The sequence below is a fragment of the Prenolepis imparis genome, unplaced genomic scaffold (genome assembly GCF_030444845.1).
Source record: "Prenolepis imparis isolate NDT839.2.m4 unplaced genomic scaffold, iyPreImpa1.0 SCAF_1, whole genome shotgun sequence".
In the NCBI taxonomy this organism is placed as follows: Eukaryota; Metazoa; Arthropoda; class Insecta; order Hymenoptera; family Formicidae; genus Prenolepis; species Prenolepis imparis.
The window spans coordinates 3,161,313-3,422,737 of NW_028141159.1; the positions used below are offsets into that span (position 1 = coordinate 3,161,313).

At 36.7% G+C, this 261,425-nt stretch overlaps 9 protein-coding genes, 1 long non-coding RNA gene and 1 other non-coding gene across 33 annotated transcripts in view; 6 read left to right on the forward strand and 5 right to left on the reverse strand.

Moving 5' to 3' along the window:
* LOC145942360 (calpain-D) overlaps positions 1-32,396 on the forward strand; it is a 44,542-nt gene extending 12,146 nt beyond the window's left edge. The window contains exons 4-14 of the mRNA XM_083048992.1: positions 22,961-23,833; positions 24,434-24,795; positions 24,926-26,295; positions 26,443-26,682; positions 26,763-27,155; positions 27,331-27,632; positions 27,712-27,748; positions 27,862-28,187; positions 28,273-28,615; positions 28,896-29,074; positions 29,150-32,396. Coding sequence (XP_082905118.1) covers positions 23,499-23,833; positions 24,434-24,795; positions 24,926-26,295; positions 26,443-26,682; positions 26,763-27,155; positions 27,331-27,632; positions 27,712-27,748; positions 27,862-28,187; positions 28,273-28,615; positions 28,896-29,074; positions 29,150-29,330 — 4,068 coding nt within the window. The 5' untranslated portion in view covers positions 22,961-23,498 and the 3' untranslated portion in view covers positions 29,331-32,396. The remainder of the gene's footprint in view (positions 1-22,960; positions 23,834-24,433; positions 24,796-24,925; positions 26,296-26,442; positions 26,683-26,762; positions 27,156-27,330; positions 27,633-27,711; positions 27,749-27,861; positions 28,188-28,272; positions 28,616-28,895; positions 29,075-29,149) is intronic.
* Trnar-ucu (transfer RNA arginine (anticodon UCU)) lies at positions 22,357-22,429 on the reverse strand. The gene has a single exon. It is a non-coding gene; the product is annotated as a tRNA-Arg (tRNA).
* A 4,172-nt stretch (positions 32,397-36,568) lies between the features above and the next one.
* On the forward strand, positions 36,569-39,451 carry Smyda-5 (SET and MYND domain containing, arthropod-specific, member 5). Of its 2 annotated transcripts, XM_083049041.1 has the most exons (6): positions 36,569-36,855; positions 37,051-37,533; positions 37,730-38,107; positions 38,217-38,552; positions 38,783-39,123; positions 39,304-39,451. In XM_083049041.1, the coding sequence occupies exons 2-5, from the start codon at positions 37,106-37,108 to the stop codon at positions 39,087-39,089; spliced, it is 1,449 nt and encodes a 482-aa protein (XP_082905167.1). In that variant the 5' UTR covers positions 36,569-36,855; positions 37,051-37,105; the 3' UTR covers positions 39,090-39,123; positions 39,304-39,451. The 2 variants fall into 2 exon arrangements, with proteins under 2 accessions (XP_082905167.1, XP_082905158.1); XM_083049032.1 differs by having other exon boundaries at positions 38,783-39,451.
* Positions 39,369-48,066, reverse strand: Nord (neuron derived neurotrophic factor nord). Of its 3 annotated transcripts, XR_014426353.1 has the most exons (8): positions 47,709-48,066; positions 43,533-43,663; positions 42,534-42,870; positions 42,095-42,341; positions 41,019-41,252; positions 40,691-40,849; positions 39,991-40,424; positions 39,369-39,582 (listed from the first exon to the last, which is right to left on the reverse strand). XR_014426353.1 is itself a non-coding variant. In XM_083049005.1 (7 exons), the coding sequence occupies exons 1-7, from the start codon at positions 47,951-47,953 to the stop codon at positions 40,056-40,058; spliced, it is 1,722 nt and encodes a 573-aa protein (XP_082905131.1). In that variant the 5' UTR covers positions 47,954-48,066; the 3' UTR covers positions 39,369-40,055. The 3 variants fall into 3 exon arrangements, 2 of the variants coding, with proteins under 2 accessions (XP_082905131.1, XP_082905145.1); XM_083049005.1 differs by having other exon boundaries at positions 39,369-40,424; XM_083049019.1 differs by having other exon boundaries at positions 39,369-40,424; positions 42,534-42,834; positions 47,709-48,065.
* Positions 48,067-61,354: 13,288 nt separating this feature from the next.
* On the reverse strand, positions 61,355-75,791 carry Lov (BTB/POZ domain-containing jim lovell protein). Of its 6 annotated transcripts, none has more exons than XM_083049073.1 (4): positions 75,197-75,791; positions 74,629-74,912; positions 66,852-67,257; positions 61,355-64,845 (listed from the first exon to the last, which is right to left on the reverse strand). In XM_083049073.1, the coding sequence occupies exons 3-4, from the start codon at positions 67,040-67,042 to the stop codon at positions 62,832-62,834; spliced, it is 2,205 nt and encodes a 734-aa protein (XP_082905199.1). In that variant the 5' UTR covers positions 67,043-67,257; positions 74,629-74,912; positions 75,197-75,791; the 3' UTR covers positions 61,355-62,831. The 6 variants fall into 6 exon arrangements, with proteins under 6 accessions (XP_082905199.1, XP_082905208.1, XP_082905189.1 ...); XM_083049082.1 differs by lacking the exons at positions 74,629-74,912; positions 75,197-75,791 and adding exons at positions 70,906-71,162; positions 71,386-71,959; XM_083049063.1 differs by having other exon boundaries at positions 74,629-75,791.
* Positions 75,792-78,613: 2,822 nt separating this feature from the next.
* LOC145942424 (uncharacterized) lies at positions 78,614-196,455 on the reverse strand. The gene is made up of 7 exons (XR_014426357.1): positions 195,932-196,455; positions 195,515-195,544; positions 167,470-167,666; positions 167,333-167,374; positions 128,992-129,068; positions 128,776-128,813; positions 78,614-79,199 (listed from the first exon to the last, which is right to left on the reverse strand). It is a non-coding gene; the product is annotated as an uncharacterized LOC145942424 (long non-coding RNA).
* A 4,031-nt stretch (positions 196,456-200,486) lies between these two features.
* Positions 200,487-212,829, forward strand: LOC145942415 (diacylglycerol lipase-beta). 3 transcript variants are annotated; one of them, XM_083049109.1, is made up of 14 exons: positions 200,487-201,551; positions 204,636-204,734; positions 205,038-205,250; positions 209,300-209,616; positions 210,097-210,240; positions 210,336-210,504; positions 210,721-210,844; positions 210,924-211,067; positions 211,150-211,261; positions 211,356-211,448; positions 211,587-211,741; positions 211,845-211,979; positions 212,140-212,258; positions 212,596-212,829. In XM_083049109.1, exons 2-14 carry the CDS (start codon positions 204,640-204,642, stop codon positions 212,771-212,773), a joined length of 1,998 nt encoding a protein of 665 aa, XP_082905235.1. In that variant the 5' UTR covers positions 200,487-201,551; positions 204,636-204,639; the 3' UTR covers positions 212,774-212,829. The 3 variants fall into 3 exon arrangements, with proteins under 3 accessions (XP_082905235.1, XP_082905236.1, XP_082905245.1); XM_083049110.1 differs by lacking the exon at positions 200,487-201,551 and having other exon boundaries at positions 205,052-205,250; positions 212,596-212,828; XM_083049119.1 differs by lacking the exons at positions 200,487-201,551; positions 204,636-204,734; positions 205,038-205,250 and adding an exon at positions 208,829-209,196 and having other exon boundaries at positions 212,596-212,828.
* Positions 212,830-213,230: 401 nt separating this feature from the next.
* Positions 213,231-216,100, forward strand: Tif-ia (RNA polymerase I-specific transcription initiation factor RRN3 homolog Tif-IA). 2 transcript variants are annotated; one of them, XM_083049154.1, is made up of 8 exons: positions 213,231-213,525; positions 213,819-214,025; positions 214,178-214,397; positions 214,486-214,591; positions 214,679-214,831; positions 214,916-215,398; positions 215,493-215,671; positions 215,761-216,100. In XM_083049154.1, the coding sequence occupies exons 2-8, from the start codon at positions 213,819-213,821 to the stop codon at positions 216,069-216,071; spliced, it is 1,659 nt and encodes a 552-aa protein (XP_082905280.1). In that variant the 5' UTR covers positions 213,231-213,525; the 3' UTR covers positions 216,072-216,100. The 2 variants fall into 2 exon arrangements, with proteins under 2 accessions (XP_082905280.1, XP_082905271.1); XM_083049145.1 differs by having other exon boundaries at positions 213,235-213,525; positions 214,483-214,591; positions 215,761-216,099.
* An 892-nt stretch (positions 216,101-216,992) lies between these two features.
* On the forward strand, positions 216,993-229,757 carry LOC145942441 (uncharacterized). Of its 11 annotated transcripts, XM_083049209.1 has the most exons (21): positions 216,993-217,209; positions 219,591-219,965; positions 221,731-221,849; positions 222,009-222,160; positions 222,247-222,846; positions 222,940-223,197; positions 223,706-223,902; positions 223,981-224,020; positions 225,100-225,255; positions 225,972-226,101; positions 226,171-226,377; positions 226,479-226,637; positions 226,705-226,881; positions 226,962-227,113; positions 227,193-227,278; positions 227,489-227,821; positions 227,900-228,164; positions 228,248-228,324; positions 228,414-228,633; positions 228,753-229,171; positions 229,484-229,757. In XM_083049209.1, the coding sequence occupies exons 2-21, from the start codon at positions 219,724-219,726 to the stop codon at positions 229,611-229,613; spliced, it is 4,119 nt and encodes a 1,372-aa protein (XP_082905335.1). In that variant the 5' UTR covers positions 216,993-217,209; positions 219,591-219,723; the 3' UTR covers positions 229,614-229,757. The 11 variants fall into 11 exon arrangements, with proteins under 11 accessions (XP_082905335.1, XP_082905291.1, XP_082905318.1 ...); XM_083049165.1 differs by having other exon boundaries at positions 222,247-223,197; XM_083049192.1 differs by having other exon boundaries at positions 222,247-223,176.
* Positions 229,758-229,906: 149 nt separating this feature from the next.
* On the forward strand, positions 229,907-233,847 carry Aqp (aquaporin). Of its 2 annotated transcripts, XM_083049277.1 has the most exons (5): positions 229,907-230,324; positions 230,675-230,859; positions 231,219-231,493; positions 232,274-232,412; positions 232,494-233,845. In XM_083049277.1, exons 2-5 carry the CDS (start codon positions 230,679-230,681, stop codon positions 232,691-232,693), a joined length of 795 nt encoding a protein of 264 aa, XP_082905403.1. In that variant the 5' UTR covers positions 229,907-230,324; positions 230,675-230,678; the 3' UTR covers positions 232,694-233,845. The 2 variants fall into 2 exon arrangements, with proteins under 2 accessions (XP_082905403.1, XP_082905394.1); XM_083049268.1 differs by lacking the exon at positions 229,907-230,324 and having other exon boundaries at positions 230,367-230,859; positions 232,494-233,847.
* A 2,213-nt stretch (positions 233,848-236,060) lies between these two features.
* Positions 236,061-237,696, reverse strand: LOC145939537 (very long chain fatty acid elongase AAEL008004-like). The gene is made up of 4 exons (XM_083043902.1): positions 237,580-237,696; positions 236,952-237,223; positions 236,420-236,722; positions 236,061-236,240 (listed from the first exon to the last, which is right to left on the reverse strand). The coding sequence occupies exons 1-4, from the start codon at positions 237,617-237,619 to the stop codon at positions 236,061-236,063; spliced, it is 795 nt and encodes a 264-aa protein (XP_082900028.1). The 5' UTR covers positions 237,620-237,696.
* Between the last annotated feature and the right edge of the window lie 23,729 nt (positions 237,697-261,425).

Below are 261,425 nucleotides of genomic sequence, written 5' to 3' on the forward strand. Positions count from 1 at the left end.
GTTAATCTCGCCCAGCCGATTGTCATTCGAGGATTCAGTGAAATATCGTGTGTACGAGGCGCGACATATTCTTGTAAATAATAGGTAGTTAATGAGATTGCGAATATATCGCGGGAGCATTAAGAGAAGATTCGACTTCGTCGTAATTTCCTACTAGAATCTATCTGTATAGGTTACTCTAGGTAGTCTTTTGAACTTTTTATAAGAGCATGACCATTGAGCTACTTCCAGAATTCTTCCATTTAGTCTGACTCCCTTAATTAAGATCCGTAGTGTAACATAAGCGAAACAAACAACATACTTATTCATACATATATACGTATACACACATATGCGCGCATTGCGCAATTACAACTTTGTATATAAAATATAACTACGAGAATAAATGTAGTCAATGTGTCTTCGAATCGCTTCGTTGATTCTCTATCCTTCCTTTTATTATTTAATTTTTATATATATAATGATCAGTAATTATATACGCATGTTACTTTATGCTAATTATTTAATTATCATTAAGTCAGTTCATTTAATTTACTTTCACATTTCAATGATAAGAATATTTTTATGAAAATCGATATTATAATAAAGTTATAATAGTTAATATTATCATTAATCATTTTACATTATATTAGAATAATTATAATAATTATTTAATATTCGACAAGTTTTCTAATGGCTACATTGGCTCTCTTTTTAGTTGACTAATTACTAATATATTTTTTATATAATAGTTGATTTCATATAATTTGTGGTAATTATTAGCAAGAGACTTAAATTGTAGGTAACCGACAATGTTCAATCTATCGTGACCATAATATGAAAGGCAAAAGGAAACCTTTCGGTCATTGTGCTACCGTACACACCGTGCAATTCCTGTTCTAAGAACTGGCTTGGTAACGTTACATTTCCGGTTTCCATTTAGCAGGTTTTAACACGGTAAATAAAAGAGATCGCAGTCTCAATGTTATTCGGTCTTTTTAAAAATATTCTATCACGTAGAAGTAAGTAATATATAATCTGCGAAAAATCGATAAATGTAAATGTTTTTCCCCTATTTACGCGCGTCTTAACGACTTCTATAAATATTATTTTGCAAACAATGCACGATACGTACAATAAAAATATTTAATTAGAAATCATATAATTCAATTTAATTGTATAATAATTATATAAACTCTATATACATATATTTTGAAATCTTTATAATTATAAAACATATTTATTATTTCTGTGATTACGTATTCGTATTTTACATGCATTTATTATTCATATTCCAAATTTATGTTATATAATATTGGAATTTAATGAATCGTTATACTTTTCTTTTAATTAATAATTTTAGAGTAAAGCACTTTATTCTTTAATTTCAGTTGAATATATCATTATATTATACTATTTTTTTTAATTAGTAGAAAAAATTGTAATTTTGTTCTTATTGTATATCTCAACCAATTGAAGAATCGTGTGATTATTAATATACGTATATACGCTTCGACCGATCAATACTTCATTTCTCGAAGCTTCTGCGTACGTTTTCGTAGAAGTCGCGTGTGTTAGCGCATGTAACATTCGCAAAGATAGTTTATTACTTTCGCTCAGAGCGAGGCCGAGCGGTTGAAAAAACATTACGTCGGAATATTTTTGCTCGACTATAAACGATAAACAACTATTTTTATTGAGCGATGAATATATTACTCGGTATGCGATAATTTGTAAAATCTCTTAAATAGGTCTTTGTCGAGTTGTGCTCTATCTCTGAAGGGTGACAAGATCCCTCTCCTTTATACAAGATGTCTCAACGGTTCTTGCGCATCTGCGATTCGGGGTCAAAAAAGTATAAAGAAAAGACTGCTATTATACCTGCGTCGAAATATATAACAGTATAATATATTGCACCCTTCGGAGGAGCAAAACCCTATAGGAATCTACATGACATCTGGGGAGACTACACACATGATAGTCAATCGTAAAACTTTATAGTAGCTTGGTATATATGTTCCAAAAAATCAATTTGTTTTTTATACGTTTGTGTGAGCAGATAATTTACATTTTTTGTAGTTTACTTTTTCAGATTTATTGAAGGATATAAACTTTTAGGGCATAGCTCTAAAAATTTACATATCTTTCAATAAAAAATACTTATTATTCACGCACAAAGCATTTTATTTCATTTAATAATTTAGTAAAAGAGAGATATAAGACAGCTGAGACATCTTATTTAAAACCACATATCGTTTTATATATTATTTTAATCGTTTATATTCGTATACGTAATTTGTTTCAAGTAATCTCCGAATTAGATCAATGTGCAAATGTGAACCAGAAAATTTTTTAATTTACATATTATAATTAATATCTAGCTTCGTAGCTTCGAAGTATGTATTACGCACGAGAAGAGCAGGAAGATTCTTAATATATTTCTCAGATATCTAGAAAAGTGTTTCGTGAGAAGGTAAAATTGTATAATAGAATTGTGGGAATTTATATCATGCACTCACAATAGCTAAGTAAAATCACCGAGTACATGGAACGTCTTGGCAACAAGCGTCTGCTTTTGGCATGTAGATTTCTTCCGCGAGATGATGTAAATTTCGCGTGAATCATAAATCAGAAGATGAAAATCACAGTCGCAAGTGCGATTTATTTCATAAACAAATCGTAAAAACTACGCGATATGTGCGTATAATCTTTCCTTTATAATTACCTACATTATGCTGAACATTCCGCGAATTGATTGCTGTATATATAAGATTTTATTTATAATTCACACGACAGAGGTATATTTTTCATTGAAATTGAATGAGATATAAGTTTATATAATATATACAAAAAATGAGAAAAGACGAAAATATGAAGCACGGTGAAAATTATGGAATAACGATAAATGATAACATATATAGCAGATTAAGATTTTTAAAATCTTGTCATATTTCTCTAATATATTCAGTAATTTTTAAAATCATTCCTTTCGGAAACAAGAAATTTGATATGAAAATTTATTATATAAATTTGGCTTATTTTTTGTAAAAATTTGTATTCTACTCCGATTACGAACGAATTGTACGAGAGAGAAATGGTATTGTATATCAATTTAAAAAATATTATTTTTTGCATCGGATATACAAAGAGAGATATATAATAAAAACTTGTGGCCGTGTGTATCAATTTACACTCTCAATTTACAAGTCATCTGATAAATTGAATTATATTGGAACAATTCAGTTTTATCAAATGGTTAGTAAATTTAAAAAAAGTTTGGAGTTTTTTCATTTAAAGTTGAGTTTCATAAATTGTAACTTACAATTAAAGAATTGACTTTATATTAATGTATATATATACTATAGCTACATAAAATTTCTGCTTGAATATAGAGAACGAAGATAGGTAATTCGCATTTCCGAAAGTCATTACTGTCAAAATTTCATAACGATGTAAAATATATCTGTCTCATTTAATGGATTTCGCTATAGTTCTTAGCATAAATTAATTTCATAACTCATCTTTTGAGATATCTCAGATATATGCATATAAAGACAAATATAATAACTCTTGATAAATAATTTTTTTTCAAATAATTTTCAAATTATATTCAAGATATGAAAAATTATTTAATATTAAAAATATAAGAGTGTGTCTTGTCATTTAATTATTACGGTCAAATAATAAAAGACATATAATTTTTTTTTTGTCGTGACATAATTAAATCATTCGAAAAGAACATTTATATTGAAATAATTATTCCGAATTAAATATATCTTCTTCTCCATAAATTAACATTAAATGAAAAGATCATAAAATGCAGCGCAAATATCCAAGCGTATAAGTTGTACTCTTTTAATTTGCGGATTGTCAGTTTTCTGTAGAGATAAAAACTCTCTTGAAAACTCCCTTTAACTAAGAAAAAGAATTCCTTTATAAATTACGCTATTACCTTTCACCTTTAAAGGCCGTATTGGCTCTCACAGTAATATACATACAGCTGTTTCCCTTCATACATTTTTTAAATTTTAATTATTTTCTCTATCGGCTGTGTTACACTAAAAAACACGATTAATGCTTTTCTAATACATATACAAATCGGCTTTTGTCGGCTAAATTTTTTATCCACAGAAAATAATAATGGCAAACAGTTTTTTTTATCCGACTGAATTATATTGCAAGATATATCCATTAGCAAACAAAACATTTATCTTATTTTTCTGCAATAGTTATCTTTACTCTTATACAAACAAGGGTCTTGAGAATGTTAGATAGTAATATTATTTATTTGTATTGTATAATATATACAATATTTCGAGAAAAATATTACCTATATATATATATATATATATATATATATATATATATATGTGTGTGTGTGTGTAATATATTTAAAAAAATTGTTTTATATTATGTAATGCAAATAAATAAATAAATAAAAATTATATATATATAAATTCTACGACTATTCAATTTTATGATATAAGAGAGTTCGATTTTTTCTGTATTATAAAACAGAGAAAAAAGCTTTTGCAATTAAAAATTTGTTTCAATAACTATAAATAAAAAACCAAAGATGAAATACTTTATACTTGGTGATGTGGAATAAAATCTCGATGTCGGCAAACAATGTAGTTAGAAAAATATATTCTGACGTCAGACGTGTCAGTCATGTCCGTCTCTTTTAATGTTTGAGACTTCGTACATGTTGACCATGCAAATATGACGCGATTTTATCCATTGTTCGCACGTCAGAGATTCTGAGATATTATTGCAGAAAGGTGTGTTGATCTCACGGATCTCGTATGTGTACATGAATCGGGAGGTCGAAGATCCGTGACACTTGCCTGAAAGAAATAGAGTCGCGACCAACAAACAACATCGAACAATGGAAAACAACGGTGTATGTGAAAAACAGTCGATTGAGTCAACTTATGAGAATTTGATCGATCTTGAGACTTTATAGAACAATTACTTTGGATCCAGAAATAGATACGTCAAGAGAAAAAATATATCGTTATCAATACCGGGTTAGAAAGAAATTTTTTGACCTAACATATTGTTTTTAGAAACGATATTATATTCTTCTTGCAACTTCTAAGCAATACATTTATATTTTTTATTTAACTAATCTTGCTTTAATTTAGTTATATAATGTGTATATAAAAGTATAAAAATAGTTGATGTTTGAAGTTTAATAGAAAAATTGACATCTTTTAACAACAAAATATATTACAAATAAAGATTAATGAAAAAGAATAATGATTGTTATATAATCATTATTTATTCGATATGAATAAGCTGCAATTAGATTCATTTAGTTTCACAGAAAATTGAAAAATATCGTTATCACAATTACTCAGAACGAGATTTTTATTTACGAATTTTGTTTAACGCGTTAATAAAAACGAACATGGCTTTCAATGTAATATTATACAATCAGTTGATTGCAATAAAATACGTTCGACGATCTGTTCATGAAAGTTATATCAATCGTATTTTCTGGACGTAACAAAATTAATAATATATCTGTAATTACGATAAAATATCAGATACATCAATGCGGAATATCTCGTTTTCATTATTTAATTCTACGGAAAAAAGCGAAATATCGTAATTGTATATATATATTTTTAGATATATAATTTAATTTCTTCAGAAAGGACACATAATAATAAGACAAAATATAAATATATGAAATAAATTATTTATACATTACTGTTTATAATTTATAAGAAAAATAGTGACCCCGAAATATTCAATTACTATTTGTCCTGTTAGTTTCTTTGATTTATATTTTTAGATATATGTCGAAAAAAAATTGTAGCGTGAAAAGATTAGATTTTCTCACACACAGTATAAATTAAATTTCTATACAAAGAATATTATTTCTTTTCCATTTTTAGATTTCTTTCTAGATTTTTAGCTGCACTTTTGATCGCGCTTTTGATAAGAATTGTGCAGACCTCTTTACGTTTTATGATCTTGAATAATTTATATCTCAAATATATTATTGTCCGTAAGACTGCCACTTATATGAAAAGCAATATCTCTCATCTAGATGTCTAGACGTCGCATTTAACCGCAGTCATCGCCAATTGCGAACAAAAGCACGATCTGGCACAACAAATCTTTTTTTCCCTTTATCCACTTTACATCATCTATTTCCCATGACAAATTCGTCCGCGCATCGAATACATAAAAATGATTAAATTTGCGTTCTATTTAATCTAACAATGAACAAAATGCGATAGACAATAATGATAATATTTATGTAAAGATTATTCATGTAAAAATGACATGCTCTACAAAAGTATCTCTAAATACCACACAAGCTTTTACGAATGTCACGGAGATATATTAACGCAGGCTTTTTGCATTCTCCTCTCGATAGACTCTCCTCTATATCGCATGTTGCTCTTTAAGCGAGCATTACAATAAAATCAAAGGCACGAATAGTATTTTTGGTACACGCTTAAATAAAAGAACACGAACAGAGTAAAGTGCGTACTTCTTTTTTTTTTTTCACCGTGAGCTACTTCGGAAAAGGTAATGGGATTGTGACTCACTATTTAAAAACGAGTTTCAGCTGCGTGGTATTCAACGCAGGCCGTTTCATTTCTGGAGACCGACGTCGCGATGTCGCGATGATTCGGTGGGCGAACAGTTTACTGGAATATTCCAATCTTATTGCACATTACGCAATATTCCTGTTGTATCTCGACACGCGATCGCTTTCTTTCATTTCCATTCTAATTTTGAAACTTTTTCAGTATTTCTCTCTTTTTTTATTGATTTTGATATGAGTGAAAATTTTTTATAGTTTTATCTTTGTGAAAATATTAGTTTCGGATTGTCACATAAAATATATAAGCGTGTACACAGATTCAACAAATATTTATAATTCTTCACTAGAGACACACCTATTTTATCTCGCCCCCACTTCTCTTCTTTTGTTGATTCGACTTGTTTTCAATAGAAGTCGAAATTATCGACCAGCTCTGAGCTTCGAGCCGGAAACTGGCTCACGAAAACCATTCATTCGAAACGAAGATAAAATGGTAACCGTTGCCCAACGGGCTCTTGCCAAACACTATACGACCGAGTTTCTTTGCGCCAGTTTCCAGGGTCCTATTTCTAGGTTAAAAGAAAGAATAAAATCGGTGCACGAGAATATTTCCACAATTCTGGTAGTTTCTCGTAGATGTAACAAGTAGATATTTTCTCTGGCTTCCGCGAGAAAGAAAAGCGAAATTGTATCACACACGTGCTATTAGAACAAGAGTTACTTAAAATATGTCGAAATGTACCTGTTTATATAGTAATAGTGCGTATAAATATACTGAAGATTATTTTTTTATCAGTTATTTTATCGATATTTAATTTCTGATATAATAATCGTCATACGAAAGAGAAATTTCTGTTACATACAAAAAATACTAGCTTTAATGTTATCATTTTTTAAATTAAGAATAGGTAAATACACAAATTTGCGCAAATTATGGAACAATTTTAATCAACGAGATTTCAATAGTTAATTAATTCATACAAAAAGTAACGACAAAATCGGCAACACGTTCTTGTTAACCTCAGGAAAGAGGATAGGATAGAATCAGAACCCCTATAGGTTGTCATGGCGACGAGTCAATAATGGCTACGAAGGGACGAAGGGACCGATAGCTTCAGGCTTCTCTCTCGGTTAATTCCCAATTAATCCTCCCACATTTACATACATCACGTAGAAATCAAGAACCTATCGTTTGACCTAGTTCATATATGATGTTATATATTATAACGATAACAAGCATTAAAAAAATTGTTACACCATAAAAATCAATCAAGTCAGAGAATTAAATTATTAATCTCATTTATAATATATAACTATTTATAAATTACGGTTCTCATTTCGTATATAGAGGTAGCATTTTTGTTTACTAGAGTAACTCGAACGAAGGAAAGCATAACTGGGTATATTTTCTTGAACGTAAATCCCGAGACGATTGTTGAATGCAGTCTCGTTTGAAATACGCATTCCGCAGGTCAATTGTACATTGGATTTGTTTTCGAAAGCGAACAAACAAATCGGCAAACAACTGATACGAACGGAAATAACACTGATCGTTCGATTGTCCCTCCAAGAAACACAGCTAAAATTTGGGATAAAATACAGACAAAAAGTTCAATAAGGGCTCTTTTAAGCAAAACATTGTCATAACATTTTTTAAATTACTATGGGACAGAATGAGAGAAAATAGATGTTCTCTTCTATTTGTTCAGATATAAAGAAACATACAAATTGTATTAGTATTTAGTATTTACCGCCAATTATCTATTTTAATATATATATGTATATACATATAAAATATATGTAAGATATATATATTAAAATAGATAATTGACGGTAAACATTAAATAATATATTTATATGCTATTTGTTTTAACATTTAATATTAAGTATTATTTTTATTTATAAAATGCCTTATTTTATTATTTTTAGCGATAAATGAATCATATAAAATAAACTTTAATAAAATTCAAATCTCTCACATTTTCGCAAGAATATAGAATAATATACATATATGACGCAGTATATAAAATAATTAAAATATGTATATAATTTTATATATAAAAATTAATCGGGATTATTTATAAAAAATAACTGTTTAATCATAAATCAAACTATAGCGACTAACTAAGTATTTTGATACTCAATATTCCGGCAAACTTGCTCAATCATCGAAGTATGTCATCGGTATCAGGATATATCGCAATCGCATAAATTTGTTTTTCGCCTATCATTGCCTCAACGATTGATCAGTCGCAATTAATTATTCCGGCATATATTTCGCGCAAATATCCTTATTAATTCAAGATAAAAATCGACAAAAATAACAAAAGTGTTCTAAAGTCATATTTAAACGGCTATTTCCATGAAAATTTATTTTATGCCGAATTCGTAATTAATCAAATTGCATCTTTATCAAATTATAATTATATCGTACAATTGATCTATCGGCACAAGGCACGATTATCGAGAGAAAAATTTAAAAATATAGCAAGTGACATTGCATCTCAGGAAATTATTTTCTCTCTCTCTCTCTCTCTCTCTCTCTCTCTCTCTCTGTCTCTCTAGATGATTTATTGTTAGAAAACCATATGACCCATATATTCCGCAAGAAGCTTCTTGATTTCCTTTTCGAGAGAATTGCGACGAATCAACGCGACACGTGGTATTCAATGGAACGGGATGGAATGAGCGCACGCGATCAATGCTTTAGGATTAATTAATTTGACATCGCGCACACGAGAGACGGGAGTCACGTGAAAACTAGCGGTGGCCGGAACGATCTGGATTTAATTAATAATTAAAATCTATACATATATATAATGTACAGAGTTAATTTGAGCCGTCAAATTTCTATTAAACTATTTAAAATTTTTATTAATCATTGAATATGTACCATATTTTTTTAATTTAAAAAATATAGCACCGATCAAAAAATTAAATAATCAACAAATTCGCACGTGAACGGAAATGTATTAATGATTCTGAGATATCCTGTGTATCATCCGATCTGCTTAATAATGCCTAATGTAATGCGTTTAGTGCTGGACCTATGTCGTGACAGGTAAAATTCATCAGCAATATGTTCGTGTGTAAATTCGATAGCGATATCTAGTCGATTTCGCTCGCGTAGTATTGATGAACAGAGTCCTCATATAGGGGGGGTCTGTCTGGTTCGTATGGGGTTAATTGGTTTTATTAAATGCTCCCAGTAGATACGCAACTACTTGTATTAGTTTTCTCAACTGACAATGAGCCTGTAACATCGAGATAAAGAACGCTTATTTTATTACTACAAAAAATCGCACTTTTTAAAATCAGAATATCGCAAATTGATTTTTATCATGTAATATTTTGTTCAATTGTGCATTCTCTCAATTTTCATGTAAGAAAAATATTTTGCCCTCTTAACTATCTTTTGCCTAATATTATATTCGTCGCTTAAAATTCAATTTAGTTTGCGAATTAACTTTTCTATCGCTTAAAAATTGTTTTATAAATAAATACATACAAAATATCTGATAGAGATATTTTTTGGAGCTTCTTAGAATGGGATAGTATCGATAATGCTCATGTGGTTATCATCATTGTATAATTCATCATTTGTTTAAAAAACATTGGCTGTTTTTTCGCACAATAATTGCGATGTTAATACGAAAAGCTAGCACTCAGTGTATGTCGTGTCAGGTTTCAAAATCATTGGATCTAATTTATTAACACGTCCATTCGCTAATGAGTCTCGTGGTGCACGCGTCGAGTGCATACGTACATTGCATAGGATGACGTAGTCCACTGACGCGTATTATGAGCGTAAAGCTGTCATTCTCTCCGTTCGTTTTTCGCACGTGATTCCGGTATTGTGTTACTTGCGCGATTACAATCGTTGTTAATGTAGTATGATCGCCATACAGTGGGAATTGTGAAATTCTCACTACGTCATACTCGAGAGCGATCGCCTGTCTGTATCTCGGTTACGCGTAAGCGAGAAAAAAATGCGTAATACGGTAATGCAAAGTAGATATAAAATTTAATAATTTTTCGTAATATATTAAAAAATTCATAACGAAATAACGATGACTTGAATGAAAAATATTTTATAAATTAGATAAAATAGTTTTACACTAAATGACTCACGTACGTTATTTATTATGTTTAAAATTTACATTTCGTGAAGAGAAAATTATTATGCGTTCGTTCATTAAATAATTCAATACAATTCTTCTATATAATCATTAGCATGCGTACATTGACGCGAGCGTGATATTCATTAGAACACTTATAATAGGTCAACAAAATGATTAGCACCACTATAAAACTCAAATGACAAATACATGAGAGACTCGAGTAATATATCTTGTACGACCTAAATTAAATTTTAATTTTAATTTATATATTATTATTATACTTTCATCTACAAAATCTTCTTAGAAAAAGTCATAAATTGTTTACTATGCCACACAAAAATTAATAACTAATAGATAATATCTCTGCTTTGTATAAAAAGAAACGATTATTTTGCACATTGTTGGAAAACAATTGTATTATATTACAGTTGAGTACTTGTGATGCAATAGCAATGCAAACTTTAAAAGTTTTAAGATTTATTTAATATAATTTAATATAATTTATTTATATAAAAATTTTACTCACACTTATAGTTTTGTTAAAATTGTTAAAGTTGTTCTTTTTCTTAATTTTGAATAATATATTTATGCAACAACACTTCTTTCAATTCCGCTGTTGCAATTCCTCAATTATTCTTAATTAGATAATCATATATTTGAAGCAAATTAGCGATTTGTTTCTTTTATATAACATATAATTCTTAAGTATGTATTCGGTTGTTTGTAACTTAGTTATGCGCAGTTTCATAGAGCGCTTTAATATTGTGGGAGCTATATCGTCTCGCTTCGCGTCAAACTTCATTGCCGGAGAGGTAGGATAATTATGTCGACTGAACAAAGATCTCTCACGTACCAGATCTTCATTGTCAGGGATACAATAATCGACATCTTATTTCGGAGAAGCGTTACACATTTGTAGTGCTTTTCAAAGAATTGGGTGAACAATATACAGTATAGAAGTAACTATATGTATGTCAAGTGTCAAGGTTTTCTTGTAAGATTTGATGCATTTTCATACAATATTTCGTTTGCATATTTTTATTTTGACATTCTCATCACATACTACATATGAGTCGTTCGCTCGAAGAACGACTTAAGTCGACTTACGTTTTTGCACAAAAAAATTGAAGATTTAACTAAATGATTCAAGTTATTAAATATTTTGCTACTTAGCAAAATAGGAACGTGTATATTAAAATATATAAAAGCTGAATAACATAATAATTAATAACTCAAATCACACAGTTGAATCTTTAATTCAATTTTTTTTGCAAAAACTTAAATCGACTTAAGTCGTTCTTCGAGCGAACGACTCATATATTGTCCTATCACCATTATATACCATATCTAAAAATCAATTATTCGATAATTTTGAAATTATAAATTATTATAAATGCAGGAGAATGTAAATTATACATATGGAAATTTATTCTAGAATTATCTTTGCTCGCTCGCGCGATATTGATTCAATAAATTAAAGATATTAAAGATAGGGATGTGATCGAAATAAAATCGCAAGTTGTCAGATGAACTACTTTAACGAGAACTAATTTATTTATCGAGAAATTTTCAATCCCGCAAAAAGGAAGTAACGCTTATATCAAGCGTGAATCGCACCTTGGCATGCAAGTACGTATCTCTCATCTCTTTTGCATCTTAATACTGTGCGCGCCCTGAGCTTTCCTCTATCTTTAGAACACGAAGTTGTCTCGTGTCCCTTGGTAATAAAGTTTTAACCGCGCAGTCGCCTCGATAATGACCGTGACATATGACGACGATCGATTATCGAATTAACGGAGCACGCGTAGGCGACACTTGTTTAAACGTGTTTCATTTAAGGGAATGAGATACTGATCGGAGAACAAAATTACCGCGACGCAATTTATCCGGAGAGTAAACGGAATCGCTCCTAATTATTATGTATGACATATAATGCCTGTTTCCATTTTACTCCTCATATTTGAAGTACTGAAGATATAAATAGAGAATTAAAGTTTGTCATAATAGAATTTAGTTCATATATATAGCTTCTTATTTTGTACTAAAATGAACAAACATGTTTGTGTTTGAAATGTTGACATTAGTCAATATAATGAATCATCTTATCTTTCTTTTCATGCTTTATCTTATCTTTCTTTCATTTGAGAATTTATGAAACGATTTTTCAGAAATGCAGTCTATTGAAAAATACACGATCGTGTTCTCCGAAAGTGTCGAATAACTTTATAAAAATCTAGTTTAAAAAAAAATATATATACAATAAATATTTCGATATTCAACAGCATATTCAGTATCAAAAATTTTCTCAATGTACAAGCAATTTCTTAATAGATAAAATTACAATTAATAAAACTTGTATATTCTCATCTCTTCATGTTATAAAGAAAAAAAAATTATAACCGATTTATCCAATACTCGTGTCATGGAAGGGCAAAGAATATTGGCTTTTGGAAATCGGTCCGTTCATATTAGTCTCATCTGACATCTTATGTGTTGAATAAGAACACATAGATAACACTTTGAGACTTGAGGCAAGAGAGATTGTTAAATGAAGAAAAGAAATAGGGTCTTGAACTCACGACCGAGGACTGACAGACTAGAACGTTAGCTGCATAGCTACCATAGCTATCATACTACGTGAGTTTTATATATCGTACATTATTACAAAATAATTTATTCACGATTATAATTTATGTCCTGCAACCAGCATTACACGGTTCTTTAATTCTGTATTTATGAAATAAAAATTAAAAAATTAAAAAATAAAGTGTTAAAAAGCTTGTAAAGAGAATAGGCTAATATCATATCTTGATTATTAAATGTAATGGATAAATATATTCTAGATACAAAATATAGAAATAAATTCAGTTTTACATATTAATTGATAATATGTAATTCGATAAATATAAATAAATGAATAAAATTATATTAAATAAATAAAATGATATAATAAATAATAATATCAAATTAATAAATAAAATAATATCAAAAAGAAAAAAAAATTTGATTTTTTAAATAATTTATATCGTTGTTTTTTTTTTATTTATACGTCACTAACGTTAAATTGCTTTCAACAGAATACTTTGCACGAAACAAATTTCTAAAATAAATTTTTACACAAAGCAAATTATTTAAGTAACTATTTTTCATCTGCTAACTGCGTATGTTTACATTGAAAGTCTCGAGTTCTAGGACAAACGTAGAGCACGTGATAAATACTTGCGGTTAGGATAAGATATTTACGACATTATTACGCTTTGTGTCGTTGAGTTTTATGCAAGTTAGTGTGAACATTAACCTGTATATACGTATTCGACTATACAATCATTTAAGCCAAACGATGCAAATAAGTGATAAGTATTTTACGCCAATCGTATTTTCGCGCTTTTTCGTAAAAAAAAATTTTTAAATACAAAATATTATGTAAAAATCTGTGAATCTTAATACTTCGTATTCCTAATATTTCTAATCATGTATGAAACAATAAGTAGCAGCAATCTCAAATATTTCTGTTCTGGAAGATTTGACCCTTATTATCACTCTTTGTAAATTCCAATTATACGGTAGAATTCACTCTCTCGCTCTCTTTAGTTGCAGCTAGCTTTGTCCTTCCAAAATTTACTTTACACCGTAGAAAATTGCGTTTGAGAACAAGGTGAGGTATCGTGCTGACCTTTACATTCACTTTTCCACTCGATTTCCCAAAGCGTTACCTGCATGCAGGCATGCGTGCATATATATACACGATGGAACGCAGGGAAGCACTTTTGCGTCATCGATCGTTAATCCTGCAGCTCTCGAGCTGTCAAGCAACATAATTTGGTAATGCATACCAGTCGTAAGAGTGCTATCTTAATTAACGTCTTAATTGAGTGTTCGCTCGCGTCGGTTTGTTGCTCGCTCTCATCACGGAATCGCGCAATACACGTTAGACACGTGTTTCTTCTTCGAATGTATCTAATCTAAAAGTCTATAGGGCGATAATCTGCCGAGCTGCGTAGATCCGAGTTGACACGACGGCGGCTAAAAAGAGACGAAAGTCGTAAATGACATTCTTTTCTAATCTAAATCTTACTTTCTAATGTACTATTCCAAAAACAACATTTTTAAAAATCCTAAACTGTAATTTAGCTTGTTATTTCCTTAAACGAGAATGATTATATCTGTCGTAATTCTAGATGAAAAAGAATTTCATGACATTTAATCAGAAAGAGAGTAGTTAATAATATGCTTAATTACAATATAATATTGAGATTTTCGATATTCGTAAGATTTTAAATACCTCGATCGAGCAAAAGTCAAGTTCTGTATTTACAATGGATTAGCCTTGCCAGGCTCTTACATATGGGGTTTAACAACACATTAATAAACAAACATTAATAAAAAGATTTCGAGCAACATGTGTTTCAAGTTTGAAATTCTGAAAGACACGCGAACAAAGCACAAAGAACGGAGAACCGGTAACGCGATCGTGTTGAGGATTACGACGTATATTTCGTCCGAGTGACAGAGAAAGAGAGAGAGAGATCTTTGAATAACCCTGTGCTAGAAAGTGAATCTTACTACTTCAATGTAGTAGTTTTGCGTGACGCATAGATGCAGCGCGAGGATGAGCTCACGAAATATGCCTCGTTTAGACGTTGAAATAGGATTTTATGACTGCCTTAGGTGTTGTGAATCTATTTCAGTTTTACGGTGTAAACGCATCGTATTACAACCACAAGCTAGAATGAAGATGAAAGATATGGAAAAGTGTAATAAAATGTTTTTTTTTAATTCCATTAACGCAATTTTCGTCAAAAGTTCCGCGATCTTTCCGAAACGTCGAAATTGAATATCTCAAAATCGGAGTATTAAAATCAATCGAAATTAATTAATTACAGATATATTCTTTAATATATACACGAGGCCAGACATAATATAAATAAGATAACTGCTTTTTTTACACGCGTTCATATATTATCTCTCTCTCTCTCTCTCTCTCTTTCTCTCAGTTAATAATAATAAAAAAATTCTGCAGAAGCGCGTGATAAAAATTAAGCGACGAACAGGAAGGCCTCCGGAAATTATGTAAAACTCGTATGCATGTCGCGAACATGTCCGATACACGTGACTCGAAACGAGTAGTAATCATACTCGAGTGTATATATTTAATCAGTCGATCAATCTCTAGGTATATCAGTGCTTGTTAACGATAGAGCTAATATATTGAAAAAAACGGCGTAATTTTGCACCGAGCGAACCCCTAACTTTCGTCAGTCTAAAAAATATACTTTATTCCCAAATTTCGCGATTTTATTGTATGAGTGTATATTTTATTGTGTATATTAATTCGTGCCCTGTGCACAATTAATTTAATTCCAGCGAAAAATTAAATTTCGTTGGAATACGCATCAACATCCGCGTTCGGCTCTTAAGGCCTATCACTTATATTTATATTTTATTAATAACGCTGAAATAATTACATCGAGTCTCAAGTCTTCATTCGACGAGGAATAATCGCGCGCCACAATTGGAACGAGACTATCTCGAGTTTATTTGCCGACGTACAATATGCGTTATCTTGTGTAGAGAGAGAGACCGGAGTCTTTTTCAGCTTCTCGACAGCGAGTCGCGTGAATATCGTGCTCGATATTATTGAGCGACGCGTGCTGGTTTCCGGAAAACAGATGCTCGATTACTTAATATCTGTCACACATTTGCGATACATGCCTCTATTAAAAGCGTTCCTCTATTCAAAAGGAGCGCTTGGCAGCGCAGACAGAAACGCTTCGATAGCACGTCGCAATAAAGAAGTCTGCACGCTTAATGTAGCGTGACAAAGTAAAACAAAAGATGACTCATATGGTTGGATTATAATAATGATCCGTACGTACAAAATACCAACGTGCAATATGATGTGATGAGCTTGTATACTTGAGTCAGAAGCCCGCAATAACGTATATATTGTCACGTTGAAGGAGATAAAAATAAAAATTAATATCACATTTTTATGCGGATAATTATCCATAATTTATACGCGTATAATTTCTGCACGAAGCGTTTCATATGATACTTGTGTTAAATTTAATTATTTGTCATTTAAAAAGCATCTTTAAAAAAGTATCTTACAATTTCACACATTTATCTTAATATATTTGCTTATATATATATATATATATATATATATATTTATGCGAATGTGCAAGAGATTCAATTTTAAATAGTAATCACCATCTTCTTTTTTATATTGCTTGCAAAAAGAAAAGCAGCTTATACTTTAAGCTTTAATTTTAAAAACTCGTACCTACTTTCTGCGTAAAAATAATTCTGGAATATACCGTTCATGCCGCTCATTAATAATTGATAGCTTATCTATTTTCTCTCAAGATACGGGGACAGAATTACGGAGCGAAGGCGTGGCAGCATTATGATTATGCGAAGCGTCGTGCATAAAAAAATCATTCACGTTCAGAACGTATTTATTCATACGTGTATATCACAAAAATACATTTATACAAAAAATACGTCTATATAGAACGAATAAAAATTTATCTCTTTCTTCTCTTATTATAATTGTAAAAATAATTACAATTAGAATCAGAAGAACCGACTCTGATAAATGCAAAAAATAATATCTACAATGCTGAAATTAAAAACTTGAGCATTTATAAACTGAAAAACTTACTATATTATATTTATTATAATATTATATAATATATAAACATAATTATAAATTAGATAAAGTAAATGCATAATATGTAATGATATACGATTTTTTTAACGTTATAAAAATTATTAATATTTTTATTAAATTATATATGACTCAATCTATCTATGAGATATTTTCAATCTTATAAGCAATACATATGACACAAAAGATGATTATCTTAAACAATAAGATAACGAGAAGTCTGAGATAAGGAAAAATTCTTTTCAATTAGTAGATTATGAGTATTTCCATACCACATAAAAACAATTCCGCTAGCAATGGGAAATACTCGACTCCAGGAGCTCACTGATAAAAAAGTTAATCGCACACACAGTGTCGCGTTTAAACGCTTCTACAATTAGCAATGCGGGCTCGTACTGATTCACACGTATAATTTATTGGCAAGCAAAACACATTATCATTATGCAAATAATTACGTTTGTACGATAAGACAGGCGCCGTTTATCGCCAAGTCACCGAGTCTATGATAATGAAGTCGGTGTTTTTTTTAGATAATTAGGATATAAATATACTAGTAGAGGAGAAAAACAGAAATTGTTACATTTTAAATTATAAGCTTGTCTTTATAGACAAAGTACAGTAGTGGATAGCGATATTTTTGCAAATGAATCATATTTTACGTCTTTTACAATGTAGATAATATGATGATTGTATGAGAATGATGTCTGTTCGATTTTTATCGTAAATAGTCGCGATAGAATTTGCGACACAAATTTTACAGCAGTCGCCAACTGGATTCGATGCCATTGACCGCCGATACGTAATATCGATTTACGTGTATTCGTAGCTCGCGAAAGAGCCGTCACCTCGATAACCCGTTGCACGTCAACATAATTCTTGTACTTTTTATCGATACTGCAGTCTGCATACATGAGGTCGAAAGTTGTCGCTCTGATAAAATGGTTTTGCGTTGCCGCGGTAAGATAGCAGTAAATATTGACCGCAGATGTCGGCGTCAAAAACGTCTCGTAAAAATAAAAAAACAGGATGACGTAAAGACGTGGCAAGAAATACATTTATTATTGTTGCGCTTCCTCGATGCGATAATCATTTCCAGGAATTTCTCAAAATTTTTGAATGTTTATCTAACGCGAAGTCTAGTTCTTTCTCTATTTTATTTGTTATTTTCTCATATCTATAAATATACATATAGAGGAAAGATTTTTTTTGCGAAGCAACCGGGTAAAAAATTTTTTATATATAATCATATATAATAATATAAAATTTAATTGAAATATATAAAATTCTCTATAAGTTATGTATAATTAATAATTATATATAATTTTATATGACTTATACAGAATTTTATATATTTTAATTAAATTTTGTATTGTTTTATATATGATTATATGTATATAAAAAATTTTTTACCGAGAAATGTTTTGCGGTAATCATATACCAGATGTCCCATTTTAAAGGACCCACTCAAATATCTCATTGTCAGAAACACTGCGTTAAATCGAAAAATGTTTCCTACAAAAGTTATAGGGTTTCGAGGGGGACATAACATAGTAATATTCATATGACCTTGGGCGGCGTCTCCAAGGTCAAATGAAGGTGAGAATGAATTTTGAAAAGAAGAAAAAACATTTGGAAAATAAAAAAATGCTTCAGATAAAAGTTGTTCAAATTAATTAGTAGAAAAAGATGTTATAATAAAAAATATGGGTTTCCATTTAAAAAATTCATTCTCATCTTCACTTGACCTTGGAGGCGCCGCCCAAGGTCATATGAATATTACTATGTTATGTCCCCTTCGAAATCCTACAACTTTTGTAGGAAACATTTTTCGATTTAACGCAGTGTTTCTGAGATATTTGAGTGGGTCCTTTAAAATGGGACACCCGGTATATCTGACATTTTTTATCAATGATATTATCAATACTTTTACACTTTCTAAATATATCGATAGATAAAAAATTATAGCAAAGTACGACCTTAAAAGCACAGGAATTCTAAGTGGATGCTTTCTCGTATGTTCTTTATAAATAATCACGGCATTTTCAAACGTTTTCTTCGCAGCGAGTTGTTTACTTCAAAGAGAGAAGCGAAGAAAAAATCTGTCGACGCGTGAAGAAGCTGCGTCATAGTGTTAACCGTTATTAGACATGCATCAGTTAATATTATAGAAAATAAATGACGTAACGTGTGACAAGATCACGTTTTTCCGTACGATAAACGATCATTTTTTCCCTATATTTGATTCATCTTTCTCGAACAATTTTATCGAAAGTTTAATATAATTAGAGTGAACCATTTTCTTTCTTTCTCTCTCTCTTTTCGCGCAAAATTATAAAAAAATGGCACGAAATAGCGCACTTTCAAGCCAGCTCTCTCTTTTAGAGACATCCGATATACATATTTTACGTAATATAATGACGTCTATTCTCTTTAACGATACATACAAAAAGTAATAATTGTCCGATCGATTAAATTAATTGTATCGCAAATATAAAAAATATGTTATATACTTCGCAATGCACTCGGATACTTTTTACATTAAAGACCAGCAAACGCTCAATTTCCGATACGCGTGATATAAACGAAAGCAGTATAAATGCAACGTATTTATTTATGATATCGCCACGCGGAAAATTTTCCAAAGTATGTGATTATATGAGACCCTCGCGAGATGTTAAACGGCTAATTGACTCGGGGTAAACGGACAGAGCGATGTCAATTGTCGGGATTTAAGAATTCCTCGAGCAGCAGGGGGCCTTGTTGTGTGATGTCGTTTCTCGTGACTTTATCTCGTAACTTATCAATAGTTTAATAGATCTATTAATATATATTACATACAGACGACTTTGAAAAATATTAGTAATTTTTAATGTATAATATTTTAATGCGTAAAAAAATTCTTTAACTTATATATTTGAAGCGTTCGGAATAATATAAAGAGAAAAAACACACATATATAATAAATGAAATATTAACGTGTTATAATCTGAATAAATAATTTATACTCATTATATAAAATATTATAGTGCACTATGTAATGAGTAGAGAAAGACTCACAGATCTGCGAGCCCTAATTTAATCTAAAGACTTTCCCGTCTTTTTGCTGCTAGAGAGCAACAAATTCCGCATTATATAACGACACACTCGATACCCCCATGTTGAAAGAATCGCAGAACGCATACAGATATCGCGTGTATATAATCGCCGCTAATTAAGAGCTTGTATCCGCCGTTGTTACAAATGATGGAGGAGGAACAACGCAATTATTTATGAGTCTGTTCTATGATTACGAATTGGAATCGTGGACGGCGGCGACTAGCTGTCTGGTAGTAATGTGTATATCGTATATTGGCTTCATTCCAAAGAACGTATAATAAACGCGGCGGAAACGCGCGAGGCCGATCTGCGTCGCGATTCGAAAGTCCGAGAAATTCATTTTTCGAACGAGATGAAAAATGTGATGAAAAACACGTCCTTGGCTCGTGAAAAGGCCCAGGTAACAGTTCGTCAGAATGGAAAGTTTGTGAATGTTATCGTCACCCCCTAATGCGAATGACAATGGAAATATTGGTAGAACGGAATTTTAGACTGTCGTCACTTGGCAACATTTGGCGACCGTTCGTTATAATAATGGAAATGTCGTCTAGAATAAATTTTGGCATATATATATGTATAAAGATGTGCGTGTTTAAAATACACATGATTATAATGCCGCCTTTTTGTGTATTTGCTTGAGCAAACAACTTATATAGGAAAGATTTTACAGCGCAATGTAATTAATAACATTTTATTTTACTTGTGTGCAAATTTTATGTCATTGAATTTATTCCTATTATTTCTCGAGAATAATATAAAATTTTGTCTCTAATGCTTGTATAATGTTTATTTGCCGTTTTAATTATAAAAATATTAGAATCTTCAAGTTGTATTTAAAATTCAAATATAAAATACAACAATAGGTAAAATTTATTTAGGGATGAGAAAAGGATGAGAAAAAAATTAATTGGAAGAAAATAAAACATGACGCATGTCTTTCTAATTTTCTAATTAAAAGTATATATTTATCTTGCTCGCTGCTTCTTGTGTATGTTGTACTCTAGAATTATTTTCGCTTCGAGAAATCAAACAAAACTAAAAGACTGTTAAGAGTTGGTGCAGTCAAAGTAAGACATTTCTCGGTAAGAAGCAAAGAAGAAGCGTTTCCGTAAATAAACCGACGATGTGCTGCCTCGGTGACCAAAAGGGGATGGCACGTGGAGCTTTTGCGGAGATAGAATAAATCCGGTAGGTCCAGAAAGAGCGCGGAGAGTTTCGTGTGTCATCCCTTAATGATCCAGCGAGGGTAATACAAGGCTCGTTAAATATGATATATGCTAAAATTTCGCCACTGCCTTCGAATTTCTAGAAAAGAATCTTTTCTACGAATATTCTCTCTTCTTAATAAAATTATTCAGATATTTTAACATTCTCAAAAAGCAAGAGAATTATGTTATATATTTATATTACTTATATTTTTTAAAAAGAACTTGCTTTATACTTAACATAAAAGAATGTATTTTAATTCAACAAAATTCTAATTAGAATTGTATATTTATAGACATTATACACACACACATTGAGCTCTTTCATTTTTACGTAAAGTAAAATCGAACGTCCTTCTATATTCTATAACGTAATACTGCTGACGCAATAATCTTATATACGCGATATAATATACGAGGTAGAATATGACTTCCTTGTGTCTAACACAAGATCTATATTTATATTTACCACAATCGTATATAAAATTTGCGAAATTTAAAACAAATACTGAAAAAGTTAAATATGAATAGTGTCGTAAAAATATTTCTTTACAATATCATATTTAAAATACAAAAATACATAAGTTTACCACGAAATATATTTTTATTATTCAATTAATTTTCATTATCTATTTCCATTCATTTATTAGCTTTAAAATAATAGGAAGCAGGTGTAAAAAAATTTGCACAAACGGTTTTGTACCCCGTTCGCGTCATCCCTGGTGGGGATCGAACCCACGACCTTTGGATTAGAAGTCCAACGCGCTATCCTCTGCGCCACAGGGACTTGGTGAACTCAATAGCTTGAGATTGCTATAATAGAACATACACATCTTTCATCTTCCCTTTAACAGATGCCGCCAGCGCTCGTTGCAATTATAGCGTCCAGTAATGTATGTATAAATTTATAATTTTTATATTCATATTCAAAGTACAACAAAAATATTCCATTAGACCAAAGACGTATCATCATAACAACTTATTGACTATTGTTACGATGGTGTTTACTTGGGGATGGTGTTTATTTTTTCGTGGGCGTCCGCAGGATTTTTTGTTCTTTCTTAATTTTTTAAATTTAATTCTTTTTGTTATTTTTTTATATTGAATATGCAAATAAGTTCCAGTGTTTATTCAAAAGGAGAACAAATGCTTAATTTTTTTTACTGATGAATCCTCACAAAATAAATTGTTATGTTGAATATAATTATGCATTTTAGATTATTTATATAAATCTATGTAAAATTATATAAATATATACGAATGAGAAATTTGTCGAGAAATATTTCTTTATTAATCAATATATGTATATCAATTTAAGAAATGCGATCGAGAGAGATTTTCGAGGGATCCAGGGCGAAAAATGTCGCTCGGCCATTCCTGCGAGGACGCAACGAGAGGGACAGTTCTAGACGGAGAGGGGATTCGACGAGAAAGATGGCCGTCGCGGAACATATGACAAAGAACGGCGGGCTCCTGTCACGGTATCCGATGACGGCGACATCCTCGCGCCGACGAGGTGGACGCGGCACAGCTGATCGTCGCTGTTAACCGCTGCCCGTCATCGGAGCGGCCGCGTCGCGTCGTCGCGTTCCTCCCGGTGCGACGACGGGGCGACAGGAAGAGAGAGGACAAAAGGAAAGAAGAGAAGTGCATGTGTGTATCGGTGTGTGCGACGTCGCGTGGGTGTTCTCGGGGGCAGCTCGACTCTCTCTCTCTCTCTCTCTCTCTCTCTTTCTCTCGGGGGTCGGGAATCGAAGATCGACGTCGTCGTCGTTGTGTCCGACGTCGACGTGGTGACATAGTGGTGTGATATATTAGCGCGGCGCCAGCGGGGGAGCCATGACTACGCGTGGAGAATGGGCTCGATCGCGTCGGTGCTGCAGTGGCATTGCTCGGAGTGCGCCCTGATAAATGCTACGGAGAGCGCGAGATGCGCCAGGTGCGGGCTGACGCGGCTGAGGAGCGACGAGGAGAGGGTCGGCGGCCACCTAGTAGACCGTCGTAGCGGACGATCGACGAGGGGAGGACGCGAGGGGGACCGTCGAGAGTCGTCGTCGTCCACCTCCTCCGGGGAATCGACGCCGCCGACGCCGCCGCCGAGGACGGACAGATTGGCGGCGCGCAACCTGACGGAAACGTCATCGTTACTCGTCGGCCAGCGCGACGAGTTCCGACGCGCTGTTACTAACGGGTGAGGGTCGCGATTTCATCCCCTTCCCTCTCCCTCTCTTCTCGACCCCTTCCTTTCTCCTTCCCCCCTCCCCCTCCCTCCCCATGCGTGTTCAAGTTATGCCTCGAGGAACCGGCGATCTATTGTCAAACTCTACGGGGATATCTATGACTTGTTTGGATTCCTACTATTTTGGTATTATAAATGTGATTATCCGATTCTCAATATGTGTGTCATGTTTATGTTGAGCAGTGAAGCATAATAAGATCATGTAGCTGCATTTACAATTAGATCAGTTTCCCTCTATTATGTCTCTCTATTTAGTCTCTCAGCGAGGCTGCCTGCGTGTTTACTTATGTTGAGAGTGCTTACATTGAATAAACAAACTTTAATTTTATGTAGGTTTTTTTAACTAATTAAGAATTAATTTAATTTTCTATAGTAAATATAATATTGGCTGTTGTTATTTGAGGCAAATATCATTTATGATTATATTTTTTACTACATTCTCACACGCATTATAATTGAGTTTTTAGAATGCAATGTTTTATTATTTTTGTAATATTGTTACAAAATATTTTGTTACATTCTCATGTGTCATGTGTTCCTATAAACTTGCAGCTCCGAGAGATATCTGTCTGCATTCGATGTTAAAAAAAATTTACATTGTGGTTCGTGGAATGGCAACTCATCTGAGAGGAAACCGCTGAAACGTTTTTCGTCTTTACCTTCTTTAATCACACAATGGACTTGTATAAGATGTCTATTGGACAATAACTGCAGTTCATTGATTTGCGCGGCTTGTGACGCCAGTGCATCAATAGCTCAAATCGATGGAAAGAAGATTGGTGCACGCAAGAGCAAAAAGATTAATCCGCATAAAGAAAATCGTCTAAAAATCACCTCTGGATTTTTGCCCAATATTCTACCTGCGAATGCTAGCACGAGCGGTTCTGGTAATAATGCTAAAATTAATAATACGGGTGAGTTTTACGAGTATTATTGTATTATACTCTTTATTTATATATTATATTATATTATGAGTATATGTTAGTGTTAATCTCTAAATGCACATTTCATGCATCATTGAATCGTTGCTTTAAAATTTTGCAGGCATGGCACAGTTGACAAGTATAAGCCGGAACGAGAGACAAAGAGTGGACCGTAAAGACTGGATTTTACCATCAATTGGAGCGATGGAGTCGACTACGCTTCCTTACACAGATAATACCGATACCTCTCAACGCTCTCCGAAACGTCACAGTCCTTCTATGTACGAGCGGGTCAAGTCTAAAGTCAGTCGTTCGCTATCGAATGGTTCCGTCGTTCAAAAATTATCGGATCACGTGGTACAGAGACCCACGAGCCTGGTGGTACCGGAAGCGCGTCAGGACGATGGCTTGTGGAGCTGCGACAATTGCACGTTGGACAACGCGCCAGGTTTGGAGCAGTGCGAGGCTTGCGACGCCCCTAGGAGTCCCGCGCCTTGCAGCGGAGTGGTTATCAGCGTGCCAGCTTGGGTGCCGCGTGCGTTATCATCCGCGGGACCCCTATCGTACAGAAGATCCTTCTCCGACGCCGACTCCGTCGCGAACGTGACGCAGAAGAAGACTGTGAATCGTCGAAGTTTGAACGATGAGGAACCGCCCGCGGTACCGCCGCATTCGATCGGCTTTAATTCAAGACCAAAGTATTCGTACATCGGGATCACGGATCCCGATATACCGCCGCCATTGCCAAAGAAACAGAGCAGTAAGTTAGGTCTCGTTCCGACGAAGGCGCACAGCGAGGCGACCAGTCCGGTGAGCGATCTACCGAACATGAGTCCGCTCAAGCGTATGTGGACCTGTAGAAAGTGTTCTTACGCGTACAACCCGTTGTGGTCCAGCGGTTGCGACATTTGCGGCTCGTCCAGGTCGCCCCCGTCGTTGACGCAACCCAGCTTGATAACCGTCACGAAGGACACGAGTAGCTATCCGACTCACGCACAATCGCCAATCGTGGTGTCGAGGGACAGTGTCAGATATATACCACCCAAGTCGGCCACCCTGGCCACGGCGGAATCCGATCTGGACGATCAGATCGATCCGCCGTCGCCGGTGTGGACGTGTAAAAAGTGCACTCTACTGAACGCCGCGTCGAGAACGACGTGCGAAGCTTGCTGCGGGTCGAAGCTGAAGAGCATCTTGCATCTGGAGGATGCCACCCTGCGAAAGGGCGAGAGCTGGGTTTGTCAGTCGTGCACGCTAAGGAATCCACTCTCGGCGCAAAACTGCAACGCCTGTAAGACCTTGGCTGATTTTCTCGAAGTTCCGAAAGATAATAGAGCTCTGGGAGCTCAACGGAGTCCAAGCCCGAGGCTCTGCTCGACTCCGACGAATTCCAAAGCGGTTACTCCGAGGCACAGAAATTCTGTAAGAAGAAACGGTTCGTCGGCAGTTGACAAAAGGCATTCGAGGACCAGAGATCCTTCGCATACTCAAGTTAGTATCTTCTTTCTTATGGAATTCTCAAAAATAAGTTATTTCTTATTGCACACGATATTTCTTATCGTTTAGTTTGCTGCGTTGAAAGCTAAAACAATATTACCAGTTTTGTCTTATCGATACAATTTTCTTTACATATTTTAGTGGCAATGTAAATTGTGCACATACGAAAACAAGAGTACGACTGGTGTTTGCGAAATGTGCCAAAGCTCGAAGTCGCTGTCCCAAGTGTCTGGAGATAGAGGGACACCTAGGCTCGTCGAATCAGGCACTAGTACTCTTAGAATACAGCGGCAAGAGAGCGTGGTGATGGAAAATCTCAGGCAGCTAGAAGAGAGAGAAGCGCTGGAAAAATGGGAGCGTATTGTACGATATTGCAAAGAGGTAATAACATCTTGCGTTGTATGACTAAAGTATCGTAGATTGTTAATGAAAACTAAACGCTTTTCACATTTATTTTGTAGACAAATGAGCCGTTCGTCGACGATTCGTTTCCTCCTGCTCCAAAATCCTTGTATTATAATCCTGCGGATACAAAGGATAATCACGTCGTCCAATGGAGAAGGCCACACCAAATTAACGTGGACTCAAGTGTCGATTCTAAACTGCCTTGGGCTGTCTTTAGGACACCCCTACCCTCTGATATCTCGCAAGGTGTCTTAGGAAACTGTTGGTTACTATCGGCTCTGGCTGTTCTTGCCGAAAGCGACGAGCTCGTGAGAAGAGTTCTGGTCATGAAGGAGACATGTCCCGAAGGTGCTTACCAAGTTAGACTGTGTAAAGATGGAAAATGGACGACGGTGCTCGTTGATGATTTATTACCCTGTGATAAGAGAGGCCACTTAGTGTACTCTCAGGTATATCTCGTCTGTATGTTACGCATTGTAAATACTATATATTAATACATATTTGACGTAAACATATCTTATTATATTCACATCTATTTACAAATCCGCTTTATTTTTATTCGCGTGTTCTTATTTGCGATATTATTAGTGACATATGCATCTTTACTTTATCTGTATGTTGAAGGCAAAAAGAAAGCAGCTTTGGGTGCCGCTAATTGAGAAAGCAGTTGCTAAAATACACGGCTGTTACGAAGCTTTGGTATCCGGCCGTGCCATAGAAGGTCTAGCGACGTTAACTGGTGCCCCATGTGAGAGCGTGCCTTTACAACCTTCAGCATTGCCAAGCGAAGACGAACTTGATAGGGACCTAATATGGGCACAACTCTTGTCCTCGAGACAGGCTATGTTTTTAATGGGTGCTAGTTGCGGAGGAGGTAATATGAAGGTTGACGAAGAAGAATATCAACGTAAAGGTTTAAGGCCGAGGTAAATCGAAAATTTGGTTTATTTACTTGTGCTTTATTTTTTGCTGACCGTTCCTAATTAAAACGCGCACCTCTTCCAGGCACGCGTATTCTGTCCTCGATGTACGTGATGTACAGGTAGGTTTCACACATGATGTATCTAGCTTAGTATTTAAATTAACTTGGCTTGAAACATGTTATATGTCGCACATATCGTCTCGATGATAAAAGAACATTATTGTATTACGCAGGGGATACGGTTGTTACGATTACGTAATCCTTGGGGTCACTACAGTTGGAAAGGTGATTGGTCGGACGATAGTCCTATATGGACTCTGCAATTACGGGAGATGCTTATGCCGCATGGTGCTTCGGACGGTGTCTTCTGGATATCCTTCGACGACGTTCTAAAGTATTTCGATTGCATTGACATTTGTAAGACAAGAGTCGGATGGAGTGAAGTGAGATTACGCGGCACTCTTCCTCCGTTGTCGTCCCTTAGACATTTGTCGTGCGTCCTTTTAACAGTGTTGGAACCCACCGAAACGGAATTTACGCTGTTCCAAGAGGGCCAAAGGTAAGATTATTATACTATTTTGCGCGCGCGCGCGTGCGCAAGCATATTATATAATACATAACACAAATGTAATATAATTTTATAGAAATTCGGAAAAGTCGCAACGTTCTCAACTGGATTTGTGCGTGGTAGTCTTTCGCACGAGATCTCCGGCTGCTCCGGAAGTTGGTAGGCTAGTAGAGCACAGTAAGCGGCAAGTACGCGGTTTCGTCGGCTGTCACAAAATGTTGGAGAGGGATCTTTATATCGTCGTGTGCCTAGCTTTTAATCATTGGCACACTGGGATGGAAGATACGTCCAGTTATCCAGAATATGTTCTCGCCATTCATAGTTCAAAAAGGCTCCTGGTCGAGCAGATATCACCGCCTGCTTTTGTCTTAGCTGATGCTATTATAAGTTTAACGTTGGCTAAAGGACAACGGCACGAAGTAAGCAATTAAATATCACATTGAATAGTATACATTACAATAATACACACATTATAATAATACACTAACTAACAATATATACAGTACAATATATACACTAACGATGCACTATAATATATTAATATTAATAATATATTAATATTAATAATAATTAATATTAATATTAATATTAATATATATATCTTAATAAAAGTAAAAAATATACTAATACTAAAAAAATAAAAAACATACTAATACCATATCAATAATACTTTTTAAATTCTTGTTGATTCAAAAACAGGGTAGAGAAGGCATGACTGCTTATTATTTAACTAAAGGATGGGCCGGTTTAGTTGTAATGGTCGAAAATCGTCATGTGAATAAATGGATTCACGTAAAATGCGACTGCCATGAAAGCTATAACGTCGTGTCCACGAGAGGACAACTCAGAACTGCCGATAGTGTTCCCCCCCTTCACAGGTAAGAGATATCATTGAACCTTGTTTCGTTCAGCATGAGATTATATTTTACATTATTTTCAATCACTCTTTCTAGACAAGTCATCATAGTTCTAACGCAATTGGAAGGTAGCGGAGGTTTCTCAATAGCACATCGACTTACGCACAGATTAGCTAACAGTGGAAATTTGCACGATTGGGGACCGCCTGATACGCAACATTGTCCTCAAATTGATACTCAGGTGGAAGGTTTGCACAGTCCTCGCTTAATAACGTGAAGAATAAAATACAGAATGAATACACAAGCTGGATATTATTGGAGGAAAGTATTGTCAAGTGTAATCCTCGGAATGATCCTCGGAACGTCGAGAGAATTGACTGAAAAGAAACCAAAGCAAGCTAGAAACATTTCAGCATACTATAAGACGTTCTGAAGACATTAGAATACTCTTTGTGCTTTCTAGCTGGATATTCTACGGATGCTCTTAGCGTTGCAACATGCTCAGCATTGGACGTAATACAATAAGTAATAATTAATGTACAATGGTTCTGGACCCAGTGATTAAAAAAAAAAAAAGAAAACAGATCTTTCAAGTAGATAGTGGTTCATGCACTCTGCGCGCGTTGACGGGGAAAAGGACGAACTTAAAATAAAAAGAAAAAAAAGGTAAAATATAAAATACGTGCAAATTAAGTGTTTCTGCTGGAACCATTGAACCCCATAAAGAAGACTTGGAAAATTGAATATTTATGAAGAAACAAGTTGAACATTTTGCTTGTTATATAAACAAAAAAAAATTATTTTCTCAACTTAACGTTTACGCGTTGTAAGAAATAACAAAAAAATCTAAAGATTACATAATAATATAATATAAAATGAAACCATTAGAGAAAACACATTATATAAGGATGTGTGTGGACACCGTACACATTGTTTTTGGAATTGCTTAGAATGTAGTACGATTATATCGGATCGGGACATTTCCGATTTAACCAATGTTTACATGCCAATCTTATTGCTGTAACACGTAAGGCCGTATTCGAAACCCGCATTTAAGAGAGAATTTGAATTCTTAGTTTCGTTCAATGTGTGCACGCGTGCGCAATATAAAAAGAGAGGCTGGAATTTTATGCAAGAATTTCTATGTATCAACTGTAGGGTAGAACATTTATCTAGACTTTGTTGTTTCCCCGTCTTGCAATTGGAGAATGTTAAAAATGGACGTAGCAAACGGCTATAAAAGCGAGAGAGAGAGAAAGAAAGAGAGAACTAAAAATCTTTCTTTAAAGTTTAAAATAGACTCGTTCACTGCCATTCTATGCAATGTATGTATATAGCTTTTGTTTTATATTACAAAATCGTTTTATTAATTTTGGGGGGGCAGAAATTGGAATCGTCGGATATTCCTCGCATAGTAGTTATTAGTTTACCTTGATAAATTAATTTGGAAATATACACTGGGCAAGTATGGCAGTCAGTGGGTCATTAAATTTGTGTTTGTATGCTTTTTAAAAAAAATTGTTTCGTCCAGCCGATATCGCGATCGTAAGATGAATCTTTGTCGGGGAAACTCGATATTTCGGTTTTAATGTCAAACTGCCATATTCCATGTTTTTAGACAATGGTCGATTGGCATCCGCGGCATGTCTTGCAATGGCAATTCTATCGAATCAAAAAAAAATGTGTTTAGTGCTCTCTATATACATTGAATGTGGTGATGCGACAATACGCGATGCTGTGATCAGTCAATAATGCTTTGACTCGAACCGAAAATTTAATTCTCTGTTGAGATATCTTTTATTTAACAGAGAGACTGAGAGAGAGAGGGAGAGAGAGCATTGTGAACACTCTATTTCAATTAACAGTACAAAATTTCCGTCTACTCTAAATTTGCTTGTTTTTTATACAAAAAAAAATGAGTGGAATAAGTATAAGTTTTATTTCGAGACATTTTCTCTGTTGACAATTTATAAATTATATAATGCTATAAATTATATATTGCTATTAATTAATAATTTAAGTTACATGAAATATAGCTTAAATTATCATTTTTATTCACAAGTCGAATTAGTAAATATCACTTTATATCGATTTTTACACATATCGTATCTTAAGTTGCGCTAGCTTATAGATTGTTCGAGCTACCTGTTTCATATCGCAAATCGTAATCCCACATATGCGATTGTCTTTTGCGGAGAGATAAAGCGCAAGCGAGACGTTTATTTCCCCTTCCTCCCCCTCGACGATCTCAAAACAGCAGGCCGTATTGTTTTAGCGAGGCCTAAGTGTTAGTAACTATAGTTTTAAGAATTAAACGAAGAACATAGTTTCAGGAAATGTCCGTTTAAACAATCCGTAAATGCGTGTATTGACGGAAATACGTCCAGATAATCAATCTTTACAGCGTGACGCGCTCAAAGTTCAGTAAACGTTTATGAGTTCGAGAATCAATTCTCTCTCGCGCGATGACTTAAACGACGCGACGATTTTTAGCATCAGTCACCTAACCAGTTGTCTGTCAAAATGTCGTTTAATTCATCGAAACATTCGAGGGATTCATTCTCGAAGTATTCTCTACGAGTAATCTTAATATTTGCAGTAGATTCTGTATTCAGTGGCCTTCGTTTACAAAAGATACTAGTTTCGTAAATATAAGACACACACACGGACTACCGGAGTTGTGCGTTTCAGGAAATTGGGAAGACGAGATCTTGTAGAGTTCGTTAAAACACAAATAACTCTGAAAGCGTGGATGTGCGAGAGGCAGAGGCTTAATTAAAAAAAAAATAGAGAGAGAGAGAGAGAGAGAAAGAAAATAAGCACGTCGTTTCTCTCCTCGCATTACCCCGTTCGAAACGTACAATACTCTTATTGTGAGATCACGCGCGCACATTTCTTAAACAAAATCGTATAAGATAACCGGAAGGAGCTAGCGAAAGAATCTCATTTTTTGTACCAGGCATGAGTTGCATCTTACGCGAGGGCAGTGCTTTGGAACTATTAACGGAAACGCTAATACACCTAGTGCCATACGATGTCGTCGTCGTAACGACGAAATTACTCCCCCTTCTCTCCCTTCGTCCCCTCTGACGATGACCGTACAACACATATTCGCATGTCATAATATAAGCGTTCTCTCCCCCCCATCTCCCCACTTCTCCCCCCCGTGAAATAAGCAAATAAATAATCTATTTTACATATTGCATAATCATCGAGGCTAAAGCGTTAAGAGAACGTTCCCGTTTCGCGGCGTTTTAAGACCGACCGCACTCGTTCGGCGCTGTTTTGTCAAAACAGATGATGAATAAAACGTTAATTTATTAACGTAAAATATATTGTAAAATCTGCGGTGCACGCACATTTTATTTTTTTCCCGTGCACGCGTGCAGAACAAATTACGAGTCCCACGTGGTAAATCGAAATCTGTTACGGGATCTTGTCAAGTTACATTGATCGTTGAAGAATCGTATATTCCTAAAATATATATGATCCATATAAAGGGAGTCTGGGGAATATTTTTAAGATCGTCTCCATTTCTTTTTTCTTTATTAGGGTGTATTTATACTTTTATTATGGCATTCAAATCAAAGTGTTCTCCAGGATGCCACTGTCAAAATTTGTTTGCAAATTCCACTAGTCTTTTATCGAGATATTTTTTCCGAGCAATATCAATATACAAATATATGCTTTCAAACATATATTGATAATATTGCGAGGAAATTGCAATTGTGTTTAAAACATTCAACTAATTTCAATATATCCCGCAGATTTGTATTGCCAGGTGGGACATGTTTCGATATACCGGAACTACAACAACCGACGTTATTCTACAGCTTGAAAGTATAAAGAAAATCATAAATGTATGTCAGTCACAAAGAGATAAACATTTCAAATGACATATTGAATAATATTGATTGTTCTAGTTTCGCGCGATTTTGATATATTTTGATATACAATGGAAAAAAAGAGGCAAAGTTCGATCGTCGTTTTGTCAAACAATCGCCGCGAAGGATTCTGCACAAACTAGAAGCGGACAAGATGTGTTACATTTTTAAGAGCAATAACTCATCGTGCGTCTAGCGCTACGCTTACTTGATTTCTCGATAAATAACTATATATACCTATATTTTTAAGATATCAGCTGCACCTACCAATCCTCAGTTGGCCTTTACGTAACATCACGGTCGCTTATCGAAATTTTTTTCTTTACATTGTATCTCTGGAGAGTAAGCGACCTTAAAACTGAATAAAGCGAGTGTGTTATCGATGCAAAACCAGCTCTTAACGCTAAACGCACGGCGAGAGTGCAGGCCTATGTAAGCACAAACATCCTGTCAAACGGAGGAAGTACCATTTGTACATAAAGACGAATATTTATTCTATTTATGGGAGAGAGAGAAAGAGAGAGATAGAGAGGAGGGAAGCCGGCGTTGTGTTATATTTGAGTTGTTTTGCATGTGCTTCGGTGTTTCCGTCACACGCGGTTGCAAGCCGCGCGGCGAGTTTGTATAATGCATTCTATATAAATATAAATATATATATATATAACACACACAAATACACAGACACACATACACACATGCATAGCGCAGTTAGAGTGATATACCGAGATCGAGATACGACGATGACGTGCGAGGCGTAAATATCTGTTCGCGTCCTCTCGCGCGTCGATGACGCGCGAATTCTCGATAGGAGCATCTCGTTTCTCACACCTAGAGAGAGAATTTCGCCAATTATTATTTTTATTTATTATTATTATTATTTATCGTTTTAAAGCGCGACGCTGTCACGCGAGTGAGACCAACGGATTATCTTTACGGACGGTCGTACGCCATCGCAGAGTACCTAGGAAATATATTCTTAATATGTGAAGAAAATATAAAGAAAAAAATTAACGGTGTCTTTGTTGTATTTGTATAAATAAGGTGTAAAGAGAAAAAAAAGAAAAAAAAATGAAATGGTGTCATTCTCATGAGCGACTCATAACTTCGTAAATGATGCTACATACGTACCGGGTGCATTCTAAATTGCATACAAGCGTTAAGTGTATCCATATAATTTTTTTTATAATCTCGATACGGTGGAATTGGAATGACCGAGACGTGAATTTGGTATAGTATAAACGCGATGTCAAAAAATTTTAGAAGATCGAACTTTATATATAATAGCCGGAGAAGCCCCGATTAAAATTGAGATTGGAGATTCTAGCCGTTTTTGTGCTTCACCCTGCAGATATTTAATTCGATTGGTATTTATTCGAGAGAGAGAGATGTCTTTTTGTTCTAATTCCACAAGCCGAGCGTGATAACATTGATTTTTCTGTAATTTTAACGTATTGCGATGAAATTAAAATCGAGATGTTTGAGAGAAAATTGACAGGAGCGAGGATGGAGATCAGCTGATATCAAGGATGGGAGAATATATTGTGGCAAACGTTTATATATCATACGTATCGCGGATTATCGACGACCTTTCTAAAGAAAACGTTAACTTTAAAGAGAGTCGAGTATAGCAAAGTATAATATATAGAGAAGAAAAAAAATGATGTCGCGCTTTTGGATGCGCGTTCTTCACTTTTATGTCGTTCAGCTCGCGGCTGTGATCATTTTAGAAACACCCATGTACGAACCCGAACCAGCAATCAACTTTGTGATAGTCTGTGTACCGTATCTGGTGAACATCGTTAAACTAATCCCATCCCCTATAGATAAGGTGTAATAATTATTAGACTCTCATCACACATACACACACACTTACACATACATACATACATATAAATTACACTCAAAGGAGAAAACATATTTACTACGTCATAAAGCGATAATGAGATTGTGTTGTCCCCTGGTTTGTATCATGTAGGCACGTTTAATAATAAATCGAAATATTATCTAGATTGTCTTCGCTGTTTCCACAATTCTGCAATTCCAATTAATTTACCCTGAGATAGTCATTAATTCAATCAGTTCAAAGAAAATTTACACAAAATTATAATAAAGTACTTTTATTTTTCCTGTGCCATGAGCGGTTTGAGATAAACTTGTCATACGTAATATACCATAGTGATAATTTGCCCTAAATACATAAGATCGTTCTATATATTTTTCATGATATAATCCTTTTAATTTTAGATTCGAGCGATAAAAAGAAACTGATATACATCATTCCTCCTAAAATACTCTCTGTATATCTCTTTCTATATATATATATATATATATATATATATTATTTCCTCATTTCGTTTAATCTAACCGAATATAATTACGCGCGCGAAGCGAAGTTATATTATTCTTTGATAATAAAATTGCAACGCATGCATAAAAATGATTGTTGCAATGCATGCATCAAAATATATTAATTAATTATGCAATACATCAAAATACAATATTTAAATATTTAACAGAGAACAAAATAATAGAATTTTCTATAAGAATCTTTCGATTAAAATATCTACGCTTCCATTAGATTCGCACATTTATACACTACCACTACGCTGCGCATCTCGCGCGAGACTGACCGCAAGACTCTGAGCCTGAGCACTGACCAGCGGTGTCGCCGTCGCCATCTAACGGCGAAACCCAACTTTACAGCCAAGACTGAATCGGCGAAAACATTCCTCTCTCTATCCTTAGACGCGTGCGTCCCATACGTCCACCACGCTGCACATCTCGCACGAGACTAATCCCCACCACCGACCGCAACTCTGCGCAGCGGTGTCGCCAACTAACGGCAAAACCCAACTTCACAGCCAAGAATGAACCGGACCCGACGAAAACATCTCTCTCTTTCTAGCCTTTTCATTAGATTAGTACAGCCCATACATCCGTCACGTTGCGCGTCTCGCGCGAGACTGATTCTCGCGCGAGATATCGCAAATCGCAATGATGATCAGTCTCGCGCGAGCCGTGCAGCGTGGCGGATGTATGTATGGAGACGCGAGAGTTTAATGAAAGCGAGGTATTTTGATTAAAAGATTCTTGTAGAAAATTCTATTTTTCTGTTAAAGATTGAAATATTGAATTTTTATGCATTGCATAATTAATTAATATACTTTTTATGCATTGATTGCAATAATAATTTTTATGCATGCGTTGCATGAAAAATTCAATATTCAAGATTTTATTATCAAAGAATAAAATAACTTTGCTTCGCGCGCATAATTATATTTAGTTAGATTAAATGAAATGAGAAAATATATAATATTAATTGTATATGTATATACAGGATGTTTCAGGAGGAATATGGTCAGCATTCTAGGACATGTGATTGTACATATCATTTTAAGCAAGAAAGTTTATATAAACATGTGTTCTATTCTAGACAGTTAAAAAGATACAACATTCAGTTTTAAGAACGAATACATTAATTAACTTATTAGAACTAAATTCTATGAAATATAAAAATTTAATATAATTGTTTCATATAGCATTTGGTTCTATTAAGATAATAAATGTATTCGTTCTTAAACTTGAACACGTTGTATCTTTATAACTGTCCAAAATAAGACACATGTTTATATAAACTTTTTTGCTTAAAATTATATACATATAATCAAGTCCTAGAATGCTGATTATTCCTCTTGAAACATCTTGTATATATGACTTATGCGTTCACGCAATTTATATGCATCAGTCAAAACCCTTCCTTTCCTTAGTCTTAAAATAGTAACGTGTACGTCCGGCCTATAATTAAACATAGCCGCCGTGCTTAGCAAATGCTAAGCTGTTCAGTGCGATAAAGTTAGCGGCTAGTGCATGATGTTTCCGTAATGAGTAATTCCAATTTAAGCTGAGAAAATTGAACGAGTGAGTAAGATACACAATTTCGATAGAGTTCGATACTTTACATCAATTTTTTTTCTTTAATTAAAAATATAACAATATACGTTAAATTGATAAAACGGTAAAAAAATTGACAGAGCGTGCAAAGTGATGTACGAAATGCATTTTTGCTCTTCCCAGCTTAATTTTCAGTTCTAAATTAATTGACGTATGTTGTAGGCAAGATAGAGGATCCAGGGTTTTCGCTGATAATCTCGGAGGAAATTAATCGACCATGGAAACCGCCCCGAGTCACGGCGTGTGTCCGGCGTGCGGTAAAAAGGCCACGCTAAAGTGCGGCAACTGCAGGCGCGAGTTTTACTGCGACAGGTCGCATCAGTCTCGGGACTGGCCGCGTCACAGGTCCACGTGCATCGCCTGGGAAATCGGTCGCGATCCCGAACTCGGGCGACACTTGCTGGCGACCAGGGACCTGGCGCCGGGGGCCGCAATCCTGTCGGAGGCGCCCTTGGTCTGGGGACCGTCGACGCACAGCGTCGCAAGACGAATCTGCGTCGGTTGCGGCGAGAGATGCGACGACGTCGACGCGAGATGCGGCGAGTGTCTCTGGCCCGCTTGCAGATCCGATTGCGAGGGACTGGCCGATAAAAAGAGGCACCAGTCGGAGTGCGCTCTTCTTGCGCGCGCTAGAATCATTCCCAGGTATATCGCGTGTCCCGACAAATGTCCAGGCAAAAATAAGTTCGAGCCTTAATTAGCGAAATGTTTAATGTCGGGAGGGAAATTTATTTAATCGCGCGATCCCCATGTCGTGAAACGTTAGACGCGGGCGTTTCTCAAGTCATACTTGTCTTCGTTCCGTCGTTAACTTCGCGATTCATGACTCTGCGCCCCGCAGATGCGAAGTTCTACTGGTGATTCGTATGCTGATACTGTGGCGGACGAAGTCGAAACGCTGGACGTCCTTGACCAATCTGCAGAGTCACGAGAGTTCGCGGGGACCCGGCACGGACGCTCACGACGAGGTGACGAGGATAAATCAGCATCTCGGGCCGCTCTTGATGATGCCGTCCAACTGTTGGGACGTTTTGCCCAAGATTTGCGGGCTGATCGACGTGAACGCGTTGGAGACCACGCCGCCGGAAGGCTCGGTGGCGATTTACGAGAACGCGTCTCTTCTGGAACACTCTTGCGTGGCGAATACGCGACACAGTTTCCGCATCGATGACAAAGGCAGGCCACGTATCACGATATACGCCGTCGCGTTCATTAAAAAGTACGTAGACATCAGTATTCTTCTCTCTTGAAGACCATTTCGTTTTCTTTACATATATTCTTATGTGAAAGATGATTTATTATTAGCCTCAAGTCGCGACTGTTTTCAGAGGGGAACACCTAAGTACCATGTACACGCACGCGCTTTGGTCCACTAGGATCAGACGGGAACATCTCCTCGCTACGAAATACTTTGCTTGCCGATGCAAACGTTGCGCTGATCCGACGGAATCGGGCACGCATTTAGGCACTCTGAAGTGCCCTTGCAAGAAAGGGCTCATGTTACCCAATGATTCTCTGGATTCGAACACGGACTGGTCCTGCAACGTGTGTCCGGGAATAGTGACGTCCTCGGAAGTCGCGCAGTTGACGGATAGATTGGAGGAAGAAGTCGTGGAGGTCATGAAACAGGCGACCGAACACACTTTATCCGATCTTCTGTCACGGTAGAGTAACATCTGTCGTCCTCCACAATATTTATTTATTCGCGTTAATTAAAAAATATATCATCATTCAACAAGAAATTAAATTTTAAAATATTGCAAAAAATAAGCATTGATATATTCTATTATTTATGATTGATATTATTTATTATATTATTTATATTGTATTAAGCATTGATATATTTTTTGTATTATTGTATATGAAAATTAAACGAGCTTGTTCATTTTTTTAGGTTGACTGTGCTGCTACATCCCGGTCATCAGCATTGCATATCCGTGAGCCACTCGCTAATACAACTGCTACTGCCGAGCGATCCACGAAAGTCCGAGTTATGTAAGCTCATCCTAAATACGGTAACCCGATTGGATCCGCACGGTGCGCGTTTGGCACTTTATACGGCGGTTACCTTGCGAGAGCTCGCGTCGTGCCCTGGCGAGGACAAGCAAGTTCATCTCTCCAGAGCAGCCTCGCTGCTGAAGGCAGAGCCGCCGAATTCGCCCGGTCAGAAACTTCTCAGACTCATCGAAATGGAACTCTGATCTCGATTCCTCGCGCGATGATAAAGGAACGGAGGTAGCTGTATTTTAATTTTTAATTATTCGAAGTGTGTAAAATGTGATTTTTATTGCAAATGTGCGAAAAAAAAGAATCGCGCACGCTACGTAATAATTAGGCGCGAACAATCATTTGTCTAAATTTATTTATTCCTTTTTTTTCTCGATTTTTTCGAGTGTGTAATTTTTATGTTCACAGATACACAGGTAGCCATAAAAGTGGTAAAAATATTTAATGTACTTATTTAAAGGATAAAAAGTGTATGTATATAAAAAGGCTTATAATTACGTAAAGAATGTACATACACGTGTTACACAAATATCAAAATATACGTTGATGATGATGATGATGATGATGTACGCTCTTTATGGTCGCTCCGCATTTGCCGCGGGTTGTTGATTGTACATTTACATTGTCGTAAAATCTAGACTAGATGACTGTGTGATGCCACGTGAAATACGCCGCCGAACGAAAATTCTGAAATCCGGAAGCAATTTCTCGTCACGCGTGTTATATTTATACGTCGATCTTCCCGATGTTCTTCTCATGTTTCTAGTTGGCGAACATATTTAACAGCAAGATATAAAATAAGAAAGAGATATTATCAAAGTAAAAAAAAATTTAATTTCAAATTTTCGTATAGTCGCACACATTTTTTTGTACCTTGTCAGAGAACAATTTTGAAGGATATAAATACTTCGATGCGAATCTCTCGCGTATCTATTACTTTAATAGATCGTAACTTCGAGTCGCGTATATTGTTGTAAAAAAAAAAAATAATAAATAATTTACGATATATTTCGATTCTCTCGAAATATCGCGGACGGTTTTGTCTCTTTCCATATTATACTGTTTAACGAAAACAGGTTGACCTTGCGGACTCACCGAGAGGACGGTGGGTTATCGTCGCTTTATTACATGGTATTCGCTTGATGGAGGAATCGCGTAGATTACGTTACGCAGGAACGTCGCGTGCGAACACCCAGCAGCGGGTAGGACAGGGACTGGCCCTTGAGCTGGGCCGTGATCTGCAGGAGATAGGTCTTGCCGGGCTGCAGCCTCCTCAAGGTGAACGGTAGCGCGCGATCCTTCGGAGGGCTACGCTTCTCCTCGCATACCTCGAATGTGTACTCGGACCGTCTGCGCCGATGGAGCCCGCACTGATCTGGCAAGGTCGCAACACTGGTCAAGGACGACGAGCTCCGTAGCTCCTTCACCAGGATACAGTACTTGGCGGCGCCGGCCGGTTCCACGCCGATCGTCACCTCGTGGCAGGTCCTCAGGGATCGGTATTCGCGGGGCGGACTTTTCGATGGTATCTGCGAATCAAGAAATGCGACGTCCAATTCCCGCTTTCGAATGGACAAGACTTGGGAGACTCGATTTCATCATCGGTGACTGTGATTTCGTGCACAGTCGCGTTTTATATTGTTGTAAATTTTGAAAGGATGATGGTTCGAATCATTTTTAGAAAATTATTGCTTCTATGACATTAGAAAGAAGAAAATAGAGAGTAGAACATATATGAAAAAATTTTTCATCGTCGTTAATATATAATATAAATTTGTCCCTATTTGCAACGTACTTGCGGGTAAATGGTGGATGATGACTCCTGTGTGGCTAGCACTTTTATCGTGGACACTCGAACTAATTCTTGCGGTGTGGTCGATATACGTAACGTGTACGTCTTACCGGAAGGTAGAGGAGGTACACGCAACGAGGCATATCCAACCACCTCCTTTTCCTGTCGATCAAATAAAACATGCACTTGTAATAAATAATATCAACGACGTCGCACTAAAACATTTCGATTAATGACAGAACAATCAGCTGTTCCATGTATGTAAATTGACAAAATTCTCTCTCTCTCTCTCTCTCTCTCTCTCTCTCTCTCTCTCTCTCTCAAACTTTACCCGCGATATCCCTGGTCCGTTCAGTTTCGCCTTCACGATGCCTCCGCCACAGGGAAGTATGTGAAAAGTGCTCGAGGTGTTGTCCGGTGGGCGATAACGGAAATTGACGAAACCGTCTGTCTTTCGCAGATTAGCCGTAGTATAATGACCGGTACGTAACGTCAGTTCCGGCGTCTTTTTGAACCTGATTGTGTCGATGGCGACCCGATTGGAAACGTTATTCCGGGTGTTCACCTGTGTGTTGGACGATATACATTTTTTATTTAACGACTTATATAACGAGAACACGCGAAATATGCTATGCAATTAAATAATTTTTATACAGAAGACTAGAACAACACAAGCGCGCACCATTCCTCGATTTTGTATTACAAAGAATAATATTAAAAAGAAATAATATAAAGTTTGTTTAAATTCGATTAATATTTTTTAACAGAAATCAGCTGATTAAAGTGTTAATTTGCTAATTATTTTTTAAAATAATAATATGTTATAAAAATTAAAATAATAATGTTGTAAATAATATGTTATAATTCTTTAAACTCGACTAATATTTTTGACAGTTATCAGCTGATTTCTGTCAAAAAATATTATTCAAGTTTAAAGTATTATAATATATTATATAAAATAATATTATGTTGTAAATAATATATGTTATAATACTCTATCAACGATTAATATTTTTTGACAGATAACTCTGAATCAGCTGATAACTGTCAAAAATATTAATCGAGTTTAAAGTATTATAACATATTATTTGAAACATATTATATTATTTTATTTTATTTTATTTTATTTTGGACAAACTGTCAAATTGCTAACCCTCGCGATGCTACGAATATAACTATAACGTACAACGCAAATCGAGACAGTCAATCACCATCGCGGAAAAGAGACAACAATACTTGCGAAAATTGATTTAACATTCTTTTAGAAAGGGATATAAAAATAAAATCTACTCTACGAGAGTTGAAGATGTTAATAATATTTGCAGTCATTTTTCTACGGCTATATTTTGCTTCTCTCTAAACCGACTCGCGCGCGATCGATTCGATTTAAGTTGATGAGAGACCGACCACGTATAGAGTAAAGTTGTACGTAGTATCATATCTCATCCTATGAAGCGTCAGCTTGGTCTGTCGCACGCAGTGCAGACCTTCCGGAATACCCCGATGGTGATGCTCTTTCGAGGACGAGCCGCTTCTCGACGTCGAGTGCGGATGAGTTTTCAAAACGTTCTGCGCGGCGCAAAGCGTTGACGGATGCGGCTGCGAACCCGAAGTGACAGCTAAACAGTAGTTTGAGAGGTGAGGATCTACGTGGCTGGAAAAACAAATGTTCCGTTTCGCAAATGCATTGAAATCATATACAAGCGCGTCAATTGATCTTGTATACCAAGATCGTCCAAAGTATGCATTCTTATCTCATTATATGTTCTCTTCATCTTCATAGACGAAGAATTAAGCAAAGACGCGGTTTTTTCCATCATTTTTTTCAACGGGAGATTGTGTGTACCTTTTGTTCCAGGATATCGTCAGACGTCGTTTGCTGCGCCGTTGCTGAAATCTCAGCGAGCGATGTCGATGCTCCTTTTCGCTCGCATACAGTAGCCCTGGCACGTGGTTCAGGGCGCTGGACGTCGCGTACAGGAGCACCGTTCCCGCCGAGCCGTTGCTCACAGACTCCACGGACTTGATCTCGAACCAGTAAAGACCGGCCCGCGTCTTTGGTATAGTGAAATTTTGATCGTCCGCGCCCACGTACGTGAAGAGAGGCGAGCCCGGCTTCAGAGTCTTCACGGGCCACCGCGTTTGCGCTACGTGGTAAATTGATTCGGAATCATTCGATCGATCTGCGGAGTTTGCAGGAGCGCCCGATTAATCGAGCTTCGTCTCATCCATTCGTTAAGTTACTCTAATGCATTATGTGTTTCTTTTCTTTGGACGGGAGGAGAAAATTATTCTTGACCATTTCAATCATTTTCGCTAAACAGTCATTATATAAACAGTCAGAATATAATAAAATATTATAGTTTTTTAAATATTAAAATATTTTATAGTTATATTAAAATACTTTACATCAATTTAAATTATATCATAAGTATGGCATAAAAATTTTTTTTTTAAATAGAAAACAGAAAAAAAGGATGTTACCCTTATTGAATTATGTAAAGATATAAGGAGCTAAGGAAGGGAAATAATTTTTGTCTTTTTCAATCATTTTCGCTAAAGAGTTACAGTCATTAAAATATTTTACAATCAATTAAAATTATAAATAATATCATAAATATGCTAAAAAAAATATTGAAAGAAATAGGAAATATAGAATAGAAAAAAATTTTGCTGTATCGAGTTATATGATAAAGATATGAAGCTATCAACAAAAGATGCGGATAGGTATAGCGTCTTAATAATGCGACAAAATAAAAATGTCGATGCAAAATGTTGAGCGTTGCTGGGTCTTTATCGTATGTTTTTTTCAGTTATTATAAGAATGAGCAGAATTTCACCGTACACTTGACTCCTTCCGCTTCCTGATCGTTTTCGGGCGGCTCCACGTAACTGACCGTCCAAGATATCGGGCCGCTGCACGGACTAACGAGTAACGTGAGAGGCGGGCCTTCCCGTGGGTTCAGGTAATAGAACCTGCAAGAATTTCATCTGCATCCAGTTTGATATTGGTGTTCGCGGCACGTTGAGCGTACGCAAACGTCGAATGAAACGCGAATGAAACGCGATATTGTATATATACATATAATACAATCGGCATCGGAGTATCTCGTAGCGGATGACACTTTATTTTTAATAACTTTATATGTATACGAGATCGGGCTCTTACGACGATGCGGCATTCCGCACGTGTCGAGAAATCGCAAAAATCGCCACTGATTTTAATCCGACTCGTTATTATAATCGGCATCGATCGGCAAATGTTAATCCGGATGGATATAACATGCGCGGATGTTGTATACATCGTAATCGACAATAATTACCCCGGTAGTCGCCGCGATCATCACTAAGTCACGCATACCGTGTATTAAACCGTGTATCCACCCGTGTCGTTATATTTAGTCACTCAATGTTTGAGAGATCGAATTGATACGATATACATCTTCCCCAACCCATCCACTCTCTCCTCCTCACGGTCACCCACTCTCTTTTCTCTCTTCTTCTTCCCGCGAAAGTTACACCGGTTAACTTTACGCCTCGACGATGCTGCGCTCATCCTGTACCGCCCCCGCTCTCCTTCATGTGCATCTCGTCGTCGGGGACGGTCTTTTTTTTTCTCTCTTTTACGTCGATGCCGAGCGGCTCAACCCGTTCGCAGCCGCCGCCCTCGTCTTGCTCTTCTTCGTCTTGGTCTTCGTCTTAGTCTTCGTCTTGGTCTTCGTCGTCGTCGTCGTCGTCGTCGTCGTCGTTTGCGAAGAACGTCGAGACGCCGCCGCCGCTGCACACGTGCTCCTCTCGTTCGCGCGTCTGGCGGTCGGTGTGTGAGACAGCTATTGTAAAATTAGCGTCGGGGCACAATGCCGGCGTCGCGGCGTCTGGGGTCGCGCAGCCACGACCCCCGTGGTCTAAATTCAGCATCGTCGTGAGTCGCGTCCGCGGAAGAAAGAAAGAGAGGCGGGGAGAGCCCCGAATTGATCCTGTTAGACGGTCTGTTCTCTGCCTCCTCTTCCCTTCCCCCTTCCGACGTCTCTGTCCCCCTTTTGTCGCGGAGTTTTCTCTACCGCAAGTTTCGTGGAAAGTCGCGACCGAGATAGGTAGGACTTTTCTTTCTTTTTTTTTTTTTACGGTGCGACGCTCTTCTCTATCTTAGCGAGCGATCCTTTGGAAGGTGCGACTGGACACGTCGCAAGAAAGACGATAACACTGATGACATTATCGTTAGAAATTGAAAGTTGAACTTGGGATTGATCAATCTCTCTCAAAGTCACCAGGTCGTATTATGAATTAAATTTCTATTTAACGTTTTTTCATTCTTGCTGATGTCGTGAAGCAACGTTGTGTTAAAGTATATACTTCTACAAGAGTATGTAACAAATGCTATAATTAATATATATAAATAATTTTATTTATTTCATTTTGAATTGTTGTATTTGATAATTATAAAATATCGAGGATACCGAACGTTCTCTCGAGTTTAAAGAGATTGAAAGTAAAGATCTTTTTGCAAACAATGAGAAGATTTAAAATATGTTTTTAAAGTTATTTGATTTGTAACGCGGAGAACAAGGCACACTTTATATATAATGATCATTTTCGTAAAAAAATTGACTGTGAGATCATCACTTCTGGCGTAAAAGACGTCATTTAACAATTCGCGGCATGTGGTATCAGCGACGTAGAAAGTGTCGTGGCCTTCGTGTAGTACATTTGCACGCGTGAAAATATCCGAGGTATGAGGATCCAGGAAACGATCTCTATTAATAATTCGGCAAATCTAATTCTACTTTTATTGTTTGTGTCGAGAGATATAAATCACCTACCGCATTGAGATGAATTCTCTATCTGTGCGAAAAAAAATATTCTCGTGCATAATTATGATTTATTAAAGTAATTAAATGATACGAATTTTTTTCACGATTTTTCGAAAACGATACGTACAATTGTCCTTTTTAAATAGCTCGAGAATGACTTTGCAGAATATTTATCAATGGTGTCTTACAAAAGTGGAGTCGTCTCTCTGTCCAATCATCATTCATCAAGACTCTCTATGGATAGAGCGAATCGAATCGAATCGAAAACACATCATGTTTATTAGATTTCACAGCGCATTTCTTCAATTTCCAAGGACTTTCATGAATGAGAAATTAGACCTGTCTGGTCTCCGTAAAATTGAAAATCTGTAACCGCCGAGAGAGAGAGAAGCGTGTGTAATTCTGTACCTCGACTTCAGTCAGAGTTTCGTGGAAACCATCCGATAGAAGGATTTTATGACGCGTAGCGTCGCGACGGATCGGACCATTAGACACCGTGTACATATTATAAGGGGGGTGTAAAGGGATGTACAAGAGGACACAATAACGGAGCTGTAAAATTTTAGCCTTCCATTCAATCGCGCATGCAACAGAGTCGGCAGTTTTCATATTTTTCTCAACTTTAAGCGACTATCTGACCACATATATAAGCAATAAACGATTACTCTCAATTAAGACAGTTCGTGGGGGGTAAATTAAAACGAGCAAGAGGGCGAATCGAACGACTTCATTATTCATTCTATTCAACTAACATTCCGCTTGTCCTCCATTCAAATAGCTATTATCAAAAGTAGTTATTGCAAAACTTCCGGAGAACGTTCGCGCGAATTGGAGGGAAATGGAGTTGTAAAACTAAAAAAAAAAAAAATTTCTTTGAACTCGTAGAAATAGAAGTGACTTTTACGACGCTCGTCGTCGCCGAACGGTGTTCATCTGCTTTTCGCACGTGCTCGTTACATCTCGTCTTGGTCATTCGTTCGCCAGTGAAGGAAAATATTGGCTATAGTCTCGGTCTCTCTCTCTCTTTCTCTCGATATCGAATCGCCATGCGTACGCAAAATGCGTGCATCGAATTACGTGAACGAGCTCGGTGAACGATCCATGGTTGACGAAACGCGGCACGGGGTGCGTGACGTTACTGTAAACGTTCTCGTGGTTCTCTCTCCGTTGTGTGCGCGCGCGTATCGAGCAAACAATTTACGCACTCAAAAATAGTTGCTTAAATATTTCGCGCCGACTACTACACAGGCGTACGCACGCGCCTATATAATCGCGCGTGCTAACTTTGCCGCCTGAAATTTGCATCGAAAGTGAAAAGAGCGATCAGCTGGCGCACGCTGGCTTTCATTAGAAATTCGCAACTATCGCGAAAAAAAATATTCGAAATATGTATTTTTAATTTTTGCACCGTACACAATTAATCAATTTTAACGAAAAATTAATTTTTCTTGAAACTGATTGTTATCTGACTCTTTTTAGGCCATTGACATTTAAATTTGTGTATTTCACATTGAGATCTTTATTAAAATTCTGAATTGTCAATTTTTAATTTTATTTAATTTTAATGTCAAGTATCCCTAATATATCATCGATATATTTTAATTTAAAACATCATAGTTTGTAAACAATTTTACCGCTACAAAAAATGGTAAAAATAAATTAGTGTTAAATAAATGAAATAAAAATACTCTAAAGCAAAAATCAAATAAATCAATTAATAAAATTGAAAGACGTTTGAAAAACTTAATGTTAAATTATGTGCATGACATTTTAAGCAATACATAATATACGGTTTTATATCACATTACAACAATACATTTTATCAATAAAACTTGTCAAAACTAGATGTATACCTTCTAGTTTCGATAAACTCGATCTTTTTCAAAAATTAAATAAAATCTATGAAATTTTCAAGGTAAATTATGGGGTAAAACCAAATGAAGCACTCGTGCAGATTTAATCGCGGCACAGAGTGCAGTGTATTATAATTATCCGGACTAAACACACCAAGAGTTATCTCGGATAATCGAAATCAGGCAAAGTCAGTTGGAGTCAGTCACCGCCGCCAATAAAACGATTACGGGCGATATCCGACTCTCGTTGTACCATCCAACTAATCATCATCGCGAGCGACAGACATCAAGGTCTCGCGATTGCGAGAGGAAGCCAGGGTGATAAATCTACTACGAAACAATCTACTAAATACTCACTGAGAGACGTTGCCGGGCCTGATGGTCGCCGGTATCTGGTACTCGGGATGTAGCACGCCGGTCCGGTTGAACTCCTGGACTCGGGTCGGCTTGTCAGCGCCGAACGGTCTCGGGCTGCCGATCGTCCGGTAGAGTTGCTGCTGCTGCTGATCAGAAGGTTGCTGCCTGGCGCAGAAAGGGCAACCGGCGCAGCCGCGCGCGATCGACGCGAGTATCATCAGGATGCTGATCATGATGCACGACATGATCGATGGTCCCACCCGCCCCTCGGTCCCTCGAGCTAGATACAGTGACGACGACGACGACGACGGGGACGGCGACGTCCGTCGTCCAGTGGCGAAGGAGTTCGACTGTGTGCTGCCGAACGAGCGAGCGAACCGCTGTCGCCGCCGCCGCCGCCGCCGCCGGCGGCCGACGAAACGAAGTAACCCCTCTCGCTTCCTAATCGGACGACTTCGCGTTCGCCCCCCGTGTTCTGGGAAGAACCCTCCTTCTCCCCTCGCCCAAGCTCTCTCTTTCTCTCTCCCTTCTTTATTTACATCGCGCCCCCTCATCTTTCTCGTGTGATCTCGTGTAGCGAACTTGTTACCCCATCGCGATCTCGCTTGTGCGATATGTAGGTGACCCTACCTAATCCCGCGAGATGCTCGTAATAATGTGTCTGTATTGTTGCTTTACGTGGTGGACAGTCACAACTGTTCACACGAATCGAACAAGTTCATCTCTAACATTTTTATCTTCTGCTCTTCCTTCTTACTTAAGAAGCGTCATTTAAACGAATCCAAAAAAAAAGATTGTATTTTTCTATATTTTTTATTTTATAATATGTATATGTATATTTCTAATTACGATGTGGCCTCGAGTTTTAAATGCCCCATTCTTCTATATTTCCTTTTAATTATTTTATTTTCTAAAATTGTTTTATATTAAACAAATATTTTCATAAATGTCTTGCAAAGAACATAAAATTGATCATATAAATTCTGAAGACGCGCGATAACGATATCCAGATCGAGATTGCGAAATTTGCATCTCCCACACCAGGGTGGAGGGGGAGAGGGAAAGAAGCGTCTCCTTCGATGAGAAAGAAGGTGATTGTCGGCTTCAATACGGGCGGTATGGGTATCGGCTGGTTAAGGTAAAACAAGGTGGACGGACTAGAGGGGGCCGAACACCGGCGAACGGCCTTCCTGTATCAACGGGGCGCGAGGAAAGAAGGAGCCGATATGACGCGAACATCGTGCATAGAGGGAAGTTATATACGGCACGGCGCGCTGTATCATGGACCAACCATGGGACGATGATGACAGCAGGTCTGGCGAGTGGCAGGCCAATAAATCATGGCCTGCGGTGTGGGAACCTCTGCCTACATGCTACGTGCGTATGGGCGTACGCCATCGGTAAAACCTTTACTCCCGTGTAGGCCCCGGCAAGGGGAGGAGGTGTGTAACGACGTTCACATGTATATATATATATATATATATATATATATACATATATATATACACATATATAAATGCATGCGAATTATGCGTATACGCACACGTGTGCACCCACCACGTGTCTGCATCGTTCAACCTCTGCCGCACACACACGCTATGTTTGTGTATGCGCGCGAGCGGTGCATCGTTATGCACACATGGCGTTACATTGTTGCGTTGTGGAAGCCAATTGGCCGCGATGAGTGACGGTTCGACTTCATGAAGTTGGGCCTTTTTTGGCAGTCATTTTTGCGGGCCCGTCCGGGTCCGGACCCGCGGGACGCCGCGGTACGATGGCCGCTTCGTAATGCAAACGGGGCTCACTTCCAAAAACGGCGTTGCTTATCGAAACGTGAAAAAAAAAGTTGCGATATAGAGAGAGAAAGAAACATTTCTCTTATTTCTTTCGCAGGGTCACAAGTCAATGGGCAATTCGTCACCGCGAGTTAACGAAACATTGTTTCCGCAGGCGCTGCTGATTATCATCAAGCGTAGGAAATATCGCACTAACTTTCTCTCTTTTTTCCTCTGGTAAGAAATTTTTTTTTCCGCTGCAATAGTTGTACTATAAAAAATTCTTCCTCTCTATAATATAAGACAATTTCTATTTTACTATTTTACATCTCTATATTAGATATTTCGCACGTTTTTATTTTATTGTATTAATTATACGTCTAATTATAAAGAGCACACACACGCGAAATAAACGAGATCGTTCATATGTTAGCTACGATCCGAGGACCTGTTCCGTCAGGTTGATTAGTTTTAGATCTATTTTAAAAGTTTCCGAGATCACACACACACACGCACACTCTTGGCGGTGTTCCTATGCCCAACAACCTACGATTCTCGTATATACCGTTGTCGACGAAAGGGAGGCAATCGGATGCTCGTAAAGGGCCCAGATGGGGTTTGCGAGACTTGGCGTCCGTATATACATCGACCGAATTCTCTCGGCTTCTGCGAGGAGAGAGAGAGAGGCGGGTCTCACGCATAAATTTCCATCGAATGCACAGCCCTACGTTGCCCCTATGCTGCTAGTCGATTTCTACGTGAAATAAAAAATATATTCACGGACAACATAAAAAATATCGGGCATTACGCTAAAATGTACGATTCTTAAAAATATTATATAAGTATCTTAAATTATAATATTTTATAATAATTTATTATTTTTTAACAAGTTTGACAAATTTTCATGAAAATAACGTGTACGAAGTTACCATTAATTTTTTATAAATGCTTATTGTATCGTTGTATCGCGTGTATAAAGTTAATTGAACAGTGTAATTATAATAATTGCTCTCATAAGGTCGCGTAGCCTCGATTTCCTTTAAATGTTCCTTTACTCTATAATAATGACGAGAATATTAAAATGATAGAATCATTAAATAAAGTATTATTCGTATTAGATTTGCTTCTTGTATGCGATTATCACAGCAAGATCGAAATGAGAGCGAACTTTTCGATCATTGGTCTCGAAAATTAAAGATCGCTGCAGACTAGAAAACAGCGAAATGCGAGACTTCTAACCGCAAAATGAGGAACAAAGATCGCCGTGACTAATGCTGTCGTGCGAAATTTCTAAATTTAACACCGTCTGGAACATCTCGCACGTGTTTCTCAAACCAAAGCAAAATTGATTAATCTCTCGATCGAGTTTCGAAATAGTCTTTCATTAAAAAAAAATATTAAAATATATATTATAAAATATAAATTATCAAACTTTGTCAAAGTCATCTATATGTCACATGTAAGAAATTTTACTAAGTTTAAAAAACAATTGTTTAATAATATTAAATCGATTTCACGTGTCGTTTAATTTGATGTCTTTTTTTCTGCATTCATAAAATATATCGAATCCTTCTTGATATTATTTAAAGGTATTAATGAAACCTTGTGTGATCGAAAACAAATATATTTTTGCATTATTCATACCTATAATTTACATTATTTATCATTCTTTTTTTCATTCATTATTTCATTCTACCTATTCATTGGCTCGAGTGAAAAAAAACTGAAGTGATGGTAACCTACATGAACAATTTTCTTTCACTTCGAAAATTATGCGTATTCCTCGCTTCATCGCTCGATTGGAAGAGTCTCGATTGTCGGCTTCGATGATCCACCTGTGTATCGAGTTTAACTTGCTCGAATAGTTCGCTCTCCTCCTCTGTCCTTCCTACTCTCTGCGAGGTGAAGACCTATTCCGCTTTAGGTGTTCACCACCTCGTAATACTGGTTCTGACGGAGGACTCGCCGACATATTCCAAGTGTTACACGTGTTCAAGGGTGTCGGGTGTCACATTGGCAACCTTAGATCTTATTTAGAACATGTCCGTATGTAACGCGTAGCGAATGTTGGAGTACGAATTTGGACAATGGAATAATTTTGTGTAGAAACTTGTACCAAAACAAAGACTTGAAAATAATTTGCAGCTTTTAATTTTAAGCACACAGTTTTTTCTCCAGAAAATTAAGACATGTTATGTTTCGAAAATGTTAAGAGATTGAGAAAATTTTACAAGACATAATAATCTGTTCTAAATTGTCGCTTTTAAAAATTGTAAAAATTCTGTATATAATTATATATATATTTTTCATCAATGTTTGCATCATATTTATATTTTTCTTTTCTTATCTTGCTGATTAATTAAATCTTTTTAAATTTGATGATTAATTATGTTTTTTATCAATTACCGTTATCACATTTATTATAAATCATTAGACATCATAATAATTTTATTAATTTTATGTCTTTGACTTATTATTAATTCTCTTCAAGATTCTCCGACCTGGTTTGTAGTAAGAAATATACTTTTAACATATGTAAGTAGAATATAAATGGAAGGGTATACATTCATTAAATCTGAATACATTTTTTAGTCAATCACACAGATACATACAAGCAAATTCATTAATAAAATTTATTTTGTAGGAAAGAATAAAAATATTCCTACACAAAAGCAGAAATGATGACTTGGCTCTTTTTTATTCAGATAGAATTGTCTTAAAAATTCGTCCACGCACGTATAAACGTTATTAATTAAACATTCAATTTAAATCTCCACATCGTCACGAGGCCTCTTGAGAACGGCCTTGAACGTATGCGTGTGTGTGTAATGGGTCGCGGTTAATAATTTCTCGCCGATGCGACCGATTTTATTTAAGCGACAGGCCAGATACGGCATGTTTGCCGTCTGCGGGAGCACTTGTCGTATATTGCGCGCGGCATGCACACGTATTTATAGGTATCTTCAAAATAGTTCGAGAGCAAAGTGTTGCAAAGACCGTAGAAATTCGAGAGAATACACGCGCGGGTGATATGTCACATCGCTCTCTTAGATTTCGTCCTCTTACAGGATGTTATCTCCATATTTCCGTTGAGTAACGCATATCGGCCCGAAATATAAACCTTATCTTCTAACAAATTGGACTTTTGAAACAATTTTTCACAAATCTTTATCAATTATCGTTTCATTAATCGCGCGAGATCGCCTCTGATAAAGATAGAATTTATTCTATTACAAATAAAATTAAAGAAAGGAAAAAAATAAACCCATGCAGCGACATGTTCAAGTTAAAAGCTAACAGTGACAACGAAGCCATTTCATTTCATGAGGGTTACAACCCTATCTGCCAGCACTCGTCTAGAAACACGCATATATGTATTCGAAACTGGCTAGTCTACTAATTGTTTCAACAGCAGTCCAAGATGATAACTCGAAATTTTCATGCGCATAGCGCACATTTCGAGCAGTCTGAAACAGATTCGAGGAGAGAGTGCAGAGAGAAAGATAAATAGATAGATAAATATACATATATATAGAGAGAAAGAAAGAAAGGGAGAGAGGAGTAGAGTGCACGTAACACTGTCGACACATAATGCATCCCGGAGCCCGTGTCCCCCTTCCGGAATCCCGATCTTTCTCCTGGTTGAACCGACGTATTACTTATTTATTAGGACCGTACCCGGGTGGTCCGCGACATGACGGAATCGATTACGCGAATTCGCGGAACCGGCCTTCCTGGCTCAAGCCCCTTCGGAATTATGCTTCCACTCCTTCAGATTCGGCCTATCTCTCTCTCTCTCTCTCTGCCTCTTTCGGTCCGCTCTTTTAAGTCTTCTCTCCTTCCCCTCTCCTCTATTCGCGTTCCGCGTGCCCTCCCTTCGTCCTTTCTTTAAACTTATACACCCTCTTTCGTCTTTCCTGCCCTTCATTTCCCCTCTTCGAGCGCGTCTAAAGCCACTCTGGTTCTATCGCGTCGTCGATCCATCTCCCACCCCTGCCCGTCAGCTCATTATGTACTCAGAATAACAATAATTTGCTCCGAACTGTTTTGACTGCTCATTAATCTGAGTGACAGCCGGTTACCCGTGGCTACACAATGAAGGCATCGACTATTAAGCGATCCATCGGCTGCGTTTTTAAGGACGGCACGTGAGCATAAAGATAGCTTTAAATTATCTCTATACGTTTTACAAGGTCTCTATCGATGATCCGATTGATCTGATTCGCCGGATCAATCACTCCGAAATCGCGCGATAAAAAATCGTATTTAATACATATCTAGATACAGAATTGTCTCTTTAGAGCGCATTATGAAAAATATTATTAAAAGAAATATAATAAATATATTAAATATAATTAAATATATTATTATAAGAAGAAAATATGAATAGCGTAAAAAATAACGTTTACAGAAATGTAGGATGGAAGAAAATAAATGACAAGCGTTGCAATGGTATGTACAGATTTTATTAAGGTTTAGAAGTGAATACGATTGGATCGTGTATTCGTGTCTGTATATGAATGTGTGTATTTTAATTTACGTGTGTATTCATGTTAGTCCGAAGAATGAACGTGGGGTTTAGGTAGCTAGCCTCGTCCTAGCCTCGTGTGCGCATTCACACCATCATAAATTGATTCGCTTTGAGAAACCTCTTGTTTCTTTTTCTTATTTTTTCTTCACATTTTGTAGTCTCTCTCTGTTTAATTATCTCATCTAATTACAGTTACGCAATAATTCGATTATAATCAATAAATCTGTAATAATAAATCCGTATAAACGTTGAGTCGTGTGCGTGAGTGAACTAGTGGTGCCGAGCCTGTCGTAGGCTCGGCTAGGAAGTCTCTGTAGTAACCAGCGGTAAACGTATCACAAGTTATGTAGCATTTATTTATTCATTATCGGCGCGAGTGTTGGAGAGGCTCGAGGCCGATCGTGTTAAAGCAACCCCCCGTCGAGGAAGGAGTTTAGATATACCCTCTTCTTCTTTCCACTTTCTTAAATGGAATCGATATGTTATCGCTGATAAACGGTGCTTTAATCAGTGACATTTTCGCCGATTCAATTTAAGAAAGTAAGCTCGCGCGCCTCGAAAGAAAATCTCCAGTCCATTCCGTAAAAGGAAGCTCCCCCGCCCCCTCTTCTCTCTCTTATCTCTGCCTGGTTCCCCGATTAAACAATTTGCGCTTTCAAATTAACGGTCGCTTAATTAATCGCTCGTTGCAAAGAGAAGCTTCACTTGGATAGTATTGTCGACGACGAGTTTTTCATTCTTGGGGGGGGGGGGGGGCAAATGAGAGAGAACGAGGGGGTACAGTGTATATCATCCCCCGATAACGCGACCCCGCAAACATACTCTCGGTGGCGTCGATCTCCTCCAACACTCGGAAGTATTGTAGTTATAGCGTGACGCAGTTCGCGTCGCGGCGTCCGCTAATCGCTCATCCGCTCTTGTGTTTCCCACCCCCCTATAAATAGACGGGATGACACGCCGGCTGACGCCGCGGACGCGCGCTGCGCTTAGGTAATCGTTCCTTTTTATTGTATATCAAACTTTATAAACTGTAATACAATGTAAACCTGTAAAAAATATATATACTTGGTGGCGGCGGCTCTGTATAATGTAATAAGTAGTATTATAATCGTTATGGTACAATTGTGTAATTAGTATAAATATATCGTTATATCGTATAATCTGCGATGTGTGTGCTGCTTTCGCTCCGTAATCGAGATCTGTCTCTCTCTCCCTCTCACTCTTTCTCTATATGTCTCATTCATATACATATGTCATACAGAGATTCTATTGTTATTCAAGATTCTGACTATTGTACTATTGCACACAGTTTCTCTTTCTCTCTCTCATCCGTTCTCTCTCTTTCTTTTACACTTTTCCGATCTTTCTTCCTCACACTTATTTCTCTTTCGTCGTACGGTAAAATACGATCCACCGGTATCTACATATTCCACTTCTTACAAGAAATGATATATATAGTGATGTATAAGCGCGTCGCTCTTTACGTTGGTTATACCACTTTTCGAAAGACGGCTTTAAGCTAAAAGCGTTCTCCCGACACGTTAATTCGCGTATGACAGACGCTTTTACTTAAATCGTGCCTAAAAGCACGAGGTAAGAATATCAGTCTTTGTTCTTCTCTTTTCTTTATCCTTACGTGTTGAATGCGATATTCATCGGTTTTTTAAACGTATTTATATTAAAAGCTACACGATTAATTATCAAAATTATGACGCTAATTATTATACAGCGTGTTTTTCTGTATTGATAAAAATTCCTTTTAAAATCATATCTCGAATCCTTCATTCTTTATCTTGTCAAACAGAATAAGTGTTTGTCACACGCGAAAAGTGTTTCACAAAAAAGAATTCTCAAATAAGAATGCTCAAATAATTAATATCAAAGAAGAATTCATACAATTGTCGGCGAAAATTTGAAAGAAAAGCCTGAAATCGATTGCAATAAATTAACTGACAGGAGACGCACTTTATTATTACTGTGGTGCAAAGTAATAATAATAATTATATAATAATTATTAAAGTATTTAAAAAATAAATATTGTTATAAATAAATAAATATAATAAGAATTAAATATTCGGATATATGATTCTATATCGAGAGATTGAAAAATCGATTGATTTTGTCACATTCGATCCCCGCCTTCCGAAAATGGAGTCAATGATAATCAGAATATCGACAAAAGTGATTATACCAGAACGTAAAAAGCGCGCGCTATTCGCCTTTACTGTACTACGAGATAATAACACTGTAGCGTATATCTTCATTCATGCGCTCATTCATTCATGCGTTATTTTATTCATGCGCTCGGGGCGAGGCTAGGGCGATTTAGGAACTACGGTGACAGCACAACCGATGCAAGTAACTATTTCATCTGTTTCGTTTCCGGTTTCTGTTTCTTTATACAATATGAAGTCTTTGATGAGATTCGAAACGTCGATTTCTGTGTCGGTGACATCGATATATCGATTCGCGTTACGAATCGTCGAATGGAAAGTAATAAGCGCGAAAGGGGTTGCGGGGGAATCATCTGGAGAGGGTAGAGAGATTCTTCTTGTGCGGGATAACACACGGAAAACGCGAGTTCGCATATGGGCTACCGGTAACTCGAGCCTTCGTTAAGCCGTGTGCCGTTGGTTGGTACGTCTCCCTCGGAAGGGAAGTTCCGGAAGAGATTCTCGTTTGAGAGAGCGCGTTTTACCGCCATCTTTCGAACATCTCGAATATCTCGAATATCGCGAGTCAGACTTTCCATTCGACTCGAACACGAGGCGGGAACATTCGCGGCTGTTAAGAGACCAGATGTCAAACGTCAAATCTTGATCGCGTATGATACGTCAATCGCGTTGACGTATTATTCGCTATTATGTAATAATCTCGAGTTTTTTTTCACGCAATTTTGCATTTTTTCATTTTTTTTTACGATGTAATCGCGACACAGAAATCACCTATCCTTACAATGTGCTCGCCTACTTCGTCATTTGTGTCTTGCTTCCCGCCTTTCTTTCCTCTTCCGATTAAAGATTGTATCCGAAGAACAATATTTTGTCGCGACGCACAATCATCGATAAATATACGTATATGTATATAATATATGTATATATAAGTATGTATACCTATATATTACGCATAAATAATCGACAGCGCGTTCATCTCTGATCTTATGTACAATTGTAGATTACACAAAATTAAAAATAATATTTTGCGGAGATATATATCTCCTTCTTTCTCACTGTTTCTCTTTCTTTCTCTCTCTCTCTCACTCTCTTTCTTTCTCTCTCACTTTTCTCATTTTTCTGTTCACTCTGTCTCTACCTTTCTCTTTTTTCTCCGTCCATTACTTTCTCTTACGCAACAAGTAAAATAATACCATTTCTGTTTTCTTTTTATTTAGTAGAAAGTCGTATTATAGTCATCTTCGTATTGTAGGAACTTAAAATGGTGACTTTATTGTGATCGGAGTTCCAAAGAAAAAAAAACATTTGTCCCATTCGTCACACATGTGCCTATGTTAATATTCATTTTATAAAAAGCTCAACCTTTTTATAAAACGCTATCTTTTCGCAGGATGACGATTTATAAAAAGACCGAGATATGTATAAAATTAGATATTTATAAATTAACAAATGTAAAAAAAAAGGAATTCGAAACTTTTTTTTGTTTTTAAAGCATGTACTAAACCGAGTAAGAGATGCTGAACGGTTCGAAAAATCGATCTCGTCAGAAGCGAGAGCTTCTTTTGAATGGATACTACATGCGTTCTACTATAAGTCTCGAACCCTCTTTTCTAACACCCTAGGTAATAATGAAAACAATGATGCAGCGTTATTTATAAAACGTTCAACAAAGTATGCGATTCCAACATTCGGATACAGTACTCTCTGTTTTTTCTTTTGTGCACGTGTGTCTATCGACACTTTAAATAACATAGTTTCATGAGAAATTACCATTGCAAAATTAATTTAAGATATATCATTACTATATCATGATGTATCATCATTACTGACGCTGCGATATCTCTTCAACCTGACATATAAATCGAGCGAATAAACAATATAAACAATTTTACCCAAACTTACTTCAGACTCTCTTTCGCATTCATCGTTCGTTTGTGCAACTGTCTAATGTGTATCCGTTTAATATATATTGCTTAATGTATATCGCTCTTAACACAGCATCACAACGCAAATAAGTCAATGCGTTCATTTAAATTCAACTAACGTATGTAATAAAGCGTAATATCTATCCTTTCGCGAAAAATCAATCGATACGCGTCTCTCTATCCGCACCCTATGCGACAATGATAATGCTTCTTTTTCTCTGTGCCTGTATGTGTTTCCTCGCTCTCTTTCTCACCCTCTCTCTTTCACACATTCCTCTGTCTCTCTTTCTCATTTCTTACTTTTCCACCCTCTCTCTCTCTCTCATATGTTTAATATTCTAAAGAAAGGGGGGTCTACAAACAACGAAATGTTAATTGAAAAAAGAAACGTACCGATCGTTTCTTTTCTCAATCACCTGCAAAATAATACTGAATTCTGCACAGTGTCTATCACAAATATATATGTATATATTTGTAATATTTATGTACCTCTTGCACGCACACATTCACACGCATACGAGCAGTCATTGCCTAACTGTATGCTAAACCTTTGTGCGAGTCGTCACATACAGTCAAGACGTAATCCTATGTCTCTATTTCTTCTTTCGTCAACAGAGTGGATAAAAAATTGTTAAAACCATTTTCAATGTGGCTGTACTATCTTGTACGTCTGTTTCTCGATCGTCGTTTCACGGTGTTCGATTTTAATTGTTGAAACAAAATTATCTACTGGAAACGAGAAAGCTATTATAATCCGTCATTGAAAAAAAATTCAAAACTTTAAAGAAACAAAAAAAAAAAGAAAATGCAAATCTTTCTGTCAATCATCGTTCGGCAAATGTTAGCATTTAATTATCGATTTAAAAAACATTAGCGCGTTAGCGAATTCAGTTAAATATATTTATACTATCATTGATGATTTGTCAAAGTGCAAACAGGCATTATAAGCGTTGAAATGCGTCATGTGCTTTTCAAGGCTTATATGCTGTCAAACAATTAAGTGTCATTAGTTATGCATACGTTTATGTATATACTTTTGTGTAAAAATTTAATGTGTAAACCTTTTAATCCGAATCAATGTACCGACGTTCACGTGCATTTATCCGAAATCATTGTAAATCGCGAAAAGAAAAATGGAGAAAAAGTAATATAATATATAATATATACATAATACATATATATAGTGGAAGAAAGAGATTTGTAAAAATGAATGATTCTAAGCGCGACGATAGTACAGCCCGCTGGGGAGCAGTTATAAACTCTTTTGAAACACCCTGTATATATAATATATAATATTAATAGTCAATAATAATATTTGTATTGTACAGGCTGTTCCGGGGGGTGCGGGGTCCGAAAAAACGCTGTGGTCTCTCCATTTTTTTATTTCAAACCCTCTTCATACGCTCCCTCCGTTGTTTATGCACTACTTAAGTTGCTATTTTATTATTATTATTTAATATTACTATTATTATTTTTTCATAATATATCTTATCTTATTTCTTTCTAGATAGTAAGGGGTGTGTGACATAATCGATCATATGATTCTATCTTCTTATCTTTCCCTATTCTTATCTATTCTTCATCCCTCATCATTTCTTATCTCTCTTCTCTCTTCTCAATTTCCTTCTTTTTATTCTTAATCTCTTTAACGAAATAATCGTATCGTTATTATAACATTATTAATAATTTACCATTATCTTTACAATTTAATATGTAGCATTTTCTTTATCTATCGTAGATTTGTCTGTGGCTATCCCTGATGTGTTAGTTACCCTGCGCTTCCGTCTGGTTGTCGAAATATTGTGAAATTGTGGTCTACGATTAAGAATTTGTGTTCAATGTTTGCTCCATATATCTTTCTTCCTCTAACTTTCCTATATATCTTTCGTTCTTTCCTCTCTTGCTTTCGGATATTCGAATCGGCATAATTTCGGCAAGTCCAACTTTCGGTGCTACGGACACGCGAATACTTTTTCTCTCCCGTGTCCGTATCAACGAGTAATTATACCGCCGTGCCCCGATGCTTAATTTTTTTTTTTTTGTTTAAGAAGCATTTCGCGTTCCGGCATTTCGCCAAGATTAGCGATCGCACGTGCTTACCTCGTTCCTCATCAAACTGTCAGTTCGCGACGAGTCGGCCAGAGATAGTCGTTCGCTTCTCGACAGATTGAGCGATCTTTCATCATGTGCGAGTCGTCAGATTTCTAAAAACGCGTAACACACATCGCGGAAAACACAAACACCGATTTCCGAACGATTCGCGTAAGTCAACGCGAAATAAAAAACAGTCAACAATTAAAAATATTATTTACAGACGTAACGTGTCGCGGGGGAAGGAGGGGGCGGGGGAGGGTAAACGCACTAAATCCCTAAAAATTATGCGCAGAGACAATCGCGCTGATCAGGCTCTCGGGGATTGGCAAACGGGAAATCTTGGCAAGTTTGCTGTTATCGCGTAATCCACGGCCGTCACGAAATTCGGCAAAATTTTTTTTCCTCGTAGAAAGAAATAGAAAAAAATTGAAAACAACTCGCGTGAAAGTGACGATCGATCAATTTTCTTGTGCCGATAATATCCTCGCTTACTTCATTCGAGTATATTTGAAAAGTTCGATTTAAGCGTGCATCAATGATCAATGCATTTCAATTGAAAAATAAAAATTATATAACTAAAGCTAATTTATATAATTAAACGAAAACGCATATTTACTAAATTTAAAAGAAAATTTGATCTAAAAAAAATTAAATTAATCATAATTTGATCATAAAAAAAATGAGATGAATGTAATCATTTTTTTTTATCAAATGTTTTTGTTTTTATTTTTTTAATTTAGAATTATTTTTATTTTTTTAATTTAGAATTTTTATATTTTAAATTTATTCTTAATTTTAAATTTTAGAAAAAAAATTTTTAACAATGAATAATTCTATTTCGAAAAATTATTGTCAAAACTTGCACACTCAACTAGCTAAATAATTTAGTTTAGTTTAGTTAGACAAAACAGTCTGATTATAAATATGCCCATATAATCATCACTGTTTTAATTCAGCTATATACATATATAATGTATATGTATATACATATATATATGCATATATGTATAATTATAACTGAATTTAAAAATACAAATCAACTTAACAAATTAACTTATAGTAATGCATTTCTAAAATCCTAAACTATAACTACACTATAAGAACAAGATTAAAAAACTTAATATTATCAAATAGAATCTTTGCATTGTTCATTATGAAAGATTGAAATCTATCTATACAATTAATTTCAGTCTCTCAAGTCAAAAATAGATTAAAACGAGTTTTCCAACACATTATCGTCAATTAATGTCACACGTCTTGCCATTAAAAAAAAAAAAGAAAAAGAAAAAAGTTACGTCTCCTACAATTTCAGTGTCCATCACGAATATGATCGTCACTTTCCGTTCGAGATGTCCGTAATATCGACAATGATCGTAAGTCCATTCAGCACAGACATTATATATATTTTACGTAACCGTTCGCAATACTATTTGGTATATGATGCGCTTTTGCAGCAGGAACTATTTCGTAGCAGTGATGCGAAAGTTTTCTCGATCGCGTCGGCGAAATTTCTCGATGTTGTTTCGTTCGCGCGAAAAGGTCCGATAATTCGCGACGTTCTCTCTTCTCGAGAGAGAATCGGTGAACGACGCGTAATGCAAGATGATATCGTTCACAGCATCGTCCTGTGAGTTTGTGACCGAATCCGAACGCGAACGAATGAACATCGTCCATTTTAACATCGAAGAGAGGATGTACACTCGAGAATCTCATTATCAAGATACACTTTCGACAACTCGTTCTATATTCACTTAACGAGATGTGTGATTGATAGTCGTTTTCAACTATCTATCTGATAGCAAAACCATCGAATAGATGAGTTGACACGTTCGTTGAAACGTTCAGCTCTTAAACTGCGTTCGCCGAGGGCTTCTCTATCAAAGACAGCGATTTTGATAGCGGTAGAAATCTCACGTGTATATCCAGCCCAACGAAAGAAAGACGAAACCCAAAACAATGGCAAGCACAGAAACGAGAGCGGAGAGCAATTAATGCCGCTTAAGCGTGGATTCGAGCAAAAGCTCGAATGTTCATCGAGGGTGTCACCTCACCCTCGGGAGAGCTGCGAGTCGGTTGGTAAAAGTCAGTCTTGTGAAGGATAGTGTGAGAATTACGCGCGTAAATCTATATATATACCCCGCACACCTGCGATAAGGAGCTTCACGGAGGGAGTCGCTCGATTAATTATCGCGATTAATTAACCCAATCGGTTGCGAGAAACGTAAAACTGTTTCTTCCCGTCTATAGATGAACCTCTCGAATTCTAGCTAGACGTGTGTCGTCGCATCCAAACTTATCAAATTGTTTAGTTTCATTCCGAGTATGAGGGAGTATATTAAAAATTGATATAATCTTTTAGATTCGCAAATGCGCAAGTACGTGTCGCGATAACTTTGGCCAAAACATCTTGGGAACTTACGTCCAAGATCTATTGTAATCGCGTTCGCGGCGCGCACTCGCGGATTTTTATGCAGCAGTATATAAATATGTACGTTCATTCGTAACCAAAATGGCTAATCGACCATCCGCCAGTCCTCGCGAGCAAAGGTATAACAAATCAATTGTCGTTTCAAACATCAACACATACCTCATACACCAGCATCCAAATGGTATTCTACTTAATTCTAATCCGAACCGTTCTGTTGTAGCAACAGGGGCGCCGACTGTGACGGTTGCTGCATCGACGACGACGGCGACGACTCCTGATGATGATGATGATGATGATCGACTATGGGCGACGGTGTTTCGCTGGTTTGCGAGTTCGTCAGATCGCCGCCACCGTTGCCGTCTCCACCACCGCCTAGACATCCACTTCCGTCGCCGCTTGAGTTCGCGGACGACTCGAAAGTTTTCTGTTCACTTGGAGGTAACAGATGCACCATATTCACCGCCAAGGGATAGGGCGCGGCGGCGTACTCGGCGGGGTAGAAGCCTTGCGGCTGCGGCATGTTGCCGCCGATCAGGGAGCGATGGGGGGCGAAGCTGTTGTCACCTGGATGCTGCAACGACAGGCTGGCGAGCGCGTGGTTCATCTGCGCCGATTGCTGGACGGGCTTGATGCTATTGTTGTTCATAATCTCGGGAGTGCTGGCGCCGGTACAATTCCTACGCAATTGTTCCAGCTTTAGACTCTTCCCGTATTTGCCGCGCACGTACATCAGCAGACTGTTATAAGGAATGCCGAACAGACGACTAGCTTGAGACGTGGTAAGCTTCTTTTCCCAGACATGCTGCAGAGCTAACGTAAGTTCGTTATTTGTCCACGATCTCGGCGGTCCTCCTCGCGGCGCACTATGCTGCCCCTTCGGCCTATTTACCGCGAGCGCGCGGCTATTGTGATCGTTCCATCTACGTGGTGTTCCATCGACGTCGCTCCGATGCTTTTTCGTTTTCTTGGAAGGGGGAGCAAGATTTGGAGCACCGAAGATGTTCTGCAACGCCTCCTGCTTGAAATTATCCGTGAGAAACGAATCCGCGAGTGCCCTGTCGTATGTGCCGGCGTGAGAGAAAAGTCCACTGCTGAGAGTCACGCCGTCCAACGGAAACATTGCCATGGAAGGGCGTCGTGGCACTATTGCCGATTCCTGCTGCTGTTGTTGCTGATACGAAAGCGACCTACCGGATCCGTGAGGACTGTCTTCACGTGGATGATGACTCTGCGATGGAGGCGGCGGCAGTGGACTCTGCCCGGGCAGCCATTGGCTCGCTAGCTGATTGAGGCTTGTCAGGTACTCGGGAGGATGCGATTGCGACAAAGATATCGACGGTATCACGGTGGCGACCGCCGCCGCTATGTCTTGTATGGAACCTTCCGGATGCAACAGACTCGTCCCCGTAAGCGGCGAACCTCTCGGACTGCTCGTCGCTTCGCTACCCTCTGTCTTCACACGGTGCTGGTCCAGTCCGCTCGGCGATACGGATTTCTTCATCGAAAGATTCTCCGCCATATCTTCTTGCTGCTGCTGATGCTGCTGATTTTGTTGAGCGTTCATCATTTGTTGTTGATCATTTCTATTGATCATTTGTTGTTGAGGATACTGAGGCTGTTGCAGCTGCAGCTGCTGTGCCTGGTGCTGGTTACCACTGAGATTTAAAACATTTTTAAATGGCAAGCACGGACTCAAGCTGGCCGGCGGACTCGAGCGTCTGCTCAGATCCTGCGGCAGCAGTTCGCCGGAACGTCGGCGCGGACGCGCCTGCTTTCGACGCGGCATCAGCGGTGAGCTACAGCTCTCGCGGATGGGAAAGTTCAGATGGCCAATAAGCGATTTAGTAGGATGGTCCCTCGTTTGTTGGAACAATGTGGGCTTTATCTCCCTCGCGTTCTCCAACGTGTTGTCGTCCTCCTCCGGAGTACCGTGTCGCGGGTCCTCCGGTGTGGTAAACTCCAAAAGCGTCGACGAGGATGACGACGGCCTGGGTTCCTCCGACACCAGCCTAGGTTCCGACGACGATAGACCGCGCACTTGCAGACATTCCGCGGCTCTCATCAAACCCGGTAGCTCCTCCTGGGCGATCTTCACCTCGCCGCCATACATAAAATCGATCAGCGTGGACAATTCATGATTCGAGAAGTCCTTCAACACGATCACGGGATGTTTACATGGATTCTCCGCGAATATCCTTTGGAAGAAAGGACTGCAACATATAAAAATCACCTCCGTGATTCGAATTCATTTATATTTCCAAGTTGTACTTTTGCGGAATAATTTCGTCGCGCAAAGAAACTATATTCTCTCTACACAAGATCGATTTACGGTTAATTACACGTTACGGCGCAATCGTTCACGAAACTTTCGCATCGCGCTACTTGTAACGTTTACATGCATTGCATGGCGAAGAAACGTTGCGTGTCCTCGCTCAGTAAGACAGAAACGGTCGGCCAGAAACCGCGGGCAAAAAGCTACCGCAAGGATTAGCGTTACTTCTCCGGATCGACAGCGAATCAATCAGATGGTACAAGACTTTCGCTCGTTGTCAACTTTACGTCACACGTCCCAGGCGTGAAGCGAGAAAGAGCATTGCGGTGTAACGTGATGTAGATGGTGACGCGGCGCGTAAACCACGAAAAGAAGGAGCGACTAGGAACCATTTTTTTTTCACGAATAAGAGAAAGACTTGTCCGCGCGAAAACGCAAATACTACTCTCGATTTCAGAACGCGACGTTTTTTGACAAGACACACTTGTACACTTTTGTCAAGATCGATAAAACTCTCTCGACCGATCGTTTTCAATCGAAGTGCAAGGAACCGCTGGAGGAGCAAATAATATAGGAAGTTATTGTCACGAGATATAGAGGCGAAGGCGAATCAGTTAGAAAGCTGTAAGTCATCACCGTCAAGCCAATATATTTCTTATTCTGTGCAATAGTACTACTTTTTTTAATGATGTTTTACTTGCAATGACATGAATCACACTATCAGTCTCAGAGAGAATCTGTTGTGTGAAAAATTTTTCCTTTTTATATTTTAGTACAATAAAAGCTCCATCGAATAAAAATCGCTATTGCAATATTGATTTTACTGTTCTATTAAGAATACAAATATAAAACTGTAACATTGATTTAAGTTACTTAATTTCTTACATTGATTTAAATTACTAATTTCTTTATTTTATTGATTTAAATTACTAATTTCTTACTTTAATTTAAATTATTTAATTTAAAAATAGTCCATATGTATCCATATATATTGAATCAAGCATTATATCAAAAATAGGGATTCTATATTATATGCTTATATATTATATGCTATAATGAAGAATCATCATTATTATACAAACTATATAAAGAGAGAGAAAAGTGTGTATAAGAGAAACGTCTGCAAAAACTAAACTTTGCATAAGCAAAAAATATAGTGAAGTAATAAGTATAATAGCGTGTCCAACTTACCTACAAAAATGAAAAAGTTTGAGAACAAATTAAAAATAGTATAATTTACTAACCATTAAAAGAATGAAGAAATATATTCAATTTCGAGACAGCTAGCACGTTCCATAATAGTTTTTTCTTTTTCAATTTTTTTCGCTAAAAAGATAAAAGATATCTTATTATTTTTCATTTTTTTCTTGCTAAAAATAAGTCTTTCTTCATTCGTTTATTTCATTTTATTTTTTTTGACTCTACAGATAAGCGTATTCGCATTCAAGTATGTATAAAATTTTTACCATATAAACGTAATGTAGAAAATTTTGAATATAAATCTCTATCTCTGTCATTTTTTCAAAATATTTTGACTATGATTGAAAAATTTGCTTCGTGAGATCAGTAAAACGCGAAAGTTTACAGTGGGATAAGATTTTCGTAAGGATTTTCAGATAAGTTGAAATACATGTGCAATTGTTTTCAATATGATACTACTATTAAACAAAATAACTTTTCTAATTTTTTTCTTACGATTGACGCATTGTCAGAAAAATCTCACAAATTACTTGTTCTAATCTCTGAACAATTGTTAGTTTGAAAGAATGCATAGTTTAGAAGAGAATGCAAGAAATGATCTATAGTTATTTATGTGTTTGAGTTAAAATAAAATTTTGTGTTGGAAATAAAAATTGTGCTGAGGGAGAAAGAAAATTAACGTAAAAAATTAATGTAAAAAAAGAAAAATACTGGAGTAAAAAGAGTTTTTTTTCTGTTTTCTACCTGCAGGCACTGAGGACGACTTTGTGTGCCTTGACGCTGCTCTCGGCACAAATCAGGGTCACGTCGACCAGATTCTCTTCATGCAGCAGTTCTTGAAAGAACTGTTGTATGTGGGCTTGATGATTGTTCCATCGTAAAGAATAGAGGGATTGAACACCCATCCTGTCAGGACTGTTTCCGACGCTCGACATTCTTCTTCCGCCGCTAGCGCCGGAAGTTGGTGACTTAGCAGAGTCGCCACCTTGCTCCGCCCCGTTCTCTCTCGTGCCGTGTTTTCGTGGTCCTGCGTGGTCCTTCCTCTTCCATGCACGCACGTATGTGGCCACGCACGTACGCAGGTAACTCCCTCTTCGTTCTCCTTCCCCTTTTCTGTCGCTTCGCTATTTTGCACCCTGTCGGGATGCTCCTAAAATCCAAGAATGCGGAGTAACCGGTAAAAAAAAACGGTTCACCACTGAGCTGAAAGGAAAAGGAACGAGACAGAAAGAGGAAAGGCGAAAGATAAGACGCGCGACGTTCCGCAAAGATCATGGAATTTCCAAGGCTGCCCCATTCAATTTTTTCCACCATTCGGAGATGCAGTTTGTTGCGAAGGGAAATTTTCCGAATTGACACGCGCCATCTACACGATGGCGATGTGCGCTCGTGCCGATATCATAAGTCAAACTATTAGAAAGTTTTTATAATACCGTGTTTTTCGAGATACTATAAACGCGTGTTTTGTGTACGAATAAATCAGCAATTTACAGCTTGGATCACATTTTCCACTTATGTATCACACTTCTTCATTTATTCAGCAGATTTCAACGAAACCAAGCGAGAATAGAACTTTAGAAGTTTTTCATCTAATTTTTATAAATGGACAATATGATTATTCTTTTTTTTTTTTACGAAAATTATATTATATAAAAATATTATATCTGCGTAAAAATATTTTATTAAGTAAAGATTGAATAAACTGTTATAGACGCAAAGTTGTTTGCTGCAGAAATTAAATCTAATTCTTTCTGAGATCTCACACAGAGCTGCACATCTTTAAGAAAATATTCGTATCGGCAAGTTGGAATTATCGTCATTCGGATAGATAATCATCAGATACGTGACGTTCTCAAGAATAGCACGCGCGTTAATTATTCATCTGGTCGAACGTTGATAATAATTATTATCGAGTCGCATTTCGGCATGATTTACTTCCCCGAATATTTAACAGCGACGGACTCGCTTCATCGACTGTTTGGCTATGAATAATTTTGCGTCTGATAAAAAGGGGGTAATCTCGCTGAAAAGGGAAAAGATTGGCGGCCGTATGATCAATTTCCTACGGTGTCGGCTACTATTCAATTTGTGGCGAGGAAAATTTTCCCAGTTGACACGCGAAATCACATGAGCGATCACTTTGCGGATTCGAAAGTAATATCAATCGCATCGAGAGAGAGACACACTCACGCGAGAGATGTCAACCAAAACGAAACGGCATCAACAAAAATAAACTCTACGATTCTCTTAAAAAGATAAATCAAATATATCGTGTTTATATTTTTTTTTCTCATTGATTGATATTCTACCATCCAATCCTTGAAATTATTGGAGATGTTATATAAGACGTTATTAGAAGACATTTATCCGAGAATAACTCGTCTTTATCAATCATCCGTTAAATTACAACGATTCCTAAATTTCGTCGAGGAAATGCACGTTACACTTACTTAAAAGCGAGGCTTTTGCGCGTTGTTCCCTTCATTAACGCACCCGTATAATTTTATAAATTAGGTCGATAGTGTGTCCCATAATACAAACCACACTTAACGAAATTGCAAATGAATTTTTAATTAGCTCGTGTGCACATCCACTTCTTCCCCTCTCTACGTCAATAAAATACACTATTTAACATACGGGTAAGTGCACGCAATTCTAACGCAATGAATGACCCTTAAGCTTCTCTGCGCGTTGCTCTAGTCATCTGTACGTGACACAAATCAAAACAACGAATGACATAACGCTCGCGCGTTCGTTTGTTGTACTGTGCGTTTATTTTATTTAATTAAAACATAATTAATGCAAAAAAGGTGGTACACATGCGTAGACGTGATCCAAAACGAACGAACGTACGCACCTCTTCAACGTCACGTCATTCACGCACATGTGTGATTGTAAATCGCATCTTGTTAAAACGAGAGAAAAAAAATCAAATACGAGGCATTCGATAAATCATCTCTGGATGCAATTATATTAACATATATACAGACAATAACGATAAAATATATACAATAACAATAAAAATAAAATAAAATTGCTCGAGAAGAGGGAAGAAACACGAGCGCGCCGCATGCGAAATAGAAGAATCCTCCCGCTCAATTTGTGTTCGAAAGAGATTCTACGTGAAACGAATATCCTTGATAGTGTGTCGCGATGTTAGAAAATCTCGAAAAATAAAATCGATATATTGAATAGGATAGAGGAATTTCACTCAAGTTTGCGTCAATCGTTAAACTCACTGTCAGTGTCATCGACGTTAAATAAGCAATTAATAAAGGAGCACTCTGCTCGGCATCGCATAATTAACTGTTAGCTGACAGCTCACTTACGATTGTAAACAATCGCTCTCGTGAAAGAGATAGGCGAGGTAGGCGAATACGACAAAAACATGGAACAGTAACAGAGTACAAACGAGAACGACAAGTTCAATGTGTGTCACACGACAAAATCAAATAATCGAACTCGCTCTTTTCGACCCACTACCCTTTTACATACTTCGACGACGAGCGTAAGAGCGTAAGAGATGTTAAAACGCGTGTAGCCACATCTCGATCGCATTGATGACAAATCGCGAGACTGGAGAACACTTTTCTCTTCCTCTTTTGTTCGTTCTATCTCTTTGGCTCGATTCGTGAAGTGTCCCAGGGAACCGCCGGACCGGAATACGTCACTGTGCGCCGTCGAAAACTCTCCGCAAGTTTGTTGTCAAACTAGCACGTGTTCGGAAAAAGCGCGGATCTACATCTACTCTATATCCCCCTTTTTTGCTCGAGCTTTATTCTCCATTTTTATTTTCCGCGTCGCGAAGAGACAGTGCGCGAACTATTAGTCAATAACGATACATCGCGTACTAAACTTTGTCAGACGTATGTGTATATGGAAAAGGACGAGCATTAATGCCGATACATAACGATATGTAAACAATCACGATGACTAATGGAAGTTTAAGATTTTAGAATGGAAATACGCGCGATGATTTTCTGGTTGACTGACGAAATAAAGCACGTGCTTCAACCTTCAACTGACTCAACCTCGATATCCAAGAGATATGTGAGAAAATTAATTTATTGCTGCATGGTATTTTATGATTATTATGATTTCTGAGCGAATCATTATTTGCGACTATAATATCTGACAAAACAAGATGAAAATTAATTAATTTACATGTCAGAGAAATTTTTGTTATTGATAAAAATTTGAGAATTCATAAGTTGTCTTCTTTAAAATACATATGTAGCATTAGTTCATATAATAAGTACTTCTCCATTTTTTCGTGAAACATTTTTAAAACTTTTCTTTTAGAATGACTTTTTTATGTCTCTTCATATCCTCTATGCCGCAAAAATTGCATGTTGATTCTTTTATAAATTTATAATTATATAAATGTAAATATATTTTAAGATATTTTATTATAATTTTTTAATATCATAGATTGGTTAGTTTTATTTTTGTAGAATCTGATAAACATTTAATGCTAATATTCTAAATTCCTAAAATTATATTGCGACTAAAATAATAAAATGTGTTTGACACAAATCGCGCGGGGAATATAAATTTTATACATTCGATTGAAACATGCAAACGCTTGTTAAAAAGACTGTGCTAGACAACCGCGTAAAATCTGTTGTTAGTTTATTGCGTATATTAATCGTCTCCGATTCCGTTCTTTTTTTATTAAAACTTGTATATATTATACTTGAGAGAAAAAAAAACTTAGAATAAACTTCAAAATTTACAGATACAGAGCATTATGGACGTCAATTTAAAATCGATTCGTAAAGCTCGCAATCATAAATACCAGACATGCAATGAGGTTTAGAGATGATCATCACACAAATCTCCGAACAATGGATGCTGCTAGTTGAAGGTTAAAGCACCGGTCTCGCTTGAGTGATCTGATCGAGCTCTCTCACAGATCTACGATTGGATCTCACGAGTTCGATTCCTCCTCGTGTGTAGAACACAATCCTCTTCATCAATGCAAGGGACTCGTCTCTTTCCAAATTAGAATTATTCGATCCAGATAAAGTAGTAAAATCTACGAGAAATCTGGTCCTTCCAGGATATCATCTTGAGATTAATCGAAATTATTCGCATGTTCGCAGATTTTTCTTTCTTTGCCACTAGAGAAAACTTTATCGAGAGAGAATAAAATCTCAAAATCGGAAACACATGGAAGAGCAATGCACAATCGCGCTCGCGTGTTCTATGATGTACTTGCGCCACTGACAATCTGGAAAAGCTCACTAGGATCGAAGCTTATTAGCACTCAGCTCACTTTGTGATCTTTGTCTTCGAAATCTCAAACATTTTCACAGAATTCTCGACTGATAAACGATCACGCACAAGGCGCCGATTTACGACGCAGGAATCTTGCGCGGGAAGACTGCGAATCTCCAGAGATACGGCAAAACATCTCTATTGTGTCAATGTATGTCAGAGAAGGAGTAAGGACGAATCAATGAAAAGGAAAGAACAATAAACGAAGAAAAACAAAGAAAAAAAAACTTCTTTCTTACTCGTCTTACAATTAGTTAGTATATATTCTGCTTAGCTATAATTAAACAAAATATCGAGAGATCATTACGGAAAAACATATTACATAAAAAAGGCGAGTATGTGTAACAAAGCGATCATTAAATCAAGTTATACAATTAAATTTGTTGAAAGAGAGAATCATAGAATTTGATCTTGTAAAAACCCAATCAATTAATACCACATAGCCAAATCAATAACACATACAATATATCGTTGTAAAGAGATCTTTAAAAATTATGGTAGGAAAAAGAGAGAAAATCTACTAGGGAGCCAGGTAAGGGTAAGCGCTCCTAAACGGTCAGCTGATTCCTCACTGTCACCCACCGTGCATCCCGCGATAAGAGAGAGATCACCAAAGCGCACGAGGAAAAACTACCGGCGGCGGCCGGTTTACGTGTGTTTAGAGATTTTTCCAAAAGTATATTTCGGCACACGCGCACACACGCGTGCGTAACTCGTTACATTACGCGGGAAACACCGCACCAAAACAATCGCGAGCACCTGTAAACGAGATAGGTATCCCGCGCTATTTCTCGTCGCGTGTATCTCTGGTAAACACCGCGCGCGGCCGGGTAAACACTGGCTTTCAGAAGTCGCTTGTGGGACACCGGAGGGAATTCACAACGAAGGGTTGAGATGTGCGGGGGACAGTAGAGAGTCGTATCTCGCGGCAAGAGAGAGAGACGTACGTAGGACGAGAGACTTGTACCGGAGGTAGAGGAGCACGCGTGTGTCGCGCGAGGGGGTGGCTGAGAGAGAACTGACCGTGTCGTGCGGGTTGCGTGTGCGGCACACAGAGCGGCGTCGGCGACGGCCGGTGAGTGAATGCGCCGTGACGTTAGGCGCCCCTCCTAAGATTTCCGCCCCTCTTGCTCCTTAAACCTCACATGCTCCCCCTCCCCATCTCTCTTCGTGTTTCTCAAGCGGTCTCTCTCTCTTTCTTCGCAGGGTGCCTCTCGCTCACTCGCCGGTTAGCCCGTGTCTTTCCCTCTTGCTCTCACGTTCTCCAATCCTCCTTCCTTTCCCTACTCTCCCTTCGGTTTCTCCGCCGTCACTACGCTCGTCCCCCCATCCTCCCGCGTACGAACCAACTCGTTCGTTCTCTCTCTCTCTTTCTGCCACCCCTTTCTCGTTCTCTTCCTCGCCACCCCCGATACTTGTCCCGCGCCGCTCCAACCAACGCTCGCGGACCGCGAACTACCCCTTTCCTTGCTTTCTACTTTGGGGAGAGCCGCTTGTTCCGATGCAAGACGCGCCGCTTCTTGTTGCCCTAACTCGTCACCCCCTCACCCCTTTTCACCACCGCGGGTTCGGCGCGCGCGACTTAACCCTCCCGTAGATGATATCCGCCGGAATCGCCGTGCGGTTCCTCGGAATATCAACGGCCGCGAAAAGTTCGCCACGTTCGTTGGAGATACCATGATTTTTCTCAATGATATTTTCCAACTGCAACTGTTGATTAATATTCGATTTATGCAAAAATCTTTCGAGTATTTTTATTCGCGATTTAACAATTGCCTCACAATATTTATTTTACGTACGAGCAAGTTAGTTTAATAATTTAGGGATACGTGTATTTAGTTTAATTGTAAGATATATCACATTACATGGCAACTGCAAAAAAAATTTAATTTTTTACCACTTAATATTTCTTTCATTTACTCTCTGGATATTTATATGAATTAAATAAATATTAAATAAATTTATAAATAACGCTCGCTCAAAATCAAACAAGCATTGATGCTATAATACCATATTTATCAATAACAATTGCTTAAAGTTTCTTAAAAAAAAAATTTTTTTTAAAGAAAAACCCGGTTTTTATAGTTATCAGTCATAATCATTAAAAAATATATATAAAATAATTGATATCAATGTGTAAAAAATTAGCCACGCAAAAAAGTAGCATTTATATACGATTACATATTACAACTTTTTCAAATTTTAAAATACAATTTTGAACTTTTTTTATATGATTTTTTAAAACGACCAATAGAGCCAAGCACAAAAATTAATTCTAATTTTTAGAACTGTATCTCTTGGTTTGAGATTACTAAGACTTTTCGGACCTATATTTTTCTTGCCTATTTTCCCGTTGTAAAGTTCGAGGATTATGAATTGATGGAACTTAGTAATCTCAAACCAAGAGATACAGTTCTAAAAATTAGAATTAATTTTCGTGCTTGGCTCTATTGGTCGTTTTAAAAAATCATATTTATTTATTTATTAAATACTGAGAGCCGATAAAAATATTTCTTAAATTTATTTTTTTATATGTACGATGTTTTATTTACCGTACTACGTAGAATAGAATGCACGTAATTATTAATAAAATTAAACTTGTGTAAACTTGTAAGGTAGAAAATAAAAATGCCCTGTTGCATATTCCTTCATGCACACACATATGCCGCATCTCCGATATTTATAAAAAATAAAGTGGTACCTTACGCACAATATGTTACTAAGAATAAACAGCATGTAAATTACACCTCATTACCATTCACGTCATAAAAAATCATATATACGCTTATTCTCGACTTGATTGTTTCAGATTTTACCGTAGTACTTCAATGTGATTCTTTTTTCTTTCTTTCATCCTGAATATATAAAATTACGAATACAATAAAATTAATTATGTCGTAAAAATATGTCCATTTAATTTTAACAGAACCAATTTTTATGAGCTGTTTTATAATGATATATAAAAATAAATATCTTTTTACGCCCAACCAATCTTTAGACGGTTTCAAGTTTCAATTCTCAAATATGCTACAAGAAAATCATACAAGTGTCTACTAGATTCGCCAATTTGTTTAAGGCTTGTTTCTACCAACGTCGGTTAACTTTAACCTCCGGTTAAACTATATCTTTGTCTCTTTTTAAGATATAGTTTAACCGTAGATTAAAGTTAATCGACGTGGTATTAGAAACGGGCCTAAATCTACTAGGAATTCAAAGGATTTAACCCTGCTAAAAGAAATACCTGCGATATTTGAGATATCTCTTCTATCTTTTTGGCACAAAATGGCGTCGTTTCCTTCCCTTTCTTCGCAAATATCTTCCGTGTGGAATGTATGTTGGGTATGAATTAGAGTCCTGCGAAAAACTGAATCGCCGTCGAAAACTCGATCGGCAAGTATATTAAGATGATCAAGACGTGCGAAAATAATGAGAACATCGACGATAAAGTCAAGTAACCAATGTTGCCGGCGAAAATGATACCAACTTCAGAATAAATTCCAGAAAACCATACTTGAATGAAGAGTGCTATAATTACAAAGTTTTGCCGTCAAGCAAATGAGTTTAAAAAAGTCACCCTTTTTCTCCCGCTTTAATTACAAAATAGAAATAGAAATAAAAATAAAAATAAAAAATGTTTTTGCGTACGTATTGTTTAATTCAATAATTATTATAAAATTTTAATTTTTTTATTAAAAATTTTCTTTATTTTGGTTTATTTTTTAAATTTCACTTTTAATAGTTAAAGATTTAATCTTTTAATATCATGAGTTCTGTTACTCATACTTAATAATGAAATAAATTATAATTACGGTTTTAAGGGACCGAGCATCGACGAGAGATTTGAGACCCGAATCCAGGATCTTTGGAAATTTCCGTTCTCCAGCCGCGACACTACATGGAGACATACAAAATGGAAATTCTAGAGTTTTCTGTGAAAATGGTGCATATTCGATGCGTGCGCAGTCACATGACCGGTCCTGGTACCTTCAGATATCTTCGGAACGACGGCCGGAATAACAACCGGTGCAAATCACCAGAGGCAAGCACACACATGATACAATAAGCACCATAAACAAATGCACGCGCGCACGTGTCCAAATTAGAATAGAATTGTCAGCTGCTGGCTCGTTGACAGGGAGATGACTATCATCGCGCGATCACATTGTCGCATTATCGTCATCATCGTCATTAGCTCTTCATATATAGCTTCGGCTCTTCCTGTCGGCCGCACACTGACACGTATGAGCGTGTTGCATGTAAACAACAACACAGCAAAGATATTATCCCTTCAGCAACCCATGCACCGCGATTTCCGCGCGCGTAATTCCGCAGGTGGCACGACGTATGTATATTACATACACACGCATGCACCTAATACGCGGCGGGAAAGTGGTCGAGCGGTGACCAGACAACCTGGCTCTCAGAGCGGTCGAGTGTTACTGCCTTGCTACTGAAAGTGGAGAACGAGACGAAGAGTCCCACCTCCTTGTGCCACCTCCAGTCGAGTGGGTACCAGCCCATTGGACCCTCCTTCCATTCTTTCTCTCTCTCTCTTTCTTTCTCGTCCTTTCTCACCCTCTCTCTGTCTCTTTTTCTTTTTCTCCCTATAAGTGTTGACCCTATAAGATCCCATACACGCAGATTTATGTCGCATGCATTTACATATTTCTACTTATATTTCCTAAGTAATCTTCACATATCTTCATATGCCTTCAATAACATCATTAAATAGAAACAAATTAAAAAATAACAATTCATAAAGCAATCATCTTACATATTTTATATATTACATTTCATCATAAAGATGTGAACAATGATTGCGATTCGTTGTTCTATCTGCGTTTATCATAGAGATGCAGATGGGTGGATAAGTCAAGATACCTGGATAGTGCAAAATACATTAATACATACATACCCTACATTACTCTATATTATATTTAAAAAAAGGGTTGCTTTCTCTTCTCTCTAAGAAATAATATTCCGACGATGGGCCCACCTTTACCACAATAAAGCGAAGATTCAGGTAAAGGATACAGAAAATAGCCTTTCTAAAAAATTTCAAGACATTTAATTCACAAAGAAATATTTTTGATTACATCATCTTTTTTCTATCAATAAATATTTCACAAATATTACAATCAAAATGTACGCTCTCTTCGTGCGAATGTAATTGTAACTGTTAAAGAAACGAACGTTCGTTTACAATATTTATGCTAGAAATATTGAGATACTTTGTATAACTTTAGGGTTCAAAAGGGATTAAGAAAAGAAGGCAAGACTATTTTGTATCTCTATATTGTTAAAAATCACTTGACATTTCGTCCCATAACCCATGAGAAATTCGAGTCTTACAATACAGGGAAGATAATTATCTCACGCATTTATTCTTTCTTTCATTTCTCATATACATATATAATCATAACAAATTTTTTTATTTCAGTTATAGAGGCGGGCATATATACAATAAAAAAAGATGCCCGATGTCGATGAAGAATCACGCCAGTCGACAAAAATTTCCTTATACTGCGTTTCGCATCTCAGTTAAAAAGTGCTTTCGCGTCATTATGAAGCATCCCGGCCAAAAGGAATTTGTTAACAATACGAATCCCGCCTTTGCAATTGTTTGTGCAATAAGCCGCTTACGTGCGGACTCCAAAAGATATTACTGTGCGTGTATTTATAATTCTCACTAATTTTCATCAACTCTTAATGTTCTTACCGGCATTACATCGGGAAGGCATAGCGCATTGAAATCATTATGAAGAAATATTATTGTAACGACTTCTCGTACGGAGAAACAGCGACATCGTTTATTATACGTAACAGAATATCGATAATACAATTTGCATAATGTTTAAAGAAGTGTCGCTTGCAATTTGTATAGAAGTCACAGAATTTTATCTAGTCCTTACAGTCCAACAAGTGCAGTCAATTGAGATAATCTTCGAGATGTATCACGATATACAACTTCGACATTTACTTATTAATCAATATTCTTATTTTAGTGTTATCTTTGCCGTCGACTATTAATATGCAGATAAAGACCGGCAATAACGCTAATTATGTTAAAAGGGGTTTAATCTTATATATATCTAGCATATCATTTCTAAATCAATCACAAAAAATTTCGGCATTTTCTTGATAATTATAATAATAAACTATGCTTATATACATATATGTAATTTGTCTTAATAATCATAGATGTAATAATTATAAATACTGATATATAAAATAAAATTTTTGTTAATGCATATATAATAGACTGCAAATTATGATTAAATCGACGTAAACACTTTAGGACTATTTACAATTTAAGTTGTCATAATTACGAATAATTAAAGTAACAAGAAGATTATTCTTTCGATGCACTTTCCACTATCGACACAACATAACATATACAGTGTTTTATGAAAGTTCTGTAAAATTCTCAAATTTAACGCGTCAAGCATCGTTCGTATTCGCACAAGTATTAATCGTCTTGGCTCTTGTTGAATCATAATTAATAGCAATCCGAAAGATCTTAATAAGAATGCATAATGTAATCAAAAGGTGATAATATTCTTCTAGATTGTTTCCTGACATATTAAAAAGACGTTTTTCTTCCGAACCGATGGACTTTTGTTGAACTTATACGATTATGCAACATGCGAGAGGGATCTGTGATGGATATTGGAACAAACCTTTCTCGATTATCTGCTCATACCTAAAACCCTTTTCCACTCTGCTGAACGGTTAACACCGGGGCGCAATCTTATCTTACACACACGATAATGTACAATATTCATATTTGCTAATTCAATGCGGCATAAAAAATACATCCCTGAGCTGGGCTTAATATCTGGCGAACAACATGATGAATTTCCTTTCCTAAAGTTCGAAAAATGCGTACGTCATTTACGTAGTATTTCGTTAGCATCTGATCTGTTTGATTCGCTCATGAAGACGGTACATCAAGGAACATTTGTACGCAATCTCACTTGTTTTTTCCCTTCCAAGAGATTAATTCATACATTTCTTTTTACTCTTTCGCGTTATCAAAATAAAGCATAATATTGTGTTGCCGAAATAGAGCATAAATTAAGTATACTGCGAACTGAAGAAGCTACAATAACATTAAGGCCATAGAAGATATGGCTCGCTGTGAGAAAACTGTTTTCTACCTTAATAGAGAAAAAGAAAATTATATAGCGTGAGTACGCAACGCTTCAATAAAGCGATGTCTATCGTCGCTTTCCTCTTTTTTATTTTTTACTTTTATTTTTATTTATTTATTTTTCATTTTTTATTAAAATATACTAACAATGATGATAAAATTCGCACTTGCAATTGTCATTATATTCTTTTGATATTCTTCTTTCCGTTGGATGCAATGAACGTCGAATCTAATGTGTTCGAAAAGAAAAAAAAGAATACGAATGCAAATTTGCCAAGATTTATGTGTACTTTTGCTTGTTTTTTTTTCAAGCGTGCATCAACTGTGACATGACATATCATAATTAATTATTTTGAAACTTCTGAAATTGAATGCAACGAAAGACTTACGAACCCTGCGACCTTCGAACCGTAACGTAAGACCATCATAGTCAACCATAACGACCCTAAAGAACGATCCTGAAGGGTCGCCCGGCGCCATGCAGCTTCCCAAGACATAAAGCATCGCTCGACCGGTCAATCGTACAACGGCAGAACGGCACACAGGTGTCCTCGAGTTGTATATATGTGTCGTGCCTCCCTTGAAGATTTCATCATGTGGGGTAAGAAAGAGCAGCGGAGCGATTACTTAAGTCCATAAACGAGGGTGCGTGCCTTCACCTGTCGATAAAAATTCCGTAGCGCAAACTAGCTAGTGCATGACTAATCGCTATATGTGCCATAAAAGCTTGAGAAAAATTACTTGTTTGCGACAAAGGAAGATAGAGAGGGAAAAAAGAGAGAAAATGAGGGAGTGATGCAGAAGAATAAGTTAACGAATTTTTCGGTGCAAGGGTAAACAGTAAATATACATATAGTACTTATTCATACCTTTTCTTCCCCAGTCAAACGAATATCTCATCGTTAAAAAAAGAAAAAGAAAGGGAAGTATAGACGTATATATTTTTATACAACAAACGAAACGCATTTGATCAGTTGTTATTTTACCAAAAAGATGTATAATCAAATATTAAATAAGGCAGAACAAAAAAGGAAAAGATTTGAATAAATGAATAAATAAAAAGAGAAAAGAAGGGAGAGATCAGCAGTTGTAAATACATATAAATCAGTTGTGTATATTAAATCTTAACATTAATATGCGCATGTATTATATATATGGTCGCAGTTATGTAATATGGGGAACCAATCACCGATTTTTTCAATTTCGAGATTTTTATTGCAAATTGTGCTTGATACATTCAGGTACAATTTGCAATAAAAATTTCAAAATAAAAAAAATTGGAGTTGGTTCTATATTGTATAACTGCGTCCATATATACATATGTATGTAAGTATAAAAAAATGTATTTAGTGTGTCTGTGATAGATATATATAAATATTTATTGGACACAAAAAGTTTCATAGATTAATAAATAGATAAATAAATTTTATATATTTTTAGTACGATTATTATTTTTGAATTGCTGATTACAGAAAGAAGATACGTAATTATAAATATTCTTAAACAATACTTGAATAATATTTAATTTGTACAAATCACCGCTCTTAAAGACTACTAATTACCCGGTTGATCTGCAAAATCGATCAAAAAAAGAATCGATTGCGATTAAGAAACTTCTATTTGCGGAGCTGGTTTAAGTGCCACCCCAAAAATTTCCCCATTTCTTCGTAACCACGTAGAGTATATTTTGCTCCAAAAAACAAAAAAAAAAAAAACTGTATTACGTTTCCTCGAGAAGTTACGAGCGGGACGGAAAAGGTGCCTCGCATAATTTTTCGCGCGCGGCAAGAAACTTCGGCCCGTGCCCGGTTCGCGCTCGCCGCCTCTCATGCTCGACCCAGCCGGAATTAATTAGTATTCCATAGCGCGATAATAATCGCGGTAATTAAAAGACTCCGAAAATCCAGTTCGCCAGCAACTTTCGAACGCAGCACGAGTAGGGAATACGACGGGGGGCGGGGGGATGCACGCGTGGGCCGACGACGAGGGGGTACAAGGTGGTCGTAGAGAAGTACCTACTTCCCGTAGCCATCCGCCTGTTCTTGTGTCCCTGTTTAAGGATTTCGCCGATGCAGAGTGCCTGGTACCACTACATATATCCCCCCTGGTCTTCTCACCCCCTGGTCACCCCCTCCCCCCTTCAACCCCGTTTGCACTCGACGTGTACCGCGCGCGCGGGCACCCCACTCTCGTTCGTTTTCCTCATCCGCGAGAAGGAAACAGCCCGCAGGGGTTCTCATCTCTGCGCGTCGCGGCCTCCGCACCGTCACACGTGCGCGGTGGCGCGCGCGCGCGCGCGTACGCGCGAGGGGGGCGGGTGGCGGTGGACGCGCGTCACGAGGCGCTAGAAAAGCGAAGGTGCCCACGGATGTATTTTTTAATTATTGATTTTAATGACGAGGGGAGCCGCTGCCAACGCCATCTTGGATGCTGGGCGGAGTAAGAAGCGTTTCTCTACTTTCCTCCCTCTCCCCTTCTGTCCGTTGCCCCCCTCGCGCGCTCTCGCTCGTTGCCACTACTCTCTTTCTCTCACTCTTTCTCGCTCTTTTCCTCTCACTTCTCTTCTGCGACTCTTTCGGGGGCCGCTCCCTCTCTCTTTCTTTCTTTCCCATCGCGCCGGTCGCTCTCCTTCTTTTTCCTCCACATCCTACCTCGCTTCTCTCTACCTCGGTACCCCCCGCGTCCTCTTCGTCGTCTCCGCTCCGCACCGCGCGGTCTCCCTCTTTCTTCTCTACTAATGCCGAGAGATAGACAGATGATGATTAAGAAAGCGCCGGTACGTGTGAGGACAACGCCGCGACGCCCGGTACCTCCACCCCCGCGTTCTCCACCACCTCGGTCCCTCTTCCTTTTCTCTAGCTCGCTCTCTCTCTTTCCATCACCGGTGATTCTTCTTCCTCTTTTCCTCTCTCGATTCTCTCCACTGCACTTTTCTCCCTCTCCTCTCTGACGGTCGCAGGTTCGCTCCTTTTTTTCCGCCGCTTGATTTCCGCTCGTTCATTTCCTCTATCCTCGTCTGTCTCTCTTTCCCTTCAAACTTTTTTCCCCCTCTCTCCGCGAGAGAGAGCCTTCCCTCCTTGCGGTTACACGTTTGTCGCGTTCATCACAGTCCGCGGAGAATGCCGTCGAACGGTTTGCCTGCCATTTGTTACTGATAGTTTCGCGGAAGGATGTTAGACGCGATTAGCGCGGCTATTATCAGACGAACGCGGTTGATCAGCGACGTTGTGAACACGAATTATCGGCGGTTTCGGGGAGAAATATCGATCATGTCGATATGCGAGTAGCGGTTCCTCGAAAATCGCTTAGATATTGATTGCAATTCGTTTAATACAAAAATTATAGAAGATAATTGTTGGCACAATTGTTATAATTAAATTTTTTATCAATACTTGTGAAAAGTCACAAGTTTCGCGATAAAATTCTTGGATCATCGAAGGTATCAGATCAACAAAGAATACAATTGCTACTAACATACATTCAAAATATTCTAGAGTCAAGAGGATATCGAGTTTAAAAATAAAATTTCCGAAAAGTTTAATTGTGTGAGATAATTTTTATAATAAATATTTATTAAAAAATAGTTATTAAAATAAACTTGTTGAAACAAACTAATTATGTAATGAGGAAGAGAGGACGTCAATTACGATGACAAGGACAAAATTATTTGCATCAAAAGTTTCTAATGCTGTTTAAATGAACAAAGCTTATATGTTTTATATGTATTCATTTCAATTTTAGATATTTTTCATTGCATTCTAAAATATGTACTTAGATCTTTTTGAAGAATCTATCTAGAAAAAAAATGATATTCCATGCTGTCTCATCAATCCTTATGTATATCGCAAAAAAATGTCAGAATATTAATCTTATTTGTTAAAAACAATTTTATTAAAATTTTTTTTCGCTATAACAATAAATTAAATCTTATTCAAAGCAACAGTTGTCTTGCACTGCAACAGTAGAATGCATTTGCTTTGTATCAGCTGTTTTGTTTTAACACCAAATTTGCGTTTTTAAAAATAAATTCATTAAATTCATTTTTCGATTTTACTAATAAAAGGGGCATTCATAAAATTCATACCTTCGGTTATAAAGAAAAGAATGAAATGGTTGAAACTTTGTGCATATATTAGTTTTTCTCTATATGTAAGCCCTACAGTTATACATATATAGAGTTTTTTAGCGACAACCTGTCACACATCCATTGTTGAAAAAAATCTTCGTACCCATACTGTGGCATGATGGACAGATATTCCACCCTTCTATCCATTTATACCTGATGTGAGCCCATAATTTTTTTTCGCCGAAAGAACCGCTTGGGCGGCTTTCCGCAAAGACGGAAGAAAAAGATTTGCTAAGGTAAAAAACTTTTTTCACACAGGCAATATGACGTGTCGGTTCCTTCTATGATGTTCGACAGGTTGTACGTGCATCGTTGAAAAATGTGGCTTTGCAGGTTTCATATATCGATTCTACAATGGTGGTATCCAACAGGTCGTGTAACGGTGAAAAAAAGCTCTGCAGGGGTCATATATAGAGAAAGAATAAATATGCACAGTTTCAACCATTTCATTCTTTTCTTTTATCTCAAAGATACGAATTTTATGACTGTTCCTCGTACTTTACAGTTAATATATAATCGGTTAGAGCGACGAAGATTGATCGCTGCTACTAAATATGCAGTAACTGCAATGATTTTTGCCGCGACAGCAAAATTCTTTCCCTCTCTTCGTCTTGTAATAAATATAAGTACACGTTCGGAGCACACATAAGTGCGTGTACAGCGAATGAAAGCTGAGACCTGTACATGAGACGTGCTATACGTGCGAACTACATCGGTAAGGTCAGCTTGAATATTGTTACTCGGATGCCACGTGCTTCGTAGGTTTCATCCCGTGATATAAGCAATCGAAAATCCGCAGTGATGTTAATAACGTCTCATAATCAACATTCCCAGGGGATATATGCAAATGCACATGCATATGGAAATAGACGGAATTATTTAAATTGGATGCATTTGATTACGCAAAAACTTGATATCCTGAGAAAGTAATCGCGATAAAAAATTCATTCACGATGTTTTATATACCTATATAAAATTATTTGATTAATTATTTCAGCATCTCTGACGGAGGATATAAAAAGAAATAGGATGGCATAAATATATTTGATGAAAAAAGAAGCTCCAGTTTTATACGTAAAAATAAATATACTTATTTCACATAAAAACTCGATGCGAGCTATTATATTTCTTGATTATCTGTCAAACATTAAAATCGTGAAAATCGCACTTGCGTCTAAATTAATTCATCGAAGCGGATAATCGTCATTAAGCGGAAACGCAGAACAGAACTCGAAAAACTCTTTGCCTAATTAATTCTCATTCGGGCAACAACGCTCGGAATAATATATATATATATCTGTGAGTGATGGAAGAAGCATTGGATTTACTCTCCGCTCTTCTATCTTAAACTCCATCTGTCAAAGATTACTATCCGGCCAGCGAGAACTGAGCTAGCGAAAATTTCTTCCGCCTCTGATTACGAAGAAGAGGTCGTTTAGATAACGTTTAAATCTTGCTGTTTATCGGCATGCCCGTATCCCGGCACCACGGATGGAACCCGAAGGCAAGAAGGTTCGTACAAAATCGATCTCTCGATACTTAATCTAGGAGGGACCGCGCGCGTATGAGGAGAGAAGAGCGACTAACTCGCGTACACCAGCTGATCGATATCATCACGCAGGGGTGAAGAAGAGAGATTCATACATTAGGTATGCCATATGAGAAGAGAGGAGAGAAACAGAGGGAGAGAGAGAGAATCAGACGGTCGGAGGCCGCCCATTGTGAATTAATTACCCAGAATCGTCGCGGGGGGCAGCGTCATGGCGCATCGCGTCAACGCCGAGTCACGTTTTCGTTAATTCTCACTACGGCCTCCGCGCCGGCTGTCGTTTCACCGCGCTTAAATACTTATCGATAATCCGATCGGTGCGAGAGTCGAGCCGCATCACCGAGAACCTCATTTCTTCGTGTCAAGTCAACGCGAGAGAAGTCCGCGATCGAAACGGCGAAACGTTCTCCAATAAAACTGGTCCCTTCATGTACGTGCGATAGTATGAATGAGATAGTCGATACATACGAGAGAATTAAGAGCGTCGTTTTTATTTTTCAAAAGGATCGATATCGTTGTACAAATTAGATTTTGCGCTCGAATATGGTGTTTTGATAACTTTATGTCGATAAGATCCCCAAGAAAAGAGCGCAGAGACGCTCTTCACGCTAGAGAGAGAGGCGGTTTTATTACAATTAATCCGCTAATTTAATATAAACAAATTGACGTACATGTCACAATATCATTTAATGTCATGTACTATTTCGAACGATTTCAACGGATGTTTATTTCAGGATAATTCGATAATTATTTCACGCGATCGTTGAATCTCGACATGTATACGAAACGTGATTAATCGCAGAAAGATTAAATATTTTATGCGCAGAAACGCGCGCGCGCAAGTTGTCTCTCTTTTACACGCCTTTTTATAAGTCGTGTGTTCTGAAGGAATAAATGTACGTCGGGCTTCTCGTCGTTGACGTACATATATATGTAGGCCAATCTCTTTCAGCGACAATGCCGCGATGCACGCTTCAAAGACCGCATATTCTAAGAACACCGTGAAAGCAGACAACCCGCGACGGTCCAGTAAATCCCGATCGATGTTCAGCATCCGAGGCATGAGAAAAGACCGGACCGGAAAGAGTGAATCGCTCGGCGTAATTTTGTTGACCTTCCCGCCGTTATAACCCGCGAGGGATCGTTCGCGCTATGATCGTGTTGCGGGCTCGGAACAAAAATTATTTTATTCGTATACAAGAATTGTACAAATTATCCGAAAATTTTTATCTATCTCACAACGTTGTAAGATATAAAAATTATATACATATTTCACAAATATATATTACACGTCTCATGTCGCGTAATTTATGTATATCTTTGAATAATAAATTAAATAAGCAAACACGCAAATCAGCTGCGAGTTATGTATCTCTTATTTTACACGAAAATCTCTGTCTTTTTTTATCGTAATATCGTGTAATGTAAAATTAATTCCAATATTTTTTGGTCTCTTTTTGAGAAATTGGTAATTAAATTTTTTTACTTACGTAAAAGAGTTTGTCATTAAAATTTTATAGCTAATACAAAGATAATTACTGCTCCATCATAAATTAAAATTCGACATAATTAGAAAAATGACAGTGCAAGGACAAGAATCAAAATCGCTCTCGCCCTTATAAAACTCGATTGTCCTAATCCGCAATTTTATACTCGACTGTCGCGTAAAGGACAATACTTTAACAATAAGTATAGGATCGGTGACTCGAACGTCAATCTAAACGTCGACCGTGGACCGAACAAGGATAAGGACTGCGACACGCGAGTGTTATTTATCTCTCTCTCGAAAAACGATCGAGAATCGATGCGGCCGTTGATTCGACCGACCGCGCTTACGAGCGCTTCACAGTTTTATGATCCTTACTTTTACTCGGATACGCGACAGGATTCACGGGGGAGAGAAGACGTGGGAAGAAGGACAGGGGAGTAGAAGGAGGGGTTGAGGGGGGAAGAGGGAGGAAATAAGCGGTGGTGGTCGCGTGATGCGCGGTATAGTAACTCGAAGAGTGTATCGGTGTCTGTGGAAGAGATGTGCCGAAGATCGCGGGGATGGGGCAAGGTGGGGGAGGACATGGATCGAGGGGGAGGGGTGTGAGAAAAAGCAGAGCGAGAAGAAGCGAAACGAGATCAGATCGCGGCATCCGTTGAGGTTTAGAACCGAGAGAACATCTCGAGGCGCGTTATATGCTCGCGCGCAAAAGTTCCGGCGCGGCGCGGGGCCACATAAATTTCGCGACCGTCCTCAACGGTATCCTGCGAAGGACTTTTGCGCGGGGACATATTTTTCACCTGCGACGCTCTCCTTGAAAACTGTACTTTCCTCTCGGCGTGCAATTATAGACTTGAATAAATTAACGGGAATCCAGAAATGGCATTATTAGATTTTTATTAATTTTGTCTCCCCCCTCTCTCTTTCTCTTTCTTTATATATATAAATTTTTCAGATTGGGCTCTGCTATTATTTTTATTGAGATCTTTATTCGCTCTCCACATCTGTGATTTATATATATCATAGATTGAGCACAAATAAAGATTTCAATAAAAATAATAGCAGAGGCTGATATGAGAAATTTCAGAATTTTTACGACGTTAATTTGCAATTTAATGAATAAGACTGTCTCCTACATCCTATAAGCTCATTAAAAAAAAAAAAAACTCCATGTACATCCGGTTTAATTACACGAGTAGGATTAATGGCTTTCTCGAGCTTCTTGATTTTTGACTCTCAATTAGTATCAATCAACGCAGCGTGTGTCCTGGCGAGTGTCCAGTTTACAGAAGCTTCTCAGTAGTAAAATTGCTAGCCTAGTATAATCTCTTAATCGTGTTCCTTAGAAAAAGAACAGCATAATCCTAATTATACGGTTACTCAGGCACAATTTCATTATTGAACATCGCCACTGACTGAAGAGTTTATCTAATTTCATTCGCACAGAACGAAAGTTTTCGAAAAATCTCGCGTATCACAAATAGAATCATATATTGTCTCTCTTATACATGAATTTACGTGACTCATCGTACTATATATGATATGCTATTATATCACGTATGAGGGAACGAAGGTAAGCCAAGCGAATGGAATCGAGCAAGTTGCGTGTGCAATCAAACGATTCATCAGGAAGAAGGTTTGGCGGCGACATCGCGACAATTACAGATGTAATGCGTGTGTAAAGATAATAAGATATTACATGCATTACAAAAGAAAACATTGTCTCGCGTCGTGTGTATTTGTAATACGTATCAATGATCCTTAATGATTCTGCAGATCGATATCTGAGTTCCGTACAAAAGTTCCGATCATCGCTTCGACCGAAAGACAGAGCACTTGTTTTCGTTTCGAAGTTCATTGTCTGTTTACGAAGATGAGAAGTCGCTGCTCGCGTACAGGTTGAAAATTAAGAATGAAAAAAATAAGAATGAAAAAAAAAGAAAAAGAACGAAAGAATCGTGGACAGAGCGTATCGGTCGCGCTTTCTTAAAACGCGTCTTTTTCTCAAAGCGAGGCACCCCCGCGGCGCAAAAGTAACGGATCGCCGAACTCTCGTCGTTGTACCCTCGTCGTATCAGGCTGCGTGCTCTCATAGGCATCGAGCGTTGATGAGTCAAGGCGGGAAGATGAAGGGAGAAGAAAGCGGAGTGCGGGCACTGCTGGAGAAGCCCGAACGAGCTTGAAGAGAATGGAGGGCAAAGACGGAGCGCGACAAGGCAAGAGGAAGCAAGGAACAGGCAGACCTTGGGGTGAACGAAAAAGAGAGGGAGCAAGAGGGAAAGAACAAGCGAGTGAAAAGAGAAAGGGAGAGAGAGGGAGAGAGAGAGAGACAGAGATGGACTCGGAGGTGGCGGAGGTGGAATTAATGCACGCACCGGGCCACGCACCCAAACCCCTTACAAGCAGCCAGCCTACTTCGTTATACGACAAGTATAAGAGGAGAGCACAGAGACTTTTATTGATCGCCTGGCAAAAACTCAGGAACCCTCATTTCGTGCTCCGTACCCCCGACTCTCTTACCGGCGAGCCTCCACCAGCCTCTCTTTCTCTCTCATTTTCTCTCCCTCTTTCTCTTTCTTTTCTTTCTCTTGCCTGCGTCCCGCTTATCCCCTCGTTCAAGGAAAAAGTGACGGGCTGTCGTCGTCGTCGTCAGCGGCGTCTACGGTTCCTCCGATACTAAAGCCGCGCTATCTCTCGATAATCTTTTATACTTAAGACACTGAGGTAACCCTTTCCCTTTCTATGCAATCCACCTCGCGCACGTACTGATCCTCTCCTTTTCTCTCATCGCGTTACGGCCTCCTCCCTCGTAGCGCCTTGGTCTCCCCTCGCAACCTGCGAAGGCCGAAGGCACCCGAGGCAATGTAGGTATACGTGGTGGAATTACATCGGATACCAGGAGGGTGGAGGTCGGGGGTTAAGGACGAGATTCCGAATCTTGGAACGTGCGCGAAAGTCCTTCTTCTTCCGAGAGATTTTTCTTTCTTTTTTTTTTTTTTTTTTTTTTTTCGAGAACTCTCTTGTCTGCTGCAGCAGTCGTGAAATGACAATGACGTTGCGAGCTATCGCTTGCAAAGATTCTCGCAAGCATTTGTATTAGCAAGCATATTATTCTCCTTTAATCTTCATAACATATGTATATATTTATATAATTTTATATAAGAAACATGTATTTTTATTTCTATTATATTTTACTTCCTACGTAGGTTTATATAATATACATATATTTTGAGACTGCATTAAAATTGACTCTTGACATTTTACTCTGATATCGACAAACGTATAAGACAAATGAGACTTTACTTCAGATAATGTTTCATATGCGATTAAAATAATGTATAAAAATATATATATCTCACTTTAAGCTCATCATCGATTCGGTTAAAAAGGAACTAGTAGTAGCATCACGAGGAGAGGAGGTTTAGAATTTATCGAACTTTGCGTCGTAAATCGCGGAACCGGACGAATGTGAATTCTAGACAAATCATCGAGATGTGCGCCGTCGAAAATCGGAGAAAAAAAAATATATTCGTCCGTCGGAGATATCCCGTACAATACCGTCCGCGACGCAAATGTATTCTCGCTTTCGGATGAAAAAAAGCATGGATGGCCGATCGTCGTCGTCCTGACGTTCGCTCCCATTGTTCGTTCGCGCACGCATAATGCATAGAAATATTAGAGGCCTTTTAGAGCTTAAAAACGTAAGCGGTGCGCCGCGAGGACAGAGAATCCACCCCCGATGCTCGGGAACGCTCTGTGTGTCAGCAGGCAGTAGGAGGAAAGGGAGGGTTGACGGAGGGAGAAGAGGACGACGGAGGGTGAGAAACGGCGAACGGGTAAGATGTGTTTGTTCCACACGAGCTATTGTCCGCGAAGACTACCTTCCCATTGTTTGTCGCAGTCTCGCCCTCTCTCTTTCAACGGCAGCGCAGCCACCCCTGTCGTTCAGTATCTTACATCGCGCCCAAGCTTTATTTCGAAGGTTTTGCGCCACTCGAGAGGAGCGTCGGCTGCGCTCGCGCGAGATCCCGCACACACACCGCTTTTCCTCGGTTACCTAACAGAATCGGGACCGACTCCTTTAGGATCGTAACGAAGATAGTGACTTCTTGCTCCATGTATATATATATATGTGTATACGCGAAAATACTATAGATTCACTGTGCCATGGAAGATTTCTTAAAGAAAGACACGATCAGAGATTAAATATAATCAAGTGACTTGGAAGAGCTGCTAACATATATATATAAATAAGAAAAAAAAAATTTTAACAAAAAATATTTTATATGTATATCCTTTTCAGATTCATCGCAAAATCATGATGATTAATTTCGGTGAGTCTGAGTCGGCCTGTATATGTGCTCTATTCTTTGTTCTTTTCCTCCTTCCCCGCCGCTATCAGCATCAGATAAAACTCTGCCGATTAAAGCGATGTATATATACGAGTTGAAGTTTAGGAAGGGAGCGGAGAGAGAGAGAGAGAGAGAGAGAGAGAGAGAGAGAGAGAGAGAGAGAGAGAGAGAGAGAGAGAGAGAACCTTCCCTTAGTTTTCCGAAGGTGTTAGATAAACTAAAGGTATATAAGAAAAGCAAGGAAGGAGCGCACCTCGCGTTTCCTGCGACCATAAATTAGTGTGTGAAGTTTTTGCGCTGCCATAGTCGCGCACGGATGCAATGCGCTTCGCAAGTCACATCCATCATCGCGATTTCGCCAGTCATGCGACCGCCGTGGTTGTCTTGTGGCGGGCAGTCGAGGAAGAATGGCGTCATTATTAGAGAAATGTCGACGCGTTCACATTGCGCGATTCGCCAATTATTACATGTCGATAATAAAAATACTCGAAAAGATTATAACATGCCATACAAAAAAAATGCAAAAAACGTTGATATGTATTGATAATTTTTTATCAATAATGTTTTATTACTTCTCAACTATTACAAAATTCGATAAGAGAAAATTGATTGTAACTTTTAATTCGTTGGCGCCGCCGATTAGTTTGACGATTAGTTTGACTTATCACTCTCCACTAAAGACTTTCATACTTTTGATCGAGATTGTATATTCCGTGATTATTACCCCCTCTCGCTTCGCATTGTTACAACTAGCACCCTACCGTAATGCATTGCGCGATTAGCGTTCTGAAAAGAACGAGAAGGGATAAAGCAGGCGACTATATTCTCAATGGGGAAGGGTTAAAAAGGGGATCTATGTGCAGACGATAAACGTGAAAAATCTCGACCCGGCTTTGTGCACACCGTCATCCCAAACTGCGTTGCTCGCACGTGTATCAAAAATCGTCTGTTTACATACGTCCTAGATCTACTTACACACCTGACCGAGCAAAGTAGATACTCTCGATGCGCCTTATATTCAGTCAAGTCGCATTTCCTGTTCGAGAGAAGGGACTAGGAGAAGGAGCTTCTGTGTAATAATAATTAAAGTTACGCGCGCATACAATCATAATAATGGCCGCCAACCGGTCGTCCGCGGCGCCGCGGCCAGAAACGAGAGAGGATATCCAACCGACACAGCTCAGTGCCGTCACACTCGAGTGCGCGAACTCTCGCTAAAGGCTAAGAGACGGGCGGTTGGGGGTTGGTGATGAGCACCAGGGTTGCGGGTGAGAGCGCCTCCTGGAAATATTCTAATAAGCAAAATTTTCGCTTTTGTATTTAAGAAAAGGGAAAGAAGTGCTGCCGAGCGCAGTCGTACGCGTGGGTGAGAAAGAGGAGGAGGAGGGGGTAGAAGGGGGAAAGCGCGAGCGTTGGGAGGAAATGGGAGGAAGGGTTGGAGAGGAGAGAAGGGGGGATAGATGATAAGGAAAGAATGAAAGCACCGAAGCAACCCTACCGTATACTCTCTGTTAGTCGCAATGGTGATGGTAGTGGGCGGGTGGTGGCGATGCCGGTTTTCAAGGGGTTAGAGTGACTTGAAGGAGAACCGGTATACGTAAGGAGAGGACTAGTACAGAATCACGAGAAGGTAGCAGAAGAAGCGGAGGAAGAAGAAGAAGAAGACGAAGAAGAAGAAGAAGAAAGCGAACAGAGACGAAGGGGGAGATAGAGGGTCGAGTTGGTCGTATTGTCTCAGCGGGGTGGTTGCCCGCGGGAGCGCGGATCGAGGGGACATCGCGCGGAGAGAAGAAGGAGACCGTTGGGGGATGGCGGATGTCAGAGGATGAGAGGTAGCGAGGGCGGAAAGGGGCATTGGCGATGGTTGAAGGAATGAAGCGCGGCTGCGGAAGAAGAAACGGAGAGGCAGAAGAAGAAGGAGAAAAGAAGAAGACGAAAGACAAGGACGTCGCGACGCGCAAGGAAAGAAAGAAAGACACAGAGAGAAAGAGATCGAGGGACGCGAAGGGGGTAAGACGCTGCATGAAGGGTTGGAAATGTAGATAGAATTTCTTCATTTCGCGTCCTTCGTTCCCCCCTCGCTTCCCCCGTCCACCCGCCCGCCGACCACCACCGCGAGTCTCTCTCTCTGCCTCCCCCCGTCCTCCCCCCTTCTTCACCTCGCGTCGTCTTTTCCTTTACCACCCTTTGCCTCCCTTCTCTTCTTTCCGCGCCGTTCCCTGCCCACACCCCATATACCCACACTCCCGAACACCCTCGTCTCTACCCCCGACATTCCCCTCTCATTTCACCCATCCCCGCCATTCTTTCTCTTAAGACTCCGTGGCAGAGGAATCGTTAAAATCTGGCCGTACCCTCGGTGTACTCATCCCACCACCCTTCGCCACCCTTTGCCACCCAGCGGCACCATCGCCTGCCACCCGGCCGCGCGAGTCCTCCTACTCTTACTCTCGGTCTGCCGTTGGAGCTACCAACCTCCTTCGCCCTCCCCCTCCCCCCAACCTCCATCTCCGCATCCCTACAGTCACTAACCCTTGAATGCCGCTCACTCACTACTTACTTTCGCGGGTGGTTGCAAGGAAGTAGCCCGGGAGGGTGAGAAGGAGAGAGCAAGGGGCACGGTAGGTATCCGTGAGGAGTAACGTTCGACTATTAATCAGAGGGATGAATGTATATACATTTGCGTGGGGACGCATACTCTGAACGCGCGTCGCACCGCCACACGTTTCGTTGATTACAGTTTGTTATCAATTTCGTCTGATTTGTGATAGTTTTTTCCACTGAAAACGCGTAATTGTGGATGACTCGCGATCCATTAAAGATTATATCACTATATTTAAAACAGTTTTAAATATTTAAAAATAAACTATTAATAATATTAAATTATAATCCTACATTATTTAATCATGCTTTTATTAGCATAGATTAATTGACACTAGATCAATTAAATGTCAAATTTATGCAAGGTCAGAAACATTCAACATGGGAAGAGTGACGTACATTTAGATAAATAATAGTATAAAAATTTGTTAATTAATCAATTCGATCATATTGCGTCTACATTGCATCGATGCTCTCGATCGTATCGTATAAATAATCTTGTTGTCGAAACTCGGATGAAAGTTTTGAAGCGTAAGTGGTATATTGAGGAATACTGCACGAAGGAGAAGTAACAGCCGTGGCTATCGCAGCTGCTATCAGTCCGCTTTACACTTATAGATAAATCTTAATTGTATCTTTCGAGCTGCTTTGCAGCGAGAAGTCTCCCTTCGGTTCTTAGTCGCTCGCACGCAAACTCCTTCGAGCGCCGCCGCCGTAAACAATACGTCCATTATAAAGTTCAATGAGGATCATCCTAACGTCCTCACTAAGAGTGATGAGTACAAAGATGTAATAAATGGAAAATAAAAATAAAACTCGGAGGAGCCCCCCCCCCTTCTCCCAGTGATGATGTGTTAGAGTTAGAAAACTGTATGTCATTTATAACATAAATTAAAAAATTAATTAAAAATTAATTAAAAATTATTTTTAGACAATCGATAAAAATAAGATGTGTGCGTTAGAGAAATATTAATTAAGAATTCGACAAAGTATCGCCTAGATTTGTAGTAATACAATTCGAGAGTGTCAATCTTTTAAGAACAACTCTTGATAGCAAAACTCTCCGGTGAATAGACTTAGGAGTGGCTCTTATGAAGTATCTATCTTCACACTTTATTCTCTAAAAGCTGCATTCCACGAAACTTTCCGATACATACTTAGAAGCAAGTTTCTAAACTGCAGCTGAAAATCTTAAGAATATAAGACATATTTTTTTTTCTTACAGCCAAGAATCTCTCATTAAAATTAAAGAGCGTCGCGTGTCCCGGCGTAAATAAAAAGTTCGAAGTTATTTTTGTTTTTTCGCAGTTTTTCCACTTAAAAATTGTAATTGTTTTTAATATTGGAGTATATTGTCGAGTCTCTCTCTTAATTCGATATGCGTCGTATAGGAAGCAAGAACGACCATCTCCTTGCTCGCTCGAGTGTAAACACATGAGAACGTGCGCGGCAACCCACGTAGAGGGGTGGGACACGCACACATATCCGTGGCAGTTCGGTGGCGAAGGAAACGGAGAACGCGCGAAAGGGCGACGGAGATAGCGAAGGAATTGCGAGAGCGAGAGAATCAGGGTACGATGGAGGAAGAGAGAGGGAAAGGAGAAAAAGAGGGAGAGAAAACGAGAAAGAAGAAACCCCACGATAGAGGAACGCGGAGGGTGCGAGAAAGCAGAGAGAAGAGGGTGGCGAGCGAGGGTGGCACGAGAGTGGATAGGGTAGCTAAGACGACCGGCTCCCAAGTAATTATAAAATGCAATCAATACTTTACATATTTTTCACGCGAGGCGGAGGGTCGCCTTCCCGTCCCCCCTTTCCTTGGATCCCGTACAAGTCCTTTTCTCGGTCCCCTTTCTTCTCCGATCTCTCTAGACGTCGTCTAATGTGTGCGGGAAAATAATCGTGGAAGCGGAGAACTTATTAAAGCGAACTGAACGTTGTGTTGAGGAAAAGACATGTCACGCAATTAAAGTTGCTCTTCTTATTACTCAACAATCACATTTCAATGAAATTATTATTTTCGCGTCACGCATTAGTCTCTACAATTAACAAATTTCTGCTTAATTTTCGTAGTTTAAGAAGTTTCGACATTCAAATTGCTATAAATTATGCTACACGTTACATTCATTCAACAAAATCACATTTAACGAGAATATTCTTGTTTTTCGCAGACCTTATTAATTTTATCGCTGAATATCTTATATTTTTGTATATTTTTATATTGTTGTTTTTTTTATATCGCCTGCATATTTTTCACATATTTTTATAAATATATATAGAATAAATATGTATAAATATATTTTTCAAAGTTTTTCCCACGCTTAACGTCACAATAATTAAAAGTTTCGATGATGAAAATATATTCACTTACATAATATGGTAAGAATTTATAACCGTGAGCGTCCATCCCTTATTGGCCCTTGGGGCTATGAGGGCTTAACATTGTTAAGATGTGAAGAGAGAACGCGCGGTCTCTACGCGAGATAAGTCTATTGAGCTACTGCTCAAGTAATAAATGCGTATCGCAAAATGAACATTAAATTTCTTGCACTAATAATATGATGCACAAATTAAGGAAATTAAGTAATAGTAGTAGTAGTAAACAATTGCAGCGACATCGAAAAATGTGCATACGAAACGTACAAAAATGTATAGAAATACGAGTATAATAAAGAATGTCTCAGATTTAGCGATTAATAAAAATTTTAATATATTTACTATCAATTAAATATTTACACACATATATGTGTATAGCATATATGATTTAAAGTTTTTCAAAAAGCTTAATCACACATCAATATGCGTCAGAAAATCTGAAGATCTACTTTTGAGACTAGATCTCGGGCACGACCCTATATAGATTCGCGTTGTGACACGTCCTCATCCTCGTGCGAGGGAAGAGAGAACCAGCGGAATGAGAAACGTTGAATAAATTAGGAACTGAAAAGCGGCGGCATTCGATCGCATCGCTAATTACGCCTGCACAAATGCATTGCGCGATACGCAAGGAGAGGACGAATTCGTGACTGAGAATGCAACATTCAAAAATGAACGAACAATGAGACCGGTCGGAGGAAATAATGCAAATTCGCGGTACCCGAAACAATAACCCTTGAGCGTCGGTCGAAAACTCTCTGCCGTCTCTACCCTTGCCTGGCTCGCGCAGCTTCGAGATCGGTGGTTGGAGGAAGGAGAGGCGGGGAGGAGAAGTCGGCGATCGTCTTTGACCCTAAACTCTATGCACCTCGTTATCAAATTCGTCCAGATACAAACGTTTTAAAAGTGTTCGGAATACAACACTTCATTACGACAATGTATGATTAATAATGACGAAATAAGATCTAATTAATGTAATTGATATCAGAAGAATCAAGAGTAATTAAGCTTTGTGCATTAAATCTTATATAATTCCACAATGGTTTTATAAAATAAATCAGAAAGAGTTATACTATAAGCATCAATATAATCCCTCAATTATATTTTACAAGTTTAATTAGAATCTAATTAAAGTATAATATTCAATTAATAAAATTAAACTGCGCGGAAAAAAAGAAGTAAACAGATGTAGATATTACGAATTAACTGTTATTATAACTCTGAGATAAACGATATCAAATTAATGTGACTCCAAAGTAGAATTTAATTAATAAAACAAAATAAAGGTAATCAATTAAAATACTAATTATTAATCGTCAAATTAAAATATTGAGTTGAAGGACGCGCTTGTATTGCTTCCCTTGAGTCATTAATACTCCTTTAATGTAAATATTGCAGTAATCTAGGTCGCATATATATATAAAGTGCACCTAAACTTTTCAGAACTATCGCAACTGCTATCAGTCCGCTTTGCGCTTCTAGATAAATCTTAATTGTATCTTTCGAACTGCTTTGCAGCGCGAGAATTCTCTCGATTGATTAAAAGCTGAGACGGTACGATTCATTAATAAACGCAGTTTTAGGAGGACAACGAGGTAACGAGGTGCTCTCCGTCATTCGATTAAAGCGTTTAGAAAACTTTTTGCCGCCTCAATAGTTTTGTTAAACATTACTTAAAATAATGCGTGAGATATACCCATTTTATATGTTAAATTAAACGTAAATGTAAAATCTTTATTATCAAATTACACCCACCCATATTTATATAATCACTTTAATAGTATGCTTATTTTGAATAAAATAATTATTATATTTTACAGACTAAATAGAAATTAATTAATATAAGTAGAATTGTTAATTAATTTTAAGAATAAAATCTGTGATTAATTTTTAATTAATAGGATAAGATATATAAGCATTACTTAATTGCAACAGATACAGATGAGTAATTTTTATCGCAGCTAATCTCTCTATACATAAATATTCCAACATCTGGACTAGCACGTATTATCAGCTCAACAACCCTTCATCTCTCTACTTCGATATACCTAATAGATGGGTGAACAATGTGCGATATCGATTGTCATGTCATACGTGCATGTGTCATTTTCATAATTTTAATATGTAGATTTATCACATTGAGTTAATTAAGCGAAAGTAAATGGCGTAAACGTAGCAAGAAAGAGAGAAAGAGTTTTAATTAATACACTTTATTTCAATGCACGCTGAAATGTGAAGAGTGATTATACATATAATCTATTAATTAATTTCGTAGTTTCTGATTATGTTCAAGCAAGATACAGTAGTTAAATAATTATAGGTGTTATTGTATAATGGACTATCTCATTTATATTAATAATGGAATGATGACTCCTTGAAAAATGTACACACTTGATAACACTTTCAAAAATTTGATAGAAATCAAAACGTTTACGAAGACGTAAATTAATAATCGATTAATTACATAATATATATTAATTTTTTATTTAATTGTGAGCATAAAATATAAGTTGTTATATTTAAATTATTATATAGAGAAATACTTTTTGGTTACACATCTCTTGAATATTCTAATCAAATAATCTTCAGTTTTGCACGGAAAAAAAAGAAGACATTTTTAAATATTCATTAATTATTATATCAATCAAACATTGTTCTCGCCTATTATTCCGACGATGATTTTTATCGCTCCGCTCTACGGTGTGGCAAATAAACCGCCGTCATGGTAGAATTGCCGCGTTTTTACCGTTCACGCGACTTCGCCCTAGCTCGCGTAATAATTCGTCGCTTCTCTCCGGGATTTAAGACGAATGAGTCTTACGTCTACGCGCGAGCTTGTCGGGAGTGGAATATCGGAAAGGTAAGGAAAACGAGGGAAGAAGCGGCGGTGGAGGGCGCAGGAAGGACGAAGCGGGCGGCAAAGAGGGGGAGGGGGAGGGTGATAGCGGTTGAGAGTCGCCCGAGGGGGGTGAGAGTCGCGAGGGGGACGTGTAAGAGGGTAGGATCGGGGGAGAAGGGCAGGGGACGCGAGTAAGAGCGGCGGAGACGGAAGGAAAGGGTAGGCAAGGAGAGGGCCACTGTTTTTACCAACCAACCTGCGACTGCCGCGTACTCATTTACTCTCGGTAAACTAACACAGACGCGCACCAGGACGCACACACATACGCGGGGGATCGCATACGTGAGCAGTGCTCGAGCACGCTCGAGCAACGAAGACGAACGCACTCGTTCGTGCGCGGTGTGCGCCTTCGCGAGAAATTATACGTGTATATGTATATTCATAGGAAAAGGAACGGAAGAGACGAAACGAGCGTCGAATCGGTAAGGACGAGTCAAATGAAAAGGATAAAACGGTCAGGCACTGAGACAGCCCCCGCGCGAACGGGGGGGTTTCAACGTAAAATATATCGATGCGCCGTGTAGGGTAAATAAATTTTAGTCGTTGACCCCCATGGACGAAAGTTAAAATGAGCTATATGCTTGAGTGTTTTTTTCCTTCTATACTCTTTCGAGACAAAAAATACTCTTTCCAGACAATAAATAATTGTAATTAGTGATAATAATTAATTGCCCCCTTCCCCCGGATGTTGATGCATCATTTTGATGCTAAATTATCGAATTGTATTTTGTATTATAAATATTCACGAAAGATTATTTTTTTAACGCAGATGCAAGATCATATTCTCATTCTATTCTAGACTGCTAGAACAAAGATTATCGATGACCTCGGTGTTGGTCAAAAATGCATATATCAATTATACTTGCAAATCTTGGATTGTGTTAATAATAAGACATTAATTACTAAGGATTAATACATTTTACATGTTTCTATGATTAATTAATTGCGCAACTTTGTGATTTCACATTGATATAGATTATTAATTACGTCATAATAGTGCCATAAGGTGAGGCAATACATTCTCATATGTAACACACAGTTGCATCTGAAGCGTGTGTAAGCAATTCGCGAGCGTAGACGCGGTAATCACGCATACGAGTTCTCTTTACGCGCACGTACATATACATATACATACATACATACATAGCAACACATCTCCTCTTATATATACACTTACGCGTACGAACTTTGCAGCCTACTCATACCATCGTCCGACGATGGTACACGGGGGTTGAGAAACTTGAGGTGCGGGTGCGGGTGGTAGGTAGCGAGAACGCACGTAAGGGTTTTCTCGGTTTCTTACGGCAAAGGAGTGGGAGTTTGGCGGAGGTTGGAGCGGAGGACGGCTGGGACGAAGGGCGAGGGGTACGAAAGGAAAGCTCGAGGGTTGGGGTAGCTCTGCCTAGAAGTTGCGCCCAGCATTTTAATCGATTTCATTTGCGCGCATGTGAGCGAGCGAGCGAGCCTGGAAAGAGAGAAAGAGTAAAAGGTGGATGGGGGTGGATAGGTAGGATAGAGAGACAGACAGAGGCAATGAGCGGATGTGGGTGGGACAAGGAGACGGTGTTGAATGCGAGCGAAGGAAACCGTAAGGACGAGTTGATGCGTGCGAGGAGGACGAAAGAAATAGCGCGAAAGAGACGGGGGTCCGCCGAGGGTAAAGGAAGCAAGAAAGAGAGAAAGGTTAGAAAGAGAGAAAGGGGTGGAAAGAAGAGAAAGAGAGAGAGAAACACGAGAGAGCGTGCGCTCCTCCGGTATATAAACCTTTCTTTGTTTTGCTTTGCTTGCGTCATTAGGGGTTGGGGATGGATGAGGCGAAAGAGCGGGGGAAGGCCCCCCTCGACGGGAGAGGGCGTGGTTCTTCTGCAATCTACATATAGGCATCCTGTGCAGACGACCTTAGCACACACGAAACGAACGTATGTACGTATGTACGATCAAGCAGATTGCGGAAGGCTTTTTCAAGAATCATAAGATAGCAAGATAAGAACAAGAGGAAGAAAGAGAAGAGAAACAAGGAGAAATATATAGAATGTTTAAAAATATATAATACTAATGAGCAAAAAAATTAAATGGCTTTTATATGTGCAACATATATAGGTAAAAGCTGTAAAGAGAAGACCAGTCAGATTCTGCTCGCAATAGCAAATATAGCGTCACGAATGATTCGTCCGTTCTCGGCACGGAGCTATTTCCATTCTATATATCTCGTGCGTGCTTACATATTTAATCTACAGATCGTAGGAATATCGTTCATTATATCAGCATTCACGTTACGTTGAGTAAATCTCATTCCACACAGTGGTTGGGACCATTGATACCGAAAACCAAGGAGCATAAAGGTGATGGTACGATCTGCGATCTCGAGCGTGTCAAAGGAAAACGAAAGAATGATTACTGTGGATAAAAATACACACGAATGTATATGTATGTTTTGAGTGAAACAAGACTGAAGGAAAGACAAAAGATGTTGTAAAACTATAAGAAAAAAATATATATATATATATAGTACATTTTTATTTTACGTCGAGATTGAGTTCTTTAAGAGCCAAAAAGAAGGTCACGCTATATGTGATATAAATAAAATAATTTAATATATAATTTATATATTTTTTTATATATATGATACAAATAAACAATATAATATATATAATTTATATATTAATATAATAGAAAGAAATATATAAAATGTTTTAATGTCAAAAAAATAAAGATACAGAATAGATTTATGTTCATTAAGAACAGATAGATAAATTGTGAAAATATTAGTGCGAGCTTTTTTGAAGAATCGAAAAAGATTATCATATTTGATATATTGTAATTTTTTTAAGCCATAAATCTGGTGTGGAGAGCTATTTTTTTATAAATTATATATAATTAAAAAATAAAACATTCAAAGAAGAGTCTGACGTATAACACACTTTTGTGAAGTCACATTTATTTCTAATCATCTATATGCAATTAGTAAAACACATTAACAAAACATTTTAAGAAAATTCATTCTTAGAACACAAAACAATTTCAATTTCAATTTTCATCATCTGAAGATCTATTAATGTTGAAAGATAGATAGAGAGAGAAAGAGTGAGTAAGGGGGAAAGGGGAGAAGACACCAAAACTGAGAGGCAGAGCGAAACTCGGCGAAGGGTAAAGACCACGTGCTCCGCCACGTGGTGACCGAACCCCACCCTTCGGCACTCGACGACCGCTCGCACTCTCTCCCAACCACCTCCTTCCATCCCCTGCCCCCTCAGACTCACTTTCCACCACCCCCGTCCGGGACGGGACTCGCACGGCTAAAGCCGCGCCGACGCCAGCTGACCAACGCAGACCATGGACCATCGTTTACCGACACCAATAAAATCTCGCCGCTATTCACCCGCCGCCACCCTCTTCTCGTCCCTCTCCGCTCTCTCCCTCTGCTGTGCCGTTGCATCGCCGCTGCGAATAGTCTTTCTCTCTCTTTCTTCCCCCTGCCCCCTCTCTCTGCCTCTGACGCTTTTTCCCTTCTTTTTGCTTTGTTTTCGCGGCCGCCACGTGGCATAAGCCACCCGACGGACCGGCCAGCCGTCCGGCCACTGCCGGCACGTGACTACTGTCCGAGTACGAGGAATCAGCTGACTGGCCACCCCGTCGACGCTCCTCTTTTTCTTCCCCCGGTTGTTTTTACGGCACTCCCCAAACGCCGTCATTTGACTTTGCTTCTCGCGCGCTCATGTTCTCTCTCTTCTCGTGTTCCTTTTTTTTCTTTTTTTTTCTATTATTTCTCTCTTGGGAAATCGCACTGATATCGATGGTACTCTCTCTCGCGCTTGAATCTACAGACATCCGTGATTGACGACAATAAAAGGATAAAGACAACTTCCAATCGATCGAGTGTGAAAACAAAATTAATCGTGCGATTTTAATGAGGATGAACAACATCGTGATTAATGACATTTCGAGAAACGATGCGAAAAACATTTTCTCGTTTTCGTATACGTAGATGATAGGCATACGAGCATGCAAATGTTAGGATGAGGGTAGTTTTAGTTTCAACGTTAGATCTTACCGAGACGTTATTATGTGCCGAGAGACTAATTACGAGTTAAGATTTATGGCAACGAGTAGCAACGATATACTCGCGTTTAATTATCTAAGCGTAATCTTGTCGCTGATACTCAAATCCGGGATGATGCTGTCTCAAACGTGCTGGTTCCAACATTCCGCGAACGTATCTTTTCACGCGGAACACGGACGCGTGGCTCCATATGGTAGAGGTTGATACTACACTTAACGGAGGATGAGCGCGGTATAATGCACGCACGTGGCGGGTTGGAAAGGAACTCCGCCGAGAGAAATTCTGACGTGTTTCGAATAAAAAAGGACTACTTTCGGATGAAAAGTTTGACAATTTAATTAATAGATAAAAATACGTATTAATTAAACGTCGAGTAATTTTTTTTCTAAAATTTATTTCTCCGATGATTATATATCGAAGATCGGTGAAAAATATAATTTTATAACACTTCGAAAACAAAACTGTTTTAGTGCGCATTTGTTACTTTATAATATATTGTTAAACATTTTCATATTCAGATTTTTCGATAATCCCGCTCATTGCATGCAGAAGATATCTTCGCGCTCTTGTTCTTACCGTAAAGTGGCACGTTTGCTGAACGGCGTATTTGTAATCTAGGACGAGGGAGAGACGTTGCAGCGAGGAGAAACGTATCGCGAAGTTTTGACACGAGCGTTAAATCTATCTCGCGAATTATATCCAACTCGCCCTTGCGCTTTTATCGATAAATTAATAGATGTTAACGTCAGTGGTTAACTTTCTCACATCCAGTATAACCAACGATCATGTATTAGGAATACCTGTATTGTTGTAAACTTATCTTTACGATAAAATTAACTTCTCTGAATAGATACGCAAACATGGTTCTTCGAACCTTCCTTGCGAGAACATTTGTTAAAATAATGTCGAATTTAATTACTAGAGAATAATAATTGATATTCGAGCTGATATAATAAAATATTAATATATAGATGAGAAAAAAATTAATTTTAATCTAAGAAAAATTTAATTCTCATTATAATCGAAATTATAGATTTACAAAGTTATTTCACAAGAAAAAAAATATATCTAAATATTATTGTTAATATTTGAAAATAATTTCCAAAGAAAAGGAGATTACAAGAGAGATACAAGAGTTTACATTTCTTTATCGAGTTTTTTTTAGAAATATTTATCACGTTGAACTTCAATGATTAATCATCCCCAATATACCTTCGATACTTAAAAGTTTGATCTTGGAGCGCGGTCGCGATTTGATTGCTCCGAATTTTCGCATTTGAAGATTGACAGAGAATCTTCTCTGAGAGAACGCAAATCCTCGACGGTATTATCCTCCGCCGACGTATTCTCGCAGTCTCTTTCGACGAGTTAAAAGCGTATATAAAGCCGCTTCTTGCTCGTACGGTCGCTCTCTTACACGTCGAGGGGATGACAGAGACGCGGGGTGGACGCGAGAGGAGTTTGCCGACGGAAGACACATCGCCAAGTTTTAACACTTGAGCATGTGTCGGCCCATCATGCGAATTATGAGTGGATGAGGCACTATGTCGAGAGAGGACGACGAAGAACGGCAAGGAATATCGGCGAGGAAGGATACTGTATATAAGGTCGGGTGCACCTACAGAAAACAGACGTGTACATATATGCATCGGCGGTCGACCCAGACAATACAAGGAGCAATCGAGGAGGGAGAAACGTACAACGTACAGTCTTTTCTAGTGAGAAATTAAGGCGAACAAAGTGCGATCGGAAAAAGCAAGGACGCGTTGCTATGGGTACCAGGTGTTAACGTCAAAATTGCTTTGGATTAGCGCAGATATTCCACAGGAGGCGTTCAATATTGGCGGTCTTAGGGGCCCATCGTCCTTGTGTGCGTCCGTGTAGAATTTGGCATAAGGGGCGGTACGTCCCTCCGTTCTTGCGGATTAAAGTTAAAAGAACACGTAGATGTACGAATTAAATTATGCGCAGAGCGAATAGCTCGCAAAAAGTCGACGTCATTTACGCATGATATACGTAACAGACAGTAGACCGAGAAAGAAGCAAATGTACATAAAAATAAAAGTTATTATAAAATAACAAACATGTAACATGTAATGTCACACATAAATCGCTAATCTATAATTAAAACAGTAATATGATATTTATATATATCTGTGATATGTATATGTGATGTATAAAAAAGATTCTTTTTCACGAGATTAATCTGATTTGCAATGTTAATATGTGCGTTTATTCATGATTTTAAACCAATAAATATAATCGAAAAAAAAAGACTGAATGATTGTCTTAATATAGAATACATTATTTGATCTGTCTTAAATATACATATATGTTATTTATTAAAAAATATCACCGTCTTAATATGTATAATTTATCTTTAAAACTGTAATTATAATCGCGCGCGCACATATTTAATAAATTAAGAGACTAGGTAGATTCACAAGTAGGTGATTTAAAACAATAAAATCTATATTATATTACATAGCTAAAAAAATTCGTGCATATTTTCTTTAAAAAAATTTTTTTTTAACGCGCAGATCGTATTTATAATTCAAAATATAGATTAAACGCGATCAAAATTGGTGTAAGCAAAAAGTGAAGAAAAACTCGAGGAAAAACTTTGCCCCAAACTTTATTAGAACTTTATTTTTGATATTCAGAATCGCACGAATCTTTTTCGGCTACCTAATAATAGGTCCTGGTTATGATGCCGCTCTGCTGGTGCGTGTAATTAAGCGAAAGTCTGATACTTCTGAGGGGTTACTTAATACGTTCTCGTGCACAGGCGCGTGCGATCGCCGGAACCGACGTCTGCTTTCCAGACACGCGGGCACGAATACCTCATAAGAAGAGGCTGCTGGATAAGTGTAGTGCGCGCGTCGGCTTATTAGAGGGCGGACGCGCGCGAGTATTTTCCATATACACACACGCATCCTCAGGGGGTGAAAGGGGGGAGGAAAGCGAAGAGGGTTGTGGAGCGCGACCGGGCGTAGGGAACGGCGGCAGGGGGTGAGTCAATGGGAGAGTGGGTACATGACATGTCATGCTGTGCCTGGCTCGCCTCCACCTTCTTCCAACCACCTCAGCCCATCGTCTCTGTCTCCTCGCGCACCTCCAACCACCCTCCTGGTATACCTCCCGCCCGCAGCCCTCCGTTCCGTCCCGTCGTCGCGGCATCCACTGCCACATCGATCCGCCTTAATGAGTGGAAAGAATAAGACAGCCTCCCCTACTGCGAAAGCGGGAGTCTCGCCCTCCCCTACGACGGCGAACGACATCGTATATAGGAAAGAAGGGGGTCGCGGGAATCGGAAGAGAAGGAACGGAACTCGAGCGACAAAGAGCGTCATAGAGAGAGAGCGAGAGAGAAGGAGAGAGAAAGACAATAGGACGAAGAAAGAGTGCGCGGGAGAAAGAGAGAAAGGGGGGTGAGTTTCGAGAGGTGATGGAGTCGGGAGGCGAAGGAGCGGTAATGCTCCCGTTGTTTCGCGAGCGAGGGAGGCACGCACGCACCCCCCTGCCCCCCCCCTCGCTCGACCTACCATCGCTACCACCCTTCCCCCCTCCCCCCCGCGACTCGCGTCCCCTCGCAGTCAACCCCCTCTCGACTCTGAGGAATGTTAATTCCCGGCGCTTTAATTCTTACGAATATTTCCCTCGTGCCTGGGGACGATCGCGGAGTGGCGGAAAAGACACGGGCGAAGATGAAGAAGCGGAAGAAGAAGGAGAAGAAGAAACGCGGATGAGGAAACGCGAGAGAAAACGAGGCAAAAGAGGCGAGGAAACTTCTCGAGAACTCGTCTCGTCCTTCTTCGATATATCCCAGCGACGAACATCGTTTTCTCTCGCACTGTTTTCACGTTGGTTTTTATTTTCCGTTTCCACGGATTTTAAGCCTCGAGGATAGTTTTCGGCTCCTTCTCACCGACGAGTCTTTTTCTAGGCTTTGACAGGGTTTGACAAAAGAAAGCGCTAAGAACCGGTGACCGATTTTAAGTGTTCGCTCATCGTGAACATTTGATCTTTGGTATGCCTTTGACGTGATTGTCGACTGACTACAATATATTTCTTTTCCGCTCAGTTAAATTTGATTTATGTTGCTATTTAAAAGTATCATTTAAGACATTAAAACTATAATCGTAACACACATGCGCATAAAAATTGCGCACCGAATAAAAGATCGAGGGCCTTTAATGTCAATTTAAAAAAATTAACAAATTTATTTATTATGTGACGTCTAATATAGTAGTTATGATAACTGAAACAAGTATTTTTGCAGAGATAAATAAATAAGAGAGTGATTAAACAAACGTAAATTATTCAATGTCGAAGAAATGTCTTTTGATAATTAATATGCCTAAAAATTTCTGCATTTGATTACAATGTTCGAGACGGAGGGAGCATCAAATGCATTTCGCCGATATATTATTGAAATAAATGCATGCGATGTCTTATCTCACATAGATAAAATGATACAAATCAACCTGGATCGAAAGCGGAGATGAATAAAAAAAAAAAAAAGAGAGAGAGAACAGAGACGCAAGACATTCGCAAACTATCGAGATAGGAGGTCGTAAACGGAGAAAGAAAGAAATCTATTGGAAAGAAATAAATGTAGAGCAAAAAAGAGAAAGAGAGAGAGAGAGAGAGAAAGACAGCCCGGGGCGAACGAAGAGGAGACCGAGGAAACGTAACTATCGTGGTTTTTGTCATCTCGTCGCATCCCCGTCATCCATCCACGACGCGGCTCTTTGTCAGACATCTCGAGTCAGTCCGAACACGGCGGCGAGTTCAGCCGTCTCCATCCGTGGCTACATCCGTGGTGCGAAAAAATGCGAAAACCGTGATTAATAAACGGCCCGGCTGCAGTAAAGCACGGTGTGCATCGTCGAACCGTGTTCACGAGATCCCCTATCGGCGATCCCAATCCCCACGACCCGATCGGACGCCAATCCCGAGTTCGCCTCTTCTTCTTCTTCTTCTTCTTCTTCTTCTTCTACGAGCGGACACATGATCGCCGACAAATGTATACGAGGCCGCGACTGTATCCGACATAATTCGACTCCGATGCGCTGGTGAGGTAACACAATCCGAGTTGCATCACAGGCGTGGATCACATCTTCGCCACGTGAGGCGGGAGCGGTGGGGAAAGTGACCAAAGTGAAGGAGGAAGAAGGAGGAAAGGAAAAGAAGGGTAGCGAGAGGAGAGTAGAGGGACAGAAGAGGGCGAAAGGGGCCCGTTCGTTCGTTTCTCCATTCCTTCGTTCCTGGCATACAGGTCGAGGGGTCCGGGTCGCACGATCCTGCTTGATCTTTGCTGCGCTCGTGCGATTGCTCGTTCCTCACGGGGCGCCCCTTCTACCGAAGGCTACGAGCACCGCGACCCCGTTTTTGTTCGCGAAAATCATGCAATGTACGGATACTTCTTTCTGTCTCTCTCTCTCTCTCTTTCTCTTTTTTCTTGCTTATTCGAGTTTGGTGGACTAAAGTATGTAGAAGCTGACAAATTCAATTAAGAGACATAATGAATCAGTCAAAAATCTTATCGGTTATCCGAGTTGCATATGAAAATTATAGCCGTCTCATCTATGCGAGCCATTAATTTCTAAAATAAAATAAAATATAAGAATAATTTGCAAACATATTTTTAGAAATTTTTTGAACACAATATTTTGAAGATAGATTGCTTGGAAAAGAAGATCGGTGGTCAATGAATTCAAGCGAGAAATTTTGACACGGCAAATTGACACGATTGCGTCGATCCGTTTACCGGAAAATGATTAATTGTCAGAGTAATTAAGGGACGTGGTATCTATCAAACGTTCCGTCGAGACGACAAAATCTCCGATAGGCGCAAATCGGTGATCCGAAAATGACCAATATAATAGAAACAGTTTCAGATAGAAAAGAGCTACGCTGGTGATAGTAAAAAAATTGTTTAAAAAATTATAAAATAATTTTGAAAAATTGAAAAATTGAAAAATTGAAAAATTACGATCGATTAAGATTCCACTGTTTCGCATTCACGCTCATATAAAGTTTGGTGAGGACCATCAATTATCTTCTCGTTTTGAGAAGTTAGTAGTCGAGAGATGGGCGGACATTGTTTCCGATAAATCACGGAATATACCAGTGGAGTCGAGTGAGTTTTCGGCCGTAACATCTCGTTCAAGTTCATACCCATCACTCGCTAAATCCACGGACGAACTTGCGGTGTGCATAACCCGATCTACTAGAGGTTTAACCAGGCACCGGTGCCTACTTCTCTTGTTTCTCCCTCGCATCTTCACCCCGCTGCCATTCACCCCGTGTAGGACATCGCAAAATATAAAGAGTGCATGCCATGTTCTGGAGCAACCTACCTAGAAAGATCTGTACAAACGAGTGAGTGAGTGAGAGAGAGAGAGAGAGAGAGAGGAAGGAGAAGAAGGAGAGAAAGCAAAAGACTAAATGCGAAGAGAGAGATCTAGAGAGGAATAAACTAAAGGAGAGACGAGAACGGAGATCCTCGATGGGAGAGAAGAGTGTCTTAGGAGGGACGACGGGAAAAGGAAGGGGAGCCAGTGTGCAAACGGGCGAGCGCGAGTGTGCAAGCGAGTGAGTGCATCTCCCACAATTAGTCGAGATCTATTTTATTCGTCAGCAGAATTTATCGCTCGTGGTGACTCTAGATCAAGCGAAGCCTCCTCCGCGTGGCTTCTCACTCCCATCCCCTTTCTCTTCTTCTGCTCCTCCCGATACGTATATAATAACGTGCCGTGTTCGCGTATTCCACGAGAGGGGCCGGTTTGTTTATAGGCGAGATGGAAGATTAGGATGCTGTGTTCCACTACCGACAATGCGAATGGCGTTGGTCGTTAGTTGTCTCACGCTGATTTTGTCCGTAGCATGGGGTGAGATTGCGCGAGAGAGGGCGTGAAGAAATAAAAAATCTTAAAGTTCTATAAGCGTTGAAATTAAGTTCTCTAATAAATAAATCTCTTATATATAAAATTAAATTTTTATACGTTTTTATACAAATGTACAAGTTACGAATATATTAAATATTTTTTTTAGAATATATTAAGTGTAATTATATATTTATAATTGTAATTATATACGATCGATCTACGTCTAAAATAATAATAAAGAAGTCATTTTATCAATCTTGTCGATAAATAATATATATCGAATTATATAATCTTGCAGTGATATTGCTCAGGACCGAGAAAAATTATATGTACGATCAGGCAACCGTAGCTGTGGATCGCAATTTGACGAAAACGGCGCGGCTGAGACATTAATGGCAATCTCGAATTTTTTTTATTCACGAATTACAGACGAGGGTTATGTAACACGCGATTCAATCCTCCGGAGGGATAAAAGGGGCTGGTACAGGCTCGTCTGATTATTTAATATCGTACAAAACTGCGCGCGCTTGCTTCATCTGGCGGGAATACGTATTAAGCAATGGGACGGGAAAGAACGCAGAGGGGTTCGCGGGAATACCGCGTAAAATCAACGTGCGTAAAGGAAGTCGTATCGATAGAAAGAGAGTTTCACCAGGGTTTTAAACCAAGACCGATGTCTTTTCTTTTTATGGCTCTATACGCTTTTTTTTATAGTGGTACATATGTTTGCACAATATAAATAATATCTACTGATTTTAAGTTGAAAAACTTCGACAAAAATTTTTATAAAATTATAGTTACAAAATCCCTCTTTCTCTCTGTTAAAACAAAGACTTGGTACATTTATTTACAAAACAAAAAGTTTGAATTATTTTGACGACGAATAAATAATGATACGATAAATAATGCGATTTATAAAAGTGTTAAGGTTTTTTTAATTAATAGATTTAAATTTATTTACATGTATAAAGAAAATTTTTTTATACAAGAAAAGTATCATCATATTATTAAATTATAAAAATTTATTTCTTTTAATAAAGAGAAATTTGATCCGCGATTCGCAGATCAGCGTTAATAAATGACTTTGACTCCGACCCCCCACGCACGTTTCAATGATTTACTCAAATAAACACCCTCTCTCAAGTATAAGGCGGTAACCGCCGTTAGCATTCTGGATTACTACACTCGACGCTCGGAGTAAAACAGAGCACTTGAACAATGATACTTTTATCTATCTAGCCCATTTCGATAACGATTATTACTCCATGATTTCCGTGACGAGAGAAATGTAAATGAATTTTTGCTTTTTATACAAACTCTCAGATAGTGAACGGGCTAATAAGAACCGGGCGCAGAAATTAGGCGCAACAAATTCGTTTTAATCTTTATTTAATTTGGTCCTTCCTTTATTGAGTAACAAAACTTTTTCATTTTATTACAGTTTATATATCTTTATGTGTTATGATCTTTGTTCCTGTGTTTTTTTTTCCCTGTTTTTTTCAACATCGATCTATCCTTGATAAAAGAGGACCATTATGTAAAATATACTTTATGAAAAAAATTAAAGCTTAGGAAGATAATATTATTCTTATCACGCGTTTATTTAAAAGCAATAAAATTTAAAAGAATGAAAATTCGCCATCTGCTTATATTTAGACGGCAATACTCTATTAACGCCGAGAAAATAACCATTGAAAAGAACCCATCTATCTATCTTAGGTTTGCAAATTTGTAATCCGTAATCGTGCCTAGCGATGTCTCGATGGTTTGCGTCACTAGTAAAATAAAATCTACGCGCAAGGACCGAAATGCAATTAGGTGAGTCGTAGTGGGTCCGGGAGATCTCATCGGCTCCGAGTTCCTGAGATCTCGCGAATCGCATTAATATACGGCAAATAAAATCGCCGACGCAATCTCGATGAAGCGGGGGAAAAGAAGGGAGGATTTAACGGGAAAAAAGCGCGCGATCGCCTTGCGACCCCCTTACGGACTTCCTGCGCGCAGGCAGGTATACTTTATTTACGGCCAACAACCACGCTGTACGAGGGGGTGAGTAAGACGGGGGGATGCTCAAGGGGGCGGCTGGAGGTAGGTGGGTTGGTAGGTGGTAGGTAGCTGGAGCTAAGATGGCGTCGTGTTTACTTCGTTAAGGAGTTAATTACTCCTGGAGTCCCGGGTCCTGCCGCTCTGCGAAGGACGATGGACGTGGGAGTGACGGCGGAATTTGATGTAGACGCGGAGAACGGAAGGAGAGCGTCTCCTTTCCTCCCTCTACCTCACTCTTTCACTCTCTCTCTTACATGATTCCTCTCTCTCCTTCTCTCTCAACGAAGTCGCGGAAAAGGGTCGCGAGTTAAGTGCCTCGCCGCTCGGCAAATCCGATCGAGGCCTTTCCGCGGAATCTATTTATCTATTTATCTCGGCCTAGAGAGAGGTAATAAGCCGATATTAAAATAAACGAATGGCCACTGCCACTTGCTCGGTCTGACCGATGTTTCTCCCTCGAGTTGTAAGGTCGAGATTGGCATCATGCATGTATATCTCAGATCGATGAACCCCGCGAGTTTACTAATCTCCGATCTATCATTCACGTTTGCGCGAGTCTCGATGGTATTACGCGAAATTTAATATATAATTAATTTGAAGAAAGACATTCTCCCCCCAAATTGCGATAATTTAAGATTACTATTTATATATGTAAAGATTTATTATAATTTATTTATTTATTTATTTATTTATGTACAGGTAAACGGGAGTTATCCCTTTAAAAACAAATTAAAAATAAAATAAGTTGAGAACATAGAAAATGTACAAAAATTATCGCTGTATGATTACGCACAATTTATAACATTAAGAGCCTATCGCAATAAAACTAAAACACAGGAGGGAAATAACAAGTCTATCGTAGACAATGGGATAACGTTCGTCTGAAGGTGCAGAGTGATGATTGAAAGAAATCCACACGATCAGAGAACTCATTCGCCAGCATGCAGATTCGATTCAGGGGCTTGTATCTTCCATAAGAGGTACGGTGAGACTCGACATTAAATATGACGCCCTTCCTGAGAGGCCTAGCCGGAGCACGCAGCCCCACATACTCTAGGAGCTCCGAACATGTAATACTCCCATTAATCAATTTGAAAAAAAACAGTAGATCTAGAAAAGTGCGTCTATTTGCTAAAGTAATTAGCCGCAAGTTATTCAGCATATCATCATAAGAGTGATCGAAAAAGCGCATTGGATTATCCGTTATGAAGCTCACTCTACGCAAAAAGCGGTGTTGGATTCCCTCAATCTGAATATCATATTTGGCATAAAACGGAGCCCAGACAATGGAGGCGTACTCCAAATGAGGCCGTATAATAACGGTTACACATCAATCTCACACATAAACGCCTTTGCGGATATTGAAATCTTCTCGCGCATAAATCACATCCCGCGTGGATGTGATTATAAAAAAAAAAAGTTTAAAAATTATTACTCATCACGAAGATAACAATAGCCGCTGGAGCTACTGCATAAGAGCCACTCGCAAATCCGTAACTTATTCCAACAAAAATTAAAAAGAAAAAAAAAATCATTTGCCAAGGAGGTAACGGCGATTTGATTTCTAAAGCACGCGCTAACAAATACGCGGCGCCTTAAGGTATTTGAAATAAGGAGGCGGAATGCAGCACCTCGTTCCCGGACGGGTGAATGCGAAGGTAAGCAGGCTATTCGAGAGGGGTGAGAAAGAAGGGTGGAGAAGAGGGAGGGGGAAGGTGTAGAGCGCACCTAGGCACTTCTAGCTTCCATCAGCAAAGTAATTAATTTTTAATGTACTTTGCTTGCTTATTTCTTTCGTATCATGGGTTTTTTCCCCCGCGCCTCCGGCGGCCGGCGGGACAGGGGAACGGCGGGGCACGGAAGGGGCGACGGTTATGAATTTCTAATGAGATTCCGTGGGAGATCTGCGAGAGATTAGCGTAGCTGGAAGGTGCGCCGCGGTCGTGCGCCAGAGGTAAAAGTATGTACCTTGCGCGTCTCAAGACCACGAGGAGGACACTTTCTTGAGGGAGGACTCACGGACGAAAAACAGGATGCCGGGCAGATAACTGTGCCGTGTGCACGTACGCTAAACGGAGATATGCGCCGCGATATGCAAAGGATGATTAAAAAGGCGCTAAGTGAGGGGACGATTTTCGTTCCGAGGGATAATCGAAAGAACGGACGATGTAATGTTAACGCGCTTCGCCGAAAGATACATCGAGATGTATCATGTGTGTGATTTGTGGAAAGAACAAATATATTTCGCTACTTTATGTGCTGATAATGGCATGCGAGAGATGAAGAATATCTAATCATTTGTTACTTGCGTTTTCATTTCCTACTTGATATGTATTTGTATTTCGTAATCTACATGTTCATCTATTTTTATCTAATTATATTCATCAATTTTATGAAAGTAAAAGAAATATTATTTTTCGATTCTACAATACCAATTCATAATTTTGATTTTTGAAGTCCATACATTTATTTATGACACTGCTAAATAGTTTTGTACTTATATTAATAATCTGTATCCGTTCTAACAGGTAACACTATTTATTCGCTGGTAATGGTCAAAAAAAGTTAAAAAAAGGAAAAAAAACGATAGATTACGAAAAAAATCGGACAAAAAAAATTTGCATAAGAAAGAATAAACACATAATACGCATGAAAGAAAGGATTTATGTGGTCCTCGAAGAGGTTGGTTAGCTGGATTATAAGGAAAAATGCTGAATCATGAAAAAAAAATCGGCTAGAGAAGTGCAGGGTCAATGGAGAAGAGGGAATTGGAATGGTCAAATACCGAAGACATAATATGCGAACGTTTCTTTCCGTTTTCGCTAACAATTATGCCTGCAAATTGCGCTGTTCCGGAAGAAATTAATAATCTCGATGCATGTCACGCGAATGATTCTCGATTAATTAATTTATAAGATTTATTAACGTGAGATCAATACGTGACCATAAATAATTTTTAACGTTAAGTACTGTTATTCTATTTAAAATTTAAGTTTTATTACATAAAATAACTTTTCCTCCTATGAGATTTCGAATAGGAAAGTTATTATAAAATTTTTTAGAGATATTCGAATTTATCGAATATTCAACGAAAAAGTTTTTCAGAAATATGTCTATATAACAATACATTTTGCATCTTATTATAAATGGTTAGTTTAGGAATGTACATGGTCGCATAACAATATAGATGAGTTTTAAAAAGAAACCGAAAATAAAAAAAAGCCGCATTCACATACAACATTTTCGTGTCAACCTCGTGTCACCGTTAGACTCGTGATTGGATAAAGAATGGCGAACAAAATCTCCAAGGAAACTCGAAACACATAAAATATATAAGTCCATATATGGCTCTACAATAAAGAAAAGAATGTATTCACACGGGACAAAATTGCAAAATTAGTGAACTACGGAAACACGGTTGTCATACATACAATAGATAGATACAGACAGGTAAAAAAGAAGAATATAAACGTGTAGATCAAAGGGTCTTTTGAAAAAACTCACGCATGCACCTTACACACATCTCTAAAAATACCTGCGGATCTTAGAGGATTAGTTTTTCCGTGCCTTCTCACATATTAGGTTTTAATGGACTGCTCATTGTGCAGCGGATAGCAATCTTACATATACTCACAGTAGGGTATTCTCTGGTACCTGCGGACACACCTGACCATTTTCTGACAGATTCAATAAAAATGGTCAACGTACAAAAATCTGAAAATTTGCACGAAGAACATATATAGATATATGTGAAGAAGCCGTTCAGTCCAGTAAATCCATTCTAGCGAATACCTGTCTGTTGGAAAAGAATGTATACCTGCTCTTTCTATAAGCAGATTTCTGAAGAAACGTGTCTCCTACACTGTACAAAAAATATGTAAAATTACATATTTTTATGTAATATATTACATACTTTTTTTTACAATGTATTGTGTCACATAATTTTGTGCTCACATCTTTTTGCTTGTTAACTATTTAAATTTCGATAATCTAAACTTTGATATAAAATTTATATTATTTTTAAAATTAAATTAATATAAATTGGTAGAGCTAGACACGCTGTGTACGCATTTATGTATATTAAAAAATAGATAAACGTGTTATTTTATAAATATCTTTTAAATATGTCAATTTTCAATAGTTTATAATAATTTGGTAATCTCTCCAAGTTGCTATAATTTTTATTGTTTTAGCATGATGTATATTTGCATATAGCGATAAATATCTATTCTTTTACTGATACACGAAGTCGTTAATAATAATGACAAAAATATAGTTGTACTAAACACAGCGAGTAAATTTTAAATTTATACAACTAAACATCTTGTAAGATTTATCTTTTTTATCTCGTTGTAGGATTTAACAAAAATTAACTTATTTCTTCGAACATAAGAACAAGACTAACAATTTTTTTTGTAAATTTTCTTACGCTGTATACAATTTCCAAACTGCTTTAACATATCACAATTTTGAGAAATTTGTTAAAGTTAGAAAAGATTATTTTAATATATTTTGTAATATATATTGTAACTACGGTATTGCAACTTGTTGAAAAAGTTTGCAATCAAAATTAAGTATGCTAAAACTTTTAGGTTTTAACAAGAATTTGTTGTGGTTATTATAATTAATAAAATATTTATAGTTAATATGAGATTTGTTACGAATTAGATCATTAAGGATCAACCAAATAGAATTTTATATAGAATAGATTTATATAGAATCAATTATTATATAACGTATAAGAGCTAAAAATTATGAAACTTTTTTCGTTACAAACTTGAAAATTTTAAAGTCGAAAGGAAGATTACACTTGCTTCATTTGCTATAGATAATAATTAGCGTAGGTTTGATTAGAATTTGTTACTACATTTCATTAATATTTAACATATATTATACCCTGCATATTGCTCATTTTCCATTGATTTTCTATATATGTTTAACATAGAAAATCTAGCGAAATAAGCAATCCGATATGGTTTCAGTTCTACAACTTGTAGAAATAACTTATAAATTATGAGAGAGATGCGGATTATGGATAAAAGTGAGTCTATATATCCAAGAATATTTTGTTTCCTACATTCTCAAGAGAAACAGTATATTTTTGTTTACCCGTCACAAAGAATGATACATATATAGCTGTTTCTCTGTTAGTAAACTTACTTGTGTTTGCTCGCGTATTATTGTTACATACATAGACATAAAATATATATAACTGCAGCATAGATATAAATTTATAACATCGTAAAATTGTCATATTATGCTCTTATTTTTTACAAAGTATTTGATGCCAATGCTTGTGTGAGCGTTTAAAAAATTTTAATGTTTTTCTTTTTAATAAGTATATAGCATTAATCAACGTGTAGCCTTCCAAGAAGCGAGTTATTTGAGCTAATAAAAATATTTTCGCATAGAAATAATTACATTTGTCAACGCGGATACATATGTATATACATATTTTGTTAAATCGAGAAAAATCAACAAGATATATTCGACGATAAATTTTCAATAAATTTTTAATAATGTGTTGAATTGAATTATTACAGTATTATCTCGTTCCATGCATCATATTTAAGACTAGCCATTGTCATCAAGTAAAGCAACAGAGTTATTTTCTTTCCAAAAGTTATTCTATAAATCTTTCCATAATCTATCCAAACATGAGAGCGAGACGATAATAACAGTGAGCAAGAGAGAATAAGAGCGAATGATTTTCGGTATCAAAGCTTGAATGCTATCAGATGCTGGCCGAAAAATAAAGTTCATTCAAGTAAGAAGATTCGCTCGCTCAGCATGATGGAGATAACTTATGTTAGTATCATAAAGCAAAACTAAAAATTGTTCATTAAATGAAGTAATATTGCATTATTATAATTATTCCAAATATAACATCCTTGATATATTTTTTAATCAAAATCTAATCGGAGCGCGATGCCGCAACACTTGCGTCTAAGTTTAAATTTACGTTTAAATTTATATCTTCAACATTTTACAATTACTATGAATAACGATCGTTCCTTTATTTCCAGCTTAAATATTAGATTTCCAGAGCAAAATATAGATTCTGAAAAATCTATTTTTTTTTTCTCGGCAACTACTCGATTCATTTTGTCGCGCAAGCAGAAAAGTGTACTATTGAACTTATGGTTAGATCCTGAATGAACCCTCTTGCACAACCTCGAGAGTGTCGAGGCCGTGAATGAATCTAACTATTCCTACGCAGCGAAGAGAGGAGTTGAATCCCCGTCGTTGCCTCTAAGTATGAATGAAGACTGAAATAGCTGTATGCCAGGAAGTGGTGCCATAATAAATACCTCGTCTACTGGCTGCTCCCCATGCTAGGATCCGCCGCCCGTTTCCCGTCGCGCTCTTGCCACCCCGCCGTTCTCCACCGAAAGCTCTTTAATAATGCAGGACAGTCGTTTGCCCGTTTAACTCGGATAACCTAATCGTCCATTTCGAGACTTACTCCTCCGCGATATTCCTGTACGTACATTCGTGACTCCAGGCGTTTCGCATTACATCGGGAATAGACACCTTCGTTCTATATATATACGCCTCGCCGATAGATTCTGCTAGTCGAAATAGATTGTCGATGCAAATTTACTTTCGCTCCTAGAAGCGTGCGTTCTAATGCTCTAATGCGTTCTTCTCGAAAGCGCGAAAAAAAGGAGACACAATCAGAAGCAGCCGATCATCTTTTATCGCGACATCGCGAAGTTCATCAAAGATCGATAATAATCGATATGGTGTCGTTAGTAATTAATATTGCACAGCGTTATACATGTCTCAGCGTGTTTATTGTCCCGAGCGCCTCGTTCATAATGTCGATTAAAAGGAGTAGAAGACATTCGCATTGTTACAACTTGGGTGAACGATAAACAGCCGCGTCGCGAAGAGATTCCTATAGTTACCTCATGACCCACCGCGTCTCTCCACCGGGTCTCTCTCGCAATCGATATAACGCGAACAGTAATTTAATTACCTTTTAATAGAAGCAACAATCTCTGCAATCGGTAGCGAGAAACGCTAGGATCGTACATAATTTTTAAATTTCAACCAAGTTAAATTGGGGCTAGATAATTGAAATTCTGCTCACAATCGCTCCTTATATTCTAGCGCACAATATCAAGGGGAAGGAAATTCGAGGCACACGGAGAATGAAGCGCTAGTAGCAGCGAGACTTGTAACGAATGTAAAGAATATAAAAAAAAAATATATCTACACGCGCATCTTCACGCAATGGTACAGTTTCAGTAAACAGGAATGTAGCTTGAAAAATAACGCAATAAATAGATTATTCATTTTAACACGTCCGACCCACAGGTCGATAGCGTAAAATATAATAAATCAATACGTAAGTTTATTTCTTGTTTCTGTATATTGATATATGATTCGATATAGAGACATAAAGGAAATAAGTATTAATGACTGATCTAGCGAAGAGTATCATTTTACATTCTCAAGCCCTTCAATTATTATAGTATTATTATTTTTTGGACGTAATCTCACATACACACACCTATATAAAGTACCGTAAGAACGGAGTAGACCAGATATAGAATGCGCGCCACGTGTCATCATGAAGTAAGACACCTCGCGAGCGGTTTGTAGATTTATCAGTTTAGGAATCGAAGGAAAGAGCGACACGGCTGAAAAAAGCCGGCCTTTTCGCAACGAGGAAAACGAAAAGACGGCGAGATTTCGCGGGGCGCCACGTAACCGCGGTAAACAATCAGGACGCGTCACGAGGATTCCCACAGTCACCCCGTGACCCTTCGCGAGTCTTCCAGTTCGCGCAATCGCTCCCCCCTCTCCTCCCCTTTCCTGTCTCCCCTGCGTCGCCTGCACCTTTATAGCGTTCCATTGGCCCATAATTGACCCATTCGCTAATTTTCAAATGCTGCGCCGTAAACGGACACGACGACGACAGAGAGACGGCGACGCGCACGAGAGCGAGTCTTGGTTGGCATTACGAAGGGTATCCCGCGCCGCTGACGGGGCCAGTGTATATCGCAAACGAGTGATTTGCATCAAATTGATCCGTTAAGTCAACAAGACCAGTTATACGCGCGCTCGGTGTATTCCTCTCCTCTATTCGGGCCCCGCTTGTCTCAGGCGGCCCGACGTTGACTCGTTGCGCAACCGAGATTGACCCCCAATGGAACGATTTGCTCCGCAATCCTTTCTACCACGAAACTGCAAAAGATGATTGATGTGGGAGCGGTCTCTCGCGCGATCTATTTCGTTTCTCGTGTCGAACGAGCGAGTCGATTCGAATGTGGGACCCGGTCCCAAGCGTCAAGCGGATCTGTTTCTTGTACAATAGTCATGGATCACGGTCGTGAAAATGCCGCGCGAACCTTAACAATCGATAATTAATAACGGATAGGAGACGTAGGATGATCCTCCCTTCCACGAATCAAAATATCGTCGTATAATTTCGGCGAGCACGAACCTCGACGAGATCTCTGTGTTTATTATGCAGATATGGAAGCACGGCGATTGGCGTAAAGTATACGTGTTCCTTTCATCACACACTATGTCGCAAATGAAACTCGATCAAATTATACCCGGGTTTTGAGCGAACTTTATGCGAGAAGAAGAAAGGTCGATCACAGATAGGATGATGATCTTTTTTCGAAGGCCGAGAAGCGATTGGCAGCTGCGGGCTAATTATGAGGAATACGCGAAAAGATGAGAAGTTACGGCGGCTGTAAATATAAATCACGAGAGAAGCTCGCGAGGATTTGCTACAGATATACTCGTACGCACGCAACCGAGCAGAAGGTATCTGCCATTCGCTTTATGGATGAACGATTATGTATGTAGAATGAATAAATTATGAGTACCAGGTAAAGAGCGTAGAGCTACCACGTTTACGGATATCTTTTACGCGCGAGAAGGAAGACGAAGCGGAGCTCTCCCATCATTTCGTCGCACTACGGTAGAAAACGGTAGATGATCCGGCCGGAAAAAATGTTTCAGGACTTAGGTGGTGGAATGTGTTACGAAGAATTTACCCTTCTCCTCCCTCCCCCTCCACCCGTTTCCACCCTCGCAATGTGCAGGAAACTGCGCGCTGTCGCAGGATGTCGTAAAACCCAGTGGCTCCTTATCTCTTGCATCGATCATACTTGTCCTGGATTATCCGACTCTATCACGCGTACCTTTCCTTCGGTTCGGACTATATATAATATATGTGTATATATATGTATATATATATATATATATATATTTGCCTCATACATATCTTGTAATTACTATTCTCCGCGAGTACTGCGGAGTCTCTGGACGAACTTCGCGCAGGGGGCGGTTGTGAAAAATAGAAAAAAAGTTAGTATCTTCGTGCACGAACTCTATGCGAACTCGCGTGCTTCCGCTTACGAACCGGGGGAAATTTCTCATTATCCAGTCCGCTCGCCGCCAACGGAATCGAAATTTTCGGAAAGAGTAAAATACAGGAGAATAATCGCCGTGTAATTATTCTGATTCGAGGTAATTTAAAAATTATTAATGCATCAGCAAATGACTAAACAATATTATTGTATATCTATTGTATGTTAAAATTTCCATCGCATACTTATCTTTTAAACCTGCCTTTTTAAGATAGTTATTTATATACGCTTAATATACAAATATACAAATTCGATGGTCATTTACTGATATATATCATACTGATATTCTTTGTACCATTTTTAATTTGTATTAATTTATATTTCCATGCAAATTTTAAATCTGCTCTTTTAACATTTTTACGTCTCTATATTAATCAATACACGATTATTTTATGCTTTTAATACATCCCAACACGTTCAAATGAAATTTTGCCCTTATAAAAACGCTACAGCTTCAAATATGATTATCGAAATAACAAATATAAAATGCGATATCTTGAAAAAGAGTCTCGAACATTTGTTCGGAAAAAAGTTACAACAAGACATATTGCTTTACTAAGGTTTCCGTGGCCCGGCGAACATTTATCTCGTGCATATTTTATAATTACAACTGTGCGATATGAACGAACTTTGGCAGCTCTCCAAGCTGTGGTAAAAAATGTAAAAAAACGTCATTCAATATCTTTGTGCGCGAATGTCGCCGTCACGATGTATACTCACGTTTGTGAACTTTAGGAAGGGTCTGCTATTATCCAGTCGATTCTACGGCGAAGAAATTAAGTCTCGAGCGAAGCATGCCAGAGCAATGAAGTCGTGTGTCTTTAATGATATGCACTTCGCCGTGGAAGAGAGACTCGGTCCTTATAAAATAGCTCCGCTTTGTCTGTTAAAGAAGTGACCGGGTCTTACGAATATTTACTCTGCACTCCCTTTATAATTTTGACTTGATTGCACAGTTGTGTTGCCCAATGGACCGGCTTTAACGATTGGCGAACCTTCCGCGTGTAATACTGATGTATCGTGTATCGTAATGAAAAGGGATAATTAAGTGTAATATCGATAAAACAAAACTTTGTCAGAACGAAATAAATAATTAAAATAAATTCCTACACTTTTTTTCTTAAAAAATGAGCTTGTTTTCCTCATTGTGTTACAACAATAGAAAAATATCGAATCCAGCATTATATATGTTAAATATATATGTATCGCTCACAACTTATACAAAAAATATATCATTATAACAACACTTATATAAATATATATTATTATTTTTACAGCATCTGTTTCATTACGATGGTTATTATACACGAAGGAAGAAACAGAGAGAAGTTTTGGTCGCGCTCGGAATATAATAAAAAAAGGCAAATATAAAAAACGTAATATGGCTATCTTTAGACACCGCCGTTACTGGCTTTTTAACTTCGCGAGTTGTTACCAGCCAGCGTACCGCGACGAAGAAATTAAGACGCGGAGGAGCCGCGCGGCTAAATGAAACCGTGTGTCTTTAACGATATGCGTTTTTCTACGAAGGAAAGTCGCGCACTTCCGCCTGTATAAGGAGCGCACCGTGTGCCGTCCTGTATTACACCCTTCGCCAGAAGAGTATATTCCCGTTTCTAAGCTCTCCGCCGTCGCTTTTTAATTACTTTCATAAATTACGATTCTTCGGAGTCTTGACGCGCCATGCCGCTCCACGTAACTTCATCACGCTTCGCAAACTGCGAATGTTGCATTGTGCGAGAATCGATGAAACGTCGGCAAAAAAAATATAGAAATTATAAGCAGTACGTTTAATAAGGCTTCATATCTAGGTTGTCGCTCGCTTTCGAGAAGAATAACGCTGTAAAGTCTTGAAAAAGCCAGGCATTGAAATGAAATTCATGCCTAGCGTGTAAATATGGATAGGAAATATACTGTAATAATGTAAGAAATTTAGATAAAAAATTGAAAAATAATAAAGATAAAAAAATTAGTCTTTCTATTGAATATAACAGTAAAGTCACTTTCGATATATGTAGCTCATATATGCATCAAGTTCTATATACACTATATGTATTAATTTGTTTTTAATTTTTCAAATTCTTTCTTAAATTCCGAGAATATTTTTTTCTCTCCATTATTTCCACAACAATAAAAGCTATTTCTGTTAATAGTCTAGCGGTCGAGATGCGTGGAATCAAAGCATGCTGTTTGCGTCTTACAGTCGCTGTTGTTGGATGGTAATAAAAACTCATGGCAAATATGTTCCAGGCTGTGCACGTTGCTTTTTAACTTCGGGGGAAAGCTCTTCGTTACAACGATGAAACAGAATAGAGGTAGCAGGATTTCGGTAAATACGCGCCGGAAGAAAGCAGCTGCCGAAATAAAATCACACGCTTTCAGTATCACTGTCATTGCTCTCGAGACCAGATATATTTTCTGAATTTTATCACGTAAAAATTTATTAAAATGCGAAAAGTTAGTAACAGTATGCCATTTCATTTTCAAATTTTAATAACTAGATGAAACTAGAAGCATAATTATTGCGCATTTTTTATATTTTATTAATTAGTACGATATTTTTAATACGCGTATATTTGTAAATTTTTCAAGTTCGATGATTTTGAACAAGTGTGTTTTAAAAATAAAATAAACTCGCGAAAGTTGTGAATTGGAGCCAATACTTCATCTGCCTGCTTATGCGGCTATATCTAGCTTTGAAAAGTCTCCGAATATCTCATGTTTTCCTTCCGTTTTTTTAGCGCGTGAAATAAGAAGTACAAAGCTAACACAGAAAAATAAGTACAGCATAAATAAACCTGTGTATCTTTAACAATGTCATAAAAATTGCAAATTTCCGGCCGTGTAAGGAATTTACCGCGTACGTACTGTCTGCATTACAGTCACTAGACATCAAAAATATATATTAATTCTTATTGTGTAGCAGAAATAACATCGCACGCCGGTTGGACATTTTCACCAAAGAGGTAGCGAGAAAGAGAAAGAGAGAGAGATGGAGGAAAATTACGTGCAAAAAGGATGCAACAGGAAGAAGGAAGATAAAGAGAGAAACATGAATAGGGCAAAAACACAAAGGAAGCATAAGAAGAAGGAAAGATCTGAATGAAGAGATAGAGAAAGAATACTATGGAAATCGTCCGAGTTTTCTCCGCAAAGACAGTGACTACTACCAATTCCCTTGTACCTATCGCCCACGAAAAGAGTATTTAAACGTCAGAGCGCTGACGTCACGAGAGTGTGGGTGCAAAACGAAGCGCGCGAATGAGAGAAAAGAGAAAAAGAAGAAGAAGAAAGAGGAAAAAGTGGACGGGGGGGGGTTCGCGAGGATTTGTAGCAGGCGACGAACAGATAGGAAGAGAGATCGAAAAAGAGAAGAGAAGAGAGAGAGAGAAGTGGCAAAGGAGCACGGATAGAAGGGGATGGGGAGAGGGACGGTAAGGAGATGCTTTAAGACGCTCAATATAAATACTAGAGGGGGTTGAGAAAAAGGGTTGCTTCCCTTCGGGCCGACGACGCCGACCGGAGCGTGCACGGTCTTCGGCAAGGGGAGGAGAAAAGAGAGGTTCAGCGATGAGGGAGAGAAAAGCGAGTGCGCGAGAAAACGAGAAGACGAAAGTCCATCGGTGGGAGGTGGAAGGAAAAGCGTGGCGGAAGAAAGACAGGGGGAGGTGGACGGAGGAAGGCTACGCGATGGAAAGGTGGTGGATCGAGGAGGGTCGAGGACGAGGTGGGTAGCGGCGTCGAAGGGCTGCTTGGCTGGGTGACGGTACCGGGGGCCAGGGGGGGGGGAGTGGAATGAGGTAAGACGCGAGGGGGGCAGGGGCGAGGGCCTACGGGGCTGGAAAACTCACCCCTTTTCTTGCTTACCCTCGCTCGCTGTTTAATTGCATCTTACTTTCGAATTTTCCGCGTAGAGCTATCGATCGAGACACGCGAAAGGGGGTTCGTTTGCGTCTTATCTCCGACGGCCCTCGTCGTCTACTCTCCGCTCTTTATCCCCCGTCTCTTTCCCCTCCGCTTTTTCTTCTCTTCGTTTCTCCCTCGACCGGTCCCCCTCGTTCGACCCCGTCCTCTTTCTCTCGCTTTATATGTCCTTCTCTTTCTCTCTTTCTTTCTCTCTCTCTATACTGTCTCTACCCTCTTCGTCCTCGACTATCTCATCCACCTCACCCACATCAACCCCATTCGCCGAGAGAGCGAGAGCGTGAGAGAGCACCCCGGCCCGGCGTCCACCCCTCGGCGGACTATTTAAAACTATACACATAGCCAATGCGTAAGACGACGGACTGGCTTGGTTCAGGGCCGAGAGGAGCTCGTCGCAAATTTCTTTTCTAATTTCTATACATCACGCTACATATTTGCGTAGTATTTATGACGTGTAAACATCAGCGCGACAAACTGTTTCTTGACTTTGCCAAATCTGCCAAATATCTATATTCCAATAAGAATTTTTATTTTACATATAAATTGTAATTAAGGAAATCAATTTACAAAATGCTAGTATAAGAAATATGTGCGGTATTTTAAAAACATATTCTTTTTCCTATATACGCACGCAGTATAATCCTTTTTATGATGTACATGCGTTACCTACGTGATATATATGTATGTATCTGTGTGTGTGTGTGTGTTTGGAATTTACTGTTTAAGATAAACTCCTGATTAGATGCAGAACCGAGACATCGACTGCGATCATAATTTTATTACATACTTAATTTTATTAAAGAGACAGCTTAATTTCATGCAGTTTAAAACCCGCTATAATATTTTTAGCAATAAAGTAATAAACGTCGTATTAATCATTGAGGAAATTTTATGGTATCTTTAACCAAGTACAAATTAAGACATTATTCGACAAGCATGGATAGCTGACGAAAAACCGATTCGATATCGAAGTGTCAAGTGAGACAACTGCGCATTAAAACATATTACGAGCGCGTAAGGCATTTTTTTGGAAGATATTTTCGACACCTTGTCCAGTAATTAACATAATCGTTACGCTTGCAAGTCCGATTTAACATTCTTCGCTGAAAGATCGCGATCGATAGTCCTTCCTACTCTCTCTCTTCGTCCTTCTCTCTATTTTACAATCCACAACTTTGTGCGGCGAGAAAAAGAAAGAACCAAGAGCACGCCGCGCTGTATCGCAAAAGAGAGATTTGGCATTCTAGAAATCGTCCCGAACGAGTCGTCGCGACTAGCAACGGAGGCGCCCGATGTTATTTTCGCCCCTTAGATTTTTAATCAATCCGTCACTGGTAGGGTAGAGACGGGGTGGTTTCTTCCTTAGTTCCCTTCCACGCTTCGTATTTAAAACCTCGGGGCTGATGAACGCTCCTCATGCCAAGCAGCCTGCCGCCTTCCTCGCACCCCCGATCCACCACCCTTACCATTTCTGCCTTCGGCCGCCTTCCCCCCGGTCTCCTCCTTTACCACCCCCGCGCTCCTACCGAGTTTCTATCCCCCCGGAAACTCACGCATACGTATCCGCGCGCCGACACCCACACAGAGACATGAGATAGAGAGAGAGAAAGTTCCCCCTCGGTCCGTTCGAAGAGCAAGGAACAAGAGAAGGCGATTTCGTAAGTATGCAACGCATCACGTGCAGGTTTGTCCTGTGCTATTACCTTTTCCACGTTGCATTATGGCTCGGGTAGAATGGCATGTTACGGATACTTACAACATGATACACGTGAGCGTTACGTAAACGTCGGAGAGTAGGTATGGGGGAGAAGGTGATACACGTGTTGGTTTTATTTTGTTTTGACACGTGAATTTTGATGGCTCGCACGATTTGCGGCGCACAACGATTAAGCCAGCATATAATATCATACGATATAAAAATCGCGCATATTTATTTACTTCAGTTATTGCGAATTGATCACTTACTACAATCAAAGAATAAGGACGCATAATTTCTTATAAGTTTTTAAAATTAATTTTAAATAAACTTTACTTTAACAAAATATCCTATTCTAAAATAAAGATTATATTTATGTGATCTCACCCTCAGAAAAAAATGTTCTTTTTTACGAATCTGACGATAATTTGTCTCTCGAGTAATTTCTTGACCACGTATAAAACGAGTCGCACCTGCCACGCTTACGTAACGTAGCTGTGTATTATTACAGCCGCACCCGAAAATATTTCAAAAGTGATCAATGTGTTTCACGTACGATAACTCGCGAGGTGTCGATAAGAATCAGAATAGCGCGGCGTTATCGAGGGTAATCGGGCCGGCGTGGCGTGATATAGCGCACGATAGGGCTGTATAGATTTTCAACTCATATACATATACGATGAACAGCACGCAATGTGTGACTGCTGCCGTGCCCCGATATGTGTCTCGCGTGTAATTTCATCTCCCTTCGATTACGCGTAGGCGCGACGACCACCCTCTTCTTCTACCCTCCGCGGAGAGATTCCGCGATCGGCGTAACACACCCAGCCATACATACTACTACACCATTAACCTCGCCGCCGACTTCGATTTCCTAACAAAGCACTTCGCGCGTCGACTGAAACTTCCTCACTCTCGGAAAAGTGCAGAGGGATAAAGTCGATTCGTTTCGGTGTATTTGAAGTGCCGAGAATGTTGTAGATTTAAACCGCAAGGAGAGAGAGAAATCTTTAAAATCCGAGTAAACTATTTTATCTAAAATCTTTTTAGTGATATCTTACGATCTTTTCACAGTTGCAAAAATCCCTGTCAAATTAAAGATTTGTTAAAGTATATTATTTAGGAATTAATACTGCGAACGTTATTCTTTTCAATGATGATTATATCTTTTTCGAGTAGTAAGAACGGTGGCGAGAGAGTAATACGCGAAGATCGAAACGTAAAAACGAATTTCCGGTTTGCAAGAACACACGTATTGCTCGTATATTAGCAACTAGCGACGCGAGATTCCAGGATTTCCTTGATACAGACAATAAGGCCGAAGAGAGATGTGAATTGCTGATGCATGACACAGACCGCAGTCCACATCCGGCATCATCGACCGGCCACGGTAGTCTTACCCTTCATCTCCATTCAGCTATCATCTGCTCGCCTTCCGATCGTTACGTCAACGAAGCCCTTTGCACATCTTTCTTTCCTTTTCCCCCGGCTTTTGTACTTTAATACTCAAATATTGTCATACTTACATATCAAATCGTTACTATTTTATATTCATTATTCTAAATATCTATTTTTAATTATTTTTAATTAATTAAAAGTAAAAAGTAAAATAAATTTTTATTTTACTTTTTACTTTTTATATACATTTTTAAAATTACCCATATTTTACAATTCATTAAAATGTTTAATAATATATATATAGTTTTATAGCGACCGAGAAATATTTATAAATAATCTCTCCTTAAAAATGTGAAACTCTTATATGCAATTCAATGATAATTGATTTTTTTAAATAATTCCTCGGGAGAGAGGATTTATTTCTGAGATACAGATCTTCCAAATTGCAAATCTCTCTATTTAGATATTACATTAGTTTATCATAAAAGATTCCTGATTTCTAATCTGTTTTAAGCGTTCATAATATTTGATTTATTTATATTAATTACGTGGTAATAAATAGCCACGATATTCCAGACAAGTACAAATTTTACGTGAAACAACAGATTTGTTACAAATGTAAAAGGATGTTCGTGATACGGGATAGAAAGGAGGAAAAGAGAGTAGAAAATAAGTGCAGTTTATGGGCGTTCGACGTACGACAAGCTCGAGTAGCGACGGGGTCGCTCGTGTAATTCGTTGCCCACAAGACGCAAAGAAAAGTGTCACCGTCGAGAAAGTTGCCTTTTCCTAAAAACACTTGAAAACTCGAATACCGGCGCGAGCCGAAGGGTACACTTTAAGTCCTCGTACGAAGTTCGAGAGAAGCCGTCCGAGCAAATAGTAAATAACAAATAAAATCAACGGAACGTGTCGGATCGCAAGAATCAAAAGTGGAAAGCATCGCCGTCTCGCTTTTTCGCAACTTTCTCGTACATCGGAAAATATGTAACCTACTCTAATAGGGTATCGAACGGGTAATGAGAATATACAAGCGTAAACATGCACGATATATTTATAAAATATATACACGATAAAATTAAGAGAGAAAGATTTCAAAATATACAGAGATCGTGCATATTCTTATGAGTCGCGTATAATAAAACGCGGTAGAAGAAAAAACGAAAGAAGGAACAGAGTGATTTGTGTCATACTCGAGTGGTTAGCTGTAGCCGAATGCTCGGTATGTTTTACTGCGCTCTACTGGGCTCCACTTCCCCGAAACATAAGGAAGACCTTGGTTAAATCTAAAGTGCGAGAAAGTGCGCTCCATCCAGCAGATTGCTGCCGCATATATATATATGTTAACGTTCACAACGATATCGCACCAGATATCATCGCAGCATCAATGTTAAACCGTCATCTCTTAATAAAGTAATAATTTATCGCACTCACCGATCGATGCGCAGCAGCGGAGTTGAAACTACGGTGCTCTGTAACAGACAAATAAAATTTAAATTATAGAAGCGGTCACACAGTAATTAATATTGTATGCATTTAATTTTATATTGTAATTGAATTTAATATTTGTGATGCATATACAATATTAAGCAGAAATATAATTTTATAAATTTTGATTCAATCCTCTAATAAATAAAAATAAATACTCACCCCAGGGTTGCTCCGCCGGCGCCTGATATCTCTCAGACCTCCTTCGCCTAAGTTGTAAGATCTTCAGCAACGTTGATCTGTAACATATAAATTAAATCCAAATTGAGACAGCGTTTAAAATAATTAATTGGTAATACTGAAGGAGGACTGCGTCCTCTTCGATTTTGCCAAAACTTTACAATATTGTGTATTTCTGTGCGTAAAACACGAATCTAAATTAAAATTGTCGCTCTCAAGTAGAAAAAAGTTACAGTGGTTCCGCCCCCCATCAATTTCTTAGGAATATTTGAATGAAGAAAATCCTGACTAATCCTATATGAAACTGGATCCCGGTAAATTTAAGCTGATTTTTTCATATGTTGTAGCTTATGACCTGCTCAACGAAATATGTGATGATGGGCTCAAAACTAAATAATGGACAGTTACTGACCTACAGCCAGGCAAACAATCGCAGAGCCCGAGGATTTGTTGAAGTAACTGTTCATTATTTAGTTCGAGCCTATTACATTTTTTTTGTTTAGCTACAACATATGAGAAGACTAACTGATTTTACCGGAATCCAATTTCATATAGGATTAGTGCGGAATTCTTTACACAACGATTTATAAATTATGTCGAATAAATAAAATATTCTCTCATGATATACATGAGGAAGAAAAAAATACATCATAACGATACTTCAACTGCATAGTATTGTTAACGCGATCTTTGTATAAACATATTCTATACTAAAGACGGGTATCTCTATCTATAGACGGAGACTGATATTCGTTTGGATTAGGTCTCCTCCTTTACGTCTCGCGATAGACGTCCGAATTAGATCGCGAAAATACGGAAGCGTGAAATACGCATATTAAATAAAGTCGCAAAATAGTCCTGCCTGAAGGACCGCGGGTTGCGCTGGAATCGGGCGACAAGCGTATTTCCGTATCAGTAAATCGAATAACGCGCGCCACCGCGGCGGTATGGATAAGATGAAGCGAAAATATCGATTAGGATAAGACTTAACTCGATCATCTTTCTATCAACAATAATCTCTCAATGAATATTTAACGAAGTGGTTCGGCATTCCATGCGTTTCTTCCCTATTCTCGATAGCTTAAAATTTCAAGCTGCTCCGATCTTTCTCTCAACGCCTGGTCATTCCGTATACTATTATATGTATTCGTTAAATTAATTAGCTTTCAGTATCGATTCTAATACGCAGACACCAGAAAGTTATATTTGTAAGTCACGTTTGTCGGAAAAATGGATTGCAACAAAAAGATAAGATACAAACTTCAGTAACATTTTAGAAAATATACAAAATGCTAAACAGTGTTTATGAAGATAAAAGAATGAGAAAGAGCAGCATTTATTTTGTGTTTCAAAACTTTTCCTGAAACGTCCAGCATTTATGTAAGATAATAATAGATTCCAAATATATAAATAAGAGAAAAAAAGAACGAGTGTAAAAATAATAGTAACCCCCCGTCTGAATTATTAATATAATTAAACAGCTATAGTATGCACGAGGCGCATCTCTATAACGATGAAAGACAGCTATACGGAAATTACCAGGCACAACGAAATATTATACAATTCCATCGCGTAAGTTCAAACGAGCGAAAAGACGAAAATTATCTGACAGGAGGCTTAACTCAAATCCGTGCGAGAGAGAATCCTTCGCGCCACCTTTTTCTTGCGAGGATCCATCCATCGTCGTCTCATTTGCGTCGTATATCACGACCGCGCATCCAACGCCCTATATATACATATATATAATACATATAATAACTATATTATATACGCGATACCGGAGCTCCCGTAATCATCTCCTCGACGATAGCTATTAGTGGACAGGCCGACGCTATAGCGCGAGATCGCGCAAAACAATACGGCGGTCCGGGATTTCGACAATGCGGATCCAACGGCGGATTCGCGAATTCGGAAGCGTTGACCTGGGGCTTTGCCGAGCCAGGCAGCTTTCCGGGTGATCACCCGGTATGGACACACTTACGAGCATCCACACTCGCTTGCCAGGGCGAGAGACGAGTCCGTATGAGAATACACTACGATACATTCGAGAGTGTGGTGAGTGCGCTGAGGAGTGCGGAGGAGAGAGAGTGGAGGAAGAGAGTGTCGGAGGGAGAGACAGAAGGTGAGAGAGAGAGAGAGAGAGAGAAAGAGAGAGAGATAAATGGATGTATAGATAGATAGAGAGAGGAACATAGAGAAAGGGGTGTGCGCGATGGGATGGATGCTGCACAGTACGCGGACGGTCTTAGCGGTATCTTGGCTCCCTCGCTGTCCTGGGGGCGAGCGGCTAAATACCTCAGGATTGTTACTATTGCCACCCCTTTACACCCTCCTCCTCCTTCGCCAGACCAACAGCCACCCACCCCGGCTCCTTTTGATAGGGTGGAATGGGTTAATGCTATTGATTCACGTGCACAAGGTGCTTGGGCAGAAGCAGCAGCGACGACCGCCACTGTTTGACAGTAACGGATCTCCCTCCTCTTTACGAGAAGATACTCACACGGATACGGCTATCGGTACTTTCTTTCCGGATCGACGAAAAAAAAACTCGATTCAGTACTACCTCGCGAAACCACCGTTCGATAGAGATACTCAGAGAATTCAAGATACGTCTTATCTTTTTGATATTGTTTTAAACAATATTAATGAATTATTTATAATAATATGACTTTTTACATTCTATTTGATCCAATTGATAATGTATATATTCTTGGTTAAAAATTAAACATGATATTTCGATTGTAATATACACACTGTGTGTATTTATATATGTTTCATAATTTATACAATTCTTTTATGGGAAGAAAATGATCATTTAACACATATAAATATTAAGTATAATTATATATATATAATATATTATATATTTATATATATATATTATATATATGTATATATAATATATAAAATATATATAAATTATATATAAATTATATATAAATATATAAGTTATATAAAATATATAAATATATATATATATATATGTATATATATATATATATAAAATTAACATATAATATATATATACATATATATATTATATAGTTATACAATTTTTAAACTTGTGTAAAGATGATTTAAAATGACCATGTTGTGTACATACAACGATCGCCCAATTGCTGGAACAAGATATACGTTCATGAAATCGTAATTCTCCCTGTTCACATAATCATACACGTTCGTGATCGAAGCCTGTTTGCCGATTCGAAAGTAACATGCAACAGGAGCGGTAAATCGTATAAACGTTATACTAAATGTACGAGTATCACCAAGCGCTTCTACAAGCCTTGACTCACACCCTCTTCTGTTACTCTTCAATTCGTTCTCGCCACTGCGATATCTCGCTGGTTATCCGCCTTCGAAGTATTACTCAGCAAAATGCTCGATGATTTTCTGATGAACTCCGCGAGATTGTTTGCATTATATAAATCTGTTAATGTAGCAATTGACGCGATCAAAAGTTTCATTTATATACGTTGAATAATGTTAATAATCATTAATAAAATTATGTTTATTATTATCAAAAAATTATTTCATTGTTAATATAAGCACATATTACTTTTGTCAAATTGCTACGCAATCGATCGTGTGGTCTCAGTAAAAATATCTACACGCGATCTCGGAATGAGGGTGTATATAGGATGAAGAAAACGTCTATATAGTCGGCAAACTTTGCGGTTTTGCAAAGCGCGCGATATTGCAGATAATAACGTAAAGACATAATAATGAACAGAGATACTGTAGAAAATTGTAGGTAGAATTCGAGAGTTAGAAACCCTGTCGTTTCGTATGCCGCATTAATAAATCGTTAAGTACATGTTAGGTATATCTCGCAAATATTTTTCTCATAACTGGCAATCTGTTTACAGTTAAAGTAAACATAACGATAAAAAGATACCCGGCCTACATTTTTACATATAAATAAATAATTAATAACAATATGAATAAATATAAATAACAAATATATAACATTTTACCCACCCAAGCACACAGCATATACAAAAAATAAGTTCAAGTAAGTAAATTTTAATGCAGATGCTGACCTGTCTATCCCCATCTGCGCTTAATAGTTTTCCAAGGACGGCGCAACGGCAAATTACATAATCTCATTTTTTCCCCTTTTTTTCATGACGAACGCTCGACAGACTCTCGACGAGGTTAACTCATCAACGTATAGCAGCACCCAGAACCGATCTTCTTTTCTGCTGAGCCACGAGGCACGCGCGCGTCACCCAATTACAATAATGAGATACCGGCGTACTTGCGACCGTCCATGAAAAATGGAAGGGTTCATCTCTCACCGCCTGGACGATGCTCCGCGTTGCAAGGCGTCACACAATACCCGTCCGAAAACGAGAAGGGGGTTGGGAGGGTATACGAGGCGGTTAGCGATCAGCGTCCGCAAGGAGAAGGCGAGAACGACTGGGCCGATGTAAGAGATAGAGAGAGAGACCCGGGGGGGTCTACATTATCGTGACGTGTAATACAATATGCAGATAGATATTTGCAACCCGCGCATCGAGTGAGAGGGAGAGAGAGAGAGAGAGAGAGAGAAAGAGAGTGTGAGACAGCACAGCCAGCGCGGCGCGTCACTGCCCCGTGCCGCTCTCTCGGAAGTGCGATTGGAGGGAAGGAAGATGCCTCTCTTCTCTCAACTTGCCCTCCTCGTCTCACCCTCTGCGGCCGGACACGAAGAGCGCGCGGCAGAAGCGCGAGCGGGAACGGGAGGACGCGATAAAGGCAGGAAAGGGAGAAAGGAAGACGGAGGAGGACGGCGTAGACGGGGAGGGGGGTAAGAAACTGTGAAATATCGATTAAGTTTGCCAGTAAGACAAGGAACGTCCGCGAGGCGAAGCCAGGGCAGGCAGGCAGGCAGGCAGGCTGGCAGGCTGGCAGGCTGGCAGGCTGGCAGGCAGGCAGGCAGGCAGGCAGGCAAGCAGGCTGGGGGCCGTGGAGTTGGCAAGGGGGGCGAGAGGGTAGCGCAGGAAGAAGGACGAGGGTGGCGGCGGAGGGTGGTCAGGGAGAGGGGAAGGTGATATGAGCATTGTATCGGGGAATTAACGGTACTCCCCCCTCGCGCGCCCTTCCGTGTACCAACCCGACACCCCTCAACCACTACCGGCCTCTACCTCCTTCTCGTCCTTCTCGTTCTGCGCTTTCTCTCGCTCCCTCGTCCTCTCCCTCTATTCCTTCCTTCTCGTCTTCCTCCTTTCTCCTCCCTTACACCGCGACTCCCTCGAATCCCTTGCCATCTTTCCAACTCCATCCCTCTCTGTCTCTCTATTATATGTACGCGCGCATGTATATCTGCACGTCTTTCTGTCTCACCCCTCTCGCCTCTCGGCCGCCCTCAAGCCCGCCGTCTTACAACTCTCACCCCGCTCACGACCACCTTCGTATTCGCCTGCCCAGCACACGTCCCAGATCGGCTCCCGAGCAACCCTCTATCCGGTACCGGTGTGTACAGCCGCGGGGTGAGGAGCCGCTATTGCCCGGATAGAGGGATGCAACGGCTTGAGGATGCGCGCATACACACCTAAGTCCGTACCAACCTCCCCCTGCACCCCCGCCACCCACACCCGGCTCTGCGCGCTCTTTCGTCCACCATGGACACGTCCTTCCATCATCCGGACGAACAAAGTGGTGGTCAAGCTCTCTCCGTGTCCAGCACTGAATTCATTGCCGTAACGTTGTATCGTGATATAGTATAAACGAAATCTATCCCAGATGATTGACAAATAACGAAAGAAAAGTTTTCAGAAAGATTATCGTACGATCGTGTCAGCGAGATACTCGATACGAGAACAATTTCAAAAATAGAAATTTTTTATGTAAATACGAGATTAAATCTCGTAACATAAAAACGTAGATGCATTAAAAATAAGTTATAAGTACCATCTTCTAATATCATGAAAGCTAGAGTAAAAATACCATTTTTTTTTACATTTTCGCGATAATAATATTGATATAAGATATATTTATATGTATCAATATTTTTAAATATCTAATACTTAACCTTTCCTTATATCTGAAATTAAAAGAGGATTACAGGAAAGAATATTTTTAACTTATAATTTAAAATATCCCGATATATACATACATATTATGAAAATATGTTCTAAAGTTAGAAATTGGAATATTCCATTAAGATCAAGTTCTGACAAAAAACAACTGTCAGTGAGCGAGGATAAGAGGAATACTAGCTAATTAACAGAATAGGATGAGTTTAGAAGAGACGCAAATAACGAACGGGGTGGCAATAGCCGCAAATTCAATTATCACCAATTTATCTGCAGTTTGTCCTATATTATTATTCGTAGTTGTTTCCGTCAACGGCTGCACGATTTACCGTTCGAAAAGAAAGCGCTGTCGGTTGCATCATTGGGGATTCAATTAATGCACCATGCTTATTAGGAACGGCGGATTGCGCGCGCCGTTTATCCTCAAGGCCGAATATTATACGTAATAATCCGGTTAGACAAAGACTTCGCGACTATTTGCTGCACGCGCTATCGCGGACATGTCCTATTCTCCGTGAATCACGTAAGGTTTAGCTTTGTATGCGGTACCGGATATTGCGTGGGACACAAACACTGTATCGAGAATAAACTAAAATTCATCCCCCATTCGTTCTCGTTAATTCGAGCTGCCCATGCGATCGGTTCTATTTGTCGATCGATGCAAGATAAATGCACAAAATGGATTAAATATCTTACATATTTACATATTTTACTTTGATTGTATACTAGATGATCCCAACAATGATTCTCCATGTATTTCTTCTAATTTTGGTTAAACATTATTTTTATGCCATAGCTCTTTAGCTACAATAAGAGAGAGAGATAATTAAAGAAAAATGAGTAAATAACGATTAATACTATAACTCATGTTGATAGTAAATCTCTGACCACACGCCGAGATAATACTTCGTAAAACCTCGTGTCGAGATCATCTTTCTCCATCTCTGTTCTCTATCTCTCTCTCTCTCTCTTCCTCCCTTTCTCTTTTCCCTCCTCCCAATCCTCTCTCTCTTTCACTCTTTTGACATCCCTCAACGACATACATCATACGACACAGTCTAAACGCGGACGTGCGAAATCTGTTCTGACAGCGGGGTTCAGAAATCGGCGATAAAATTGATGTAAACAGCCACTTGGCACGCTCTTCGCGCCGATGGTTGCTCCCAGGAGGGTCTCCCGGCATCTCCCTCTTTTATGCTTCTCTTACCCTCTCTCCCGCCTTTCTCTCTCACTTTCCTCCCTTTCCCTCCCCCTAAGCTACATGTTTATCCTTTTGTGCGGAGAAGAGAGCACGGATACGAACACGTAAGGACCGATGATGCGACGAGAAGTAACAGCAACGGCTGTTGCAAGGGAAGAACGACGGCGGTGGCGGCAGGCGAGCGGGTTAGACAGGCGGACGGGAGGGAGAGAGATGGGTAGGTAGGTTAAGAGAGAGAACCGAGAGAGAGGCGGCATGAAGCAGCCATAAACAGCTTGTTGCTTCCGCGAAACTGCCGAGACTCCTACGGTGCGGCTCGAACGACTCGGTGCGCGCGGGCTCACCTTGGTTTATACCACCTATCTTATCCAACAGAATGGCTCGGGTGAACGCAAGTATGCGTAGAATGTGAAAGATTGCCCCCCCGTGAGAGTGAGAACGATGCTGGAAATGGAACGGGACTTCGAGTCTCTCTTTCTCTCTCTCTCTCTCTCTCTCTCTCTATTGATGGGGTTTAAGTGAGAGAAGCATCATCGTTTCGCTACCTGGGACCGTTCTATCCCGAACTCCAGTTCGGCCGTTATCGTGATTCTCTCTCGTCGTCGCCCACCCGATCGATGATCCAGACAAGTGAGAGAGACCGATACAATTAGATTTCTATGATGATGTATGAGTTTGCGTCATATCGCTGAAGCATGTTGAACACAATAATCGAAATAACATGGATGAAGAGTTCGGAAAAATAACGCATGCTATATGAATCATATGAAATATATATTTTATGATAGAGATTACAAATTATTAATAAAATTAAACATTTTTTGCGGTGAAATTTATTGTTGGTCTAATGTTCTAATCACATTTCAGCTGACCAAAGAATTATAATAATTCTATCACATTCTATTATTTTGGAAGAAATTAAAATTGTGAGATACACGAAAAGGTGAAGCTATATATATTACATTAATTGTTAAAGTTGAGAATGTAAAGCTGATGTGTTGAGTTAACCGAAAATTGAAAATCAGATCTATCGATAACGAATCTCCGTCGATCGACACGGTGATGTCACCGAAAACCGGTAATTATTGCATAAGTCTTGCCTTAACACAATGATGTATGACGCAAACAAGATCACTGAAGGCGGTTCTGTGCTAGTTTTACTTTGCAGAACTCACGACGTCGGTCGATGGAACGTATACGTAATTATGAAGCGTGTGCCGCGGCGTACCAGGTACATGAGAAACTAATAGTCGCCGAGTCGTAACAACTGTCATTAACAATCATTAACGACGCATCGCTACCTTGCAAGATCAACAGGGGAGAAAAGAGGAGTGCAAAGGAAACGCGATGCTCAATCGACGGGGGAAATTAGTATTGAGGTGATCGTGATCAGCTGATTAACTATGTCTCGTTTTCTTACTCTTTCATTACAAATAGGTTACTAATATATATAGCGCTATTAATAAAAAAATTACAAGTTGATTATTTCTCTGTAACGCGAGAATAAGAAATCAAAATAAGATGCGCTAAAGAGATAATAGAAACAAATTTTTAATATTTATGTCCATTTATTACTTTAATTATTATTTATTATAATTAAAGTTTTATATTAGCACAATAAATTATTTTCAAGATTTTTTTTATAGTTCTTTTCTAAAATAAAAATTTTTATAAAAAACATCTTTATTTATTTAGGTTTTTAAGAGAATTATAAATGCTACTAAATTTTTTATAAAAAATTCATAGAATATCAAAAATAAAACAGAGTTTTCATAATATAATACCTTTTTCAATAAATGATAGAATTGTTGGTATATAATTTTTTGTTTAAATTATAGTATTTTAAGATTAAAATATAAAAGGGATATTGATAAATAAAAGAGAGAGAAAAACTATTTCCTAGTGGCTAATGAGTGTAATTATTGATCAAATTTCCTAATTTGACAGAAACGGGGGACATAAAACAATACGCTTCCGGAAGAAGGTCGCTCAAACACCATCTTAAACCCTTGAATCTTCGTAACCGAGATTGCCTCTAAAGACGCGATGCTTGCAACATTGGGTAAAGGGAGAACATGTAAACAGTGTTCGTCGACGGGGCAAATCCAACAAAGTTTCGCGATGACGGAGGTGAAGGCGAAAGATCCTTGAAGAAATTTCTAAGGTACTTTCTCGACACGATCGAAAGATATCGATCGATCAATCGCTATATCTATTCGCGGAGCGCGTTCTACTTTGCGGGAAGGATGCGATGTCTCTTTCACGAAAGCGGATCAAACTCAAAACGCGAGATTCATATAGCGCGAAATAATAATCGATTATACGTCGGCCGATTATGCGGCCGGTGATTATTGCAAATTCTCTCTCCGACGTCGGAGATTCTCCAGGTTTTGAGTCTTCGAGAACACAGAGGGAATTGGCCCGCGAGACGAGCGCGATGGGGATAGACGGAGGAGGGGAGATTCGCGCAACATCGGATTACGGGAAGGCATGTAATCGGCCGCAGGCCTAGCCGCCTAGTCGGAACGGACGAACTTCTCCGCGAGAAGGAACCGCGAGTAAGAGGCGAGCAGCCGGTCAGGAAACGAAGGAGGGAGGGGGAGGGGGTGAGGAATAGGAAGCATAAGGGAAAGGGTGGACGCTCGAGAGAGGTTTGGTAACGCGGGTCGAGTACGAGAGCTCCGCAGGCAGAGAAGAAGAGGGAGACGGAGGTGAGCGCGCGCCAAGGGTTCTGAGATACTAACCCTTGGCCAAGCCGCACCCCGAGGTCCAGAATAATCTACAATCCATATCAGTCTTAGGTAGTCCACCCTGCCGTCTTCCCCCCGCCTCTCCCTCGCCGCCCGTCCCACCGTCCTGGAACTACCTTTAGCAATGAGAGCTCGTCCCTCGTCCCTCACCACCGCGGGGCTTCGTTCGCGCGTCCTTTTCCCTCACGCCGACCTCCGTGCGCCACATCTCCCTCCGTCCCTTCGAGTATTCCCGTTCTCCTCCTCCCGCCTCCTCCACCCTCCCGTTGCTCTCTCCGTCTTAGCCGCAACCCTTGCCAGGACCAGCCGGCTAGTCAATACCCCACACGTTCCATCCTTATACGTGCTGGTGCCGGCTCCTTCTATGTATGGACCCTAAACCATCTCCCTATCCAGTCCACCGCCGGGCTGGCTCCTTAACGATGGAACTATACGCGTCTCTCCTTCCCCCTTCCGCCTCCTTTCCCGGACACCCTTCGCCGCGAGTTGCAGTTGTGCGATAAATTCGCTTGGCAACTGGCGGTCTGCTGACGCGAGTCATCGGGTCTAATGTCCATGTACATCGAGACTGAGTCGCGAGGTGACAGAAATCAACGTCCGAAAATGTTGTCGATCGGCAAGATTAAGACGCGAAATGCCGTGACGTTGCGAGATGACAATACACGTCTGACATTTCCATGAATCGTTACGAAACGTGTGTGAACTGCTATATCGGCATATATTATTATTACGCGTAATTATTTCCCTGCTTCAAAATTCAATCTTAAATTGCTTGCAATATATAAGGCTGTAGAAATATAAGAACACAATGTTGCATAGTTATTCGTAACGCGATCAGCTGATTACCGTCTCGGATGAATGAAACGACTATGCGATATATGCTCCAGAGAAATGATATATGCTTCAGAGAAACGATATGCATACATTGGTCAGAATCTGCGATAGATAACAGTAACGCGGCCATCGAAAGCTTGGATGTGTAAGATGTCTGCGAATCCATATGGAATCGCCATCCACCGAGAACCGATCTTGAGTGGTCATGGCGCGGAACAGCGCTCGATGGAGCGGAACTACCAGTCACCTGCTCGCTTCCGGCACGCCGCTGTGGTCGTCCTCCCGCCGCGCAGCATCTCACCTGACCCCTCTGAATATCTCTCGGTTCTTGCATCCATCTTTCCTCCTCCTCCTTTTCTTCTTCTTCTTCTTCCCTCTCTCTCTCCCTCCCTCTAAACTCTCATTTCTTAGTTTCCGTCCCGCTTCGGTCTGCTCGAATGCACATCCGCGCGCGTACGTTGCCGATCCTCCGCTATGTTTCAATGTATGTATGTATATACATATACGCATTTATATACAGTACAACGTGTTCTCTCCAAAGCGATCAGTTTTAGTAATAAATTATTTAATATAATACTAATTTTTATTTTTTTTTAATTTTATAATATAAATCATTTTTGTTTGCTTACAAATTAAAAAAAAAAGATATGAAGAATTCTTGACAAACTAACAGAACTGTGCATTTAAATAACAATATTCTGTTCATGTTTCTGTATAAATTTAAATAAACTTTACTCTCCTAGAATTCAATTGTCAAGCTTATTTAATGTTGAATACGAAACATATATGCGACGAAAAAAATGTCAGGCGGTGGAATTAAGTTTAAGATGAAGATGAAGGTTTTAGGAGATGAAGATTAAGGTTTTACGACTTTTTATCTGTATACAATACGTGTATACGTGCATGTTTCACCGGTGGCCAGGCCGCCGCCACTCGCCTGAGAACATCGAGCATGACTAAGCGCTATACGGTTGCTTCGAATCTGGACTGGACGACCGGATCGAGCGATCGTCGGCGGCCGATGGTCGACCGGTTAATCGGGGCACATTCACACACAAAGAACCGCGGAAGGAACTGTGACTGCTCGCAGACTCGAGATGGCAGACGGAAGACGTCGCGTCGTTCGTTTCTTACGCGCGTTTCTCTTTCTCTGAGAGAAACAGGAAATAGGTGGAAAAAATTCAACAGCCTGGCTGTAATCGCCATATCAACGAGATCTGTCTTATAACTTTGAACGTTTCGCGTTCAGTGAAATTTTTATCCCAATCATCTCAGACTCCATCGTACGATATTTATCGATATTTCTATAATTTATGATTGCTATGCTGATTCGCTCGTAAGGTCTCAAGTCGAACAATTTGCAAGTGGAATAATTAGAAGATTCGTAAATCTTTATTTAGTTAACTCAGTTAAAAAGTACTCGCACGAAAGAGTCGACGACGTTCCTAAGTTACGTTTCGGATGTTTGTCTCCTGCTGATGCTCATGGCATCGTCGAAATTGTCGCGGCGGAGTAAGAATCCACTGGTGTTTGGACCGGTCTTCAATTAGCGGATTTAAATCGAGGATTTAGAGGACGGCGGGAAGGGGTTAAGCTAAGAAATGATCTCGTTTAAAGTTTCGGTCTCGCCAGTACTAATCTGGAGGCTGAGGCTTAACGACCAACCTCCGACCTCCTTCCAACCCACCCACGTAAATGCGCGCACACATACATACATACATACACATACACCTACACTTACACCTACAAGCTCGTGGTGCGGAAAATCAGGAGCGGAGCTCTCGGTGCACTTATGATCGGCTGGTCCTTCACGATCCGAACTCTCTCGGATCTCATTGCCCCGTCCCCACGTCGTCGCCGATAAGTCGATTCTCGTGCAAAGTGATCGCGCGTGCGCTCTTTCGTCGAAGGCGGATAATGACGTCGAACTTTCGAACCTACTGTTATTACCGTTACCGCGAAATGCCTCTCGCGCTCTTACGATTATTACCGAAGAAACGTTTCTCGGCGCACGCTCTCGTAGGGAAACTTTCGTACGAGTGTTCTCGGGCACTCGCACATGCGAGTCTAGGCGCGGAATACGTAAAGGGCAGGACGGACGCGCGTAAGTAAACTCGCGAAACTTGATAAATAAACGTTTGTTATTTAACGGTATGGAACAAAATCGTTCTTGAAATGTACAACGCGCACGCGATTCGACATTGGCATAATAATTATATTTTTTCTTGATATAACAAACGATATAAATATGTTACTTTAAATATGAAATTTCCCTTTCTTTTTAACGTATTAGTCGGCACATTTAACCCTCCGTCAGTAATCTGGCTCTTTTAAGGCAAATTTACATTTTTTCCAAATTGATTTGTATAAATAATTGGATTTAATATTTGGCTTTATGAATATTGTAATAGAGATATTAACAAATAATCTAGAATTTTTTGAAAGTTTAGAACATAAAAATAATATGGGGTGGACTTAAAAGACTCAGTTTGCTGACGGCGTTAATAAAAAAAAAAAAAAAAAGATTGCTGGTTAATATTCAACGACAAATATCATGTGTGTGCCATATTTAATATCTGAACCGTTCAAATAATAATTTTTTATACTGACGTCTCTGATCGTGAGACATTACTTGTCCGAACTTGTATCAAGTATCATTTATTCATAGACATGTTATGACAAAAATTTTCTCACGATTGTGGAAAGAGCAGCATCACGTTATTTATCGTGAAAATAAATCGTGAAAATAATTTATCGCGAAAATAACGCTTCTCTGTTTTATGTTAATCGCGTCGTAGTTTGCCAGTGCAAAATTTTCTTACTTGCTCGTCGCTCGATTCGTATTTCTGATTCATGTGCGGCTCCTCATTTTACGAAGAAATAACGAGGCACGAGAACATTGCTATCGTTAGCTTCGACGCTCATTCTTTCTCAGCAGCTGTTTCTCGGTACCCGGCTGCAACATTATCGTTCGAAGCATTACGATATTTTTATAGGCAGGTGTCTCTCTCTTTATCTCGCGTGTTCATTCAGAAAGCCGCGAGATATCCAGGAATATAATACATCGCAATCGCGAAAATTTCGCCGATACGAAACACGAGGATGACGAGGAGTCGCGATATACTCGACTCTCTCTCTCTAATCGTGTAAAAGCAATTAACAACGTTATACGAATGTCGTGCTGGCACACCGTCTCTTCGTGTTTCGTCAACGGAAATCCGATACATAAATAAAAACCCTGTCGCACCTGTTTATTCGCTTGTCCTTCAAAAACAATCCGCTTTTCCCGGAATAACCGCGTCGATTTTTCTCGTCCCAAAACACGGTGGCATTTATACGATGCGCAGAATCGCAAAATGTCATTTGTCGAATATGAGATAAACGCGCGCATAATTATTTCATGCATCCGGTATACGCGATACAATTGTAGATGCACGGCGATGCAATGCGGATCGCGGATAAATTTTTTATCGCAGTCGCAACGATTGCGAGACATGCGTCAATCTTGAAAATACAAAGTTGCTGGATGCGATTTTAATGACAAATCCTTCGGAAAATATGAAATCAATTTTTTCTTAATAAAAACTTCTCGAGAAAGTTAATCAACTTCCCACAAATACAAGAGAGTTATTTATTATTTATATAATTAATATTAAAAGTTCAAATAAAATAAATGTGTGGCTACTTGTGTATTATTATATATGTATATACTATTGTATACAACTCATTAATATCGTCACATGGCAACTCAATCGAGACAAAAAAAGATTATTAGAACCGCCGAGATTTTTATTATACACATAATATTGATCAAGGTCCGATGTATAACCCGTGTTCCAAGAAAATGGAGAAGAATGAGTAAGCGGCGAGGTTCGCTTCGAGGTTTTCGTACATGGAAATGTGTAGCGTTATATGCGTAACGACTGAGAAAATGCCGGCGAGTCTTGGAGTATCGGAACCTTGCTCCGCATTTCTGCATGAAGCCTGCCTACCATAGAAGCTAAGGGGCCCATTACACGGTCATAAAACCGATGGGCTAGGCCTCCTCGTATACTGTTATACGTATCCCGTGCAACGGATGGATAAAAAAACAAAAAAGAGAAACGCCACATTGTTCCACTCATGACACTCGCATACCTGCAGCACGGAAAGTATCTATTCCGCGTTGGGATATATCAGGAAAAAGAAAGATGAGAAAAAGAGGACCTTGGTACGCAGTCCTCTGCAGGCTGCGGCAAAGCAAGATGATCATTTCTACGATAAACGGCAATGTTACAAATCGCGAGAGACGGAGGAATTATGGTGCGCGTGGGAGCGATAGTAGCTCGCGGACCTCTTCTCGGAACAAAAAAATCGCGAATAATTATGCTAGTTATAAGCTATTATAAATGAAGAGCAGAATGATAAGAATTTTCCTGCCGCGATAAGAGAATTATGGACGATCACCAGTACTGTAATTATCATGCTGCGGATGCAAACATGAAAAAAATCAGGCAAGTTATAGTAATCTGCAGAGGAAAGTGCATACAAACTCTCTCTCAATGCGAGAATGCGATAGTTTTCACGAGTCCAATACAACAGTTTTGACTACAAACTGCACATGAAGCATAACTTATGTTTATGCATCACGTTCTATCAATCGGTTGTTGCGCAAAAAATTCGTGTACGTCTAAAGAGCGTGGCGAATTTATTGCGCACAATGTGGCGCTTTACGGCCGCGGTAAGAAACCGGTGTGACCTTTGCCGGTCGACCAGAAATATTATACATCTTTTATGAAAGATCGTATGAGAAGGAAATGTATGTATGGCGATAACATTTCATAAGATTCATATGAGCGACGAATAAGACGATTGATGGGAGAATAGATATATTATCAAAATTTTCGCGCATCACTATCGTCATTTATAAATCAATTTTAGATTACACAGTTTATGTATAATCACTTCATGTACCACGAATTTAGCATCAAATCAATTAATTTAATAATAAAAAAAGAAATAGAGGAAATTTTTAGTAATAAAAAACGTGAAAAAAAAAAATAAAAACGCAGTTGAAAGATTGACATAAAATTGTATAAAAATATATGCGAGAATATCGTATACCGTAAGCTAGTAAGAATCGTTAAGAATCTTGAATCGTTAAGATCACTTTAGTTCATGTATGCTTTCCGAGAATCTATTAGATGAAAGAAATGCGTGTGTAAAGTGCGGTAAATTTATTGCGGCCGACTAAATCACCAGGTGAGACGCGCATGAAAAATTGCTCATAAAACGTCATACCAATATCCGAATATAATGGAAGACAACAGAAAATCGTACAACGTTCGGATCTCCGCGCGAAGGAGGAATATCGAGGTGCGACGAGCGCCGCCGCGGCGATAATCGGTGGGGGAAAAGTCGATTCTCTCCGGTATGAGATGATACCGGAGGCGAGAGAACATGGGGTAAATCGTGGTGGCAGGTATCGCGTTACTAATTCAGCAGCCCCTGAAACGTATCCATTCATCGTCGGCCACCGGACGTGGACGGACGCGGGAAATCAACCAAGGCCTCTTGCTCCTCCGCCCGTCTCCTTCTCGGCGCTCTATTATACAATCTCGGTAACAGTAACTCTAGAGTTAACGCTGCCGAGACACCTAAAGAAAGATAGCGCGCAGCGTAGTCAAGATAAAAAGTAATCGGAAGATTGAGTACACGAGTGTATAAATCGTGCGTATAAATTACTGTAATTACTGCCGAAGTAATTTGCTCCAATTTCCTTGATAAAACCTATCGAGAGATTCATCTTATTCCTCTCAACGTACAATATGTCCTTTTAATATTTTATATAATATTTTATATCTTAAGAATACAATTATTATATATAAAAAAGATAACGATCTAGTATATAAAAAAAAAGCCTGCAAAAAAAAATGATTCAAAATGTCTCACTTTGACATTTCATGAACTTTGAATTAAGAAATCCTCATATTGCAGAAGAATCTTGCATCGATGGTAGCAGTGGCACAGATTATAAAGGATAAAGAAAGAGTCAACGCGAATCCGTGGAAAGAGATTATACGAGAGAAACGAGGAGAGAGGAGAGGGCAAAGATACGCGAATAAAAGACGGACACGGTGGTGGAGATAGAACAGAGAGCCGGTGGGAACGGAGAAGAAGACGAGGAGAGAGCTGTCGGAGATAACAATGCGAGCGATAGAGAGCCGAACTGGAAGCGGAGTCAATGACTCGAGGCTTCGAGTTAGTTCATTCCAAGTGACAAGAAAGTCGTCGGCGTTTGTATACGTCCTCGCGCGAATCAACGCGGTCGCGCATGATCGTTGCTGAACGAGCCGTGAAAATCATGCGAGGAGATTCCGCATGCGGAGAGAATGCCGATATCCGCAATACAGACATCTCCGATAGATTGAGTTATTTTAACATCTGTCATCAGATTCTCGAAGCTATTCGCGGTAGAAATGTCGAAACGTATGAGAATAGAGAAGCATGTGTGGGATTAAAATAAAAAATATAAATAAATAAAAGAGAATTGGAAAATTAAGATGTTTCTTACATTATATGCAATTTCGAAAGATCGATTATGTAGAATCGTTTACTGATATTACGTCAAAAAATTAAATAATTTATTAGGAAGATGCGATGCACACGTGTTCCTTCAATAAAATATCATCCTTATAAATGATCCAATTGGGCGGAGAAGAACAACATAGTGCATACGTGCCTGTGAGTAGGCAAACAAATCGCCGACGGAAGAAACGGAGCTGGAAGAAGAAACTCCTACGGCGTCGAGAGAGTTCACGAAGGGCGAAGAGACGCGGATAAAAGAAGGACGAAATACACGGCCGCAACACCGATCAAGAGACAAAAGGGTGGGCAAGGGGAGGCGAAGGGGGCCGGGCGGTAACGTTCTCGCGGAGATACCAGAGCACACACGACGAAGAAGATTATTGTGTAGCGCGAGAGGGTAGGGCATGACCCTGGGCGGCCACGAAGAGGATCGGTACCGCGGCCGGAGCCTCGCCGATCCGCGTCTATCCGCGTGTGCTGCGCACACGTGTATATCTACACATGTGTGCGCAAGTGCACGTGACGTGATGCGGTCATGTGTGCGCAGCGGTTGCAACCGCGAAGGAACATGCGAGGCTGCCTTCGTGAGAGAGCGAGAAAACATCGTCACGAGGTGACTCTTAATCGCTCTCAATCTATCCGATGTCGGCGGCGCGGATAATCGCGGCTTCGATTCGCCGATTCGACAGGTGTCGATCATCCCGTAACATTCGATTCATTCCCGACGCACGTGAATCGATCGAAGAAGCCGATGTATTTTCTTGAAAATGCCGGGCAATTTTAGATTAGATTCGAATATTGGGGATGTATATACGAGGGGAGGCCTAGTTAGGAAAGATGCGAAATATCTTAACATATTTTTAAATTTAATCGCGATCGATGTAGTCCAAATTGGATTGTTTTGATGATCGAATTCTATATCTCATCGTAAACGAAGATATATCTCTAGTACTAAATATCTATGGTATTTACAGATCGAGGTATGTAGGCAACATTCACTCCAAGTATGATTCCATTTATTGGATTCGATGTTGTATTTAATTTTGAATCCCCACATAGATCCATTATATAAATTTTAGCTCATGTAATATATACTAATAATTTTAAACTCTATTATATTACATTCATATAATTCGTAATATGAATTGAAAGGAATTATATATTATAGCGAAAAATTTGAAATGTTGGAAGTACATATATCAATCGTTTGTCTCTGCATATATTGGTTATGATTATAAATTGATGAAAACATATAAAAAAGTCATAAACATTTAAAAACGCATTCCAAAAAAAATAAAGGCTACATATAAAAGAAAAATAGAAATATATTTTATAGCAGTCACATTATTAGAGTTTATAGTTTAAATTTGCAAAGCATTTTATGTTGGATTATTTGCGAGAAGAACGACAAAAAATCTCGCAGACACATACACTTACTATCTATAAAGAAAAGAGATATTGACTATTTAGTTATTTTTTATTAACGCGTCACATATTAATTAAAAGGTATGAAACGGTCGTGTTTAGTTATTTATCACGATATATTGTTTATATGACATATTAATTATCATTTATCATTTATACAATGTTACTATTTATATAATTTATATAAATATATTAGCTATATATGTGTATGTGTTCGTGATTTTTGTTTGTATTTCCGATGACGAAATTATCGCGAAATATAACAATACGAACCGTACTCTGAATCAGCGATGTTCGGCGTTGCTCTTTCGCGGGATACAAGAGGAGTACAAGAACACGCGCGGTCCAGCGCGGCCGGGCGCAGATACAGGCGTTATGAGAGCCGGGCAAACACAATGCCCGTCACGGATTTCTTAATCGCTCTCGATCTATCTGTACCGTAATATCTGTTGGGAGGCAGCGCGCGCGCACCTTACATATGTATGCGCTTCGTATAGGCGTACATATGTGGTGCACGTCACGATAATTCTCATATGCAAAGAAAACGAAGATAAATATACGGGATGGCGATGAAAGGAGACGAACCAGCAAGACGAAAAGAATACAGCAGGCTGCACCGAAACCGAAGTTGGATCGAAACGAAACCGAGGTAAGGTAAGCAAGCCATGTGCTGGTACCAAGGCAAGAAGAGCACATGCGAGATACACATGACCAGCATACATACATGCATCGCGCATATGCTCTCTTCTTGCCCGGCACCCGCACACGGCTTACCCCCTCGTTCACCACGGGTCAATGGCTTTGCTGCCTTGGTTTCGCTCCGATCTGTACCGGTGCAGTCTCCCGTGCCCTTCGCCGATCGGTTCGCCCTCTCCCTCTCCGCCATCCGGTGTGTCCACTTTCTCGTCTTTTCTCCGCGTACGTACAATGCTTCACCTCACTTCGTTCGTTCGTTTGTTCGTTCCTTCGTTCGTTCGTGTTACTCTTGCCGGGAGTCTCACCCCGGCGCGGCGCGGCGTTTCGGAGACTTCAATGCGCGACAGCTCCTCTTTTCTTATCTCTCTATCTCTCTCCCTCTCTCTCCCTCTTTCTCTTTCTCCCGATCTCTGTTTCCTTTCACCCTTCCGTTCCCGCCCCCACCGCGCCGGGACACCCGCGCGCTCCTCTCTTTTCCGCGGCTCGTCCCTTCCTCGTTCCCAATCCGGCGCGTTTCCACGGTTAACAGGTATTTTCGGAGCGACGCCTTTCGGTTATCGATAATAGTCTCTTTCTCTCTATCTTTCTCTCTCTTTCATATAAAGTCAACATGTGGCTCCGCAAAGTTTCTTCCCATCACTCTTCTCGCAAGTAATCCAATGTAAAATGTGCAAATATAAAATTTAAACTAAACAATGTATGCTATAAACGTACATTTGTGTTTTTAATAGTCTTAATTTTTTGTTCCTTTTTTCTATCCTTAAAACTTTCCGCGTTTTTATTATATATAATAATAATAATAATAATCTTTACACGTAGGCAGCGCAAAACATGTGCTGTCAATGTAGTAAAAATCATCGAAACTGTCGCCGTAAGTGTTCAATATATTTCGATATATTAGAATGTATTTATCATTTGACTAATTTTAATTTAAATTAAGAAAATTTCTCGCGTAAAGAAATTTCCGAGTATAACGGATTCTCTAATTGATTAAGGAAAATGAGCAGGGGATATTTTTGTACTTGGCGAGAATTTAACGACCCGGCGCGGATTAACCAGTGATGCTTCGACGATGCCGGAACGAGAGACGGACTTATTCCGTTGATGGCTCAATTGTTTCCGACGAAGAAACGATCGTTTTTACTGCCTTGGCTGACATCTAATTGCGTCCACGTCGCGGTGTCATCATCGCGACCTGGAACATTCGGCGCGTTTATGCTCCCTTCGGATTGTTGTCGCTCGTCACGAAGACGAGGTATATACGCGCGTATACGCAAATGACGGTGAAGGGCTGCATCCTCCTTTACGACTGTCGCTCGTTTATATTACGATGTAACTACGTGCCGGTCGTTTTTAATGCGTCGCTCGGTATATTCCTCTGTGCGGAGTGCGCGAGATTTCGACTCGAACGTGACCTTTTCGTCACGCATGACGTGAAACAGGCCAAGTACATGTGCATGTATATATGTATGTATATATGATCGGCCGCGCGCGTCGTATCTAAGGACAAGATGCAATAAATCTCGGACGGTCGTCCTTTTACGATCTCATCATCAATTATTACATTTGTTCAGCCGTCAGCGTATGAAAAAAATCGCGCATCTCTCTCTTAAAAGAAAAAATATATTTTTCGCGAAATGTCACATCGAGGTCCTTCGTCTCTTTATCGACAAACGATCCGTAGAAGAGAGGATCTTACTCTACACGCTAGCTCGGAACAATATACGGTCGTATGCATCGATGCGGCCGTGAGGATCAAAAGTGCAGCAGCGTCGTGATTGCATCGAGTCCGCCAGAGAAGAACAAACATCCACCGATACTTTGTACTTACATGGCTTTACGAGCAATCACGCACAAATTGTTTGCCTCTCCAAACCCATTTAGCTCCATTCCGTAAAATTCTACTCGAATAATCACAGCTTCGCCAATTATGTTTATGGTCCCATATACGAACGCGACACTGTGTAAACGTGTGTATATACATATTATACGTTGCACATTTCAAAAAGAAAGCTACACTGCTCGCGAGATACGTACACGTTATTGTTATTTCATTGCTCCAATTCGATAAAGCTTTTTACGAGCCGGCATTCTTGCGGAAAGCGTGGCTATACACAAGCAGAGGAAAAAAATACCTTTTTTCTCATTTATAGAAGAAAACTTTTCGAAAAAATAACATAAAGACATAAAGACTGCAGCTATTCATATATTCGATACTAAAGCATTTGCTTCCATAAGGGATTTTTTACAGAGAGAGTTCTCTTATATTTTCCTTTAAACTTTTTTATGAGATTAACAAACGTTGGATTATATGCAGTCTTGCGGGCAGTGCTTATTTTTACATCTCAAGGCATTACACACTTATTCTAAAACATGCTTGAGACATCAAATAGAAATTAAATCGATACGATCACGGCGATAATAAATCTTTCATCGAACAGTGTATCGCGGGGCCCGCCTTGATTGGGCGGCGAAACAAAGCGGATGCCATTATACTTTTGTCCGCGGTTGTGTGAAACGGATCCGGACGAGTTCACAGCGGCAATCGGAATATTAAATGCCTTTGAAGTATATTCATCCCGACAGTTGTCGATATAGAGCTATTTGTTATAGAAAAAAGTAGATAATCGATTAGTAGACACCCGTTCTCCTCCCTTTGTCGTATTAATATACGAATTCTGCATAATCTGGCTTTCGAGGGATTTACTTATGTGTGATCGATGATTTATTTATAATATAATCCTTATTATTTAACTTGTGGAAAATGAAAAAAAATCCTCCCCTTCTTTCTCTAAAGAAACATTATTTGACTTTTATGACTAGTCACAAAAGAGTTGCATTGAAATATTATAATTATAAATAATCATATCGATCACGATCATGTATTAACATCTTCTCATTAGTTTGATACGTCAAATAATAATTAATGTACCTATGCCGTTTTTGTTATGGCAAATGATATTTAATATACCTACACTGTTGTCAGATAAAAGCGCGAGATCGATATTTACTGGTAATAGTGCTGCCGCGTAATATCGAGTGAGGTCACACCATCTGAACTTCTGTCGCTAACATTAACAAGTATCATGGCCGATGTACTTAATACTATGGTATTAACGTGCACTAAGTAATAGCTAAGATAAGTCAAGCTTTGGTAGCGTAGTACTGAGTAGGCGTGTAGCGTATTATCAGCGTAATTTGTCATTTATTATCCAATATTGTGATCTCTAATATTATGGATCTGTTCTATTTATAAAATCGATGAATCGTATATGTATTTCTATCAAGCAAAGATCTAATAATTTATCGAGTCTCGCATAAGTTTGCCGATAATAATTACCGATAGACATTTAAATTTTAATATGTACTTTCCATCCAATTTTCAATCCAAGACAAAGCATCGAATTGACATATCATACGAAATTAAATGCATAAAAAAATAATTGAACAAATTATGTAAATAATAAAATTACGAATTCATGTGACAAAATACTAATAGAGTACATGGACAAATTTATAGAATTAAAAGAAAAAGTGTTAAGAGATATTAATTTAGCGCGAATCGCGAAGAGAACGAGGGAGAATCTGATGCAAGCCCGAGGGGTCCGCGCAAAAATCGAGAGCGATCTTCCGGATACGAGAAGTCCGCGCCCGACACGCTGTTCGCGCCGAGAGCCGAGAGTCCTGTTGCCCGCGCGCGTCCCATCTCTCCACGGCCCACCGTGGAAACGAGAAACAAACTGTAGCATCAGACCCGACCGGCGAGGGCTTCCACTTGTGGGAACCATCGTGCGCGCCATGGCGTGCTCTCTGGACCACGAAGTGAAAGGTCTGACTCGGAGTTAACTGACTGACTCGTACTGTATTTGAGGTGTACGGGCCGTGTGGTAAGCAAGGTGATGTATCCCCCTATCGTCTTCTCCCGTATGCGTCGTGAGGGGCCATGGCAAGAGAGAGAGAGAGAGAGATAAAGGAAGGAGGAAGAGAAGAAAGAGAGAGAAAGAGAGATATACGCACGCACGTGCGGCCGCGGAATGTTCATCTGTGTGTGGCACGAAAGGCTTGTACGTCGTTGTTACATATGTACTATACACGCGTACGTAGTATATATAGAGGACGTTACGACCTCCATAGTAATTGCCCATAAACCGCGAAACTATCCTTACATCCAGCGCTGGACTGTTCTTTTTCCTCTTCCCCTCCTTAGTCCTGCACCTGCACTCAATCTTCTTTGTCTATCGGAATCGTCTCAGCTCCCGCGAATACTCGGGAAAATGAACAAGATATGCTGCACGGGAAGACGCGCGCATATCTTGAGCGAATCGCAAAAACAAAGAGCCCGGCGTTGTCTTTTTATAACCGCGAATTTACGAGATCGATGGCGATTAATTGAGACTCGGAGTCGTTAAACTCGATTCCAAATAATGCTCCTTATATCGAAGTACGCTCATCAAAATACGTCACTATTTCTTCACGCATTGTGTTCCTAGTATCTTTATGTTGAATAAACTGTCGCTGTAATAGAATAAAAGTTTCAGAATTACGAATAAGTTTCGTTGCAACGCTGCACACAGAGCTAATAAGAATCGATTGTTCTAGCTGGCTAGAAATTAATTTTCCCGTAGGTTGATTCTATTGTAACTACATCTCTAGTGAGCAACATCAAACTACACGAAGCGCCTTTTTAATCAACATTTAACGACCTCATTCAAAATTAACACCCAAACCAACCTCCTGACACCTCTACAAAACACTTAAGATTGTCTCCCTTGACAACAAATCAATTGATACAAAGAAGCCGAAGGTCAGTCGATTGGTAAAACCGCGCGATGTCTCGCGAATTTCTGTCTTAAAATTTGTAGACGAAAAAAAGAGAACAGCGAGAGACGAGCGTAGCAAAACGCGCGAAAGACCAAAGACAACGCCCTTAGGTATTTATATACGATGTTGGTGGTAAAGATGAGAAGTAAGAAGCGGGAGGTCGGGGCCCGGCGGGGGTGTGCGGGAGATGGTCGAGGGTGGTATGAGGGGGGAGGATGGAGATGAGGACGAGGGCGTGGATAGAGGGGCGCAGAGTCGGCTAGGTATGTATAAGCAGAAGAAAGCGCGGGTCGATTAAAAGTAGCGAGGGTGTTTCTCCTCTCGTTACCGGAGAGCGAGCGAGTCGAGTCGAGGTAAAGGAGAGATAAAAGCCGAGCAAGTGAGAGGGGAGGATCTGGGGAGAAGGATGCATGGTGGAAGAAAGAGAGCAATTGCTGGGAGAAAAAGAGAGAGAGAGAGAGAGAGAAGGAGAGGGTGATCTATATGGTCGCGAGAGACAGAGACGAGGAGGAAGTCGCGACGTGGAAGCAGGAGACCGCGAGACGAGGATGAGGAATACAAGACGAGGGAGAGACGAAAAAGAAGAACGAGGAAGGTCTGTAAAGCAAATGCGACCAAGAGAGACAGAGAGGCGCGGCTCCAATCCGAGAGGGTTTGAGAAACGGCGCCTTCGACGAGGGTGGACGCGAGAGGCAAGGAGACCCAACGACTCAAGAATCTCGACCTTTATTTGGATTTAAGCAAGGAAAGGGTTGTAAGACACGTCGGGGGTCGAAAGCGAAGGGGAGAAGGAGGGAAGAAGATAGCCCGAAGGGCTCGCCGAGATGGCGAACGCATACGGAAGAACCCCGGAAGGTACACGAATATAAATTTTACGATCAAAGTGGCGGATTAATACAGGCGGTGATGCGCCGTCGCGCTTGCAACGAGAAAAAGAGAGAAGGATCATTCGCGGAAATGCCCAGATTGGCGAAACACTAATGACGTTCTCATCGGAATCGACTGACCTGCGCGAAGGAATCGTTCAAAATCAGTAACAGTCCTCGAGAACGCTTCGCCAGCGAGATCGTACTTTCAGTAAAAAAAAAAAAAAAAAAAATCGCAACTAAGAGTTATCTTTCATGCAATTGAAAGAAAGAAAAAAAAATTATCAAAGAATATTATTGCTCTCTAGCTTTCTTAATAGCAACTAGCTATCGAGTCGTCTTTCTCGAAGTGATCATCGACGATACTCATTCTCTCATCTGAAAAATGCTGATTTAACGGTGGTTTTTTTTTTTCATTTATTAAAATAGGTGTCTACTTGAATTTACAAAGTTTCCTACATTTTGATCAACAATTAGAATAAATGATAAATTTCGCAAGACAAATATCCTTCGTCGAGATACGAAAGGGAAAATGAACGGAGTTGAATTCGCGGATATACTTTTCCGCATCTGCCGCGCTGCTTTATCAAACGAAATCATTTCAAAAGCATGCGCACCGATGGTGAGAGACGAAGGGAATCACGAATTTCATCTCTAACCCATCGCCGGGCCATCAGCTGCCTCGGAGTTAAACTTTAATTTAACGCATCACGGACAGCCGTACCGTCTCGCTCCTGTCGCCTCTCTGCGCGGAACATATTCTAACCCGTACTGAAAAAAGCCGACGTTCATATAGATCGAGACCAGTGTGGTTTCCGTCCCGATCATCAGTTTGCGCTTCTGTCTTCACGATTCAATGCCTTCACGGATCTGCGCCTTGTGCGTCTCCATTAGAAGAGTAGATAGGTTTTTTTAATAATAACATCTGCTCTATGAATAATTAACTATTGATTAAACTCTATTCGACGTTGACCGGCAATAAGCGTACACGTGTACGAAATATTTTGAGAAAAAATGAAAAGGTCAGTCGTGTCAGTTGTTTAACTATTTACGTCATTTATGTAATTTAACGGTGATATAAATCGCGCATAAAAGATCTATAAGATCTGTCTTAAGTATGATCTTGTTTTTAACGAAGTTAAAAGAAGTTTATAAGATTCTCCGCCATTTCACACTTAATAAGATATAAAAGATGTTGTATTGTGTAACACAATTTTCATATTATGATAAATCATATTATGATAAGGTAATATTTCATATTACGGTAAAGAAATATTTCTAAAATAATTAAACTCCGGTGTGCGTAATTAATTATTAATGATTACCCTTTATAAGAGACGTGAACTTTTTTAAGATTATATACATGAATAAAACTAATATATTTACTAATTTATCTTTCCATCATTTCGAACGCGCGAAACTAAACCGCGATCATTTATACACGGCAACATCGTTATTCGACTAGACCGATCATCCGCGAAAGTCGGCGCTCAAGAAGCGTCGTACTTTGTAAACTTACACGCCGCTTAAGCTCCGGCATCGCGCCGAGACTGCAAGAGACCTCCGGCATGTAATCACATCGTGAACAGCATTGTACGACAAATCGAATCAGATCCGAGATAGTGAGAGAGAGACAGAGTGAGCGAAGAGGGGAAGAGAAGAGGGTGCGAGGAAACGAGCGAGAAAGCGCGCTGAAGGAGCGAAGGGATGACTCCGTAAAGGAAGAAGGCGAATGGTCCAAGTTGAAGAAATCTGGGACGGTAGGAGAATGGGATAAGAGACAGAGAGAGGAAAAAAAAAGATAAAAAAAGAAGATGAAAGAAAGATACGAGATAAGAGACGTATGTAATATCGACTGTATCTTACGGATGTGTCACGCACGCATGCACCCACGTCACGTATGACCAAACGTGAGCACGTACGTATACATACATATGTAGACGCACGGAATCTTTATCGCGGTAATTGATTTAAAAGGACTACACACACGAGCGGGCCGCAAAGTTCCCTTTAAATCGTGCTACGCGAGCAGCTGACGCGTGACGTGCTCGTTCGTGACTGCACGCGTGTATTTTCGGCGTCACGCGCGATGCGATGATCGAAAGAGACCGATAATCGATCGTGTTAAATTAACGCGTCATCTTCTCACGGAACGATGGATTCATTTATTTAGGAACGACAAGGTATAGAGGTATAAGATTCGTACAATTGTAAGATTCTTCTTTAATTTTTGATGAATAATGTTCTAAAATAGAGGATAACATCTCGAGTAATAATATAACACCGGGAGCCAGCAAATATATCCTACAATTTTCAGTCAGGTCTCTCCATTCATCTTCTCTATTTACTTACGAGAAAAAATAGATCTGGAAACAGATTCATTATAATCTTAGAAATAACTTTAAATTGAAAAATAATTACGTAGAAGAGAAAAACTTTTATGATGAAGAGAATATGATATCTCATTTAATGATATTGAAATAATGATACGAAACTAATGGGGATGTCGATATCGATTTCTCATAAAAAAAGAGAAGAATTTAAAATTTAAAGTAAAATAATTAAGTTGCGAAAGCATTTAAAATATGTATCATTAAAGAGATATCATTAAGGAGAAAGAGAGGGAGGGAGATAGGAAGAGAGAAATTAGGCGTATATCTTTTCGCTAGAAAAAAATTGTACGGCGCAAAAAAAAGTATGAATAATGTGAGATAAAAAAGAATTATAGTTAGAATGAGAAAGACTATTTTCGGAGAGGGAAGCTATAGGGGTGGATATTCAGTCTCGGATATTCCGTTCGATGTTCAACGCGATTAAACTTGGCACGAGTCTTTCGCGCAACTTAGTCGAAAGCAAATCTCAACCCCGACATAGTTCCAGTCAGTCTGAGTTTCGGTCTTTTTAAACGGCGCTCGATGCTAACGAATGGCAACGTGATGCAGAGAGAGAGAGAAAGAGAGAAGGAGAGAGAGGGAGATCTATATATAACATGGCAGTTTCAAAGACGAGACTTGACGACAGGCTCGTAGGAGAAAAGAAATGAAGAGAAGAGAGACTATAGGGTACGATCGCGATTAAATCGGCCGCCCGTGTATGCTCTGTCTCTCGTGCTCGAGCGCACGCGTGATTCGACGCACGTGTAGCGAAGACGCGGCCCGATTGTTCGACGTTGAAGCATTGTGTGTGCCGAGGACGTACATATAAACCTATTCCGCCGACGTAGAGCAAAGTAGAAGCGTCCCGCGGTGAAATCAATGACGCGGCATAAGAGGGAACAAGTATCGCGTCGCGATCTTAATTCATTTCGCTCTCGTGTGAGAAACGTGTGCTTAATTTCGCGACGACGAGAGATAGGGAGAGACTCCGACTTCTCTCTCTCGAAACGATGACCAGCGAGAAACTCGTTAAACGCGCCCGATAACGTCCTCTCGCATTATTATACTTTTCGATGCGGCGTCCGATAACAGAAAATATCGCGCCGAGCCTAATAGAAACTGCTGTTAATTAGAACGTCAGTACGCGGAGAACCTCGTCGATGATTAACATGTTAAGCGCGACATTATATCAACGTCAATTTTGTCAACCCCCGTTGAAAACCGTAATACCATAAAAACGAGTCCGTGACAATCGAGGAAAAAACTAGATGGAGAAAAAGAGAGAGAGAGAGAGAGAGAGAGAGAGAGAGAGAGAGAGAGAGAGAGAGAGAGAGAGAGAGAGAGAGAGAGAGAGAGAGAGAGAGAGAGAGAGAGAGAGAGAGAGAGAAGGGTGATATCTCACTGTGCATTTTATCTTGACAGTATTGTAACTTCATTCCCCAGCTGTTAACTCGCGGGAATGCGGGGTAAAATGCATCGATATAGACGTACGAGAGCGGGGCGAGGCTACTTTTTCCTGCTTCTCTCGTTGGTACCGCCCACGACAACACGTTGGACACGCCGCTGTCCACCTACGGCGACTCATTCGAGCTCGAACCCTTTCCTCCGTTGCCGGAGACTAATTAGAGAGGCAAATGGACGAGGAAAGTATGTCGCGGTTTTATGAAAGCCGACCGACCCTTTTTTCCCCGGTAGATAAGTCAAATTAAATTTACATGCACGCGTAACAAAATAACGAGATTTAAGTGCAAAATAGTCAAGTGCCTGTACAAAGCTCGAAATGCGGTTGAAGGAATTGTAGTATCATTCAACTTTTTTCTTTTTTTTTTCTTTTTGTAGATTATCATTTAGCGCACGCGATATAAGAAAGGAGATATGTCGGAGAGATTTCTTAATTAGAGATCTCTTAATTATGATTATTCTGAGGTCTCTTTTTTTTGACGAAGCGGATTGATTTTTGTCTAAGCGCTTGCTCCTCCACGCTCGAGCGGTCAGTTTCTCTTCGACAAAGGTTCGTCGATGATACCTGAAGGCACGATAAAGGCACAAAAGAATAAATCGTTGTCACCGAAAAGTACTTCTATGTAGAGAAGCACGCTTCTGTAGAATGGAAAATAATTACGAAGATGTCACGAGCGGGACGTTCGTCCGAATGCGAAGGTAGATCGAAAGATCGAGGCGTGAAATTAGCAATCGCCCACCAAGTACGCGCGAGAATCGACCCGCGGGCGCGACTGCATCCTACGAGTTTATCGAGACACAAATTTAATATTTACACAGGATATGAAGAGTGGTAAAAGACCGGCATTGCTAAGTTCGGGTGCGAGGAGGAAATGGAGATTGAGATGATGTCGAGTCGCGATTTCTGCGAGAGGAAGCCACACGGTCGTTTCCATCATTCGTATTTCCTCCACCTCGCGCGAAGGGGCTTAATCAATTCTTATTTATTCCTCATACGTCAGACTATCTAGACTCGGATCGAAATGCATTTTTAGACCGATTTTTTATACAAGAGGAAAGATATAACAAATTAAATTGAGTATAAACGCGAAGTCTGAACCCTATATTTTTAAACTAGACGATGTCAATTATTGAGTACATTCTATTTCGATATTTGCGGAAAAATCTAAAGTTCATTTATACGGCTCCAAAATCGTTTTTTCCAAATCGAGTTATCTTTGTTTTTAAACACTATTCTTTTCTCTTACAAGCTCGCAATTTAATCGCGAGCAATTTTCCGATTTATTACATTGCAAATAAGGAACGGAGTGTTCTCATGCAAGAAACATTCTCGCGTCTAAATCGATCCCATCGTCGGGAAACAGAGCGGCGCGAGAGACGATCGCGTCGACGCGTGAAATTCGTCGATCAAGCGCATCGCGCGAAGATTCGCGAAAACGATCGGACCGAAATCTCTCTCCCGTCAAGTCTCGGATGGAAGAAGAAGTACGGACGGAAACACAGAGAATGCTGAAAACGCGGTTTGCTTTACGATGACAAAATGAAGGGAAGAAGAAGCGGGAGGAAAGGAATCTCTCGAAGGACGAAGGACCCAGTCGTACAGGTAATTGTTATGACATAATTAAGGGCGATTCGAATGGTATACTGATGCATACTGCTCTCGCTCCAGCATTGACGCCAGCGGCGGTGTGGAAAAAAGAAAAAACGGTAAATGCTAGAGGGAAGACGAGAGAGGAAAGAGGAAGGGAGGAAGCAGCCGAAGGAAAAGAGGAACCGCTCGAGAACTCAAACTGTGTGCGCGATGGTCTGAAACTACTGCCGCCAACCATTCATTCGGTTCGGCCAGTTTGACCAGCTCATTCAAGGATTTAAGGCTTTTCCCGGAGCTCGTCCCCGTGGCTTTGTTTCGTTCACTTTTTTCATCTCTCTTGTTCCCTTCGTTTTCTTCTTCTGTCTCGAAGGGAAGCCCCATCCCCCCGCCCTCATCCTTCTCGCCTGCTCCATTCTGCCCGTTCTCTCTGTCGACCCCGCAAATCCCGACGCGATGCTCACGGTGTACTTATGCTATCCGGGCGTCACGTGAGCGCAATTTTCTGCGCCGCTGACGGGTCGTGGCAGAGATCGGTCTACGAACGCCTGAAACATCCCCGCGCATCGCGTTTTACCATCTCGCGCGGCGTCTTCCTGGAAGAGAACGAGCGATATACCTTGTAGCCTTCTAGCGCTCCTCTCTCCTCGTCGGGAGCCAGGATCTCGTCGTTTAATCGCGTTAACGCGATAACTTTTAACTCTGTACGCGAAACGAAAACACGTGCTATGGCTGAATATCAACTTTGCTCCTCACATTTATTTTTAACGTGTCAATTGATGAATCATTAATTTAATTTAGCGTTAGCAAGAATTTAAGAAACTATCGGGATGTCGATTATATAAGATTCTATATCGTCATTATTGCACTATGAATATCCGTTACGTTTAAGGAGACATGCTATGTAAAGATGCTAACAAACATATAAAAAAACCTAGACAAAAGAAGAGATAATGCAAATATCTTTGAAAAAGCGCAATATCGAGCTGCTTTTGCGTAAAAAGTAAAAAATAAATAAAATTTGACGTCGATCGTATTTACAATTATCATCTAGAATGAATAAAAACAATATCGACAATGTAAAGATCAAAAGTAGGAGACTTACATTATTCTACATACTTATCGTCATAGTTATCGATATGTAAAATATTCGACACGCTCAATCATTCGGGTTAGCTAAGCAAATCATGTGAGGATCAAAAAAGCGGGGAAACAAAGCTTTCTGCATAATAAGGTTAAAGGATCAGAAAATTCGAAGCGTCTCGTCCGTATTTGCGGTTAAAACCTGAGCTGTTGAATTTTACAGAATAAATGTTCAGAAAACTTCAAAATTTCGGCAAATTTTAAACAAGAGGCAGCTGCGATTTCAAATTCGTCAAAGCATTTGTTAAAATTATGTTTAAAGAGAATTGTATTATGTTTAGAGAGACTTGTATTATATATAAGTTTTTTTATACAAAATATATCGAACATTAGAAAAGAATACGTGCTTTTCCCTCCCTACAAAATCGCCTTAATCCTTCCGGACTGCAAAGCTATCGCGAACTCTACACTTCACGCAATTGCTTGTCTATCAGCCCCGGAGATAAACTTCGCAATCGCGTTAAAGATTCGTATACGGTATCAACTGGATGAGGGGAACGGGGAGGCGCGGAAGAGGCGCGCGGAAGAAGCTCATGCGGCGAGCTGCGTTCATTCAGCCGGAGACGTGAGTTAAAAAGAAGAGAAGAAGCCGAGCAAGAAGAAGAAAAAGGTGGATGCCGGAGGGAAGCCGATCGATTCTCGTAATACACTCGGGCATGGTTTACTCCCTCATCCTCCCTACTCGGCTTCTATCTCCCGGACACGCATCAGTCGCGCATCTCGGCGTGGTCCGGGCTACGAATGAAGTTAATGTGGGGTCGTGCGAGCCGAGTGTGGGAAGCGCAGGACTCCGGACATCGGCTAGCTTCTGATCCGTCAGGGCCTTTAAGAAGCGTGCACATGAAAAAAGCGACACAGGAGGCCGTCGTCTTCGACGTCTTCGTTCGACTTGGACGTGAAGAAACCAGTCGCTTAACGCTCTTTGATATTGAGCGAAAGATTTATCTGAGATTATCATCACTACAGCAATCCTTCCTCACAAAGGCATTTTTTACGCTAGATCGTTATATTTTGCAAATTATTTTGTATATTCATTATGAATTAACATTCAATGTCCAATTCATTTAATTATTTAATATGCATCTTTTTGCCGAATTTATTAGATAGATAGAACTTGGCTTTCTAGCATGCAAAACTTTTCATTTTAATTCATTCTTTTTATTTAGAGAATATATTATTTCCCCTCAAAAATAAAATAATATATATATCGAGAGAAAGAGAAGGGAAGAGAGAGCAAGACATCTTATTCATTCATTATAATTCTGAGGACAAAATAAAGAAAACATGCGGGAGTGTAAGAAAGGGTAGAAGATGGAATGAGATAGTGTTCAAAGACCAAAGACCATCGTCAAAATCTTGAAAGTCTCTCTCGAGGAAAGACCAGAAAGTCTATAAAGTGCCATAATAGCAATTTGTGTTAAAACGAGAATTCTTTGAATATATAATGGAAGTTGAATATCTTTAAAAGGAGATCGAAGACAGAAATATCAGAAAAGATCACTATACCTCTATACGAAAACTTATAAAGTTGCGCATGTGTGTGGAGTAATTTATCATTAGATGTTCTGTGTGAAATCTAATTAGTTCGTTATATATTTCGTCGAGTCTTTAGACCTAAAATCATATTTAATCTGTCATATATTAAATAGTAATTTAATAATTCTATTACAGTAGAAATATCATTCCTATCAATATCCATCACGATATATATTTATATAAATAGAGGAAATTTGTTATAAAATTAATAGTATAATTGTTAAATAATATATCTATATATGATCAGTCTAGATCTATTCAAGACTTAGCGCGAGATGCCATCTTCGGAAAATCTGTTCTGAAGTATAATAGACGAACAGTGCATCTAACAATAAGCAGGTTACGACGGGCGTATAATCAGGTGATTAGCGAATTTCGAAAATAATGCGGAAGCAACTGAACGAAGCACGAGTTCTCCGAGGAGGAGATAGTGGATGAAAAATATTGATTAAAGGGTTCGTTTAATAGATGGAAATGAAGACTCTGTTCGCGAAGCCATCCGCCGCGACGGCAAACACGAAGAGCCGAAGAGTGAAAGTGGTATGCGGCAAAATATTAATGAGATCGTTTAGTTCGAGATCGGTCAGCACGCGAAATGTCAAATTCACGTAGGTCCATTTTGTTAGTCAAATTCGAATAACATTATTCGTGTTATGATTTGTAGTCAAAATTGACCATGCGAGAATGCGTAGCAAAAGAAAGAAAAGATATAGGAGAGCAATAAAAAAAAATAACAATAAAGTGAACGAGATATGGCCGCGCCAATTTTGCGGAACCTTGATACAATACAATATTAATCTTATTTTCTACGATATTTTTTTGTTTGTCATTAGAAAACTCATTAATTTTCTGTGACATACAAAAATAAATGAAATGAAAATTTAGTGTAAAAAAATCTTCGAAAAGATAGTTTCATGCATGTCCCTCGCGTTTACGCATATTTGTAATTATATAAATTTGGTACGAAAAATAAAAAAAATGATACAGTCGCCCACAAAGCTAATAGCGGGATGAATAACTTATATGACCAACATTAAAATAAGAGTATGCAACGTAGCATCGCATAGAAATTGCGCAATTACTAAAACGCGCGCTTACGACGCAAGAAAAGACAATGGCACTCCATACAATGCAAAAAGGAAAGAAAAACAGGTAGAAAAAGACGGGGGCATCGTACTCGCGCGTTTTGCGGGACGCGCTAAGTGGAATCGCGCGGGCGGCGAATAAGAGGGAGTAAAGTGGGGCCGAAGAGGGTGGCGAAGGGGAGGAGGTCCATTTGACTTCGCGGAGATCGGCCTTAAGGCTTCAAACGAAAAGCAGTTAGGTCGTCACGCGTTGCGGTTTAGCAGATTCGCGGCGGAAATTGAGCGGGTTCAAGTGACGGGTGGAATAGAACAAAGTTGATAGAGTGGCGACGGTAAAGTTAGAAAAGCACAAAATCAAGGAACCGATATAATAGTAAATGATAGTAAATATCTAATAGTAAAACAGATGAGAAAGAGAAAGGAGAGATTAGGTGGTGCATTAATGTATTCAATATTAAGATGAGATCTCGAGACGCACATTTCTATCATCTGTCTATCTGCTGTTTCATTGTCTATCTTTTTACATTTATAGAAGAAGTATACTCTTCTCAGTGTGTATTCTCTCTTTTCACCCCAGTATTTTTTTTTATACAAGACACATTCTTTGCGATGTGTTACTTTTGGCCGAAAATTACACGGGAAATTACACATCCGATCCCCCCGAGTGCCCATTCTACGGATGACTTGTCCGCGGCAAACAGGCCGGCAAAGAAGAAACGACACAAAGACCCGAGTCGTGGGCAGGAATAGCGGGAGCAATAGCAGCAGCAGCATCAGCATCAAGCTCGCTGCGGTACAGGGAAAGAAGACGCAACTTGGGCTGGCGCCCAAGAGACACACAGGTGGGCGTGGCGCCTATCCCTACGCGGCGCACCGGGTCGCCGCGATATGAAATTATATACGGACATCGCGGTGTAGAGGGTATATTCCTCTTTCTTTCTTTCTTTCCCCCGATCGCCTCCCTTGCGTACGGCCGTACCGTATTCCGGCTGCAGTCGCGGCGACGACGGCGGCAGCGCATGGCGCGGTACGCGAATAAATAGAAAAAAAAGAAAAGAAAAAGAGTAAAAAAAAAGCTCTCTTTCTCTCCGGAGAGCGCGCTTGTTCCGTCACGAGCTGCGGTCGACAGAACGGACGCCGCCGTCTCATCTCGGCGGCGGCCAATCAGCCTCGTAATCACTGAGCTCTCCGCTTGAACGTCCGTTGTCCGCGTCCGACGACTTAGGCCGTATCTACTGGACTTAACGCGCCGCGGTGACGACGGTGGCGGCGGGCCTGTGGAGAGGAGAACCACCCACCCTCTCTTCCGCTCTCTTCCCTCAACCTTCCGTCACCCCGAGCGAGGCACTTGTGTGCTTCGCTCTTCCCTTCTTGTCTCCCCGTTTCTGTTTCTTCCTCACGTGTTCGCTCTCTTGCTACTCCACCGCTACCTATTCGCCACCGATTTACTCCGTTCTATGCGATGCAAGGTGAATCGCGGATACGATACGATATTGGTCGAGAACGAAAGAGTTAATCTCTTTATTTAAAAAAAAAAAAAAGATCCGGATAAAATCTTTACTCATGTAAGATAATTTCAATTGCTTTTGCGGACTATTCGGAGAAAGAGAATGTATAAACGTGTTTATATATAGATACAAAGATCTTCTTTCTCTCTGTTATATATAGATTGATGGATGGTGGATCTTTAAACGTGGGAAGGAATTTTGCAAGACTAGAGATAGATTGCGCCTCGCTATGTAATTTCAGTCTTTAACTTGTCTTTAAACGTACCTGACAGACGCCGCGCCTTCTGCCCTCTGTAAGGAAAGCGACCATGCCTTCGATCGGCACGCAAGTTCTATGTCACGGTCTGCGTCTGACGAGAGCTAGCGTGGCATCTTGGAAAATTTCTAGAGCGACTTTCAATGACGCCGAAATTGTCAAAATTTCTCTATCGTATTCTTCTATCGTTAAAAAAAGAGATATCCGAGATTTCTATCATAATCGCCACGTGTAAAAGAGTTAATTATATAATACATAATAATTACATATAATAAATAATCAAATCACCCTAATTTTAAATTTAATCTATAAATAAAAATTCAGGTAGAAAACTTACTATTAAGTGTTAGGCGCAGAAATTAGGCGCAATAAATTTGTTTTTAAATTCTTCTCTATTTAATTTGAAGTGCCTAACTTTTAATAGCCCGCGTTTCCTGAATTTGTATTTATATATCAGAGCCTTTTCGTTTTATTATATTTAATCTATAATTTTACTGAAAGTTCCTCTTTTAAATCTCTAAAGTGGAAGACTATTCGTTTGAGAAGTACAAAGTAGGAATTCAATACAATACAATTATAAAACAATTATACAATAATAAAACCTATCAAAATCATGAAATCATAAACGTGAAAAAAATAGAGATTGAAAATAAGAGCAAAATTTCGAGACTCGGGTCATATCTCTTCTTCTGTGCATTTTATCTGTGATCCGTCTAACAATAAGTCGAACACAATCGATTTCGAGGGGACCGCGTGTGCGCTTTCAATTGCGCATTCGAAAGTCGATTGGAAAGGCGCTAATGAGGCATTTAACTCTTGCGGCGAGTCGGAGGAAACGTTCCGCATCTTCCGCGGTGACTCTCCATACGAGCAGGCATTACTTCATGGTTGGCATGCTATACAATCTCGAGGAGGAAGACGACAATTAAGGCACTGCGCCTCTACCTGCCTATTTGCTATTTGCGAATGTTTAGTGCGTTTGCCTTTACCTCTCGAAAGCGACGCCTATTGTAGCACATGCGTGTAACGGAACAAAAGAGTGCGTCGAGGTTACATCGATAACACGAACGAAGGAGGGAAAGAAAAACAATAAAGGAAGACGAGCGACCGCAATATACACGTGCACGGTGCCCATCCCTTGCTTTACGAAGCGAAACACACCTGTTAAGCACTTCAGACGCAATCTCCACGTGAAAGAATTCGCGAAAATCTCACAGTAAGCAAATAGATTTCCTACAATGATTTTCGAATAAAAAAATTTTGCTCCATTTCAACTCTATTTGTTATGTTTATGGATTCTGGAGGAATTTAATGTTTTATCCTTTCTAAAAGAGGCATGTTAAGTCGATTCTCGCAAGTATTGTTGCCTCTTTTCCGCGATGCTGATTAGCTGTCTCGATTTCTTCGCATTGTGCGTTATATTTGTAGCATCGAGAGGCTGTCGCGAGGGTTAGCAGTTTGACAGTTTGTTCAAAATAAAATAAAATAAAATAATAATATGTTTTAAATAACATGTTATAATACTTTAAACTCGATTAATATTTGTGACAGTTATCAGCTGATTACTGTCAAAAAATATTAATCGCGGATAAGGTATTATAACATATTATTTACAACATATTACTATTTTAATATTTTTAAATATTTTTATTTTAAGCTCATTAAAGCGTTAATTTGATAATTAAATTTTAAAATAATAAAATATATTAAAAATATTTTAATATACCTTATCCGCAATTAATATTTTTTTGCCAGAAGTCAGCTGATAACTATCAAAAATATTAATCGAGTTTAAAGTATTATAATATATTATTTAAAACATTATTTTATTTTATTTTATTTTGAACAAACTGTTAAACTATACTAATCCTCGCGATGACAGTTTCTGGATGCTACGAAAATAACGCACAATGCGAATCAAAACAGTTAATCAGCATCGGAAAAGACGCAACAATACTTACAAGAATCGACTTAACGTGCCTTTTTTAGAAAGGGATGTTATAATATTTTAAATTCGATTAATATTTTTGACAATTATCAGAGCTGATTTTTGTCAAAACATATTAATCGCAGATAACATATTATAACATATTAATTAAAACATATGTTACTATTTTAATATTTTCAGTATATTATATATATCCCCATTACCGCTATAAAAATATTATAAAATAAACAATTTCTCACTCACCGATACGTGCAATAGCGGAGTTGTAGTACACAGCACATTGATCTGAAAACAAAATATTCAAATTATGTATATACACATGTGTGTGTCGAATATCTCATAAACAATGCAGTTTAGAAAAAATGTTTTATTTTGCATACCTCATAGTTGCCCCGATGTCGCCCGATGCCTCCCCGGGCCTCCTCCTCCTCTCTTGGTCCATGGTAGCACTCACGACACTCGCGAAAATACGAATAATTACGATCGCCCGATACTTTACACGGCACTCCCGACACGCGAAACTTTACACGGCACTCCCGACACGACGCGTGAATCGCACTGTGTACCGCAATGCTACCTGTAACAAATAAAATACATACATATATTAGAATAATCTTATTATTTCGCATTATAACATACACAATATAAATATGTTAGAATTAACGATAGATATATCCACGAATCGCAACACATTCGCGCGTGCGAAAACAGATTAAGTTGGGTTATGTTGGCAAGAGATTTTGCATCGAATTTTTCGCGAAATATGCGTTTCGAACAATTACGCCTACATATTAACGTTGAAATTATGATATGCGATTGATAAATATTACAATACAAAGGTCAGAAATGGTTTCTAACGATTATGCTTACTAATTAATCACAGCGGGACGCAGCTCCAACTGCCTGATACTCGCGGCGTTTCGGTAATGGCCGAGGCTACAAACATCGGCAACTTCATTCTAATAGCGCGCGCGATACTATATACATACATGACTTATATAATATTAATAATTAATTAAAACTCGAAGGAGATTCGTTCGAAAAGATATAGTTTTAGAAAGAAAAAATATTAATCGAGAATAAGGTATTATAACATATTATTTACAACATATTACTATTTTATAACTTTTACTATATTACTATTTTAAAATTTAATTAGCAAATTATAACGTACACAATATAAATATAAATATGTAAGCTAGAATATGTTTTAAATAACATGTTATAATACTTTAAACTCGATTAATATTTGTGACAGTTATCAGCTGATTACTGTCAAAAAATATTAATCGCGGATAAGGCATTATAACATATTATTTCCAACATATTACTATTTTATATTTTATAACATATATTATTTTAAAATTTAATTAGCAAATTTTCACTTTATTAATATTTTTTGACGGAAATCAGCTGATTAAAGCGTTAATTTGCTAATTAATATTTGAAATAATAATAGGTTTTAAATAATATGTTATGATTCTCTAAACTCAATTAATATTTTTGACAGTTATCAGCTGATTTCTGCTAAAAAATATTAATCGCAAATAAGGCATTATAACATATTATTTCCAACATATTACTATTTTATATTTTATAACATATATTATTTTAAAATTTAATTAGAAAATTAACGCTTTATTCATATTTTTTGACAGAAATCAGATTAAAGCGTTAATTTGTTAATTAATTTTAAAAAAAATAAGATTATGTTATAAAAATTAAAATAATAATATGCTTTAAATAATATATTATAATTCCTTAAACTCGATCAATATTTTTGACAGTTATCAGCTGATTTCTATCAAAAGATATTAGTCAAGTTAAAACAAACTTTATATAAAAATATCATTCTTTTTTATATAAAATCGAGGAACGGTGCGCGCGTAGCGCGCGCTTGTGTTGTTCTGTTATAGTTTATATAGAAGTTCCATTGTATTGAGCTCTTACACTTTGTATCAAATAAACAGTAAAAGAGCAGTTTCCTATTTAAAGATTTAAGAAAGAAGGTTTTGTCAAAACTATAGATGAACTAGTTTGAAAATAGATTAATCTGCGTGTTAAAAAATAGCAAAACAGATATATGTTAGATTGAACATTGGGTGTAAAAGTTTTTAAAAATTATCTTGAAAAAAAATGATTGAAATGATATATTGGAAATATCGTAGAAAAATATAAATATAAGATTTCGAACATCTTATTTATGCTATCTAAGGAAAATCATGACTATCGAACGTTATGTCTCAAATAATATTAGTTATTTTGCACGCAATCAGCGCACTAATCATTTTTAACATAAAGCTAGTCTGCGTGATCTTATTCTATTGGCGAAACCCTACGCGTGACGATGGAATGTAGTTCATTGTCGAAGGATCTTCAACGGTAAGGAATGATGTATACGAAGAACCGCAGGCAAGCTGATATTGAAATAGAATCACGCCCTCGCTAGATCGCAGTAAGTTCCATTAAGGGAATCTTACACGCTTCGACGTAGCATACGTACGTGCGCGATCTACCCGACCTCTTCCAATCTAATGTCATTGTATTATACTCTCGATGACGTAACCCTCGAATGAGAAGCTCGTACGTATATTAATTATTGTATAAAAATTAACGGGCAATCTTTATATGAACAATTCGTGCAGACGATGAAAAAACGAGGAGGCCAATGTTCGAAATCAACGGAGATCCGCACGTACGTAAAGAGGACCCCGAGTTGCAAATAACAGGGAACCCGGCGGTCTAAAGTAATTTAAATCAAGTCGATACGTTACGTATTACCGACCAATATCACGCCATAGATATGCATTGACTTGCGGTATGGAACGGTGGTCGCAGCAAACCCTCGTTCAATTTGCGATGTTACAGATGAAGATCTTGTGTTACTCCTACCCACGTCCGGCTTCATCTTCCCCGCCTGTTCGCTCCGATTGCCCCGATGCCTCTCGCCTCGGTCGATTCCATCGGCCGCGTGAGAAAACGCATCGCGGATAATACGTGACACGTGGTTTCATATTGGCTACAGTCGGAAGTTGCAATTCGATCAGAAGCTACATGCGGTGGCACTATCGTGATCAATGCGATTGCAAAATTACACCTTCGCGTATGTATCTCAATGTTAAATTTATTATATATGTATATATATTCGCTTAAATTTATAACATTTTAAAGCTGCACTTATACTTAATTTAAAAATCGAGAAATAAAATAGTTATACTCTTCTATTAGTTACCAGATAACATCTCGATTGTAAACTATCAAAATAATATAATGTAAAGAAAGAATACTAAGAAAGACATCTCGGTATTAACGTGTAATAACTTAATATTATACAATTTATATCATTGTATAGTTGCAAAAAAAAAGTTCGATTAAATTCGGGATGCTATGGTATGGAATGCTAGTACGACCTCATTCGGATAACTCATTATTGCAGATAACAAAAAAGTTATTGCAGCAAGCTGCGAGAGGGTCACCAAAGATCCACAATATGCATCAACAGTTTGTATAAAGTTAAGATCTTTGCGGAAGTCGCGTGTCCACGACTTTGTAATTTTTATTGTCACAATCGTGAAAAGGAGCGAGGCGAAGAGCGAAGACGAGAGGTCAAGGAAAGCGAGGAACATTGCATTTATAAATTTTGTCTCACCTCCATTAATCTGGCACTTCAAACTCGGATATATAAAAAAATTAAGTACCAATCTATCGCTTTAATTTAGAACTTAAATTAAATTTTGAAAGCAATAAATTCGGAGATTTCGGTAGTAATTAAAATTAGGTAGTAATTAATTCAAACACAATTTGATATCGAATATTATATTGTCAAATTTCTACTGTTGATTCTGTTACTGTTATATAATTATAATATTCCGTGTTAGTGCATCTATAAAATTTAAATATTTTTGTATATGTATTTGCAATATATGAGTATATGTATATGTATATGAGCAATTAATTAGCAATTAGTATATTGATTTATGATTTACTATAAGCTTTTTCAAAAATGGATGGAAATATGAAATCAAAACTGTCATTTTTAATATAAATTTCTTGCTAATTAATAAAAGCAATAAATACCCGATTAAAAACAAATTAGCAATAAATCAGTACTTAATTATGCCATATATTCGAATATATTTCTTGTGCTGGGAGTGTCAGATTTTTATCTCGATAGTCGCACGATGTATGATTTATGCCGCAGGCATCACGATCGTTCGGGCAATAATTCTCTTTATCATCTACTCGCGCGAGATGTTTAGATGTCGATAGCTCGTTGGCCAACGGAAGAGCCTTTATAGCGATAATAACTCGAGAAAAGAGAATGCTCTATTTCTCTCTTTCTCTCTCTCTTACTGAGTTTTAAGTATGTGCTATTTTTTTCTAGTTATATATAAATATGATCGTATATAACACGGATATGATTGATTTAATCTGTCAGACGATATTTCAAAGATTGTGAGTCAGTGCGTAACGCAAGCAAGATTAATTAATTATCGAAAATCACGCGAGGATAGATTCGCACATATACACACCCCGTAATAATAATTTTTATCGTCACCTCGCGCACGCTCGAGGACGATGATGATATCCGGATAAGGACTTTTATCGGCGCAGTCGTGCAAGGCGGATTCGTTGGCCGAACGAGGACGGTGTTCATCGGCAGTGCGATCGTGTATAGTAACCAAACGCCTCGTCTCTCTCCCTCTTTCGCCCTTTCTCCTTTCTTCCCCTCCCTCTGTCTTTCTCTCTCTCTCTCTTTCCCATTGAAGATCCATGGCGCGGCAGCAACGGGGAGAGATGTATGTATAACGTGAGCGTGTATGTCACGGGCAGTCACGATCGTGGACACGGCCTCATCTTTCTCCCGCGGCTCGCCCTACGTGCAGGGCTGCCTTAACCATTAGGCTAAATGGACTGTAATCTCTGGGTGCGCCGTGATTTTTCGAATCGTGAATTTTACTAGAAAAGATACCGATCTAAAAATTTCGCGTCTCTTACACTTTGCTCCAAAATTCAGCTACAGGTATGTCGTATATTACTAGCTTGCTACCTTAAAAGGTTTTACTAGAAAAAAAATTTATTCTTTTTTTTAGCAACAAAATTTCGTATCTTATGCCATCTTTAACGTTATGTCAGCTACCGATCCTGTAGAGGCTTAACGCGATCCTACTTTCTATTGTATTGTTTTCTCCTCGAGATTCGCGAGATGCACCCAGCCCTGGCTTCTTCAAAGCCCGCGGCTTATTGTGCGCGCATGAATGTTTGTGCACACGTGAAACGCGTATATAAAGAGGGTTTCAGGTATTACGTTACCCGAGTGAAAAGTCCAACTAGCGCGCTTATCGCAGTTAAAAACACTGTTGCATATCGGATGCGCTGCAATCGTGTGATACTCTAGCGCTCGAATAAAGTTAGAGTTGAGCTACATCCGGTAGGCTTCTTTCGAGGAGAAGAGGAACAACTCGGATAATCGTGACAAAATACTTGAATCGTAACGGTGTTAAAAAAATGAACTGTTTACTATGAAGCCATAATATAAAATATATGTATTGGAGTATAAATAAATTTTATCGGTATATAATTTACTCCGATTCAATTAAATACGCTTAAAGTACCGCGTTTGCGATTTGTGCATGAATTTCAATATTCACGTTATGGAAATCTAGAAGAAAAAACACAATTACAGAATCGTGAAAGTTGCGGTGAAAAGACAGTTGAAGAGTGAATCATGCGGTCTGCAGAAAATAAAGTACTGACGAAAACTAGGAGAAAACAAAGTGCTAAATATATATATCATCAGCGTTTACAAAGAAATACACTCATTTGTAAGAAAGAATCGATTCTTGATGTAAAAAATATTTGTCGGTGAAAAACAGCCTTCTCCTTCCTTTTTTCCATTCGTTCAACGATACTGTTTCGATGTACTATAATATTTGGCGTGTCTACACGCGAGTACAGACAGACAGTTTCAGGTGTTAAATTATCCCGGTCGTGGTTCGTCTCGCACATATCGCTGGTATTAAATATGGTGTGCTTTTACCGGCATGTAAACGCGCGTTAACATCTCGATGAGATACACCCGAAGGACGGAGAGCGCGCGATATCCAAATATAAAATCAGAGAGAAGCGTATGCGAAATAAATATCACGTAGACGATCCCCCTGGATAAACGGGCCGCAAGGGGGAACGCCCAAGTGCGAGAGGCCTCCGGGTCGTGGCCGCGGGAGATATAAATGATATGAAGCTCGAAAACCTGCTCTGCGCCACCCCCTATATGTACAAATACATGGGTGTGTATAAGCATGTGTGTGCCTGTATATATGCAAACTGTGTGGCCAGTCTGCGCGACGAAAACTTTCGATGCTTATGTGTTAATGAGTACTTTAATTTAATAAACCACGTGTTGGCGGTTCAATGTAAATTTAATTTAAATGTTTTTTTTTATGGATAGAGAGAATAAAAAAGCGCTAAAGAAAGAAAAATAACATCCATTATAGTATTATGTAATAAAGATGAATATTCTTCTTTAATATTATTTATACGCACATCAGCACTTTACTCTAAGAATGGTTTAAAATGTTGAAACGTAATTTTAAGATATATTCGATAAGAAATATATAGATAAAATTAAATATACATATATTTACTTTAAGATTTCTCAAATGTCATTTAGATATGTCATTTCCGCGATAAATCTCGTATGCACTTTCTTACTCGCGTGAGAAATTTTATTACGAGATACGTTATACGCTTGTTTTCTCGATGAGAATGGGCGTGAGATGGGAGAGAGACTAGGAGGAAGCTGCGAAAGTCGCGCACCACGCAGTTCGGTACAAAATACCACGTCGGCAAATAATGGATATATTGCCTCGGCGGAGAGATTACTACTTGCGAATGACGGCAATTTCTTTCGCGGTTATGTGTACCGTCGCCTGATGACGGGTTTTTTCGTCGCCAAGAACGCGGATTTCCTGTTGCACGTCGCGCTATTAATGACTCTGCCCATTTTTCGAGGAATCGGGAGAAACGACGACGAAATTCTCTTCTCGACGACCGACCGCGCGGCGATAATCGACAGGATCGAAAACGGCTGTCGCACGCGAGATTAGAGCGACTGCACGATTGATTCAAAACGTGAGAATTTAACGGAGATAGCCGATTTAGCAAGGGAACACAAGCGATTCGAAGCCATCAATTTGGAGGCAACTCTGTAAACACAGTGACTCAAGACATGAATAATGGTACCCTTTATTCGTGACCAATTGCCCTTTAAAGGTGCGACACCTAACCTCAAGATCAAAAGAGCGGCACTATCGCTCCTTTTTGCGTATAAACGCGAGGAGAGAAAAATATTTGAGATAAAAGTTAAACCAAGAGTCAGAAAGTTGTATAAACGAAATGTTGGAAAGGTCCGTCGGGAAAACTCTACTTTCGCATTTTTTTTTTCTTTTTATATTCAATATATATAGTTGTATGCTGGAAGATCACAATTTCATTCACGTAGAGTCTATCTGTAGGCGGAATGTACAATTTTGAAGAGAGATAGGGCGTTTATAGTCATGGTGCGCAGAGCGCGCGTAATGTATATACTAGCATAAAGGGATACCGGATACATAGGTATAGTGGCAAGGTGAATAAAAGATTTCTTAAAATGATTTGCCCCGACAACGTATGTATTACCTGAGCTTCTAAAGGCAGCGACGTAAAGGCTAGAGCGTCACACCTGTTGCTTCAGTTCTCAGCACCAAATCGAAGACCTCGGCTCCGACGAGATACTATAAAATGGAATTTCATAAAGTGGAAGCGTTCGCACACAGTTTGCGCGCGTTATGTATTTTCACGCGATGTACACACGTGCGTATAACAAGGAAGACACGATTTTCAGATTTACTTGTCATTTTATTGATTTTACCCTAATTTCGCAAAATCCGCTATTTTATCGATGAAATATTATAATTAATAGCACATTTTTTATTTACACGTAATAATTTAAATAATTATATATTCACATATATATAACTATATTATTGGAAAAGAATAAAACACGCAAATTCATTTCGTTATTCTTTGTAATATTTAAAAATTTTATTTAACAACTATCAAATCAAAAAGAGGAGAAAAAAATGTAAATTTGAGATATGTGGCTATATATTGTCAAGGGAGACTAACATTATATAATGTTATATTTCAACAGAAGTCATGTGTATCATATGTAAAAATTGGAAAATATATAAAATCAAATCTGGGTTTAATGTCGCGAGGAGAATGGTTCGCGTTGATACGGAATGAGCGTTTGTTCGAATCCATCATTACCCGAGCTCCGTACGGCGTGCCTATTCTACGGGACGAGAGGTAAAAAATGTTGATGCCAGGCCAGCGTGAGGTCCGGGCTTATGCACGCTTCAGGAACTCGGACACTTGGGATTTAACGGAGAACTCGCACGAATAAAACAGTTGTACCTCCGTGGGCGCTGCGCCTTATTAATGATCGTGAAGGGAAAAAAAGAGAGAGAGAGAGAGAGAGACTCGGCACGCGAACGATTAATGTCGTCCGGCGATAAGCACGCTAACTAAGGGTGTCGTAATTAGCGCGCCGCCCCTGGCCTTTGTCGCGCGACCGACGTCCACGAGATTATTATTTACTCCTTGCGTGAAGACTCGCGTCGGTGACATAATTGAGATATATCGCGCAGGGGATTGTATAAAACGCGCGGGGCCGAAGCCAGCCAGAATAACACACGAATCGCGCGTTTCAATTACGGGGAATCTGCGACGAGATCAAACGAGTGAAACCGGCCTCGGTAAACCGCGATTCCTAATCGCGGTAAATCGCGGGAAGAAGCGCGCGCGGCTCGCGAGATGCGTCAAACACCGGGATCACAGATTCTTAGATTTTTTTCCAGCGCCACAAGGAAGTACCGTTCGATGCAAAACCGTCAATCGACGCGAAACTTTAGAAATATAGAAACGCGAAGGAAAGTTATTTTTTACCAGCACATTCAATTATTATCGAATATAAAAATATACCTATATTATCAAATATAAATAATATAAAGCATCTTTAATTTACAAAAAATATAGATTTATATCTCCGTCTCTTCACGCGTGAATAAATTAATTATATTTTCTTGAGAATTTCGATCGCGCGCAATACGCTGAAAAATTTCGATTACTTAAGACGTGTTCCTAACGATCGTGTCTACAAGTTCGATTTATCGTTCGTCGAGTTGTTCGAGTGGATTTGCGTGGTGCCGAGTACCCATCGCTACAGCCGTGTCTCGGATCTTTTAAGCGGCAGGCTAAACCACTCACGCGGCGCAGCGGACCGCGAAATCGACGCTCACATATGAACTGGGAATGGGAGAGAGGTTCCCTCCTCTCTCTATTCCTTTTTGCTTCTATATACCGACATCGAGACGGAGGAAGAGTAAACGGACCGTATACAGTCTACTTGCTGGTCGTTTTGTGCGCGCGACCTTTTCCCCGTCTTTTAACACCGGATCACGTGTCGTCTGACCATTTTTCCATCGAACTTCTCTCACCCCTGACCTTCTTCATTCTATCTACCGCAACTTCATCGTCATACATTTCATTTCATAGGCTCTTTCTTCTTGCGCCACGACTGTCGTACATGAGGAATAATTTCGTTTCTTTTTTACAAGATTTAACAGAGATATTTTAACAAAGGTAAAGATTAAATCTTGATGTTTTATGAATTTATAATACACGTAAAAGATATAAATCCTCGATACGCATATATTTAGCGTATAAGAATATGAATAACCAGAGGGTCGTGTTTAATTGATGCTTGCAAATTGCATAGATTGCGCTTCATACATATATATATCTTCATACATATCGAAACCATTAAATTACTCCGCGAAGTGGAAAAAGAAGTATCAACTACTTCGAGAGCTTACATAATCATGAATTCTTTCTTTTTCGAAGCCCCGTGAATAGAACGCGAATTTGCTTAATTGCTAGCGGATCGTGCTTTATTACGTAAATTAATTTTTCCTCGTATAGAATCGCTTAATTGACGTGAGGGACGTAAGCGCGGCACCGCGCAAGGAGCACGTATCGTCGCGAATTTTCATGAACAGGATGGAAAAGGAGGTTGAAAATGAAGAAAGAAAGAGGGAGAGAGAGGGAGAGAAGAAAGAGAAAGAGAGAATCAGACGATCGCCAGGCACTGCCGCGTTCGTGTCGCCTCCGCAGAGAAGGGTAGCTCGCGAAGGGGTGGATGTCGTGGGGTGGAAGACAAAGAGGGAGAACTTTAATGTATGCCTACCGAGAGAGGCTATAAAAATCAATACCTCAAATTACCAGGCGGTACTTAATTTTCTTGGAGCAACCAGCGCAGTACGCCGTCTATCCCTTCCCTCACCCCCCCTCTCCCCAACATCTCCTCATCACCCATCCTCCGCCAATCGTACGGAAATTCTTTTTCCATCGGACGACGGGACGGATTTCGTTGCATTCACGTGCATTTACCTTCAGTAGGTCCTGCAATTACGCGGTGGGATACGGAAACGTTTGTAGATGTTAAAGGAGAAAATCCGCCATTAAAAATGGACGAGGAAGGACGAACGGCTACGCTTCCATGTACTAATGATTTCGCTACGGGTAAAAACAGATCGGAATTATTTATAATCGAGCCGCGCAATCGCGCATTTCTAAATGGTTATTGGAGAACCGAGTAATTACAGCTAGAAAAATATAAATCGTGCACTCGAAGGAGATGATGATATAGCACAACGTATTATACCATCGATACAAGTGCAAAATAAAATAACACGATAAAAAAAAAGATAGGTTTCATTCTCCTATCGCTCATATGAAGCAACTTCTAAATCATCGATACAATATTTTTTATAGTTTAAGTAAAAAAAGCAGTATAATAACGACAACAATATTATCGACACTAATGTTGAATTATTAATAATTAATATCTGGCTTCGATCCGTACTTTTTTTAGCTTGGAGAGATTGCATTAACATGAGGACATGTTAACTCAAACGTAAAAGCAAAGCTTAAAGACGCAAAGGGCGCAAAGAATGTGCAAAGAATATGCAAAGGACGCTCTAATAAGGTGATTAGGCGCATTAATCTAAAAATAGAAAGGTATTGCTACCTTAAGGAAAAAGTAATAACAAATTTTAAAGGTATTGCTACCTTAAGGAAAAAGAAATTACAAATTTTAACAAATATAATTAAATAATTTTTACAATTATTTCTCCAAAGACAAAAATCATATTTTTTTTTATTTCTCGGTTCGTTGAAATCTTTAAATTTTCGCCTTTAATTATTACACATTAGTCATACAAGTTTCAAATTTTCGCGAAATTGAGTAATATTGAAAATATCAGAGCGATGCCAGAAAAAACTGATCTTGACCTTGATAGAGGAAAGTGCTTTCTCTCAATCATCGTTGCGCGGGTCAGTTTGACCTTAAACGATATATAAAACGTACAGGACATATATACACATATACAATATATATATATATATATTTGTATATATATATACACACATATATATAAACCGGATACTGCGAGAAACTTTTCAACTCTGGAGGATGGGATAGCCGGGAAAGAAGAAGGAAAGAAAAAGAAAGCCAGGATATGACGAAAGTATGAGAATCCTGGGCGATGAGGAACGGTGTGAAAAAGAGGTCGGGGGGCGAGCAATAAAATCAAGCACTAGGGCCGCAACCCTTCCGCCGGAGTTGAGTCGTAATCTTGCTCGCTGCCAGAGGGTCGAGGCTTACGAGATCTCATTTTCTTTTCCGCTGGAGTAATTAATTAGCATTACGTTGGTAAATCGCGAGAGGCAACTTTAACACATTTCATATACTGATGTCTGAATAAACAGTTTCGTTGGAGGAGAAATTACTTGAAAGTGATATATGTATGTGTGTGAATATGTATGTATATGTATGTATATGTATGTGTGTGTGGTGTGATATTTAGTGTATAACATTAAGGGGGATATATAATTATCCTGTGTATATTGTAAAAAAAATAAAAAAAACCAAGTGTTACATTATGTATGAAAAATTCAATATACATTTCCTTACAGAAGCTTCGCTTTTCTTCGTTATGGATTAATTAAATTGCATTTTTTTTTTACTTACATGTTCAAGCTTATCAAATATTATCAAATATATGGATGATTTAGAAGTTACTGAATTCTGAGCAAATTGATATATCTTCCGTAAATAAATAAAAATTGCGACATTTGTTTAGAAATGCTATTTAGACTAATACTTTGATCATCTGCATATGCATCTTACGTTATATACACTTGTAAGCTGTCTATGCTAAAGGTCAACAATGCAACGTGACTTCTCTTTACTATTAATCATCATTAGCATTGCATAATGTGCGAACAATGTAACACAATAAAAAAATGAAAAGAAAAAATCTTATAGAGTATAAAAAACAGATAAATTTTTAATAAACGTGTATGTACCGATGTTATAATTTAATATATTATAATTTAAATTTTTATATTTCCTGCGCTTATTTCTGATATTTCTTCATATGTTTAGAGCACAATTCAAGTTCATAATTTATAAGAGAAAGATCATTCTAAATGCAATACTTCATATTTAAAACAAGATTTAAAAAATTAATGTACAGCAGATTTCGTACTTTGAAATTTTCACATTTCATTATCTATACATATCTAGAAAGATTTCAAGCGCGTGTATGAAAAATTGTAATTGCAACGTTCGCTTAAAGATCATCGCGCCAGGATAATACCGTTTGACCAAGTGTGGCTTAAATATATATTCATTGTCAGTTACGATTCTCAATCTCACGCGCACGCGACGGCTCACCCACTCTCGCGCGGGAAATCGCATCCAATAGACATACGCCGATCCACTGACAGGTCGAATGTAGTCAATTAATATTCGTCCGGACTAATGAGCATCTCTCCGATTGGAAGACATTGACTTATAGAGATATCCACCGTGCGACGAGCATTGCACGTGCACGCCGCACTTGCGCGCGCGTGTAGCAGGTTGCATTCGTAGCATGCACGAGAACTGCAGAAGGGACGAAGAGGGGAGAAACGTGAATGCACCGCTCGCTGCAAGACATTGTAGAAACCGCGATCCTATGGCCCCGAACTGACCATCGCTACGTTGCGCTGGTCATGGTCGTTTCGACTCATTTCTCTCTTTTTCTCTTGTTCTCCTTGTCGTCCTTTCTTTTCCTCTCACTCTGTCTTCTCCTCCATCTCGCTTGCTTTCGCCCCCTCTGTCTCCCCCTACCTCTCGAGTGGATCGCGAGAAGAAGGAGGAAGGGGGGATAGACGACCCGAGAAAAGAGGGAAAACGAGAATGAGGTCTGAGAGGGAAAGTTGCCGAGGGTTGGGTGATAAATTGATAGTGGACGTGCTATGCGCCATGCGCCTCCTCTCTCTCTCTCTCTCTCTCTCTCGCTTTTTCCTCGCCCCCTAGTCCGACCGACAGACCGACAGACCAGCAGACCGAATGACACCCTCACCCCGAAGTGCCAGTCGGTGGCGGTAGTGCTGCTGATACTACTTGTAGAGTGGAATTAAATGGTTAATGCGGTCGTAAAGTCACGTAGTCCATTATGGATCGCGAGATGGAAGGACAGTGGGGGATTTGCCCAATGACACTAGGTCAAAAAGAAAATTGTAACTGCGAAAGCCTGAAGAATATATATACAAATTTTGTATAAAATTACTTTACACAGTACGCAAATATGCTTAGAAATATAAAGTAAACTTTTTAATAAACATTTAAAAAAATATTTCTATCGTAAATAAATATTATTAAAGTTAATATTTTCCTATCATTATTGGTAGCCAAAAAGGAAAGCTGTAAATAGAATATTATGTATATATTGAGAAATAAGATACTAAGAACTTGAAAATAAAAGATACAATAATATTTCTTAGAATCGAAGAAATATTATGCAATTATACCGATATTAATTTAATAAGATATTTCATTGAATAAGAGAGGAACAGGCAGAATTATTAATACAAAAACTATATCTGAACAAAGTCCAGGCGATTTTGAAGGCAGTATCGATTCAAATACATGCGTCCATTGATATTACAACAACACTATGTTACGAAAGTTGATTATTATGTTATATACTTCATCAAACAAACCAAATCCACGAGTAAAGCAAACTTAATCCGACGAGAGACAAAAACAAACTCTTGTTAAATGCATGTAAAAGAACCTCGGTACACCCATAGGGCGTAAATGTACGACAAAAGCGAAATATCGCAGAGCCCGAAGTTGCCGCCATCGCTGGCGTCGGCTCGGTAGTAGACGCGACTTCCGTTTTAATCAGCACGAATCCAAGTTATTAAAATTCCTCCAGAATTTTAGCGGATGAATGGGCTCGATGGCCACCGACCGACTCGACTTGGCTTTGAAAGAAAAAGAAGTTCATTCATTCCAATAGAACGAAAGATATAGCATTCGCCCGCGTTCGCCCGATGCTCGGTCTTCTCGGAATATCGGCAAACTGAAAACGTTAATTTATTCAATAGCAAAAGGGCATAAAGACACGAGTAAGAGATGAGCCCGACGATGAGGAAGAACGGAGTGGAAGAGCGCGCGAAGGATACCGCGGATACAGAAAGGGAGGATTGGGCGCGAGGACGAGAGATCGAGGGTGGAAAGGGGCGATGCGGAGTCAAACGAAAGCCTCCGGCAATTTTTCCAACGCCGGCGCTCGGGCTCTCGAGTTTCTCGTGACTTCTTTTTTTTTTCTCTTTCCATTTTTTTAATTAATTATCGGTATTGATTGGTTTCCGATTTGACTTCGTAGCCTTTGGCGGCGAGATGGAAATGACCGCAGAAATAACCGCAAGAAGCTGGAGTAGCCGAACGAATTAACTGTCCGCGATTTGCCCCGAGTTCTGATTGAAGGACTATCTTGTTTTAAATTATGAATCGGCGATTTTCAATGCTAAGTTCTTGTGTGCATATTGCTCTAAAATTATCGTAAGAAATACATCTTTTCTAAAGAAAAGGGAAAAAGCAGATAATTAAGTCTTAATTTAATCGTCAATTAAAATGCCCGATATTTGTAAAATATAATTTCAGCTGATGTAATAGAAATATACTAAAATTATGATAACAATAATAAAACTCAATTTATATATCGATAAAATTTTTCATTTAAATATTATTTTCAATATATTTTCTTATACGATTGTCTGATAGATGCTATTATAATAGAAATTTCAGAGTACTTTATGTGCTGTGTAATATGGATTATATATTATTAGAATAAAACTACAGATATGTGATGCGTGTCTCGGCGCAATTATTTAAACGAATATAATTTTGAAAAATACAACTTAGCCCGTAACTTGAAACTTTCGTGTCGGAATGACGTTGAGAGCACCATGTAATATAAATTTATCGCTGGCGCAACCAACGATTAACCATTCACGATTTTGTTCTTCGGATCAAGCCATCACGCGCAACCGGGTGGAAGTTTCTGGGAGCATAGTCGGTACGTTGTAATAGAGTGAAAGTTCTCTTGTAAACGTGGTCAGTATACTGTACAGCCAAAGATTAATTGCCTGCGAAACTTTTAACCGCGAGATGGTGCGAAGATAATGCAAAGTGACGCTGCAGGGAAATATGGAAAAATTGGAAAAACGATACTCATTCCCTGTCTCGATACCTTGGCACCCTCGTGCCGAATGGAATAGCGAATTTCCCAATACAATGCATCGTCAACAGTGTAACAGTCGGTAGAATTACGATTAACATTTCACGACTTCTCACTCGCAGATTCATCTCTCGGGTGAAACTTTCGCGAAACGTGTAGTCGTGAGACGGTAGATCGATTAAAACAATGCCGGAGGAGCGAAATAATGCAAATTCGTCGTATCCGTAGAACGCACGATTAAGCATTCGCGATTCTTTTTCGTAGCATCTACCCCGCAGTTGCAAGCGGCTGCTGGAATTTTCTCGGAGGATGGTTAGCACGTTGTAAGACGTTGAATCGATTGCCTCCGAGGTACGAGGAGAGAAAGAGAGCGGCAAATACTGGAGCGCAGTATGCGGAGTTAAGAAAATAAATGCACCGAACGCAAGACTCGAGTAAGAAAGTGCAACAGCGGAAATGTTGCTTTTTTAACTAGCTGACAGTCGCGTCACGCTTCCAGTACAAAAAATTGCACTGTAAAATCGTCATTTTTTTTTAGTTAAAGGCATCGTATAAGCGTTTTCAATGATCGATCTTTCGTGTATAGAAATAAAAAAGTAAAACAAAATTGTTGCAAAAAAGCAGATCTTTGATTTTCCTTTTGTTTTAGAAAAAAAAGGAGAGAGAGAGAGAGAGAAGTTATACATATAATTCAAAATAATCTATTACTTCTTTTAATTGCGATTTTTAAAAAATCAACTTTTAGTTCTTTCTACTGCAGGTACTATGATCCATAAAATATATCAATTGCCATTGAGGTAATGATTAAAATTACATGCGCATAATTAAAGCGACAAAACGACGTTATCAGGGCATTAATTATCCCAGGGAATAATTCATCTAACCAGTCGATGAGGGCAAATCGCACAAAAAATTCAGCGTCTGTTTCTTTTGGAGGCTCGCCCCGCCGCAACGACGGAAGTTTCCTGGAAGGTGGTCAGTGTGCTGTAAGACGGAGGATTGATTGCCTTCGAGGTTTCACGATGAAGTGGCACAGTGTGGGAGACGGAACGAGACAGAAAGACGGAGGGAGGGAGAAGAAGGAAACGAGGAGAAACCAAAGAGAGACCGAAAGAGCAAGTAAGGGAGACCCGAGTAGAGTCGAAGTGGCGAAGGGGTGACTCAAGGGTGAACCGTAGGGTTGAGAATGCGACCAAGGTACGCGCGGGGAAGGACAGAGGAGGAGGAAGAGGGGAGGGAGAGAGAGAAGTGAAGGAGGATGACTTGTGGTTGTGTGTCGCAAGATAGGGTTCGCTATATATCGCGCGTTCTGTCCTGCGTCCGTCGGTCCGTTAGTTTCTCGTCCGCTCCGGCTTCTAACCACTTCACCCGCTTCATCCTCTTCCTTTAAGGTCCGTGTCCGAGGGGGAGGATGGACGAGGTGGTTGCGCGCGAGGGTGGTGCGCGCGAAGGGTTCCGGGAGATGTTCTTGCGCTCGCTAGTAGCTTAGACTCTCGCGTGTATCATCGACTTGGTGAAATTGTGTGTGAACCCACACGCGCATTGTGTGAGTGAATATCATACGTGTGCGCGTGCGGGCCAAGATACGGACCAACATACGCTGTAGGGTGGCTCGCCACGTTACGCGCGTGTGTACTTGTATTTGTATGTATGTATGTATGTATGTATGTATGTATGTATGTGTATATATATGTATGCGTGGAGGGTTCCGAGACTCGGCTAAGGAGTTAGAAACCACCATCGTTCGTGTATGTATATATGTATGTATACACGCGCGCGCTCATTCGCCTGACCATTTATTTCGAACAAGAGCATTAACGCCGTGCTGATCTATCAGGTGGCGCAACTACTTAGACACCGTGTGTTAATTCGGTGACTTGCCAGATCATACTTTATATATTCGTATGAGTGGTGCTCACATATGTATTATTTTTTAGAAATATGTACTAAAGAAAATGTTTAAGAATAAGACTTTCATGTATAGGACTATGCAAAACATACATTGGCACGAAGCTAAGAAGTAGCAGATTCCAAACTTAGCATGATTTACAATTCAATAAAAATCTAAAATCATGGTTAAGTTAATTAAAGACTAAATGACTTAAAGTTATAATATTAAATGCAATTTACAGAACTCTAAAGATAGAGAATTTGCAAATATGATAGAAAAAACTTGAAATACTTGTGTCTATTCTTAAATGCAACCTTTTCCTGGGATATATTTTATAATATATTTAAAAGAAAATAAAAAAATAATGTATACTTTATATAAACGTTAAACGTTTTAAAATAAGCTTTACTTACGAGCGAAAAATGTTACAAAGAAAAAGAATGTGTGCGCAGCAAAAAATATAATAAAGATCAATCATTTTTTATACAAGAATGAGACAGCATTAATCTTACAAGTGAATCAATTTTTATGTCGCATATCAAGATTTTTCATCACAGCCACCATCGTAAGAAACTCTTCGACCTTTTTTTTTTAAACGAGTAAATCCGCAATAACCGCCGCTGCCATGATTTTATCTACGAGGCGATAACTCGAGCAATCCACGTCGGTGAAGACGTCTTCCTTTCGCAGGAAACCAAACGCCCGCCGCGGAAAAGTAGCAGTTCCTCGAGAGGCGGAAAAAGAACACGTCCGTCGTCGCAACAGAGTCGTCGCGAGCGATCGATACAACGGATCGACACCATTCGCGACCGATTCGCGCTGGCGGCAGCGCGCGCGAATACGCTTTACAGGATGACACCCGTTAAATGCCGGAGCTCCCCGGTGCGGAGACTATCGGACGAGGCATGTAAGGAACTCGGATACACACAAACACGCGGGACGTGGGCCATGCGTCGATGTGGCTGCACGCATACCATCCTGCGCGAAATCTCACGATAAATACACACATGTGTGGAGGAGCACAATAATTACTATAGGTAGTAGAGATGGGTGCACCATCCGCACAAGGGGGGCAGGGGAAGAAGAGAGGGAAATGGGGATGACTTGGTCGGCAATCGATATATACACACACGCAAAACGCGCGTATAAACACGCGGCTAGAGATACACATACATACTTGCGTTTTCGGCTCATTAATTTCACGCGCAACCCGTTTCCGTATCGCGCAACGTTTTAATTTCAGAGAGTATGCCAATGAACAATCCTCCGAAAAAAGAATTGGAAAGGGGTAGAGACAGATTTACGACTTTCATTTACATGTGACCTAATTCGTCCGGATGTAATCAATGGTCAGGACATACGAATCAGATTGGAACTCCGATTTGGTTAACTACACACGAAACGGTAATAACTCCCCCTCGTAGACTAAATTTAATGTACAAGGGAACCTGTATTGATCACGGAGGTCGAAAGTCAACGATCGTGTCCATTTTAAATATGCGTCACCCTGCAGCGCTTGGCAATGAGGTCGCGTTGCGCTGCGCGGACGTATACATAATGTGATCTGATGTCAAAGATTGTCGCTATTGTAATATTAAATTGGATTTATCATGCTTGACAATTTCAAAGTTTTCACGCATAACACATTCTCTGTATAATATTCAATAAAAAAGTTTTTCAAAGTAACGATACTCTGAACTAGAATAGCCGACATTAATTTTAATAGTTTCCTAAAGAAAGATTAGTTACATGTGTGTGTGTGTGTGTGTGTGTGTGTGTGTGTGTGTTTGTGTGTGTTTGTGTGTGTTTGTCTGTGTATACGTAAAATTTGTTAAATAATATGTTACGAAAATTGAGTGTATTTTTAAATGGGTCGTAAATATATTAATTACCTTAATGTTTTTTTGTGACATAAATAAATTTTAAAATATTTATTGGTCAAAAGTCATTTGCCAATTTTTATGAACCATGCATAACATGTAAATAGCTTTGTTTCATAAATTTACCCCGAATGAATAGGACACTATATGATTCCACATGGCACCGCTAAGTTGGCAAGGGTTAATTACAGACTCGAACTATCTCGGCACATGCATTCGCGCCCCGAAGTTCAGACAAGTTTCGGCGATATGTATCCAACGCCACGTATCTACCTTCACAAGTAACAAAAATTATTTCCATTTACTGCGGCGCGAGCTCGTAAATCTTAGTCTCGTTCTTATTATTTTATACAATCTGTATATAAAAATATATATCCGGAGGGCGTCACGGATAATAAATACAAATATCACGCTGCTCTATATTTGCAACCAAAGCTGGCAAATATTCAAATATTCAGTTAGAAAAAAATAATGATAAAATTAAATAGTAAAAAATAATATTCTCGAATATGTATATGTGTATGTGTTGTGATTATATATACATATATATACGTGTATCACAAATACGAAAAATTTTATTTATCAAATATGAAAAAATATGAAAATTTATTTTTAGAAACTGAGTGTCGTGTTACTCCTTTTACCCGCAACAAAAATATATCCTTGACAATACTTATATTTCATCGACAAAGAATAATTTTTTCCGACGAGATAATTTTCTCAAACCATTCTTCTCAAAACTCAAAACTCGTATGAAGATGCCCATAGTTGCCAAGGAGAAACCTTCATCTCCGCAGTGTAATCAATATTAAAAATCTGAAATGTCTCGCGTATGTGGCGAGCCGGCCGCGTATAGGGGTCGCAGTTCGTTGGCGGGAGTCGGCTGAACCCCACGTTGCTGGTTGGAAGGAAAGGACGGTGGAGAACGGGCAGACTTGGCGAGGGGATGCCAGGGGATGGCCAAGAGTGAGCGGTGGCGGCGGTGGCGGCGGTAGAAGTGGTGGTAGTGGTAGTGGTGGTGGCACGAAGAGGTGGAGGTTCTCATTAAGCAGCCCGGGCACCGCGCGTCGGGGGTTCAAATCAGAAGAAGAAGCGCCGTTGGAAGAAGAAGGGAGAAAAGGAGAAGAAACCAGTAAGACTAAGACACAAGGGTGGAAGGGGGGAAGAGGGTGGCGAGTGAGCAAACGAGCGCGAGCGTAAGCGCGAAGAGGAAGCGTCGAGGGATACAGAGGGTGGAAGAAGGGTGAAAAGAGGGAACGCAAGGGAGATAGAGTGCCAGGGGGGTTGGGGAATTATCAGGGCTCGCGTTCTCCTCGCGCGCGTGAGGGGGTGCCGTAGGGGGGTACCAGGGAAGCAATATGGCCGCTACTGATGAGTGATGCTCGTAACCCTTACTGCCATCCATCCCCGACAGATCCGTCAGTCAGTCGGATCTCTTAACGCACTTCGGAATTATGCCTGCCACGACCCTTCTTTATCTTCATTGCCGGCATTGTCCTGCCGGGAAAAGCGCGACGTCTTTAGCCCGCTGCGTTGTACCGACTCGTACATTGTCTTCTTAATTAGAGGAAAAGTTTCCACTGATCGGGACCATCTCTTTGAGTTCTTTTCTTAGAAGTCGCCCGCGAGTTGCACAGAACCTGCCGCGTTTTTATTAATTATTCCTAAGAAAGCTTTGTCGACGACCGAAGGATTAGTACACATAATAATAACGATAAACGAACCGATCAAAAATTTAATTTAACCAACAGTATGCAATGTTAATTATATTATATATATATGCATAAACATATACATATATATATATATTTTTTTATATATAAATTTATTTAAAATTAATAGAACGTTAAATAAACTATTAGAAAAAAAATATGTAATAAGATTTTCATTATACATTTTTTTCTAGAGTAGTTGTTTATTTGACATCCTATATTAATTTTAAATAACTTTTTATATCAAATGTATCAAACAAAAAATAAAGTCAAACAGCCACATTTTATTTTAATATTTACTAATTTTCCAGATAATGCATAGTTCTTGTTCACACGTGCATTTACTCGTGAAACAGTCTATCTGAAGATGTTAGCTTTTATACTAGTATCAATATTTAAATTCAAAGAGGAGAAAGTTTGTTTCATAACGAGGAGGAATGGTTAACTCTTAATTCTCCCTTGTAACATACTCTCTTTAGATAAGGAACCTAATAAATATAAAAAAAATTAGAAATTGTATTAAAGTGGTAATTAATTCTTGTATCTTGCGCGCGCGAGTAGGTCTTCCAATCATAACATTCCACAAAAATTTATAATTATCAGAAATCGCCGAAACTCTTTAAATTCCGAAACTCGTTAGATCTGTTGCTTTTGATGTTGATGCTATATCGAATACGCGAGTGTATAGGCAATCCTAAACACGCTCTCCTATTTCTTTACGCTGTAATCCGCGCCACTTTCTGCCGCAATCGGCGGGCAGTGAATCAAAACGCGATATCGTTATCGATATTATAAGCATGAAGCGTTTTTTGCTCGTATAAAGCGATCGAAACTTAGAGTTACATGTCGTACGCTCGAGGGTGCATTCTCGCGCGGAACGCAAATCGCTCGCCACCCTTAACGACCGAAAGCCGGAGGGCCACGACGTATAGAGTATATACAGGGTCCGTCGACAAAAGGTATTAAGAAGGTACAGGCAACCCTAACCTAACTGCAGCAGCCCCTGGACCGATCGTCATCCTCGTCGTTTCCTCTCTACCTTTCTCTTTATCTCTCTCTCTCTCTCTCCCTCTTTCTCTCTTCCTCTTACTCTCATTTCGTATCCCGTGGTCGTCTTACTTCGTGGGCCAAAGTTAAGGGTAGTCTCTCTCTTTGTCTCTCCTTCCCCCCAATCTCCGCGATCCTGGCGTCGTACGCGTGATACACGGACGAAGGACATGCGTGTGCGTGAAACCTCGCAAGACGGACAACGGGGTTGTTGGGCGGATGGCGTCGTTGGGGGATGAGGACGCGAAGGAGACGACGAATGGAGACTCGAGGGGGGGTGAGGAGTGCCAACGGAGGGGAATGCAAATTAGAAACGCTTGGGCAGAAAACGGGAGAAGGAGGAGCAGCAGAAGGAAGAGGAGGATGAGAAGGTAAGGGCGGTCGGGGGGTGGCGTGGGAGGACAGAGGGGTATATAAGAGGTGGTGACTGAGGGTGGTGGCCAAGGAACTTCACTTATGTAAACCAGTGAGATGGTGTGCGCCGGTCGCTCCGCGCACAATGTACACATGAAATTCGTAGAAAGTGAAAAATTGTGAGATGTCAATTATAACAATTAATATTTTGTAATAACCAAGAAAATGCAATTTGAGAAAAAAAATATATGTCATATTATGTGTTAAAGATAAAGAGCCCGTATCTCTTAGAAGAAAAAAATTCATGAAGAGTAAAAACTTGAAAAATAATAAAAATAAATATTTTTTTGCTTCTCTCTTTTTTAGAATTGATTGAAAAATATTTCTGTTTGAAAAGTCATATTATAGTAATTTTAAAAAAATTTTCCAAGCATATTTCTAATATGCGTACATACATATAATGTCGCGATATAATCCGCAATAGTATCCGCGAATATCAAGATCAAATTCAAATGCATAATCTATATATTCAAGAATGTTTTACGACCAATTCTATGTTTAAAAAGATTAAATAAGCTTTTCGAGTCCACGTTCTTTAGTCTTGATTAAAATATATGACATTGATTAAAATATATAGCCTTATATGTATAATAATATATGATTATATTACGTTTCTTTCAGTATACTTGATATTTACGTAATCAATGCTTGTGAAGTGTCAATAAAAATATCGTAATTTATTTTATATATATTTCCTCTATAAATTATTTAAATTACACGGAAACTATGTAATTGTAGATCTAAATTCAATTTCCAAATTCTTAGCACGTTATCATATGATAAATGTTATCATGACCGTTCTTTTTAGAAATTGCAACAGGTGGTGACATGTATTCTCAGCTTTCAAACAATCTTATAACAATCTTATGCACTCTATTAATATTATCTAATATCAGTGTAAATTTAGTATAAATATCAACATATATATATATATATTTATATCTATAACTTATTTTCATGTGTACAACCTTTGAAATATATAAATACACTGACAAGTTCTACAAGATCTACAAGCTCGTTCGTCAACTTCGATCAAATTTAAACAGCTATACGATAAGAGAATGAATATCATAAGTACTTAAAGTCGCTACTGAGTTACCTTATCTACAGCTAGGATCGTAAGCAGATTTCAGAGCTATCCCTTCGACGTACTCCGAATCTATTTTACTCTACGAAAGAAAAGCCTTCTTAAATGATAGCAACACGTTTATGTTCGAAGGGATTGCATTATCACTTGCGCCTCGTCGTTAATCGTGCTCTTTGCGGTGATCGACAATAATTCACGAAAGTCTCCTTAAAGTCGAAGGTCCTGAATCAGAACTTGCATGGCCAATGTAATATATATGATCAACTAGAATTCTGCTATAAACCAAAGAATCGCGTTGTTCTATCAAAAAAAATCTTGCGATATAAAAGATTAATGACAAAAAATGGAGATTTTCTTTGGTACTAATTGTAAATAAATTCGAAAAGATTACTTCAGATTAAGCTTCACGTGTATCAACAAACAAACACTAAATATAAATTCAAATTGCAAAAAAAGAACAAATTAAAAAGGAATAAAAAATACAAATTTTACAATTTATTTAAATAATTTATATTGAATTAAGTAACCAATAATTAATCATTAACTGCGCAAAAATCGCAAATTTATTTCAATGTCTCATCTTGTGATAAACAAAACGCGATCGTTCAGGAACTTCTTCGTCGTCGCTAAGAAACAAAGCGTTTCATCGCGATCGAAATTAATCTCGTATCGATTATGCGAGTTGGAGCGCGAGAGACGACGATATACACGCGAATACACGCGCCGCGGCCCCACGTGTCCCCCAAGGCAAGCACGCTCGCGAACACACACGAAACAGGGGGGAATATAGAAAGGGAAAGAGAGACAAGACTTGCGTGTCGCTTAAACTAGGAGGGCGGGAGGAATGAAGAGGGATAGGGAAGGACCGGTCTGCAAGAAGATTCTTCCAGCTGGGGGGTAGTAAAGGTTCGTGTGCAGGGTAGATCGGGGTGGTCGGGTCGGCGAAGGAGAGCCACAGGAGGACGCGCGCGGTGGTGGCTGGAGGTGAAGAAGGTGGAGGAGGGCGACGGGCCGTGAGCGAGAGGGGGCGAGGGGACGAGGGGGCGAGGGGACCGGCGAGAACTGGAAGAGGGTGGTGGAGGGTGGTTTAAGCAGTGGTGGGAGTGGGCCGAGCTAAGACGCGTAATGACGCCCTGAATCAATATGTGAGGCACTGAGATATGCATACGAACTAAGACAACCGCACACCAACCAGCGCCACGGCTCCTCTGCCCGGCGTCGCGGCGCGGCGCGGCGTCAGCGCCGCGGCGCGCAAAAGGTGGGGAGAAATTAAAGACGAAGCAGGCACAAAAATAACGACCCACCGGCCGTGCACCCCCTTTTCCTTCACGGAGCCACCCCGCGCGTACTTCCACCATCCCCTCGCCGACACCCCGCGTCTTTCTCGCCACTCCCGACCGCTATCCTCTCGTTTCGTTCCCGTCCCCCTTCTTTCCATCTTTTAAGCTCATTCTTCCTTTCTCTTGTAAATTCGCCATCCTCCTTTCTCGTTTCCACCCTCGAAAGACGTGACTGCGACGACGGAGATGAGACGCGGCGGAGTCGGGACGACGGCGGTCTCCGTGATGCAAAAGAGAGTGGCCGACGCGGCAAAGAATGCGATCGGTTTAGGTTTAGTGGATCGTTTCGATCGACGCGATGTCCAAACGATAGCGGGTCTCGCCGCGATTTAGTCCGCTAGTCGATTAATCCAAGTTATATCGCGAATACCCCATCGCGTGGCAGATAAGAATATAAATTCTATTACCGTAAAAGCACGTACGGAAATACGCAAATGTCGGAGTCGCAACTCCATATGGATCAATTAGAAATGAGTAGCTCTAGCGAAAAAATCTCTTTTTGTTGTTTGTTTTTATAATTAAATCGCAGCGAATGATGCAGACTCACGAATGTTTCGATATTCGCGCATAACCGCGACAAAATTTATTTAATGAAATATATTGTACGTTTCAATTATGCATTAATAATTAAAGCATAATGTTATATAATAGATTCAATTATTTTATAGATGTTTCCAAATAAAATAGCACTTGCTAAATGACATTTTTGTCATTGTAGTAATATATTTCTTACGATTCATATGATAAACATAACGCTGCATGGTGTTGATTAGTGAGATGTGCGATCAATTACGAGAAAATGTATTAGATAAAGATTAATTGTACGACTTATTGTTAGCAGACACATATACATATGTACAGATGCATGTACATACACACGCAAAAGATAATAAACATGATATAATACACAAAATAAGAAAGGATATTATAATTTCACATGAATATATTAATAATAAAGAAAAATGTTTTCATTTACTTGCTTGTTTATTAATTAATTTATATCAAATGAATATCAAGCATGTATTAAAAAGAAAAATAATGGAAATGGATTCTTAACAAATCTTTTCTCTTTTTTGTACATACATATATGTATATATTTTTATATTATAATATATAATATATGTATATATTATATATTAGATATATATTATATATCATATATTATAATATTAAAATATATACATATATATGTACAAGAAAGAGGAAAGTTTTGTTAAAAATTCATTATTTTTATCTTTAATATATGCTTTATATTCATTTGATATAAATTCATAAATAAATATAAATAAGTAAGTAAATAATAATATTATTAATTAGCATTAATTTATATAATATATTATATATATATATTATATAAATTAATGCTAATTAATAAATGCTTGATGTATATCATAATGTTGATCATAAATATGAAAAATTAAAATGTCATATTGATATATTGGTCTATAAAGAATTAATAAGAAAAATATTGCAAAATATATGTGGGAATTATTCAGAATATATATGAAAATTATTTTTTAAATATTTTAATAATTGCAGAAGCATTTAGACATAGCAATTCATATGTTGTATAAAAATTATGCATATCTTCAGATAGATCTAGTAGATAGCAGTTTGTACATTAAGAATATACTTAATTCTCATGTATTTAAATTAATGAGATAATATACTAAATAATCTGCATTTAGATTTTGGACTTTACATGTATGCAAAACATCAAAATAAAGAAAGTAAAATCTTATCATAATAATACGAATATTTATCTCATTAGGATTGCAAATTTAAATAGTAATTAAAAATTCTCTCTCCATGTTCGCAAGCAAATTTATTGCTTCAGATATTTTCAGATTCTAATTATTATAGATTGTTTACAACATCGGTGACGCCATCTAACGTGGAAATTATTGACTGTACAATGCTAAAAGTTTCTCTTATGATATCTAAAGAACACTTCGACTTTAGAAAGAAAAAAATGCGGAAATATATAATTATAATTATAATATACACGAATTAATTTTAAAAATAGTTATACAAAATTGTAACGATTTTTTAAAATTCCATTTTATAATTCAACAAAAATAATTTAGATACTCGCTTACTTATCAATCTGTGATAAGAGAATAAATAATAAAATTATTTCTTTGTGAATATCATTAATTAATAATATATAATAATAATGTAATATATATTTCTTTAATTGTTTAATTTTTTCATAAATTCAAAATATTTTTTACTGTTTATATCAATACGATAATTTTTCTATTGTCTATGTGATTACACAGAAATAATTTTCTCTTAGAATTTACTCTAAAAATCATGGTAATCGTGGAACAATATGGTATGAAAAGAATTTTATGAGAATTTCTTTGATTAATATTTATCACAATAAAAATACTAATATCTATCATAAAATATAAAACATATTTGTTTAATTTTACTATGCAGTTTAGTAAAATTAATCAAATATGTTTTATATTTTATATTGCGATAGATATTATTATTTTTTTGTGATAAATATTAATCAAAGAAATTCTCATAAAATTCTTTTCATACCATATTGTCCCACGATTACCATGATTTTCAGAGTAAATTCTAAGACAAAATTCTCTCAGTGTACAAGTTAATTATTAGTAAAGTTGCATTTTTATTAATGTAATTAATTAATTAATTAATTATATTTTTAATTCATTATTTCATATGTAAGCAAGAAAAAACGTCTTTATATTTATCAATTTAAATTTTTTAATTGCAAATAAGATCTATTGTAAGCACGAGAAAAACTTCCTATTCATCCTTTTACGTATTTATTGTGACTCGGAAACAAATATGAAAATAAAATATTGAATAATTTATTATCATTACTAAACATGCGTTGATACTATATCGATTTACTATTATATCGATGTTTTTAATTGAAGGTCACTTAATACAGATGAGATTAATACGAGATCATAAGACGATTTGCTCTAATTTTTATTACATGATCGATATTACGAAGATCACAAAAGCAAGAAAATATTTTGCAATTAAATAAATATGACGCAAACACGTAGCATAAATGCGAAAACATAGAAAATATCGTTAATAATAAAAAATATGGTAATACTGAAGGAGATCTCCGTCCTCTCCGATTTTGTCGAAACCTTACAATATTATGTATTTTTGTACGTAAAATACGAATCTGTAAATTAAAATTGTCGCTCTTAATTATAGGAAAAAAGTTACAGTACCCCGTAGCGCCAGATTTTAATTTACAGATTCGTGTTTTTCACGCACAAAAACACACAATATTGTAAAGTTGCGGCAAAATCGCAGAGGATTTTCACAAAATTATTGTCCAACAGTATTTAAATAAAAATGATGAGACTCACCGATACCATGCACAGCAGCAGAGTTGTAAACTGTAAAATATAAATACATTGAAATTAAATAGTGAAATTTAAAATATAATATAATATAACAGAGTCGGATCTAGATATTTTGTCACCTGAGGCAACATTAATAATTGGCGCCCCCCCCCCCCCCTCTACACACACAAAACACAAGGATTATATGTTAAACAGACTTTGAATATGCAATAGTACATTAGCATTATTTTCGAATTCTTCTAAAAAAAAATAAATAAATAAAAAAAATTTTTTTTTTTTTTTTTTTTTTATTGTTCAATTTATAGGTTATTTTTGCGCCTCCTCACGTCTTTCGCCCGAGGCGAGTGCCTCGCCACACTCTAGATCCGGCTCTGCACGGTATAATAAAATAAATAATTTATTCATCAATAAATTATTCACCATATAGTTGTTCCGCCGTTGCCCGATGCCATCCCGGACCTCCTCCTCCTCGTAGAAGACCTTCGAAACACTTGCACTCGCGTTACTTTTTGTCGTTGGCGACGCGCGGAGACGCCCGGGTTTTAGCTATATCACAGTCTTCGACGCGTTTCGGTAAAACGCGAGAAACGCGAGAGCTTATTCGCGCGCGAATAAAAGCGATGCTCTGTTTTTGCGTGGCCGCTTTTCTCCTCATCGAACGACGATATGGCGATAAACGCAAATTACGAACTAAATTCGTCGCGTAACGATGCTTGGACACGATGATGCGAAAGTATGAGCGGAAACGCGCAATCGCCCGCTTAGAATACGATGGACAACGTCGAGAAACTCTGGGAATTTTCGCGTCGAAAGCGCCCGACAATTCGCGCGATCCACCCTCTTAACCTCACACGCGCAAACTTTCGGCGGCTCGAGTTGATGCTGTGACGTTACGCACTTTTGAGAACGAACGTTGAGCGAGAATCGCTGCCGACAAAGTCAATCTCGCGTGCGATCGCGATCACGATGTCGTATGTACGTACACGGATTTATACGACAATTAACGTAAAGACACTAATTAATATACTCACACTCGTACCTTCGCGAACCGGCGATGAGGCGATGATGAGCGCGCGAATTGCGAACGTTGATTACGAACGATGAGGAAGTTCACCAGAGGGCAGCAGCATCCTAGATTGTGTACGGAAATATTACTATATATATCGAGCCATATATAAAATATACATATATAAGTCACTCATCGAAAATATAACTTAATTAATATACGACTGTTATTAATTAGTGTTATTTATAAATATATTATTTATTAGTTAGTGCTCGTGTGTGTAATTTTCTGTCCTGTGTGCATATTTTCACAGAATTAGAAAAAGCAAAAATTTGTTTAAGGAATTAGCGCGAAATTAATACAAAATAATTTCATTCAAATATTGCAAAATATATAATTTGCTATTATTACCAATTGTAATTTATTCATATATGACAATACGTTGGACAAGACAGAATAATTTATGCATGATACAGCAATGTGCATAATAAAAATAATTATGATTGTTGCTGCGAAATTATTAATCAATTACAACACAATTGCAATAACATGCAATTTGCAAGACGTAATAAAAAACTGTTATCAGGAAATATTACATTAAGATATTATTTTTTCTAAAATTGATGCGATATTATATGCTATTATCCAATTGTAAAAAGTATTTTTAAACTGGAAAAAATCTGTGTTACTGGCACGGGTCATGTTCAATAAAAACGAATTATTTTCTCTCGGCAAAAATATTTGTTTTTACAACTAAATATTCATGCATTAATTTATTTTTGTTACATAATAAATATTAAATAAGAAATATTTATTTTTGAAAAAACCCGTCAATACTGTGTAACATAATTTTCTATATATTCTACAAATTGATGAATCAAGTATTAATTATCTTGTATTAATCAAATATTAATAGTCATTATAAATAATCTTAATTATTACGTTTTACCAAATATATTTTGTGTGTGGCAAATTTCAATATTATATATTTTTTAAGATTAATTTAGTTTTAATAAAATTGATCGAAAACTCTAATTTTTTTATTCAACTCTCATCACAGTTTCTACAGCGTACGCGTCAGTTTTAAATATTTTTAATATCAGCATTTGAGAATTTTAGTATCCTTGGTTCATTTTTTTATTCATAATTTTGTGACCGAACGAAAACAGGTGGAGAATTCGTGATTGGCTAATTATTTATTCCTCGGACTTGTTGATGCTGCAATCGGTCGCGACAATTATGCGAGCGCACTTACTCTTTTTTACGCACGTATACGCAACATAGAATCTAAGAAATTCATCGTGGTTTCGGTATATGCAAGTGAAAGTTTACATCGTTGTCTTTCAGCAAATCTTGTCGAAAAGAGTCAAATTGCTTGTCGAATGCACGATTTACGTTACGGTTCGTTCAACAAACTCGCGCGGTCGCTGCTATCCCGTGATTGTTATAATGTTAGGCAAGGCAAAAACCTGTTGTGTCTACTGACTAAGCATTCCATTACCGTGCGTTTTAATAATACGCACATGTTACAGTATATATATCAATTTTTTAACCTCTTTCTCAGTCTTAATCTATAATGCAAGAGCGAGGTAAGTTAGCTTTGTTTATGCGTATACTAGACGATAATAAAGTGGAATATGTGACTGAGTCTGGCACGACGTGTTCATATACGGTAAATGTGTTGCGAGTATAAACAAATACGAGATCCTTCACCAAATGTACATATGACACATCCTCACTTTGCTGAATGATTGAACATCAGTTGATTCTTTCTTGATCTACGCAAAAGAAAGGAGTATTATCTTTCCAGATATATTTAATATCATTATTAATTGCTATAATAAACTTACTGTGGATTATCGTATTCGTTGAAAAGGTACGTTGCATAGATTATTGTTAGATTCGTATATGGCAATTTGACATGTATGCTAGTTTATTTTAGGATTGCGTTAATATTAAAAAAAAATATGAGATATATATGATATAATCACCCAAACGTGACATTAAAAAATGATTCGTAACCAGCCAAGATTTGATTAAAATACATATACTGTATCATGTGCGTATGATTAAAATCGCTAAATACATATGTATATCACCAATAAAGAAAGAAATTTCTTGAGTAAAACCAAAAAAGGTGTAAAAAAAATATTTAATTTGAGCTAAATTAACGAAATAAAATAATAAAATTTTTTAAAAACGCGTTTTTTCGGTACACATCGATTCTAACAGCGAATTATAAATTGCAAACGCTCTCACTTTTTTTTCTGATGATCTTATTTAATTGCTTATGCTATATCATGTTCTGCAACGACAAGAGATCGACATATATAAAGTCTTGGAAGAATAATAGCACGACTTTTCTGCATAAAAGATGATTATGACATCATTCTACGAACTCGCGCGAAGCAGTGATTAAAAGGAAAAGAAATTACATCTCGAGCCGGATGCACAAATATAAAAAAAAAGGTACTCAACCGCTTGGTAAACGCAGATACTTTTTTTTCTCAAAAAAGAGGAAAGGACATATAACGCATCTTTTCGTAAAGGTTATTTTGTTCTGTCGAACACGTCTTTGAGCGGAACTAATTTCGGTGTCCATAAAATCGCGATGGAATGTCCAAACAAGCATTACTCATTCTTTCCAAATGTTTATTCCCATGACACGTCGTCATTACTAACATATATATACATTACAGTCTGATTAAATTCCAGGAGATTTCGTATTATATTTCTTTTTTTGTATATATTGTGCGAATTGTGCAATCCGAACGAGCGAGTGATAAAGTATAAACAAATGAATATTATTTTTTAAATTTATTTAATATAAATCACGTTATATGTATATACAAAAGTCAGAATTTACTCCAAACGTAGGCAGTCACTTTGTGCATACGTAAGTAATTATTCCGACTTTTGCATAAGCAATGCTGTCAATTGCGTAAAGAGGCGAGAAATTTACATTAAATGTATAACGCTGCATTCCTTGTCTTTTTATTTATTGTAAAACAAGAAAATACTTTGTTTATAGACATTTTTGTATCCTCAGATCACTATTATCGGTATGCTTCAATCATTATATATAGTTTAGTTTTGATTTGGTATAAAGTTAATATAATAATAATAATTAATTAATCAAGTTAATATAATAATAATAATAATAAAAAAATAATATAAAATATTTCTTCATATTTTCAATATTACCATATAATACATTCTAAGAACATTGTCATTTCCTGTCGAACTCATAGTTGTGAAATATATTCGGCATATTTAACTTGCTTCGTAACGTATGGAAACCTGTTGTAACACAAGTTAATTGCAATTACACATATACGTAATTAAGAAATTGATGTATGCAGAATATATATATGATCATTGAACATGTGTATGTGATCAATACTTATTACTCTAGTATCTGGCAATAGCAATGCGCGGTTAAGATCAATTTCCAGAGCTTATGTAAATCCAGTTCATACTGATACTGATATTATTCGAGCAATAAAGGATATAGAGAATAAAAATTTCTTTCTAGATTCTATATATCTATCGTCTTTGTCGTCTAAGGTATTTCGTCTTTCGTCTAAAATATCGCAATTACATGAAAAATTATAGACATTTTCTAGAAAAAATATTTGCAAAAATAAAGACATATTATGTATATATTTTAAGTATAATAATTGTATATGTATAACAAAGTAGAGTTGTAATTGCAAATTGCGAGTGTAAGTAATATTGATGAAGAGTAAATTATAGAGATATTTGATTACATGCAAAAAAACAAGAATCTAGATATCAGGAATTTATAAACGATTAATTAAACTTAATGGGATGTTAACTTGGGGGATTTGTCTTGCGTGTAACATATAAGTTTTATTCTCGGTGATAAAAACATCGCGCGTGTCCCCTCCTCGATCAGTCCTCCTTTCTAGATCCATCACCGGATATCGGCATTCACTGCATCTCCTATTCCCGCGAGAGGAACGGCCAGGTACATTCGCCAGTTCGCCAGGTGCGCGGTCGATTCGTCGCTCCTACCTTCGACTCGGCGGTCGTTTATCCCTAGTCTGTTCCTTCCTTTTCTCCTTTTTCGCTGCATTTTTCCTCTTCGCGGCCAGAACACCGCGCGATATCCCGTCGTATGCGCGCAGAGAGGGAAAGTTCTCTACAGTATCTGCAGTGGTACCGGACAGTCGTGGTCAACAGGATCGTGAGATTCGGACGCTCGCGCGAAGCGCGAAGTGCCGCAAGGTGAACGAGTCACGTAGCGTGTATAGTACGATATGTGATGGTCCTCTGTATTGAGCAATTTTCTTCGACGTCGCAAAATATTACGCATTATATATATCGATCGGATTGAAATTCTTTTGATTCGGCATACTGTTGTCATCAGCGCTATATCGCGATTTACACGAGTGTTCAAGGAGTTGGTACCGGTTGTCGAAAAATGCCCGTGTCGCGGACGATATGCATATTTCCATACGTGTGATAAGTGTGGTTTCAGAAATCGTGGTGTTAAAATCGGCGTGTGCAACGAACGATTAGTCAGAGCGAAGCGATTGTTGCATGCGCGTCGATCGGAGGCAGGATCGGGGTCGAAGAAGGAGTAGAAGAATACGGCGATATTTGCGTGACATCGAGAAGAAGATCGGTTTCTCCGGTACGCGATCACGAAAATCAATTTTCCGATTTAACGGGAACTCGGTTTAACGGGAACGCAGTGTGCGGCGCAGGAAGTGCTCCAGTTTCGTCGAGATTTGCAACGCGCGCGCGCGACTCGGAGAAAGGCGCAGAGTTTCGACGATTAGGCGGAAATTCCGGTTAGATTCCTTCGAGCTCTTGTGGAACCGGGCAGTAGAATTCCCGTGAAAGCGAGCAAGTGAAGAGCACACAAAGTGCGCGAAGTGCCGTGGAGTGCCGTGGAGTGCCGTGGAGTGCCGCCGCTCTCGCGGCAGATTTGTTTCAAAGGGAGATTTCAACGCGTGTGTAAGGCGCGTCCGGATTCACCGGATATCGATTCGCGCCTACTCGTAGGTAAGAACATCATTTACACATAATATACCTTTTTTTAGCGATGATTCAGCGGTATGAGTGTAATAAAATCATGTATCGTAAGATATTTGTAAATTATAATTAGTCTTCCTCGTCGCCAATTCGTCAGAATAAAATGTTTTATGTTTACAAAAACATTGGAGTCGTATTATCTGTTTCATAAAAACGATTAACTGTTTTCAAAATGTAATAAAGAATTTTCAAGTAATCTTGAGAATTTTATTTCTTAAATTTATAATAAATTATTGTATATGTAATGTTTATTGGGAAAGATACGTAGTTGTTTAGAAGGTACTTAATAGTATTTGCATTATTTATATAAAAATTAAGAAAAAACTAAATACTCATTTTCCGCAGAAATCTAAATAAGGATGTTTCAACCAGTATGAACCGTTAGACGCAGTTAGGTATTTGCGCTCCTAGAGATAACCAACCTTTGATTGAGGGAGACTTGAGTAAAAGTCGATATTTTTGTTGTTGAGGACGGTCTTTAAAATGTTACGAGTGATGAATTTTAAATGTTATATAGCGCAAACATCTATTATCGATTTATATAGAATTTTTTTCTGTTAATTTTCTAATATTCTTTTAAATAATCATACTAATTGTAAGAAAAATAGCATTATATAAAACTATGCTTAGATTGTTATTCATCGAGAGAGATATTATGTGCTATAAATAGTATGTTTTATTGTTTTTTTTTTTTAATAAAGAACATTGCGCACGTATAGAACATGAGAGCAAAAATAATCGGCTTTAATTTGATAATATCTTTATAATAATTAGAAGTTTTATAATATAATATGAAAAGAGAGAGAGATATTCCTTTGCTCCCCTGAGAAATAAAAATGATATAATTTTGATGAATATTCCAATCTATACAGATGCGGCCAAATGCATTTTACACATTTTTTCATTAATAAATATATAAATTGTATACATTTCTTCTCGAAATATCAACTATTATCCAATATTACATGCAGTTTCTAAAAGATACATAGTGAGAAAAATTGCTTGCTAATAATTATTAACTACTTGTATCAAGATAACGAGTTGCTCTCTCCTGCTGCATTAAACATTCTCCAATTATGATATTAAGTTCGTTGAAAATATTCATTATCATCTGTGAGATTAAATACATAACTTTCGCTAAACAAAAAATTTCAACGGAATGAGTTAATGAGTACAAGCGTTAAATGAGTGTGTACGATTTATATGTTTCGTCCGCGACACGTATTTCAAGTTACAAAATGTATACAACATATTTAATTTTGCATAATTCGACCCATTAACCTTATTCATAAAGCATATACGCATATGCAGTTACAGTTTGTATTTCAAAATGTGTTTTTATTTTATTCAATTTTTTGCTAAAATTAAAAAACAAAACTATACGTGATTGTTTAGACATAGTTATACAACTTAGAAAAAATACTTCTTCATGATAATATTGAATAATAATTTTTATATTATTCTCATAAATAGCTATTTTTTACTATAAATAATATATCTATTTTTCACAAGCCGAATGATACAGATCTGAATAATCTTCTTTACTATTTTTTACATGACACTGTGTCAGATAATAGCAAATGTAAGATAATGACGTGTTTCAAAGAAACTGTTGATTGCTGTCAGCGTAATTGTACGGCATTTATGGTTTTTTTGTAGATTTGTAATCTTCCAGCAGTTTTCTTTCTTACTTCAATTGTGAGAATAATAACGTAAAAAACGTTATTTATAACATTTCTTGATATCTGATTTATTTAAACGATGTCACACACATTACAAGGCTATAATAATCGGAATTTTATAACGAGAAACAATTTGCATCTTGACATCGATAGTTATACAATTTGATGTAACTCGAGATTTCGAATTCTTATTCGTCGTTAGCGGTAACGAAATTACTTAAATATTAATATCAATTTTCTCTGCTTCATCGTTTTATAATAACGCGATATAATTTCCGCGTTCTCTTGTAATCAGGTTCTTTACGAAAGAAAGTAGTTAAGCAATCGTATATCTGCAACTAATTGACGCGTTCAAAAAGTACATGTGTTATGATGTAAACTGCGTGCTTTCCCGCGATTAAACACTTTGAAAGTTATTTACGCAACTAGTTAGGGACGTTAATTCGCGCACAAGTTTAAAAGTGTCGAAAAAGATCAGAAACGAAACATTCAAGCTGTTAAAAATCACAGACAATATTAAAAGAGAGATTTAAACGCGCTGAAAGAATTTTTAAAAAATATACTAATAAAAAAATATATTCGAGGAAAAATATATTAGTATTTCTTATAAATTTGAGCTTTTCATCTTCTTTGAAAGAGCTTTTTGAAAAACATTATTTTCTGAATCGCGAATGTAAATATTATTCACAATATCGCTTGTTTTGTTTTTCTTCTTATAATTACATAAATATAATTGTTGGACAATTGTCTTCCTGTAACACGAAGATAATTGTCGAACAATTGGCAGTGATTAGTGTAGCACAATGGAACAAGATATAAATGTTCTCAATAACGTCATGTTGTTCAATAACGTTCACACATAGATCGCTTGTAAACATAATTCATCGCCGCTAGTATAATCAGCTGTGCTGTCAGTTTCTACACTAGCGATCGGAATTGTTAAATTCACGGTCCATTTAAAAGAATGTCGGAAAGCTGTGTCAATACGGTCTCGAATGTCGGATGGACACAGAGACTTTCTCCCGACGCTTTCTCCGGGCGGAGGTTCGCGATCAAGGAGATATTTCATCGGCCGAATCTTTGGAGATATTTATAATCATAGAAAGGCGCATCTACTTTTTCTGTAATAATATTGCGAAACTCGTAAGAGCGCCTCGTTAAGTAAACTTTCCGCGTCGCGCGTTTCGTGAGCCCTCGCAAGGTCTTTGCGAACGTGACTGAATCTAGTTTAAGTATCACGAATATATGTAAATACAAAAATCTAGATAAAGACATTCCTTTCGAAATTTCTGCCATTAATGCCACGTTTCATTTTTAACTCTCTCGACTAATATTGAACTTGTAGAATTGATAGTACAATTTCTTTCTACAGGGAAATGCCTGCGTTGAAGCTCTTTGGGCGAAAATGGTTGGCCGCAACCGACGACCTTGTGTATCCAGGCTTGTTCGAATTATTTATTCGTATTGTATGGTAAGTATTGTCATTAGACAGCCAGTAACCAGTTGAATAATCGAAAAATGATCGTATACGATATTAGAATAGAAAGCCGGAGATACGAGTTATTTATTTGAAAATCACATATTCTGTCAGAAGTCAAGTCTTGAGATGCAATAATTTAGATTAAAAATTTAGCGAGATCTCTCTTCTAGATATAAACTTTTGGCATTTTTGAATTTATCCTCAATGTCAAATTTTTGCAATTGCATATCGCTCGATCGAAATCGCACGGATCACTGTTAGTTTGTTTCTCGTAATCGACTATGCGTTTTACAGGTTGATTCTTATAGGGATCGCCTGCGTAAGGTACTACGAGGATACGTGGAATTGTCGGTTGGGAGGTGAATTAGTGCGCGTGTATCTCCTCGGCGAAGCAGTCATGCTCATCATCGTCACGCTCTTGATACTCATTATCATTAGGTATAGCGCGAGGGGGACTATCATGGATACGCATGCCCGACGATACGTCGAACCCCTTCTAATAATCAAGTAAGCAATAAATAAACTAGCGTCACGTCAGTCAGCTTTCTAAGCCAACCTTCATGTAAAGGTGCTCTTAAGAAGAGTTTTATATACTTTTATCGCATTATTTTTTTAACAACGAACTGTTCGGTCGATTTTTTTTATCAGAAAATAGAAGTCGTCATTTTATTCACTGTAATTTTCTAATTTTGTATATTACATATCCTTATGAATTTTAAATTGAAATTGTATTAAAGTACATGTGAATTTGTTTGAAAATAAATAATTTTGTCATATATTTTCTCTCTTAAACTAATTTGTCAAAATTCTTTTATTTTTAATTGCTAATTACACAAAGATTTTATAATACGTATTTACGTAGAATACAAATATGTGGATTGCATAAAGAAAAGTACAAAAATGTATGCATCCTGTTTATAAACAGACATTGAAAAAAAATCGAATTGTTATGAGCAATTTTCTATTATTTTGCTATATTAGAGGCATAATAAAAGAAATAAGGAACATGGAATAAAGAATAGAAAATAAGAACAGGGAATAGAGAATATTTAATATAAAATATATGAAATATAATTTAGTAATGCAGAATAGAGAAACAGAGGAATAGTGCTAAAGTGATAAAATTTTTCTATTCTGTGTTAATTAAATTACATTTCATGTTTTATATTGAACTGTTCCCTATTTCTTGTTCCTGTTTTCTATTCTCTATTTTCTGTTTCTTCTTCCTTTTATTATGCGCAGTTCCTATATTTGTATATTTTAATATATAACACAAAAATAATCGCCAAAATGTTTTTATCATGTTCATGAATATGTAAATGTACATAAACCAAAAAAACGAAAATTTTTAATACTTTTATTTGCTGGCATATATTTTTTAGTTTTTAAAAAAAAATTATGTAATTCATTATTTTAATGAAAAAGTTAAAACATATAAAGTTAACATATAATTTCTTAACTCTTTTTTTCTAAATTGTGCTCTAGTTAATTTTTAGTGATTAATACATATATAGATAACGTTATACATATGTATATGTATACATGCAATACACTCACCGATACGATGCGCAACAGCGGAGCTCTATAGTACAAAGCATCGATCTATAACATATAAAAATCACAACTTTTTAATTATTTTTTTAGATCTAAATTTATATAAAATATAATAAAATTTAATTTTTAAAAAGTTAAATAATTATAAATTGTATAAACAATATTAAAATTATATACATATATATATATATAATAAATTTTTTTAGTAATAATTTAATTATAATAAAGTTTAATTTAATATTTTTTATTTTTCTGTAAATTACCTTAAATATCCATATTTATTTTCTTCGCAAATTATTTTTTTTAATTTTATTCCAAATTTATTTTTAATATTAACTTATATTTTCAACTTTATTTTAATAAAAATTTAAATAATAAATTTATATAAATTATATACATATATATATAGTATATATATATATTTATTTATGTATTTATATAATATTTATATATTTATTTATTTATATATTTATATATTTATATATTTATATAATATTAATTTATATAAATTTTTTTTATTTATAATCTGCTTACCGCACGGTTGCTCCACCGATGTCCAATGCTTCCCCGGGCCTCCTCCTGCTTTTTTGCTCTTTAGCGTCTTTTTGGCACTTACACAGTACACGCTCGCGAAAATACGATCGCGCGCGCGCATTAATTAACAAAATAAAATAATTGCATGACAATTTGAACGATTCTCCCGACGTTAATCGTACGCGACTCTAGGGTACTTCTGATTTTAATCGTATGCATTTTTGTTAATTATACACGACGCAGTGATGCCACCTGTAAAAATAATTATAAAGATTAGTCTTTTGCGATTAATCGAATAAATTATGTAAATTATATATAAATTATATTTCGTCGAATAAATTAGATCTAAATATATATAAAATATGATAAAATATAATTTTCATATAAAAAGTTGTATATATATTATTATGAGAATTTTATTATAATTTATTTATTTAAAAAATTGTTAAAAGTTATTGAAAGTTTTGAAAAGTAAAATATCCAAAATCCATCCTATGCATTACATCGTAAACTGAATCGTTATCGCGGATAGTAAACAAGTAATATTGTTATAATTTTACAAGTAATAAATATAATGAACGAAATAGGTTATAATCTACTTACAAGGTTGCTCTGCCGTTGCCGGATGCCTCCCCGGGCCTCTCTTTCTCTCTTACTCGTACTCTATATGGAGTCTTTATGCACTTACATAATAATACACGCTCGCGAAAATACAATTAATTACGACGCACACGCGCATTTATCAACAAAATAAAATAATAGCTTTGAGCGACACTCCCGAACATTAATCGTACGCGACTCTTTATACGGTACTTCCGATCTTAATCGCGCGATATTTTGTGCGGAACTTTCGACATTCGTATACATGACTTTATACGGCACTCCCGCTTTTAATCGTACGCATATATATTTTATGCGCTTTTGTTAATTATATGCGACGCATATTTGAGAGAACAGCACGCGACAATTATAATTATAAACGAAGCTACGATCCGCGCGTTGCACGAAATTTACGCGGGACGTACCGCAGTGATGCCAACTGTCTAATTAGAAATGATCAGTCTTTCGCGATTAATCGATCATTGAAAAGATCGATTAACATAGAGCGCTTTAAAGGCTGGTTTATAGAGGCCGTAAACTTTTTCCGTAACCGTAAATTTAAGGATTCAACCAATCACGTTGCCGAATCAAGCAACCCGATTGGTTGAATCCTTAAATTTACGGTTACGGAAAAAGTTTACCGCCTCTATAAACCGGCCTTAAGGCCATCGCACACGGATTTCCGTAACCGTAAGCATAAGACGTAATCATAAGCTCAAGAACCAATCAAAAACTAGCTTTGATCTAAATTATTCCGTAAGATCAGAAATAACCATAATCTTAACACGTAACATGAATTTCAGTCGGTTGAAATTTTTACGTACGAAGAATTGTATACATATATATATGAGTATTGCTACTAAAAGGTTATGGCACATCTCTATTCTTCTACTCGATTTATGTTCATTGCATGACATATGTATACATATATCTGATTTATGTATGATTTGATATTTAATAATTTTAAAGAATATTAATATGTAATATATATAAATATGTACACATATTTTAGACATAAAATAATTCTTACGTTACGTCTTATGCTTACGGTTACGGAAATTCGTGTGCGATGGCTTTTACTCGACGTTTTTTTTTTAATCATGACAAGAGGAAAATGTTCCTTTCTCTTGATTGGTCGATCAAAATATTGTTCGAAGTACTTGTCACGTCGAGTAAAGCGCTCTATATTATAATCGATCTTTTCAATGATCGATTAATCGCAAAAGACTGATAATTTCTAATTAGATAAGGTTTGTTCTTTTTAGCTGCACAGGTGCACTAACTAGTGCACACTGGTGCAATAAGTTAAAGTGAGACAAATATATTTTGTTTCACTCTAACTTATTGCACTAGTTCATCAGTGTGCAACTAAAAAGAACAAATCTATTACATCACTGCGGCGACATCCTGCGTAAATTTCGTGCGATGCGCCGCGCGGATCGTAGCTTCGTTTATAATTATAATTATCGCATATAATTAACAAAAGCGCATAAAATATGCGTACGATTAAAAGCGGGAGTGCCGTATATAAAGTCATGTATACGAATGTCAGAAGTTGCGCACAAAATATCGCGCGATTAAATATTGGAAGTATCGTATAAAGAGTCGCGTACGATTAATGGTCGAGAGTGTCGCTCAAAGCTATTATTTTATTTTGTTGATAAATGCGCGTGTGTGTCGTAATTAATCGTATTTTCGCGAGCGTGTATTATTATGCAAGTACATAAATAAGACTCACATAGAAGACATCAATCTTAAGTAGCCCGTATTTATCATTTAATCTTAATTTTATTTTTTTTATTGCAATATTATACAGATACCTACATAAACAATTTAAAGGTCAAGCATAGATTTTTTAATTAATTCAGGATATCCATGCTGCTGCCGGAGATCGGATGGAATGTCTTAGGCACGATGTGGATTTTCGGGCAAAGCGTAGAATGCAATCACGCATCCTATTCCATCACCGTTGTTGAAGCTCTGGTATTCTTCGACTGGATCTTAATTGGCCTCAGCATTTTTGGTCTTGCCCTGGTGTTCGATCCGATCGGTTCCCTGGAAAGACGACAGTTGGAGAGTTCCGTGGAGCACGGCAAGATCTCGCGCATCTGGCTACGCAGATTCAAATTCCTGTGGTGGATGCGCAAGGACGAGAGCGCGAACGAGACCTTTCAACATGTCGCTGGTGAGACATAGGTACGGCTGACCTACGAAGAGGTCCTGCCGCATGCCGGAAACTGGAACGCGGGCCAAGTCGCGAAACCCGAGCGCAAAAAGTCGTCCGGGATACCCGACGATAAATCAAATCGCTGATCTCTGTTCTAGTTTGGGCGCCGGTGGGATTCTCTTCTCGACGCGTATTGCTCTCTCATCGCGTCGCTCTTTTAAAGATAGCGATTACGCGATTACTTCGTAATATACGCAATTACCTTGACATATGTAATAGGAAATGTGAATTTTAATTCGTAGCAGAGCAAAACATTTTAAATATTAAAAGATTGCGCTGATAATTGATAATTAATCTGAACATCTTAGAATTAATGCTTGTATAATTATAACAGAAATTAAGAGAGAGAGCAAGAGAGAGAGAGAACAGTTTATTTATTCTTCTAATAATATAACTTTTTTATATGTTTTGTTTGTGCTAATATAAATATCTTTGTAGGTCTTTTAAGCGCATTATTTCGCGGTACCGATTTGGTCCCCTCGGATGTAATCGCGGGCTGCATCTTACTCAGAGTCCGACAGAAACGAGAAACTCATGAATTGCGAAAGTTAAATTTAATCACGCGTCCAAAGTATACTTCAGGTACGTTATTTACATCAGAAAAAATACGATGACGTATATATCGCAAGTGTCAATATTTGTTGATTGTCAAATATTTGCTGGCTATATTTTTTTAGACAGCAGCGCGATCTTCTCAGGCACACCTAGTTGGATGTCCTTGGAAGCTGCCCATCACTTCCTGCAATTATCGATCGCTTCTTACGGCTGGCTCTTTGTAATATATCAGCATTTCTGTACTGGATGTTTTCGTTTAATACGGGGCATGACGTGCTGCGCTTGTTTCCGGTAAAAGAATATAGCGTAAAACTATATGATTTAATATTAAATTAATTTAATAACATATTATAAAATTATTATTATTATACTATTATTACACACATATTATAATAAAATATTTATCACTATTATAAAATAATTATTTTATAATGATATCAAAATTAATTATAATATTAAAATATATATATATATATATATTATATAGATGTATATTTTATTTTTTAGGCGAAAGCGTAACATTATTCTAGATGATAATTGTTGCCTCTGTTATCTTTCTGGCATTAAATACCTATCGAAGCTGCCCGAGGAGGATATTCTATTCGCTTCTTTAAAGAATCATTTATGCGAAGTTGGTATACTGCTCTTAAATTATATACTCTTTCCACGCTCCTGCCCGACGTTTAGTGTTAATCTTTGAAATCTTGCAGATACCGTTCTGCGTAATTGCGGATCACAAAACTGCTAGTATCGTCGTAACTATACGAGGATCGTTATCCTTGCGAGATTTAATCACTGATATTGCAGCCGCGTCCGATACATTCGAATGTCCTGGCGTTCCTCCAGATAGCACGGTTAGTGTAATTACTCTATCTCTTTCGCACAGATACATGAAAATAATTCGATCCAAATTCTAAATCGAAGGAAAATTTATAGGCACATAAAGGCATGATAATAGGAGTGAAAGTAATCTTGAAGCAATTGGAAAACTATAAAGTTCTGGAAAGAGCGTTTGCCACATATCCCAATTACAATTTAACGATCACAGGTGAATACATTCATACTTTTAATAAACTATCATTTTTTTGACTTATATATTGGAAATTTCGTAATGAAGTAACATGCATTATTTTTTTATATAGGTCATAGTTTAGGAGCCGGTTTAGCGATTCTTTTGGGATTATTGATACGTCACCGTTATCCGGATTTGAGAGTCTACGCGTTTGCTACGCCTGGTAATTGTTTGTATATATAATAATGTTATATATAATTCTACTTGTTAAAAAATATATTAATTATTAAAATTGCTAATTTTGTCAATTTTGCAAACATATTAGATTAATTAATAATCTTTAATATAATCTTCCGAAAAGCTGGGCTGCTTAGCAGAGATGCTGCCAAGATCACGGAGGAATTTGCGTTGAGCATTGGACTCGGAGATGATCTTGTAATGAGGCTTAGCGTGGACAGCATAGAAAATTTAAGGACTTCATTATTGGCAACTCTTCGGGCTTGTCAATTACCTAAGGTATTTCAATGGAAATCCGTAATTCTCAAAATTCGAGATATATATCCAGATATAATTAAATTAAACTCTGTTTTAATACAAACAAAATATTTTATATCTTTAGTACAGAGTGGTTCTGAATGGATTTGGATACGCTTTATTTGGAGTTCCTGAGAATGATTTGAGTAAAACGTGGACCAATAACATAATTAGCACAATTCCGGGCCAATCACCTTTACTTGTCAAGTCTAGTGATGCGGTTAGACAAAAATGCATTTATAAAAATTTAGAAATTATATAAATACTTGTGATATATTTGAGAGAGAGAGAAGGAGAGAGAGAAATATAATTATACATATTACATTCAACATTTCGTATGCATGTAAATTTATACGAATACGTTGTCTACTATTTTGCAGGATAATAAAATTATAGAACGTGACATAACGAAAAGAAGATATTCGAAAGAACAATTGTTTAATGCTGGCCGTATTCTTCATATAACAAGATGCAAGCTAGAAAAGACGGAGGGAAAGAGGTGCGTTATTCTTATTTATTTTTTTATTTGAATAATTAATTTTTACAGGGGATCCCATCTAAATAAAGTATAAAATATATATGTACATCAATATTAAAAAAAAAAATATATATATATATAATATTATAAAAAAATATATACATATTTTTTAAGATATTGATATATATATATATATATATATATATATATATATATATACATATACTTTAGATGGAATCCTTTGTAAAAGTATATTTTAAGTGTAGATACAAATATTTTTAATGAAAATTATTCGAAGAAAAGGTTTTCAAGATTTCTTAATACTGATAATATATTTCTGTGCATATTATAATATTAGCAAGAAACAGCTCGCGAAAGAGAGGAAATACGAGATGCGATGGGCGCAAGCAGAAGAATTTACGCAATTATCCGTGATGCCACGCATGCTCCTAGACCATTTGCCAGAAAACATAGAACTGGCATTAGCCACACTGTTGGAGCAACAGAATGACATACCCTATTACTTCGATCCTTAGTGTAATCTAATAAAATAATTTTATAATTTTAATAAAAAATAAAAAAATCAGATATATATACTCCCTAAAATTAATTTATTGATAATTATAGTTTATTTTTACAATATATGTGCATGAAATAGAAAATGTTATTATATAGAGATATTTTATATCTGCATACAATAACAACTAAATGTCATTTAGAAATTGTATAAGAAATTGCTTGATATCTTTATTACTTGACATTTACGATCAAAATGTAAAAAAAATAAGATTCGTAATTTACGACAAATTGGTAGAGGTCTCCACCATATTTCCTGCAATCATGAACCATGAACAATTCTTTAAACTTTAAAGTCATGATACATGAATATCTAGATACGTTGTGATACGAAAATGCCGATCTCGAAAGGCACTTCCTGATTCCTTTCGTTATATAGGCCTAGTTTACATCGAGCACTTGATACGCGTATTAAGTAGTGAATTTCAGCTGATCAGCCAATAACTGAACCAACTTACTAGTTATTTACTATTTGATACGTGTATCAAATGTTCGGTGTAAACTAGGCCATAAATGTGAGACTATCTATATTTTTACACAAATTCGTGATTCGTGATTATTCCGTATAATTTGTAAGAACATGTGAACGCGTGGAAAACTTTAATTGTACATTATTGGTGAGATAGTACGTGTTTAAAATATAAACAGATATACACAGCGATCGTCGGAAATTGTAAATATTATATAGAGTAAAAACTATATATTTATCAAAGTGAGTAATTCAAGTATAATTCATTTTAACATGTGTATAACCTTGTTTCTGCATATGTCACATTTGGCCATAAGACCTAACCGGTCAAGTGCGTTCCTGTACGGGAAACTATTAAAAAAAAAAAATATGTTATTCGGCATTTTGCACGTTATAACACAATATTCTATTTATATTAAGAGAAAGAGGAGTCCAAACTTCTCAATTGCCATTAATTTAAAGCAGCAGCACTTTACAAGATGTATTTGTCATTAAAAAACCAAGAGTTTAATGATTATTTATCTGATGGTTGACAGATGTCTGTGGTATCTTCAAGAGTTAGCAGTGTGTCATCTATAATAAAAGCTACTGGAATTAGATCACAACTCAATAAACAATCCAGCAGAATACACTATCTTAAACTCCCTAAAGATATTAAAAGTATATTATATAATTTTAAGGCAAATAATGGAATCAAAGAATATGAAAAATTGTTACATATACTTAAAGAAGATGCTGTAAAGGTAAAACTAAACAAAAAATTTATGAAATGCATGCAAATGTTTTACAATCTCTTAATGTATGACGAGCATATCTCGTATGCTTCATAAGACTTGGTCAATTGCATATTATGATGAAGATGGTTTACTTAGAATTCTCTCTTTGTTCCTTATAGGATAGTGATTTAGCAGAGTTTTTGTCTGAGGCAAGGCAATGTATATCCTTGTTAGATACTAAATACGAATTGTTTATTCAAATTCTTCTCCGAATTCAATGGACAACTAAATCGCCAGAAGTGATTTCTACTTATAAGCTTTTTTTACAAGATTTAGTGTGTATGCAAACACTCTATATAAAAACTGTAATAAATTCTTTGGTTCAGTTATTTAAATCAGGTAAAAATTATACTTAATAATAATATACTTCAAAAATATTGAAATATATATATACATACATGTTACAATATTTATTTCTTTGCAGTAGAAGATAACAATGCAGAACGTAAGCCTGGAGAATTTAAAGATGAAGATATAGGAAGGCTAAATCATATACATGACATATTACATAAAATTTTGGAAGTAGTACCAATGTAAGATGCAGAAAAATGAAAACATAAAACATCTACATATTTTTTGTCATTATTATGTATATATGTATGTTATACATTTTTTTGTAGGTCAAGCCAAGTTTTACTACAATCTCTTGCATTACAATTTCCATATATTGCACATGGCACTTATACACATGAAATTTATATCTACGCATTATTACAAATATTAAATTATGCACCTCAGTTGAGATCAGACATTCTATCCTTAATTATTAATAGGTAAATATATATATTTATATAATAGATAGTTAAAACATAATTCTTTAGATTTTGCTGATAAATAAATAAATATTTCTACTTTAGGCTGACACTGTTAGATGTCAATATACCTCGTAAAGAAGCAAACAACGATGAGGAAGATGATGTAATGAATGATTGTACCAATGAAACAGTTAATGGTGACAATCTGACAACAGTAAATAATGATGCGGACAAAATAAAAACTGTCCCTTTAATTGTGCATACAATGGACACGTGCATGGAATTATTTCTTAAATACATGCACGAGTTCTGTTTTACAAATGGCGGTCTACAGATAGAATCTCTGAAAATATTATATTTTGACATTCGCCGAGCATTCGAAACAATAATATTACCCACGCACGCCAGTCAATATGTGCAATATATCGCGTTCTACATTTGCAGCTTCAAAGCCACAGTCGCGGAAAGTTTCACAGATTGGTTATGGCATAAAGTAGTTGATCCGAATGTAGCACCGGTTTTGCGACAATCAGCTGTTTGTTATATTTCTAGTTTGCTTGCTACCGCATCATTTATTTCTCTTGGGTAATTACTCTTATTGCAGTAATTAGTCTTTGCTAGTTATAACAATATTATGATGAATTCACGTATCTAACATTTATAATGTTATTTTTTTCAGATTAGTGGAGGTGACTATGTCCAAATTGGTCATATGGATACATAGTTATATCAATATGCAAGAACATTCGAAATATGTCGACGATGACACGAAAGCACACGCCGTGTTTTATTCTGTATGCCAAGCTTTCTTTCATTTATTTATCGCGAGATACAAGGAATTTGTTAGTTCAAAAAATGGTGAGTGCAAATTTATTCTACACACATGTTATAGATTTAGTAATGATATCTTTCAAAATTCGATATTTGTTTTTTTCTTCATGTTATAGGCATATTATTTCTTCAAGAACTTGATATACCAAGGATCGTTAATTGTAGATTAAATCCTTTGAAAATGTGCAACACCAAGATAGTTCACAGTTTTGCCGATATTACAAGCACATATCAACTTGTCTATTGTTACACTATAATTGAAAACAATGAACGCAATCAATTGCCTATTTTCGGAGTGAAAACCCACTTGCCTGTTTTAGTTTCTAACTTTTTCCCCTTTGAATCTTATACATTACAACATAGCAGACAGAGAATAGTTTCTCTATTTCATAGCAATGTAACAGATGCTAACAGTAAAAAAATATGAATAAAAATATAATAATATAGAATAAATTATGGTGCTTTATTTAATCATATATAGTGATATTTATTTCTTGAATGTTTATACATTATAATTATAATTATATTGTTAGAAATATGCGAATTATACATATATAATTTTTCAAAATTTCCACTATATTCCAATCTGAAAATATGTACAAAACTAATGTATATAAATGAAATTATTTAAATACTTCAGAATAAGAAGGCATGTATTTATTTTAATATATTAATTTTTAATAGTTACAGATAATATATCAGAATATTTATTGAATATAAGTAAATTTTTGAACTTGTACAATCTCTCGCGTCAAGATCTATCCAGATTTTTTTGCAGATAACGATTCGTCTCATTTTAGATAAGAGACTATAATTAAACTAAGATTTATCAAATAAATTTATATTACAGTATAATGCATATTCACCGGGAAATCGATTAATCATGTGTCTAAAGGATGTGCTATATATTGCCACATTTTCTATATGAAACGTGTAATTGATTCTACATACATGTATTAATTATGTGTGAATTTGTAAAAGATATTAAAAATTATTCATGTTTTTTATCATCACCAATGAGATAATATACAAAATAAATCTCTATATAACGCAGAGGATATGACCTTACATTATACAATATTGTAAATATATATTTGTATATTATAAATATATATATTTATAATATTTAATATATTTTATTATTTATTATAATTATAAATATAAATAAATATATTTATTATATAATTACAAATACTATTAATAATACTTGGCGTCTACTCATTGTCAGTTTTAGCGAGTTCGAACTTGGCGGTCGAGCGGCGTCCCGGAAGTTCGCAGGCGTAGAAGAGAATTTGCGCAGTGGCGCGATCTCCCGTGCGCCTCTCTGGTTCGTCCGTCCGTCCGTTTCGTCGTGTCAATCGCCACTATCGCCAGCGGTCGTAGCGCGATTCGCTCATACAAGTGGAAGTGGAACGTATAAAATGGCGAAATATAGTTGTTATTTACTCGCGCCGCATAAAGCGAAGTGAGAGCGGAGAGAAGCGAATTGAGAGTCTCGCAACCACGGCGCGTCGTCGAGCTCGGTTTCACGTGTCGGCACGAGACTGTGCAAAACGCGGACGATCGTGAGTATCGATGCTATTATACATATACACGATTTTTGGAATATCGAAACGGTTAGACTACGAGCGCGCGTGCACGGAGAGAGGAGAGAGATCGGCTGTCGAGATCCACGAGCCCTCGTGCATCGCTTATTACGTGTGCGTGTCTCTCGTGCGAACGCGCGACTACAACCACGTGTTCCTCCGCGATTTCGAGCCGCCGCCGCGTCGTTCCTCGCCCACGAGATAACGTGACGATACCGGCCTACGACGGGATCAATCCCCCCCCCCACCCCCCGTAATCCACGCGGCGAGGTTATGAGAGTCCTGTCCTCCCTCAGTAGCGGAAGATCCCGCGATTGATTCCTCGCTCGGAATCGTGAGTAAAAGTGTCCATCTACTTTTCGTTTCTCCTGCCAATCATCGTTCGCTTCGCGTCCTCGATTGGAGATTTCGATCGATCTCGGTGACGCGACGCGAGGTGGAAACGCGGCTGTCTTTGTCCGTGGATTTTTTAGGTTATGATCGGCGCGGGGTTGGGACAGTCGTTCTCCCCCGAACGCCGTTGCCTTCGCTCGGATTAAATTTGTGCGATCGAAACTGCTGTCTTTCCATTGTTACGAGTTGCACTTCGGGATGGGATAGGATCTTGTATTAACTTCCACGAAAGAGATTGGAGTCACAGATCTATCACGCGTTAGAATTCGTTGCGAAGCTTTCTCTGACAAGTGTCTGGTCAGTTAATTATCTTGCTCTAATTACACCTGCGACTAGCTTTTGGAATATAATATCAAATATATTTTTAAATATAATATATGTATATTGTATCGACAAAATGGTGCTAGGATAGTTTCTTGCATCTTTACATTTTGTGCGAGGAAACGTTTAAAGATATACATATAATTCATTATTTGTATATTTTACTATAGATTTATTCAGTTGTGATCATATGTAACATAATATAAAAAATCATTATTGATTTATTATGTGTATCAAGACTTATTTAACAAATTATTAAAATTGCATTAGATTATTTTAATTACTTCATAAATTTTTTTCTTTTTCTTTTAATTAAAACTCATTTTAATAAGACGCCGATCTGTTAATATATTAATTTGAATACAGATGCTATTTTATTAAAAACTTTTTGGTTTTTATTTCAGAGATGAGTGTTGTTAATTATAAATTTAATTAGAAAGATAAAAATATATTACGTTTTAGTATTTTCCTTTTCATTTCACTTATCACGAGGTATGTATTTTATCCAAAACTAGAACATAACTCGTGATATAATTTATGTGATTGTTTTTTATATTTCTTCTAACACATACATATATTTAATAGTAACTAATTATGAAAAACTATCTTTTAAAAAGAGTGAATTAACGATATACAGACTATTTCAAAATTTATCAGATTAGTTCTTAATAGTTGTTGCTACGATAGTCAGGGGGATTTTGTATATAGGTACAATTTGACATTCTAAAAAGTTTTTATGGTATATACATTTACGTTTATTATAGTTTGTTTTTTTGCACAAAAACGTTTTTTTTACAATATATCAAATTTTATTATCTATTTATTTCATATATATCTTCTATTGCATGCTATTATAATTTGCAAAATGTTTGTTGAACAAATCAACATTTTAACACCTATAACCAATAACTAAAACACATATACATATTATCATATTGATATTATATAATTTCTTTTTCAATAATAATATAAAGTCTTTGAAGCACATGTTGTACAAAATTTTACTTATAATGGGAAAATAATTTATTTATAATGGGAAAAAATATCTAGATGAGTGCTGGAGTAATATAAGTATATACAATATATATTATACTTTTTTGCAATTAATAGAATTTGTGCTTAAAATTTATTGAGGAAAATATCTATAGAGAAGACTACTTTAAAAGTTGAACAATGTTTCCATTAAATATGAAAATTTTTATTTTCTATGCAAGATTTTATTTTTAATAAACATTGAAGACATTTATTTAAAAGAAAAGTGTATGATATACTATTTGTAACTAATATATCATTTGTATTCATGATATTACATAAAATATTCGCTTAAAATTAAACGCAGTTAAATTTCAATTACAAAACAAATACATAATTTTATATTATAGATACAATTTTTTGTATGCATTTTGATAAAGTTTGTGATGTATTTAAAGTTTATCTTACAACACTGTGTATCATTTTCTACACATTGCTAAGTATACACTATTAGATTTATATTTATATTTTCATTTTTAATTTTCAATACTTTCCTAAATAATTTTATTTTTATTATTTACTAATCTTTTGTGAAAAAAATATTACAGTTATATTTAAAATCATACGAGATATTACCGCGAAAGTCGAACATAATTCGTAATTATTTTCCATAGGTTATACCGCACAAATTCTAGCAGACATGATATTGACGGATTGGTCTAGCTCAGTGTATTAACGACAATCCCATCTTGATCTTTATTAATTGAGAAAAAGATCATAATTGCCAGCGGTTAAGTGTCGAATAATATGGCACAATATTTTAATGTTGTGACCAATGCCAGTGGTACTTTTACATTTGAGGAAGTACCGAGAATCTGCACTGTAGGCGGGCAACGGGTTCAGTTAGTTGTTGAAGACGTTAATAACAGCGGTAATGGTTCGCAACAGCTTGTGACTTATACCGCTGCATCACAAAACAGGCAGGCAATATTCTCCCCGCAAACTATTAATTTAGGGAATCAAATAGCTGCAACACGATTGGAGCAAGGGTAACTCATATGGCATGCATTTTCAATTACTTTTCAATGTACTCGAATAGTGAAGTAACAATTCAGTTTCTTTTTCTCTAAGCTTTTGACATTTCACGAGAGAACTCGAGAATTTAATTAAACTTATCAATTTAAATATAGTGCTTATCTTAGAGGAAATAAATTTAGGATGTTCATATGCGTTACTACTTATGTTGTGAGAAATAAATCAATGATAAAATATTATTTTCATTCTTATTATACGATATCGGCCATACATTTTCGTTGAAATGTTGTCTCGGTTCTTAATATGCATAACTTTATGAACATATATAGAAAGAACACAATTAAAAGATTTGAATAATATTTTGCATACATTAATATTATTCAATATGAGAAAAAGGGATTTTTATATTACAATTAATACATATACATATCAGGCATAACACGAAAGAGACATTGATACAATAGATGCTTCTTAAAGTAGTTTTCTATTGCACTGTCTTTTGTATGCTTTATATGCATATATGAATTATATTTACAAAATATATATTTTTAAATATATATATATAGTAATAATAATATATAATATAGAAATGTTACTATATATATATTTATAGGATAAAACACAATGCCTTGTAAGAATGTTTATTAAAAAAATTCTGGTTATAAACATTTTTCTTCTTTTTATTACAAACATTTATTTTATTTAGAAATTTGATATTCTACACCCACACTTTTGTACTGTTTGTCAATTGTCGATTTTTTTTTTTTTTTTTTAAGATTGGTTATGATTTTTTTCTCGTTCAAAAAAGAATAATCTAGGATTTACATAAAGAGAGATTTCAAAGTCACTTGTACGCGTGTGCCTCAAAGAAAATATTACCAAAGTTTTATCATAAAAACCTGCCTACTAATGCATTGATTATGAATGTATCGTATGCCTGTATGTATGTGCGTATATAAAAAATTTATATTAATCTCAAAAAATATAAAATACAGTTATCATATTTAATAAAATGTGATATATATGGCAATTAAATGTTTTTTTTTAAAAATGATACTGGAATAATATATTGTGCGTAGTTTAATTAATGCAATTCATTTTCTTAATATGTGTGGCCTATGAGCAATCTTTTGCATCAATTTTAAACATTTTAATTTTATTCTAAGTTTCTAATTTTACATGGGCATCATAAATTACTATTTTGGCTATTAATTTGTGAACATTTTTTGTTATTAGTTTCTTTTTAATCTTTTATTTATATATATATATATATATATATATATTAGATATTATTATATGAAACTATTATAATATATAAAAACTATATATCTAAAAAGAGTAATACTAGCATGTTAAAGTAATGATAATCAAAATTATAAAAAATAATGGAAACATACTAATCTTTTTCTAAACTAAAAGAAGAACTTTAATGAAGTAATTTATATAAACTTTTATCAAATATTTATATAAATAATATAAATTTGTTTTACATCCAAATAATAAATATTTTGAAAAACTTTCATCTCAATCCACTCTCCTCATTATCTTCATTTAATTATTCATTACACGCGTAGTATGCAAATAAAAAAAAGATTCTTTTCAATAAAATAACATTTAATTATATGTTGTTATTAAAAACATTTTTTATATTAATACTATATATTTTAACATATACATATATTTACTATAATTAACATAACTTGCATGTTTTAACTAAAATAAGATTATATGATATTTGTGAAATATTATTATATATAATTGTGTTTATTATTTTTTCAGACAAAATGTTTTTATAATCAAAACAAACGATATAACTACAACACAGGCCATATTAAAATCTAATCCCGTAAATGCACATCTTGTTAATGAAAATATTGTGAGCATTACAGATAACACAGGTAAATATCATCAAGTATATTTATGCTATATATAATAATATATTTTTTAAAATGTTAAAGTCTATGAAGCTATTTTGTTATACATTAGTTTATACAACTTATATAACAATTCTTTGAGATTTTATTCTGCATATTATTAACATAAATCTTATTTTCCAGGTACTAAGACAGAATGTAAAAATGAAGGACAACAAGTACAGTGGATAAAAATGCAAAATGTTGCTACAACGACGAAACAACCGTTATTACAAGAAAAAAATTTAACTGCCGTTATAACTAAAAATAACGTACAAAATAACGTTGCGTCGTCAGTAAGTTCATGTATTGGAATAATTTTTAAACAAAACTTTAATTTACTTTTTCATATTTATTATCTAACAAATACTTTCATTTTCAGCCACCTCTTCATGTAAATTCTGGTGCGTTAAATTCTGGACAAACGGAAAAAAAAGTAGTCAAATCTTATCAGAATAAAAGTCAACAATTGTCAAATAACGTACAAGTGGGTGCGGCATCTCAAACTCCAGATGGAGTAAATGCAAGAATTTCAATAGAAAATCGAATTCAAAATTCTACAGGAACTCCCAAATCTGTAATGCCCGCCTGCAACAAAGCTGTTAATTCACCGGGACAGACTGTAAAGCCAGTTCGTGCTTCTAATTCGAATACGTCGCATATACGACCCGTAGCCATAGTTCCTCCCGAAATCTCTAAAACGCCGACGAAGGTACAACCTCCGGATATGGAGCATTTAAATGAGCAAATCAAGCAAGCGAAGTTCAAGCAAATGCAATTACAACAGAGACAACATACCGAAAAGCTAAGGTTTCAACAAAATAACGCACAACGGCAACATCCTAACACTGTGCAGCATCCAATTCAATGCCCGTCGAATAATTCCGCACGTCGTTTGACAACCGCAAATTCTGTACAACAAAGAACGCAACAAGTTTTAGTCTCTTCGCAGAAGCAACAAGTGCAACAAAAATCATCCATGGTAACGTCTCCCTCTTCGTCCCCCTCCTCAGATGAACATAGCATGTACGTTAGTAGTACTAGTATGGAAGTCGAGCCTCTGGAATGCGTGCAGGAAAAGGTACACGTAACGCAGCAGTCTTCTTCGCCACGCTCGGAACACGATAACAGTGCAAGCGAGAGCGTCGCTTACCTACAAAAGATTATTAATGATCCATCAACTGCCATAGTTCAACATCAAATTCAAGGGAATGAAGCAAAAATGTTAGTGATGTTAGCCACGGGAGAACAGAGATTAATCACATTCGAAATACCGAACGAGGACTGCACTGTACACGACCTATTGGATCAGGTACGTGCAGTCTTGGGTCAGGTATGTCTATATGGGTTCGTGATATGTACATTTGAAAATAGTACAGAATGATTGATAAATTGCTATGCAGCTAGGAGGAAAAAACAGGAGATTTTAGACTGTTAAAATAATATAATATTATCACCGGATTGGAGAGAGAGAAAAGTTTAAAAGTTTCTTTTTTTAAATTTTTTTAAATTGCATGTGTGATTTTGATGTATATGTATGTGTGATGTATATGTGTTATATGGCTTTTGAAGTTAGCAATGTGTATGTGGTAGTAATTATGTTATTAATATATTAAGTAATAATGCATTTTTTAATGTTTATTTCATGTATTATATGAAATATTTTTTTTATATTATCACAAGATTTATTTCAAAGTTTTTTTTTTATAATTGCATGTTATTTTGACGTATATGAGTTGTGAAGTTATTAATGTGTGTAGTAGTAATTATGTTATTAATGTAATTAAGTAATAATGAATCTTTTTATAATTATCTCATATATTGTATGAAATATTTTTTAGATAAGCATTACATTCTCTGGTAAAACAACAGTTTCCTTGGTAGATGATCCCACACTGGGTATAAATTATATAGTGGAAGAAGGTGTTGGATCAGTTACATCTTTTGATGGCAGTGATCATGGTGATGATCATAATAATTCTGTTCAGGAAGTTGTAAGCTCCACTACAACCACTGAAAATTTATCCCAAAATACCAAGTACGATATCTTAATTGTTTTATATATTGATATTTTTATGTTCGATTATTAGAATACTAAAATGATAATATTTTTCAGTACTTCAGATGAAAACAGTAATGCATCTCTATCCACTGAGGTAAGATCGCAAATTTATTATAAATAACCTACAAGAAAAAAGGACATTGGCATAAAAATTATATTAATTTTATAATTCTATTTTTACATATTGCAAATATATTTAGAATGACAATCTTCTTTTTCTACAATTTGGCAATTATTTTTTTAAAATATTAACTTTGAAACGTTAATAATATTCATAAAAAAGAGAAATATATAAGTTGGCTTATTTTGTTAAAACAATTTAAGTGAGAATATTTAAGCTAGTATATATGAGTTTGCAAACACTGGTGTTTGTAATTCAATATAGTAATTTTATTCTTGCGAAATATATATCAAAATAAGTTTTTTTTTTTTTTTTTAATGCGTGTTATAGTATGGATTAGTAAAATATATTGAACATTTTTATTTGATTTGTGAATTAATAAATAGCTTGGTCAATTATCGTAAGGTTTATTTTTGCTGGAAACTTTTATTACGATAATTGACCGAGATTTACAGCTATATTTATTAGTTCACGAATTAAGAAGAGAGTTTTTCGTATATTTTATTAATCCATTATTATTGAACACAGTATTTAAAAATACTTATTTATTTCGATATATTTTGCAAGAATGAAACTCATAATTTCTCGTTTCTAATGTTATAATTCAATATGACTGCAACGGGGACACATAAGCCAAGTATTGGAGACTGCATGATAAAAACCAATACTTAATGATTTTTGTATCAGTCTGATTTAATATATAAAAAAATATATTTTCGTGATTTATATTTGTGATATTTTTTCTATACTATGCCAATTCTTTGTTTGTTACAATGATAATAGATAAGAATATATATTATATATTTAGTTGATATCTGTGTGAATGATATATAAAAAGATAGGTATTACTATATATATTGAACAAAAAATGCAAAACTATGAAGTGAAATAGATAGTATATAATGTAGCTAATAATAATAATAATCAATGCAAGTATGATAATGTCATTGCTGCAATGCATAAGGATTTTGTTATAAATTAAGAGAGTACACCTAGCACATTATTCAAAACAAAGTATGCTCTAAGTACGAAGTATACCGTGTTATTACTAGGAGCCTATTTTGGTCAAAGGAATGTTTGCTCTCTGTCCACACTGCGGCTACAGTTCACTCCACTTCAACCGATGTGAACGATGTAATACAAAATTAACTGAGGAAGTCAAGTCGATACCCATAGCAAAAAGGAAGGAGATTGGGATGTCTGTCGATGTAAGGATAATGAAGCCAGAAGACCGATATTATACTTATTAATGCAAATCCTCATCTGTTATAATGATCGATTGTGTGACTGATCAACGGCTAACAAATTTAGATTATTTAAGACTTGTGTATTAACATGGCATTTCTTAATGTAACAAGTTTAAAGCGCTCTTATTTCAGCATATAGTCATTAAGTCATTAAGAAGTGTTTGAGACTTAGAGAGAAGAGTTAATTTTAGAATTAAAATATTCTGTATTATTGCCATATCATTACAGGTCATATTGACAGCAGTTTACAACGATCATCTTAAGGGGATGCTGACCCTTATCGTCAGAGCAATATTTTACTGCACCCTTTTCTTTTTATTGGTTGAATAGAATAATAAATGCTTTTCCACGATTAAAGTACATATAGAAACAAAGTCGGAACCTCTCAATTTTATGTAAAAAACAAAAAAAAATTGTTTAACTAAACAAATTTTTTTTGTTTTTTACATAAAATCGAGAGGTTCCAACTTTGTTTCTATATGTACTTTAATCGTGGAAAAATATTTATTCTATTCAACCAATAAAGAGAAAAAGGTGCAGAAAAATGTCGTTCTGTCGGTAAGACAGGACGAGGTCAGCATTCCCTTAATATATCATATATTTATATTTTTGTCTATAATTTCTTTCAATATTTTTCGTATCATCTGTAGATATATATTAATTGTATTTCTTTACAGATGTTCTATAAGAAGAACAATGAACGAAATGCCACAAAGATAGAGAAAATGGAACAAGATGGTCCTATATCTAAGCGACTCAAAGCAAAGAGTAGAGCTTCAAAACCAAAGCCTATTCATAAAGAGCCAGGTATGAGAATGTATTTGATACACGAAATATATATGCAACACTAATGCTTATTTTATTATTAATTTTTAGAATGTTTGACAATATCATCTGACGAAGAAGAAGAGGGTAGGATTAAAAAGATTGAAAACGTTAATAATAATGCACCATTAAGCAATGCAAGTAACGCTTTTAACGAAGATATGGACACCATTCTAGAAAAAGAACCAGTAATTACAAACACTTCTGTTTTTAATTCATATAGCGATTATCTAGCAAATAATGAAGAAAGCAGTACAGGTAATATTTCATTAAAAAAATATAAATAATCGAACACTTAAGATATTAGCTAATTTTATAAAGTAATATAAGTATAATAACAAAGTGATATAAAATTTTAGGAATATGTGATAATCAGAGCTCTTTAGATAATGAACAATTACAACAGATTGCTATAGAATGTCGAACGGTCAGAATAGGTTCTTATAAATATATTCCTCAGGAAAATGTAATGATTTCCCATACTGGTGTACGATTTAACGTACCTTTATTAGAAGATGGTAAGTTTATTTTACTCATTGCGAAAAGACAATTTATAAACATTTTAAAATATTTCATATTTTATAGCTACAAGTTTTGTTACCCTGGATGTGAAATATAAAGACATAGTTAAACTATTGATTCATTTTGGGAAGGCAATGCCGGTATTATTCTTTTACACATCTTCAAGTTCAGGCGCTATGATACGCGAGTTATTAGGAATGCAAGATCCAAAAGGAGCATATTATGATCCTACTGGAAAAAGTATGCAACGAAAATTAAAAATAATATAAGATTCTTAATGAGTAAATGATTGATATATTTTTTGCTTTATTATTTTTTAGATCATATGCATAGACGTATTACATTATTGTTAGACAAGTTACCGGATGATTCGAAACTCAAACTAAACAGTTTGTTTTCACGTGGAAATAAAATAGATGAATTGAATTCTAAAGAGGCGAATGATATACTCGTACGAGCATCGCTTAATGATGTATGTATTTGATTAAATTAATTTATTATATATATATATATATGTATATTTCTATATATTTAATCTTTAATATTTACAGAATCCACATTTGCATAATATTGTTACACGAAAACAAAATCAAAGCTCTGTACCAAATACTGTCGGTGTTAGTGACAATATACAAACGTAAGACTTTTATTCAAACAGTTGATTGATTTTTGTTATAAACAATTGATTTTTTATTTTTTAATAATTTAATATTTAATACATGTGCGCGAATATACATAATAAAGTGTATTTTGTAATTTTATTTATCTAATCTTTTTTTTCTTTCTGCGTCAGGTCTGTAAGTCAGTTAAATTTTTAAATAATTTTAAATGTTGCTTCTTTTTACAGAATAACTGTATATCCACCACCTCCTGCAAAAGGGGGAATAGCCATCAACACTGAAGATTACTTATGCCTAGCGGAGGATCAGTTTTTAAATGACGTGATTATAGATTTTTATTTAAAATATCTAACCTTAGAGATATTATCAGAATCTGATCAACACAGGACTCATGTGTTCAGTTCGTATTTTTATAAACGCTTGACCAGTCCACATGCTCAAGCTGCCGAAAGCAATGTACCAATGACGCCTGCTGCCAAACGACACGCGAGAGTACAGAAGTGGACAAAGAATGTCAATATATTTGAGAAAGATTTTATTATAATTCCTATCAACGAACAGTAAGTAATCCTAGATTTTTCGATGACATAAGCAGCAAACATGCTATTTTCTTTTATTAATAATATAATTATTTGTAGCGCACACTGGTTTTTGGCTATCGTCTGTTTTCCTGGACTAGTTGGAAAAGTTTCCACGCCTATGAAAACAAACGAAAACGATGTTCAGAAGATTGTAAAAAAAAGTAAAAAATTGAAAGAATTGAAAACAAAAGCTGTTACAATTGGCTCTACAACTATCACTCCTGTACCTACAACCATAACGATAGATCAGCCGGATGATGGATCTGAGAGAGATGAAGCTGAAGGCGATGATGAGGAGATGGAAATGGACAGTGACGAAGAGGTAAAATTAATTTTATTAATTATATAATATTTTGTCTACTTTGAAATAGTTGATCATAGAATAACATCATTTTGCTTATACAGGACGAGACGGAACAATCAGAAGAAAATACAATCCAAATTCAGGTTAAACTTGAGCAGCAAAAAGAAACTGTCAAAATGTAAGTGTTTATAAATGCATATATACACATAAATAATGTATCATCCATGAAATTTGTCGTGAATTGAATATTTGAAATTTTATTTACAGTCCCTGTATATTGATATTTGATTCGCTTGCTGGCGCCAGTAGAGCACGAGTAGTCGCTACGTTGAGAGATTACTTAAGTTGCGAATATGTTGCCAAACTTGGTGTAGAAAAGACATTCTCAAAGGATACTATTAAGGGAGCGTGCCCGAAAGTACCTCAGCAATCAAATTTTACTGATTGTGGATTATATGTATTACAGTATGTCGAAAGTTTTTTTAAGGTAAGAGTATACAACATTGAAAACAAAAAATTCTATTTTTTAATTATTTTTTCCTACACTTCTCTGTGATTATGCATATATTATTAATATAATTGTGAACTCTTGTCCTCCTTCATTAGGATCCAATTAAAGATTATACTTTACCAATTAAAACTTTGAAATCGTGGTTCGAGGAAATTATCGTGACAAGAAAAAGAGAGGAATTATCAGAACTACTAATTAGATTGATGAATAACACCAAAGGGGACAAAACTATCAGTTTGCCTACTGTGAATTTCCCCACGCAAGACGGGAAATTAAAACCGAAGAGCGAAAGTCAGACAGACGCAAAACCCGTGAAACCTGAAGGAGAGAACAAGAGAAAGTCTACAAATGTAGAGACAGAAACACACATTGTCTCAATTGTGGCAGAAAATACTGAATCGTCTAATGAATTTGTTAGTGGTAGAACTTACCAGATCATTCCTTATTCTCTAAGTTCTAACTCGACCGAGAGTAATACAACGGAAATGAATTTGACTGAACAAAAAACTACGAGGTATAACACATTATACCTTTTATAGTAATTTTTGTGTAATTGATAAAAAAATTATTTCTTGCACTATCCCAAAATACGACCATACACCAACCGTTATGAACCGTTTTCCTGATTCGACTTCGTTTCCACTCACTGCAATTCTCCATGGATAAATTTTCCAGAAACGCTTTCTCCCAAAACGTATACCAATCAAAATGTGATACTATTAACTCCATATAAAAAAAACTATATGCAATTTTTTATAAATATTTTTTCGTATAATTAAATATAACAGCCATATTTTAATACATCAAATATTTTATTGATTTTTAGATCATCGAGTGAAACGATGTCCTATTTAAAAGCTAAACGAATTCCTAGGTTAGTATCAAGAACACAGAATCAAGACGATTCTCCTACAACTAAAAAACACAAAGGGGAGTCCTTCAATTCCTGTAAATAAACGTTTTTTTCTACAGTGATAAGATTAATGTTAATCCTCATTCACGAAATACATGAAATCATTTATTTCAACCTATATAATGAAATATGTAGTTAATTTCTTCGAATAAGACGAATAAAACTACAGATTTGATTTCAGATTGTACATCTGGTGTTTCTTAATGCGATTGATCTTTTTTACATATATTCTGTAAGACGGATTATTAGGCATAATGTTTCTTTAAAATTTTACATATATAATAGCAAAATGTATATCAAATTTTAACAGAGCGTTGTTCCACAGCATCTGCGACGTCATTGGTGCATTGCGTCATCCAGTTTTTTATGAATTTCTATCGATTTGTATTCGGAGAAATAGTATAGAAAAATGCATTTTGAAATTAAGTTTGTGATTGAAATATATTTTGTGATGTATACAATCTTATTTTACGATATATTTTTTGTGAGCCGATTATTTTGAATTCCTCACGTCGGACCAATAGCAGCAATTCATTCAACGTACTTCGAGACAAATTTCAGCGAAGGCTATATTTAAAGCTGGGCGACATACCCGCGTAGATATATTCGGTACTCGTAGTTTTAAATAACCGCTACACGGAATTTTACTCTCAATGTGAATATTTCTTGCGTGAGGTATTTATATGAAAATCGAAATAATAGAAGCTGAAATACAAAAAAATAGCCAGCGTGATATTTGGTGAACGTATATTTCGTAAGTTTTTTACATTCTATTCTCAATTTAAGTTAGAAAAGAATAATCTGTAGAATTATAATTGATTAATTATATAATGTGCGCTTTTATTATGTAATACGCATAATTATATCGAGATATATATATTCGATAATATTATTAATAACAACGATATATTCATTAATTTGTTTCGATAATAATTTATAATAATGAGGATAGAAAAATTATCATGTTCCAAGATTTAATTACATAACACTATGTTAGATGTAAAGCTATCTCTATTGTGCATAGAGTTATATCGGATGTGCTTTATTGCCCTCGTAAGTTTTCATGATGCCGCATGTGTTTAAACGTCATACGTACTTTAATAGGATAATGCCTGGATCAATAGACTTGGTAGTGTCTACAGCATACATTGGAGTTACGATTTGGATAGCATATTGGCTAAGGCTCTATGCACTATTCTATCTTAATTCTTATCCCCTCACGAGGATTCTCGCCCTAGAATTTATAGCTACGGCAGAACTTTGTGGAGCATGTTTCGAACTCATTATAAGTAAGTTCGCGCGACTCTATAATAATTACTTCCTTTATATCAATATAAAGCCGCGCGACATTGTAAGATTAATTTTTGATAGCTGATAAACTTGCGTATTTAAAAATGAAATTTAAATATTACTTAGATATTGCATTTATTATTTTGTGTATTTATCTTTATGTTGTATATAATTATATATTTTTGTTCGTATATATTTAGTTATTATTGTTAGTGTAGTTATTCATTTTTTGTATGTATTTTTAATTGTTTGATTAAATTTTTAACATTATTTTCTATTTTATTATACATCGCAATTTATCTTATTTAAGTGCCTCATTCTCCTTCGAAATTTAAATGTTAAACTTTTCTCTAAACAGTTGCGGACAATTGGGGAGTATGGGTGTACGCGCTCTATTTATTCTTATTAACAATTTGGTGGTCAATGAACTGGGATGAAGCTTCAGCGTGTCCTTACACACATATGGAGGATGTAGTTGTAGGTAAAAAACCTTTGGGCATTGCTTTTCTGTCGATATGTGCAGAATTGGCCGGCGGTCTCATCATATTCAAATATATTCAAATGTTGTGGGCGTTTCAACTTGTTTCTACGCACAAGAACAGGGCCTATGGAGAGTGCACTACTGATTTACAGGCAAGAGCAATCGCATTTGATTCCACAGCAGCATTTAATTTGCATATAATATATTGCCGTTAAGTGAATAAATATTAACTTTTATGTCACACTTAGATATCACATAAAATTAATATACTTTCTAATATTATAAATTATTTATTTATATATTATATTTATATTATAATTTATATACGCAGTATATATATATATATATATATATATATATATATATATATGTAGTATATTATGTTACGTATCACAAAATTAATATACTTTCAAATATTATATATAAATTATTTATTTATATATTATATTTATATTCCCCGTGAGAAATAATCAAAAAACGTTTAAAAGACATCTATTAGTAGCTTATTAGACTTATTTTAGACGTTTATTTCGATAAGAATAGAATATAAAAGTTTAAAGTACACTCGGCAACGGAAGAATACCTTAACAAATGAATTTACGTGCATATCGATATATATATATATATAAACGTAAATTCATTTGTTAAAGCACATTTCTCTGTTGTCGAGTGTACCTTAAAATTTTATATTCTATAAATTTTATATTTTATTGTATAAGATACGAGAGATAAAAGGAATAAATTATATAAGCATGATTTTAAGAAATAAAGTTTAATAAAATAGAATTTATGACAATACATACATTTATTACATTTTTATATTATAAATTTACGCTGTATATTTGTTACGTAATATGTAGTGTGTGCTTTATAGTCAGAATAATTTTATTAATTTTATTATTAAATCGATGAAAATGTAATGCGATTTTTAGGTATCTGCTATAATTGGAGCATTTGTGGAATGCATTGCAACATGCATATGTAGAGTGGTATCCCGTGCGTTGAGTGATTTGAATCCGAGATTTTGTACGGCCATTGATGCTTTTGTGGGGACGGCTTTGGTGGTTGCAGGTTGGCGAATCATATACATCTCACGATATATAATAAATGTCAATTTATCTTCATCAATTTTTTCGACGCGGTGCATTTCAGCATTCAATTATACTGGTGGTTATTTCAATCCCGCCTTGGCGACTTCTTTAAAATACGGCTGTCTGGGAACTACGTCTACGGAACATGTGATAGTTTATTGGATTGGAGCGTGTCTCGGATCTATTGCCTCTTTGCGTGTGTATCGCATGCCATTTGTTCAAAACTACATTCAATTGCAGGAGAGTACGGATATTAGATAAAATTTCAAACAAAGGATTTGAAGAAAGTTTAATAGGTGTGTGTTCGGTACTTATAATTAGGACTTTTTATTTAATAACATGTATCTTGCTTTCCAATAACGTACAAAAGTGTCTAACAGTGTACAAAATTACGTGCCAAACGATAATATTATACATTCCCATTGTGATTATCGTTCATATAATTATAGAGCTACGCACAATCTTGGAAGATAATATAAAAAATATGCCTTAATATTTTGTTGAACTGTATATAAATGTTAATAATGTTAATAAATATTTAAAAAATATTAAAAATATATTATACGTTGTCAAAAGCCATAGAGGTCACCTTCAATTTCTTAAATGGAACCTATTATTTCTAATTGCACATTCTTATATGATAAGCATATACATATTTTTGTAGATAATTGTTTAAAAAAAATTTATGTAATTTGCAACATGCAACTGCGTACAGAATACTGCAACAAAAAATAAAAAATTATACAAATATTTTAATTGAAAATAGTTGTACAAAATATTTATTTTAATTTCTTACAAAAATAATGTTATTAAAAAGTTGCGCTAATTAAATAAAAATTATTGCTATATATATATTCACTACATATACAGGGTGTTTCTTAAAATAATGAGAAGTATTGCAGTGGTATTATCTGAAATAAATACACGTCTTGTGTGAAACTGTCATGTCATTTGTTGTGCGATCCGTTCAAGATTTGTTGAAATTACATACATTTTTTGAATAATTAAAATGCCGTTATATGTATGAAACTGTTATTGTGATACTTATGAATGTGTCCGATTACAATGAGTTATACGATTATGCGATATTAAATGCATGCTCGATCATTCATTACGCAAATGTTTGCTATATTTATTAATCAGTTGATGCGGCGGGAAAAAAATGTCAATTTTCTCGTTTTTCGTATCGAGAAACTATATATATACAAAACTATACAATATATACAACAATGCGTTATGTTATAAAAACACACATGTCACAGCATTGTCACCGTCAAATATCACAGTCGTATTGTTAGGTTGACAAGACAATAGATATGGCAAATTCGCAATTTAATAATATACATTTTTTACTTGCGTCTTGTTATATTATTTTATCAGTTAATGTTTCAGATATTTGTAATTTACAAAAATAAAACAGGAAATCTTCTACAAGTCTAATACAAGTTAATAATATATGGTTCACAATAAAAAAAAATAATACAAGAAGAAAATGAACCGTAGTGTTTTTAATACTGAATATATAATCCCATTCTTCATAATTGCTCCATCACGTTATGATTTGAAATTTATATATAGTTAAAGTTGCAAAAAAAGAATATTTAAATATATTTTAAGATATTATAGGGAGTAATTTGGAAGAGGGAACAATTTTGAATCGTATCCAGCATCATAAAGATTACGGGAAACAATTTCATTTTTTATTGAGAAGTTCTTTTTGGTGAACTGTGTAATCGCAGATCAATTTTACAAACTTTAATTTTCTTCTTATTTCGTCTTAAAAAATTATATAAAGATAAACGGCAATTGAAATAAGTCACAGTTATTGTTTGGTAAATAATAAAATTATATTATAGAAGGAGGTTTGTAATGACGACCAAAAACTGGACTAAATTGAATTCATTTATTAGATAAAATTCATAACGTTTCGACCTTAGGTTTAGGTCATTATCAAATGTGAAAGTCAGATGTATTATTTACGGTGTCAAATGAAATGCCATTATATAAATGGTATATGCGATGTTAGGATAGTTAATAATAAATATAATACGTGTGTCTTATGACATGACTAATCAGTAACTATGGTAGTTACTGATTAGTCATGTCATAAGACACGTATTATATTTATTATTAACTATGGTAGTTACTGATTAGTCATGTCATAAGACACGTATTATATTTATTATTAACTATCCTAACATCGCATATACCATTTATATAATGGCATTTCATTTGACACCGTAAATAATACATCTGACTTTCACATTTGATAATGACCTAAACCTAAGGTCGAAACGTTATGAATTTTATCTAATAAATGAATTCAATTTAATCCAGTTTTTGGTCGTCATTACAAACCTCCTTCTATATTCTTTACGATTGGCGAATTTTTAAAAAATATATTTATATTATTTAAAAAAAAAAATATATATATTATTATTATTTAAAATTATATTACATACTTTAGAAACAGAAAATCTTTTATTTTAAAAAGACTAAAATAAACTTTATGAAACATAATATAGGTATATGAAAAAATATATATGGAGCATTCCATACCAAATCAACGACTTTTTTCTCCGACCATTTTTGATTTGCTTCATTTTTTAAATGTTTTTGTATCTATTGAAAGTAGTTTCCATGAATTTTTTTAGATTTTTATCTTTATTGATTTCTGAGTTACATATTTTTTTATAAAATTAATTTAAAAAATTTCAAATATTTATAATTTAAAGAAAAAAAAATATTGGCTCGTATTCTGAGCTCACATTTATTGCTAAATGCGCCTCTAAATGTGTCTTTAGATGACACATAAATGTGGCGATATTCTAAGCGCACATTTAGTGGTACATTTAAAGGCGCCTCGCCATTTTTAGTCTAAATGCGCAACTTTATAGTGAAAATCCTATTCTGAACCACATTTATAGCACATTTATGGCTTCTCGATAAATGTGCCAATAAATGTGCTCGAGGATACATTTATACGTACATTTATACAAATGCTTTGCAATTTTAATTAATTCTATCACTACAATACACAATTGATTTCATTAATAAAATTATTATAGATCAATTTTTTGTAAATAATACAATTTTTTTAAACAATATTAATTGTTTTTTAAACAAAATATTAACAATATTAATAATATTTGATAAATTCTGAAATTTCCTTTAAAAGTGTAATAGTGTATAAAGTATAATGAAGAATGCATTTCGATTGACTATTTTCACTTTAAAGGATTAATTAGGACGAAGAATCTTTGAAATGAAACTAACTAAACGGAGCACATTTCAAATCATATCACACTTCTATCATGGATGTATTTGACAAAATTGATCATACAATCGAAGTTCGGGAAGTAAATGCTATGCGTGATCGTGGTTTGCGAGTCCCGGTAAAAAATTGTTTATTATAATCATATATATGTATAACAATATAATATAATATAAAATAAAATATAATATAAAATATAAAAATATAACAATATAATATAAAATATAAAAATATAACAATATAAAATGACAAAGTCATAAAATAATATTATTGTTATTCAATAAATAACTAATTAACCGTTTAGGTAAAGAATTAATTAGTCATTAAATTATTTGTGCTAATTTAATATCAATCTTAATTCCTCTTTTCTTTAGATACATTAGTATAAGATTTCATATAAAAATCATAAAATAAGATAATATTCATTACTACATGCATAAAATTGGTATATATATATATACGTATCGGCAGATGTAACTGAATTGCTGGACTTGCAAATTGCATTAAGTATATTAACATTCCAAAAAACTGTACCTAATTTCGCAACAGAAAAACAACAAATTATACAAATCTGCATTATATTTACGGAAACAGAAATTATTGAAATATATTAAAATGTATATACATATATGTTGTGCATGTGTGTGTGTGTAAAGTTATGTGTTATGTGTTAAGTTTTGTTACAAAATATTATAATGTTATAAACAACTTACCATTTGAATTCTAGTTACAAAAGGCTTAATAGGAGACATTATTTGTTGATATTTCGGCCCCCTTGAAGAGATTAAATAATACGTATACATGATTACGTGTACGGCACAATTAAGCAGAGTAATTAATGTCAGTCTCTCGTCCAGAACATATTTTAAAAACAACCAGTTGAGAAGTATATTTCCGACATGATGGTACACGTGCAAGAAAGAAACCTGTCTGTATTTCTTTCTCAACACAAATGCAACAGTTTCAAAAAGATCGAATATTTTCAATAATAGTAACCACCAGATAATATTGAAGATCTGAAATGCAGCTTTGATAATACGAAGTATACAAAGTGCTATATTAAAGAAATAAAAAGAAATATTGCCTATATAAATGAGTCACTTATGGATCTTATACCACTATCGTATTTTCTTTGCTTATGTATTCTCCTTACATATTTAATAATTACATATAATTTTACCTTTTCTAGCAAACAATATAATCGATAACAAGTAATAATTACTATTATATATTGTGAAAATATACTTTGATCGCATTGGAAGAATCCGGAGATGACACTGAATGCGTTATTATACCATATTCTGAGAACCAACCGGAAGATATATGTCCTTGTACGGCCCATATGTTTGCTAAAATTTGTATTACGTTATAAAGTAACATAAAGGTTTTCAATTTATACGGCGGTCGATTTTTCATGTAGCGAGGACCAGCGTAAAGAACAAAAAATAAATATCCAAAAATTATGAACGTTAACGGAAATGGTGAAGACATCAATGGCCATTCGCGAGTTAGTGGAGCTGTAAAAAAAATGCAAAATAGTTTTTGAAATATAATATACAGTGTGCACAAATATCTTTGGTAATCAAATTTAAAGGCGGAGAGTTCGTTCATTAATATTTACAATTTTGTATATTATAGAGTATCATTATTTAAATAATATTATACTTTCTTGCGCCAACATTTATATAAGTATATAAGAAATTTGAATAAGTCTTTGACGTTTATTCAAGAATATCGCGTATTAAACACTCTGTTTTAATAGCACAAATTTTATCTTAATGTAACAGTCTTTAGAATTTAGAATTAATATACGTATACTTTTCTAGCATTTTAAAGAATGCATTAACTTAATTAAAAAGAGAGAATTACTTACCAGAGAGCTTGACAAATAAATAATTATACATTTTTTTCATTATGACTACAAATGTCAATAACTATGATCACTTATGATACTTATTGAAGGTAAATCGCGATTATGTCGTTCCTGCAGTCACTTTGATAGTGAATAAGCAACTGCTTTATTTTGTGCACTTTCATAGACGTATAATATATAGACCGAGCGTCGCCTATCTCTCCCGTAGTGAAACCATATCGACAGATTAGAAAGAGACGGATGCTCAATATCGTAGATCTATCTTTGTCTAAAAATACAGTAGAAGGGAACGAAACTTGCGATCATTGGTGATCGCTCCCCTGATCCGTCCCTAATCCGCCCCACTCTTGAGATTACAATAGGTTGCCAAAGAAGGACAGATCTACGGTACTAAGCATTTGTCCTTTTCTAATCTGTCAACACAGTTTCGGCCAAACGCTCGGTCTATATATTATACGTCTATGTGCATTTTGCGTATGAACGTAAATATACTCTATTCAATGAGAGTACGTGCTGCGGTTCGGACGAAAACTCGTCAATATCTATAATCACTCGTATATATTAAAAATCGAAATTTTGTCACCGCGGAACTTTTACGTCGCATATTAATTTTACGTATATTAAATCAAAAAATTTGTAGGTTTTTGTGCTCTTGGTACCATAATTATCTGCTAACCATGTATTCTTGAAATGTATATACGATTAATTTTTGGCGCGCTTTAAATATATTAAAAATCGAAATTTGTCACCGCGGAACCCTTACATCGCATATTAATTTTACGGACTTTATATCAAAAAGTTTGTAGGCTTTTGTGCTTTTGGTACCAACATAATCTGCAGAAAATATAATGTTGAAATATATATACGATTAATTTTTGGCTCGTTTTAAATATACGTTTTAAATATAATAAAAATCAAAATTTTGTCACCGCGGATCCCATACGTCGCATATTAATTGTACGCATTTTATATCAAAAAGTTTGTAGGCTCTTTTGTGCTCTTGGTACCATAATTATCTGCTAAACTCTTGAAAGATATATACGATTAATTTTTGGCACGCTTTAAATATATTAAAATTGGACATTTTGTCACCGCGGAATCCATACGTCGCGTATTAATTTTACGTATGTAAAATCCAAAAGTTTGTAGGTTTTTGTGCTTTTGGTACCAACATAATCTGCAGAAAATATACTGTTGAAATATATATATAATTAATTTTTGGCTCGTTTTAAATATGTTAAAAATCGAAATTTTGTCACCACGGACCCCATACGTCGCATATAAATTTTACGCATTTTATATCAAAACGTTTGTAGGCTCTTGTGCTTTTGGTACCATAATTATCTGCTAACTATGTACTCTTGAAATATATATACGATTAATTTTTGGCGCGCTTTAAATATATTAAGAATCGAAATTTTGTCACCGCGGAACCCATACGTCGCATATTAATTTTACGTACTTTATATCGAAAAGTTTGTAGGCTTATGTGCTTTAATGTGTATTTATCATTTATGTCCTTTTTGAATTTTCGATAATGAAATAGTGTTATAAATTGACATACAATAATAATCCGCGCGCTGATAATTTTAATACATTTTTTATAAATTATTGCGAAGATCGTAAAACAATATAGTGTTCTTTCTTACTCAGTTTATCTCATTCTACCTCTGTACGATGGGTGAGCGATTATTACCATATATCATGTATGTTCACTTTTTCTATATAAATTATTTATTTTTATTATATACTAAGAACAAACCAAGCACGCAATATTCCTCGATTTTATATAAAAAGTATGATATGTATATATACTAGAACGCTACAAAGCGCGCGCTTCGCGCGCGCCATTTATTTCCTTCAACTATACATATAAGCTGCGGTCGAGAATGTGCTACTAATATGGAACAAAGATAGAATGATGTTTCGAATTATTCGTAGCGCATTCTAGATCCACAGCTTGTACGTTAATTACATATTATACAACAATTATAATATTTATCTTTTCATCTATTGGCACCACCAGCGTACAAATTTTTTAATATGATAAACATAAAATAAGGATGCGTCGGATAGGGTCAGCGGCAAAAAAGTATCCATTTCTAATATTTTAAGACGAGCCAAAAATTCATCGATTATACATTTTAATAGTACATTGATTACAGAATCTTTTGGTACCAAGCAGACAACAGCGTACAAACTTATTCATTTGCTATATATAAAATAAGAATGCGTCGCACAGGGTTCGCGTCAAAAAAATATCAATTTCTAATATTTTAAGACGAGCCAAAAATTCATCGATTATACATTTTAATAGTACATTGATTACAGAATCATTTGGTACCAACCAGACACAAGCGTACAAATTTTTTCATTTGATAAACATAAAATAAGGATGCGTCGCACAAGGTCTGCATCAAACAAAAATCAAGTTCTAATATTTTAAGACGAGCCAAAAATTCATCGATTATACATTTTAATAGTACATTGATTACAGAATCTTTTGGTACAAAACAGACACCAGCGTACAAATTTATTAACTTGATATACATAAAACAAGGTTGCGTCGCATAGGGTCAGCGATAAAAAAGTATCGATATCTAATAATTTAAGACGAGCCAAAAATTCATCGATTATACATTTTAATAGTACATGGATTACAGAATCTTTTGGTACCATGCAGACACCAGCGTACAAATTTTTTAATACGATAAACATAAAATAAGGATGCGTCGCACAGGGTCCGCGTCAAAAAAGTATCAATTTCAAATATTTTAAGACGAGCCAAAAATTCATCGATTATACATTTTAATTGTACATTGATTACAGAATCTTTTGGTACCACGCAGACACCAGCGTACAAATTTTTTAATTTGATAAACATAAAATAAGGATGCGTCGCACAGGGTCTGCGTCAAAAAAAAATTAAGTTCTAATATTTTAAGACGAGCCAAAAATTCATCGATTATACATTTTAATAGTACATGGATTACAGAATCTTTTGGTACCATGCAGACACCAGCGTACAAATTTTTTAATACGATAAACATAAAATAAGGATGCGTCGCACAGGGTCCGCGTCAAAAAAGTATTAATTTCAAATATTTTAAGACGAGCCAAAAATTCATCGATTATACATTTTAATTGTACATTGATTACAGAATCTTATGGTACCACGCAGACACCAGCGTACAAATTTTTTAATTTGATAAACATAAAATAAGGATGCGTCGCACAGGGTCTGCGTCAAAAAAAAATCAAGTTCTAATATTTTAAGACGAGCCAAAAATTCATCGATTATACATTTTAATAGTACATTTATTACAGAATCATTTGGTACCAAACAGACACCAGCGTACAAATTTTTTAACTTGATATTCATAAAACAAGGTAGCGTCGCATAGGGTCAGCGGTAAAAAAGTATCAATTTCTAATATTTTAAGCCGAGCCAAAAATTCATCGATTATACATTTTAATAGTACATGGATTACAGAATCTTTTGGTACCAAGCAGACAACAGCGTACAAACTTTTTCATTTGCTATACATAAATTAATGATGCGTTGCATAGGGTCAGCGGCATAAATGTATCAATTTCTAATATTTTAAGACGAGCCAAAAATTCATCGATTATACATTTTAATAGTACATTTATTACAGAATCATTTGGTACCAAACAGACACCAGCGTACAAATTTTTTAACTTGATAAACATAAAATAAGGATGCGTCGCATAGGGTCAGCGGTAAAAAAGTATCGATTTCTAATAATTTAAGACGAGCCAAAAATTCATCGATTATACATTTTAATAGTACATTGATTACAGAATCTTTTGGTACCAAGCAGACAACAGCGTACAAACTTTTTCATTTGCTATACATAAATTAATGATGCGTTGCATAGGGTCAGCGGCATAAATGTATCAATTTCTAATATTTTAAGACGAGCCAAAAATTCATCGATTATACATTTTAATAGTACATTTATTACAGAATCATTTGGTACCAAACAGACACCAGCGTACAAATTTTTTAACTTGATAAACATAAAATAAGGATGCGTCGCATAGGGTCAGCGATAAAAAAGTATCGATTTCTAATAATTTAAGACGAGCCAAAAATTCATCGATTATACATTTTAATAGTACATTGATTACAGAATCTTTTGGTACAAAACAGACACCAGCGTACAAATTTTTTAACTTGATATACATAAAACAAGGTTGCGTCGCATAGGGTCAGCGGTAAAAAAGTATCGATTTCTAATATTTTAAGACGAGCCAAAAATTCATCGATTATACATTTTAATAGTACATGGATTACAGAATCTTTTGGTACCATGCAGACACCAGCGTACAAATTTTTTAATACGATAAACATAAAATAAGGATGCGTCGCACAGGGTCCGCGTCAAAAAAGTATCAATTTCAAATATTTTAAGACGAGCCAAAAATTCATCGATTATACATTTTAATTGTACATTGATTACAGAATCTTATGGTACCACGCAGACACCAGCGTACAAATTTTTTAATTTGATAAACATAAAATAAGGATGCGTCGCACAGGGTCTGCGTCAAAAAAAATCAAGTTCTAATATTTTAAGACGAGCCAAAAATTCATCGATTATACATTTTAATAGTACATTTATTACAGAATCATTTGGTACCAAACAGACACCAGCGTACAAATTTGTTAACTTGATATTCATAAAACAAGGTAGCGTCGCACAGGGTCAGCTGTAAAAAAGTATCAATTTCTAATATTTTAAGACGAGCCAAAAATTCATCGATTATACAATTTAATAGTACATGGATTACAGAATCTTTTGGTACCAAGAAGACAACAGCGTACAAACTTTTTCATTTGCTATACATAAATTAAGGATGCTTCGCACAGGGTCCGCGTCAAAAAAGTATCATTTCTAATATTTCAAGAAGAGCCAAAAATTCATCGATTATACATTTTAATAGTACATGGATTACAGAATCTTTTGGTACCATGCAGACACCAGCGTACAAATTTTTTAATACCATAAACATAAAATAAGGATGCGTCGCACAGGGTCCGCGTCAAAAAAGTATCAATTTCATATATTTTAAGACGAGCCAAAAATTCATCGATTATACATTTTAATTGTACATTGATTACAGAATCTTATGGTACCACGCAGACACCAGCGTACAAATTTTTTAATTTGATAAACATAAAATAAGGATGCGTCGCACAGGGTCTGCGTCAAAAAAAAATCAAGTTCTAATATTTTAAGACGAGCCAAAAATTCATCGATTATACATTTTAATAGTACATTTATTACAGAATCATTTGGTACCAAACAGACACCAGCGTACAAATTTTTTAACTTGATATTCATAAAACAAGGTAGCGTCGCACCGGGTCAGCGGTAAAAAAGTATCAATTTCTAATATTTTAAGACGAGCCAAAAATTCATCGATTATACATTTTAATAGTACATGGATTACAGAATCTTTTGGTACCAAGAAGACAACAGCGTACAAACTTTTTCATTTGCTATACATAAATTAAGGATGCTTCGCACAGGGTCCGCGTCAAAAAAGTATCATTTCTAATATTTTAAGACGAGCCAAAAATTCATCGATTATACATTTTAATAGTACATTGATTACAGAATCTTTTGGTACAAAACAGACACCAGCGTACAAATTTTTTAACTTGATATACATAAAACAAGGTTGCGTCGCATAGGGTCAGCGGTAAAAAAGTATCGATTTCTAATATTTTAAGACGAGCCAAAAATTCATCGATTATACATTTTAATAGTACATGGATTACAGAATCTTTTGGTACCATGCAGACACCAGCGTACAAATTTTTTAATACGATAAACATAAAATAAGGATGCGTCGCACAGGGTCTGCGTCAAAAAAAAATTAAGTTCTAATATTTTAAGACGAGCCAAAAATTCATCGATTATACATTTTAATAGTACATGGATTACAGAATCTTTTGGTACCATGCAGACACCAGCGTACAAATTTTTTAATACGATAAACATAAAATAAGGATGCGTCGCACAGGGTCCGCGTCAAAAGAGTATCAATTTCAAATATTTTAAGACGAGCCAAAAATTCGTCGATTATACATTTTAATAGTACATTGATTACAGAATCTTTTGGTACAAAACAGACACCAGCGTACACATTTTTTAACTTGATATACATAAAACAAGATTGCGTCGCATAGGGTCAGCGGTAAAAAAGTATCGATTTCTAATAATTTAAGACGAGCCAAAAATTCATCGATTATACATTTTAATAGTACATTGATTACAGAATCTTTTGGTACCAAGCAGACAACAGCGTACAAACTTTTTCATTTGCTATACATAAATTAATGATGCGTTGCATAGGGTCAGCGGCATAAATGTATCAATTTCTAATATTTTAAGACGAGCCAAAAATTCATCGATTATACATTTTAATAGTACATTTATTACAGAATCATTTGGTACCAAACAGACACCAGCGTACAAATTTTTTAACTTGATAAACATAAAATAAGGATGCGTCGCATAGGGTCAGCGATAAAAAAGTATCGATTTCTAATAATTTAAGACGAGCCAAAAATTCATCGATTATACATTTTAATAGTACATTGATTACAGAATCTTTTGGTACAAAACCGACACCAGCGTACAAATTTTTTAACTTGATATACATAAAACAAGGTTGCGTCGCATAGGGTCAGCGGTAAAAAAGTATCGATTTCTAATATTTTAAGACGAGCCAAAAATTCATCGATTATACATTTTAATAGTACATGGATTACAGAATCTTTTGGTACCATGCAGACACCAGCGTACAAATTTTTTAATACGATAAACATAAAATAAGGATGCGTCGCACAGGGTCCGCGTCAAAAAAGTATCAATTTCAAATATTTTAAGACGAGCCAAAAATTCATCGATTATACATTTTAATTGTACATTGATTACAGAATCTTATGGTACCACGCAGACACCAGCGTACAAATTTTTTAATTTGATAAACATAAAATAAGGATGCGTCGCACAGGGTCTGCGTCAAAAAAAATCAAGTTCTAATATTTTAAGACGAGCCAAAAATTCATCGATTATACATTTTAATAGTACATTTATTACAGAATCATTTGGTACCAAATAGACACCAGCGTACAAATTTGTTAACTTGATATTCATAAAACAAGGTAGCGTCGCACAGGGTCAGCTGTAAAAAAGTATCAATTTCTAATATTTTAAGACGAGCCAAAAATTCATCGATTATACAATTTAATAGTACATGGATTACAGAATCTTTTGGTACCAAGAAGACAACAGCGTACAAACTTTTTCATTTGCTATACATAAATTAAGGATGCTTCGCACAGGGTCCGCGTCAAAAAAGTATCATTTCTAATATTTCAAGAAGAGCCAAAAATTCATCGATTATACATTTTAATAGTACATGGATTACAGAATCTTTTGGTACCATGCAGACACCAGCGTACAAATTTTTTAATACCATAAACATAAAATAAGGATGCGTCGCACAGGGTCCGCGTCAAAAAAGTATCAATTTCATATATTTTAAGACGAGCCAAAAATTCATCGATTATACATTTTAATTGTACATTGATTACAGAATCTTATGGTACCACGCAGACACCAGCGTACAAATTTTTTAATTTGATAAACATAAAATAAGGATGCGTCGCACAGGGTCTGCGTCAAAAAAAAATCAAGTTCTAATATTTTAAGACGAGCCAAAAATTCATCGATTATACATTTTAATAGTACATTTATTACAGAATCATTTGGTACCAAACAGACACCAGCGTACAAATTTTTTAACTTGATATTCATAAAACAAGGTAGCGTCGCACCGGGTCAGCGGTAAAAAAGTATCAATTTCTAATATTTTAAGACGAGCCAAAAATTCATCGATTATACATTTTAATAGTACATGGATTACAGAATCTTTTGGTACCAAGAAGACAACAGCGTACAAACTTTTTCATTTGCTATACATAAATTAAGGATGCTTCGCACAGGGTCCGCGTCAAAAAAGTATCATTTCTAATATTTTAAGACGAGCCAAAAATTCATCGATTATACATTTTAATAGTACATTGATTACAGAATCTTTTGGTACAAAACAGACACCAGCGTACAAATTTTTTAACTTGATATACATAAAACAAGGTTGCGTCGCATAGGGTCAGCGGTAAAAAAGTATCGATTTCTAATATTTTAAGACGAGCCAAAAATTCATCGATTATACATTTTAATAGTACATGAATTACAGAATCTTTTGGTACCATGCAGACACCAGCGTACAAATTTTTTAATACGATAAACATAAAATAAGGATGCGTCGCACAGGGTCTGCGTCAAAAAAAAATTAAGTTCTAATATTTTAAGACGAGCCAAAAATTCATCGATTATACATTTTAATAGTACATGGATTACAGAATCTTTTGGTACCATGCAGACACCAGCGTACAAATTTTTTAATACGATAAACATAAAATAAGGATGCGTCGCACAGGGTCCGCGTCAAAAGAGTATCAATTTCAAATATTTTAAGACGAGCCAAAAATTCGTCGATTATACATTTTAATAGTACATTGATTACAGAATCTTTTGGTACAAAACAGACACCAGCGTACACATTTTTTAACTTGATATACATAAAACAAGATTGCGTCGCATAGGGTCAGCGGTAAAAAAGTATCGATTTCTAATAATTTAAGACGAGCCAAAAATTCATCGATTATACATTTTAATAGTACATTGATTACAGAATCTTTTGGTACCAAGCAGACAACAGCGTACAAACTTTTTCATTTGCTATACATAAATTAATGATGCGTTGCATAGGGTCAGCGGCATAAATGTATCAATTTCTAATATTTTAAGACGAGCCAAAAATTCATCGATTATACATTTTAATAGTACATTTATTACAGAATCATTTGGTACCAAACAGACACCAGCGTACAAATTTTTTAACTTGATAAACATAAAATAAGGATGCGTCGCATAGGGTCAGCGATAAAAAAGTATCGATTTCTAATAATTTAAGACGAGCCAAAAATTCATCGATTATACATTTTAATAGTACATTGATTACAGAATCTTTTGGTACAAAACCGACACCAGCGTACAAATTTTTTAACTTGATATACATAAAACAAGGTTGCGTCGCATAGGGTCAGCGGTAAAAAAGTATCGATTTCTAATATTTTAAGACGAGCCAAAAATTCATCGATTATACATTTTAATAGTACATGGATTACAGAATCTTTTGGTACCATGCAGACACCAGCGTACAAATTTTTTAATACGATAAACATAAAATAAGGATGCGTCGCACAGGGTCCGCGTCAAAAAAGTATCAATTTCAAATATTTTAAGACGAGCCAAAAATTCATCGATTATACATTTTAATTGTACATTGATTACAGAATCTTATGGTACCACGCAGACACCAGCGTACAAATTTTTTAATTTGATAAACATAAAATAAGGATGCGTCGCACAGGGTCTGCGTCAAAAAAAATCAAGTTCTAATATTTTAAGACGAGCCAAAAATTCATCGATTATACATTTTAATAGTACATTTATTACAGAATCATTTGGTACCAAACAGACACCAGCGTACAAATTTGTTAACTTGATATTCATAAAACAAGGTAGCGTCGCACAGGGTCAGCTGTAAAAAAGTATCAATTTCTAATATTTTAAGACGAGCCAAAAATTCATCGATTATACAATTTAATAGTACATGGATTACAGAATCTTTTGGTACCAAGAAGACAACAGCGTACAAACTTTTTCATTTGCTATACATAAATTAAGGATGCTTCGCACAGGGTCCGCGTCAAAAAAGTATCATTTCTAATATTTCAAGAAGAGCCAAAAATTCATCGATTATACATTTTAATAGTACATGGATTACAGAATCTTTTGGTACCATGCAGACACCAGCGTACAAATTTTTTAATACCATAAACATAAAATAAGGATGCGTCGCACAGGGTCCGCGTCAAAAAAGTATCAATTTCATATATTTTAAGACGAGCCAAAAATTCATCGATTATACATTTTAATTGTACATTGATTACAGAATCTTATGGTACCACGCAGACACCAGCGTACAAATTTTTTAATTTGATAAACATAAAATAAGGATGCGTCGCACAGGGTCTGCGTCAAAAAAAAATCAAGTTCTAATATTTTAAGACGAGCCAAAAATTCATCGATTATACATTTTAATAGTACATTTATTACAGAATCATTTGGTACCAAACAGACACCAGCGTACAAATTTTTTAACTTGATATTCATAAAACAAGGTAGCGTCGCACCGGGTCAGCGGTAAAAAAGTATCAATTTCTAATATTTTAAGACGAGCCAAAAATTCATCGATTATACATTTTAATAGTACATGGATTACAGAATCTTTTGGTACCAAGAAGACAACAGCGTACAAACTTTTTCATTTGCTATACATAAATTAAGGATGCTTCGCACAGGGTCCGCGTCAAAAAAGTATCATTTCTAATATTTTAAGACGAGCCAAAAATTCATCGATTATACATTTTAATAGTACATTGATTACAGAATCTTTTGGTACAAAACAGACGCCAGCGTACAAATTTTTTAACTTGATATACATAAAACAAGGTTGCGTCGCATAGGGTCAGCGGTAAAAAAGTATCGATTTCTAATATTTTAAGACGAGCCAAAAATTCATCGATTATACATTTTAATAGTACATGGATTACAGAATCTTTTGGTACCATGCAGACACCAGCGTACAAATTTTTTAATACGATAAACATAAAATAAGGATGCGTCGCACAGGGTCTGCGTCAAAAAAAAATTAAGTTCTAATATTTTAAGACGAGCCAAAAATTCATCGATTATACATTTTAATAGTACATGGATTACAGAATCTTTTGGTACCATGCAGACACCAGCGTACAAATTTTTTAATACGATAAACATAAAATAAGGATGCGTCGCACAGGGTCCGCGTCAAAAGAGTATCAATTTCAAATATTTTAAGACGAGCCAAAAATTCATCGATTATACATTTTAATAGTACATTGATTACAGAATCTTTTGGTACAAAACAGACACCAGCGTACACATTTTTTAACTTGATATACATAAAACAAGATTGCGTCGCATAGGGTCAGCGGTAAAAAAGTATCGATTTCTAATATTTTAAGACGAGCCAAAAATTCATCGATTATACATTTTAATAGTACATTGATTACAGAATCATTTGGTACCAAACAGATACCAGCGTACAAATTTTTTAATTTGATAAACATAAATTAAGGATGCTTCGCACAGGGTCCGCGTCAAAAAAGTATCATTTCTAATATTTCAAGACGAGCCAAAAATTCATCGATTATACATTTTAATAGTACATGGATTACAGAATCTTTTGGTACCATGCAGACACCAACGTACAAATTTTTTAATACGATAAACATAAAATAAGGATGCGTCGCACAGGGTCCGCGTCAAAAGAGTATCAATTTCAAATATTTTAAGACGAGCCAAAAATTCATCGATTATACATTTTAATAGTACATTTATTACAGAATTATTTGGTACCAAACAGACACCAGCGTACAAATTTTTTAACTTGATAAACATAAAATAAGGATGCGTCGCATAGGGTCAGCGGTAAAAAAGTATCGATTTCTAATAATTTAAGACGAGCCAAAAATTCATCGATTATACATTTTAATAGTACATTGATTACAGAATCTTTTGGTACCAAGCAGACAACAGCGTACAAACTTTTTCATTTGCTATACATAAGTTAATGATGCGTTGCATAGGGTCAGCGGCATAAATGTATCAATTTCTAATATTTTAAGACGAGCCAAAAATTCATCGATTATACATTTTAATAATACATTTATTACAGAATCATTTGGTACCAAACAGACACCAGCGTACAAATTTTTTAACTTGATAAACATAAAATAAGGATGCGTCGCATAGGGTCAGCGATAAAAAAGTATCGAATTCTAATAATTTAAGACGAGCCAAAAATTCATCGATTATACATTTTAATAGTACATTGATTACAGAATCTTTTGGTACAAAACAGACACCAGCGTACAAATTTTTTAACTTGATATACATAAAACAAGGTTGCGTCGCATAGGGTCAGCGGTAAAAAAGTATCGATTTCTAATATTTTAAGACGAGCCAAAAATTCATCGATTATACATTTTAATAGTACATGGATTACAGAATCTTTTGGTACCATGCAGACACCAGCGTACAAATTTTTTAATACCATAAACATAAAATAAGGATGCGTCGCACAGGGTCCGCGTCAAAAAAGTATTAATTTCAAATATTTTAAGACGAGCCAAAAATTCATCGATTATACATTTTAATTGTACATTGATTACAGAATCTTATGGTACCACGCAGACACCAGCGTACAAATTTTTTAATTTGATAAACATAAAATAAGGATGCGTCGCACAGGGTCTGCGTCAAAAAAAAATCAAGTTCTAATATTTTAAGACGAGCCAAAAATTCATCGATTATACATTTTAATAGTACATTTATTACAGAATCATTTGGTACCAAACAGACACCAGCGTACAAATTTTTTAACTTGATATTCATAAAACAAGGTAGCGTCGCATAGGGTCAGCGGTAAAAAAGTATCAATTTCTAATATTTTAAGCCGAGCCAAAAATTCATCGATTATACATTTTAATAGTACATTGATTACAGAATCTTTTGGTACCAAGCAGACAACAGCGTACAAACTTTTTCATTTGCTATACATAAATTAATGATGCGTTGCATAGGGTCAGCGGCATAAATGTATCAATTTCTAATATTTTAAGACGAGCCAAAAATTCATCGATTATACATTTTAATAGTACATTTATTACAGAATCATTTGGTACCAAACAGACACCAGCGTACAAATTTTTTAACTTGATAAACATAAAATAAGGATGCGTCGCATAGGGTCAGCGATAAAAAAGTATCGATTTCTAATAATTTAAGACGAGCCAAAAATTCATCGATTATACATTTTAATAGTACATTGATTACAGAATCTTTTGGTACAAAACAGACACCAGCGTACAAATTTTTTAACTTGATATACATAAAACAAGGTTGCGTCGCATAGGGTCAGCGGTAAAAAAGTATCGATTTCTAATATTTTAAGACGAGCCAAAAATTCATCGATTATACATTTTAATAGTACATGGATTACAGAATCTTTTGGTACCATGCAGACACCAGCGTACAAATTTTTTAATACGATAAACATAAAATAAGGATGCGTCGCACAGGATCCGCGTCAAAAAAGTATCAATTTCAAATATTTTAAGACGAGCCAAAAATTCATCGATTATACATTTTAATTGTACATTGATTACAGAATCTTATGGTACCACGCAGACACCAGCGTACAAATTTTTTAATTTGATAAACATAAAATAAGGATGCGTCGCACAGGGTCTGCGTCAAAAAAAATCAAGTTCTAATATTTTAAGACGAGCCAAAAATTCATCGATTATACATTTTAATAGTACATTTATTACAGAATCATTTGGTACCAAACAGACACCAGCGTACAAATTTGTTAACTTGATATTCATAAAACAAGGTAGCGTCGCACAGGGTCAGCTGTAAAAAAGTATCAATTTCTAATATTTTAAGACGAGCCAAAAATTCATCGATTATACAATTTAATAGTACATGGATTACAGAATCTTTTGGTACCAAGAAGACAACAGCGTACAAACTTTTTCATTTGCTATACATAAATTAAGGATGCTTCGCACAGGGTCCGCGTCAAAAAAGTATCATTTCTAATATTTCAAGAAGAGCCAAAAATTCATCGATTATACATTTTAATAGTACATGGATTACAGAATCTTTTGGTACCATGCAGACACCAGCGTACAAATTTTTTAATACCATAAACATAAAATAAGGATGCGTCGCACAGGGTCCGCGTCAAAAAAGTATCAATTTCATATATTTTAAGACGAGCCAAAAATTCATCGATTATACATTTTAATTGTACATTGATTACAGAATCTTATGGTACCACGCAGACACCAGCGTACAAATTTTTTAATTTGATAAACATAAAATAAGGATGCGTCGCACAGGGTCTGCGTCAAAAAAAAATCAAGTTCTAATATTTTAAGACGAGCCAAAAATTCATCGATTATACATTTTAATAGTACATTTATTACAGAATCATTTGGTACCAAACAGACACCAGCGTACAAATTTTTTAACTTGATATTCATAAAACAAGGTAGCGTCGCACCGGGTCAGCGGTAAAAAAGTATCAATTTCTAATATTTTAAGACGAGCCAAAAATTCATCGATTATACATTTTAATAGTACATGGATTACAGAATCTTTTGGTACCAAGAAGACAACAGCGTACAAACTTTTTCATTTGCTATACATAAATTAAGGATGCTTCGCACAGGGTCCGCGTCAAAAAAGTATCATTTCTAATATTTTAAGACGAGCCAAAAATTCATCGATTATACATTTTAATAGTACATTGATTACAGAATCTTTTGGTACAAAACAGACACCAGCGTACAAATTTTTTAACTTGATATACATAAAACAAGGTTGCGTCGCATAGGGTCAGCGGTAAAAAAGTATCGATTTCTAATATTTTAAGACGAACCAAAAATTCATCGATTATACATTTTAATAGTACATGGATTACAGAATCTTTTGGTACCATGCAGACACCAGCGTACAAATTTTTTAATACGATAAACATAAAATAAGGATGCGTCGCACAGGGTCTGCGTCAAAAAAAAATTAAGTTCTAATATTTTAAGACGAGCCAAAAATTCATCGATTATACATTTTAATAGTACATGGATTACAGAATCTTTTGGTACCATGCAGACACCAGCGTACAAATTTTTTAATACGATAAACATAAAATAAGGATGCGTCGCACAGGGTCCGCGTCAAAAGAGTATCAATTTCAAATATTTTAAGACGAGCCAAAAATTCGTCGATTATACATTTTAATAGTACATTGATTACAGAATCTTTTGGTACAAAACAGACACCAGCGTACACATTTTTTAACTTGATATACATAAAACAAGATTGCGTCGCATAGGGTCAGCGGTAAAAAAGTATCGATTTCTAATAATTTAAGACGAGCCAAAAATTCATCGATTATACATTTTAATAGTACATTGATTACAGAATCTTTTGGTACCAAGCAGACAACAGCGTACAAACTTTTTCATTTGCTATACATAAATTAATGATGCGTTGCATAGGGTCAGCGGCATAAATGTATCAATTTCTAATATTTTAAGACGAGCCAAAAATTCATCGATTATACATTTTAATAGTACATTTATTACAGAATCATTTGGTACCAAACAGACACCAGCGTACAAATTTTTTAACTTGATAAACATAAAATAAGGATGCGTCGCATAGGGTCAGCGATAAAAAAGTATCGATTTCTAATAATTTAAGACGAGCCAAAAATTCATCGATTATACATTTTAATAGTACATTGATTACAGAATCTTTTGGTACAAAACCGACACCAGCGTACAAATTTTTTAACTTGATATACATAAAACAAGGTTGCGTCGCATAGGGTCAGCGGTAAAAAAGTATCGATTTCTAATATTTTAAGACGAGCCAAAAATTCATCGATTATACATTTTAATAGTACATGGATTACAGAATCTTTTGGTACCATGCAGACACCAGCGTACAAATTTTTTAATACGATAAACATAAAATAAGGATGCGTCGCACAGGGTCCGCGTCAAAAAAGTATCAATTTCAAATATTTTAAGACGAGCCAAAAATTCATAAGCAGTGGTATCAACGCAGAGTACTATTACAGAATCTTATGGTACCACGCAGACACCAGCGTACAAATTTTTTAATTTGATAAACATAAAATAAGGATGCGTCGCACAGGGTCTGCGTCAAAAAAAATCAAGTTCTAATATTTTAAGACGAGCCAAAAATTCATCGATTATACATTTTAATAGTACATTTATTACAGAATCATTTGGTACCAAACAGACACCAGCGTACAAATTTGTTAACTTGATATTCATAAAACAAGGTAGCGTCGCACAGGGTCAGCTGTAAAAAAGTATCAATTTCTAATATTTTAAGACGAGCCAAAAATTCATCGATTATACAATTTAATAGTACATGGATTACAGAATCTTTTGGTACCAAGAAGACAACAGCGTACAAACTTTTTCATTTGCTATACATAAATTAAGGATGCTTCGCACAGGGTCCGCGTCAAAAAAGTATCATTTCTAATATTTCAAGAAGAGCCAAAAATTCATCGATTATACATTTTAATAGTACATGGATTACAGAATCTTTTGGTACCATGCAGACACCAGCGTACAAATTTTTTAATACCATAAACATAAAATAAGGATGCGTCGCACAGGGTCCGCGTCAAAAAAGTATCAATTTCATATATTTTAAGACGAGCCAAAAATTCATCGATTATACATTTTAATTGTACATTGATTACAGAATCTTATGGTACCACGCAGACACCAGCGTACAAATTTTTTAATTTGATAAACATAAAATAAGGATGCGTCGCACAGGGTCTGCGTCAAAAAAAAATCAAGTTCTAATATTTTAAGACGAGCCAAAAATTCATCGATTATACATTTTAATAGTACATTTATTACAGAATCATTTGGTACCAAACAGACACCAGCGTACAAATTTTTTAACTTGATATTCATAAAACAAGGTAGCGTCGCACCGGGTCAGCGGTAAAAAAGTATCAATTTCTAATATTTTAAGACGAGCCAAAAATTCATCGATTATACATTTTAATAGTACATGGATTACAGAATCTTTTGGTACCAAGAAGACAACAGCGTACAAACTTTTTCATTTGCTATACATAAATTAAGGATGCTTCGCACAGGGTCCGCGTCAAAAAAGTATCATTTCTAATATTTTAAGACGAGCCAAAAATTCATCGATTATACATTTTAATAGTACATTGATTACAGAATCTTTTGGTACAAAACAGACGCCAGCGTACAAATTTTTTAACTTGATATACATAAAACAAGGTTGCGTCGCATAGGGTCAGCGGTAAAAAAGTATCGATTTCTAATATTTTAAGACGAGCCAAAAATTCATCGATTATACATTTTAATAGTACATGGATTACAGAATCTTTTGGTACCATGCAGACACCAGCGTACAAATTTTTTAATACGATAAACATAAAATAAGGATGCGTCGCACAGGGTCTGCGTCAAAAAAAAATTAAGTTCTAATATTTTAAGACGAGCCAAAAATTCATCGATTATACATTTTAATAGTACATGGATTACAGAATCTTTTGGTACCATGCAGACACCAGCGTACAAATTTTTTAATACGATAAACATAAAATAAGGATGCGTCGCACAGGGTCCGCGTCAAAAGAGTATCAATTTCAAATATTTTAAGACGAGCCAAAAATTCATCGATTATACATTTTAATAGTACATTGATTACAGAATCTTTTGGTACAAAACAGACACCAGCGTACACATTTTTTAACTTGATATACATAAAACAAGATTGCGTCGCATAGGGTCAGCGGTAAAAAAGTATCGATTTCTAATATTTTAAGACGAGCCAAAAATTCATCGATTATACATTTTAATAGTACATTGATTACAGAATCATTTGGTACCAAACAGATACCAGCGTACAAATTTTTTAATTTGATAAACATAAATTAAGGATGCTTCGCACAGGGTCCGCGTCAAAAAAGTATCATTTCTAATATTTCAAGACGAGCCAAAAATTCATCGATTATACATTTTAATAGTACATGGATTACAGAATCTTTTGGTACCATGCAGACACCAACGTACAAATTTTTTAATACGATAAACATAAAATAAGGATGCGTCGCACAGGGTCCGCGTCAAAAGAGTATCAATTTCAAATATTTTAAGACGAGCCAAAAATTCATCGATTATACATTTTAATAGTACATTTATTACAGAATTATTTGGTACCAAACAGACACCAGCGTACAAATTTTTTAACTTGATAAACATAAAATAAGGATGCGTCGCATAGGGTCAGCGGTAAAAAAGTATCGATTTCTAATAATTTAAGACGAGCCAAAAATTCATCGATTATACATTTTAATAGTACATTGATTACAGAATCTTTTGGTACCAAGCAGACAACAGCGTACAAACTTTTTCATTTGCTATACATAAGTTAATGATGCGTTGCATAGGGTCAGCGGCATAAATGTATCAATTTCTAATATTTTAAGACGAGCCAAAAATTCATCGATTATACATTTTAATAATACATTTATTACAGAATCATTTGGTACCAAACAGACACCAGCGTACAAATTTTTTAACTTGATAAACATAAAATAAGGATGCGTCGCATAGGGTCAGCGATAAAAAAGTATCGATTTCTAATAATTTAAGACGAGCCAAAAATTCATCGATTATACATTTTAATAGTACATTGATTACAGAATCTTTTGGTACAAAACAGACACCAGCGTACAAATTTTTTAACTTGATATACATAAAACAAGGTTGCGTCGCATAGGGTCAGCGGTAAAAAAGTATCGATTTCTAATATTTTAAGACGAGCCAAAAATTCATCGATTATACATTTTAATAGTACATGGATTACAGAATCTTTTGGTACCATGCAGACACCAGCGTACAAATTTTTTAATACCATAAACATAAAATAAGGATGCGTCGCACAGGGTCCGCGTCAAAAAAGTATTAATTTCAAATATTTTAAGACGAGCCAAAAATTCATCGATTATACATTTTAATTGTACATTGATTACAGAATCTTATGGTACCACGCAGACACCAGCGTACAAATTTTTTAATTTGATAAACATAAAATAAGGATGCGTCGCACAGGGTCTGCGTCAAAAAAAAATCAAGTTCTAATATTTTAAGACGAGCCAAAAATTCATCGATTATACATTTTAATAGTACATTTATTACAGAATCATTTGGTACCAAACAGACACCAGCGTACAAATTTTTTAACTTGATAAACATAAAATAAGGATGCGTCGCATAGGGTCAGCGGTAAAAAAGTATCGATTTCTAATAATTTAAGACGAGCCAAAAATTCATCGATTATACATTTTAATAGTACATTGATTACAGAATCTTTTGGTACCAAGCAGACAACAGCGTACAAACTTTTTCATTTGCTATACATAAGTTAATGATGCGTTGCATAGGGTCAGCGGCATAAATGTATCAATTTCTAATATTTTAAGACGAGCCAAAAATTCATCGATTATACATTTTAATAGTACATTTATTACAGAATCATTTGGTACCAAACAGACACCAGCGTACAAATTTTTTAACTTGATAAACATAAAATAAGGATGCGTCGCATAGGGTCAGCGATAAAAAAGTATCGATTTCTAATAATTTAAGACGAGCCAAAAATTCATCGATTATACATTTTAATAGTACATTGATTACAGAATCTTTTGGTACAAAACAGACACCAGCGTACAAATTTTTTAACTTGATATACATAAAACAAGGTTGCGTCGCATAGGGTCAGCGGTAAAAAAGTATCGATTTCTAATATTTTAAGACGAGCCAAAAATTCATCGATTATACATTTTAATAGTACATGGATTACAGAATCTTTTGATACCATGCAGACACCAGCGTACAAATTTTTTAATACCATAAACATAAAATAAGGATGCGTCGCACAGGGTCCGCGTCAAAAAAGTATCAATTTCATATATTTTAAGACGAGCCAAAAATTCATCGATTATACATTTTAATTGTACATTGATTACAGAATCTTATGGTACCACGCAGACACCAGCGTACAAATTTTTTAATTTGATAAACATAAAATAAGGATGCGTCGCACAGGGTCTGCGTCAAAAAAAAATCAAGTTCTAATATTTTAAGACGAGCCAAAAATTCATCGATTATACATTTTAATAGTACATTTATTACAGAATCATTTGGTACCAAACAGACACCAGCGTACAAATTTTTTAACTTGATATTCATAAAACAAGGTAGCGTCGCACCGGGTCAGCGGTTAAAAAGTATCAATTTCTAATATTTTAAGACGAGCCAAAAATTCATCGATTATACATTTTAATAGTACATGGATTACAGAATCTTTTGGTACCAAGAAGACAACAGCGTACAAACTTTTTCATTTGCTATACATAAATTAAGGATGCTTCGCACAGGGTCCGCGTCAAAAAAGTATCATTTCTAATATTTCAAGACGAGCCAAAAATTCATCGATTATACATTTTAATAGTACATGGATTACAGAATCTTTTGGTACCATGCAGACACCAACGTACAAATTTTTTAATACGATAAACATAAAATAAAGATGCGTCGCACAGGGTCCGCGTCAAAAGAGTATCAATTTCAAATATTTTAAGACGAGCCAAAAATTCATCGATTATACATTTTAATAGTACATTGATTACAGAATCTTTTGGTACAAAACAGACACCAGCGTACAAATTTTTTAACTTGATATACATAAAACAAGGTTGCGTCGCATAGGGTCAGCGGTAAAAAAGTATCGATTTCTAATATTTTAAGACGAGCCAAAAATTCATCGATTATACATTTTAATAGTACATGGATTACAGAATCTTTTGGTACCATGCAGACACCAGCGTACAAATTTTTTAATACGATAAACATAAAATAAGGATGCGTCGCACAGGGTCTGCGTCAAAAAAAAATTAAGTTCTAGTATTTTAAGACGAGCCAAAAATTCATCGATTATACATTTTAATAGTACATGGATTACAGAATCTTTTGGTACCATGCAGACACCAGCGTACAAATTTTTTAATACGATAAACATAAAATAAGGATGCGTCGCACAGGGTCCGCGTCAAAAGAGTATCAATTTCAAATATTTTAAGACGAGCCAAAAATTCATCGATTATACATTTTAATAGTACATTGATTACAGAATCTTTTGGTACAAAACAGACACCAGCGTACACATTTTTTAACTTGATATACATAAAACAAGATTGCGTCGCATAGGGTCAGCGGTAAAAAAGTATCGATTTCTAATATTTTAAGACGAGCCAAAAATTCATCGATTATACATTTTAATAGTACATTGATTACAGAATCATTTGGTACCAAACAGATACCAGCGTACAAATTTTTTAATTTGATAAACATAAATTAAGGATGCTTCGCACAGGGTCCGCGTCAAAAAAGTATCATTTCTAATATTTCAAGACGAGCCAAAAATTCATCGATTATACATTTTAATAGTACATGGATTACAGAATCTTTTGGTACCATGCAGACACCAACGTACAAATTTTTTAATACGATAAACATAAAATAAGGATGCGTCGCACAGGGTCCGCGTCAAAAGAGTATCAATTTCAAATATTTTAAGACGAGCCAAAAATTCATCGATTATACATTTTAATAGTACATTTATTACAGAATTATTTGGTACCAAACAGACACCAGCGTACAAATTTTTTAACTTGATATACATAAAACAAGGTTGCGTCGCATAGGGTCAGCGGTAAAAAAGTATCGATTTCTAATATTTTAAGACGAGCCAAAAATTCATCGATTATACATTTTAATAGTACATGGATTACAGAATCTTTTGGTACCATGCAGACACCAGCGTACAAATTTTTTAATACGATAAACATAAAATAAGGATGCGTCGCACAGGGTCCGCGTCAAAAAAGTATTAATTTCAAATATTTTAAGACGAGCCAAAAATTCATCGATTATACATTTTAATTGTACATTGATTACAGAATCTTATGGTACCACGCAGACACCAGCGTACAAATTTTTTAATTTGATAAACATAAAATAAGGATGCGTCGCACAGGGTCTGCGTCAAAAAAAAATCAAGTTCTAATATTTTAAGACGAGCCAAAAATTCATCGATTATACATTTTAATAGTACATTTATTACAGAATCATTTGGTACCAAACAGACACCAGCGTACAAATTTTTTAACTTGATATTCATAAAACAAGGTAGCGTCGCACAGGGTCTGCGTCAAAAAAAAATCAAGTTCTAATATTTAAGACGAGCCAAAAATTCATCGATTATACATTTTAATAGTAGATTTATTACAGAATCATTTGGTACCAAACAGACACCAGCGTACAAATTTTTTAACTTGATATTCATAAAACAAGGTAGCGTCGCACAGGGTCAGCGGTAAAAAAGTATCAATTTCTAATATTTTAAGACGAGCCAAAAATTCATCGATTATACATTTTAATAGTACATGGATTACAGAATCTTTTGGTACCAAGAAGACAACAGCGTACAAACTTTTTCATTTGCTATACATAAATTAAGGATGCTTCGCACAGGGTCCGCGTCAAAAAAGTATCATTTCTAATATTTCAAGAAGAGCCAAAAATTCATCGATTATACATTTTAATAGTACATGGATTACAGAATCTTTTGGTACCATGCAGACACCAACGTACAAATTTTTTAATACAATAAACATAAAATAAGGATGCGTCGCACAGGGTCCGCGTCAAAATAGTATCAATTTCAAATATTTTAAGCCGAGCCAAAAATTCATCGATTATACATTTTAATAGTACATGGATTACAGAATCTTTTGGTACCAAGCAGACAACAGCGTACAAACTTTTTCATTTGCTATACATAAATTAATGATGCATTGCATAGGGTCAGCGGCATAAATGTATTAATTTCTAATATTTTAAGACGAGCCAAAAATTCATCGATTATACATTTTAATAGTACATTTATTACAGAATCATTTGGTACCAAACAGACACCAGCGTACAAATTTTTTAACTTGATAAACATAAAATAAGGATGCGTCGCATAGGGTCAGCGGTAAAAAAGTATCGATTTCTAATAATTTAAGACGAGCCAAAAATTCATCGATTATACATTTTAATAGTACATTGATTACAGAATCTTTTGGTACCAAGCAGACAACAGCGTACAAACTTTTTCATTTGCTATACATAAGTTAATGATGCGTTGCATAGGGTCAGCGGCATAAATGTATCAATTTCTAATATTTTAAGACGAGCCAAAAATTCATCGATTATACATTTTAATAGTACATTTATTACAGAATCATTTGGTACCAAACAGACACCAGCGTACAAATTTTTTAACTTGATAAACATAAAATAAGGATGCGTCGCATAGGGTCAGCGATAAAAAAGTATCGATTTCTAATAATTTAAGACGAGCCAAAAATTCATCGATTATACATTTTAATAGTACATTGATTACAGAATCTTTTGGTACAAAACAGACACCAGCGTACAAATTTTTTAACTTGATATACATAAAACAAGGTTGCGTCGCATAGGGTCAGCGGTAAAAAAGTATCGATTTCTAATATTTTAAGACGAGCCAAAAATTCATCGATTATACATTTTAATAGTACATGGATTACAGAATCTTTTGGTACCATGCAGACACCAGCGTACAAATTTTTTAATACGATAAACATAAAATAAGGATGCGTCGCACAGGGTCCGCGTCAAAAAAGTATCAATTTCAAATATTTTAAGACGAGCCAAAAATTCATCGATTATACATTTTAATTGTACATTGATTACAGAATCATTTGGTACCAAACAGACACCAGCGTACAAATTTGTTAACTTGATATTCATAAAACAAGGTAGCGTCGCACAGGGTCAGCGGTAAAAAAGTATCAATTTCTAATATTTTAAGACGAGC

Bases quoted from the DNA above. Each gene is read 5' to 3' on its own strand.
- Smyda-5 (XM_083049032.1), top strand. From the start codon at position 37,106: ATGGAAACCGCCCCGAGTCACGGCGTGTGTCCGGCGTGCGGTAAAAAG. The intron at 38,108-38,216 runs GTACGTAGACAT...GACTGTTTTCAG, and splicing joins GCCGTCGCGTTCATTAAAAA to AGGGGAACACCTAAGTACCA. The intron at 38,553-38,782 runs GTAGAGTAACAT...TCATTTTTTTAG, and splicing joins TTATCCGATCTTCTGTCACG to GTTGACTGTGCTGCTACATC.
- Nord (XM_083049005.1), bottom strand. From the start codon at position 47,953: ATGTCGTGCATCATGATCAGCATCCTGATGATACTCGCGTCGATCGCG. The intron at 40,850-41,018 runs GTAAAGTTTGAG...TTTGATCGACAG, and splicing joins ACGGACCAGGGATATCGCGG to GAAAAGGAGGTGGTTGGATA. The intron at 40,425-40,690 runs GTACGTTGCAAA...CTTGATTCGCAG, and splicing joins CATCCACCATTTACCCGCAA to ATACCATCGAAAAGTCCGCC.
- Lov (XM_083049073.1), bottom strand. From the start codon at position 67,042: ATGTCGAGCGTCGGAAACAGTCCTGACAGGATGGGTGTTCAATCCCTC. The intron at 64,846-66,851 runs GTAGAAAACAGA...TATATGTTGCAG, and splicing joins GTCGTCCTCAGTGCCTGCAG to TCCTTTCTTCCAAAGGATAT.
- LOC145942415 (XM_083049109.1), top strand. From the start codon at position 204,640: ATGCCTGCGTTGAAGCTCTTTGGGCGAAAATGGTTGGCCGCAACCGAC. The intron at 210,505-210,720 runs GTAAAAGAATAT...TTTATTTTTTAG, and splicing joins ACGTGCTGCGCTTGTTTCCG to GCGAAAGCGTAACATTATTC. The intron at 211,262-211,355 runs GTGAATACATTC...TTTTTTATATAG, and splicing joins TTACAATTTAACGATCACAG to GTCATAGTTTAGGAGCCGGT.
- Tif-ia (XM_083049145.1), top strand. From the start codon at position 213,819: ATGTCTGTGGTATCTTCAAGAGTTAGCAGTGTGTCATCTATAATAAAA. The intron at 214,398-214,482 runs GTAAAAATTATA...ATTTCTTTGCAG, and splicing joins GGTTCAGTTATTTAAATCAG to TAGAAGATAACAATGCAGAA. The intron at 215,672-215,760 runs GTGAGTGCAAAT...TTCATGTTATAG, and splicing joins ATTTGTTAGTTCAAAAAATG to GCATATTATTTCTTCAAGAA.
- LOC145942441 (XM_083049165.1), top strand. From the start codon at position 219,724: ATGGCACAATATTTTAATGTTGTGACCAATGCCAGTGGTACTTTTACA. The intron at 227,279-227,488 runs GTAAGACTTTTA...TTCTTTTTACAG, and splicing joins GTTAGTGACAATATACAAAC to AATAACTGTATATCCACCAC. The intron at 229,172-229,483 runs GTATAACACATT...ATTGATTTTTAG, and splicing joins ACTGAACAAAAAACTACGAG to ATCATCGAGTGAAACGATGT.
- Aqp (XM_083049268.1), top strand. From the start codon at position 230,634: ATGATGCCGCATGTGTTTAAACGTCATACGTACTTTAATAGGATAATG. The intron at 230,860-231,218 runs GTAAGTTCGCGC...TTCTCTAAACAG, and splicing joins ATGTTTCGAACTCATTATAA to TTGCGGACAATTGGGGAGTA. The intron at 232,413-232,493 runs GTTGGCGAATCA...GGTGCATTTCAG, and splicing joins GACGGCTTTGGTGGTTGCAG to CATTCAATTATACTGGTGGT.
- LOC145939537 (XM_083043902.1), bottom strand. From the start codon at position 237,619: ATGAAAAAAATGTATAATTATTTATTTGTCAAGCTCTCTG. The intron at 236,723-236,951 runs GTATATTTTCAC...GCTGCATTTCAG, and splicing joins ATTCTTCCAATGCGATCAAA to ATCTTCAATATTATCTGGTG. The intron at 236,241-236,419 runs GTAAGTTGTTTA...TTGCGAAATTAG, and splicing joins TTGTAACTAGAATTCAAATG to GTACAGTTTTTTGGAATGTT.